Source organism: Bubalus kerabau, chromosome 4, assembly GCF_029407905.1.
Source record: "Bubalus kerabau isolate K-KA32 ecotype Philippines breed swamp buffalo chromosome 4, PCC_UOA_SB_1v2, whole genome shotgun sequence".
Lineage (NCBI taxonomy): Eukaryota > Metazoa > Chordata > Mammalia > Artiodactyla > Bovidae > Bubalus > Bubalus kerabau.
This window is the reverse complement of record NC_073627.1, coordinates 97848413-98136770: the sequence shown is the minus strand read 5'-3', so window position 1 is coordinate 98136770 and position 288358 is coordinate 97848413. Positions and strand designations below refer to the sequence as shown.

The following is a 288358-nucleotide window of genomic DNA, read 5'->3' as shown; positions in this document are numbered from 1 at the left end:
TGTGTTCAATGTATTCAGGGTTTATTTCCTTTAGGATTGACTGGTTTGATCTCCTTGCTATCCAAGGGACTCTCAATAGTTTTCTCCAGCACCACAGTTTGAAAGCATCAGTTCTTTGGTGATCAGCCATCTTTATGTTCCAACTCTCATATCCATACATGACTACTGGAAAAACCATAGCCTTGACTAGACACACCTTTGTTGGCAAAGTAATGTCTCTGCTTTTTAATATGCTTTCTAGGTTTGTCATAGCTTTTCTACCAAGGAGCAAGTGTCTTTTAATTCATGGCTAAAGTCACTGTCTTCTGATTTTAGAGTCCAAGAAAAAAAAAAAAAAAGAAATCTGCCACTGTTTCCATTTTTTCCCCATCTATGTGCCATGAAGTTAGGGGACGTGATGCCATGATCTTGGTTTTTCAAATGTTGAGCTTTAAGCCAGTCTTTTCACTCTCCTCTTTCACCTTCATCAAAAGGCTCTTTAGTTCATCTTTGCTTTCTGCCAATAGGGTGGTATCACCTGCATATCTGAAGTTGTTGATATTTCTACCAGAAATCTTCATTCCAGCTTGTGCTTCATCCAGATCAACATTTCACATAATGTACTCTGCAGAGAAGTGAAATAAACGAGTTGACAATATACACCCTTAACATACTCCTTTCCCAATTTTGAAACAGTCCATTGTTCCATGTCCAGTTCTAACTGTTGCTTCCTGACCTTCATGTACGTTTCTCAGGAGGCAGGTAAGGTGGTCTGTTATCCGCATCTCTTGAAGAATTTTCCACAGTTCGTTGTGATCTACACAGTCAAAGGCTTTAGTGCAAAGAAGAAGTAGATGTTTTTTCTGGAATTCCCTTACTTTTTCTGTGATCCTGCATATGTTTTCAATTTGATCTCTGGTTCCTCTGCCTTTTCTAAATCTAGGTTGTACATCTGGAAATTCTTGTACTGTTGAAGCCTAGCTTGAAGGATTTTGAGTATTACCTTGCTGGCATGAGTGCAATTGTACAGTAGTTTGAACATTCGTTGGCATTGTCTTGCTTTGGGATTGGAATAAAAACTGACCTTTTCCAATCCTGTTTCCACTGCTGAGTTTTCCAAACTTGCTTCCCTATACAGGAAGGAAAAAATCTGCCTTTTTCTATATTTTCATGTGTTTGTGGGAGATATTTATTGTTTTTATCTCTAACCTTCTTTTGTTCCTATCAACTACAAATTGGCATTTGCCTGTCAATAACAAATTGGCACTTGCCAAGAGCATTTGCATTTGCCAGGAACTGAAAAACAACAAGGGCATTTGCCATCTGCCTGTACTGCTGTAGCTGCTTACCTTTGACACTCTCTAAAGGGAATTCAGGATGGAGAATGAGGTACTCTGTGTTCCAGTAAAGCTGGTGGAACAGGTCTTTAGATACATATTTTTAGGAACTGACTTCATGATTCCAATCCTTGCCTCTCCTCATATTTAGAAAAGTAGTAAGTCCCTTCATGGTGATATCAACTCCTTGTGACTAGCAGAAAACCTTTTGTAAAATGAGTGCTTGATTGCACAGAACTCCCCCTTCATAAAATCTTATATATTGACCTTCCCCACTGCTTATTTGGAGCAGGGTCAGAGCTATCTGAGGTGCTGAATCCTGGGCTGCAATACTCATTTTGCCACAAGTAAAACTTAATTCACAACTTCCACAACATACATCTTTTTAATTGACACTCCTGAACAAATATAATTTGTGGGGTTATAGATAATATACAATATAATAATTTATCTTCTCAAATCATTCCATTCTTCACAAGCTAACATGCATATTGTGTACATCCACATGACATTATCTGAAGTACCCACACTTTAGGTATTCTTTCCCCCACACACAGACACACACACATAAACAGACAGACATTTATGATCACACTGTCCCTCAATATCTGTTACACCTGCAAATTCCCAATGGTTACATGAGAACAAATATCATTATGATTCAGCAAATATTATAATTATCTTAAGAGAGAGTGACATGACTCTTAATCTGTTGCCAAATGCAAAAAAAAAAAAAAATTAAATTAATTGCTTAGTAGTGTCTCTTTGTGACTCTATGGACTGTCCCCCATCAGGCTCCACTGTCCATGGAATTTCTCAGATAAGAATAGTGGAGTGGGTTGCCATTTACTCCTCCAGGGGATCTTCCTGATCCAGGGATCAAATTTTCATCTCCTGCATTGGCAGGGGAAATCTTTACTGCAGAGCCACCGGGGAAGCCCAAATGCAAAATTCATGTATGAAAGGCAAAATCTGGGGTGGGGTGAGGTCTGCAGGATGTGTGTCTTTCTTCTGATTGGTTGGCCGTGAGATAAGAAGGTGCTATTCTTGGAATGTTGTACTTAGTCTGAAGTTACCATCCTCGTTGTGGTCACATGTATCACAGCCTTGTGTAACTCAATGAAGCTATGACCCATGCCATGTAGGGCCACCCAAGATGGACGGGTCATGGTGGAGAGTTCTGACAAAACATGGTCCACTGGAAAAGGGAATGGGAAACCACTTCAGCATTCTTGCCTTGAGAGCTGCATGAACAGAATGAAAAGGCAAAAAGATATGACACTCAAAGCTGAAACCCCCAGGTATGCAAGTGTCCAATATGCTATAGGAGAAGACCAGAAAAACAGCTCCAGAAGGCATGAAGAGACTGAGCCAAAGTGGAAATCAAACCCAGTTGTGGATGACTCTGGTGGTGAAGGTAAAGTCTGATGCTGTAAAAAAAGAAAAAAAAAAAATATATATATATATATTGCATAGGATCCTGTAATATTAGGTCCATGAATCAAGGTAAATCAAATGTTTTAAACAGAAGATGGCAAGAGAGAACATTGACATTTTAGAAATCAATGGACTAAAATGAATGTGCATAGACGATTTTATTCAGGTGACCATTGTATCTACTACTCTGGCCAAGAATCTGTTAGAAGGAATGGAGTAACCCTCATCATCAACAAGAGTCCAAAATGCAGTACTTCGGTGTACTCTCAGAAATGACAGAATGATCTTGGTTTGTTTCCAAGGCAAATCATTCAGCATAATAGTAGTCCAAGTCAATACCACAAATACTAATGCTGAAGAACAGGAAGTAGAAAGATTCTATAAAGACCTATAAGATCTTCTAGAACTAACACCAAAAATGATGTCCTTTTCATCATAGGGGAGTGGAATGCAAAAGTAGGATGGCAAGAGATACCTGAAGTAACAGGAAGTTTGGCCTTGGAGCATGAAATGAAACAGGACAAAAGTTAACAGAGTTCTGCCAAGATAACCCACTGGTCATAGCAAACACCCTTTTCAAACTACATAGGAGATGCCTTTAAACATGGACATTGCCAGATGGTTAATACCAAAATCAGATTGATTATATTCTTTGAAGCCAACAATGGAGAAGCTCTATACAGTCAGCAAAAACAAGACCAAGAACAAGACCTATGACTCAGATCATGAGCTACTTATTGCCAAATGCAGACTTAAATTGAAGAAACTAAGGGAAACCACCAGACCATTCAGGTATGACCTAAATAAATCAAATCCCTTATGATTATACAGTGGAACTATCAAATAGATTCAAGGGATTAGAGCTGATAGACAGAGTGCCTGAGAACTATGGACAGAGGTTTGTAACATTATAGAGGAGGCAGTGACCAAAACCATTCCCAAGAAAAAGAAATGCAACAAGGCAATGGGGTTGTCTGAGGAGGCCTTACAAATAGTCTAGAAAAAAAGAGAAGCGTAAGACAAAGGAGAAAAGGAAAGATACACCCATCTGAATGCAGAGTTCCAAAGAAGAGCAAGGAGAGTTAAAACCTTCTTCAGTGAACAATGCAAAGAAACAGAGGAAAACAACAGAATGGGAAAGATTAAAGATCTCTTCAAGAAATTTAGAGATACCAAGGGAACATCTCATGCAAAGATGGGCACAATAAAGGAAAGAAACAGTATGGACATAACAGAACCAGAAGAGATTAAGAACAGAAGGCAAGAATACACAAAACTGTACAAAAAATGGTCAGAATGACCCAGATAACCATATGGTGTGATCACTCACCTAGAGCTAGATATCCTGAAGTGTGAAGATGGGTGGTCCTTAGGAAGCATCACTACAAACAAAGCTAGTGGAAGTGATGGAATTCCAGCTGAGCTATTTCAAATCCTAAAAGATGATGCTGTTAAAGTGCTATACTCAATATGTCAGCAAATTTGGAAAACTCAGCAGTGGCCACGGGACTAGAAAAGGTCAACTTTCATTCCAATCCCAAACAAGGGCAATGCCAAAAAATGTTCAAACTACCACATAATTGTACTCGTTCCAGATGCTAGCAAGATAGTGCTCAAAATCCTTCAAGCCAGGCTTCAACAGTATGTAAACTAAGACATTCCAGATATACAAGCTAGATTTAGAAATGGCAGTGGAACCAGAGAGCAAATTATCAACATTTTTTGGATCATAAAAAAAGAAAAGGAATTACAGAAAAACATCTGCTGCTTCTTCATTGACTATGCTAAAGCCTTTGACAATGTGGGTCACAACAAAGTATGGAAAATTCTTCAAGAGATGGGAATACCAGACCACCATACCTGCCTCCTAAGAAACTTGTATGCAGGTCCAGAAGGAGCAGTTAGATCCATACATGAAACAATGGACTGGTCCAAAATTGAGAAAGGAGTTCATCAGGGCAGTATTGTCATCCTGCTTATCTAACTTCTCTGCAGAGTACATCATACAAAATGCTGGTCTAGATGAAGCACAAGCTGGAATCAAGATCTCTGGGGAAAATATCAATAATCTTAGATATGCAGATGACACCATCTAATGATGGAAAGCTAAGAGGAACTAAAGAGCCTCTAAATGAAGGTGAAAGAGGAGAGTGAAAAGGCTGGCTTAAGACTCAACATTCAAAAATCTAAGATATGGCATCATGTCCCATAACTTCATGGCAAATAGATGGGGAAAAAAGTGGAAACAGTGACAGACTTTATTTTCTTGGGCTCCAAAATCAATATGTATAGTGACTGCAGCCACAAAATTAAATGGTGCTTGCTTCTTGGAAGGAAAGTTATGACAAAATTAGACAGCATGTTAAAAAGCAGAGACGTAATTTTGCCTACAAAGGTCCTTAGAGTCAAAGCTATGATTTTTCTGGTAGTCATGTATGGATGTGAGAGTTGAACCATAAAGATGGCTGAGCACAGAAGAACTGATGCTTTCCAGCTATGGTGCGGGTAAAGACTCTTGAGAGTCCCTTGACCTGCAAGGAGATCAAACCAGTCAATCCTAAAGGAGATCAACCCTGAATATTCACTGGAAGGACTGATGCTGAGGCTTCAATACTTTGGCCACCTGATTCAAAGAGCTGACTCACTGGAAAAGACCCTAGTGCTGGGAAAGACTGAGGGCAAGAGGAGAAGGTGACAGAGAATGAGATGGTTGGATGACATCATGACTCAATGGACATGAGTTTGATCAAACTCTGAGAGACAGTGAAGGACAGGGAAGCTTGGCGTGTTCTATAGTCCGTGGTGTTGCTAAGTGTGGGACCTTACTGAGTGATTGAATAATAACCATCCTCCACTTGGGTAGTGACCTTAATCTCCTGCAGAAAAGTGCAAAGATATATTGTTAGGTATATCCCTTTGGGTGAATCCAGCTTTATTGGCGCACTATTCTTTCTTGACTACTTCTCCTTGTTTCTGCATTTCCTCTCTTCCCTAATCAATAACTTTGAATGTGCTCTTAGGAACTCAGGGAAGATCTAGGAGGCTGCAGCCTTTTTCCTACAAATAAGTAACTCAGGACACAGATAAAGTTGGTGTCTCCAGAAGAGCCCTACAAGGTCCTGTTCTGTTTCAAATCCAGAGAATACTTTATGGTAACATTTTCATTTATGCATCTAAACACATGAAAAATCATACAAGAAGACATGCTGTTTTCATTACTTTAGGATAATTAGATTAAACATTCATAATAAATAGGTTTATGCTAATGATTACATTTAAGTCATTAGGCATTAAATATTATGAGAAATACATGAATCTTTTGATTTGTGAAGAAATTATCAGAGGCAGGATTAACATCCAGGCTTTTAATATGTTTTACTTAAGCTTTATGTCATATAAATATACTAATTGGCTAAAAGATAAAGAAATAAACCACAATAAATAACTCTTCAAAAGATTATAAGAACCTGATTATTTTTCAGTTGAAGAGTCTCTGGTATATTGGAAAAATTATGCCTCTCACATTTCAATAGGTTGAGTCACTTTTTTCACATTATTGAACAAATTCAGTAAGAATTATATTAAACAATGGCAGAATAAACATTTATCTTTGGTTTTGAATTTAGATCCAAGAAATAGCAACCAAGAAAGTGTCAGACATTTCCGTTCTGTTACATAGAGGTTAAATTTTTGCATCTTACAAAGGCAACGACTAGATTAGAATTCTACTTTACACTGGGTTAAAATTCTACATTAAGACATCATATGAAATAAAAATACCAATGGGAAAGGTGATAAATTCTTTCTAATACTAAAGATGCTTAGGACCTCCTTTGCTCACCATTGTTTTTCTAAAGCATGCCACAGGCTAAGCCAAGTATCAATCATTTTATAAAAATTATCTGAATAAAAACATAAATAAGTATCTTTTGGTGAGGAATGAGATTCCAGAGGCAGAAAGATTGAGTTAATTGATGGTTTTTTTGTTTGTTTGTTTTTACTTGGATGACTATGGAACATTAATTTCCTGAAACTTACAATTCAAGTTTTAAAAATCGACCCCATAATGTAGTGACTACAGCCATGAAATTAAAAGATGCTTACTCCTTGGAAGAAAAGTTATGACCAACCTAGAGAGCATATTCAAAAGCAGAGACATTACTTTGCCAACAAAGGTCCGTCTAGTCAAGGCTATGGTTTTTCCAGTGGTCATGTATGGATGTGAGAGTTGGACCGTGAAGACAGCTGAGTGCCAAAGAATCGATACTTTTGAACTGTGGTGTTGGAGAAGACTCTTGAGAGTCCCTGGGACTGCAAGGAGATCCAATCAGTCCATTCCAAAGGGATCAGTCCTGGGTGTTCTTTGGAAGGAATGATGATAAAGCTGAAACTCCAGTACTTTGGTGAACTACAAACAACTCATGCGAAGAGTTGACTCATTGGAAAAGACTCTGATGCTGGGAGGGATTGGGGGCAGGAGGAGAAGGGAGCGACAGAGGATAAGATGGCTGAATGGCATCACCAACTCGATGGATATGAGTCTGAGGGAACTTCAGGAGTTGGTGATGGACAGGGAGGCCTGGCGTGCTGTGATTCATGGGGTCGCAGAGTCATACATGACTGAGCGACTGAACTGAACTGAACTGAATGTAAATCTATCAAGGTTCTTCCAAAGATAGGGGGAAAGAGTGATGTAGGACGATGCAGTGGGCTATCAGTTAATGTCAATAATCATTAACGTGATTCATTTTTCACTATTAACAAAAACATTAACAGCATGCTGGGTGACTGAGAGGTAACAGAGAGGAAACCTGTGAGGTAAAGCTACAGTAAGGGACACAATCAAAACAAACTGTCTCTATTTTTATGGATTCCTAAGTTACAAAACAGAGAAGGCAATGGCAACCTGCTCCAGTATTCTTGCCTGGAGAATCCCAGGGACAGGGGAGCCTGGTGGGCTGCCATCTGTGGGGTCGCACAGAGTCGGACATGACTGAAGCGACTTAGAAGCAGCAGCAGCAAGTTACAAAAAAGCCAAGGTAATATTTAGGACTCTTTTATGCACTCAAATTCAAAATTTTAATGTAGCTTTTGCCCTTATATCACAAGAACTAGACAGGTTTGCTCAGGGAAAAGGACAAAGTTTTCCTGCTAGAGAAAGTTAAGTATTAAATGATTAAGAAATCGGGAAGTGTGGTGAAGAATCCGCCTGCCAATGCAGGAGATATCGGTTCTAAACCTGGCCCAGGAGGATCCCACATGCCATGGAGTGGCTAAGCCTGTGCACCCTGGAGCTGGTGCTTCACACGCCACCACAGTGAAAAGTCAGCGCACTGCAAGTAGAGAGTAGTCCCTGCTCCCAGCAACTAGAGAAAAGCCCATGCAGCAATGAAGACTCAGCACAACCAAAAATAATGAATATTTTAGAAAAAGAAAAACGAAATCCTGAAGACTTAGGTTCTAGAATCTCACAGTGCTCTAGCTGAGCAGGAAGATTTTAGACTAGAACAAGTACTCTCAGGTTTTTGGCTGTTGTACAGCACCCATCTGTCTCTAGAGTCTTCCTGTCCCCATGTCTCAGTTACTTTTTCTTGGCTACCATTATAATTTCGTGATTTGGAAGTAATAATTACATCAGTCATATCAAGACTCGTTAGTGTCTAAAATATTTTTCCATTGCAGTCCATGCGTAAAGCTTTGTTTGAAGTTTATTTCTGTCATGAAAACACGGCATTTCAAAGAAAAATATTTACATTTCAAGTAGATGTTTGCAATGCTTGTACTTTCTTCAGTTATTTATAATTCAATCAGTTGGATTTGAAGTGCTGACATTGAAATGCAGAAGCAGGGAGTTCCCATTCTCTCAACTTCAAATGTATCTAAATTAAATCTGGCACTGGTCAGTAATGGACACGCCAACACTCTGAATGCTGTCTGGATTTAAAGGGAGGCTGATTTAAAAGGTCTTGAAATTCAGAACATGTTTACACTAAACACAAAAGCAAATTCTCTCACTTCTAAAATTTCATGTGGTAGGAATATAATCCATTAATTATTAAACATGTCATTGAAGAATATGGAGCAAGCTTGTATAAATAATTGGGCTATCATAGTGTGTGCTTTCACAGGTGTATGTGGGAGGATAAGCAGTTAGTCCCTATTTTGTGAACTGGCATTAAGTATTAAATAATTAACAAGTCAGTGCATTATATATAATGTGTATATATATTTAATATTTATTTACATTTATTTCAGATTATATTATTTATACATATTATAGTTCAGTTCAGTTCAGTCGCTCAGTCATGTCTGACTCTGCGACCCCATGAATCGCAGCACGCCAGGCCTCCCTGTCCATCACCAACTCCCAGAGTTCACCCAGACTCACCTCCATCGAGTCAGTGATGCCATCCAGCCATTTTATCCTCTGTCGTCCCCTTCTCCTCCTGCCCCCAATCCCTCCCAGCATCAGAGTCTTTCCCAATGAGTCAACTCTTCGCATGAGGTGGCCAAAGTACTGGAGTTTCAGCTTTAGCATCATTCCTTCCAAAGAAATGCCAGGGCTGATCTCCTTCAGAAGGGACTGGTTGGATCTCCTTGCAGTCCAAGGGACTCTCAAGAGTCTTCTCCAACACCACAGTTCAAAAGCATCAATTCTTCGGTGTTCAGCTTTCTTCACAGTCAAACTCTCACATCCATACATGACCACTGGAAAAACCATAGCCTTGACTAGACGGACCTTTGATGGCAAAGTAATGTCTCTGCTTTTCAATATGCTATCTAAGTTGGTCATAACTTTTCCTCCAAGGAGTAAGCGTCTTTTAATTTCATGGCTGCAGTCACCATCTGCAGTGATTTTGGAGCCCAGAAAAATAAAGTCTGACACTGTTTCCACTGTTTCCCCATCTATTTCCCATGAAGTGATGGGACCAGATGCCATGATCGTTGTTTTCTGAATGTTGAGTTTTAAGCCAACTTTTCCACTCTCTTCTTTCACCTTCATCAAGGGGCTTTTTAGTTCCTCTTCACTTCTGCCATAAGGGTGGTGTCATCTGCATATCTGAGGTTATTGATATTTCTCCCGGCAATCTTGATTCCAGCTTGTGCTTCTTCCAGCCCAGCGTTTCTCATGATGTACTATATTACATGTATATATTAAATATATAACATATATAGTTAATTATTTTATATTTATATTAATTATATTATATCTGTTTATATAAACTTATGAATATATTATATTTCATAATATATTTATATTATAAATTATATTTATTTTATAAATATAAGTATTTTATTTATATTGCATTTAATATATTAATATAATATATTTAATAGTATATGGTAACTGTGGGATATTATATGGTAGATGTGGGATATTATATGGTAGATGTGGGACGTTATATTGTTTAAAATAAAAAACAAACACATCAGCCTTGAAAATTCTCTGAGCAGACAAAGCCAGTTTAGTCATACAAATAAAGCTTAATTTAGATATTTTGCAAGACTAACTTGACCTGGGTCATTTCTAGCTTATGCCTCTTGAAATCAAGCAAAATTTGAACTGTTTCCCAAGGTTAGCATGAGGTAACCACTGAAAATTCTAGTAGTATAATCAATCACTGGGAAGAATAAATAGTAACTGTTTTCTCACTATATAAGCTGCTTTATAACAGTGTACCCCTGAGCCTCATTACATATTTTGCTTTGAGTGCTGCTGGTTTACAAACTAAGTTTTTAGTGTGTGCAAAATAAACTTACTAAGTACGACTTAAGTGATTTATTGTTTATACTTCACACTTTCTGAACTTTTAGATATAAACACGTGTGTGTGTGTGCACGCACACATGTATACTCAGTTGTGTCCCACTCTTTGTGACACCATTGACTGTTGAGGTCCTTTAATGCACCGGAACCTGGTGGTGCGGAATTGACCGATAAGAAAGTAAAGGAGAGAGAAAGAGGCTGATATTCCTTGGTTTACGCAGAAAGCCAATAAAGCCCCTGCACTGGGCATGCTCTGTTTACGAAGGCCTCAGGCACCCTCTCGATGGGGTGAAGGTGCAAAGCGCCTTCTCAAGAGGGTCTTAGAAGCTCGGGCAGGAAAGTAAACACAGAGGACCTCTGCACTCCAGGGGATCAGCCTGAAAAAGAGAGAGAGAGAGAGAAAGCAAGACACGGTGACCAAAGCTCTGATGGAGCAAAGATGTTTTAATCAACATGGTGTGGGCATATATACTGTAGTTACTCTCAGGAAAGACAAAGATTGAAATTCCAGAATTGCAAAACATAGGAGATCCATATTAAAGAGAGAGAGAGTTGTAAATAATCACTTGTACCATGCAGTTCATAAAAAGGAAGAGGGTACTTATCACTGTATAGAAAAACTAACGAAGGAAAAGCCTGGATTCCTCAGCCCCAGGAGAGGCTTGCCTCTCCTCTTAATTCCTGAATATTCAGGAATTAATAAGGAACAGAGAATTCCTGACAGATCCAAAACAGCACATAGGAAGCCTCCTGTTAAAATGCTTCCTGACAATTGACAACACCTCACCAGGCTCCTCCATCCATGGAATTTTCCAGGCAATAATACTGGAGTGATTTCCCATTTTCTGCTCCAGGGGATCTTCCCTACCAAGTAATTGAACCTGAACTCCTGCATCTCCTGCATTGGCAAGTGGATTCTTTACTAGGAAGCCACCTGGGAAGCCTATGTGTGTGTGTGTATATATATATATATATATATATATATATATATATATATATATATACATACTACTATATTGAAGCTGTCTCTTCTTGGAACTCCAGAAGTGATTTTTTATCCATTCTCTTCAACTCTCATAATCCATTTGCTAATACAGAGTATGTATTCAATAAACGTTTGTTGAATGACTGCTTGGTGCCCTTTTAAGTAATACTAAGTAATTCCAGAATGGTAGGGCAATTATCCTTGATGACAGGTGGCTTGTTGTTCCTATCCACTGACATAAATTGGAGCAAATGGCCACATAAATATAAATAGAATGGTTCGTATAGGAAAAAAATAATTTGACTGCATAAAAATATAAGCAAAAATGACAAAATAATACTCTGGAGATGAACAACTGCACTAGGACTCATTTCCTCCTGGTAACTATCAGTAAAATCAGTGCTGTAGTTGGAAGAAATAAGAGTACAGGTTGTGTAAGAAATGTCATCAGTTCTGCAGTATAAAGTGTGCCAATAAAACTAATCTACAAGGGGCTTTTAGATTTTGATTAGATTGTAGATTTAACACATTTTGTGAAGTTTTTGTAAAAATAGCAATTGATTTCCCCTCTCACCAAGCAATTTAATCTATGGTTTAAGTAGCAAAGCCAGCTATAGAATGGCGGGTTTCCCTGCAGGATCAGTGAGCTAGAAGCAATACACCTGCCACCAGGCTTCTAAAATAATCATTTGGCAAAGATAATTTTAATAGGCAGGAATAAAGGTTAACAACCTTTGTTAAGGCTCTTTAGAGCCAGAATGATTCAAGTGCCACGTTCATCTCTCCATTCCCTCCTCTTTCAGTCTAGTTCCATTCATTGCTAAACAGAAATTGAGACCAGCGGGGTTTAAGTTTCACAGTTTATCATGCTGGTTCAAATATGCATGTATTCATGCAGAATATGTTAAATATATGGCATTCTGTGAGCACTGTGCCAGAAAATGGGAGGTAAATACAAGAGAAGAAGTTCTTATACAAGCAAGGTTAAAAAAAAAAAGCTGAATCTGCATTGAGAGGCCAGACTGAGTGAAATACCTCCTTATAGATCTTTCTTTTTCCCTTTGAAAGTGGGCATAATGGGTGCTCAGGTATTGTGCTGGGCTAGAATCTGGAGATGAAACTTTTAATGAGCAACTCCTTTCCCAGCCATTTCCAAGAATATGTCCCCAGCCAGGGGCTGGAGTCTTTTTATCAGGAAAACATTAGTAATAGGTCCCACTACAAAATACTTAATAATGTACTGTGCAGAGGAGGAGAAAATAGATTGGAAAAGAATTACTGGAGTAAAGATTAAGGAGGAAGAGTGGCAGTGGCAGGGGAAGATATGCTGTATGAGCAGTGAGTCAAACATAGCAATCCTTGGTACCTGTGATAGTGGATTGCTTCCACTATTGCCTCTTGGCACAATATGTAAACCTACTCCTGTGGGTTTTTGCTGATAACCAGCATCACATTGTGCCAGAAACTGCAGGATGCTAGTAACAAGCCTATATATCTATATCTATGTCTATATCTATATCTATATCTATATCTATAAGCTGGCTCAGTGGTAAAGAATCTGCCTGCCAATGCAGGAGACACAGGAGACGTGGGTTCGATCCCTAGGTCGGAAAGATCTCTTGCAGGAGGAAATAGCAGCCCACTCTAGTATTCTTGCCTGGAAAATTCCATGGACAGAGGAGCCTGGTGAGCTACAGCCCACGGGATTGCAAAGAGCTGGACATGATATGACATGATGGAGCATGCATGCACGCTGCTATTATCATATTACTGGATTCAATTTATCTCTTCTTTGCACTCTAGAAGTGAATTTTTATCGATTCTCTTCAACTCCCATAAGCCATTTGCTAACACAGAGTACATATTCAATAAACATTTATTGAATGAATGCTTGTTGCCCTTTTAAATAATTTTAAAGTCATTTTAAGTAATTCCAGAATGTAATGAAATGCCGTTGAGTCTCATCTCTTCCTGATATAAACTTGAGTGTCACTTTGAGTTATACAGAGCTATGTGATAATTAAATAATAATAACAGAATGACTATATAAATTATTATTTGCAATATTTAAAATATAACTATAATATTAAAATTATGATTTAAAATGATTAGTAAAATAAATAATTAAAAGTCATCATGATCATTATTATGTTAACCTATTACTTGTTGAAAACTTAAACTGTTTCAGATACTGTTTCAAGAACTTTACTGGTAATATCTTAATATATCATGACAAGAAAACTTATTGGTAGAAGTTATTAATATCCCTACCAATTAACATATATAAAACATTATTACTTACCTAGTGTTATGAAGGTATTAATTGTTAAAGATATAATTCAAAACCAGGTGGGTGACTCTCAAATATAAAATATTTTAACATATGTTAAAGGCAAGTAAAATATAATATTTCAATTACCATGAAAAGCATATAAAATGATCTAAATTTTCATATGGTTTTCATCTCTTTTATGTAGTAAAATGTTTACCTATGAAGGATCAAGAATAGAATAATACCACAAACTCTGTTTAAGACAATTACTGGTCTATATGTTTTCAGAGGCATAAATTCTCATCACCTTCCTATTAATGACTCAATAATTCCCAAGTAGATTGGTATCCAGAGAAGTGGTCTTCTCTTGAGTTCCTGGTTTATTTTCTCAGGAATATAGTAGGTCTTTTCTTTTCTCCCTTGTTTTGACTATAGGGGAGCAAAGCAAAGATGGCTGATGTTTTCCTCTAGAAATTGTACCCAATATTATTGAATGTTTCCTTTAGGTAGTAATTTTATCTTTGGATTTAAATTAAATGTGCATTATATTTTGCATTTGTCTACATGCATTTATTAATTTATCTACTTACTAAATTAAGTACATCATTTATGTTTGTGGTTGTTTTTCATTGTTCAATTTACAGTACTGATTTTTCTCTATGTTCCAAAGATGGAGTAGCTCATAATTAAATAAATATTGCTCATCAGTTCTTTCTCTAGTGCTGGCTTGCCAATGTTAAGTGGAAAATGTTCTTCTTCAAAGTAATGTTTGTTTTGTTTTGTTTTGTTTTTTTTTGGCTACCACATCTCCTAAAGGACAGAAATGAGAAAATGTATCAGAGATTTATTCTTATCAACAGAAGTGTTTTTAGTTGTATATTTTCTAAATGAAGGATCTCAGCATTAGCTCATTCATGCTTTTTTTATGAAATAGCTTCCTACTAGAATCAAAGGCTTGAAAATTATACAGGACTTTCCTGTGATTCTTCAAATGATAAGGCCAAATACTGGCATTATTCATAAGAATTTTCAGAACACTTATCAGATTCGGCGCCTTTTAGCACATTGGTCTCTAAAATCTTTTGTATAGTCCGTCTACAGCTTACATACCACTATACCAAACCTTATACAAAAATCAAGAAGAGTTTAAGCATGATGTAGACACAGGTAAACTACAAACATAATCAATTACGATTTAGTCCAGAGGTGGGAGAATAAATGTTAGAGGGCATGAAGGGACTGAAAATATATTGAATTATATTGCTAAGAGTTAAGCTATTACGAAAATATTTTTCTCTTTCTGTCTGTCAAATACATTATTTTCAACATTAATAAAGTAAAATAAATATGCATTGTCAAAACAGACAAATGTAGATTATGAAAAGAAGGAAAAATGGCCCATTTATACCATCCAAAGACAATCCTTAATATTTATATATACAAATATGTCCTATTATCCAAATCTCTTGTATCTTGAGTTCAAATAATGCAAATTTAGATAGTAATGTTTAATTATAATAAAATCTTTTATCAGTATAACAAAATCTGTTATATTTCACACTGTTCTTTATGAGAAATACATTCTGCCTAACATGTGAATTAGTTTACTGTTTTAATTACTGGTTGGGTGGGTTTCCATACTCTTCCACATACAGTTTTTAACCATATGTTTACCTCAAGGTTTATAAATGAAAATCTGTTTTTAATTCCATGTTCATTATTAAAAGGATCAGTAAGTCCAAAGTTGTTTTGGTATGGTATATAATAAAATACAAAGACAGGATTAATAAGCAGAATTATCTACTAATAAAGCTCAGATTATTTGCCATTGAATAGTGCAGATGATTATTTTTCTTACAGTTAGTTATCTTGTTCCCACATCTTTTCACAATTTTTTTGGACTCTGTGTGTTAATCACTTAGATAATAGGTTAATGTGAGATCATGAACACTCAAATACATTTAGTTTATTCATTTTAAAAAATTTATTTGATAAATTGTGGAGTGTGTCAAGGTAGAAGGATTTAATCCATTGTGTAAAAAGAACATGGCATAAAGAAATTGCAATTTTTATTCCTATGTGTTTACTAAAGACACTGATCTTCCTACTATTTCTTGTAAGTTTTTAATGTTTTCTTAAGTATTTCACAAAGATTAGCTTATCTGTGCTAAGTGTAGTAAGAGATATATTAGAGTTTCCCTATATAAATTATTTACAAAATATACCACATGAATTTTGAATATCATAAATTATGTAATACTTTTTATAATTGCAAATGTATGACTAAAAGTAACTTTAGAAATTTCATTTATTATTGACATAATATGAATTCACTTGAGATTTCCTTGTATCGCTTAAAAACATTCTTTCTACAAAGATTTCTAAATATATACTTTTGGAATATATAATTTTTTTAACTCTGATACCCCAAAAGTTCGATGATTAGCAAATTCTGACCTGTTCCATGACACTATTGCAAGTGTGCCTCCTCTTCTCTAATAGTTTGTCAGATTTTATTTACTATGACCTTAGTATGTCGTTTAATTATAATTATATCTCAAATTAGCACAATGTATGTTCCAAACCATCTATCTTTCATGCTGATTGGTGAAAAATATTGGACTTATAAGCTATTAAAAAGTCATTCTATGGTGTGCCCTGCAATTAATTAGAAGCCAAGTAATAATGAAATGCAATTAACTCAATGACTACAAGTTTTTAAAAAATCATCTCATGAAAAAGAAAGAAAGCATAAAGTCAGAAGGAGAAGTAATTTTCACTCCAGGAAGGAATATAAGAAAAAGCAATTCCCTGCCTCCTTCAGTACATCAATTCTTATCTTTGCCAGCCATTTTAATTAACATGTTAATAAGTTCCCTGTAGTTTTAAAAGCAAGTGACAATTGCAAAGTGCAAACTGAAATAAAATCTAACATAGTAAATTTGTTCCTTGTAAAAAATATCATTATTGCCTAGTCAACCATAACTTGCTTTCTCTCTCTCTCTAAGGGAAAGGTTGCTCTTGGAAGATTTAAGCTTTAACCCCCACATATTAAGCAAAATTAATGATCTATTTGCTTAGAAGCTATATATTAGCTCCAGTTTATCCATCCACTGGGTAAATGGTAGACATTACTTGGTCACCATGATAGATTTGAATTCAGGCAAAAGCATCAATCAGTGTCGATGGCTGATTAGTTGTTGGTGTCTTTGACAGGCTCTTCCATCTCACTGAATGAAATCCAGCTGATTGCTCTCACTTTTCTCCACATTCATTGCCCTCCAAACTACTATATTATGTAGCCAATGCTGAGGGTGGAAAATTCTCTGTGTCAGTTAACAGTGAATTTATCCCCTTTGCTTGTTATTACATCCACGTTGATCTCCTACTTCAAACTATAGATTGAGGGTGGTCAACAGTGTGTGGAAATGTGAACCTTTATGAAATAGTGAGTCACAATGGGTGAAAACGGTTGTTTTTTAATAATAACATCTGTTCTCCTTAAGACAGAAAAGTGACATAAAGTGAACTTCCTTTGATGACACCATAAACATTAAATATGTCAAGATTCAGAAGGTTGATAGTTGAGGAATAAAATATATAATAAGAAGAAAACATTATTCTTTAGATGAATTCAGGTTCTGCAAGTACCGTAGTAATTAACACTAAAATGATCATTAACTTTATTTTAATTTCCTCTTAAAGTTCACTCAGACCAACATTTTATTACTAGAATATGCAATCAAACTCTTTTATGAACACTGTAGCTTATCTGTGAGCCTGAAGAACAAATGGAGTTAATTTATTTGCGGGAGTATTTGAGCAAGTGGAAAGGATATGAATTTTGACTTTTTTGACACCCAGAATTATCTAGCATATGTGCAACTCTTTGCACTAAACACAAAGTCAGAAGGAACAAATGATCTTTAGTTAGAATTTTGTAAAGAATTACTTAATCATTTTAGCTTTTGTTTATAGGGTCAGAGTGATGGTATCAAGTGCTAAGAAACCATTTTAAATGATTCAAATAGCATACATAGATTTAATGGTAATGCGCGGGCAGCTGTGACCAGCGCACTTAGCGCAGGCGGCTACCCCACGTCTGAGGTCAGGGGCAGAAGCCAGGAGGACCCCATGCCCAAGAGGAGGAGGCCAAGAGTGCCAGGCTGCAACCACACAGAAACGGCCGAGGCCAGGGGCGGCGGTCTGGAGGAGCTACCCAACGCCGGAGGCCAGCAGTGGCTGCGGGGGCGTAGGAGTGCCTAGATGAGCTATTCCATGTTAAAGGTCAGAAGGGGCGGTGGTGAGGAGATACCCCTCGTCCAAGGTAGGAGCAACGGCTGCGCTTTGCGGGGGCAGCCGTGAAGAGATACCCCACGTCCAAGGGAAGAGAAACCCAAGTAAGACGGTAGGTGTTGCAAGAGGGCATCAGAGGGCAGACACACTGAAACCATACTCACAGAAAACTAGTCAATCTAATCACACTAGGACCACAGCGTTGTCTAACTCAATGAAATTAAGCCATGCCCGTGGGGCCATGCAAGATGGGTGGGTCATGGTGGAGAGATCTGACAGAATGTGGTCCACTGGAGAAGGGAATGGCAAACCACTTCAGTATTCTTGCCTTGAGAACCCCATGTTCTCATGAACGAACATGAGAACCCCAAGGAAAAGGCAAAATGATAGGATACTGAAAAACGAACTCCCCAGGTCAGTAGGTGCCCAATATGCTACTGGAGATCAGTGGAGAAATAACTCCAAAGAATGAAGGGATGGAGCCAAAGCAAAAACAATACCCAGCTGTGGATGTGACTGGTGATAGAAGCAAGGTCCGATGCTGTAAAGAGCAATATTGCATAGGAACCTGGAAGGTCAGGTCCATGAATCAGGCACATTGGAAGTGGTCAAATAAGAGATGGCAAGAGTGAACATCGACATTCTAGGAATCAGCGAACTAAAATGGACTGGAATGGGTGAATATAACTCAGATGACCATTATATCTACTACTGTGGGCAGGAATCCCTCAGAAGAAATAGAGTCGCCATCATGGTCAACAAAAGAGTCCGAAATGCAGTACTTGGATGTAATCTGAAAAATGACAGAATGATCTCTATTCATTTCCAAGGCAAACCATTCAATATCACAGTAATCCAAGTCTATGCCCCAACCAGTAACGCTGAAGAAGCTGAAGTTGAACGCTTCTATGAAGATTTACAAGACCTTTTAGAACTAACATCCAAAAAAGATGTTCTTTTCATTATAGGGCCCGGAATGAAAAAGTAGGAAGCCAAAAAACACCTGGAGTAACAGGCAAATTTGGCTTTGGAATATGGAATGAGCAAGGCAAAGACTAATAGAGTTTTGCCAAGAAAATGCACTGGTCATAACAAACACCCTCTTCCAAAAACACAAGAGAAGACTCTACACATGGACATCACCAGATGGTCAACACCAAAATCAGATTGATTATGTTCTTTGCAGCCAAAGATGGAGAAGCTATATACAGTCAACAAAAACAAGACCAGGAGCTGACTGTGGCTCAGATCATGAACTCCTTATTGTCAAATTCAGACTGAAATTGAAGAAAGTAGGGAAAACCACTAGACCATTCAGGTATGACCTAAATCAAATCCCTTATGATTATACAGTGGAAGTGAGAAATAGATTTAAGGGCCTAGATCTGATAGATAGAGTGCCTGATGAACTATGGACAGAGGTTCATGATATTGTACAGGAGACAGGGATCAAGACCATCCACATGGAAAATAAATGCAAAAAAGCAAAATGGCTGTCTGGGAGGCTTTACAAATAGCTGTGAAAAGAAGAAAAGTGAAAAGCAAAGGAGAAAAGGAATGATATAAGCATCTGAATGCAGAGTTCCAAAGAATAGCAAGAAGAGATAAGAAAACCTTCTTCAGCGATCAATGCAAAGAAATAGAGGAAAACAACAGAATGGTAAAGATTAAAGATCTCTTCAAGAAAATTAGAGATACCAAGGGAACATTTCATGCAAAGATGGGCTCAATAAAGAACAGAAACGGTATGGACCTAACAGAAGCAGAAGATATTAAGAAGAGGTGGCAAGAATACACAGAAGAACTGTACAAAAAAGATCTTCATGACCCAGATAATTACCATGGTGTGATCACTGACCTAAAGCCAGACATCCTGGAATGTGAAGTCAAGTGGGCCTTAGAAAGCTTCACTACGAACAAAGCTAGTGGAGGTGATGGAATTCCAGTGGAGCTATTTCAAATCCTGAAAGATGATGCTGTGAAAGTGTTGCACTCAATATGCCAGCAAATTTGGAAAACTCAGCAGTGGCCACAGGACTGTAAAAGGACAGTTTTCATTCCAATCCCTAAGAAAGGCAATGCCAAAGAATGCTCAAACTACTGCACAATTGCACTCATCTCACACGCTAGTAAAGTAATGCTCATAATTCTCCAAGCCAGGCTTCAGCAATACATAAACCTTGAACTTCCAGATGTTCAAGCTGGTTTTAGAAAAGGCAGAGGAACCAGAGATCAAACTGCCAACATCCACTGGATCATCAAAAAAGCAAGAGAGTTCCAGAAAAACATCTGTTTCTGCTTTATTGACTATGCCAAAGCCTTTGACTGTGTGGATCACAATAAACTGTGGCAAATTCTGAAAGAGATGGGAATACCAGACCACCTGACCTGCCTCTTGAGAAATCTGTATACAGGTCAGGAAACAACAGTTAGAACTGGACATGGAACAATAGCCTGTTCCAAATAGGAAAAGTAGTATGTCAAGGCTGTATATTGTCACCCTGCTTATTTAACTTATATGCAGAGTACATCATGAGAAATACTGGGCTGGAAGAAGCACAAGCTGGAATCAAGATTGACTGGAGAATTATCAGTAACCTCAGATATACAGATGACACTACCCTTATGGCAGAAGTGAAGAGGAACTAAAAAGCCTCTTGATGAAGGTGAAAGAGGAGAGTGGAAAAGTTGGCTTAAAACTCAACATTCAGAAGACAAAGCTCATGGCATCTGGTCCCATCACTTCATGGGAAATAGATGGGGAAACAGTGGAAAGAGTGTCTGACTTTATTTTTTTGGGCTTCAAAATTACTGCAGAATGTGACTCCAGCCATGAAATTAAAAGACGCTTACTCCTTAGAGGAAAAGTTATGACCAACCTAGATAGCATATTCAAAAGCAGAGATATTACTTTGCCAACAAAGGTTCATCTAGTCAAGGCTATGGTTTTTCCAGTGGTCATGTATGGATGTGAGAGTTGGACTGTGAAGAAAGCTGAACACCGAAGAATTGATGCTTTTGAACTGTGGTGTTGGAGAAGACTCTTGAGAGTCCCTTGAACTGCAAGGAGATCCAATCAGTCCATTCTGAAGGAGATCAGCCCTGGGATTTCTTTGGAAGGAATGATGCTAAAGCTGAAACTCCAGTACTTTGGCCACCTCATGGGAAGAGTTTACTCATTGGAAAAGACTCTGATGCTGGGAGGGATTGGGGGCAGGAGGAAAAGGGGACAACAGAGGATGAGATGGCTGGATGGCATCACTGACTCAACGGACGTGTGTCTGAGTGAACTCCAGGAGTTGGTGATGGATAGGGAGGCCTGGCGTGCTGCGATTCATGGGGTCGCAAAGAGTCAGATATTTCTGAGCGACGGAACTGAACTGAACTGAACTGAATGGTAATGCAATTCCATATTCTTCCTATTTCCTTTTTTTCTATATTTACCATGTGTTTATGTTCAATGTTTGAGGTTATTCCACAAATAAATATGGGTATCAATAATTTTCAATATGCAATCACATATGCCAGTGTCTCCTCAATAGTCCGTAGCTAAAATAACACAAGATAAGTTGCTCAAAGTCACTTATTATTAGAGAAATGCAAATCAAAACTACCAATTATCACCTTACACTGGTAAGAATGGCCATCATCAAAAAATCTACAAACAATAAATGCTGGTGAGAGTGTGGAGAAAAGGGAACACTCTTGCACTGTTGGTGGGAATGTAATTTGATTCAACTGCTATGGAGGACAGAATCAAAGTTCCTTGAAAATCTAAAAAAAAAAACAAAAACAAAAATCTTATCATATAACCTAGTAATTCCACTAAAGGATATATACCCTGAGAAAACCATAATTAAAAAACATCCATGTACCCCAATGTTCATTGCACCACCATTTATAATAGCCAGAACATGGAAACAACCTTATCCATTGACAGATGAATGGATAAAGAAGATGTGATGTAAGTATGTATGTGTATGTGTGTGTGTGTGTGTGTGTGTGTGTGTATAATTGAATATTATATATATATATAATTGAATATTCATAAAAAGAAATGAAACTAATTTGTAGTGATGTAGATGGATCTAGTGTCTGTCAGAGTGAAGTAAGTCAGAAAGAGAAAAATTAATATTGTATATTAATGTATACGTATGGAATCTAGAAACATTTTACAGATGAGCCTGTTTGCAGGGCAGGAATTGAGACACAGACATAGAGATTGGACATGTGGATGCAGGGGCAGGTGGGAGAGAAAGTGAGACAAATTGGGAGAATAGGATTGACATATATACACTACTCTTTGTAAAATAGATAGCTAGTGGAAACCTACCATATAGCACAGGGAACTCAGCTAATTTTTTTGTAGATGACCTTGATGGGTAGAATGAGGGGTGGGAAGGAGGTTCACATGGGAGAGGATACATATAGCTGATCCACTTCATTGTTCAGCAGAAACTAATACATTATAAAGCAATTGCACTCCAAATAAAAAAGTCAGACTAATTGCTTAAAATTTAAACAATAACATGTCAAAGAACTCGAAAATTTTTACAAAGATTTGTTATCATAGGAATTTATATACTTTTAAAAAAGGTAGAATTAACTACATTCTTTTGTTGTAACAATCATCATGACTGTGTAGTGAAATAAAATGTGAGAGATATAGAATGCTGAAATAAGTAATTTGTGCAATCCAAGGGCTATAAATGTCAGATCAGTAAATATTGAATCCTTAATATTTTCTAAGTAAAGTACTATGTGGCTTTGGACTAGAATGATAATGTAATATTTAAATTTATTTCAACATGAAATACAAGCTACACAAAGACTTAGATGTGTGTTAGTGCAGAAATACATTGGAAAACTTATTGTTTTCCAATATATATTCAACAATCTCCCTGAAGCAAAAACTGTATTTAAAGGGTGATTGGAAACCTAAAAGGCTGAGCTACATTTCAAAGTGTTTGTTTGTGTTTTTCTTATAAAAGAAAGAAAACTTATAATTTATATACAACTAAACTCAGAGTTCCTAAGAACAGCACAGAGAGACAAGAAGGCCTTCTTCGATGAACAGTGCATAAAACTGAAGAAAACAACAGAAGGGGAAAGATTAGAGCTCTCTTCAAGAAAATTGGAGATATCAAGGGAATGTTTTGTCCAAAGTTGGGCACAATAAAGGACAGAATGCTAGAGACCTAGTAGATGCTGGAGAGATCAAGATGATAGGAAAGAATACATGGAAGAACTATACAAAAAATATCTTCATGAACCAGGTTAAAACATGGGTGTGGCCAGTCACCCAGAGCCAGACTTTCTGGAGAGTGAAGTCAAGTGGGCCTTAGGAAGCACTGCTGTTAATAAAGCTAATGGATGCAATGGAATTCCAGTGAAAGTGAAGTCACTCAGTCATGTCTGACTCTTTCTGACTCCATGGACTGTAGCCTACCAGGTTCCTCCGTCCATGGGATTTTCCAGGCAAGAATACTGGAGTGGGTTGCCATTTCCTTCTCCAGGAGATATTCCTGACCCAGGGATTGAACCTGGGTCTCTCACATTGTAGGTAGAAGCTTTACCATCTAAGCCACCAGGGAAGTCCAATGGAATTCCAGGAGAACTATTCAAAACCCTAAAGGATGATGCCATCAAGGTGTTACATTCAATATGTCAGCAAATCAGGAAGACCCAGCAGTGGCCACAGGACTGGAAAGGGTCAATATTCATCCCAATTCCCAATAAAGGTAGTACTAAAGAATATTCAAACCATCAGACAGTTGCACTCATCTCCCATGCTAATAAGGTCATGCTTAAAATCTTGCATGCTAGGTTTCAGCATTATGCAAACCAAGAACTTCCAGACGTCCAAGCTGGATTTAGAAAAGGAAGTGGAACCAGAGATCAAATTGCCAAAATTCACTGGATCATTGAGAAAGCTAGGGAATTCCAAGAAAACATCTTCCTCTGTTTCATCAACTATGCCAAAGCCTTTGACTGTGTGAATCATAACAAACTGTGAAAAGCTCTTAAAGAGATGGGCATACCAGACCATGTTACCTGTCTCCAGAGAAACCTATATACAGGTCAAGATGTAACAGTTAGAACCCTTTATGGAACAACTTATTGGTTCAAGATTGAGAAAGGAGTAAGACAGGCCTATCTGCTCTCAACTTGTTTGTTTAATCTATATGCTAAGCACATCATGAGAAATGCCAGGCTGGGATTAGTTGCAAGCTAGGAATCAAGATGCCAAAGACTTTGATTGTGTGGGTCACAATAAACTGTGGAAAATTCTGAAAGAGATGAGAATACCAGAACACCTGATCTGCCTCTTGAGAAATTTGTATGCAGGTCAGGAAGCAACAGTTAGAACTGGACATGGAACAACAGACTGGTTCCAAATAGGAAAAGGAGTACATCAAGGCTGTATCTTGTCACCCTGGTTATTTAACTTATATGCAGAGTACATCATGAGAAACGCTGGGCTGGAAGAAGCACAAGCTAGAATCAAGATTTCTGGGAGAAATATCAATAACCTCAGATATGCAGATGACACCACCCTTATGGCAGAAAGTGAAGAGGAACTAAAAAGCCTCTTGATGAAATTGAAAGAGGAGAGTGAAAAAGTTGGCTCAACATTCAGAAAACAAAGATCATGGCATCCGGTCCCATCACTTCATGGGAAATAGATGGAGAAACAGTGGAAACAGTATCAGACCATCACTGCAGATGGTGATTGCAGCCATGAAATTAGAAGACGCTTACTCCTTGGAAGAAAAGTTATGACCAACCTAGATAGCATATTCAAAAGCAGAGACATTACTTTGCCAACAAAGGTTCATCTAGTCAAGGCTATGGTTTTTCCAGTGGTCAGGTATGGATGTGAGAGTTGGACTGTGAAGAAAGCTGAGCACCAAAGAATTGATGCTTTTGAACTGTGGTGTTGGAGAAGACTCTTGAGAGTCCCTTGGACTGCAAGGAGATCCAACCAGTCCATTCTGAAGGAGATCAGCCCTGGGATTTCTTTGGAAGGAATGATCCTAAAGCTGAAACTCCTGTACTTTGGCCACCTCATGCGAAGAGTTGACTCCTTGGAAAAGACTCTGATGCTGGGAGGGATTGGGGGCAAGAGGAGAAGGGGACGACAGAGGATGAGATGGCTGGATGGCATCACTGACTGGATGGACGTGAGTCTGAGTGAACTCCGGGAGTTGGTGATGGACAGGGAGGCCTGGCATGCTGATTCATGGGGTCGCAAAGAGTCGGACACGACTGAGAGACTGAACTGAACTCAACTGAGGAATCAAGATAGGTGTGGAAAACTTCAAAACTTCAGTTATGCTGATGATACCAGTAATGGCAGAAAGCAAAGAGGAAATAAAGAGCCTCTGGAGTGTTAAGAGAAGAAAGAATCAGTTTAAAACTAAATATTAAAAAAAGTTAAGATCATGGCATCTGGCACCATTACTTCATGACAATAGAAGGGGAAAAAGTGGACGTAGTGACAGATTTTCTCTTCTTGGGCTCTAAAATCACTGCATATGGTGACTCATCCTTAATATCAAAAGATGATTGCTTCTTGGCAGGAAAGCTATAAGAAACTTAGGCAGAGACATTATTCTGCCAACAAATGTCTGTATAGTCAAGGCTATGGTCTTCCCAGAGGTCAGGTATGGTTGTGAAAGCTGGACCGTGAAGAAGGCAGAACACCAAAAAATTGATGCCTTTGAACTGTGGTCCTGGAAAAGACTCCTGAAAATCCCTTGGACAGCAAGAAAATCAAACCAGTCAATCTTAAGGGAAATCAATTCTGAATGCTTGTTGGAAGGACTGATGCTGAAGCTGAAGCTCCAGTATTTTGGTCATCTGATATGAATAGCTGACTCATTGGAAAAGTCCCTGATGCTTGGAAAGATTGAAGGCAGAATAAGAAGAGGGCACCAGAGGATGAGACAGCTGGATGGCATCATCAATGCAGTGGAATAAACTTCGGCAAACTTTGGGAGATGGTGAGGGACATGGATGTCTGGCGTGCTATAATCCATGGGGTTGCAAAGAGTTGGACACGACTGAGTGACTAACACTTTCACCTTCATATATATACGTGTGTGTGTGTACACATATAAATGACTATATAAACAAACAAATATATATATATATATTGCAATTAGTATAAGGCTATATATATATATGATCTCATCATATAAAATGTTGCATTGGAGAAATCAACATAAAGTAGAAAATTTGGGAATATTCTTAGGATGGTTCTGACATGATAAATTAGATAACAGCACATTTATCAGATGAGGAGCCAACAGATGCTATTTATAAAGCTGAAAATCAAATACTTCTTTACTTTATCAGACTTTGTAGTGAGGAGAGTACTTCTGTTATACCAAAAAATTCCTCTCTGTGGTTAAAAGCTGTGTCCTTTATTCATCTTATGCCCATAAGGAATTTCCATTGGTCATTTCTATCTTCTTGCTTAGAAATTTAGAGAACCAAATAGTCCTGCATATTTAAAATAGAAGGAAGTTTGAGAAAATTAGTCTCTCATTTATCTATTTAAAGCTAATTAAAAAAAAAAAAATCTTGTAGTACTCAAAGGTGTTCCTCTCATCTGCAACTTGATAAGGAAGTGGTTGCATCCAGTATTTCACATAAACATCAGGACACATTTAGACATAGCAAATCAACATCAGTATCTACCTTAGTTCTTTACTCAAAACTGCTTTTACTTTACGTGACTCAAGTTTCTACCTTGAAAATAAACATACAATCTACTTTGGAACATGATGGTTGGAACATTTGATATTGATCCCAACTTCTAATGGTTCAGAATTCTAAATATTAATGTTTAACAGAAGCAAGATTTTTAAACTGTTAAAATTACTCTCTCATTTAACATTCCATGAGGAGCTCAGTTGTAGAAACTATCAAAATAGAAGCATGAAAAAAACCTATTGATGCTAATAGGCAATATGATCTTTAAACATGCATGTCTTAGTTGAATGGTGGAGGTAAGAACAGCTTGTAGGAAAATTGTATTTTTAAGAGCAGAAACCCAGATTCAGTCAATATTTGTATTTATAAAAATCAGTCATTAGTTATACATATATATTTTACCTAGCAAAAGCAATGCATTTGAGCTCTATCATCTATATCCATGTGTTTCTGAAATCTCAGAGCATGCATTCATGTGAGGACTTTCAGACAGTATTCTCTAGTATATCCAAAGAACAAACTAATGCTAAATGGTCTCTTTGGGAATTACTTATTGCCTTAGCGTCAGTGTCATCATTCTGTAAACATTTGAATTTACTAGTTAAAATTTGAAAATAAAATACTTAAAAAGCACAATTAAAACCAGAACATGTGACAGGTAACAAATTTTACAATTGCCATAAAATTTTCTTAGCATTCCAGTCCATCCTGTAAATTTGGTGCCTATTGTTTTATTCTACGGTTTCCAGAACATTCTCCTGCACAAACACTCCAAATATACATGTGATTATAATGGAAGCAACCCAGCTTACAGATATGACCCAACATATTTAGACTTAGGGATTTGATTTAGTACAAGCCTCCAAACTTGAGAAGGGCCAATCAGGGCTGATTCTCCAGAAATCTGAAATTGATCCTCTCTGGACTCATTATGCTACATAAACTAGCAATATATAGAAAGCCAATATGTGAAAAATAAAACCAAGCTGAAAATAAGACAGGCAACTTCTGGGACTATACTCAGCTCATACTTAAGATCTGACAGAATTAATTGCTGTTCTGTTCTGTGAGACATATTTTTATTTATAATAAAGTTTCTCTTTAGTTTTAAGATAGAAACCATAGTATCTGTTATTTGTAACAAAGTTTTAACTAACAATGGTACTTCATATACTAGATAAGTAAACAAGTATAAAATTTTGTTATCAAAATTATAATTGGAGTCAAACTGACAAATGAAATTCAACGGTGATAAAAAATAAGGACAAAATGTTATGCATTTTTATGCAGATAAAGAGTTGAATCAAATCAGGACTGTATGTTTCATTCATTTATCATTTGTACATAATTATTTAAATAAAATGAATTATTTAGAACTTTCTTACTTAAAAAAAAAAAATACTGTTGTTTTTCTCTTATAGCCATGGCAGGGCTTCTGTTACTGGAATTGCTCTCCTCTGTCAAAAGCTAGATAACTAGTAAATATATATGAAACAATGGATTTTAGACTATGAACAACAGACAGCGAAGAACTTTGACCTGGAGAGATCTGAGTGAGTTCTATAATTTCCTTGGTTTTCTCTCCAGAGGTACTTTCTAGATTATGATGCTGAGAGGTGAACCCAAGCAGAGAGGATGGATTTTTGAGTTAGAGACACTTAAGTAGAAGTTAAAGGAAGTTGAGGCATCTGAAATTCACAGGGCAGTATAGAACAGAGGAAGCTACACAGGAAAATACCTCCTGAAGTCTCTACAAGTTACCTTGTGTCTTTTGCTGAATATCAAGCTGTACATACTCAGTGCAGTTTCATAAGTCTGTCAAGGTACAGTAGCTAAGAATAAATCTAGTTTTTCTCATTCTCAGTGTTTACACAGAATGAGAGAGTTCAATTTCCAACCAGCCAAAGTTGAGAGACCGTATTGAACACCTCAGATATTCAGTGGGGATGACAAAAGAGTCATTTATTAGTATTTAGGGCTTGGGGAAATGATACTCTGCTGCTGCTGCTGCTGCTGCTAAGTCGCTTCAGTCGTGTTCAACTCTGCGACCCCAGAGACGGCAGCCCACCAGGCTCCCCCGTCCCTGGGATTCTCCAGGCAAGAACACTGGAGTGGGTTGCCATTTCCTTCTCCAATGCATGAAAGTGAAAAGTGAACGTGAAGTCGCTCAGTCGTGTCTGACTCTTAGCGACCCCCTGGACTGCAGCCTTCCAGGCTCCTCTGTCCATGGGATTTTCCAGGCAAGAGTACTGGAGTGGAGTGCCATTGCCTTCTCCGAATGATACTCTAGCCCTGCCTTAACATAGCATAAAAAAGAAGTCTTGGAAGAATGAAGATGATCTGTAAGTAATTTAAATGCCTGCTGTAGAAAATGCCATTACTCTTTAAAGGAAAGTAACAAAATCCAGATACTAAAAAAAATACAGTGTCTAATGATCATCATCCAGTCAAATATTACTAGATATGTAAATAGTAATTATGTCTCATAGCCAGGAGAGAAATTAGTCAACAGAAGCAGAGACAGAATGACAGAAATAATAACATGGTACATACGAATTTAAAACAGCTATTAACAATATGCTCAAGAATTTAAAGAAAGCATGGACATAACTAAAAGAGAAATTAAAGGAGAAATAAAACCTATGGGATAACATTAAAAGGAACAACAACAACAAGATCCTGTTTAAAAAAAAACAAACTTGAAGCAACCTCCCAAGAAGTTTCAGTATGGCTAAAATTCAAAGGAATGACATTATCAAATGTTGGTGAGGATGCGAAACAACCAGAATTCTCAAACACTCTTGGCAAGACTCTAAACTGGTTCAGCAACTTTGGAGAGAGTTTAGGCCATCATGTTGTGTTAGAAGCAAGGATGTATTTAAAAGATGATTGGAATATGTCGAAATTACACAGACACAGTCTTTAAAAGGAGATCCTTACAGCACAAAACATAATTTCAGGATCAGAAGAAATACTGTATGATATTATTACCCAGTAAATAAAGTAGAAAATAGTTAGTCCATATTTACACTGGTGTTTTTCAATTGGTAAGTTGTGTCTGAGTCTTTCATCATCCCATAGACTATAGCCGCCAGTCTCCTCTGTCCATGGAATTTCCCAGGCAAGAATACTGGAGTGGGTTGCCATTTTCTTCTCCAGGGGATCTTCTCAACCCAGGGACTGAACCTGTGTCTCCTGCATTGACAGGCGGGTATTTTACCACTGAGCCACCAGGGAAATCCTCATATTTATAAAACTCAATCAATCAATAAATTGAAAGATTGGTGAGGCATGGAATATACACATAATTTTCAGATGCTATTGTTTACTCACTAAGTTGTTTCTGACTCTTTTACAATCCCATAGACTGTGGCCCCCCAGGCTCCTCTGTCATGGGATTTCCTAGGCAAGAATACTAGAGTGGGTTGTGATTTCCTTCTTCAGGTGGTCTTCCTGACCCAGGGATTTAATCCACATCTTCTGCTTTGGCAGGTGGGTTCTTTACCACTGAGCCACCAGGGAGCTGATTTTTCAAATAGTTCTCTCCCAAAATACATATTGCTTACAAAGAGTAAAAGAGTAGCTATGCAATGGAGAATCATAGCAGACACTATCTTAATCAAGTGATCAATGTGAATGCTTTCTATATTAGGACAAACTGAAATCATGTGCCACTTGATAGGATGCAATTAGAAGAACACACGGTTACTTTTCTATGCCTCATTAAAAGATTCATGAAAAACCTGAATCTAATTGGGAAGAGAGATTTAAAAATTGGCTTTCTATAAATCACTGGCATTTAAGCTTCAAAAAATATTAAAAGTCATAAACGTCAAGTAAAAAACAGGAATGTGTCCAGATGGAAGTAGATTGGGGGTAAAAGACAATTGAATGCTGTGATGATTCTCCTCTGAATTATTTTACTCTAAAGAACTTTGTGGAATACCTGAAAAAACTCAAAGGGGGTCTTAGGATTGTTGGGGGAGCGTGTAATTTCCTTGGTTCTGTCTGGCTGCAACAAAAATTTGAAACAGTGGACCAGTGTTACAGCACAGTTACTGCTGCTGCTGCTAAGTCGCTTCAGTCGTGTCCGACTCTGTGCGACGCCAAGGACGCGGCAGCCCACCAGGCTCCCCTGTCCCTGGGATTCTCCAAGCAAGAACACTGGAGTGGGTTGCCATTTCCTTCTCCAATGCATGAAAGTGAAAAGTTAAAGTGAGGTCGTTCAGTTGTGTCCAACTCTTAGCGACACCATAGACTGCAGCCTACCAGGCTCCTCCATCCATGGGATTTTCCAGGCAAGAGTACTGGCGTGGGGTGCCATTGCCTTCATTGCACAGTTACAGCTCAGTTTTATTTGGCAAGCAAAGGAAAATAAATCCTCGAGGCGTGACGGCAGGCCGACCCAAAAGAGGTGAGCAGCTCAATTTTGGCTCCTCTTTTTATGTTTTTTCTCCTCCCCCTGAGCCTGCCCTATGTAAATTGGGCTAGCCAGGAGGGCTATTTGTTTCACCTGAGGTTCTCACTCTGGTCCTCAGATTTTCTTTTTTTTTTTTTTCCATTTTCATGGGCTTTTCCTTTCTTTGTCTTTTAGCCACAACCATTTTGGAATCCTTTTTCCTATTCTAACTACCTAACAAGATTATATATGTGTGTGTATATGTATATATGTGTGTGTATATATATATATGTATGTGTATATATATATATATAAGCAGTAGTGGTATATGATTATTCTATCCGTATTTTGATGATCCTATTTTGGTTATTTAGGCGTATGCTCTTATTTTAGGAAATACACACTAACAGGTTCAGTTGTGGTGGTACATTAAGTCAGCAAATTGCTCTAAATAAAATAAAATATTTAAAAATTCTGCTTGCAATATTGCTATAAGTTTTAGACTGCTTAAACAATTAAAATTTATTTGTTATCTTTTAAAAAATAATCAAATGGAAAGCCATTGAGTATGAAATTATATTTACTATATATATATGTATATATATATATGGGAAGATTTATATTCAGAATACCTAAAGAAGTCATACAAATCCCAAATAACTGGGCAAACAATCCAGTCTTAAAATTGTAAAAAGATTATAGTAGGCACTTCACAATGAAAATATTTTAAAAACCAAATAACCACATGAAAAGGTGCTGAGTATCATTAGTCATCAAGGAAATGCAAATATAGTGAACTACCACTAGACACTGTCCATACCCACAAATGGCTAACATTTCTTAAATGTCTGACAATTCTAGGTGTTTGAGTGGGTGTGAAGCAACTGTTACTCTCATGTTCTGCTGGTTTCCACTTTGGAAATAACTTTACAGTGTCTTATAAAGTTAAACTTACTTTTGCTATATGACCCATTGATTTTATTCTTAAGTATTAACATTTACAAAGATAATGAAAACGTACATTCACTCTACAATGCATATTCATATTCATAATACAATGCATATTCATATTCATAACAGCTTTATCCATGTTAATCCAAATTGAAAAGAGTACAAAAGTTCATATCAGGTAAGTGAATAAACACATCTTGGTGTATTAATATGATAAAATATGAGGTAGGAATAAAAAAGCACATTATTCATTTCATAGAATTATTTTAGATGAATCCCCAAAATACTGTGCTTGGTATAAGAATCCAGGAATGAAAGAACTTTTATTATATGCTTCTCTTTACATAAAGGTCTAAAAAAAAGGAAAGCAAATAAATAATGGCACAACACAGATTCATGTTTTTCTGGTGGGGTTGAAACTTTTGGAGTATATGGACATACCTAAAATGATTGAGGGGGTGGCTATGTGAGCGTTGATATTTGTCCAAACTCATCAAAATACTGAGGGAAATGTGTATTTTGTTTTATATAACTTATATGTCAATAAATAGACAGGAAAAGAAAAAGATTAGTGCTACATATCATGATATAGACTATAATTCAAAATATATAGGTCATATGGAATCAGTTCTGCAGTCCATGGGGTTACAAAGAGTCGGACACGACTGAGAAACTGAACTGAACTGATGGAATCAGTAATGAAAGTTCACCTATTAAAACCCTGTAGCTTTTGTTTTGTTTTTCTGTGGGACCAAAAAGCTGCTTGAAGCTTAATTTTGCAGTTGTGAATTCCCTGCTGGATGCACAATACTCATCATCATTCATAGACCTCATTCTATGGCTTAATCTTACTCACTGAATGTGATCATTGTTCCATCACTTGATGTTAGTAAAAAGCTACAAAGGAAACCTTTGTGGAAGATGGATAGATTTTCCTGTTAATGCTCATGGATAATTTGATAAAAAAGCAGATTCCTGTTTTTGTTTTTTTAATTAGGACTTTGCTGCTTTCTTACAATCTAGTCAGAGCTGCCATTAGTAATGGAAAAGCTTTGGCAACAAAATTTACAGTAGGAATATTTATATTTGCACATAACTAGCCTAAGAGCATTTAGATGAAATTATTTCCATCAGTGTGCATGCTGGAGCATTTATCCCTCTTAAATGAAAGTGAAAATATGTCAAGGTCTATTGGAAATTTGCCTTTTAGGTTTAGAAAAGCCAAGTTAGGAAAGGTAATAAATGATATTAGAAATGAAAATGCATAGCAAAAGATTTGCTAGAACTCATGTGGAGAGAGACAGAACAAGAGAGAGAAACCATTGTATTTATTAGAGCTTTTATTATTTTATACATTATTCCATTTAAGTTCTATATACTTACCATGTAGACATTAATATGGTATTTTGTAAATATTTCACTTATTTTACTGTTGTATTTTCTTTTAAGAAATACAAAGTGAATTTCAAAAAGCATCATGATGAGCTAAAATCTCCTTAAAAGTAACTTTTATTGTAGATTTCTTTATATATATACATATATATATAGCAGCTGATTCTTGTGTTATTTCTCCTTTCCAAGCCCTCAAAGCAATTTTTCTTATTTCCTATTTTTTTTTAAAGGACGATTCCCACTTGGTGACTCCAAGTGATAGAGCTAGTGGTTGCTTTAACAGCCAGCGGATGCTTCGGTCTGCTTGGGTGAGCAGCAGAGATTGGAATTGCAAACAGCTATCTTCTTTTTCCCTTTTTGTAGTTTGCCCATAACTGCTGTTTTACCAAAACAGAATCATTGCTTTCCCAGTCCTCAAACACATCTCCCCTGATTTTAGATACTGCAACCATATGTCTGACAGTATAACAAAGAGACCAATACTAAGACTTAGTTTCAAATGTTAACCAAATATTGAGATCAAAAGGATGCAAAACAAAAATTTAAAGAAAGAAGCCAACAGATACTCCTGTCAATCAGGAAAATTAAATTCTTATTTCCTGTCTTGCAGATTTTATTCCTAGACAGATATTTGGCACTCATTACTTGGGCCTTGTCTGTCCCTGTGTGGGAAATGTGATGGGTGAAAGAGGGAAAGAAGTTAGGTTGAATAACATGGCACAATTACTGAAGTGGGAAAACATGACCAAAAATAACTGATTTAATTCATTTGGATGTTTTTTTTAAAGAATATGGTATTTTGTAAATCATACATATAGCATCACAGTCAGTTTATTGGAGAGAAAAAAAATCCTAATTTCTGTGTTGCACATCAGAAGAGAGCCCAATTTGGAAAAATTTATATAATTTGCAAGAATGCAACACGAATACAAAGTGACCATAGAGAAAACACTGCTGGGAGCATATCTGGATGCCAAAATGGCAAATTTTGACTGTGTGTTTTCTTTCAAGTGAGAAAATACATTTTCAAGTTTAGACCTCAATGAAATAGAAAAAGACGTCTTAAGACTCTGCATGCCAAGAATGCAAAGTTAGCAAAACAATGATCATAAAGAGCATGAAATGCTTAATTTATAGACATTAGTTGTGGTATCCAGCAAACAGAGAATGAAACAAACAAGAAAATGTCCCCAGGCAATGATTTAGTGTAAAATACTCTAATGCATAACAAAAAGGGTCAATTTAGAAAGAGTACTTAAATCCCTCTGTTTAAATACAAAGGTTAAGTCTTTTGTAGTAAGTAAGCATCATTGCAGAAAAGACCTCATGGAGATATAGTAGAACCTAAGTAGTTCTGTAATCAGAGAAATTCAAATAAACAAGAATTATGTCTGCTCTCTTACTCTAGACAATTCCATTTGTGAATATGAGCCGAAAGCTCATTCCAGGAAAGCATTATTAAATACATTCCTTTCATCCTTCCAACAGTGCTTTCTTTTTTTCTTTAGCCAGATACTGTCCTATATCTACTTATTGAAATCTTGTACAAGACAGATAAACTATTTCCTTCAAGGAACTTACTTTTATCTTGGAGTTTACTTATCATACCAAACAGAAGGCCAAGACAGCCTCTCAGGTTGACTAAATTTTGGCAGCCGGCTTCCTGCCTTAAAGCCCAGATCTCCCTTCTTTAGAGCATTTATTGTGGAAAACTCACAACTTTAAATCCCTCCTCTACCTTTTGAGATGTAAAACTATTTTAAAATTCTCCTGCTAGTTTTACAATCCAGAAGGGATTTTCTCAAGGACCTAGGAACCATCCCTTTGAAATGTGAGCACTAGGGAAATTAGCGCCCATATCTCCAAGTCTCTAGAAGTGTAGGAGGCGAACTTTTTTTGGCCACCTCTTCTCCAAGTTGTCAACCTAACCTGGGTCATGAATATACAAGAATGTTCAGTTTCCCTTTGTGTAAAGCCAGTTAGCAAACACAGATGCCCTAAGAACTCCTCATTAAGCTCAGAATACCTACCAGAACCTTGGGAGAGACACAGAACCAAGAATTACTTACAGTGCCCAGAAATAACTCATCCTGCTTACACCTTGATTTCAGATTTCTAGCTTCTAGAACTGTGAAGCAAAAAAAAAAAGTCTGTTGTTTATGCACCCAGGTTGTGGTAGTTTGTTTCAGCAGTCACAACATATTAATACAAAATAATGCACGCACATCTAACAGGATTTTTGTGAGGCTTGAATGAGGGTACATTAATATTGTAGCATAATTTTACTACCTTTGTCTCTGAAGTTTCTACCAGGGTGCTTGGCCTGGTTTATTCATGTAAGAATTAATTGAAGCCCATTTAACAAATTAGTGAATACAAACTAAGCAGTATGTTTGGAATAGAATTATCAATGTATAAAAGCATAACAAAGACTTATGACATGTTAACTCTTTATTACTCAATTTTGAGTTTTCCATGATTTTCTATTTATAGCATAATTTATTTCTCTAATTTTGATCATTTGAAAGCTATGTGTTAAAAATAGTAACCTCAACTTTGTGCTTAAAGGTTTAAAAACATTTGCATTACTATTAACAGGTCAACTAATTAAAATACCTCCAATCACAAAACATTTGCAATTTCTAAGAAAAAACATGTTAACTTAGAAAATAAATTTCTTAGGATGAAATTTAAAGAATCGTAACCAGTCAAAGCCAAAGGTATTCATCACAGTCTTTTCTTATGAAATTCCAAGTATGTTATTACATTCAGGATGTTTCTACTTCCAGGTGTATAATAAGACATAAAAACCAATTGTGGAGGTAAATGAATTCTTAGTTGTCGAAAACAAAGGTGTTATGGATAACCTTTGCATTATATTAAAGAAAGATGTCACAAAATTAGATAAGAAACCTCAAATATGAAAAGAAACATGGACATTTGCAAGAGAATGTAGCAACAACAAAAAAATGAAGAATGAATGGACAGATTTTACTTATTTTGTGAAAGAAAATAAGAGACAGCCTCTGCTAGACTAGGTTTTGAAGTGCTTTGACCTCGCTGGAAAATGAATTTTAGTCACAATTTCATCAGTCAATGGTCCTTAGGTACTTTTAAGTCTTACTATATAGCTCTTAGCTGATGCCAATGATTGCAAATTAATTAAAATAATTCTGACCTTTGGGCTACAGAAAAGGAGGAAACAAAGTACACAGAAGCTTTGATATAATTATGCTAGTTTCAATTAAACTTTCACTGAATAACCTATTGGAATATGTATTGAGAGGGCTTCCTTTGTGGCTCAGCTGGTAAAGAATCCCGCTTGGAATGCGGAGACCTGGGTTCAATCCCTGGCTTGGGAAGATTCCCTGGAGAAGGGAAAAGCTACCCACTCCAGTACTCTGGCCTGCAGAATTCCATACAGTCTATGGGGTCGCAGAATCAGACACAACTGAGTGACTTTCACACACAAACAGTAGCTTTCAACACACATATGATGAAGTTAAATAAAATAATAATTTAATTTTCTTTTGAAAGTGGAGAGAAATCTACACATTTTTTAAAAAGGGATACATCCCAATCAAATTTTCTGTATTGCATTTTGTTGTTTGCCTAATCAAAACTCGAGAGTTCAGGAAAGTATATTAAAATTAAATAGAGTGAACAAATGGATTACTTAGAATTTAAATGCAAGCAGTATAAGGATTTATTCTCCATCGCTAGTAAAAAGAATGCACATTACAATGTATAAAAATCACAGACATCATAGATAGGAGTAATACATTGATGATACTTCAGAAAACTAGAGACTTGGTGTACTCCTGAAAGTAGATTCAGATCAATATTAAGATATATAGTCACATCATAAAATAAACAGAAACTTCTATATTCCCCTGGAAAACAATTTAGAACCTGACTATCCCACAGTAATGCTTATGGCATGTTTTAAGGTGATTTACATTACTTAAAAATTTGAAAGGTAATATATTTTATTTATGCTTAAAAGTAAAGATAGAATATAAAAATTTAAGTGCTGTCTGTTTTCTGCTGATCGAATTATAACACAGTTTCACATACTAATTGGTGTGCTGTATAATGTAATATCTTACAAATTTATCAATTATTTGTAATAATACTCAGTTGGTGTGGAATGCCAACATGAGAATACTTTGTTACGTATTATGTATTAATTAATCGTTTTTTTTAAGATATGAAAGCAAGAAAAAATAAGAGTTCAGCTCCATACAAAGAAAGAAAGTGGTAAACCATATCCCATTCAAAAACAACAGAAAACTTTGTGTGTTTTAAATATTATGAGTTTGATTTCTCTATGTAATATATATTGTTTATTTCACTGTTATTAATGAATCATCTCTACCAAAATACAGAATCTTTATAATACAAGTAAATTCATTTAGCTGAACCAAAAGTATTGAAAATAATGACAATGTTACTGGAAAATAATTCATAACAATTAATGTAGTTTAAATAGATCATCACTCTAGCTTATGACCTTGTCTAATTTTTAGTTTTAATTAATTGGCCATAAATTCTGGTGCTAGGTATTTGTGTGTGGTTATATATGCAAATATGCAAATGTATGTGTATATCTATATGTGTTTGTTTCCTGCATATTTAAAAATGTGAAAATATGAAGTTATATTGTTTTCTTCCTATAGTATTCAGATATTAGAACAATAGTTTGCATTTGATTTCATAAATCTGTTTGTAGATATACTAAAAAGGACTTTTTTGGCTTTTAAAAATACAAAAATACTTTCATTGGCTATTAAAGTTAAAATACAAGAGTTAAGTGATTTAATTTTATTTAAATTTTCTAAATTAGTTATAAACATCAGGTATTCTTACACAAAGTTTGACAGTGCAAATAATATATCCTGGTCCAACTTAAAAAGTAAAATGTTTAGATCTTAAAGTATTGGAAAGCATAGACGTGTAGAATTTCAAATTACTCTTTTTCATGTCTTTAATTCACCATTTAATATACCCTACAGAAAAATATTTTTAAAAAGAACCTTAAAATAGGATTCATGTCCATTTTACTTTATCTCTGTCAAACTGAGGAAAGATAGTTATTGTACACAAAATTTGGTTTTTGATTCTTTGAATGTTGAGGTAAAGTTGTTGACTACCATAATTGCCTTGGGATATTAGGAATGCATTGCTCACTTCAGATGCTAAGTATTAGGTGGTGAACTTCTCATCACTCTGTGTTAAACCATGTCAACTTCTCCCAAGAAAATACACTAGAGCCCATCAGGTTAATGTACTTTTTATTTCTTCACTCAGGGAAGAAAAGTTCCCAGTGAGAATACCCAAGGCTTGAATCATTCAAATAAATTGCTTCAATTATCTCTCAGTTCATAGTCACTATGAACTGACTCGGGCTTTCTTGATTCAGACCTGTTAATACTGAGATACTATGTTAGCCATGTATTTTGAGAACCCTATGGCTCCAGGGGACAGTATTTACACAGACTATGATGGGAATGGCATCACTGGAGTTATTTAATGCCACAGTCTCACATTTTCTATGTGTGACTTGTCAAGAAAGACATGATGGAGGGACGCCATACTAATTAGAATGTAAAAATCACAACAGAATGTTTCTACCAACCTTATAACAAAACATATGAGGAAAAAAAAAATCAGTTTTATGACAATCGGAGGTGAAGGTGCAAAAAAAAAAAAAAAAAAACCTGAGTGAACTGAATTCCAGAAAGTGGCACACCCTTCCTAAGAGAAAAGAGATACCCATGACTGATTCTAGTAGAGTGTCAAAATGATAAAAATAATAATAATAATAATAACTATATCTAGTTGCCATACCCGAGTGACTGACAAGATTCTAATCAAGTGAAAGGCAACATCTTTGGTGGGCAATCATGGGGGGAGGCATGGGAACTGGACAAGATATCACTCCAAGTTCATGACTCCCCCTTAAACTGAAGGCAGAGAGCTCTTTTGAGTGCAAGGCAGCTGCCCATTGAATGCTGGAGAAGGATAAGTGAGGTATCCTTATCTCAGGAATATCTCCCCAATAGTTAAAGAAATGATCCTCCAATTAAAATGCAGTGACCTGACCAAAGATGGGGACAGAACAGGAGTCCTGAAAGAAATGCAGTCCTCCAAATCTCTGCAGGACTGCAATGAGTGTGTTGTATCATTTCTCTGAAGGACAGGTGTGTGTGGCAGGAAAGCAGTATCATGTCTTAAAGTTTTGGGCTTCCTAGGTGGTACTTGGAGAAGGCAATGGCATCCCACTCCAGTACTCTTGCCTGGAAAATCCCATGGACAGAGGAGCCTGGTAGGCTGCAGTCCATGGGGTCGCTAAGAGTCAGGCATGACTGAGCAACTTCCCTTTCACTTTTCACTTTAATGCATTGGAGAAGGAAATGGCAACCCACTCCAGTGTTCTTGCCTGGAGAATCCCAGGGACAGAGGAGCCTAGTGGACTGCTGTCTATGGGGTCGCACAGAGTCAGACATGACTGAAGCGACTTAGCAGCAGCAGCAGCAGGTGGTACTAGTTATAGAGAACCCACCTGCCAATGCAGGAGACATAAGAAACTCAGGTTTGATCCCTGGATCAGGAAGATCCCCTGGAGGAGGGCATGGCAATTCTCTCCAGTATTCTTGCCTGGGGAATCCCATGGGCAGAGGAGCTTGGCAGGCTACAGTCCATAGGATCACAAAGAGCCTGACATAACTGAAGTGACTATGAACACATGTACCAAATTCACATATTAACGTCATCACCCCTAGAATCTCAAAATGTACACTTACTACGAAGTAGTGTCATTGCAGATATATAGCAGTTATATAGTATCTACCATAAGATTCTTGCTTTTGTCTAAAGTAATATATTATCATTCGAATATACTGTGAAAAGTAACTATTACATGGTATAATCTCTAGAGCAATTACTATAAATAACACTAAGAATAAATGGTAAAAAGTCATTCATAAAGTAGAATCTGAAATTTTAAAAAGTTATAATCAACGTCAAAATATATTTAACCAAATTTAACATCTACTTAAAGTATCTTAGCAATTGCAGAATAGAATGGCATTTTATCAATTTTATAAAGGGCATCTATTTTTAAAAGTTCTCAGGTAACTTCATATGTAGTAGGGGAATACTGAACAATTTCTCTTAAGATTGCAAATAACACAAAGATAACCACTATAATCCTTTCTATACAACACTGTACTGAAGTCGTAGCCAGTGTATGAGAGCAAAGATATGAAATAACAAACATAATATTTGAGAAAGAAGTGAAAGTATCACCACTAGATTATATGTCTTATAGGTGTCTCAAAGAAGACACAATAGATACCATATCCAAAATTTTTTTTAGATTTGAAACTTATCCCATGTATGTGGCATAGATTAATATATCAATTAAAATAGTTATTAATTATATAATGAATCTTTCTGGAAAACAGAACACAAGCACACAAATCAATGGAACAGAAGAAAGGCTAAAAATAGACAATCTATTGATATTTTTAAAAGAGATAGTTCAGTTCAATAGAGAAAAAAAGTTTTATTTTGTTTTTTTAATTTATGGTGCTTAAAAATGGATACCAAATGGGAAAAAAAAATTACTCATCACTCACTCCACACACAAGAATGAAATGAATATGTATTGTAGGCCTAATCATAACAGGCAAAGTCATAAAGTTTGTAAAAGGAAATATGAAGTGTCTTAAGACTTTTGAAGTAGAAAAAAGATTTATTATTTAGAACATGGAAGAAATTGACCATAAAAAATTACTAAACTTAACATTAAGTATTGGCAATTTCTTATCAAAAGACCCCAAAAAGAAAATGATGCTGCATGTAACAACTTGTGGCAAGATATTCACAATACAAGTATTTCTTATAGGATATATTAGTATATAAGAATTATGAATCAGAAGCAAAAATAAAATATGTGCAAAAATATTTGAATTGATGCTTCACAAAAGAAGACATAAATTGAGTAATAGATCCATGAAAATTGTGCAACACAATTAGTCTACAAGAATGGCAAACTAAAACAGTAAATAACTGAGTAGAAAACTAGAAGTCATTAATAGGGCAATGGATAAAGATATTGTGGAACATTAATATAATAGACTTCCACTCATTAAAAAGGACCAAAATATTTATACAGGCAATAACATAGATGAATCGCAGAAATCATGATTTGTAAAACAAACCAGATATAGAAAAATACAAAATGTATTTTTCATTTCTGAAGTCCTATAATTGGCAAAAGTAATCTTCAATGATGGAGCTATCTCTCAAAAAATTTACTGAAAAGAAACACAAGAGGATCCTCTATAATAATATGTTTAGTTTTTGTATAATGGACAAAGAGTATACAGTTGTCAAAACTTACTGAATTAAATATTTACAATCAGATGATTTACCTCTATGAAAATTATACCTCAAATAATTACAAAACCCTCTATCTATCTACTTATCTATTTAGCTATCTATCTAAATACATACATGAACACACACACACACAATCAAATCTTGTCTGCAGTAGTTGTATTCTATTAAGTTGCCTTGTACACTGAATTAGCAAATACTAAACTATTGATCATCTGAGAAGGTGATGACACCCTACTCCAGTTATCTTGCCTGGAAAATCCCATGGACGGAGGAGCCTGGTAGGCTGCAGCCCATGGGGTTGTGAAGAGTCGGACACGACTGAGCGACTTCAATTTCACTTTTCACTTTCGTGCATTGGAGAAGAAAATGGCAACCCACTCCAGTGTTCTTGCCTGGAGAATCCCAGGGACAGAGGAGCCTAGTGGGCTGCCGTCTATGCGGTCTTACAGAGTTGGACACGACTGAAGCAACTTAGCAGCAGCAGCAGCAGCAAACTATTGATCTTAAGAGAATGAAGGACTAGGTTCCTGTGAACTCTGGTCACAACCTTTTTATCAACTGATCAATGCACAACCTGATTTTATATGTGTTTCTGTTAAAGATAATTTAATATACATTGTTGATTCATTCTGACTTGCAGCTAGGACACTAACCAGCACCTCAGCATGGTGGGGAGGGCATATTTTCAAGAGCAAAATCACCAACCAAAAGCCCCAAAATGTGGGAAACATAGCACTAAATAGACTATGAAAAGGACACTTGCTTAGATCATGAAAACTGAAACAAGAAGGCTTTTGTTTGTCCTCCACTGAAACACAAACCAGGGACCTCGAATTTTTTGCCACTCTGTGCATATCCATGAATGATTGCAAAACCACCTGTAAGTATTAATTTGAACCTTACAAAAACATTTTAGCAAGTAGGTGAATTTGCAAATTAGAGATCCATGAATGATGAGGATTGAGAAAAACATACAAATCAAAGATGTGGTTACCGACTCTTTCCATCAGGCGGTAAGGGAATTCTCAGTATTTGGCTCTGTTTTGATTATCTCTTAACTGAAAATGCAGACTACAGGAAGATTTGTTACTTATGTTGAAATGTTGGTATCAAAGTGGTTGAAAGTGGAAGTATAGTTCCTCTCCCATATAAGATGAAATAGAAACTTATTATTAAGGTTCTCTGGGGACAACTTTCTTCCCCATATCTTGCTCAGTATGTCTCACTTTCATTAAAATTTAGCACAATTTTTTTTTTTTTTTAGAGATCATCTCATTCTCTTTTTTTAATCTATGAACTACCTACTGAAGTGAAATCTGAGCCCAGAATGTAGAACAAGGCTTTCTTAGGCAATTAACCCCTGATATACCAGTATTACACTCTCTTTCTCCCTCCATCAAATAATTTCCTACCATGAGATTTGTAATTTGTTTGCTTATTTTTGTTCTTTGGTTTTCTTGTGTGTGTGTGTTTCCCTGCATGGTCAATTTAGCTTCGTTGGCCTGATCCTCCTTAAAACAAGAAATTTGATTATATAATCTTTACATAGAATCAGTTCAGTTCAGTTCAGTTCAGTCACTCACTCGTGTACGACTCTTTGCGACCCCATGAATCGCAGCACACCGGGCCTCCCTGTCCATCACCAACTCCTAGAGTTCACTCAGACTCACGTCCATCGAGTCAGTAATACCATCCAGCCATCTCATCCTCTGTCGTCCCCTTCTCCTCCTGCCCCCAATCCCTCCCAGCATCAGAGTCTTTTCCAATGAGTCAACTCTTTGCATGAGGTGGCCAAAGTACTGGAGTTTCAGCTTTAGCATCATTCCTTCCAAAGAAATCCCAGGGCTGATCTCCTTCAGAATGGACTGGTTGGATCTCCTTGCAGCCCAAGGGTCTTCTCCAACACCACAGTTCAAAAGCATCAATTCTTCGGTGCTCAGCCTTCTTCACAGTCCAACTCTCACATCCATACATAACCACTGGAAAAGCCATAGCCTTGACTAGATGTACCTTTGTTGGCAAAATAATGTCTCTGCTTTTGAATATGTTATCTAGGTTGGTCATAAATTTCCTTCCAAGGAGTAAGCGTCTTTTAATTTCATGACTGCAGTCTCCATATGCAGTGATTTTGGAGCCCAAAAAAATAAAGTCTGACACAGTTTTGCTGTTTCCCCATCTATTTCCCATGAAGTGATGGGACCGGATGCCATGATCTTTGTTTAATGAATGTTGAGCTTTAAGCCAACTTTTTCACTCTCCACTTTCACTTTCATCAAGAGGCTTTTTAGAGTTCCTCTTCACATTCTGCCATAAGGGTGGTGTCATCTGCATATCTGAGGTTATTGATATTTCTCCCGGCAATCTTGATTCCAGCTTGTGCTTCTTCCAGCCCAGCGTTTCTCATGATGTACTCTGCATATAAGTTAATTAAGCAGGGTGACAATATACAGCCTTGACGTACACCTTTTCCTATTTGGAACCAGTCTGTTGTTCCATGTCCAGTTCTAACTGTTGCATCCTGACCTGCATACAAATTTCTCAAGAGGCAGATCAGGTGGTCTGGTATTCCCATCTCTTTCAGAATTTTCCACAGTTTATTGTGATCCACACAGTCAAAGGCTTTGGCATAGTCAATAAAGCAGAAACAGATGTTTTTCTGGAACTCTCTTGCTCTTTCCATGATCCAGCGGATGTTGGCAATTTGATCTCTGGTTCCTCTGCCTTTTCTAAAACCAGGTTGAACATCAGGAAGTTCACAGTTCACATATTGCTGAAGCCTGGCTTGGAGAATTTTGAGCATTACTTTACTAGCATGTGAGATAAGTGCAATTGTGCAGTAGTTTGAGCATTCTTTGGCATTGCCTTTCTTTGGGATTGGAATGAAAACTGACCTTTTCCAGTCCTGTGGCCACTGCTGAGTTTTCCAAATTTGCTGGCATATTGAGTGCAACACTTTCAGAGCATCATCTTTTAAGATTTGAAATAGCTCAACTGGAATTCCATCACCTCCACTAGCTTTGTTTGTAGTGATTCTTTCTAAGGCCCACCTGACTTCACATTCCAGAATGTCTAGCTCTAGGTCAGTAATCACACCATCGTGATTAGCTGGGTCGTGAAGATCTTTTTTGTACAGTTCTTCTGTGTATTCTTGCCACCTCTTCTTAATATCTTCTGCCTCTGTTAGGTCCATAGCATTTCTGTCCTTTATCGAGCCCATCTTTGCATGAAATGTTCCCTTGGTATCTCTAATTTTCTTGAGGAGATCTCTAGTCTTTCCCATTCTGTTGTTTTCATCTATTTCTTTGCCCTGATCACTGAGGAAGGTTTTCTTATCTCTTCTTGCTATTCTTTGGAACTCTGCATTCAGATGCTTATATCTTTCCTTTTCTCCTTTGCTTTTCGCTTCTCTTCTTTTCACAGCTATTTGTAAGGCCTCCCCAGACAGCCATCACTGCAGATGGTGACTGCAGCCATGAAATTAAAATACGCTTACTCCTTGGAAGGAAAGTTATGACCAACCTAGATAGCATATTAAAAAGCAGAGACGTTACTTTGCCAACAAAGGTCTGTCTAGTCAAGGCTATGGTTTTTCCTGTGGTCATGTATGGATGTGAGTGTTGGACTGTGAAGGAGGTTGAGCGCCGAAGAATTGATGCTTTTGAACTGTGGTGTTGGAGAAGACTCTTGAGAGTCCCTTGGACTGCAAGGAGATCCAACCAGTCCATTCTGAAGGAGATCAGCCCTGGGATTTCTTTGGAAGGAATGATGCTAAAGCTGAAACTCCAGTACCTTGGCTACCTCATGCAAAGAGTTGACTCATTGGAAAAGACTCTGATGCTGGGAGGGATTGGGGCAGGAGGAGAAGTAGACGACAGAGGATGAGATGGCTGGATGGCATCACTGACTCGATGGACATGAGCCTGAGTAAACTCCAGGAGCTGGTGATGGACAGGGAGGCCCGGTGTGCTGCGATTCATGGGGTCGCAAAGAGTCAGACACGACTGAGCGACTGAACTGAACTGAACTGCATTTCGACCTCTTTTGTTGACCATAATGGCTCCATTTCTTCTGAGGGATTCCTGCCTGCAGTAGTAGATATAATGGTCATCTGAGTTAAATTCACCCATTCCAGTCCATGTGAGTTCGCTGATTCCAGAATGTCAACATTCACTCTTTTTTTTTTTTTTAAAATTTTATTTTATTTTTAAACTTTACATAATTGTATTAGTTTTGCCAAACATCAAAATGAATCCGCCACAGGTATACATGTGTTCCCTATCCTGAACCCTCCTCCCTCTTCCCTCCCCATACCATCCCTCTGGGTCGTCCCAGTGCACCAGCCCCAAGCATCCAGTATCGTGCATTGAACCTGGACTGGCAACTCGTTTCATGCATGATATTTTACATGTTTCAATGCCATTCTCCCAAATCTTCCCACCCTCTCCCTCTCCCACAGAGTCCATAAGACTGTTCTATACATCAGTGTCTCTTTTGCTGTCTCGTACACAGGGTTATTGTTAGCATCTTTCTAAATTCCATATATATGCATTAGTATACTGTATTGGTGTTTTTCTTTCTGGCTTACTTCACTCTGTATAATAAGCTCCAGTTTCATCCACCTCATTAGAACTGATTCAAATGTATTCTTTTTAATGGCTGACATTCACTCTTGCCATCTTTTGTTTGACCACTTCCAATTTGCCTTGCTTCATGGACCTGACATTCCAGGTTCCTATGCAATAGTGCTCTTTAGAGCATCAGACCTTGCTTCTATCACCAGTCACATCCACAGCTGGGTATTCTTCCTTTTGCTTTGGTTCCATCCCTTCATTCTTTCTGGAGTTATTTCTCCACTGATCTCCAGTAGCATATTGGGCACCTACTGACCTGGGAAGTTCCTCTTTCATTATCCTATCATTTTGCCTTTTCCTACTGTTCATGGGGTTCTCAAGTCAAGAATACTGAAGTGGTTTGCCATTCCCTTCTCCCTTGGACCACATTCTGTCAGATATCTCCACCATGACCTGCCCGTCTTGGGTTGCCCCACGGGCATGGCTTAGTTTCATTGAGTTAGACAAGGCTGTGGTCCTAGTGTGATTAGATCGACTAGTTTTCTGTAAGTATAGTTTCAGTGTGTCTGCTCTCTGATGCCCTCTTGCAATACCTATCGTCTTTCTTGGGTTTCTCTTACCTTGGGCGTGGGGTATCTTCATGGCTGCTCCAGCAAAGTGTAGCCACTGCTCCTTACCTTGATAGAGGGGTGTCTCCTCACCGCCGCCCTTCCTGACCTTCAACGTGGGATAGCTCCTCTAGGCCATCCTATGCCCATGCAGCCACTGCTCCTTGGATGTGGGTTTGGTCCTCCTGGCCGCCGCCCCTGGCCTCGGGCATGGGGGTGTGGGGTAGCTCCTCCGGGCCACCGCTCTGGCCTTGGACGTGGGGTATCTTCTCCCGGCAACCGCCCCTGACGTCGGACTTGGGTAGCTCTTCTTGGCCGTTCCTGTGCCCTAGCAGCCTGGCACTCTCGGCTGCTGCCTCTGACCTCAGACGTGAAGTAACTCCTCTTGGCCGCTGCCCTTCTGGCCAGGAGTCCTCCCAGCTTCTGCCCCTGACCTCGGACTTGGGGTAGCTTAGTTCGCCGGTTGCAGCCTCCCGTGCTTACATAGAATAGCCTGAGTTAATCTCAACATCAATAGCTTTCCTAAGAAATATTATGACCTGTCATTCCAAGAGGATCATTCTAAGATAAACTGAATATTCAAAACAGATTCCCTACCTCCTATTAAAATTATTTATTTATTTACTTATTATTTGGGTGTATTGGGTCCTAGTTGTGGCATGCAGTATTTTCTGGTGTGGCACCATTTCTGTCTAGCTGTGGAATAAAGGCTCTAGAGAGCACAGGCTCAGTAGTAGCTCTGTAGCATGTGGGATCTTAGTTCCCCCATCAGGGATCAAACCTGTATCCCCTGCATTGGGAAGGCAGATTCTTAACCACTCAACCACCAGGGAAGTACCTCCCATTTCTGTTTTTAAGAGAAAATATAGTTTGATCTTCTAACAAAAATTTGTTTAAAAAATAAAATCTAATCTTTAACAGGGCATTCTTTCTTTAAGACATTCAATTAAAATGATAAAGTATTTAAACTACATAAAAATGAACTTTTGTATTGATTGTTGCTATTATTTGAAAAGTTTCTCTTAAGTAGATACAAATTAATCCTCATTTAAACCTTAGTCATAACACAATAAATTGATTAGTAATTGGGATTAGAGGGCAGTAGCAACTGAATTATATAATGCAATAACTTAGTCTGGTTCAGGAAAGCATTTACTCCCTATATTTCTTCATTAATTCCCTCATGGCTTGAATTAAGGCTTCAGTGCTATAATAGAAATGATATACTTAAGGGATTATATGCACTTTCTGCAAATGAAGACTACAATGAGGTATTACCTCACACGGTCAGAATGGCCATCATAAAAAAAAAACTACAAACAATAAATGCTGAAGAAGGTATGGAGAAAAGTGAACCCTCTTACACTGTTAGTGGGCACGTAAATTGATACAGCCACTGTGGGGAACAGTATGGAGATTTCTTTAAAAACTAGGAATACAACTACCATATGACCCAGCAATCCCACTGCTGGGCGTATACCGAAAACCATAATTGAAAAAGACACCTTACCCAATGTTCATTGCAACACTATTTACAGTAGCCAGGACGTGGAAGCAACCTAGATGCCCATCGACAGATGAATGGATAAAGAAGTTGTGATACATGTACACAACGGAATATTACTCAGCCATAAAGATGAATGAATTTAAGTCAGTTGCAGTAAGGTGGATAAGCCTAGAGTGAAGAAAGTCAGAAAGAGAGAAACATCATATATTAATGCATGTATATGGAATCTGGAAAAATGGTATTGATGAACTTGTTTGCAGGGCAGCAAGAGACTCAGAGAACAGACTTATGGACATAGCAAGGGAAGGAGAAAAAATAAAACTGCTCAGTCGTGCCTGACTCTTTGTGGCCCCATGGACTATAGCCCATCAGGCTTCTCTGTCCATGGAATTTCCCAGGCAAGAATATTGGAGCTGGTTGCCATTTCCTACCCCAGGAGACCTTCCTGACCCGAGGATCAAACTCGTGTCTCTTACGTCTCCTGCATTGGCAGGCAAGTTCTTAACCACTAGTGCCACCTGCTTCTCTCACAAAGGTCTCAGGGGACAGAGAGGGTGGGATGAATTGAGAGAGTAGCACTGAAATATGTACATTACCATGTGTAAAATAGATAGCTAATGGAAACTTGCTGTATATCCCGGGGAGCTCAGCCTTGTGCTTTGTGACAACCTAGAGGGGTTGGATGGGATGGGAGGTGGGAGGGAAGTTCAACAGGGAGGGGACTTGTGTATACCCTGTGTGTATACCCTATGGTTGATTCATGTTGATGTATGGCAGAAACCAACACAACATTGTGAAGCGACTATCCTCCGAATAAAAATAAAAAGATTTTTAAAAATGTAAAAAGAAAACTTATGCATTTCTCATAGTGTTAACATAAATATATCATACAAAAACAATATCATACTTATTATTTATTGGTCCTGATACATAATCAGATAAATTTAAATGTGGTACTTTTGGCCCTGTAAACTTCTAAGATAAAAAATTTGAAATTACTCCCATTAAGAAAATCAAAATGTTTGGGGAAATCATTATTTTCTTTCTTCTTAGCTAAGCTTTAATATTAGTTTTCTTACTGGCCAGTGACAGAAATAGACTGTAGTGTAGCAAACTCCATTTTGGCCAGTGGGTGAAATTGATTAGGAAAAGAGTATTGCAAATTCCACACTGGAAACCCACTTAAGGGGTGTCATGGTGATAAGTGCTAAAGTTTAAAATCTTCAGGATTTCTCTTGGGTCTCAACAACCTACTCAAAATTCTGAGAATTTATATGAGTAAAGCAAAATATTTTTAATCTATGATAAATTTTATATTCTCTCAGAAATGGTCCCTTGTTACTGTTGTTGTGTTTTTTTTTTTTTTTTTAACTTGTCAGTGGTTCTGTACATTCCAGCTTTTCATTAATGTGATGTTAGTCTTTTCCTCAGTCATAATGTATGATCTGTTTCTCTTAGATTGTCTCAGTTTACTTACTTCCATAAGGCATAATAATGAAACAGCAAATAAAACAGCAAAGCAAAATCCCCATTGTTCTTTCTATTTAACACATTGCATCAAAATAACATTTATTATCTGATTATTATTTCACTAAAGAGTATTATTATTGATATTAAAATATATGATCTTTTGTAAAGTATTTTGAAATTTTGTTTAGCTCTGTGCTATAAGAATTGCAAGATTTTTTTTTTTTTATTTTAGCTGCAGAAACTAGCTTTACTAGAATTACCTACAAAGCAACCAGGTACTAAGAATTTGAATACTGGCAAATTGATAAATAACTTACTTTAAGTTAGTGTCTGTAAGTAATATGGCTAAAGATCAAAATTTTCAGGCCTTAGGACATGATAATGTATGAATTTATAACTTTCATGTGTTTGGAATTTCTGACTAAGAAGAAAACAAGAATAGCACATCTTTCTCACATTTCTTATCTGAGAAACAATACTGAGTATCAACTCATAATATCATCCATGTAATTAATGACCAAGAAATTAGTATGGTTTTTACATGCTTGGATTTGCCTATAACATTATGCTAAACAAATTTAGTAGTGATATGATATCTAGTGTTTTATAGGATTTTTGTCTCAGGAAAATAACAAAAATAACCTAGATACCTCAAAGTCTTTCATTATTCTTCAAGTAAGTAGCTTAAATATATTGGATACTTTAGATTTGGATACTTAAAATAGATGACTAATGAACTGCCAGAGATGTCCGTGGCTTGATTCAAGGCAGCTATGAGTATAATGCTTTATATGGCAAAGGAAATTTACAAACATAATAAATGTTAAGGACCTTACAATAAGGAGAGTGGTCTGGATTATTCAGGTAGGCCCAGTCTAATTTGATGAGCCCTTGAAAGCATCTGGGAAAGAAGAAAATCAGTGAAATGAAGCAGAAGTCTGGTGAGATGCAGTAGGCAGGAAGGTCAAGGAGATGGGTTCCAAATGTTGTTGCTTGTTCTGAGATGGACAGGGCTGCAGACATGGACTGGGGACTCCTCTGGACATAGTCAGTCCCTAGCTGACAGCCAGAAAGAAAATGAGGATCTGTCTTTGACTTCAAGGAACTGAGTGTTGTCAACAATGTGAACTAATTGGAAGTATATTCTTCTCTAGATCTTAAAGAAAGGAATGTAGCCAATGAACTCTTGATTTTGGTCTTGTGAGAAACAGAGCAAAGGAAACAGCTGAGTCCCACTGTGCTAGGACTTTTAGCCCAGAAAAACTGAGATAATAGATGGGTATTTTTTAAGCCTCTAAGTTTGTGACAACTTTTTATGGCAGCAATAGAAAACTATGCAGGCATAGAAATATTTTAAGTATTTTATGTGAGGTGTTATAATGGGCTAAAGGCTTTCCTGGTGGCTAAGATGGTAAAGTGTCTGCCTACAATGTGGGAGACCTGGGTTTGATGCCTGGGTTGGGAAGATCCTCTGCAGAAGGAAATGGCAACCCACTCCAGTACTCTTGCCTGGAAAATCCCATGGATGGAGAAGCCTGATAGGCTATAGTCTATGGGGTTGCAAAGAGTTGGACACGACTGAGCGACTTCACTTTCACCATAAGCATTAACTATAAAGAGCTTCCCTGGTGGCTCAGTAGTAAAGAATCCACCTGTCAAAGCAGGAGATGTGGGTTCAATCCCTGGGTTGGGAAGATCTCCTGGGTAAAGAAATGTCAACCTGCTCCAGTATTCTTGCCTGGGAAATCCCATGGTCAGAGGAGTCTGGTGGGCTACAGTCCACGGGGTCACAGAAGAATTGGACATGATTAACACATGGGTTAAAGGCAGGATAAATCACAAAGTGGCTAAAAGTAATATAGTGACCTGACTGAGGGGTCTGGAGAATGGAAAGGGCAGATCACACCTGCAGTGCCTAGTCCAGGTTTTCCCACTATCTGAAAGCAGAGCACTCCTAGGAAGCCTTTCATAAGCCAAAGCAGCATAAAGCAAAGAAGCAGGTACCTGAGGACACATTCTGCTAGTCGATACATAAAATTAATATGCACAAGTGAAGCACAGGTGCTCCTAGACAGGGACTATAAAATGACTGATACCGTAAATAAATCAAATGAAACATAGTGTGTTCTTTTTTATTCAGATATAGTTGATTTATAATATGTTAGATTCTGGTGTACAGCAAAGTGATTCAGTTATTATAAGCATTAAAGGATATTGAATATAGTTCCCTATGCTACACAGTAGGACCTCATTTGTATATTTTATATATAAGTAGTTTGTATCTGCTAATCCCAACCTCCAAATTTATCCCCCCCTTTCCCCTTTGGTAACTATAAACATGGTTTCTAGGTCTGTGAGTCTGCTTCTGTCTTGTAAAAAAGTTCATTTGTATGATATTTCAGAGATCACATATAAGTGGAATATGGTATTTGTCTCTCTTTCTAACTTCACTTAGAATGACAAAACCTAGGTCCATCCATGTTGCTGCAATTGGCACTGCTTCATTCTTTTTACAGGCTTCCCTAGTGGCTCAGACGTTAAAGAGTCTGCCTGTAATGCAGGAGACCTGGGTTCAATTCCTGAGTTGAGAGGATCTCCTGGAGGAGGACATGGCAACCCACTCCAGTATTCTTGCCTGGAGAATCTCATAGACAGAGGAGCCTTGAGGGCTACAGTCCATGGGGTCACAAAGAGTCAGACACTGCTGAGAAACTAAGCATGCACACATTCTTTTTATGATTGAGTAGTATTCCAGTGTGTGTGTGTGTGTGTGTGTGTGTGTGCGCGCGCGCGCGCGTGTGTGTGTCCATTGTTTATCCTAGCCATGTCTCAATAGTTTGATTCCTCCTTCCCAGGGCTGCTGTTATCACTCAAGAAGAATTTATCCATTCATCTGTCAATGGACATTTAGATTGATTCTATGCCTTGGCTATTTTAATAGTGCAAGCCAAATGTGTTCTTAATGTGCATTGGAAAAGTTAGTTGAAAATAACTCATAAAAGTAAAACACTAACAGAAAACGCAACAAATTTATTTTAATGTAGTGTTTAGCTCTATTCCCTTAGATATGTATTATTTAATGAATACATCTCAAATATTTTTTGTTTACATTACTATTTGAGCAATGTGGTCACAAATGTGCAAAGGCTGAAAAGTGAGAAAATCCACGAGTACATGTAAAAACTGAAATATATGTCCTATATTATAATGAGGCAGAGCTTTGAAATTCTATACATTTTTCCAATTTCTGACATGTTCCATTTTTTAAAAATTCCCTTTGTGTGTTTAATTCTCACATAAATCATTTTTTCTTGGAACTCATTCTATGTATGTTCCAAAACATGGCACTTGATATGGATGGCGTTCAGAAAATAATGCACTGTTTATCCTGCTGCTGCTGCTACTAAGTCGCTTCAGTCGTGTCCGACTCTGTGTGACCCCATAGACGGCAGCCCACCAGGCTCCCCCGTCCCTGGGATTCTCCAGGCAAGAACACTGGAGTGGGTTGTCATTTCCTTCTCCAATGCATGAAAGTGAAAAGTGAAGTCGCTCAGTTGTGTCCGACTCCTAGCAACCCCATGGACTGCAGCCCACCAGGTCCCTCTGTCCATGGGATTTTCCAGGCAAGAGTACTGGAGTGGGTTGCCAGTTTATCCTAGCCATGGCTCAATAGTTTGAGTCCTCCTTCCCAAGGCTGCTGTTATCACTCAAGAATGCTATTTCTTTCTTCAGAAGCAAAAGAAACAAAGTTCAAGTTGCATAGTACAGGTATGAAAATCCCTTCCACGAAAAACCTATACAGGAAGTCTCTTTTAAAAAGAGCTGGGCAAAATTATGAAATCAAGCATTGGTGTAAGTTCCTAGTTCAGTCATTTTCCTTCAGTGTACTGAAAGTGAAAGTTGCTCAGTCGTGTCCAACTCTTTGCGATCCCATGGACTATACAGTCCCTGGAACTCTTTAGGCCAGAATACTGGGGTGGGTAGCCTTTCCCTTCTCCAGGGTACCTTCCCACCCAGGGATCTCACCCAGGTCTCTCACATTGCAGGCAGATTCTTAACCAGCTGAGGCACAAGGGAAGCCCCCAAAAGTTCTTATACTAAGATCACAAATGTCTATACCATCATCCTGTCCAACTGAGAGGTTACTTTCTCAATGATGTGATTCACTGGTTGTAAATATTTTAAAATATGTTTATATAGTGTCCTAAAGTCAGAAATATTCTTCTAAATACAGGACAGTTATTCAAATTGTGAATTTATGTTGAATAACATAGCACATAAGTGCTTAATTTTGCTTCTTTTCTAATATAAGCATTTTGGGGAACATATTTTCTTAATATATTGTTTTACATTTGTCCCAAAAATATTTATATGAAGTGTTTAACTTATTTATTTTTTTATATAAATTTATTTGTTTTAACTGAAGGCTAATTACTTTACAATATTGTAGTGCTTTTGCCATACATTGACATGGATCTGCCACGGGTGTACATGTGTTCCCCATCCTGAATCCCCCTCCCACCTCCCACCCAATCCCATCCCTCTGGGTCATCCCAGTGCACCAGCCCTGAGCACCCTGTCTCATGCACTGAATCTGTACTGGTCATCCATTTCACATATGATAATATACATGTTTCGATACCATTCTCATATTTTAAAGTTCAGATTATTCTCTAATATCTGTTACAACTTTTTCTTTGGCCCATATGTTCTTTTTCTTTAATTCATTTTCTAACTGGAGGAAAATTGCTCTACTATGTTGTATTGATTCTTTGGCCCATATGTTCCTAGTTTCCAGATTTCTGGCTGTGTCATTAAATAATTTTTCCAAAATGTTGCTGTTTACCTGATAGAGTATCCTATATGTTATCTACTGTTGGAAATGTGTTCTTGTTTGCTTTACTGCCTGTAATGTGGTAAATTTTTGTAAATGTTGTGTGTACTTGAGAAAAGCAAGTATGCCTTTTCTACCTAATTGTTGAAGGAGAAGACTGTACATGCTAATTTGGTTATAATCATTAATTATATTATTTACACTTTATATACTATTAGCAATATTTTATGTTTGAAGGATATTATTTTAAAGAGAAATGAGTGCTAAATTATTCAATTATATTATTGCTTTGTCAATAGCGTTTGTAAATATGTCACTTTTTGCTTCATATAATTTGAATTGATAATATAAGCTTTATACAGGTTAGAATTTCACTGGATATTTGATTCTCTCTAATTTGAATAAAAATTTTTGCCATAAAGTTAATCTTATTAACTTAAATATTAATTATTAACTTAATTATTAATGGCAGTAATATTAGCTGATAACAAAATTATTAATTATTATTAAAGATTAATAGCTTCTTTTGATTTTATGTATTTTCCATATATATATTCTCTCAAATTCTTTTGTTTGAGTCCTTATGTCTACATATGTGTCCTGAAAAATTGGCTCAACAGGATGTTTATGTATGTGTGTGTGTATGTATGTATGTATGTATCTGTCTACCTATCTATCAATTCTAAGAAACTGACTCACACAATTATGAAGGCTAAGCAATCCCATATTAAGGAGGGTAATTTTCTTTAATCAGTTTACCAGTTTAGATGCTAAATCTCTCATCCAAAACAGATCCCTAACAGATACATTCAGGATAATATTAACCAAATATCTGAGTACCCTGTGGTCCAGCCATGTTGACAAAAGTAACCATCACAGTGTGTCTCATAAGTGGCATATAAATGACTTTTTTATCCAAGTTAATCAAATTAGTCAACTTATATATATTTTTAAATATTTCAATATTTAAATTTATATTGATATATTTAGAATGCTTATGTCATTCTCTTTTGTGTTGCCTCTGCCATAATTTTGTTATTTGTGCATGGCTGCTAAGTCACTTTAGTCATCTGACTCTTCGCAACCCCATGGACTATATAGCCTGTCAGGCTCCTGTGTCTGTGGGATTCTCCAGGCAAGAATACTGGGAGTTGGTGGCCATGCCCTCCTCCAAGGGAATCTTCCTGACACATGGATCGAACCCACGTTTCTTACATCTCCTAAATCAGCAGACAGCTTCTTTTCTACTAGATGTATCTGGGAAGCCCTTTGCTATATGTACTTCTCTTTAATTTTATCTCATCTTTTGTATTGATTATTTTTTTTAATTTTCTTTCTATATCTTGATACTGATCTGAAAGTTAAATATTCTGTCTTTAAAAAATTAACCTAAGAATGCTGTGCTGTGCTGTGCTAAGTTGCTTCAATCATGTCCGACTCTTTGCGACCCTATGGACTGTAAACTGTCAGGCTCCTCTGTCCATGGGATTCTCCAGGCAAGAACACTGGAATGTGTTGCCATGCCCTCCTCAAGGGATCTTCTTGACCCAGGGATCCGAAACCGCGGCTCCTGCAGCTCCTGCATTTCAGGCAGATTCTTTATCGCTGAGCCACCAGGGAAGCCCAACCTAAGAGTACTTTAATTGAAATTAATTAATATACCTTTTTTTTTTCATTATAAAGTACACAGAATAATAGAAATAGCTGTTTTCATCCATATTTTCCAGATAAAGACACTGATGTTGAAAGAGTTTCCCTGGCCTGCCTACAATTTATAAATGATAAAGTTAGGGTTTGAGGTCATGGTCCCAGTTTTAAAGCACTTAAGTTTTTTTCCTCTGCATATGTGTATGTGTGTTTATTTTGTTTGTTTTACTTCTCTGACATTACACTTGAACTACTGTACTTTTAAGATTGATGATGAAAACAATTTCTACATCATCTACTTCACAGTTCGGTATAGCAATTAGATAATGTGTAACAACAAAATATGTGCAAATATTAATATATATATATATATAATATCCTGTATTGTTACTCAGATTATCATTGTTGCATTTCTCATGATTACTATTGCAAACTTTCTAAATTCAGTTGTGCTGTATTTGAATTTAGTAAGGAAGATGGCTTATGTATACTCCTTTGAGGATGTCCAAGGATGCCCCAGTGGTAGTTCTAACTGAAATAAAGCACTCATCCAGCTGTAACAGCAGAGTGTTTTCTAATATTGCACACACACCAGTGGTGTACTCACTGAATTGTAGCCATCAAAAACACATGTTCAAAAAAATGACTTTCTTTGCCTTTATTCTTTGTTAGACAGAACCACCCCTCATAAGGGACTGGGCTTATTTGTACATAATTCATTTGCTTGACCCAAATGATAAAGTCTAAATGTAATTGCAGTATTAGCCTAAATTACCCCATACTGTTGTGGTGACTCACATGTGCTGTATGATACACAGTTAATAAGAATAAAGCAATACTGAATTCAAATGTTTTCAAAGAAGTGAACACATGGGGCAGAATTTGGATCTGGATTCACAGAGAACACTCATTAAAACCATTAAACATTTTGCACGAGTAAGGAATTTGGTACCAGGCCTGTGGTGTCCATGTTACTATGGCAATAACTATTATCACAAGAGCATTTCTAACCTATAGTGTTTAATAACACTCATTTACCTCAAAGAGATGTAATAAAATTTATTAATTTTTGTAAAACACTATAAGTTTTAAGGTGCAATGTAATATCTAAGTATTCATATATATTTTCTCAGTGTAACTTAAAAAATTACTTTGTGACAACATTTTATATACCCCACAGAATCATTTAAAACTTAATATCTTTGATACTTCTGCTTTTTTGGCCTTCCTTTTAAGTAAGCATCTTCAAAAGTAGAGCTCTGCAGTTTCTGGTCCTTTACTTATTTCAACTTTGCTTTCAATACTTTTTTATCCCCAGTTTTTCTTATCAGGGAAAAAATGAGAATATTCTTTTGAAAAGTATGGGGGCTTAGTCCACTTTTAAAGAGCAATATTTATAAGATGTAGCACTTGTCATAAAACATTACAGTTTTGATTTAATATATAAGTGCAGTTCTTTATCCTAGAAAAAGCAAATTCTCTTTATAAATTACTGATGACACTGGTAAGTCACATATTAAAGAACAATGTGTTTGAAACTTAAATGAAATCTCACTTTGCTGCCTGACAGGAATTAATGTAAAGTATATTAAACTGTTACAGAGTATAGCATTTAGTTAAGCTCTGTAAGATTTAATATACTTAAATTTATATTTGATACCTGGGTACAGTCAACTTTTGAACTTATGTTTATAGATTAGCTAAATTAGCAATGATCTCAGAAATTTTCCTCTTTGTCTGTTGCTAAGCATCAAAGATATCAGCACTGGCTTCCAAATTTCTGGCCAGGAATTCAGAATAAATGTCAGGAGTAGTTTGTGGTAGACCAAGATATTGTTATTGCTCAGTTGCTCAGTTGCTCAGTCAAGTCCTACTCTTTGTGACCCCATGGACTGCAGCACACTGGGCTTCCCTCTCCTTCACCAACTCCCAGAGTTTGCTCAAACTCATGTCCATTGAGTCGGTGATGCCATCCAACCATCTCGTCTTCTGTCGTCCCCTTCTCCTCCTGCCTTCAATCTTTCCCAGAATCTGCGTCTTTTCTAATGAGTCGGCTTATTCCAAGATATTAGGGAATCCAAGATATCAGACCAAGGTATTAGGGAATCCTAAAAGACCTACAGAAGTGAATAAAAATATCTTGGTTATTAACATTAGCTTTGTGTCTAGTCAACATAATGCTTTTAGAGAAGTCACTGTTTCCACAACTGTATAATAAAGTTTAGCTTAGAAAGTTACTCATTTTAGCTTTAAATTCAAGGGATTCTGCTCATGGTATGAAGGAGAATATGGGGATATCCAGAGATTTAAAGCTAGAGGATAGGAAAGGAAATTTATGTTCAAAGTAACATTCACACTTGACCATGTGACCTAGCCACTATATTGTTATTGCTCAGTTGCTCAGTCATGTCCTACTCTTTGTGACCCCATGGACTGCAGCACGCCGAGCTTATTGTTATTGTTTTAGCACACTGTTATTATTATTGTTATCCAAGTGCTGCTGGCAAAGTCTTAGCATTTGTGCATGAGACTAGGAATGTTACTGCCATAGATGTTCTAGATCTCCTGGGATACAAGACTAAGGAGCTAAGACTTATTTTAGTGGAATAATAACAAGTTGGAAGGTTGGAAGTGGTTGGCAGCCTTGAAGTGTGAACTGGATGATCTGACTACTCTGCAACTTATTTTGCAAGCTCTAAATTTATGTTTGGAAATGAATCATTAACAATTGCTGACTTTATTAGCAAGTTCATATTTGGTCTGCTTACTTTAAATCTAAGACTGTAACTATATGATATCTTTATGGAATAAAGTACTTTATTCTTTATTGTAGATATATGTATATAAGTATATGGGTATCTCTCTTTGTCTTTATATACATCTATCTATCTTTCTCTCTCTCTCTCTCTCTCTCTCTCTATATATATATATATATATATATATATGAAACAGGCCACAATATGATTATGTATCAAACAAAATCTCACTGATATGCCACATATTAATAGTAAATCATGTACTTGTAGATGAGTTTATAGTTGGCTCAGTTTACTAATCAGCTAATCTATGTTTGGTCTATTCTCACTTTTGTGCAGGTGGGCTGGAGGTCACCAGACCTAGCTGGACTCAACTAAGGGGGCTTCTGCTCCACATGTCTCTCATCCCTAGTCTTTAAACCAACCATTGGGCTAGTCTGTGCATGTTCTTCTCATTGAATTGGCAGAGAATGTGGTATTTATTGGGCTTCCCCGGTAGCTCAGATGATAAAGAATCTGCCTGCAATGTGGGAAACCTGGGTTGGATCCCTAAGTTGGGAAGATACTCTGGAGGAGGGCATGACAACCAACTCCAGTATTGTTGCATGGAGAATCCCCATGGACAGAGGAACCAGGAGGGCTACAGATCATGGGGTCACAAAGAGTTGAACACGACTGAGCAACTAACCACAGACATAGGTCATCAAAGTTGTTCATTTTTTCAAGGTTGGCTTGACTATTCTTCACCTTGTGTTTCTCAGTATAAACTTAGAAATCAGCTTGTTCATGTCCAAAAGTCTCATGCATGGATTTATTTAAACTTTGTTGACTCTATATATGGATATTGAGATAGTCAATAGTATATTTTTCCCCTATGTCTTTATTAATTTCTGTAAGTAATAGTAGTTTTAGGATATTGAATACTTATTCAATATTTCTAATATTTTAATAGTGTATAAAACTGATTTCTCTATTTTGGAACTAATTTTTAGAGTGTACATTCATTTTTATTTTTTTTGCAAACAAATATATCTTCTAGTAGTTACCTTTTAATTTATTTTTCTCCATTTATTTTATCTTTTATTTTTTCCTCTCACTTTTATTTTCCTGTTTTACATTGGCTAGAGTTTCTATTGTAATTATTAGTAAAGTTGCTTAGTCGTGTCCAACTCTTTGTGACCCCATGAACTGTAGACTACCAGGTTCCTCCATCCATGGGATTTTCCAGGCAAGAATCCTGGAGTGGGTTGCCATTTCCTTCTCCAGGAGATCTTCCCAACCCAGGCATTGAACCTGGGTCTCCCACATAGTAGGCAGACACTTTACCATCTGAGCCACCAGGGAAGTCCATTGTAATTATTAGTAGAAGTACAAATGGCAGGTTCCATTCTCTTGTTTCAAGTCTCTTGGTGAAAAGATTCAATTAGTGAAAATTAAATATAATGTTTCTGGTAGATTTTTTTTTTTAATTTTTATTATAACTCTATGTAACTATAAGATACGTATGGTAGAGTGTACAAATATTAGTGAAAATTTTATAAAGTGAACATTTGTACAGCAACCTAATGATTCAAGATATAGAATATTTCTAAAACCCCCAAAACTTCCTTCATGCTACTTTTCAATCTTGATATCTCCTTAAATGGAAAAATTTATTTTTTTAGTTTTATCACAAAGTATTTATTTTTAGCTTTATTAACATTTATATATGTAAAATCATCCACCAAATATTCATTTATTTTGGCTGGTTTCCTTAATAGTCCTTAATATTATACCTGTCTGAGTGACCCATGTTAATGCATAACTCATATTTTATTCTCTTCCACCTTAGTATTGATTTGAAACTATACTAAGATGAAAGATTTATATAATATGAATAGATCATATTTTATCCATTCCACTGCTGATTGTGATTGTCATTTAGATTGTTTTCTGCTTGATGCTACAAGAATAAAATAAAATGCTGCCATAGGATTTCCAATTCTGAGATGAAGAGGGCATACTTTTCCCTATGCTTCCTACTAAGTACAACTGAAATCCCTGGACATTCTATATAAAACAAATAGAAGATGACTCTGAACTCTGAAAGGTGAAGAGAGGAAGACAGGTTAATGATCTCAGGATCCAAGGAAAAATAAGTGGTTCCCTGGTATTTCCAGTGATTTCCCTAGTGATTTCCCTAGTGATTTCCCTAGTATTTCTTTCTGTCTCATATACCCCAGAGTTGAAGATAAAGAAAATGGCAACTCTGAAACATTTATTGCAGACAAAAAAATCCCCAACAAATGTGTGCTCTGTAGCTAAAGATGAAAAAAGGGGTAACTTAATAGAACAGAACATTTAAAGATAAAGATTGCCCTATTTCAGCATAATATTAAACTTTTAAAACAGCAATAACCCAATTACTTAACACTTAATGAACTCATTAGTGACTGTGTTTGTAGTTCTTGTATATTACAAACTCCTGTACATTATCAAATACAAATTGTATTTTCTCTTTGCACATCATCATGCATTGTAAGTAAAATGAAAAAAAAAAGTAATAATGATCCTAAAGGTAGTGTCTTCACTGGGTACAGATTGATGTTATTCTCAGAAGTACACTCTGAAATCTATCAAAGACTAAACATCAGGGAAAAGATGGAGAAGAAGATAATAACACAAAAGGTATTTAAATGGCATGAACAACAAATAGATGCCTACTGGGAGAAAAGCTGATATGTAACTACAGTGCACTATACATGCTCTTTTTGTGGACTTACACAAAATGTTTACTTCCTGGCATGCATGCAGGTTGATTACAGCTGAGTTTTCATTCAGACATCGAATTTTTGAAGAAAAAAAAAAAGAAAGAAATTATTTTGATATTGAGAATTTCAATAGCAAGATGTGTATGTATTTTGGGAAAGTGACTTTATGATTATAATTTATTTCACCATCATTTCCCAGAAGTATTAGTCATTCTTACATGCTAATAATGAACAGGTGAAAAATGGTTACTTAAATAGATGATGTAGTCAAATATATTTGCATTTCTGAATCTCCTAATCCCTGGATTGGATTTCTTGAATTAATGTTTGACCACATAACTCAAACCAATCACTTATAAGTGGATGCTTTAATGAATGTAATATGCTTATGGTGTATAACTGAAAGAATTTTGAATCTAGAGTCAGAGCAATGAAATTAATTTTGTGACACAAGATCTCCAAATTTGCAAAAGTCTTTTAACTTCTTGGAGTTTCTGTTTCTCTAATATTGATGGAGTCATTCCTGGAACTTACATAATTTCCATGGCAATAAAATGAAATGAAGTAGAAGTATATTGTCTATTAGAAAATATTACATAAGTGTAGCATGTTAACTAGTATAATGATGATACACTTTCAGTCACACCTGAGATGAGAACTTGTGTTTCTGTGTAACTGATACAACCTCTTTTTGTCTTGAGCATAGTGCACACCAGAGATGGAGACTGAATTCTAGTCAATTAGAAAATAAACCATGCATTACCTAACAAGGGTCTTGTTGGATGACATAAGAAATATTGCATGTATCTCTCATATTTCTAGGAATTCAAACCCTTCAAAAGTCAAATATTAGAAAGTTAACATCTTAGCACTGTGTTAGGCAGAGTTGCATATTTGAAAGTATAACTTGAAAAAAAATCAGATCTTCTATTTTTATATTAATCTCAATAATTCTCAATCATGAGATGTTCTCTGACTAAATGAATACTGACAGTATTTAAAATCTAATCACCTAACCACATACATATGAAAGTTTTTTAAAGAGATGAAAAGGCATTCCTATAATATTTTATTTTAGTCACACTTTAGTTGTTGAGGTTATCTTTAATGTTTTTCTTAAAAGGACAATAAAATTTATCTTGTATTGTCTCATATACAAACTCAAAAAATGAAAAGTATGGAAATTTCACTCAGTCAACTGTAACAGATATGACTTGTCATAGCCCTAAAATCTCTCATAAAATTTATCCTGAGCTAGCAAGATGGAGATCATGTTTTAGGATTTGCATCTGATTTTAGAAGCCCATTCTCCTCTGGCTTTCAATCTGATGGCAGATATATAGAGTCACATTTTTCAGGTATGGCTTTAAGAATGCAAGCAGAAGACTCTTACATCCACCTCGCTAACAGGTTCACTCTTAATTGAAAATGGCTCCACATTGAGATTCAGAAGTTTCATTAATATTCCAGGGTCAACAGTAGCACTAATACATTGAACTCAAATTTCCTCTACTTCTTTTATATGAAACAATTTCATTGTGCATTATGGGCCAGCACCACACCTCTGTAATTTAAAACTAATTTACAGTTTTCTATATGAGAAACTAGCACACAAATGTTTTAATAACTGTTGTCTATTGTAATAGTTGTTTTTTAGATTGTTAAAGATCAGCTCCCTTATATTTGGATGTAGTTACAAGATTTGTTCTGGCCTATGGTTTGTGAGTATAGAGTGATACATGTAACTTTCAGCCTGGATACTGTAATTATCAGTGTGAGGCAGTCCAGAACTTTTTTTTTATTTTTTGTACTGTACTTTCTCTATTAAGGAAATGTGTATCATAGTACCCAGAAGACACAAAAAAGCATGTAGTATAACCAAGAAAGAAAACTCTGCTTTAAACCAGTAAGATGATGGTGTTGTTTATTATCTCAACAAAACCTACCCTATCTCAGCTGATTAATTATTAGAATTGTTGCACTGCCATAAAAAACACAGTCTACAATCTATAGAATTGGCTTGGAGATTGACAATGAGCAATAAAGGATATTTTTGTTGCAAAACAGATAGTTATCTGTGTTATGCAGTTATAAAAACTTTTGAGTCAGAATATTGATTTACACATGATAATATGGAAGCCATTTAATATAGCCAATGAACTTCTACCTTCAAGGGCAGATACTAGAAGACAAAAAGCTAACTATATGCATTGATTCCTATAGGCTACACCTGAAAAAAAAAATTGCATGCTTTAGAGGAATTCTCCAGAGTTCAGTGAAGATGTTTCAATTTAAGAAATGTAGAGAAAATAGAAAAAATCTAGACATTATGGGACATTTTAAATGGGGAAGACACAATAGCTTGCAATTTGTAAAACCTTTGACAAACATCAAATCAAGGAGGTAGCAGTCACTTAGACTGTTGAAATCTCAGCATGTATAAAAGAGAACTATGTATGAACAAATATGACTAAGATGGCCTTAACATTCTCTTCAGATTGGTTAAACTATAGACAGGTTTCTTCCTTACTCTAGATTCCATATCTTTTTTCTTTCTTTCTTCCTTTTTTCTTTTTTTTTTTTTTTTTGGTAAGAGTCCTTACTTTAGAAAACTTGCAGTCAAAAATTAATTCTCTACTTTTTCGAGATTTGCATCTTTTCTCAGCACCTTGCTAGTTTTAGAACCCAGGAATGTCTTTCTCAAATAACTTGGAGCCATCCTTTTGAAATGTCTTCATCCTGTTAAGTCATATACAATTTTTATTTATTATTTGATTATACCTCAAGGCTGGGAAAAAAATAAGAAAGAAATATATTGCTCCCATCTTTTAGTATTTGTCAGACAATAGAAGCCTCACTTTGGTAACCACCAATTAGGCAAAGGCAGGTGGCCTAATCACATTGACAAAGTTCCCTGCTAAAATCCTCCAGAACATTTTTTACTAGCTCAACTCAATGCTTAAAAACTCTCCTGCTTGAGTTTAATCTCTCTCCCTTCTTGTAATAATATTGAATGAATACTTCATTGCCTGTTAATGTGCCTGGCACATTTTCTCTTTGACAGCTATACAAAATAACTGAAGAGAAGAATCTGAGAAATATGAGATGGAAGATTAAATTTGAATAATGAAAAAGATGTCAGAGAACACGTCAGAACTTACATAGAAGAATTAATGGGCACTGAATCTATTTGACTTGACTTGTAGCATCAATCTTCAGAGAAAAGTTACAGAAACTAGATATTACAGAAACTACAGTAGCCAATCAACTATTTGGATGTTTCTGGCTTAACCAAAATTATGACTTGTGCATGGTCAATTATACCAATAATTATCAAATGCATTTGCACTATGATAAAAAGCTTTCTTTTAGAAATAGACATATCTCATAGTCCTGTGAAATTTACAAATGTAAGAAACAGGAAAGTAAACAAACTCCATCTTGCAATTTATTCATTTATTCGAAAATAGGATTTTTCAAGAAGAGTTCTGCCTAATGCTAGGATTCTAGATGTCCTTAGGTGACATGGGTGATCCTGATGTGAAAAAAACCCAACATTTGAACTTCAAGTGCTTATATGATGCTAGTATATAGTAACTATGCAGCCCTACTTACAATTTTATGTTTCATCCTCATATGGCTGTGCACAGTCAGACCATGTTCTTGTATTTGAATCTATTTTTATTTTTGACATGAAAAAGGAGAGACCACAAATAATGGGTAAGTGCTGAATTACACAGAGGGAAAAATAGTAAGCTTATTACATAGCTGCTGCCTCCTAAATTGCCTCCTTCACCAGCCTCTTATATCCAACTAAGAGACACACTGCAGTAAGCAGTCTCTACTACTGTATTAGAAAACTGGAGGAAACTTTTATTATAAAGAAGGAATGTTTATCTATTGCAACTCAGCTCCTCCCCTGTAACAATGCTGTTTTGCAGATATGGCAAAGCATAGAATGGGTAGGTTAGAAGATATAGTATAATGTTGTTATTTTTTTGGTAATTTTTCATTAACTTTTCATTTGTATAATATTTTATATGATATTGAAGTTTATATTTTGTAAAATATCTAACCATTCAAATATTTTCTGAAGTAAATTGATGAGATGGAAGAGGAGAATTCTAATCCTAAGACATGGACAATTCTAGTGAGGTGAATGATAGGTACATAATGAAGAATTAAAACATACTTACTAGTGTGTAAAATTAGGAAGAGTGAAATACTAGGAACAGTGCAGAATGATAAATTGAAAGGTTTCCTTTTTCAAACAATAAAATGAATCAGTGTGTGAATAATATGTCACATATGCTGTAAATGTTTTGTATATTAAACTGAAAAACAACAGGTCCTTTATCTTGGCTGATTATCAACAAATTTCACCAATATATTTTATCCTGTAACATTAATAAAATCTGTAAATGACTGTGAAATTAAAGAAAATGTTTTCTGTTATAAAGAATTGACAAATAAGCAAAGGGCAAGATATATTTAAAGTTTTCTCTTTATATCAGAAAAGAAATGTTCTAAGAGAAACTATGTTGACATTTATACTGAGGTTGCCCATCAATGGTTTTCTATGAGAGTTGTCGCCTCTATTATAACATTAAAAAAAAAATTCTGAAATTCTGATAAATTCCAAATGGTTTTCTTCACAGAAAAGCATTGCTGCATAAATTCTTAGAGATAGAATGAAAACACTCTAGAAGGTGCTACAGAAATGATCTTTATTAAACCAAGATCTGTTTATTTGAAACTGTTTAAAATTTTGTGCAAATCCAGGATTTTAAAAAAATGAATTTCATAGTACATTGAAAAATCCCATGGCTTTATAGGAAAAATTCTCAAAGAGTATATTTTAGGGAAAAATGATTATGGGAGTACTTTTAAGGAAATGATAGGCAAAAATGTAAAGGTACCACAAGTAAGAAATGAATCCCTTCTAGTCTAAGCTAGTGAAACTGGAAGGTTATTCATTACAACAGTGTAATTTAGTTCATATGTATCTAAACACGATATAAGAAATATAAGAATTACAAATATGATCAGATTATTTTTCCAGCATACTAACCCAACAGAATATTCTTTCAAACATAGGATAGCATGTTATTTTAAGCAGAGGAATGACAAAAATGTTTAAATAAAACCAGGGCCTTTATAAGTAGTGACACCTAGAGTTGTCAAGTTAATTTTTAGGAAATATAACAACAGAAACAAAAGAAAAATGCAACGAATTATAGCATATATGTCACAGTTCAAGCTACAGCAGCAACTTCAAATAAACATATATTTAGAAACAGAAAGAAGTAGACTGCTATCACCTAGCACAACTGCTGTTTTAGAAATTGTTCCTCCAAGTTGAAAGCTACACTTCTCTTTATTGAAATTCATAGTTATGCATAAACGGAATATTGAGCCATAGATCAAAACAGAAAAAAGTCAAACTACAGAGAAGGTGTGGTTACATTCAAACTGGTCTGCTTGATTAAATATGTAACTTTCTTTTTTTATTTTTTTTATTTTTTTTTTTTTAATTTTATTTTATTTTTAAACTTTACATAACTGTATTAGATTTGCCAAATATCAAAATGAATCCGCCACAGGTATACATAAAATGAAGTATTACCTTGTCCTGATTAGTTTCACAAAGCCATTATGCTTAGTAAAGCTTCCTAAACTCTCAAATGCAACATACCGCCTTTTTTAAAATGTGGTATTTTTTTTTCTCATTTATCTGCACCTACCCAATACATTCTTGGAGGCTAAAATTTTAATTTAAAAAATTAAATAGCAAGTGTACCTAAGAAACCCTGGGATATTAAAGGCTAGCTAAACTAACGTAGCATCGGCGGCTCAGCAGAAGGGCTGCGCGGCCCCTGAGCGGGCTAAAGCTAGCCTGGTCAGAGCCGGTGCGTCCCGGGGTGGGCCCCTCATCCTTCTCACCACCCTGCATTCCACGGCACCAGGATGGGTGCGCGCGCTTCCAGCGGACCTGGGGTGAAATTGGGTTCCTGCTGCAGTTGCTCGGGCTGGTGGTTCTGAGCGCTCAGGAGGCGCGGCCCGGCAGTGTCAAGAACAGCTACCGCCACAAGGTTAACGGCGTCTGGCAGAACACCAGCAACCTGTTCCAAGTGCCACGTGCGCGCAGCTCTGAAATTCTTGACAAGGCTGACTGATAGGTTCCTGTTGGGAGTGGTTATGGTTGTGGAAACCCTGTGAAAAGTTTGGGCAGAGCTCTTGGAAGTTCTCGGGCTTGACGGTAGATGTGAGGAACATCGATCTGAAGGCACTCTTCATTCCAGTGCGTCTCAAATTATGAGAGGGGTACCCAGGAAGGGTAGCACTTTCCTGGTGGCTCAGCGGTAAAGAATCTGCCTGCCAATGCAGAATACAGGTTTGATCCCTGGGTGGGAAGATCATCTGGAGAAGGAAATGGCAATTCATTTCAGTATTCTTGCCTGGGGAATCTTATGGACAGAGGAGCATGAGGGCTACAGTGCATGGGGTCGCAAGAGTCAGATGCTACTTAGCGGCTAAATAACAATAATCCAGGGCGGGTAGGGCTTCAGTTCTTGTGGTTGCAAAAAAAGACTTGGACACGACTTAGCGACTTAACAACAAGACTAACAAAAGCCTTCATAGGTAGTGATACATGTAAAGAGATTTAGAGGTATTGCCAGTAGCCTTGATTATCTGAATACAGACATGACTGAGAAGATATGTCTCCAATTCAGTAGATCGACAGATTGGTAATGTAAGTGATTACAATTGTTAATTTTATAAATTAACTCTCATTAATGATTTTCAATATTAATTATTCTCAATAATTATTAATTTGTCATTGCTGCCTGTGTCCAATTTTTTTTTTTGTTTCTATTTTTTAGGAATGCTCCATTTCATTAAAAATCATATACCTTGGAAAACTGAAGAAAAGGAGACAAGGTATGGGTCTTTTCTCTACAAAGTCTGTGGGTATTGGAGCATGGGAATATTATATAGACTTTCTTAAGTAGATTCCCTACTAGGATTCTCTTAAGCAAGTGAGGCAAAATGATTATAAAAAAGTGTGATATTAGATTCTCATTGACGGTATTGTCATCAGATAATAATGGTCAGGTCTTATCCAAACTGTTTCTGCTGTACATCCGCCCTTGGTTCCTCCTCAGTAGTAGGGCCCAATCCAGTTAACTAATCACTCCTTTTGCTGACAGCTAAGAAATTCAAACAGAACAGTATATATTTAAGAAAAACTAATGCTAGAGCTGTGTAAAACAAAACATAATTCAGAAGAACATAAAAGAAAAGGTCTGAATTTCACACAAGCACAATTCCTTGAGCTCACCAAATTGGTCTACAAAAATCTCTGATAACTAGTTTATAAAAGTGTATAGTTTACTATATCACAGCTATAATTATACACTAAGTAACATCCAGTTGTTTTAACACCCAGAGACTGATTATTTAACTCTAATACAAAGACTGAAAAATCTTTAACTCCTTTCAGAATGCTAGGACATAATTCAGTTGGACTCTAGCTTGATTATCTTATTTTTAGTTATTCGTTATATCAAGTAGTAAATTTAAATTACATGTTAAGATAATGCTAGCTGTTGTAAGAAACAACATTTAATATTGTTCAAACATGATAGAAGTTAAGGTTTCACATACATAAATTCTAAGATGTTATGTTCCTGAAACCCTCCAAAAAATAATTGAGGGGCCCAGACTCTTCTTGGAGCTCAGTCTTTTTTGACACTAAGCTAGGAGAAGAAGAAAAGAGTTATAAATTCCTGCATGTGAAAGGCTTTTATACTCACACCTGGAAATAGCACAGACTCATAGTTCACTGGCCAGATTTCAGTCATATGATCATATCTAACTACACACAAGCTGGGAAGTATAGTTCATTTGTGTTACCAGAAAAAAGGGGAAATTGGTTTGATGAATAGCCTACCAGTATATATCACATGGTAATTCTATTCAATCAGTTATTCACCCTACAGTCAGAATGAGCATCATAAAAATGCAAATCTGCACAGGCAACTCTCTGAATTTAAAATCTTTGATGTCATTCCATTGTCTTCCACATAAAGTCTAAACTCAGTAACAGTATTGAGAAAGCCCACTAAGGTCAAGAATCTTATAAGTTCTTTAACCTCATTCCCTCTGCATATCAAACTCTAGTTTTGCTAAACTAATAAATACATACATGAATTTACAGTCTATATCCTCAAATCTAGCCTCTTGCAGATACTATAAGTTCTATCTGCAGTGCCCTTTACCCTCTATCTCACCTTACTAACTCCTATTTGTTCTTCATCTGTTAGTTCAGAATCATAATATAGCAAACATGTATAGATTACATTCCTTTCCTATATGCTTCCATAAGGTTTGTGTTTACATTTTATCATGCAACTTCCTGTGTAATGAAACATAAATATTAATAGTTACTTTTGAGTGTACCCCAGATGTCTTTTCTTCTTTGACACTAAAGAAGATTCCTACCCACTAAAATGTAAACATTGGCATTTTAGAAATCAGTGAACTAAAATGGACTGGAATGGATGAATTTAATTCACATGACCAATATATCTACTACTGTGGGCAAGAATCCCTTAGATGAAATGGAGTAGTCCTCATAGTCAACAAAAGAGTCCAAAATGTCTTGGGCACAGTCTCAAAAATGACAGAATGATCTCTGTTTGTTTCCAAGGCAAACCATTCAGTATCACAGTAATCCAAGTCTATGCCCAAACCACTAATGCTGAAGAAGCTGCTGTGAAGCCCTACAAGGCCTTTTAGAACTAACACCAAAAAAAAAAAAAGATGTACTTTTCATCATAGGAGACTGGAATGCAAAAGTAGGAAGTCAAGAGTCACCTGTAGTAACAGGCAAGTTTAGCATTGGAGTACAAAATGAAGCAGGGAAAGGGCTAACAGAGTTTTGCCAAGAGAATGCACTAGTCATAGCAAACACCCTCTTCCAACAACATAAGAGAGAACTCTACACATGGACATCACCAGATGGTCAATACTGAAATCAGATTTATTACATTCTTTGCAGTTGAAGATGGAGAAGCTCTATACAGTCAACAAAAACAAGACAGGAGCTGACTGTGGCTCAGGTCATGAACTCCTTATTGCAAAATTCATAGTTAAATTGAAGAAAGAAAGGAAAACCACTAGGCCATTCAGGTATGACCTATATCAAATCCCTTATGATTATACAGTGGAAGTGACAAATAGATTCAAGGGATTAAAAATGATAGGCAGAGTGCCTGAGAACTATGGACAGAGGTTGGTAACATTGTACAAGAGGCAGTGATCAAAACCATCCTCAGAATATGAAATGCAAAAAGGCAAAATGGTTGTCTGAGGAAGCCTTACAAATAGCTGAGAAAAGAAGAGACACAAAAGTCAAAGGAGAAAAAAGAAAGATATATCCATCTGAATGGAGAGTTCCAAAGAATAGCAAGGAGAGATAAGAAAGTCTTCCTAAGTGACCAATGCAAAGAAATAGAGGTAAACAATAGAATGGGAAAGACTAGAGTTCTCTTCAAGAAAATTAGAGATACCAAGGGGACATTTCATGCAAAGATGGGCCCAATAAAGGGCAGAATTGGTATGGACCTAACAGAAGCAGAAGATACTAAGAAGAGGTGACAAGAATAGACAGAAGAACTATACAGGAAAGAACTTAATGAAATAACCACAATGGCATGATCACTCACCTAGAGCAAGACATCTTAGAGAAAGAATTCAAGTGGGCATAGAAAGCATCACTATGAACAAAGCTAGTGGAGGTGATGGAATTCCAGCTGAGCTATTTCAAATTCTAAAAGATGATGCTGTGAAAGTGCTGCATTCAATATTCCAGCAAATTTGGAAAACTCAGCAGTGGCCACAGGACTGGAAAAGGTCAGTTTTTATTTAAATCCCAAGAAGAGCAAGGCCAAAGAATGTTAAAACTAGTGCACAATTGCACTCATTTCACATGCTAGCAAAGTAATGCTTAAAATTCTCCAAGTTAGGCTCCAAAGGTATACTAACTGAGAACTTCCAGATGCCCAGGCTCAATTTTAAACATCAGAGGAACCAGAGATCAAATTGCCAACATCCATTGGATCATAGAAAAGGCAAGAAAATTCCAGAATACATCTATTTCTGCTTTATTGACTACGCTAAAGCCTTTGACTGTGTGGATCACAACAAACCATGGAAAATTCTTAAAGAGATGGAAATACCAGACCACTTTACCTGCTTCCTGAGAAACCTGTATGCAGGTCAAGAAACAAACGTTAGAACTGGACATGGAACAGCAGACTGGTTCCAAATTGGGAAAGGAGTATGCCAAGACTGTATACTGTCTCCCTGCTTATTTAATGCAGAGTATATCATGCAAAATGCCAGGCTGGATAAAGCACAAGCTGGAAATCAAGCTGGGAGAAACATCAGTAACCTCAGATGTGCAGATGACACCACTTTTATGGCAGAAAGCAAAGAACTAAAGAGCCTCTTGATGAAGGTGAAAGAGAAGAGTGAAAAAGTTGGCTTAAAACTCAACATTCAAAAAAACAAAGATTATAGTATCTGTTCCCATCACTTCATAGCAAACAGATGGGGAAACAATGGAAACAGTGACAGACTTTATTTTCTTAGGTTCCAAAATCACTGTAGATGGTGACTACAGCCATGAAATTAAAAGACGCTTGTTCCTTGGAAGAAAAACTTTTGGACTGTGGTATTGGACAAGACTTTTGAGAGTACCTTGGATTGCAAGGAGATCAAACCAGTCATTTCCAAAGCAAATCAATCCTGAATATTCATTGGGAGGACTGATACTGAAGCTCCAATATTTTGGCCACCTGATGAGAAGAACTGGCTCATTAGAAAAGACCCTGATGCTGGGAAAGATTGAAGGCAGGAGGAGAAGGGGATGACAGAGGTTGGATGGCATCACTGACTCAGTGAACATGAGTTTGAGCATGCTCCAGGAGATGGTGAAGAATAAGGAAGCCTGGCATTCTGTAGTCCATGGGATCACAGAGTCAGACATGACTGAGTGACTGAACAACAACAAAAGAAGATTCTGGGTTTATGTCTTCCTTACTTTCCCTTTCTCTTCTTTGAGATAGAATTTCACCAATCAAGAAGGTATCTAAAGATTTTTGAGAGTAAAATCAAAAATTGGAAAAAATGACAATTAGGCATATTCTCTCAAGAATAATTGAGAGAAAAAAAGATATTTTCATTACCCAATTACAAGAGGTACCATGTAATGATAGCATATTTGGAAAAGAAGGGAAGATGTGGTGGAGAGATGGCAATTGTAAACCAAAGGCATGTGGCATGAGAAACCTTAAAGTGATTTGGTGCTAGAAGAGATTGTTGCTGCCTTTGTTCTTGCAAGTTCCTTCAGGGGTGGGAAGGGAAGTAAATATCAGAATTAATATTAATATGCTCCTTGAACAGGAAACCACTCTGCAACTGATCTACATAGGTCATGACTTCATTTGTAAATGAATAAATTTTTAATATTTTATTTATTCATTTAGTTTGTTATTTTTTGGCTGTGCTAGGTTTTTGTTTCTATACATAGGCCTTCTCTAGTTTCGGCGAGCAGGGGCTACTCTCCAATTACGGTGCATGAGCTTCTTATTGCAGTGGCTTCTCTTGTTGTGGATCACGGGTTCTAAGGCACATGGACTTCAGTAGTTGAGGCTCCCGGGCTTTAGAGTGCAGGTTCAGTAGTTGTGGTGCACAACCTTAGTTACTCTGCAGCACGTGGAATCTTCCTGAAGTGTGTGTGTATGTGTGTGTGTGCTACATTGCTTCTGTCACATCTGACTCTTGGACCATGGACAAAACCAATGTCCCCTGCACTGCAAGGCAGACTCTTATCCATGGATTACCAGGGAATAGACTTGTTAAACTTTTTTCCTTTAGACCCCAGTGTAGTTGAATTCTAGTGCATCGCCCACTTGAAACTCATAAAAATTCACTGAGATTCAAAACAAAAGACTTTTAAGGAGAGCTAATATCATACATTAAAAAATGCAAATATAAGTGCTGCTGCTAAGTCGCTTCAGTCGTGTCCAACTCTGTGTGACCCCATAGACGGCAGCCCACCAGGCCCTGCCATCCCTGGGATTCTCCAGGCAAGAATACTGGAGTGGGTTGCCATTTCCTCCTCCAGTGCATAAAAGTGAAAAGTGAAAGTCAAGTCACTCAGTCGTGTCCGACTCTTAGCGACCCCATGGACTGCAGCCTACCAGGCTCCTCCGTCCATGGGATTTTCCAGGCAAGAGTACTGGAGGGGGGTGCCATTGCCTTCTCCAAATATAAGTGCAGTAGCCTTAAAGCTACATGTGCAAAGAAAAACATATGCATGGATTTTGTGGGAAGCATTTATTCCCTCTCATTTTTATAGAAAAGATGGGTATTGTGCCCTCTCTCAAGAATGGATTATTGGAAGAATAGTATAGTATTATACTGGAATACTATTGGAAGAATAGAATAGCATTGGAAGGATACCTCAAATCTAGCCTTCTCTAGATTCGAGGCTTGCTCTTTGTCACAGAAGGATTGATTCATAATTGTTGAATCTGAGATAAGGTCCAGCTTGCTTACCTCAACTACGTTTCAATACTGACAGAGAAATCTCTCTGCAAGTGATAGTTTTCTTTCTTCCCTTATTTTCCATGCAATAAGTACTGGCAAAGTTTCAGAAAGAAATTCTAAAATACTCTTCTGCTTATCCTGGGAGCATTAAGAAGAAATAATAGAAAACTTATTTTTTCTTTGGATTCAAGCAATATTCTCTGACCTAGATTTAAAGGTAATAGAGCTAATTTGAGTATATTTTTTTTCTTTTGATTAGAAATAGGTGCAATTTATGACCAATTATTATCATCAAACTCCCCCCACCACAATATTGTATGTACAAAGCCAAAGTTTTAAATTATTAAATTGTAATTGGAAAGGGACTTTCTACTTTGATCTGATTCTAAAGTTTTCCACATTTCTGAGTGCTAAAGAGTCAATTTTATAATACATCTCTAGTTGCTTAACACCTTTCATTTAAGAAACTCAAAATTTGTATGAAAAAAATGTCTGCTTAATGGTGGGCTAAAACAGTGGACATGGCCTACTAGACTGAGGGAACAATGTGACTGAATGGTAATTCTCCTTCTTTTGGGTAAAGCTCCTGTTGCTCCTATCAGTAGAATCTCTAGTAACAACTCTTATTTGCAGTGTTTTTTGTAATAGACTATACTGTGTTAATTCTAATCCCTAGCAATTATGTACATATGATAATGAAAAATAAGTTTTTAAAGAACAATTAGTATGAAATCACTCATCAGAGAAATGCAAATCAAAACCACTATGAGGTACCATTTCACACCAGTCAGAATGGCTACAATCCAAAAGTCTACAAGCAGTTAATGCTGGAGAGGGTGTGGAGAAAAGGGAACCCTCTTACACTGTTGGTGGGAATGCAAACTAGTACAGCCACTATGGAGAGCAGTGTGGAGAGTCCTTAAAAAACTGGAAATAGAACTGCCTTATGACCCAGCAATCCCACTGCTGGGCATGCACACTGAGGAAACCAGAATTGAAAGAGACACGTGTTCCCCAATATTCATCGCAGCACTGTTTACAATAGCTAGGACATGGAAGCAACCTAGATGTCCATCAGCAGATGAATGGATAAGAAAGCGGTGGTACATATACACAATGGAGTATTACTCAGCCATTAAAAAGAATACATTTGAATCAGTTCTAATGAGATGGATGAAACTGGAGCCTATTATACAGAGTGAAGTAAGCCAGAAAGAAAAACACCAATACAATATACTAACACATATATATGGAATTTAGAAAGAATGATAACCCTGTATGCGAGAGAGCAAAAGAGACACTGATGTATAGAACAGTCTTTTGGACTCTGTGGGAGAGAGAGAGGGTGGGGTGATTTTGGAGAATGGCATTGAAACATGTATAATATCATATAAGAAATGAATCACCAGTCCAGGTTCAATGCAGGATACAGGATGCCTGGGGCTGGTGCACTGGGATGACCCAGAGGGATGGTACGGGGAGGGAGGTGGGAGGGGGGTTCAGGAAGGGGAACATGTGCACACCTGTGGTGGATTCATGTTGATATATGGCAAAACCAATACAATATTATAAAGTAAATAATAATAATAATAAAGAAATGATAAATGGTTTAAAAATAAATAAAAGCAACAATAACAACTTTATTGTTATTGTTGTTTCAGGAGAAAAAAAAAGGAAAGAAAGCAAAAGAGATAGAGGTTTCCTTCTTCAACTTGGAGATAACCACACTTCTAAATCTAAAGACGTTAATGCACTAAAAATAGGTCTTTCATCTCATGTATCACATAGAATGAGAAATTTTTCCAGCAATTCTTCACTTCTTTCCAATTTCTGATTTTTCTATCTAAGAATTGGAACAGTATCTAGAGTGTGAATTGAAATAAAATTGAAAAAGGTACAAGTGCCTTTTCTTCCTATATTGAGGTTCACTTTTTTATACATAATATAATCTATGTGATTTGCCCTAAACCCAAAGACAGTATTAAAAAACTCAAGGTTTATTCAGTCAACGTTCTAAATAGTGATTAGCTAACAAAGAAATGAGAGATATAACAAAAATTATTAATATTAACTTGTCTGAAAAGTATTATAAGAAAATTACTTCTTTGGCATTAATGACTTTATCAGAGCCTAATCTGAGACTCTAAGGATGAAATTATTTGATACTATTAGCTAATAAAAACAGAATTTCATATATTCTGATTTTTCTCAATAACCTCTCCAACATGAGATATTTTTAAATATTCCAAAACTGTATATATCCCTACTACCCTCTGATATATTTGGATATGTTATATACTTGCATAATATAATCTACTAAAATATTAATTTTCTATCTACATATATGTTTGGTAAAAGTTCCTCAATCTAGTTGTTTCTGATCATAATAAAATTTATGAAAGCATATATTGGAGTAACTAATTTTTTTAATTGGCTATAGTCCAAGGTATTGAATATGTTAAATAAATTATTTGTATATATATTATTATGGTATTCCACATTACCAAAATTTTACCTAAAAGGGTCATGATATATTGATATTTAAAAGTATTTGAAGTATATGTTGTAGAGAATTTAATAATATATGCCATCGTACCCAAATGCAATTCACTTTTAAAAGGAACAACTACAAATTTTTATATCAATATCAGAGGGAAAATAACACAGCACCTGTGGTATTAGAATAGTGAAATATTCAATAAAATCCAAAAGGTAATTTTAAAAGAAAGATAAAATGAAAGTACCCTCTATTATTTAACTGTGATAACACAGATAATGTAGAATGAGGCTGTTAAATATCAATACAAAGTTGAACACACCACAACTAGTCTCTTGACATGTACAAAATTTTGCAAGTAAAAACAATGCTTCAGAAAAGGATTTCACACATCCTAGACATCAAACACTTGCACAGAGTCAAAGGTAGATTATAGTACACTGTGACACATCAGTTAGCACTCTGTTAAAAATGAGCAATTAAAAGGCAATTGTGATTTAAAAAAATAATTTACTCATCAAGTCTTACAGTGATTGAGAGGTAGCAGAAAAAATACTGGTCTTAGATGTGGGATGAATATGTGAGGATGTGTATGTGTGTATACACATATGTGTACACACATTGTATATAGATATGTTGTGTGCTGTGCTACATCACTTCAGTTGTGTCTGACTCTGCAACCCTATAGCCCGCCAGGTTCTTCTGTCCACAGGATTCTCCAAGCAAGAATATTGGAATGGGTTGCCATGTTCCCCTCCAGGAATGGAACCCATGTCTCTTATGTCTCCTGCATTGACAGGTAGGTTCTTTACCTTTAGAGCCACCTGGGAAGCCCAGTATATAGCTATAGGACACTTTTACTCCATTCCTGTTGTTTGGTATCTGCATATTTTTTATGGATGGAAAGTCAGTAGATAATAACATACTAAGCCTCAGAGAATTTAAGGAGTTTAACTAAGACCGCCCAATACACATTTAGTAAATTGCAGACCCAGTAGTTGAACTAATTTTAATCTGAGTCAAATGTCTTTGACTTTTTCTGCTATGCCACTCAAAACACTAATGACAATTCTGTCATTGGTTGACTCACAAACACTTGCTAACATGTAGATTCCACATTTTGGGATGGTCCCAAATGGCCATAAAGTAAGCAACTTGAAATTAGGAGGAGATATGGGCAAAAGACCAAATTAGAAAGAGGTTGAGTAACTATTAGTTAACTCTTTTCTTCTACTGCCAAATATTCCTATCACCAAGGAATTGTGCCATAGAAGGCAGCCAAAATTTTCCCCATCTTATCTTCTTCATACATCTCTGAGATATTTGTTACATCATACTTAGCCTTTTCAAGATGCTCTCTCAAATTCATGTTAAGCAGATATCATATTGAAATTTTTTTAGGGGGGCACTGGCAAAAGACATTTTAATTCATTCAATAGATAAGAATCTAGTATGTGCAAAGCACTGCAATGTAAGAGAGAACCATAGTCCAGAATTTAAAGTATGTGGGATGTTAGATATTAAACAAGAACTGAAAAATAAGCTGCAATGCTATCTTATTATGGGCTTCCCTCATAGCTCAGTTGGTAAAGAATCTGCCTGCAATGCAGTAGACCCTGGTTCCATTTCTGGGTAGGAAGCCCAAGAATAGCTAAAAAAAATCCGTCTACAATGTGGGAGACCTGGGTTTAATCCCTGGGTTGGAAAGATCACCTGGAGAAGGGAAAGGCTACCCACTCCAGTATTCTGACCTGGAGAATTCCATGGACTGTATAGTCCATATGATTGCAAAGAGTTGGACACAACTGGGTGACCTTCACTTTCATCATATTATGGACAAGTCAATTACTTCATTTCTTGGCCATCAACCCACACATCTAGGGCTATCAACCCACATATTCTGGTCAAAAACATTTTCAGAAATCTTTTCTTCTTTTTTTTTTTCTGAAATTGGCTCACACCTGGTACCAATTGCCACAGATTGTGCTTCACTGAGCACAGAGCCATCTCTGGAAGATAAAAAAAGTACTAGGAGAAGAGAAAAGTTGCCATGGGATATAGTCTCAGCAGAAAATCTAAGCTAATTTCTCTGATGCTGGATAGACTTCCACAGTTATCCCCATATAGGGTGAGAGTGCTAGGCCCTCATACATGTGATTTCATGTGAGCTACACTGAGTGGAGGGAAAGGTCCTGCGAGTGCTGACTTGTTTCAGATGAACCAGTTCTTAAAAAGATCTGACAGCTGAGGGTTGTTTGCTGCTAGGCATCCTGGGAACTAGGCAAATACGTCTCTCCTTCCTAACGTGGTACTTGGCAGAGCCTCAGCATCTCCTTCTTGACAAGGTGTGTCGCAGAGCATCAGAGTGTCCTTTCTAACTGCTAAGCCAAGATGGACAGGATGTTTGGCTGTTTGGGTTTGGAATGTCAGCAGGAGGATCTGTGCTGGAGGTCAGTGTAAATGAATTATCTGTGTACATATGATCAGTAAAGCCATGACCTGGTTATCTCTCTTCCCAAAGGAAGAAGGGAGAGATACTCTGAGAAAGAAAGGGTCTCAGACTAGGACTCGGAATCGCAACAAATCAAGGAGGGCATTCTGCAAAGGAGAGCAAGAGGAAGATTCCAAGAGAGAAGTTTGAAATTATTCTACTTGAATTCAGATTTTTCTTTTGACTATTAGCTCTCCATTTCCTTGTTACTATTTTTGTTCTTGAATCATGTGGATGGGCACTTAATAATTTGGAGTTCAGAGAACTTCAGGAACAGAAAAATTAAATAAGAAATGCTATATTTACCTCAGGTGGAAATGAGGTTTCATTTCAAAGAACATGAATAAGTTTAAAAGGTGAAATGATCATATAAATAGAGGATAAGTGTCGTGCCTTTCAGTGGCTGAGTCTAGGAGATTTTAATCTGAATAGGTAAGAAAGATAACAAAAAAAGAATTAATATTAGTATCAAATGGATTGTATTGTTGCTTGAAATATACATTCGCAAAATTATGTATGACTACAATCCTGACAAACTCATTTTGAGTCTTTTCCCCGTATATTTAGAAAAAATGGATTCAGGTGTTAGGGAGTTCAGAAAGAACTAGAATCACTCTTGGTGCTCCCTCAAATTATATTTTAAAACTAATGAATGGATTCTTATTTCACAACCTAATGTAGCTACTTTTAGAATTAAGGGAGGGATATGTTTACCAGAGGGACAGGATAGGTTTGATGGGCAGTCTAGAGGGTTTTTGGCATTATCTGCACTCTATGTGTCACATCATATATATATATATATATATATATATATATATATATATTATAAATCAGATTTTTAACTTTTCATTTTGAGATAATTATAGTTTAACTTGCAGTTGTATAAAATAGAGAGATCAGCTATACTTGCTATCCAGTTTGTCTCAATTGTAAGATATTACATAGCTGTAGTAAATATCACAATTAGGATTGACAGCAATACAACCCACTCACCTGATTCAGATTTCACCAGTACCACTTGTGTGTGTGAGAGAATGCTTGTGTATGCATTTAATTCTGTGCAATTTTATAATGTTTTTAACATGCCATTATGTTTTTACAAGTATATGTAAATGGAACTTGTATTCTGACCTTTGAAATTCAGTTGAAATGCTTTTTTTTTTTTGAAGAAAGAAAGAAATTCCATGTAAATTTGATGTAATTCACTGATAGCTCAGTTGGTAAACAATCCACCTGCAATGCAGGAGACCCTGCTTCCATTCCTGGGTCTGGAAGAACCACTGGAGAAGGGATAGGCTACCCACTCCAGTATTCTTTTGGGCTTCCCTTGAGCTCAGCTGGTGAAGAATCTGCCTGCAATGCGGGAGACGTGGGTTCAATCCCAGGGTTGCTAAAATCCCCTGGAGAAGTGAAATGCTACCTGCTCCAATATTCTGGCTTGGAGAATTTCATGGACTGTATAGGGGTTCCAAGAGTTGGACACTGAAAAGTGACTTTTACTTTCACTTATGATTATAAAAAGTAATTTATAGAGGACATACCTAGGATAAAGGGAACTTTTTAGTTTATGATATGTAGACATATTATTCCAGGGTGATTGTCTTCAGCTTTTTATCATGCATCTATGCAAAATATGTATTATTTTAAAGAAAGAAGGTAGTTACACCTAATGCCTATATTTTAGTATCATTCTAGCTTTTATCTTAGTAATTGCTGGTAAGTAAAGATGCCCTGATATTTTAGTTTTCCAAATCTTATATCACTGTTCAGATGAGGAATATGTGTAAATCCATTCTAGATGGTTCAAAGAGGAATCTTGTTTAGTTTTCTGAGGACACAGTTCTTACTACAAATTTTGAAGAACAGAAGTAAACATACCCACTTATGTGTGTGTATGTGTATGTATATACACCACATATGTGTATTCGTATGCACAAGCACATAGACACACAAACTTCAGTAAGCTGTTTCTTCTATTTCATGTGATAGTCAGTGTATATGTGTCAGTATAATGCATACTTTTCTACTGAGTGCACAAAATATATGTGAGGACATAGAGCTCAAGAGCTAATATTCTAATGTGACAATAATAGGACACATGCTGAAGCTCATTATTTAGATTCTAATTAACTGCCTTAAAGGTACCAAAGTATTCCATATGTTTCACATAGTGTATTTTCCTTTCTTTTTTCATATGTGACTAGTACATTTTCCTGTACCTAATTCCTTGGAAAAATAAGTTTCTTAGACAAAAATGAGGCTTGTATATTTTAAGTCAGCATAAAGAAATTTGATTATCAAATTTGATAGTACTTAGAGACAGAATGGGAAAGACTAGAGATCTCTTCAAGAAAATTAGAGATACTAAGAAAATATTTCATGCAAAGATGGGCTCGATAAAGGACAGAAATGGTATGGATCTAACAGAAGCAGAAGATATTAAGAAGAGATGGCAAGAATACACAGAAGAACTGTACAAAAAAGATCTTCACGACCCAGATAATCATGATGGTGTGATCACTCACCTAGAGCCAGACATCCTGGAATGTGAAATCAAGTGGGCTTTAGGAAGCATCACTATGAACGAAGCTAGTGGAGGTGATGGAATTCCAGCTGAGCTATTTCAAATCCTGAAAGATGATGCTGTGAAAGTGCTGCACTCAATATGCCAGCAAATTTGGAAAACTCAGCAGTGGCCACAGGACTGGAAAAGGTCAGTTTTCATTCCAATCCCAAAGAAAGGCAATGCCAAAGAATGCTCAAACACCGCACAATTGCACTCATCTCACATGCTAGTAAAGTAATGCTCAAAATTCTCCAAGACAGGCTTCAGCAATACATGAACTGTAAACTTCCTGATGTGCAAGCTGGTTTTAGAAAAGGCAGAGGAATCAGAGATCAAATTGCCAACATCCACTGGATCATGGAAAGAGCAAGAGAGTTCCAGAAAAACATCTATTTCTGCTTTATTGACTATGCCAAAGCCTTTGACTGTGTGGATCACAATAAACTGTGGAAAATTCTGAAAGAGATGGGAATACCAGACCACTTGATCTGCCTCCTGAGAAATTTGTATGCAGGTCAGGAAGCAACAGTTAGAACGGGACATGGAACAACAGACTGGTTCCAAATAGGAAAAGGAGTACGTCAAGGCTGTATATTGTCACCCTGCTTATTTAACTTATATGCAGAGTACACCATGAGAAACCCTGGGCTGGAAGAAACACAAGATAGAATCAAGATTGCTGGGAGAAATATCAATAACCTCAGATATGCAGATGACACCACCCTTATGGCAGAAAGTGAAGAGGAACTCAAAAGCTTCTTGATGAAAGTGAAAGTGGAAAGTGAAAAAGTTGGCTTAAAGCTCAACTTTCAGAAAACAAAGATCGTGGCATCTGGTCCCATCACTTCATGGGAAATAGACGGGGAAACAGTGGAAACAGTTTCAGACTTTATTTTGGGGGGCTCCAAAATCACTACAGATGGTGACTGCAGCCATGAAATTAGAAGACACTTACTCCTTGGAAGGAAAGTTATGACCAACCTAGATAGCATATTCAAAAGCAGAGACATTACTTTGCCAACAAAGGTTCATCTAGTCAAGGCTATGGTTTTTCCTGTGGTCATGTATGAATGTGAGAGTTGGACTGTGAAGAAGGCTGAGTGCTGAATAATTGATGCTTTTGAACTGTGGTGTGGGAGAAGACTCCTGAGAGTCCCTTGGACTGCAAGGAGATCCAACCAGTCCATTCTGAAGGAGATCAGCCCTGGGCTTTCTTTGGAAGGAATGATGCTAAAGCTGAAACTCCAGTACTTTGGCCACCTCATGCGAAGAGTTGACTCATTGGAAAAGACTGTGATGCTGGGAGGGATTGGGGGCAGGAGGAGCAGGGGATGGCAGAGGATGAGATGGCTGGATGGCATCACTGACTCAATGGACGTGAGTCTGGGTGAACTCTGGGAATTGGTGATGGACAGGGAGGCCTGGCATGCTGCGATTCATGGGGTCGCAGAGAGTCAGACACAACTGAGCAAATGAACTCTACTGACTTACATCAATACATTTCATCATCTTACTGTTTCCCAAACCATATGTAAAAATCAAATACAGTTTTGTGCATATCATCCTTGCCTTCTAAAATCATAAAGTAAGAAGTAGAAAATAATAATACTGTTTCTAGTGAATGTTTTCAGAAGTTAAAAATTAGATGAACTTTAGAATTGCCATTAGATCAAATCAGATCAGTCCCTCAGTCGTGTCCGACTCTTTGCGACCCCATGAATCACAGTATGCCAGGCCTCCCTGTCCATCACCAACTCTTGGAGATCAAACTCATGTCCCTCGAGTCGGTGATGCCATCCAGTCAACTCATCCTCTGTCGTCCCCTTCTCCTCCTGCCCCTAACCCCTCCCAGCATCAGAGTCTTTTCCAATGAGTTAACTCTTTGCATGAGGTGGCCAAAGTACTGGAGTTTCAGCTTTAGCATCATTCCTTCCAAAGAAATCCCAGGGCTGATCTCCTTCAGAAGGGACTGGTTGGATCTCCTTGCAGTCCAAGGGACTCTCAAGAGTCTTCTCCAACACCACAGTTCAAAAGCATCAATTCTTCGGCGCTCAGCCTTCTTCACAGTTCAACTCTCACATCCATACATGACCACAGGAAAAACCATAGCCTTGACTAGATGAACCTTTGTTTGCAAAGTAATGTCTCTGCTTTTAAATATGCTATCTAGGTTGGTCATAACTTTCCTTCCAAGGAGTAAGCGTCTTCTAATTTCATGGCTGCAGTCACCATCTGCAGTGATTTTGGAGCCCAGAAAAATAAAGTCTGACAGTGTTTCCACTGTTTCCATAACATTAATGTAAGTTCTTAATTCATGAGTAGGTTAAATTTTTAAAAATAAAATCTTTAACTGCAACTGATTTAAAATTCTCTTTAGTTGATACATTTAAAAATATTTATAGTATTTTGTGTCCATAATTTCAAATATAATTTTGACATGGTAGCAGTTTCTTGTATCTTTGAGATGAGAAGGAAACCAAAAACATTCAAGATGTTTTTATTTTAACTTTCTTTTCAAACTGGTATAGATCAACGTCATCATGAGAAATCAAAAAGCACTGCATGTGTTGAGAATTTTCATATGGTATCTGGATATCACCATAAAGAGATTGTGCAGAACTTTTGTTCCCCATTTTTATAACTTTGCATATTGCTGAAAATATCTAATAGGCTATTTAATTTAGTTTGTAAAATTCTTTAATAAATGGATGATTAGATTGATACACATTTGAAAAGAATTTTGGCTACCATTCATGTCTTCACAATCTCCATATATTTAGGCTCTGTTATATGTCAGTGAATTAAGTCTTATGCAGAACTACAGCCTCATAAAAACTAAATATATTGACTATGTTTTTCTGCATTATTGACATTATACTTGTTTATATGTTGTTAGCAATTATGTGTTGCTTATAGAGGAGATTATATAAGACATAAATATAGATTTAATTTAAAACTCATGGGGAAAGCCATATGATGCAAAAGGAAAAGCAATGTTGACATTCAGTTCAGTTCAGTCGCTCAGTTGTGTCTGACTCTTTGCAACCCCATGAATCGCAGGACGCCAGGCCTCTCTGTCCATCACCAACTCCCGGAGTTCACCCAGACTCACGTCCATTGAGTCAGTGATGCCATCCAGCCATCTCATCCTCTGTTGTCCCCTTCTCCTCCTGCCCCCAATCCCTCCCAGCATCAGAGTCTTTTCCAATGAAGCAACTCTTCGCATGAGGTGGCCAAAGTACTGGAGTTTCAGCTTTAGCATCATTCCTTCCAAAGAAATCCCAGGGCTGATCTCCTTCAGAATGGACTGGTTGGATCTCCTTGCAGTCCAAGGGATTCTCAAGACTCTTCTCCCACACCACAGTTCAAAAGCATCAATTCTTCAGCGCTCAGCCTTCTTCACAGTCCAACTCTACATGCATACATGACCACAGAAAAAACCATGGCCTTGACTAGACGGAACTTTGTTGGCAAAGTAATGTCTCTGCTTTTGAATATGCTATCTACTGAGTTGTAAAAAGACTGTAAATACGATTCTTAAAAACATGGATGCAGGGTACATCATGAGAAACGCTGGGCTGGAAGAAGCACAATCTGGAATCAAGATTGCTGGGAGAATATCAATAACTTCAGATATGCAGATGACATCACCCTTATGGCAGAAAGTGAAGAGGAACTAAAAAGCCTCTTGATGAAAGTGAAAGAAGAGAGTGAAAAACTTGGCTTAAAGCTCAACATTCAGAAAATTAAAATCATGGCATCTGGTCCCATCACTTCATGGGAAATAGATGGGGAAACAGTGGAAACAGTGTCAGACTTTATTTCTTTGGGCTCCAAAATCACTGCAGATGGTGATTGAAGCCATGAAGTTAAAAGATACTTACTTCTTGGAAGGAAAGTTATGACCAACCTAGATAGCATATCAAAAAGCAGAGAGATTACTTTGCCAACAAAGGTTCGTCTAGTCAAGGCTATGGTTTTTCCTGTGGTCATGTATGGATGTGAGAGTAGGACTGTGAAGAAAGCTGAGTGCTAAAGAGTTGATGTTTTTGAATTGTGGTGTTGGAGAAGACTCTTGAGAGTCCCTTGGACTGCAAGGAGATCCAACCAGTCCATCCTAATGGAGATCAGTCCTGGGTGTTCATTGGAAGGACTGATGCTGAAGCTGAAACTCCAATACTTTAGCCACCTCATGTGAAGAGCTGACTCATTGGGAAAGACTCTGATGCTGGGAGGGATTGGGGGCATGAGGAGAAGGGGACTACAGAGGATGAGTTGACTGGATAGCATCACCGACTCGATGGACATGAGTTTGATCTCCAGGAGTTGGTGATGGACAGGGAGGCCTGGCATGCTGTGATTCATGGGGTCACAAAGAGTTGGATACGACTGAGTGACTGAACTGAAAAACATGGAAATATAATACAGACCTGAAGAATGACCTTGAGTGAGTGAAGTCACTCAGTTGTGTCCGACTCTTTGGGACCCCATGGACTGTAGCAGCCTACCACACTCCTCTGTCTATGGGATTTTCCAGGCAAGAGTACTGGAGTGGGTTGCCATTTCCTTCTCCAGAGGATCTTCCCGACCCAGGGATTGAACCCAGGTCTTCCGCATTGTAGGCAGACGCTCTACTCTCTGAGCCACCAGGGAAGTTCAAAGAATGACCTGATTACTATTAAATTATTTGCATAATGCTGATAAAACATTTGCTAAGTATTAACTCACATATGGAGTTAAAATGCTCTCTTAAAAAATAATAGATCTGAATCTCTTGTCCTACTGATTTTTGCAAAAGAGTGAATGCGTTTGCTACTGGGCAGAAGCTAAAAGTGGATCTGAAAATGCTATGAAATTCACTGTTCATTTGGATAAAGTTTGAGTTTTAATTTCAATAACCTCAACTGAGAAATAGGAATACTATTAAATCATGATATTATTAGGTTTTTGTTTAATTTATGTATTCACCTACTCTTGCTGATTAACTGAGTAGTTAAAAGCTGTCAGGAAAAAAAAAAAAGTAAAGCTGAGCACAAATTAAATATGTTTACTTGAATTCTGAATTCATATTAGTGTGTTTTATTTTTACAGATATAGAAATGCTTCAATAAATAGTAGAGCATTGATTATAACTTAATTCTTATGAGACCTGTATGAATATATAATACTAGAAGCTATGTTTTCCTTTTCACTATTAATAGTACCAGCCAATTCTTTTTCATCATTTTTTGTTTGTTTGAGAGAGGTTGAAGAGGGAAGGTTACTAGTACTCAAATAACTTACTGAAAATTAAATTTAATAGAATCTAAAATGGAAATATATTTCCCAGAGGAAGCAAGGAAGTTTGCTTTCTTTCAAGCCTGAGACCTTGCGCTTCTTAAGGGCTGAAAACTTACATACCTTATGTAGTTACATGGTAATTTATATCAATCATGGTACATAACATAAAGTTGTTGTTTAATTAATATTTATATAATTGAATTTTAAGTGTTCAGAAAACATAATTGTGAAATTAACATTTGTTTATACCATAATTTGGCCCAAACAAAAACGTTGCCATCAAAAGACAATTTATAATCTTGGTAGTGTATTTTCTACCTAACTCAAATTCTTTAGAGCTATGACTGATACAGCCATGTCCTTTGTAACCTATGCAGATAGATAAGATTATCATAATCCTTCTACTTATGACTTTATTTTTTTCATGGTAAGACTAGAACTTTAAAAAAATTTTAGAATATAGTTGATATATTAATACAATGTTGTGTTAGTTTCAGGTGTATGAAGTGAAAGTCTCTCAGTCGTGTCCAATGCTTTGTGATCCCATGTGCTATATAGTAGATCCTTGCTAAGTCACTTCAGTCGTGTCTGACTCTGTGCGACCCCATAGACGGCAGCCCACCAGGCTTCCTCGTCCCTAGGATTCTCCAGGCAAGAACACTGGAGTGGGTTGCCATTTCCTTCTCCAATGCATGAAAGTGAAAATTGAAAGTGAAGCCACTCAGTCGTGTCCAACTCCTAGCGACCCCATGGACTGCAGCCTACCAGGCTCCTCCATGCATTGGATTTTCCAGGCAAGAGTACTGGAGTGGGGTGCCATTGCCTTCTCCGATAGTAGATCCTTATGAATTATTTATTTTATATGTAGTAATGTGTGTATGTCAATCCCAATCTCCCAATTTATCCCTCTCCCTCACCTTCTGGTGACCATAGTTTGTTTTCTACATCCATGACTCTGTGTCTGTTTTGTAGATAAGTTCATTTATACTTTATTTTTTTTTTTTTTAGATTCCACATATCAGCTCAGTTCAGTTCAGTCGCTCAGTCATGTCCGACTCTTTGTAACCCCATGAATCGTGGCACACCAGGGCTCCCTGTCTATCACCAACTCCTGGAGTTCACTCAAACTCATGTCCATTGAGTCGGTAATGCCATCCAGCCATCTCATCCTCTGTCATCCCCTGCTCCTCCTGCCCCCAATCCCTCCCAGCATCAGAGTCTTTTCCAATGAGTCAACTCTTCACATGAGGTAGCCAAAGTACTGGAGTTTAAGTTTCAGCATCAGTCCTTCCAATGAACACCCAGGGCAGATCTCCTAGGATGGACTGTTTGGACCTCCTTGCAGTCCAAGGGACTCTCAATAGTCTTCTCAAACACCACAGTTCAAAAGCATCAATTCTTTGGTGCTCAGCTTTCTTCACAGTCCAGTTTCCAGTAAGGGAGTTGGGAGACAGCAAGGAGGGACTTAGATTGCTGGCAGAAGTAAACACAAATACCTGTGGGGTGATAAGTGGTGAAATCTGCAAGGAGTCTAGGATGCCAGTGTTGACTCTCGCCTGTCTTCAGTGACAGAAACTCTGGACAGCTGTGATTCATGGGGTCACAAAAAGTTGGACATGACTGAGCGACTGAACTGAACTGTCTTCTAAAATGTCTGTGCTATTTTTATCTTTCCACCAGCAATGTATGAGTGATTCAGTTTCTTCATGTACTTGCCAGCATTTAGTATTGTCACTAGTTTTTATTTTAACCGTTCTGATAGGTGTAAACTGCTGCCTCATTGTGCTTAAAAAGCCAGATAGCCATCCATATCTAATGGCTACTGGTGTTGAGCCTTTTGTTCACATGTTAGCCATGTGTACTCATTTATGGGAAATATTGGTTAATCAATTTTGCTAATTTTGTCAATTATTTTATTATTTATTATTTAAATAATTTATTTATTAATAAAATTATTTATTTTATTATTTTATGTTTCAGATTCTTTATTGTGAATTATAAAACATTTTTACGATTCATGATTATTAATTTGTGGTATGTTTTAATTATAATATTGCTTAATGTATTTTTCTTAGTATGAAAATACACACACACACACACACACACACACAGTCTACTCCTATAGCTTTACCACTTCCAATGAAGGGTAAAAACTTTATTTCCATTTCGGTTCCTTTATATTTGCCACTTTTAAAATATAATTGCTTTGATATTAGTTGTTATTTTAATTTTTATTTGTATGAGTATTATTTAGAAACCTGATGGAAATAGTCTACTATATGTCTATTGCTGCTGCTGCTAAGTCGCGTCAGTCGTGTCTGACTCTTCGCGACCGCATGGACTGTAGCCCACCAGGCTCCTCCGTCCGTGGGATTTTCCAGGCAAGAGTACTGGAGTGGGGTGCCATTGACATGTCTATTACATGTACGTATATTTGTGCTCTTTCCATTGTTTTTTTCTTTCTGATCCTTTGAGAGTTCATCTTCTATCATTTTGTTTCTGTTTGAAGAACTTCCTTAGCCATTCTTCAACAGTAGGTTTTTTAATTTCCTTCATCTAAGGATGACTTTGTTTTTCCTTTGAGAGATTGAATATCTAGACAATTGGCATGCAGTATTTTAAGATAGAACTCTACCCACAATATGAAGTAGTAAGTCTAGGAATTCAAACCACAACCTGTGTAGCAGACAGCCCCAGTCAAGACTTGATCAATAACTGACAGATTTTTTTTTTGTCCCTCTTTTCAATGTAGGACTAAGTGGTAAAAACCAAGTGTGTTCTTCTAACTAATCGTTTAAGATCCCCTGCTACTAGTTCACCTGCCTCTAGTTTTCCCATGTCAACAGTTTTCAATTAGGGCCTACCTGAAGGCTTCCTTTTTTGCCATTATGAAGTTTTTAGTTTCTTGGAGTCTCTGCCAAATGTAACTGATGTTGTCAGACTCACTTGCTATAGAACAAACTCTGAACAAATAGTTTTGATCATTCTCATTTGGATAGTCTTTATTTAAACATCTTCATTCCTGAAGAATATTCTTGAAAGATGAAACTGACAGTTCTCATTTCTTACTTTTCAGTGATTAAAAAATGTTGTGTCACTTACTCTCTGATTTCAAATGAGAAATTTGCTGTAATCGGAACTGTTTATTTAATTTATATGCAGAGTACATCATGAGAAACGCTGGACTGGAAGAAACACAAGCTGGAATCAAGATTGTGGGGAGAAATATCAATTACCTCAGATATGCAGATGACACCACCCTTAGGCAGAAAGTGAAGAGGAACTCAAAAGCCTCTTGATGAAAGTGAAAGTGGAGAGTGAACAAGTTGGCTTAAAGCTCAACATTCAGAAAACAAAGATCGTGGCATCCGGTCCCATCACTTCATGGGAAATAGATGGGGAAACAGTGGAAACAGTGTCAGACTTTATTTTTCTGGGCTCCAAAATCACTACAGATGGTGACTGCAGCCATGAAATTAAAAGATGCTTACTCCTTGGAAGGAAATTTATGACCAACCTAGATAGCATATTCAAAAGCAGAGACATTACTTTGCCAACAAAGGTTCATCTAGTCAAGGCTATGGTTTTTCCTGTGGTCATGTATGGATGTGAGAGTTGGACTTGTGAAGAAGGCTGAGCGCCGAAGAATTGATGCTTTGAACTGTGGTGTTGGAGAAGACTCTTGAGAATCCCTTGGACTGCAAGGAGATCCAACCAGTCCATTCTGAAGGAGCTCAGCCCTGGGATTTCTTTGGAAGGAATGATGTTAAAGCTGAAACTCCAGTACTTTGGCCACCCAGTTGCCTCATTGGAAAAGACTGTGATGCTGGGAGGGATTGGGGGCAGGAGGAGAAGGGGACAACAGAGGATGAGATGGCTGGATGGCATCACTGACTCGATGGATGTGAGTCTCAGTGAACCCTGGGAGTTGGTGATGGACAGGGAGGCCTGGCGTGCTGCGATTCATGGGGTCGCAAAGAGTTGGACACGACTGAGCGACTGATCTGATCTGATCTGAACTAGGATTCTCCTATAGGTAATATCTTATTTCTCTGCCTGTTTTCAAGATTATTTTTATTTAGTTTTCAGAAGTTTAATTTTGCTGTATCTCAGTATAGATTTATCCTATTTGTGGTATTTCTTGGTTCCTGTAATCTGTAGGTTTATAAATTTCACTAAATTTGAGCTCAGTCATTATTTTAGCATCTTTGTATTTCCTTACCTTCTGAGATTCTAATGGTGTGAATGTTGTTTTTACTGTCCTATAAATTGTAGAGGATGTATTTTTAAAATTCTACCGTTTCTCTAAAGTTCCAGTTGGGTATATTTTATTGATCTGTCCACAGGTCCACTAATTATGTCACCTCTATACTTAGACCCAGTGACTTTTTTTTAAGTGTAAGTGTTTTTCAGTTTTATAATTTCCTTTTCATCCTTGAAATTCCTGTTTTTGATATTTATTTTTATTTGTTACAGAAGATTAGCAGTTTCTTGTTTAAATTTTGTTATCATTGCTGCTTTAAAATCCTTGTATAATTCCACCATCTGATTACTCTTGGCATTGATATCAGCTGTCTTTTCTCATTCCAGTTGTGATTTTTATGTTTCTTGGAATGACAGATATTTTACAATTGTTTTCCTGGGTATTTTGTCAAGTATGTTAGAAGTCTCTGGTTCTAATAGACGTCTTCTATTTCAGCAGTCATTCTGTTTAGGTTTAGCATACAGATCTTGACATGTTTTTATGAGGTATATTTCAGTTTTGTATTTGTTTTCTTTAAACTGAAGTAAAGTTGATTTACAATTTTTTTTAGTTTTAAATATACACTATAGTGACTCAATGTTTCATATTATACTCCATTTAAAGTTATTATAAAATATTGATTATATTCCTTGTGTGGTACATTATATCCTTGAATCTTACTTACCTAGATTCCCTTTCTCTATATTGTTCTTCCCTCTCCTCCTCTTCCTCTCTTAACTATTGGTTTGTTCTCTGTATCTGTCTGTGAGTCTGATTCTGTTTTGTTATAGTCATTTGGTTTTCTTTTTATTTTTTGGAGTTCACACATAAGCAAAAACATACAGTATTTGTGTTTCTCTGTTTGACTTACTTCATTAAGCACAGTACCTTCCCAGTTCATCCTTGCTGTTGGAAATTGCATTTTTTTTTCTTAGATGAGTAGTATTCCATTGTATACATTCATGCATGTATGTGTACATTATCTCCAGCTTTGCTCCCACCTCCCCGCCCCCCACGCCCTGAGAATTTTTGTGGCAATCTTTTATTTTTCCACATAAATTTTAGAATTATTAGTTCTACTTCTGTGAAGAATACTGTTGGTATTTTGATAAGGATTATACTGAATCTGTATTGTCTTTAAACAATATAAATTATTCTAATCTTTGAACACAGTATCTTTCCATCTGTGTCTTTTTCAGTTTATTGCATCAGTGGCTTACAGTTTTGAAGTAGAGGTATTTTACCCTCTTAGATTTATTCGTAAGTATTTTATTCTTTTTGATGTAATTCTAAATGGAATTGTTTTCTTAAATTCTCTTTTTGAAGGTTTGCTGTTAATGTATAGAATATAAGACATTTCTGTGTATTAAATTTGTATCCTTGTCTGTAGACTTTTTGATGATGGCCATTCTAAATAGTGTGAGGTGAGATCTCATTGTGGTTTTAATTTGCATTTCTCTAATAATGAGCAATGTTGAACATCTTTTAATGTGTTTGTTAGCCATCTGTATGCCTTCTTTGGAGAAATGTCTGTTTAGGTCTCTTTCCCACTTTTTGATTGGGTTGTTTTTCTGGTATTGAGTTGTATGAGCTGCTTGTATATTTTGGAAATTAATCCTTTGTCAGTTGTTTCATTTGCTGCTATTTTCTCCCATTCTGAGAGCTGTCTTTTCACCATACTTATAGTTTCCTTTGCTGTACAAAAGCTTTTAAGTTTAATCAGGTCCCACTTGTTTACTTTTGTTTTTATTTCCATTACACTAGGAGGTGGGTCATAGAGGATCTTGTTTTGATTTATGTCATCGAGTGTTTTGCCTATGTTTTCCTCTAAGAGTTTTATAGTTTCTGGTCTCACATTTACATCTTTAACCCATTTTGAGTTTATCTTTGTGTATGGTGTTAGGAACTGTTCTAATTTCATTCTTTTACATGTAGAATTCCAGTTTCCCAGCACCACTTATTGAAGAGGCTGTCTTTACACCACTGTATATTCTTGCCTCCTTTGTCAAAAATAAGGTACCCATAGGTGCATAGGTTTATTTATGGGCTTTCTATTTTATTCTATTGGTCTATATTTCTGTTTTTGTGCCAGTACCATGTGGTCGTGATGACTGTAGCTTTGTAATCTGAAGCCAGGAAGGTTGATTCCTCCAGCTCCATTCTTCCTCAAGACTGTTTTGGCTATTTGGGGTCTTTTGTGTTTCCATATGAATTGTGAATTTTTTTTTTTTTCTAATTCTATGAAAGCCATTGGTAATTCGATAGAGATTGCATGAATCTATAGATTGCACTTGGTTGTATAGTCATTTTCACAATAAATATTGATTCTTCCTGCCCAGGAACATCAAATCTCTCTCCATCTGTTTACGTTGTCTTTGACCTCTTTATTAGTGTCTTACAAATTTTTGTGTACAGTTCTCCTTAGGTAAGTTTATTCCTAGATATTTAATTCTTTTTGTTGCAGTAGTGAATGTGACTGATTGCTTAACTTCTCTGATTTTTCATTGTTAGTATATAGACTTGCAAGTGATTTCTGTGTATTGATTTTTGTATCCTGCTACTTTGCTAAATTCACTGATTAGCTCTAGTAGTTTTCTGATACTATCTTTTGGGTTTTCTATGTACAGTATCATGTCATCTGCAAACAGTGAGAGCCTTAATTCTCTTTTGATCTGGATTCCTTTTATTACTTTTTCTTCTCTTATTGCTGTAGCTAGGACTTCCAGAACTGTGTTGAATAACAGTGCTGAAATTGGACACCCTTGTCTTGTTCCTGATCTTAGGGGGAATGCTTTCAGTTTTTCACCATTGAGAATAATGTTTGCTGCAGGCTTATCGTATATGGCCTTTACTATTTTGAGGTAGGTTCCTTCTATGCCCATTTTCGAAGAGTTTTAATCATACATGGGTGATGAATTTTGTCAAAGGCTTTTTCTGCATCTATTGAGATTATCATATGGTTTTTATCTTTCAATTTGTTAATATGGTATATCACATTGATTGATTTGCATATATTGAAGAATCCTTGCATCCCTGGAATAAACCCAACTTGATCATGGTGTATGAACTTTTTGATGTGTTGTTGAATTCTGTTTGCTAAAAATTTGTTGAGGATTTTGCATCTATGTTCATAAGTGATACTGGCCTGTAGTTTTCCTTTTTTCTATTGTCTTTGTTTTGATTTGGTATCAGGGTCATGGTGGCCTTGTAGAATGAGTTTGAAAGAGTTCATTCCTTTGCAATTTTTTTAAAAGACTTTTAGAAGGATAGGCATTAGCTCTTTTCTAAAATTTGATAGAATTCTCCTGTAAAGCCATCTGGTCCCGGACCTTTGTTTTTTTGGGAGATTTTTTATTACAGCTTCAATTTCAGTGCTTGTAATTGGGTTGTTCATAACTTCTATTTCTTCCTGGTTCAGTCTTGGAAGACTGAACTTTTCTAAGAATATGTCCATTTCTTCCAGCTTATCTATTTTATTGCCATATAGGTGTTCATAATAGTCTCTTACAATCCTTTGTATTTATGCATTATCTGTTATTACAGCTCCTATTTCATTTCTAATTTTGTTCATTTGATTCTTTTCTTTTTTTTCTTGATGAGTCTGGCTAAAGTTTTGTCAATTTTGCTTATCTTATCCAAGAACCAGCTTTTAGTTTTATTAATCTTTACTATTGTTTCTTTCATTTCTTTTCCATTTATTTCTGTTTGGATCTTTATGATTTATTTTATTCTACTCACTTGGGGCTTTTTTGTTCCCTTTCCAGTTGTTTTAGGTGTAAAGTTAGGTTGTCTATTTGATGTTTTTCTTGTTTCCTGAGGTAGGATTGTATTGCTATAAACTTCCCCCTTTGAACTGCTTTTGCTGCATCCCATATGTTTTGAGTTGTTATATTTTCATTGTCATTTGTTTTTGGAAAATTTTTTTATTTCCCTTTTGATTTTTTTCACTAACCTGTTTGTTATTTAGGAACGTGTTGTTTTATCTCTATGTGTTTGTGTTTCTTGCCATTTTTTCTTGCAATTGATATCTAATCTCGCAGCATTGTGGTCAGAGAAGATGCTTGATATGATTTCAATTTTCTTAAATTTACTGAGGTTTGATTTTTGACCCAAGATGACCATCATCTTGGGTCAAAAATATCCAGGTCAAATATCCTGGTGAATGTTCCATGTCCACTTGAAAAGAAGGTGTATTATTCTGCATTTGAATGGAGTGTCCTGAAGATATCAATGAAATCCATCTCATTTAATGTATCGTTTAATACTTGTGTTTCCTTATTAATTTTGTTTTGATGATCTGTCCTTTGGTGTGAGTGGGGTGTTAAAGTCTCCTACTATTATTGTCTTATTGTCAATTTCTCTTTTATGTCTGTTAGTATTTGTCTTATGTATTGAGGTGCTCCTATGTTGGGTGCATAGGTATTCACAACTGTTGTGTCTTCCTCTTGGATTGATCTCTTGATCATTATGTAATGTCCTTCCTTATCTCTTGTAATATTCTTTATGTTAAGGTCCTTTTTGTCTGATATGAGGATTGCTACTCCAGCTTTCTTTTGCTTCCTGTTTGCATGGAACATATTTTTCCATTCTCTTAGTTTCAATCTTTATGTGACTTTAGGTCTGAAGTGGGTTTCTTGTAGACAGCCCACATATGGGTCTTGTTTGTTTTATCCATTCGATCAGTCTGTGTTTGCTGGTTGGAGCATTTATTCCATTTACATTTAAAGTAATTATTGATATATATGTTCCTATTGCCATTTTCTTAATTGTTTGGGGTTGATTTTGTAGATCTTCTTCTGTTGTTAAATAGACTTATATAGTCAAGAAATACATTTGTTTTAAAGCTGGTTTGATGATACTGAATTCACTTAACTTTTGCTTCTCTGAAAAACTTTTTGTTTCTCCATCAGTTTTGAATGAGATCTTTGCTGGGTACAGTAATCTTAATTGTAGATTTTTCCTTTTCAGTACTTTAAATATATCCTGCCATTCCCTTCTGGTATACAGATTTTCTGCTGAAAGATTAGCTATTAAGCATATGGGATTTCCCTTTATGATACTTGTTGCTTCTCCCTTGCTGATTTTAATGTTTTGTTTTGTGTTTAATCTTTGCTAATTTGATTAGTTTGTGTCTTGGCATGTTTCTCCTTGGGTTCATCCTGTATGGAACTCTTTATACCTCTTGGACTTGATTGACTATTTCCTTTTCCATGTTGGTGAGATTTTCAACTATAATTTCTTCAAAAATTTTCTCATACCCTTTCTTTATGCTTCTTTTGGGACCCATATATTCTAATATTGGTGCATTTGATATTGACCCAGAGTTCTTTGAGACTGTTCTCAGTTATTTTCATTCTTTTTACTTTATTCTGCTCTTCATCAGTTATGTCCACCATTTTCTTCCAGTTCACTGATTTGTTCTTCTGCTTCAGGTATTCTGCTATTGATTCCTTCTAGAGTATTTTTAATTTCAGTAATTGTGTTGTTTGTCTCTTTATGTTTATTGTTTATTTCTTCTAGGTCTTTGTTAATTGATTCTTGCCTTTTCTCCATTTTCTTTTCAAGGCTTTTGATCATCTTTACTATCATTATTCTGAAATCCTTTTCAGGTAGTTTGCCTATTTCCTCTTCATTTATTTGGACTTCTCTGTTTCTAGTTTTTTCCTTCATTTGTGTAGTATTTATCTGCCTTTTCATTATTTAAAAAAAAAAAAAAAACTTGCTGTGTTTGACATCTCCTTTTCACATGCTTCCAGGAAAGTTGAATTCTTTCCTTGAAGAATGTTGAATTCTTCCTTTTGGTTTCTGCCCTCTGAAGGTTACTCCAGTGGTTTCTGCAAGCTTCGTATAGGGTGAAATTTATGCTGAGCTTCTTTTGTTTGTTTGTCTTTCTTCTGATGGGCAAGGCTGAGTGAGGTGATAATTCTGTCTGCTGATTTTGTTTGTATTTTTGTTGAGTTTGTTGTTTAGATGAGGTGTCCTGTATAGGGTGTTACTGGTGGTTGGTTGATGCTGTGTCTTGTATTCAAGTGGTTTCTTTTGTGTGAGTTCTCACTATTTGATACTCCGTAGAGTTAGTTCTCTGGTAGTCTGGGGTCTTTGAGTCAGTGTTCTGACTCCAGAGGCTTAGGGCTTGATCTCTGGTCAGGAAAGAAGATTTCACAAGTGCTTTGTTATGGCATTAAGTGAGATTAAAACAAATATACAAAATGAGGAACCAAAGTTGAACCCCAGACAAATGACAGTTAAAAAATCAGGCAAATAATAAAAATAATGGAATACACACATATACATATACACTCATTAACAATGTCAAAACAGTCCAACAAAAATAAAGTATATTGACATGGCAAACAAATATACAATTATATTTATCAGTTAAGAACAAAACTAACTAAAGCACAAACTGGAACACAAAATTAAAGCAAGGTACCAAATGAAGAATAAAGCAATGAAACAAAACTAACAAACATGTTGAGAGGGAAGGAAAGAAAGAAACAAGAGAAAGAATAGATATGCTAAGTTAAATAGAGGTAGATGAAGAAGATTTACATACATTAAAGATATACATATACATTAAAGATTTATATACATTTATATACATTAAGGATTAACAGCAAGGGGAAAGAACAGTAGGAAAGGGAAACAAAGGAATAAATGTAGAAAAAATATAATAAGTTTAAAGAATTAAAAATTAAAATTATAAAAAAAGTGAAAAGAAAAAAACAGAAGAAAGAAAAAAGGTTAAAAAAAAAAGAAATCTCTATAGAAATGCAAAAGCCTAAAATAGAGGCAGATATTTATAACAACAATAAAAAGTGTTACTGAATATACACATATACATATACACCCATAAGCAAAATCAAAACAGTCCTACAAATGTAAAGTACAATAGATTGACCAGTGAATAAAAGGAACCAAAAATTATATCTACCAGAACAAAGCTGACTAAAGCACAAACTGGAAAACAAAACTAAAGCAAGGTGCCAACTGGGGATAAAGCAATGGAAATAAAACTAACAAATATGTTGAGAGGAAAGAAGAGAAAGGAAGAAAAAAAGAAAGAATAGATATGCAATGTTAAATAGAGGTAGATAAAGAAGATTTATATATAGTAAAGATTAACTGCAAGGAGAAAAGAACAGTAGGAAAAGCAAGCAAAGGAATACATGTAGAAAAAATAATAATAGGTTTGAAAAATTAAAAGAAAAGAAAAAAAGGAAAACTCCACAGAACTTCAGAAGCCCGACACTGAGGCAGGGGTTTATAGCAACAGTAAAAATATGACAGAAAAAAAAAAAAAAAGCTCAAAAGCTTAATTGGATTTCATAGTGCCAATAAAATCAACAACTACATAGAGGGGGGGAAAAGGAAAAGAAAGAAAAAGATCCAAAAGAATATACAGAAAAAGTCAAAACATAAGAATAATAAATACTTTTCTTGAGTCAGTGCTGTCAGAGTCCTTTCCCTCGCTGGGAGCCACAGTCCACCTTACCTCCCTAGGATGCCCTCCAACACTGTGTCAATCTCTGGACCTGCTATGGGGGCAGCTCAGAGTCTAATCTGGCCCTACTCCTATATGTTCTTGCATCCAATGTCCACAGCTATCAGAACTAATATGTTTTCTTTTGTGGGAGCTTTCAATTACCTTTTATGTATTCTGTAGACAACAGAGTCTGCCTAGTTGATTTTATGGATTTAATCTGCAGTTTGTACAGCTGGTGGGGAGGTTTTGGGTCTTTTTCTTAGCCACACTGCCTCGGTTTCAACTGTGGTTTTATTTCCAGCTCTACATGTAGGTCATCCACTGGGGTTTGATCCTGAGGCTGCCCTGGAGACCTTGGGTTTGCCCCACTGAGGTCCAGGTGTGGAGGTGGTGTAGCTGCTTGGGTCGCAGGGGTTCTGACAGCACCAGGCACATAAGGCAGTTGGTGGCTAGGGTAGCAAAAAATATAGTGCTCTAGAAAGGTATGGCAATTATTTGCCAATATGCTCCAGTATTCTTGTCTGGAGAGCCCCCATCCCTGACAGAGAAGCCTGGCAGTCCACAGTCTACAGGGTCACAAAGAGTTGGACATGACCAAAGCAACCCTGTGTGCATAGATGCAAGTTTTTTTGCTTGTGACAGCTCTGCCCCAGTGAGAGTTGAGCGTAAAGGTGGCACAGCTGCTTGGTTTGCAGGGACTCTGGTGGCACCAGGTGTGCAGGGACATGGACTGCCCCAGCCACAGGAGTTATGGCCCTATCAGCGTCTTTTTTCCTAGCCTCTTGTAGCTGGCAATCAGAAGGCCTCTTTGGCCAGCGTAGTTGATTGTGTGGATTTAATCTGAAGCTTGTACAGCTGGTGGGAAGGTTTGGGGTCATCCATAGCTCTGTCCATTCAGGCACTTAGAGGGATCCCTTGCCTGGGGCCCTTCTCTGTTGTTCAGCATGTTAGGCACATAGAGGGGCCCCCCTGGCTGGGGTCCTATTCTGTAGACTGGTGCATCAGGGATTTAAGGGGCACCCTGGATGGGGTCCTACTCTGTAGTGCATTAGGTGTTTGATGGCCAGCCTCTCTATTGTTCAACTGCAGATGCTGGCAAATAGGGAGGGAGAGGCTATGGTGATGGCTCCACCCCCTAGACATGACTCAGCAATATCGACTTGCTTTCATGGCTGGCCGGCTTTCCTCCACAGGCATTTCCCACCATGATCTCCTCTCTCACATCCCCTCAATCTGTCTCTCTGCAGTCAACAGCAGCCCTCGCCCTGGGATTGCTCCACAATCCCTAAACTCCAGCTCCCAGCTGCTGTGCCTTCCAGGGTACCAGCCTTCCTGTCCGGGACATATATGGCTGCAGCAAGGACTTTCTGATTCTCATTCCATTTAGGCTGCCACAGATCAGCTGTTTCACTCTCAGCCTTAAATGTTTCTCCTCTGACTCAGGCAATTGCCCAGTGTGGGGTTTGGACCCCTGCTTCAGTTCCCACACCCACTGAGGGCAGGTTCAGTCCTACTAAGACTCCTGTTTTTCCCCAGTTCTTCATCCCACCGAGTTTTTCATGGATCTATATATTCTTTTCCACTGGTCAGGTACTCCTGTATGCTCTCAGCTGGTGTTTTGCATGCACTTCTGTCTGAAGGTGCATTCCTGATGTATCTGTGGAGAGAGATTTACTCTACATTCACCTACTCTTCTGCCATCTTGTTCCATCACCTGTTTTCATTTTTATTTGTCTCTAGGTTTTTTATTTTTCTTCTTTGATTTCTTCAAGTTAAGTAGCATATTAGTCTCCAAATGTTTGTGGTTTTTGCAGGTACTTTTTAAAACTATAGTTGATTTCTAGTCTCATATTTCTGTGATCAGAATAGATGTTTGATGATTTCAATTGTTTTAAACATGCTGAGCTTTGTTTTGTGGCCCTGTATGTGATCTATCCTGGAAAATATTGATGTGCACTAGAAAAAAAGAGTCTACTGGAAGGACTGATGCTAAAGCTGAAACTCCGATACTTTGGCCACCTCATGCAGAGAGTTGACTCATTGGAAAAGACCCTGATGATGGGAGGGATTGGGGGCAGTATTAGAAGGGGATGACAACGGATGAGATGGCTGGATGGCATCACCGACTCGATGGACATGAGTTTTAGTGAACTCCGGGATTTGGGATGGACAGGGAGGCCTGGCGTGCTGTGATTCATGGGGTTGCAAAGAGTTGGACATGACTGAGCGACTGAACTGACTGACTGTCATATATATATATATATATATATGACATATATATATATATATTAGACAAAACAGACATTATATATACATATATATGTGTATATATAATATCTGTTTTGTCTAATTTATCATGTAAGGCCAGTGTTTCCTTATTGATTTTTTTTTTCTGGATAATCTGTCCACTGATGTAAGGGGGTTGGGGTGCTAAATTCTCCTACTATTGAGTTACTGCCAAATTTTTTCCCTTTATGTCTGTATGTAGTTGCTGCTATATTGGTTGCATATATATTTATAATGGTTATATATTCTTGGATTGATTCCTTTATCATTATGTAAAATATTTTTTTATCTCGTTACACTCTTGGTTTTAAAGTCTGTTTTGTTTGATGTAACTATTGCTGCCCTGACTTTATTTTCAATTCCATGTGCATGAAATACACTTTTTTCATCCTCTCACTTTCAGTGTCTTTAGATCTGAAGTGACTCTATTGTATAGTGTGTATATATATATATATATATATATATATATATATGTTTTATTTTTATATCATTCAGCCACTCTGTTTTTTGATTGGAGCACTTTGTCCATTTACTTCTAAAGTAATTATTAAAAAAAAAATTAAAAAAAAATAAAGTAATTATTGATGGGTATGTACTTATTGCCATTTTAATTGTTTTGGGATTGCTTTTATAGTTCCTTTTGTTCCTTTTTTTTTCCTTTGCTCTTGTCCCTTATTTCACTATATTTAATGTTATGCTCCAATTCCTTTCTCTTTTTTGTGTGCATGTATTATTTTTGATTACTGTGATGTTTATATATAGCAATATCTCTCTCTATATATTAATATACATATACATATATAATTATTTTTGGAATATTGACCTCTTAAGTTCAGATACATTTTATCAACCCTGCATTATTACTCCTCCCCCTGAAGTTACTGTATTTACTTCATATTTTACATTTTTTTGTGTATCCCTTAACAACTTATTTTGCATATAGATAGTTTTTGTCTTTAAACCTTCCTCCTTATTTTATCAGTTTTCTTTACTTAACCACAGTTCAGCTGGAAACCTTTCAAACTTGTGAATTGTATATAAAAGCCACCCAGTACTTACTCCCACCTCACTGGGCAACATATATCTCCTAATAGCATTGTTTCTGTCTCAGATCACACTTTTATATATGTTACCAAATCAATCCTACTTTGAATATGAAATCTTCAATAGTGATTTCTGAACATTTTTCAGCTAAATTTTATTATCCGATAAGATCTTTAAAGCTTAACACTAAAACCTGTATGATTGTAGCTGGAAATTGCATTGGAGGAAAAAAAAATCAAAAATATTGCTCTGGGAAATTAGTCCTTTACCTTGATGCCTAAGCCCTTGCTTTCTATGGAATACCCCTATTTAAGCAACACTATTTTTCCATGGCATATTCATTTTTAAAGTGTGTATTTTTTGAGAGCTTTCAGTATTTGAGCTGTTGTCACACTTCATTTAAAATCATGTTTTCAGTAGCCTTAGGGAAACACCATTTCCCACCATTCTAATTGACATGTTTTTTGAGAGTATATGCACTAAACCAAACATCCCAATACACAGTTTAAATGTGTCATTAAAAGATGTATGTCCTTAATAAATGAAGTATAATATCCATGGAGAGGGTGGTAAAGAAGAAAGAAAATATTTTAAAATTTGTGATTTGATATTTCCTAGACTTGCTGCTTATGTGTTTTCTCAATATTTTTAGTGGAAATATTGCTAGAATATAGTAATAATATAGTTGTTGAGGGGGGCTAAAAGGAGATGGGAGAAAGGAAGAGACATTTACCTAGGACCAATGTAATGATAACAAAAACATAAATCATGTTTTCATTCAATAGCCTGAGAATTTGCTCTGCCTGTCAAGTTATTGTCAATATGTTTGTGATATGATTCTCTAAAATGCAAAAGATAAGCAGTCTATTTACTTTTGAAAACTTGAAGTTTAAGAATATAATGTCATTTAGAGTTTTGGGAATTATTTATACCATTTGTTCACAATTAGTCTTCAATAGGAAGTGTCATTCTGATGGGGTAAAGGAAAATAAAAAGTTGTCCATTTTATTACCATTTACTATAGGAATGAATTGCTGACATTAAAAATATCTCTCCCATGTCACATAATAATAACCTAAGTTGGTATTGCCAAAAGATGCTAATGGTAAAATTTTAAATGTGTTAGTAAGAAGTAGCTTGTTTTTACTTCCTTTTAAATATTATTTCATTATATCTGTGTTAAATATATTTCATTACATATAAGTACAAAAATTTTGAAACAGCAAGGTTCATTTCTTAAAGAGAACCATCAGGAATCCAAAAAATTTGGAGCAGTGTTGTATAAAATAAATTAAGACATTTCTGGCCTCATGATTCATCAGAATCATTTACTTCTTGAAACTACTTAATGTTTTATCCTAACCTGTTGAATTAAAAAGTCTTTGGATGCTTCACAAGTTTTCATGTTACTGTTGCTAAGTTTATAGTTCTTCAAAATTGGGCAATATAATGGAATAGTTTTAAAATTAGGAAAGCAAAATAATGTTTTATGTATAAAAGTATTTTCTTTTATATTTTAAAAGAAATATTTAAATATTTCTCAAGCATATATTTTAAAATTAATTGGGATGTGTGTGGAAACATAATTTAATATCTGCACATCAAATATCTTTAGTTGAAGAACATATCTCCTATATGTCTAGGCAAATTTTAAGGAATTAAAGAAGTTAAAAAAATTATTTTTAATTAATAAATGCATCCAATATGAGATCACCTCAATATACAAAGCACATACTAACAAATCTAAAAGACTAAATGATAGCAGTACAACAATAGTAGAAAACTACCCTATGTTCAATTATAAATAGAACATTCAAGCAAACGTGAATAGCACTATATAAACCTAACAAATACAAGCAGAACTTTGCACCCAACAACAGAATAATACCTATTCTCTTCAGTCACACATGGAATGGTCTCAAGGCTAGATCACTTGTTAAGTCACAAAAAAGTCTTAACAAATTTATTAGAATATAAGCTTTGACATTTATCCACCTAACATCAAGCCTAAAATTTACTTGTTTCAGTTACCAACTTATTTGAGGAAGCAATGATTCAAAAATTTCAAAATTTATGAGAAATTAACCATAATTTGAAGAAACTAAACAATATGTAATTTAGTGATTTTTAAATTTTTCATTTAAAATTGAATATTGAATAATACAATATTGAATACAATTACAAAAAGTATGATATTTAATACAAATACATGTAAATCATATAATGATTTTTTGTCAGTGTTAGGCATCCTGTGAAAATTTCTGTGTATTTCTACAAAATTGTTGTTATTTTACTCATTATTCAGTACTATATTTCACAGTAGGAGATACGTTATGCTCAATTTATATCCAAATGATTATTGAAATACAAAAGCTTTGAATGCACTCTATATTTGCACATCTACATTTGGGGAGTCCTGTTCTTTCCTATCTGTATAACTAAGAGCTGCCACTGTTATACTGTAGATAGCACTCTACAAATATTAGAGAAGGTTGTATGAGAATACATAACAACTGTAGCCAGGACTGAATCTGTCTTGTGGGATATTTTTTCGTAATCCACAGAGAGACTAGTGACATGATTCAGAATGTCATCAACAAAACTGAGATGGAAAAGGGATGTGCATAGTTCAAGGTACTGTCTACCAGTTCAACTGGCCAATTTCTGTCTTAAAATTAGGTACATTGCTCCTAAAGGAAGGCAAATGCTTGCTATATGAGAGCCATCATAGGTAATATTTCATCTATCTGTTTGGTAATAATTCTAACTTTGAGTTTGGGAAAGTTTGGAGTAGTTTTCAAAGTAGAAAGCATTTAGATTATGTGGTATATTTTTTACAAAGTGATTTCTGTTTTAATATCTTAATCCCAGATTTAAAATTTAATTGGGATGCTCATAGAAACAAATATTTTATGCAACTGTGCTTTTTAGTGCTTGTATCTCTGTTAGGTAGGTTTCTTGAAGAAACTTAATGTGATATAATGAGCCAGAACTAATTCCATAAGCAAGACAAATTCTCTTGTTTAACTTGTATGATATATAATGACCAAAATTAGCATCATGAGCTCATGCACTTCCCAACTGTAATGTTTTTCTTAAAAATAGATTTACAGTATTTTGAGCAGATAGTGAAACATATGCAATATATCTGGTAAAGTATGTATTTTAATGTGAACAATCAATGAGTAATAAATATGATAATCTTATAAATACTTTAACTTCATTGCCTTCCATCTATATGTAATAGAACATGAATTCATAGTAGCATCTGAAAATATATGCATTTAGTCAAATCTCTACACTGTAAAAGTTAGTGAGCTGAAACCCAGAGAAGCTATGATCTGTAACACCCCTAGGCAGTGGAATTCTAATACTGGAATACAGGTTTCTTGGCCAAATCATTTTATACAGTGCTCACAAATTGCATGGAAGGTAATTTTCATTGACTAAATCTCCTATGATATGCATTTTAAAGTTACATTTATTTATATTTAGTAAGATTTTCTTTAGTAAGCTTTATTAATTCATGGTGATAGAGGGAAAAAATTATTTGTCCTAATAGAGAAATGGTGCATATGAATACCAAAATAAGGTTTGGAAAATATCTTGATAGGCTTTTATAAAGTAGGCGTAATAATTGATGTTTTCTTGGGGAGAAAATTTAACAATTCAAATACTACTTTACCTGATTCACAACTCCTTAAACACTTTACTCCATTATTTCTGATGTGTTTTGTTTTTCAGGTGTTTAAAATCTAGGTAGCCAACTTCATGGCCGTAAAGCTTTCATATCTTGTGATGTTTGAAATATCTTACATATCTCCTTTTTCTTTACTAATTTTGATGGGTGTTTTTAGCAGTTTCATTTATTGATATTGACCAAATATTCTGTTTTTTAAAATCTTCCCCATATGACTTTGTTGTGAATGTTTCATTCCTGAAAAATAAATTATTTCATCATATAAAAGTGTTTGCATGTTTTAAAATTTTGGAAATTAAAATGTGATTCTGCTTTTTTTTTTCTAATTTCTATTTTCAGTTTTGTGCACTTAATCATTTTATTACATCCCCAGTACAATTTTAAGACTTAAAGAATTTCCTCTGGAACTTCTCTGGTCTTTTTGGCTTCCATATTTTTGTTGAAAACTCAGCCATCAATTCTATTATTGTTAATATGAAAAGAATATATCTTTGTTATTCAGTTTCCAAGTTGTGTCCAACACTTCGTGATCCTATGGACTGCAGGATACGAGGTTTCCCTGTCCCTCATCATCTACCATAGTTAGCCCGAGTTCATGTCCATTGCATCAGTGGCGCCATGCAACCGTCTCATCCTCTGTCATCCTCTTCTCCTCCTGCCTCAATCTTTCCCAGCATCTGGGTCTTTTCCATTGTGTTGGCTCTTCACCTCAGGTGGCCATATTGTTGGAGCTTCAGCTTTGGCATCAATCCTTCCAATGAATATTCAGGGTTGATTTCCTTTAAGATTGACTGGTTTTATCTCCTTGCTGTCCAGGGGACTCACAAGAGTCTTCTCCAGCCCCACAGTTTGAAAGCATCAATTCTTCAGCACTCTGCCTTCTTTATGGTTCAGCTCTCACAACTGTACATGAGTACTGGAGAGACCATAGTTTTGACTATATCACTTTATTGGCAAAGTGATGTCTTTGCTTTTTAATATACTGTCTAAGTTTGTCATTGATTTCCTGCTGAGAAGCAATTGTCTTCTAAATCTGTCACTACTTCTACCTTTTCCCCTTCTATTTTCTGTGAAATGATGAGACTGGATGCCATGAACTTAGTTATTTATTTTTTTAATATTTAGATTTAATCCAGCTTTTTCACTCCCGTCCTTCATCCTCATCAGGAGCTTCTTAAGTTTCCTTTTGCTTTCTGCCATTACAGTAGTGTCATATACATATCTGGGTTTGTTGATAATTTCTCACAGGAATATCAACATCCAAACTCCTGGCAGTGTCTTTACCACCTACATTCTCTGATGACTTAAAATATTTTTAATACACTTTTAGTATATAAATATATAATTATAGTAAATGCCATCATATTAGTATTATAGACATTGGACCACATTCTATTTATGCCAAGCATCAATGTATTTCTTTATATGCATATGAATATTGCAACTTCTATAACCTATTACTTCAGATATATAATACTAAACATTATATTGTTCTGACACTACATATTAATTAATTTCTCCAACACACCATTTTCTGCAATTTAATCATGTGGAGTGTGTGTGTATGTGAGATTGGTTTGCTCAAAGTTTATTGAATTTATGAAATTTGTGGGTTTCTCTCTTCTATACATTTTATCAAATTTTCTTGTACTCTTTTCAAGCAACTGTTTTGCTTCATTTTGTGTATTCTTTCTTTACACATATTACAAATTCTGACAGTATGCCATCTGTCTTTCAATCTTTGCTGGGTTTTTTTTTATTCTTAACTCTTTGTGCTTAAATTTCAATTGTATTAATCTATTAAATTCTATTTTGCAATATCTGAGATTTAATTAAAACCACTCAATAAAATGGTGGTCTTAAGTACTGTTTTATAACTCAGGAATGTCAAGCTTATATTCTATTCAAATTCTTAACCAAAATTCTTCATTTTAACAATTCATTCTTCCTATATTTTATTCAGTTCAGTTCAGTCACTCAGTCATGTCCAACTCTTTGCGAACCCATGAACTGCAGCACTCCAGGCTTCCCTGTCCATCAGAAACTCCTGGAGTTTACCCAAACTCATGTCCATTTGAGTCAGTGATGGCTATCTAGCTAACTCATCCTCTGTCGTCCCCTTCTCCTCCTGCCTTCTAATGTTTCCTAAATCATGGTCTTTTCAAATGAGTTAGCTCTTTGCATCAGGTGGCCAAAATACTGGAGTTTCAGTTTCAACATCAGTCCTTCCAATGAACACCCATGTCTGATTTCCTTTACAATGGACTAGTTGGATCTCCTTGCAGTCCAAGGGACTCTCAATAGTCTTCTCCAACACCACAGTTCAAAAGCATCAATTCTTCAGTGCTCAGATTTCTTTATAGTCAACTCTCACATCCATACAGGATTAATGGAAAAAACATAGCCTTGACTAGACGGACCTTTGTTGACAAAGCAATGTCTCTGCTTTTTAATAGGCTGTTTAGGGTGGTCAAAACTTTCCTTCCAAGGAGTAAGCATCTTTTTATTTCATGGCTGCAATCACCATCTGCAATGATTTTGGAGCCCAGAAAAATAAAGTCAGCCACTGTTTCCCCATGTATTTTCCATGAAGTGATGGGACCAGATGCCATGATCTTAGTTTTCTGAATGTTGAGCTTTAGGTCAACATTTTCACTCTCCTCTTTCACTTTGATCAATAGGCTCTTTAGTTCTCTTCACTTCTCCCATAAGGGTGGTGTCATCTGCGTATCTGAGGTTATTGATATTTCTCCCGGCAATCATGATTCCAGCTTGTGCTTCCTCAACCCAGCATTTCTCATGATGTACTCTACATATAAGTTAAATAAGCACAGTGACAATATACAGCCTTGTCGTACACCTTTTCCTATTTGGAACCAGTCTGTTGTTCCATGTCCAGTTCTAACTGTTGCTTCCTGACCTGCATACAGGTTTCTCAAGAGGCAGGTCAGGTGCTCTGGTATTCCCATCTCTTTCAGAATTTTCCACAGTTTATTGTGATCCACACAGTCAAAGTCTTTGGCATAGTCAATAAAGCATAAATAGATGTTTTTCTGGAACTCTCTTGCTTATTCCATGATCCAGTGGATGTTGGCAATTTGATTTCTGGTTCCTCTGCCTTTTCTAAAACCAGCTTGAACATCTGGAAGTTCACGGTTCACGTATTGCTGAAGCTTGGAGTATTGACTTGAAGTATTTTGAACTTGGAGTACTGGCTTGGAGTATTTTGAGCATTACTTTACTAGTATATGAGATGAGTACAATTGTGCTATAGTTTGTTGAAGACTCTTGAGAGTCCCTTGGACTGCAAGGAGATCCAACCAGTCCATTCTAAAGGAGATCAGCCCTGGCTGTTCTTTGGAAGGAATGATGCTAAAGCTGAAACTCCAGTACTTTGGCCACCTCATGCAAAGAGTTGACTCATTGGAAAAGACTCTGATGCTGGGAGGGATTGGGGGCAGGAGGAAAAGGGGACAATGGAGGATGAGATGGCTGGATGGTATCACCGACTTGATGGATGTGAGTTTGAGTGAACTCTGGGAGATGGTGATGGACAGGGAGGCCTGGTGTGCTGCGATTCATGGGGTTACAAAAAGTCAGACATGACTGGGCGACTGAACTGAACTGAACTTGAGCATTCTTGGCATTGCCTTTCTTTTTGTTTTCTTTTTAATAAATTTTAACTTTACAATATTGTATTGGTTTTGCCATATATCAAAATGAATCTGCCACAGGTATACATGTGTTCCCCATCCTGAACCCTCCTCCCTCCTCCCTCCCCATACCATCCCTCTGAGTCGTCCCAGTGCACCAGTCCCTTTCTTTGGGATTGGAATGAAAACTGACCTTTTCCAGTCCTGTGGCCACTGCTGAGTTTTCCAATTTTGCTGGCATATTCAGTGCAGCACTTCACAACATCATCTTTCAGGATTTGAAATAGCTCACTGGAATTCCATCACGTCCACTAGCTTTGTTCGTAGTAATGCTTCCGAAGGCCCACTTGACTTCACATTCCAGGATGTCTGGCTCTAGGTGAGTCATCACACCATTGTGAATATCTAGGTCGTGAAGATCTATTTTGTATAATCCTTCTGTGTATTCTTGCCACCCCTTCTTAATATCTTCTGCTTCTGTCAGGTCCATACCATTTCTATCCTTTATTTTGCCCATCTTTGCATGAAAAGATCCCTTGGTATCTCTAATTTTCTTGAAGAGATTTCTAGTCTTTCCATTCTGTTGTTTTCCTCTATTTCTTTGCATTGATTGCTGAGGAAGGCTTTCTTTTTTTTACTTTTATTTTTAAACTTTACAGTATTGTATTAGTTTTGCCAAATATCGAAATGAATCCACCACAGGTATACCTGTGTTCCCCATCCTGAACCCTCCTCCCTCCTCCCTCCCCATACCATCCCTCTGGGTCGTCCCAGTACACCAGCCGCAAGCATCCAGTATCGTGCATTGAACCTGGACTGGCAACTCGTTTCATACATGATATTATACATGTTTCAATGCCATTCTCCCAAATCTCCCCACCCTCTCCCTCTCCCACAGAGTCCTTAAGACTGATCTATACATCAGTGTCTCTTTTGCTGTCTAGTACACAGGGTTATTGTTACCATCTTTCTAAATTCCATATATATGCGTTAGTATACTGTATTGGGGTTTTTCTTTCTGGCTTACTTCACTCTGTATAATAGGTTCCAGTTTCATCCACCTCATTAGAACTAATTCAAATATATTCTTTTTAATGGCTGAGTAATACTCCATTGTGTATATGTACCATAGCTTTCTTATCCATTCATCTGCTGATGGACATCTAGGTTGCTTCCATGTCCTGGCTATTATAAACAGTGCTGTGATGAACATTGGGGTACATGTGTCTCTTTCCCTTCTGGTTTCCTCAGTGTGTATGCCCAGCAGTGGGATTGCTGGATCATAAGGCGGTTCTATTTCCAGTTTTTTAAGGAATCTCCACACTCTTCTCCATAGTGGCTGTACTAGTTTGCATTCCCACCAACAGTGTAAGAGGGTTCCCTTTTCTCCACACTGAGGAAGGCTTTCTTATCTCTCCTTGCTATTCTTTAGAACTCTGCATTCAGATGCTTATATCTTTCCTTTTCTCCTTTGCTTTTTTGCTTCTCTTTTCACAGCTATTTGTAAGGCCTTCTCAGATAGCCATTTTGCTTTTTTGTATTTCATTTTCTTGGGGGTGGTCTTGATCCCTGTCTCCTGTACAATGTCATGAACCTCCATCCAGAGTTCATCAGGCACTCTATCAGGTCTGCTGCTGCTGCTGCTGCTAAGTCACTTCAGTTGTGTCTGACTCTGTGCAACCCCATAGATGGCAGCCCACCAGGCTCCGCCATCCCTGGGATTCTCCAGGCAAGAACATTGGAGTGGTTTGCCATTTCCTTCTCCAGTGCATGAAAGTAAAAAGTGAAAGTGAAGTCGTGTCTGACTCTTCCTGACCCCATGGACTGCAGCCCACCAGGCTCCTCCATCCATGGGATTTTCCAGGCAAGAGTACTGGAGTGGAGTACCATTGCCTTCTCCCTATCAGGTCTAGTCCCTTAAATTTATTTCTCACTTCCACTGTATAATCATAAGGGATTTGATTTAGGTCATACCTGAATGGTTTAGTGGGTTTCCCCACTTTCTTCAATTTAAGTCTGACTTTGGCGAGAGTTCATGATCTGAGTCACAGTCAGCTCCTGATCTTGTTTTTGATGACTGTATAGAGCGTCTCCAATTTTGGCTGCAAAGAATAAAATCAATCTGATTTTGGTGTTGGCCATCTGGTGATGTCCATGTGTAGAGTCTTCTCTTGTGTTGTTGGAAGAGGGTATTTCCTATGACCAGTGCATTCACTCTTCTCTTTACCCTGCTTTATTCTTTACTCCAAGACCAAATTTGCCTGTTACTCCAGGTGTTTCTTGACTTCCTACTTTTGCACTTCAGTCCCCTATAAAAAGGACATCTTTTTTGGGTGCTATTTCTAAAATGTCTTGTAGGTCTTCATAAAACTGTTCAACTGCAGCTTCTTCAGTGTTACTGATTGGGGCATAGACTTGGATTACCATGATATTGAATGGTTTGCCTTGGGAATATGAAAACCTTAATTTTAAATTATATATTGTAGTATCTGGGACTTGGATTCTAAACTCTGTCTGCCTTACATTTTAGCCGTCCACCTCCTTTTATAAAGGAGTTTCCTTGCTGTTTCTCTCTCAACATATGAGGAGTTTGGACATTTTTAGATGTAGAAAATGACTTCTATGCACAATTTGAGGCTCCCACCATGGGATTCCTCCTTCAAAGCCTCAGCCTCCACATCAAATTTCTCCTCTTATTCCTCGTTCCAAGAGGTCCGTGTATTCTTTTTAGAGCTTTATTCTCTGATGTTCCTATGAACTGACTGAATTATACCTCCACACAAAAGTACCTATTGTTTCAAGAATCATATATCCTTCAGTTGCTGCTCACTACTGCCTTTTCAAATTTTTAGCTTTTATTTTGTTTTATAGTAGAAAGCTTAATTCAAAAGATAAGCTATCTCATAACTAGAACTGGAATTCCCCAACAAACCTCCCCCTTTATTTTATCAGTGTCCCACCCAAATAAGCAAAGACAACCAACTCTCTAAGTAAGAAGGAATGTAAAGTATATTAGAAACAGTTGGGAAATTTGTTAGGAACTAGGTGTGTTTGCACAACCAGAAACATTTCATGACAAGGCAAAAACTGAACTTTGAATTAAAGGTAAAAAATACTGTAATTAAATGACAAGCATCATTCTCTGGAAGACAAAAATCAGAAATTCCTCAGATAATGTCCATTCTTTTTTATTCAGTAACAAAGGATATTTTGGAAGAGTTCATTGAAAAGAATCTGACCATGTAAGTTGATTTGTTCTACATTTGTAGTTATCCAACTATAAGCATTTCAACCACTAATTGATGCTATCATAGAAAACAATCAAGCATTAGACAGTTGGTTATATGGTGTTCTTTAAGTAGACACTCATAGATTTGCTGATTTTGCACTAAAAGAGGGGAATATAATAAATTATACTTGTGTTTCTAGTACCTGGAAATTTTGAACATCACTTTGGATTAGAGATAATGGAAAGAATAGGGTAGACAAACTTCTAATCCAAACTTAGTAAAGGAATTATCAGAAGTATAAATAGTAGGTATTCTAAGAATAGATCAGTTCATAACTAATCTCAGAATTCTATTTGTCTTTTCTTGTAAAGTTATATAAAAGGAAAGGGGAAATTAAGAGTGCTTTTATTTGGGGACAAGTAAATTTTTTATTTAGATTATTAGGAAAGATGAAGTGTCTTGTCCTCAAAACATCAAATATTAAATTTTGTTTATTTTTTAAGATCTCACAAAATGTGTATGGAAACATTTTGATAAATGATAGAGTGAATTTATTTTCACCTTATTTCACAGAATTTCTACATGCAGTAGTGGTCTCATATGTTAAATATCCCTGCTATTGGGAAAGGCTTAACTGATACATGCAGCTGTGTGTGAGGATTTTCTTGCCCCCAGATCTTTCCTCCTCATACTTCAACAGTAGCATTCCTGCTATAAGATCATTGTACAATCACAAAAGAAAAAAAAAAAAGCCTAATTTAAATCTCCTGGTTCATAGTAAATGGTTAATTAATTCTAATAAGATACCTGAAAACATTATCAAAAAAATCCATACCAACATCTGAAGAATTCATAGTGTAATCCATAAATGGTGGTGTGGCAATGTTGTTTCTTTGATTTAAAGTTAAAATTTATTGAGTAATACTAAACTGGTCTCACTTGTTCTGTATTTCCAAACTAAGAATAATATGTAAAACACTGCTATTCCATCAGTAAAATAGAGAACTAAAAGGTATGTAAATATCTCAACAAAATATTGAATGTCCTGTCCTAAGATTTTGATGTAGGTTTAAGTCTATCTGGATCTAATATCTGGTTTCTTCTTGGACTATCAATATTTAATAACCTGAAACTAAAGGGAAAATGGTAATTGTAGAAAATATTATATTGGTGTATTCAGTATATTATGCTCTCTTTAGTTAGATCACAGTGTGTATCTCTTTATATGTGGGGAGAAAGTACACTGAAGAGCATTAGCCATCTCTGTCAACAGAAATAAAATGTCCTTAAGTTGCAAGGACTATCTTCATTGATATCCACAATTGCTTGGAAGCATTACCCCAGAGCTCAGTATATTTTTAGTTTTCCCTTTCTTCTTTTTCTTTATTTAAGCCAGGCATCATTAATTTTATGGCTAAAGGCAGAATATTATCTCAGTGAATTGCAGTATTTTTAAAATTCCATGTAATTGAAGATTGTACTACTTGCTAAAAAGTATACGAAACTTATTTAAAAGTACTTTTGATGCTTTTTACTATGTTATAATATTTCATAAAAAAGGAAATTTAGCATATTTAGTAAAAAAGAAAATTTTATACTTAAAATACAGTTGTTAGCTTTATGAATGCATGGATTATCTTTCAACTAACATACAAACCTGTCTTATGTTCTTATATATTTTGTCTATCATTGCACACTGATTAATTTAAATATAACCTTGAATTTCAGTCATTAGAAATTTAGCAAATCTGGATGAGTTTGGGTGTGTCTGTATATGTACTTATAAACCTACTTGTGTCAACACATATAAATGTACATACTATAAGATTTTATACAAATTTTCAAATGTATGATAGAAGACAGAAAGTGTGAGGGGCAAAGCATAGATTTTTGGAATTAGATTGCTTAAAGTCATCATTTCATAATTTACTACTAATAACTAGCAAGTTATTTAGTACACCTCCGCTGGATCATTGAAAAAGCAAGAGAGTTCCAGAAAAACATCTATTTATGCTTTATTGACTAGGCCAAAGCCTTTGACTGTGTGGATCACAATAAACTGTGGAAAATTCTGAAAGAGATGGGAATATCAGAGCACCTGACCTGCCTCTTGAGAAACCTATATGCAGGTCAGGAAGCAACAGTTAGAACTGGACATGGAACAACAGACTGGTTCCAAATAGAAAAAGGAGTATGTCAAAGCTGTATATTGTCTCCCTGCTTATTTAACTTATCTGCAGAGTACATCATGAGAAACGCTGGGCTGGAAGAAGCACAAGTTGGAATCAAGATTGCTGGGAGAAATATCAATAACCTCAGATATGCAGATGATACCACCCTTATGGCAGAAAATCATGGGAAATTGATGGGGAAACAGTGTCAGACTTTATTTTTTGGGGCTCCAAAATCACTGCAGATGGTGACTGTAGCCATGAAATTAAAAGACGCTTACTCCTTGGAAGAAAAGTTATGACCAACCTAGATAGCATATTGAAAAGTAGAGACATTACTTTGCCATCAAAGGTCCGTCTAGTCAAGGCTATGGTTTTTCCAGTGGTCATGTATGGATGCGAGAGTTGGACTGTGAAGAAAGCTGAGTGCCGAAGAATTGATGCTTTTGAACTGTGGTGTTGGAGAAGACTCTTGAGAGTCCCTTGGACTGCAAGGAGATCCAATCAGTCCATTCTGAAGATCAGCCCTGGGATTTCTTTGGAAGGACTGACGCTAAAACTGAAACTCCAGTACTTTGGCCACCTCATGCGAAGAGTTGACTCATTGGAAAAGACTCTGATGCTGGGAGGGGTTGGGGGCAGGAGGAGAAGGGAACGCCATAGGATGAGACGGGTGGATGGCATCACCGACTTTATGGATGCGAGTTTGAGTGAACTCCGGGAGATGGTGATGGACAGGGAGGCCTGGCGTGCTGCGATTCATGGGGTCGCAAAGAGTAGCACACGACTGAGCCACTGAACTAAACTAACTAAGCCATATCTTTAGGGCATTGCTATGAAGAGCAAATGAAATATTACATGCAAATTGCATTATGTATAAAATAAAATACTTTGATATCAAAGTTACTGATCTTGAAAAATATTTATAACATATATACACTTTACTTTCATTATGCTCTCTAACCCATTTCCTGACTTTGCAATTTTTCTGGGTAGAAAGCTAGCACAGTTATTTTTTCTATATATAGTTAAGTTATTCTCTAGCCAGCAGGCAAAAAGAGTTAGTGGCACATTGTGTCCAGAGAGTTTGTTATCCCAGTCTTTTAAATGAGAAAAATTTTAGCTAGAAAGAATTGATGTACAATAAGAGTGAACATTTTCTTACATCCTGGCTGGCATGGTGACTGTAAAATTTTATTTTGAGCGTATATATCTTATAAATTATTGACATGTAAAGAAACAGCAAGTTAATGGTTTGACTGGAACCATCAGTTGAGGTAGGTAAATAGATGATAGGTTTGTAGATAGATACACAGAAAGAATGTTTTGTCAATATTTTCACTCTCATTATCATAGATTTTCCTTGCAAGCCATCTTGTAAGCAAGTTACATGCTAGAACAATTCTCATTTTCCAGGTGGGAAAGTCACTTAGAAATGTAAATGGCACTCCCAGAACTTCATCACCACTTGATACTGAAGTGGTGACAAATATTTAATCAGATAAAATAGTATTTCCATTCTAAATAAAGTAAATTTTTTTTTAATAATACAAAATGTGTCATCCCATGGCTTCCCAAAAGGCTATCTAAAAGACAAATATTTTACATAAATGTATCACACTTATAAATACAAAAGATCTAGCTTCTCTCTCCCATTCTTTGCCCCTCATAGAATGTACCAAGGAGCCTCTGGGTACAGTAGGGGGTCTCTTTTACAGACAAGTCAAATCAGACTCCAGTTTACAGTTGTATTGAAAGAGCAGGCTTCTGGATTAAAACCAAACACTGAATAGAGAAAATTGAATCAGAAAATGCCTTCTTACCATAGTGCTAAAAATACTACTTTATCTGAGTTTTCTGATAACTGCTTTTTAGAAATGTTGGCTAAGCTTAATTAAGTCATGTTATAACTAAAGCAGCTGATGTAACTATTGATGTCAGAATAAATAAAATATCAAATTATTTTTTTATTGGGAAAACAAAGTTATACTTCTATAATCACCCCCACTTTACTACCCATTCATATGTGTTCATTTTATGATTAGGGCAACCATTTAAAAGTTAACGGGTGCAGTGTTAGCTACCTGCTGCTTCCACATATTTCTAAGCTAACATACACAACTTACACTCCTAAATATTGGAGTAACATCTTACAGAAATACCCAAATTAACATTTTGGCCCACATGATAACATAAGATTTAGGGCCCTGAGCAGGATAAATGTAAAAGTATTAATATATTTTTTAAAGTGTTTTAAGTCACACTATGATTAGTTAACAAAGGCATTTACTGTGTTAATGAAGGGGAAATTACTTGTACTGAATTAGTTGATATTTTTTCTAATTATGGCACTGCAGGTGTTTATATCTACAGATTGTTCTGGTAAAGTAATTAGGTCTAGCAAGTGTATGAATTACATTTGGTTAAATTAGTTTATTACTAGATAGGAATTTAATGAAGTGGAAATGTATCTTTCCAGGTTGTGCACTAGTCATCAGAGGTTACAATGACCATTTACTATGATGTTAGGAAGTAAGTTCAAATTAGGTAGCAAAATTGACTTAGGACAAAATTCCATTCTTGAAGAGACTTTTATTTTTCTTTTGGGAAAAATAAATCAAACAATAAGTGGTACAAATTTCTAGTTTTTCTCTACTACCCAGTCACTTAATCCGATGATCTTTCTTAACACCAGTAGAGTGTAATCAGACACATGTTGACTCTCTGTGTTCATGTCAAGTACTAAACCATTATCTTGATGCAGTTACTAATTTAGCTACAGGGGAAATTTAGTCAGTTTCCCTGGAAGCCAAAACAAGACACAAAAAGACTTCAGCCAGTGATGAACTGCCTAATACACAGATACACAAAACTAAGTCTGGTCTACAATTCTGATTTATCTAACGGTCCACATTAATTATATGAGGTAAAAGCAGGTTATATTTTTTTTCTTTTTCTCATGTAAAAGTAGCACACATATTCATCATGATTCCATTTTCCCCTGCCTATCAGGAAAACCAGATCTAAATTTCATACTTACTTAAAGTTCCCCTTAAAATCATTTCTCCCACAAATATAGGCCATACATCAAGATCGAGGAATTAAGAAAAGCTAAAATTAACACAAAAATGAACATGTGCACACTGCATTCAAAGTCTAAGTTCGTGAGTAGACATAGTGTTCTGCTTCCTACCATCCTCTAATCCCTGTTTTTATGATTTAGATTTTCCTTTTCCCCCTATTTTGCTTTATACAATTAGTCTTTATTACATGCTTTAAAATAATCATATTTAGATGGTGATTGCAGCCATGAAACTAAAAGACGCTTACTCCTTGGAAGGAAAGTTATGACCAACCTAGACATCATATTAAAAAGCAGAGACATTACTTTGCCAACAAAGGTCCATCTAGTCAAGGGTATGGTTTTTCCAGTAGTCATGTATGGATGTGAGAGTTGGACTATAAAGAAAGCTAGAGCACCGAAGGATTGATGCTTTTGAATCGTGGTGTTGGAGAAGACTCTTGAGAGTCCCTTGGACTGCAAGGAGATCCAACCAGTCCATCCTAAGGCAGATTAGTCCTGGGTGTTCATTGGAAGGACTGATGTTGAAGCTGAAACTCCAATACTTTGGCCACCTGATGTGAAGAGTTGACTCATTTGAAAAGACCCTGATTCTGGGAAAGATTGTGGGCAGGAGAAGGGGACGGCAGAGGATGAGATGATTCAATGGCATCACCGACTCAGTGGATATGGATTTGGGTAGTCTCTGGCAGTTGGTGATGGACAGGGAGGCCTGGTGTGCTGCGGTTCATGGGGTCACAAAGAGTTGGACATGACTGAGCAACTGAAGTGAACACTACCTAATCAATACAGTATTAAATCACGTACTAACTTTTGTTAACTGTTTACAATGTTGCATTGGTTTCTGCCACACAATGTGAATCAGCTTTAAGTATACATATATCCCTTCCTTCCAACCCCACACCCTATCCACCCACTCTGAATTGTCACATAGCACCTGTTTGACCTTCCTGTGTTTTACCTTAACTGCCTACTAGCTGTCTGTTTTCCACATGGTAATATATATGTTTCAATGCTGCTCTCTCAATTCAACCCATCCTCTCCTTCCCCCGCTGTGTCCACAGGTCTGTTCTCTGTGTCAGTGTTTCTATTCCTACCCTACCAACAGGTTCATCAACACTGCTTTTCTAGATTCCATATATATGTGTTAATATATGTTTTTCTCTTTCTGACTTACTTCATCTGTATAACAGGCTCTAGGTTCATCCACATCAATTCAGCTGACTCATATTTGTTCCTTTCTATGGCTGAGTAATATTATATTGTATATATGTTCCACAACTTCTTTATCCATTAATTTGTCAAGGGACATCTAGATTGCTTCCATATCCTGGCTTTTGTAAATAGTGCTGCAGTGAAGATTAGGGTACCTGTGTCTTTTTGAATTCTGATTTTCTCAGGGTTTATGCCAAGTAGTGGGATCTCTGGGCCATATGGTAGATTTATTCCTAGTTTTTAAAGAAATCTCCATAGTGTTTTCCATAGTGGCTGTATCAATTTGCATTCCCATGCACAGTGCAAGAGGGTTCCCTTTTTACCACATTCTTTCCAACACTTGTTATTTGTAGGTTTTTGATGATGGTCATTCTGACTGGTATGAGGTGATACCTCATTGAAGTTTTGATTTGTGTTTCTCTAATAATGAGTGGTGTGAACACTTTTTCATGTATTTATTGGCCATCTGTATGTCTTACTTGGAAAAATGTCTGTTTAGTTCTTCTGCCCAGTTTTTGCCTTTTTTTTTTTTTAATACTGAGCTGCAAGAGCCTCTTGTATATTTTGGAGATTACTCCTTCATGCCTTTTGCTCTTTATTCGATGGTTTTAAGATATACATCCATGCATTTTATTATTCACCCCCTATATTCTAAGTATGTGGACTACAACCGAATTTTTACCTCTAGTGCATGTGTTTTTTTTTTTTTTTAAACATTCAAATCCTAATCCATAAGGGAAATATAGGCCATCAGTGAATCATGTGTTCTTTGACAAAAGAACCTTTTACAAACTTTTCTTCTAAATTAAAATGGCTGTATTAACTTGAATGTCCTCATAAAAAGATTGATTATATAGGAAAGCTACCAATTAAATGACACTAAACAAAGCAGCTGGTTACACATTATCAGAAATCTTGTTAACCTTAAAGGAGTGTTAAGTCTTCAGTAAAATCAGAAGGAAAACATAGAAGAAATATGCTCATTAGGACTGCATAATGTTCTAGCCTGAAAAGTCTACATGAGGGGACTTTCCTTATATTTATAAGATGCTTAAAGGGATCATTAAGAAAGGATTTCTCCTAAACAGTAAAATCAATTAAAGTAGCTTGGTACAAGGCTGAAACTCATTAGTGCATAAGCTATTTCTTTTTTGCTGGTGTTTTCTGGAGGAATTTTTACTACCTCATCAACACTATGAACTTGAATGAGACCAATTATGGACTTAAAGCTACCATAAAAGTAACTTATTAACAATATGCATGGGATCGCCCATCAGTATATGTTATTTACTTTAAAAATGCTTTCAAAGTTATTCTCATTCGATCTACTCAGCAACTCTTTGAGGTAACTGGGTTTGTATCGGGAACAAAGACAATTACAACAAAATGATTGAATGACATATCTAAGGTAAGGAGATATTGGAGGTTGAACTGCAATAAAATCTCATGTGTTTTCAGTTCTAAATCCATGACTTTCTTAGCAAAGTGTACATACATTCCATCTAGACAAAATAAATTCTGTTTTCATAAATTTTTACATTTTTTAAAATGTGTGTTTCTCTCTGTGCAAGTACTTAAAATCAAACAGAAACACAAGACAAAAACCTGGAGTTCAGAGTCTGAGAAAAATTCTAATTTTACTTCTGAAACTGTTACTGTTATCACCTGAAATTTGTTTTGCAGTTTGTTTTACTTCTCTCACTTTTATGAAGTAAACATGACAAGAAAAACATGTAACAATATCCTCTTATAGTAGTACAGTGCTTTAAACATGGGAAAAATGATCATTCCCCTGTGCACATAATTCTTTGTAGACTAGCTTAAAAAAAAGTTCTCATTTATGGCTTCTTACAATTACTGCTGCTGCTGCTAAGTCACTTCAGTCATGTCCGACTCTGTGCGACCCCAGAGACGGCAGCCCACCAGGTCCCACTGTCTCTGGCATTCTCCAGGCAAGAACACTGGAGTGGGTTGCCATTTCCTTCTCCAACGCATGAAAGTGAAAAGTGAAAGCAAAATCATTCAGTCGTGTCCGACTCTTTGCGACCCCATGGACTGCAGCCAACCAGGCTCCTCCATCCATGGGATTTTCCAGGCAAGAGTACTGGAGTGGGGTGCCATTGCCTTCTCCGTCTTACAATTATAATCCCTTCTTATTGGTAAGGTGAATAGCAGTCACCTGACACCTACATATATACTAAATAAACAAATATGAATTAAGCCGTCTCCATAATATCCCTTGCTCCACATCATATTTAATCTTATCCATTTGTTGTTTAGTCACAAACTTGTGTCAGACTCTTTGTGACTTGATGGACTGTAGCCCCCCAGACTCCTGTGTCCATGGGATTTCCCAGGCAAAAATACTAAAGTGGGTTGCCATTTCCTTCTCCAGGAGATCTTCCTGACCCAAGTATCGAACCCACATCTCCTGCACTGGCAGGTGGATTCTTTACCACTGTGCCAGTCTTTTCCATAGATACCTCCCAATATTGAAGACAGGGACTGATTAACCCATTAGAAAGAGAAGCCAGACACAATGCTCTGAAAAATATTATGAGAGAATAAAATTAGGATATCAGATTGAGTATATATGAGAAATAATGCTGGATTATTTTCATAATTCATCTTCATCACAGTGGTGCTGCAACTAATTAATAGTTAATGAAATACATGCAAATTATTAATGAAACACTTTGTGATTTAAAAGCAATTCTGAGACAATTAAGACATTTGCAAACACTGTTAAATGAGACATGCAGTTCTAAATGTAATAGATGGCCAATAAATCCTGGCATTTGTATTCTTCAGGGACTAATATCATGAGAGGGAAGAGTCAAGTAAAACTGTTTTTTTCAAGTTCTTAATATAGAATTCTGCATGTTGTTGCTGTTTTCAATTCAGTTCAGTCGCTCAGTCATGTCCGACTCTTTGCAACCCCATGAATCGCAGCATGCCAGGCCTCCCTGTCCATCACCAACTCCCGGAGTTCACTCAAACTCATATCTGTCGAGTTGGTGATGCCATCCAGCCATCTCATCCTCTGTCATCCCCTTCTCCTCCTGCCCACAATCCCTCCCAGCATCAGAGTCTTTTCCAATGAGTCAACTCTTTGCATCAGATAGCCAAAGTATTAGAGTTTCAGCTTCAGCATCAGTCCTTCCAATGAACACCAAGGACTATCTCCTTTAGGATGGACTGTATCTCCTTGCAGTCCAAGGGACTCTCCACAGTGTTCTCCAACACCACAGTTCAGAAGCATCAATTCTTCAGCGCTCAGCTTTCTTCACAGTCCAACTCTCACATCCATACATGACCACTGGAAAAACCATAGCCTTGACTAGATCACTGTTGGCAAACTAATGTATCTGCTTTAGAATATGTTATCTAGGTTGGTCATAACTTTCCTTCCAAGGAGTAAGCGTCTTTTAATTTTATGGCTGCAATCAGCATCTGCAATGATTTTGGAGCTCCAAAAAATAAAGTCAGCCACTGTTTCCACTGTTTCCCCATCTATTTCCCATGAAGTGATGGGACCTGATGCCATGATCCTAGTTTTCTGAATAATAGGCTTTAAGCCAACTTTTTGACTCTTCTCTTTCACTTTCATCAAGAGGCTTTTTAGTTCCTCTTCACTTTCTGCCAGAAGGGTGGTGTCATCTGCATATCTGAGGTTATGGATATTTCTCCCGGCAATCTTGATTCCAGCTTGTGTTTCTTCCAGCCCAGCATTTCTTGTGATGTACTCTGCATGTACGTTAATAAGCAGGGTGACAATATACAGCCTTGATGTACTCCTTTTCCTATTTGGAACCAATCTGTTGTTCCATGTTCAGTTCTAACTGTTGCTTCCTGACCTGCATACAGGTTTCTCAAGAGGCAGGTCAGGTGGTCTGGTATTCCCATCTCTTGAAGAATTTTCCACAGTTTATTGTGATCCACACAGTGAAAGGCTTTGGCATAGTCAATAAAACAGAAATAGATATTTCTGAAACTCTCTTGCTTTTTCTATGATCCAGCAGATGTTGGCAATTTGATCTCTTGTTCCTCTGCCTTTTCTAAAACCAGCTTGAACATCTGGAAGTTCACAGTTCATGTACTGCTGAAGCCTGGCTTGGAGAATTTTGAGCATTACTTTACTAGCGTGTGAGATAGTGCAATTGTGCGGTAGTTTGGCATTCTTTGGTATTGCCTTTCTTTGGGATTGTAATGAAAACTGACCTTTTCCAGTCCTGGGGCCACTACTGAGTTTTCCAAATTTACTGGCATATTGAGTGCAACACTTTCACAACATCATCTTTCAGGATTTGAAATAGCTCAACTGGAATTCCATCACCTCCACTAGCTTTGTTCATAGTGATGCTTTCTAAGGCCCACTTGACTTCACATTCTAGGATGTCTGGCTCTAGGTGAGTGATCACACACCATCGTGGTTATCTGGGTCGTGAAGATCTTTTTTGTACAGTTCTTCTGTGTATTCTTGCCACCTCTTCTTAATATCTTCTGCTTCTGTTAGGTCCATATCATTTCTGTCCTTTATCGAGCCCATCTTTGCATGATATGTTCCCTTAGTATCTCTAATTTTCTTGAAGAGATCTCTAGTCTTTCCCATTCTATTGTTTTCCTCTATTTCTTTGCATTGATCGCTGAGGAAGGCTTTCTTATCTCTCCTTGCTATTCTTTGGAACTCTGCATTCAGATGCTTATATCTTTCCTTTTCTCCTTTGCTTTCCACTTTTCTTTTCACAGCTATTTGTAAGTCCTCTTCAGACAGCCATTTTGCTTTTTTGCATTTCTTTTTATTGGGGATGGTCTTGATCCTTGTCTCCTGTACAATGTCACAAACCTCCATCCATTGTTCATCAGGCACTCTCTCTATCAGATGTAATCCCTTGAATCTATTTGTCACTTCCCCTGTATAATCATAAGGGATTTGATTTAGGTCATACCTGAATGGTCTAGTGGGTTTCCCTACTTTCTTCAATTATATCTGAATTTTGCAATAAGGAGTTCATGATCTGAGTTGCTGCTTTAGTACCTTTAATTGCCTATTAAGTACAAAATTGCCTATTCATATATGCAAACAGTGACTCATCATAAACTTTTAAAAAATGAAGTATTTTTAGAATATTTTTAGCTTCACAGCAAATTTGACTGGCAGGTGCATTCCCCATTTACCCTCTGCCTCCATAGGTTAGCCTTCACCATTATCAATATCCCTTGTCAGAGTAGTATAGTTTTTTTATATTGAACCTACATGGCACATCCTTATCACCTAGAGTCTTAGTTGACATTAGGCTTCATTCTTGGTATTGTATATTCCATGGGTTTGTACAAATGTATAATGACATATATCCAGCACTATATTATCTTACAGAGTGTTTAAGTTCCTTAAAAATTATCTGTTTATTCATCCTACCCTATCCCCAAACCTTGGAAACCACTGATCTTTTCATTGTCTCCATAGTTTTGTCTTTTCCAGTTAGGCAAATAACTGGACTCAAGATTATCTAGGCATTTCAAATTGGTTTCCTTCACGTACTAATACACATTTAAGGTGGTTATTTGTCTTTCAATGGCTTAATAGAATATTATTAAGTGGTAAAAAGAAGCTATTACCTACCTAAAAATATCCTGGTGACTTCCACATTTTGGCAATTGTGTATAAAGCAGAAATAAACTTTCATGTACAGGTTTCGGTATGGACATATGCTTTCAACCCCTTTGCATAAATGCCAAGGGGTTCAATTGTAGAATCTCAAGAGAATTTTTTATTTTTTAAAAAGTTGCCCAACTCTCTTCCAAAGTGACTGTACCATTCTGCTTGCCCATGAGCAGTGAGTGAGAGTTCTCAATGCTCCGTATCCCTGTCAACATTTGGTGGCATTAGTATTCTAGTTTTGGCCATTGTCATAGATGCATAGTAGTATCTCACTGTTTTAGTTTGCCTTTCCCTGATAACATATTCTGTGGAGATATTTTCATATGCTTGTTTGTCATCTGTATATCTTTAGTGAAGAGTCTGTTTAGCCATTTGGCCCATGCTTTAATTGGATTGTTTGTTTTCTTATCATTGAGCTTTATAAGTTATTTTGGTATTCTTTGGATAATAAGTATTTATCAGATATGTATTTCACAGATATTTTCCATAAGTCTGTGGCTTATCCTTAGATTCTTTTGACAGTGTGTTTTGTACAGCAGACATTTTTATTTTAGCGAAATCAAACTTTGAATTCTTTCATGGATTGGTCTCAGTTCAGTTCAGTTGCTAAGTCATGTCCGACTCTTTGTGACCCCATGGACTGCAGGACACCAGGCTTCCCTGTCCAACACCAACTCCCAGAGCTTGCTCAAACTCATGTCCATCGAGTCTGTGATGGCATCCAACTGTCTCATCCTCCATTGTCCCCTTTTCCTATTGCCTTCAATCTTTCCTAGCATCAGGGTCTTTTCCAATCAGTCAGTTCTTTGCATCAGGTGGCCAAAGTATTGGAGATTCAGCTTCAGCATCAGTCCTTCCAATGAATATTCAGGACTGATTTCCTTTAGGATGGACTGGTTGGATCTCCTTGCATTCCAAGGGACTCTCAAGAGTCTTCTCCAACACCACAGTTCAAAAGCATCAATTCTTCATCACTCAGGTTATAGTCCAGCTCTCACATCCATACATGACTACTGGAAAAACCATAGCCTTGACTAGACGGACCTTTGTTGGCAAAGCAATGTCTCTGCTTTATGCTTTCTGGGTTGGTCATAGCTTTTCTTCCAAGGAGCAAGTGTCTTTTAATTTCATGGCTTCAGTCACCATCTGCAGTATTTTGGAGCCCAAGAAAATAAAGTCTGTCACTGTTTCCAGTGTTTCTCCATTTGCCATAGAGTAATAGGACCAGATGCCATGATCTTAGTTTTTTGAATGTTGAGTTTTAAGCCAGCTTTTTCACTCTCCTCTTTCACTTTCACCAACAGGCTCTTTAGTTCCTCTTCACTTTCTGCTATAAGTGTGGTGTCATCTGACTATCTGAGGTTATCAATATTTCTCCCAGCAATTTTGATTCCAGCTTGAGCTTCATCCAGGCTGGCATTTCGCATGATGTACTTTGCATATCATTTAAATAAGCAGGATGACAATATACAGCCTCGAGGTAGTCCTTTCCCAGTTTGGAACCCGTCTATTGTCCCATGTCCAATTCTAACTGTTGTTTCTTGACCTGCATACAGACTTCTCAGGAGGCAGGTCAGGTGGTCTGGTATTCCCATCTCTTTCAGAATTTTCCGCAGTTTGTTGTGATCTACACAGTCAAAGGCTTTGGCGTAATCAATACAGCAGAAATAGATGTTTTTCTGGAACTCTCATTGTTTTATGTGGATTGGTCTACAATTCAGTATTGTTAACCCTTGTGAATGGTATAAAGAGTTATAGCCTATGTCTGGAATCATTCCTTTCTTTGTGGTTGCTCAGTTTTTCTAGCACCGTTTGTTGAAAAAACTGCATTTGCTCCATTTTATTTCTTTTGTTTCTTTGTCACAGATTAGTTGACTACCATTATGCTAGACATCTTAAACTTACACAGTGATATGTCAATTATATCTCAATAAAACTGGAAGAAAATCTTAAATGAATTCACAATACTTGAGGTGAATCTATTTCTGCTCTTTATTCTGTTCCAATAATTTCTTTATTCTTTCATCAATAGCAAACTTCCTTGATCACAGCAGTTTTATAGTAACTTTTGAAATTGAGTAGTATCAGTCCTCCAATTTTATTATCCTCTTTCAGAATTTGTTGCTTATTAACACTTTTTACCTCTCCATATGTATGTTAGGATCAGTTTTCTGTTATCCGTGAAATAACTTTCTGGGAATTTGGTTGGAAGTGAATCCATAGATAAAGAGGAGAGGAACTGACATATTGATAATGTCTTCCTATTCATGAACATATAATATGTCTCTATTTATTTATTTAACTCTTCATTTCAACAGACTTTGTAGTTCTTCTCATATAGGTCTTTTGCATATTTGTTTGATTTACCCATACGCATTCTATTTAATGCCAATTGGAGTGCCAATTTAAGTGGCACTGCATTTTTAATTTGAAATTCCCCTTGATCACTGATAGTATGAAGTGAATGAATTATCTGTATTAAACTTATATCCTGCAGTCTTGCTAGCATTGCTTACTAGTTTTGTAGTTTCTCTGTTGATTCTTGTATTCTATGTAAATAAACATGTTTTCTAAATTAAAATCATTTTCTTTCTTCCATCGCAATGTCTATATCTTTCATTTCTTATTACTGGATTAGCTAGACTCCAGCATGACGTTGGAAAGCCATGAGAGAGAATTTCCTTGCTTAGTTCTCAAAGTTAATAGGAAATTTTGAGCTTATCACCATTAACTATGATGTAAACTGAAGGATTTTTTAATAGATATTGTAGATATTCAAGTTTAGAAATGTCTCCTCTGTTCCTAGTTTGAGAAGTTGTATTTTGCATGAGCATTGGGTTTTTTCAAATGCTTCTATATCTGTACATATCATCATGTGCTTTTCCTTCTTTAGCATATTTATGTAATGGATTATAGTGATTTCTTTTTCTTTTGAATGTTGAACTAGCCTTGGAAACTTGGTATAAGTCCTGCTTGGTTGTGGTGTATAATTTTAATTGTTTTAGATTTGATTTACTAACATTTTTTTGAGTTTTTTTGCATCTGTATTTATAAGAGGTATTGTCCTGTACTTACTGATCTTGTTTTTATCTTTGTTTTTGGTTTTTTTTTTTTTTTTAAGTATAAGATTAGTGCTGGCTTCATCAGATGAGATATGAAGTATTCCCTCTGCTTCTATCCTCAGAAAAACTTTATAGAAAACTGATAATTCATTTTTAAATGGTTGGTAAAATTCACCAGTGAGCCAATCTGGGCTTGGTGCTTTCTGTTTGGGAAGGTTATTAGTTACTGACCCAATTTATTCAAAAGAGTCCTATTGAGCCTGCCTATTTCTTTTTCTGTGAGTTTTATAAGATTGTATTTTTCAAGGAATTGATCCATTTAAACTAGGTTGTCAAATATGTGAGTATAGAATTGTTCATAGTATTCCTTTTTACCCTGTAATTCAAATTTAATCCTGTTGGACCTGTTATGTCTATCTCTTTTTTTGTTTCTGATATCACCTAATACTGTTATTAATTTTATTAAACATTCTTAAGAACTCACCCTTGCTTCATTGATATTTCTCTATTCACCTTCTGTTTTTAATTTCATTGATTTCTGCTCTAATTCTTATAAATTATTTCTTATTTTGGATTTAATTTGATCTTTTTCTAGTTCTAAGATGAAACTTAGGTGATTGATTTTTAGATCTTATCTCATATATACATTCAGTGTCATAAACGTCCATGTAAACTCTGCTTCCATTATATTCTTTAAATTTTTATAAGTTGTACTTTCATTTTTACTTAGCTAAATTTTTTAAATTTCTCTAAATATTTCTTCTTTGACCCATATGTTACTTAGAAATATACTGTGTAATCTTCAAGTATTTGAGATTTTTCAGTACATCTTTTTGTTATTGATCTAGTTTTAATTTCATGGTTGTCTAAGAGCAGACATTTTATGATTTCTTTTAAAGGTGCTAAGATGTGTTTTGTGGTTCATAACATGCTGTCTTGGTTAATGATCCACGTGAACTTAAGAGTGTCTATTATACTGTTGGATGAAGTAGCCCATACACATCCATTATGACGGTGTTATTCAGTTAAACTATGTCCTTACTGATACTCTGCCTGAAGAATCTGTCCATTTTTAATAGGTGGTGTTAAGTTTCCACTGTAATAATAGATTCATCTCTTTGTCTTTGAGGTTCTTTTTTTTTAATTTTATTTTTAAACTTTACATAATTGTATTAGTTTTGCCAAATATCAAAATGAATCTGCCACAGGTATACATGTGTTCCCCATCCTGAACCCTCCTCCCTCCTCCCTCCCCATACCATCCCTCTGGGTCACCCCAGTGCACCAGCCCCAAGCATCCAGTATCGTGCATCAAAAAATATCAAGTTTTTGCCTCACATATTTTGATGCACTTGTTTGCTGCATATAAAAAATAAATGTGTGCACCATTATTTTCTGATAAATTTTCTTTCCTAGAAGTTGGCTATATCTCAAATTAATATAGCTACTCTCACTTTCTTTTGATTAGTGTTAAGACCATTTCTACTCTGCTTTCCATTTACTTTTTTTGGGTGGGTGGGGAGGGAGCACACCAAAACATGTGAGATCTTAGTTCCCTGACCAGGGATAGAACCCATGCCTCTTGCAGTGAAAGAGCAGAGTCCTAACCACTGGACCACCAAGGTATCCCCTCAAATATTTCTGTCTTTTTTTCTTTCTCTCTTTTCATAAGATTCCTTTTATTTGAATGTTACACCGTTTGTAATGTCCCATTCTTCTCCAATACGCTAGTCTTTTTCAATCTCTTTTGTCTTTTTCACTTTTGAAGGTTTCTGTTGAGATATGCTCAAGGTCAGAATACTTACCTCTGCTGTGTCCAGTCTGATAAAAAGACCCACAAAGGCATTTGCCATTTTTGTTGCAGATATTTGTCATTTTTGAATATCTAGCATTTCATTTTGGTTCTTTCTTATGATTATCATCTCTTAGAGCCCTTAGTTATTATAGTTGTCCTAAATTCCTGGTCTGATAATAGCAATGTCCACACCATGTCAGATTCTAATGCTTGGTCTCCTCAAATTGCAGTGTTGCCTTTTGGTATGGTTCGTAATTATTTCTTGAAAGCTGTACATGATGTACCATGTAAAAGTAACTTCTGTAATGTGGTTTAGTAATGTAATATTGAGCTGTAAGAATGGAAAATACTCTATTTTCTTGTGATTAGGTTTCAGGCTTTTAGTGAATTTCTGCTATGGACTATACACTTCACATATGCTTAAGAGTTCGTTCTTTTCTTCAGTAGGATAAGATGCTAGAGGAGGCTGACATTGAATATTTCTGTTTTCTATGTGGAAGGTTGCCTGCCTGTAGTTGGATATCTCCCTTCTTCTGAAATAGTTAGGATCTGATAATACCTCAGTGGGTTAGGCACAGGTTTGTTAGTTTCTCCTGAAGGCTGATTTATTAAGAACAGAATGCCTTGGAGTATTTAAAATGATTTTCTTTCTCCTCTGTATACTGGACACATGAGAGGATTTTTTGCATATCCACTGTGGGAACCTGGTTAGAGCTACATGAGGTAAAAGTCAGTGTGGAGAATGCCCAGTAATTTGGTACTGCTGAATATTTTAACTTTTAGAGCAGTCCACTCTGATCATCGAGCTATTTGTCAGTTGTTGTTCTGGTGTCCTGCTGATGAGCTGTTTCTTTTATGGTAAGTTGTGATTGTATTTGCCTGTCTCTCCAATTTTGTGGGCAGTTGTTTGCCCTGTCACCTCACATCTCTTAAGAATCTAAGGACAGTTGTTGGTTTTTGGTTTATTCAGCTTATTTGTTGTTAGAATAGCTTGGCAACTTCTAGGCTTGCTTCATAAACTTTTTAAACTGTTAAATTTTATTAAAATACATATATAAATGACCATGGGATCCAGAGGACCAAAGCTCAGAACTCTGATTTATCGCCTTATTCAGCATTTTGATTATATTTGAGAGATGAATATAATCTGAGAGATAGGAAATAATATGAAAGTATTAGAGGACCATGATCATACTTTGTACTTCCCTTCCTATTTCACCTGTAACATATTAGTATTTAAAACAGAGAATTTAAGGATTTCTGGGAAATAAGTATATATTGAAATGAGCCTCTTACACGCATACATATAAGAAAAGGCAAATTTTATAGAAATTTATTTGGCAAAACTAATACAATTATGTAAAGTTTAAAAATAAAATAAAATTAAAAAAAAACACTCAAAATCTTAGTAAAAAGCCTTTTCTTTGGATGTTTAAGTTTCCCATCTTACCTTATTAAAAGTGATTGTGCTTAAAAAAACAGTGGAGATTGCTAGAATAGCACCAGAAGACTTGAAATGTGAACTCTGAATAAATGCTTTCCTCTTCTAAAATCAACAAATTTTTATACAGATAGGCTATTTGGACAGAAATACTAAAAGAATGTTTTTCAGAGTTGGAAGGACCACTGATTTCCACCCCATGTTCAAAGCTTAAACAGCAAGAAATTTCCACTGATTGTCTTCTTAACATATCCTCCCCAAAGGAGAAGAGTGTGTAACTTGATTGATTTTTAGTAAAATGTGGTCGCCTTTTACTAATTTGTTTTAAAGAAGGATCCAGGACATCATTTTTTTCTACCTCCTTCACTCAAATATACTATTTTCTATATCTTGTTCTCAGCTCCTGGACTAGAAATAATTTTCCTGTCTTTATTAATCACAATATTCCAGAGTCCATGGGTGGCAAATTTGGTAATTCAAAGGCAAGATTTATGGTCAGGATTTAGAAAAAGTAAAAGGCTTTATCTGTCTTATTCAACTGTGCTTTAAGCAATGCCTCTTCATTTGAGATTTGTTTTTAAATGAATTAATAAAGATAATTTCCCAATTAATTATATGTACTTTATAGCAAAAATTGAGTGGTCCAGAGGTGACTTTTCAGAATACCTGACATGTATAGTTGGATGAACTCTATGAAAGACTAGGAAAATGATTCATAAAATTTGCTTTAATCTTAAGACAATATTCAAATATATATTTATTATAGTTGTAATTAAATTTTATCTAACATTTTATGTAATTTATCTAATTAGATTTAATCTGGGACTTCCCTGGTGGCGCAGATGGTAAAGCATCTGTCTACAATATGGGAGACCTGGGTTCGATCCCTGGGTTGGGAAAATTCCCTGGAGAAGGAAATGGCAACCCACTCCAGTACTCTTGCCTAGAAAATCCCATGGACGGAGGAGCCTGCTGTCCATGGGGTCGCAAAGAGTTGGACACGACTGAGTGACTTCACTTTCACTTTCAGATTTAATCTAAATATATATTCATTGCAGTTATTTGTAATTAGATAATATGAAGGGTATGGCACATGTTGCATGTGATTTTCAATGCAAAGTTGATACTGATGGCTTAAATAGACAATTTTAATAATTTAATTGAAAAACTACACTTAAGTTTGAATTTTATCTTTCTTCCTCCTCCATACTTATGTTTCTTGACATTTCTAGTGGAATTTTATACACATCTGATACTCACTATTTGTCTTAATACACACACTGTCTCCACTTTATTCTGACTGCCTTTAAATAGGATGCATATGAGAAATGTCAAATATGCCTTCAGATATATCTCCAGATATTTTGTGTTATTTTAAATTCCTGAAGTGATATTTCCCTTTTATGTCACAGTTCAAATGGTCTCAAATAATACAATTCAAGATAGAAATGCTTTCAGTCTTTGTCACTGGTTTGTGTGTGTATGTGTGTGTGTTTAGTTACTCAGTCATGTCAGACTCTTTGCGACCCCATGGACTGTAGCCCACCAGGCTCCTCTGTCCATGGAGATTCTCCAGGCTAAAATACTGGAGTGGGTTGCCATGCGTTCCTCCACGCAATCTTCCCAACCCTGGTATCAAACCCAGGTCTCCAGCATTGCAGGCAGATTCTTTACCATCTGAGCCATCAGGGAAGCCCAAGAATCCTGGAGTGGATAGCCTATCCCTTCTCCAAGGGAGCTTCCCAACCCAAGAATTGAACCAGGATCTCCTGCATTGCAGATGGGTACTTTATCAGCTGAGCTACCTGGGAAGCCCACCATTACAGTCCCAGAAAAAAAAAAAAATCATGTAAACTGTTTCTCATTCAAAATATTCGTGATTGTGTGTCATTGACATGAAAGTTATTATTCATAGGTTTCTCTAGACCTGACAAATTTTGTTGTTAAAAATGTTGGACACAACAGACTTCATCAGACTAAAATATTAATAACTTAAGATGAGAAAATTGAAAAAGTAGCCCATACATAGTCATGTGATCCCACGATATTGTTTAGTTTTTAAATTAAAGGAAAGATTAAATATGAGAGGAGGGAGGAAATGAATATATCACTTCTATTGGAGTTAATTAAGAACAGGTGCTACATCAAGCTGTGGTATAATTATTTGTGTTTTCTTTCCCCCCAAAATTAGTAAGTATATTTTTCACTGAACCAGAGAGGACTGAGCTAACAATAATATCCTGAATTTTGTTGGAAATTACTTAAAATGTCATTAAGAAGTATTCACACAAATGGAGAGGGTGCATAGGCATGATAAAAATCACAAAGAATAAAACTACCGAAATAAAGCCAGGCATGAGAATTTTATTAAAAAATATTGTATCTTTAAATTGAAAAATAGTGAGATTTGTGTGTAAATGATGAAAACTGAATCCAGAGTGATAGCTAACTGAGAAAAATAAGTGACAATAACTTATTGATGATTCTATAAGGCTCAGTAAGGAAACTCCCATGTTTTTACATTTTATTTATTTATGTTTATTTTGGCTGTATCGGGTCTTGGTCGCTGTGTGTGCTTTTCTGTAGTTGTAGAGAGTGGGGGCTACTGTTTGTTCCAGTGGGGAGGGTTTCTTGTAGCAGTAGCTTCTTCTGTTGCAGACACTGGGCTCCAGAGTGCAGTGGGCTCAGTAGTTGAGGTTCTGGGCTTTATAGCACAGTCTCAGTTGTTGTGGTTCATGGGCTTAGCTGCTCTGTGGCATGTGGGATCCTCCTGGACCAGGGATTGAACCCATGTTTCCAGCACTGGCAGGTGAATTCTTCACCAGTGAGCCATTAGGGAAGCCCTAAACTCCCATATAAAAAAAAACAAGTTTGAAATTTTTGCTTTCTGAGTGTTAGCTGAAAAAAGAGATGCAGCATTATCTTATAAGAAGGGGAACTTCTAAATCATCCTAAATTGATCATAATCACTGAAACAAAAGGGAAAGTTGTCAGAAAGAAAACTGGGAGAAACAGAACATCAGACTGGTTCTGCAGGATCTATAGGTACATTGCACATATTTTCCTTCCTGGAAGAGTAGACCTCACATATGGGACAGATTATCTATATTACATAATGATTGTCTGCTATCTTGACTGACTTCTATTAAAAATACAGTTAACCCTTGAACAACATGGGAGTTAGGGGCCCTGAACCACCATGAAGTTAAAAATTTGTGTATAATTTATTGTTGGCCCTTTCAATATACAGTTCCTCTTTAATTGAAGTTCTGCATCCTAAATTCAAGCAACCAAAGATTGTGCAGTAATATAGTATTCAATAGTGGGGGGAAAATCTGCTTATAAGTGGATCCATATGACTTAAATGTGTTGTTCAAAGGTCAACTGTGTAATTCATCAAATTTCTTTATTTTGGCTAACAAAATCAAGTCTCCCATGATCTGATCAGCATCAGTGTACATATAAGAAAAAATGCTGGCATTTTTTCCCAGTCTACTGATCTTTATTTTTCTTTTTCAGCTTTCAGTTCAGTCCAGTCACTCAGTCATGTCCGACTCTTTGTGACCCCATGAATTGCAGCAGGCCAGGCCTCCCTATCCATCACCATCTGCTGGAGTTCACTCAAACTCATGTCCATTGAGTCGGTGATGCCATCCAGCCATCTCATCCTCTGTTGTCCCCTTCTCCTCCTGCCCCCAATCCCTCCCAGCATCAGATTATTTTCCAATGAGTCAACTCTTCGCATGAGGTGGCCAAAGTACTGGAGTTTCAGCTTTAGCATCATTCCTTCCAAAGAAATCCCAGGGCTGATCTCCTTCAGAATGGACTGGTTGGATCTCCTTGCAGTCCAAGGGACTCTCAAGAGTCTTCTCCAACACCACGGTTCAAAAGCATCAATTCTTCGGTGCTAAGCCTTCTTCACAGTCCAACTCTCACATCCATACATGACCACTGGGAAAAACCATAGCCTTGACTAGACGGACCTTTGTTGGCAAAGTAATATCTCTGCTTTTGAATATGCTATCTAGGTTGGTCATAACTTTTCTTCCAAGGAGTAAGCGTCTTTTAATTTCATGGCCACAGTCACCATCTGCAGTGATTTTGGAGCCCAAAAAATAAAGTCAGCCACTGTTTCCCCATCTATTTCCCATGAAATGATGGGACCGGATGCCATGATCTTCGTTTTCTGAATGTTGAGCTTCAAGCTTTACTGAGGTATAATTGACATAAAATTTGTGTAAGCTAATGTATACAGCTTGATAATAAGATAGACCTACATGTTGCAAAATTTGTTTACTAAAAAATATTTAAGATCTACTTTCTTAGCAAATTTCAAATATAAAACACAGCATTGTTAACTATCTTGGCCATAAGAAAAGGAAAAAATACAAACTTGTGACAAAATGAAACTATTTAGAATACTCATGAAGGGAAGTTGAGGTAATAGAAGATGAGCTCTTCACACGTTATGGCTTTGTTTATCAACATTTATTATAATCATAATGTTTGACTCACAAATCAACAAAGATGTAACATACATCTTATAATTGATATAGATGTGTTTCCTCATGTTACTTCAAGTTAACTTTTATTGTGCCAAAAGTATAGAGACATTAACTTTTACCATTGCTTTTGCTTCCCTTCTATATACACCTATATCACAAAGGTTAACTCTTAAACCCTTCTTTTGGTAAATATCTTTTTATCACTAGATAACACATGTATACTTTTAATACTTAATATTTTAGATTTAGTAATTTTTCTAGGCACTTTCCCCAGCTAAAGATGAAACTGTAACACTCTTCATTGACTAAAATTCAACATATATATACAACTGCAATCCTGTTAAAATAATTATGAGTGAAACCAAAACATGCACAGAAGAGCCTTGGCACAGACAAAGGAATATCTATGTCTGTGAAAGTTTATTTGGTATAAATATCATTGCATTTATGAAATAAAATGCTAAAGTCAAATTTGAAACAAAAATAATTGTGTTTTAAATAATTTAAAATGTCCTTTGGAAAAATTATATACATTAATATATTAGGTATTTAGGTATATGGTAGGTGTGCTGTGCTTAGTCACTCACTAGTGTCTGACTCTTTGCAACACCACAGACTGTAGCCTGCCAGGCAGGCTTCTCTGTCCATGGGGATTCTCCATTAAGAATACTAGAGGGGGTTGCAATTCCGTTCTCCAGGGGAGCCTCCCCACCCAGGGATCAAACCAGAGTCTCCTGTATTGCAGGTAGTTACTTTACAGACTGGGCCACCAGGGAAGCCCAAGAATACTGGAGTGGGTAGCCTAACACTTCTCCAGGGGATCTTCCTGACCAGTACTTGAACTGGGGTCTCCTGCATTGCAGGCAGATTCTTTATTAGCTGACCTACCAGGGAGGCCCATATGGTGCATAAACTTTATCAAATATGAAAAAAATCTCATAATGTCTAGCTTTCATTAATCAGACTTGATAATAATTTTATTGTGTCAACTACTCATCTTTATCTAGTAAACACACACATATATATATATAAATATATAAAATTTACATATTTTTGATGCAATGTATTTATGACCAAAGCTTGATAAAATGAATAATCAGACTTGGCTAGCATCACAATTTTAAACACTATACTAAATTTACATCTGTCACTCTCTGTGACATATGAAATTATCTGAAAAGAATTTTTATTGATTTTGGAATAGCAAAACTGACAAATTTTTATTCTTTGTAAATAAAAACTTATGAATATATTTGTAGACTTTCTCCTTCTCATGAAAATTATCTGTTCTTAGTCTCTGATAGAGTAGTTCTCTTTAGCATTTCCTTTTTCAGAGTTTCTCCAAAGAAACTCCTTTTAAAATCTAACTGTATGTATTTTTCCCTTGTTTCTTTATTGAATGTAATAGTTTTTCCCCGCTTTAAAAAATGTATTTGGTATTACTTTTTCAGCATCTTGCCTCTGCAGCATAAAGTCAACATTTAGTATTTAATGCAAGCATAATCTCATTAATGTTGATAGTAAGGTTACTTGGATAATTATTTTTCAGTCCTTAACAAGCCAAGAGTTATAGGTACAATTTGTAATTTAGTCAAATAACTTGGTTACATTCTTTTTCATCTACAGTGAATTTGACCATTTTAAGATAAATTTGTTAGTTTTATAATAAGATTATAAAAATTAAAATTTCTTCTCTAGCTTTCCAATCGTAACTGTAGAAACTAAAGAAAGTCCTTTATATATTGCTATATATAAAATAACATTCCTGTTTTTTTAATGGTTACTTATACTCTTGATAAAAGTAAAAGAGGAGAGTGAAAAACTTGGCTTAAAGCTCAACATTCAGAAAACTAAGATCATGGCATCTGATCCCATGGGAAATAGATGGGGAAACAGTGGAAACAGTGTCAGACTTTATTTGGGGGGGCTCCAAAATCACTGCAGATGGTGACTGAAGCCATCAAATTAAAAGACACTTGCTCCTTGGAAGGAAAGTTATGACCAACCTAGACAGCATATTAAAAAGCAGAGACATTATGTTGCCAACAAAGGTTCATCTAGTCAAGGCTATGGTTTTTCTGGTGGTCATGTATGGATGTGAGAGTTGGACTGTGAAGATAGCTGAGTGCCAAAGCATTGATGCTCTTGAACTGTGGTGTTGGAGAAGAGTCTTGAGAGTCCCTTGGACTGCAAGGAGATCCAACCAGTTCATCCTAAAGGAGATTAGTCCTGGGTGTTCATTGGAAGGACTGATGCTAAAGCTGAAACTCCAATACTTTGGCCACCTCATGTGAAGAGTTGACTCATTGGAAAAGACTCTGATGCTGGGAGGGATTGTGAGCAGGAGGAGAAGGGGATGACAGAGGATGAAATGGCGGGATGGCATCACCGACTCGATGGACATGAGTTTGAGTGAACTCCGGGAGTTGGTGATCGACAGGGAGGCCTGGCATGCTGCGATTCATGGGGTCGTAAAGAGTCAGACACGACCGAGCAACTGAACGGAACTGAACTAAGGACAGTAGAAAATTGAAATTTAGAAGAAAAATACACTTAAGTTAGACTTCTTTAGATTCGATTTGGAAAATGCAACGTGATTTATATTTTTTGTATTTCAGCACAGTTTAGTAAAGGACATGTATTTTTTTAACTATACTTGTTGTATTATGATTGCAACTTGTGTTACCATGGAAATTAATTTAACTACTTGGGACTTATTTTCTTTATCTGCTGTAAAAAATAAAAATACAAGGAAACTAATCTCAAGAGGTGGAAAGATATAAAAAGGTATCTAACTCCTAGAATCACCTTGTGATTGTGACAGTTAAATGGATTAATCCACACACAACACTTCAGTTTAATCGCTCAGTCGTGTCTGAGTCTTTGACCCCATGAACCTTAGCATGCCAGGCCTCCTTATCCATCACCAACTGTCGGAGTTCACCAAACCCATGTCCATCGAGTCTGTGATGCCATCCAACTATCTCATCCTCTTTTGCCCTCTTCTCCTCCTTCCCTCAATCCTTCCCATCATCAGGGCCTTTTCAAATGAGTCAGCTCTTCGCATCAAGTTACCAAAGTATTGGAGCTTCAGCTTCAACATCAGTCCTTCCAATGAACATCCAGGACTGATCTCCCTTAGAATGGACTGGTTGGATCTCCTTGCAGTCCAAGGGACTCTCAAGAGTCTTCTCCAACACCACAGTTCAAAAGCATCAATTCTTTGGTGCTCAGCCTTCTTCACAATCCAACTCTCACATCCATACATGATCTCTGGAAAAACCATAGCCTTGACTAGACGGACCTTTGTTGGCAAAGTAATGTCTCTGCTTTTCAATATGCTATCTAGGTTGGTCATAGCTTTCCTTCCAAGGAGTAAGCGTCTTTTGATTTCATGGCTGCAGTCATCATCTGTAGTGATTTTGGAGCCCCCCCCAAATAAAGTCTCTCACTGTTTCCATTTTTTCCCCATCTATTTGCCATGAAGTGATGGGACCAGATGCCATGATCTTAGTTTTCCGAAAGTTGAGCTTTAAGTCAGTTTTTTCACTCTCCTCTTCCACTTTCACCAAGAGGCTCTTTAGTTCTTCTTCACTTTCTGCCATAAGGGTGGTGTCATCTGCATATCTGTGGTTATTGATACTTCTCCCAGCAATCTTGATTCCAGCTTGTGCTTCCTCCAGCCCAGCGTTTCTCATGATGTAGTCTGCATATAAGTTAAATAAGCACAGTGACAATATACAGCCTTGTCATACTCCTTTTCCTATTTGGAACCAGTCTGTTGTTCCATGTCCAGTGCTAATTGTTGCTTCCTGACCTGCATACAGGTTTCTCAAGAGGCAGGTCAGGTGGTCTGGTATTCCCATCTCCTTCAGAATTTTCCACAGTTAGAAGTTGGCATATTGAAGTACTTAGTGTTAGATGACATTATTGTCATTGTGTTGTCATTTTTAAATTATTGAATTCAAGAAAATTGTGTTTTATTCTCTCAATTTATCCTGAATTAGTAAATAAATTAATATTAGACCAGACAGTTTATAAATACATTACCTTGCACACCAAAATGTTCCATCAACTTGTACATTTAACATAAGCTTTTATTTAAAAAAAAAAAAAAAGCATCTATTTGAGTGTAGGATTTTGGCCATATTATGTCACAGTACCTACAATTCTACAACTAAAACATTTATTTTAAGTTTTGACAAGTTTTGCTTTCAGCATTATATTTAAAACTGTCACTAGTAAAAATCACGGAGAAGGCAATGGCACGCCACTCCAGTACTCTTGCCTGGAAAATCCCATGGATGGAAGAGCCTGGTAGGCTGCAGTCCATGGGGTCGCTAAGAGTTGGACATGACTGAGCGACTTCACTTTCACTTTTCACTTTCATGCATTGGAGAAGGAAATGGCACCCCACTCCAGTACTCTTGCCTGGAGAATCCCAGGAATGGGAGAGCCTGGTGGGGTCGCACAGAGTCAGACACGACTGAAGCGACTTAGCAGCAGTAGCAGCAGCAGTAAAATCAATACCCTAATTTATACGTGTGCTAAGTCACTTCAATCATGTCCAACTCTTTGGAACATAGCCCACCAGGATCCTCTGTCCATATGATTCTCCAGGCAAGAATACTGGAGTAGGTTACCATACCTTCCTCCAGGGGATCCTCCCCACCCAGGGATTGAACCCACATCTCTTCCATCTCCTATAGTGGCCGCTGGTGCCACCTGACATTAAAAACTTTATATGACAATAGCTTTAATCATTTTCTAGTACAATTTTTATGTAAAAGATCTCCTTCCATTTCATGTATATATAGAGAAAACTATGAAAAGGGCAAATAACCTACAGTTCACTAAGGCATTATCTTATTGTTTTGTTTGCTACATCTGCAACAGATATTATAGTAAATGATTCAATTATATTTTTTTCAGAAACAGGCATTATCATTCAAACAAAATCTTTAGTAAACTAAAATAACATTGCTAGCGGCAATGTTACATTTAAAATTTTAGTTCTTCAATGACAAAATGAAAAGAGGTATGAGGTTTTTTAATTTCTAATTTACTATATATTGTAGGGCATGTATTGATATTTAAATTTAGAATATTTAAAAAGTAAAACTGAAAATTTATCTTATCCTAATGTTTAGGTATAATCTTTCAGTTTTCTTAATAAGTGATATTTACATGTCTCTTAAAATTCATAGCAAAATAGAGATGCTTAGAATGAAATTAAAAAGTCTCCTTCCTCCAACATCCTTTCCTCAAATGTGAGCCTATTAAATTTCTTGTATTCCCTTTTTAAAAATATATTAATGTTCATGTAAATACTTTATTTCCTATGTCAATATTGTCATTTAATGATAGTATTTTACATATAAAATTAATTCTATTTCTCATGCTGTAAATACCCACTTTATTATATCATATGAATGTATCATAAACCTTTAAACCAGTTCACTATAAAATCAAGTAATTTCCATTACATGTTTGTATTTAAATTTTTGATACAGATTTTCAACAAAAGGAAATCTTCATGATAAGAATGATACTGAAGTTTTCTTATCCTTATAGTTTTATGACTATTTTATAATAAAATGAATATAAACAAATTATATTTTAGAGAAGCAGCTAGCAAATCATAATTTCTGTCATATAAAACTGTGAAACAATAGGAATCTGATGAATTATGACCACAAGTGTGGGAACATTTTTCACTCCATGGTTTACTATCACAATATGAATCCAAAACAAAATAGGCATCACTTTTGACAGATTCTCCACTTTCACATCTAAGGTCTTAGTCTTCTGTCACTCAGAAGAGCCAAGGTCAAAGAGATCCATGGTAGTTTACCTTGGATACAGACTTGACCATCAAAATGCAAGCTGTAATACAAAGCTGAACATTTGTCAAAGGTTGGTGAACATTTGTCCCACATTCACATTTAAATCTGCATGCAGAGCACATAAGAATTGGTGAAATTTAAGAAAGTGATCTGCCAAAGAGAAAAATTATGGTAATTAGTTTAAGAGTGAGAGTTACTCATTTAGAAAATTTGAAACATCAGTGATCCAGATGATAGAAATGGGACATTAGCACACATTTCCCAAATTATAGTTTTAATAAAATAAATTTAAAAATGCTTCACCTTATTCTCAAGAAACTTTTTAAGATTGTTCTTTTTGTCTACAACTGAGGATAAAATATCCAAATAAAAAAAAAATTAAAGCTTCATCAGGAAAAGGTTTAGTTCAGTAATGCATAGTTCCTTGTGATGGAGAAAATGTCAGTGTAGTCAGGGTGAGTGTTGAAGTACGTAAAACACAGAAAGGAGTGCTAAAACTTGTATCAGCATAATTGATATTGACTTTAACATATGAATAAGTAAACTCAGAAATCAGAGCATAAGCACAGACCCATTCTGGGATACTTTTATTTTCTAAGTATCTGTATGACTATAAATAACATTTATTCATTTTCTTAACTGGAAAAAAAGTAATTTTATTTTTTGCAAAACTCTTTGCAAGTAAAATTAATAGTCTTTCACCTAAATATTAATGAAGTAACAAAACAATTTTAACAGTGGAAAAAAAGCAATGAATATACACTATAAATAATTAAAGTGAACTATACAGCCTGGAGAATCCCAGGGACAGGGGAGCCTGGTGGGCTGCCATCTATGGGGTTGCACAGAGGTAGACACGACTGAAGCGACTTAGCAGCAGCATACAGTCCATGAAATTCTCCAGGCCAGAATACTGGAATGGGTAGCTTTTCCCTTCTCCAGGGCATCGTCCCAATCTAGGGATCAAACCCAGGTCTCCAGCATTGCAGGCAGATTCTTTACCAGTTGAGCCACAAGGGAAGCCCAAGAATGGTGGAGTGGGTAGCCTGTCCCTTCTCCAGTGAATCTTCCTGACTCAGGAATGGAACCAGGGTCTCCTGATTGCAGGTGGATTCTTTACCAACTGAGCTATGAGGGAAGCCCCTTAGAGTTGATAACTAGGGACAAATACATAGTAAAGTTTGAATTTAATTTCATATAAAACAAGTATTTTCACAGTGCTACTGTATTTTGGAATGTATTATTTTGGTTCTCAAATTTTACTAACCATTTTATATAACTGTTTGCTCTTTTGATATATATTTCAGGAATATATATTTCAGGAACAGCAAAGTTCTTATTAATATTTAACTGGATCAGCTAATAGTAAGCATTGGAAAGGTAACAGCCACTCTTATTTTTACCAAGAACTTGTTAATTGAAATAAAGTTTAAAAAGTGTATATTTTTTTTAGGAAAATGGGAAACTTTCCTAAAAATATGGAAAAGGAAGAATAAAAATTCCTTGTTTTTTTAAAAATCACATCAAATCACTGACAGCATGTTTAGCATCCCTCTTGTAAAAGAAATTCTCATTTAAAAATTACTTGGTGTCTAAGGAGAGTTATGTTGTACAATATATTAAAATTTTACAGACCAATCATATTTTGCCAAAAGATGAACATCCCTAATTCTAAATATTCCTAATGCTAAGTATTAAATTTTAAGAAACATAAGCAACTGGCTATATTCATTTTATTATAGCAGATTTTCTCTTATTCATGTTTTAATTATGTCCTGTACATGTAGGCTTAAGACATATTGCAAACCAGCTATATAATACAAGAAATGGTAACAAAGCTTTCATCAACTGATTGAGAAAAAAACTTAGAGCTTTACATGCCCAGCTGTGTCTAAGTAAGCCAATTATAGCCAAATTGAAAGCATTTTAAATATAATGCATGATATAACTTGAAAGACTGTGCAGAAATAACGTTTATATTAAAATCTGAGATTTGTTCAGTGTTTAAACTTAGTGAACTGTAGAAATGCAAGGTGTAGGAAATCTGTGCTTTCAGCAATTTTTCTTATGTCAAATTGATCTTTTTGTCTAATACTTTGCTTTTGTCAATATAACTAGAGCACTTACTGTAAATATGAACTCATTCTAAATTTCTGCAGCTGAAGAAGAGAATGTTAAAAATATTATTTTTTCCTGTTCATTGGTGCTTTACTCTAGATTATTTACAAGTTTGCTTCTCTCACTGCAAATGGGTCATCTTTTCCACCCAATTTCAACTACATTGACAAGTAATGAGCCTTCTAAATCTATTAATAGTTTTTCTCTTACCAAAGCTTCAGTACACAGGATTAAGTATTACAAATCTCAGTTTGCAATGGGTCATTCTCAGAAAAAGAGAATAGCTTTTAATAAATGAAACAAAGATGAATATTTTTAATGATAAAAGTTACAATTGACAAAGAAGATAGACATCATGAAACATCACATGCTTAGCAACAAGAAAACAAAAATACATAAAGCAAAAATCAGAAGCAATATAAGGGAAAATAAAAAATATATAATCATAGTGAGACATATTAACATTTATTTGAAGATATCAAGTGAAAAAAAATAGAAGCATCTTGAATTGATGTCATAATAATTTAAATATAATAGATTTCTGTTAATTATATATCCTACAAAAATGTATTTAAAATTTTGTATCTCAAATGTTATTAGATGTCCATAGGACACTAAGAAAAACTGGCAAAAAGATAAACATTACTAAATTTCTTTTTGTGATTCAGTTATACGTAAACACATATTGTTTTTGAAATTATTTTCCATTCTGGGTTTTTACAAAATATTGACTATCCCTGTGCTAAACAGTAAGCCTTTGTTGCTTGTTGGGTATCTATTTTTTTTAATTAGAAATCTAGCATTCTACTTATATGAAGTCAAACAAATAGAATCAGAATGTCATAAGTTTTTTAGGCAAAAATTCATAAGTTTTCTAAAATATATGTATTACACATATTTATATATGTACAAGAGATTTTCTACTATGCTTGATAAAGGCTTGAGAAAGAACATCAAAAAAATAAACTGGATGAAATGGGAGCACTGAATATGAAACTGAAAGAGTGAAACAGACTAGATAAAAGTAAAAGATGCTCATATAGTCCAGTTGTTTTTAAACATGGCTACTCATTAGAATCATATCTTGAGTTCTGGTGAAACAAAAGCAATACCTGGGCATTTTTATTTTTCAAAAAAAATTTCAAGATAATTCTGATATGCATCTAGGGATTTTAAAAAGTGATAACAAGTTTTTCTATTAAGTGGTAGTTTTAGAGATGTAGAATTCTTTTTCTGTTGACCAATCATGATACAATGGTATTAAGTGAGTAATAGTTACATAATCACAATAATGAAAGGTTTATCAGTTTTCACAATCAATAGCCAGAGGAAGCCATAATGGAAACATGATTGGAATAAGATAAAATATATGGGAACAATATAAAATAATTGCATTTAGTTTGGGTGAGTCAAGCAGAGTGATGTGGTAAATGGAAGTGTATATATGCACATTTAATCTGCTCAGCCAGTCTATGTCTTTTCCTTGGTGTATTTAATCCATTTACATTTAAGCTAATCATTGATATGTATGATACTATTACTATTCTCTCAGTTGTTTTGGGTTTATTTTCTGTAGTTAGGTCTTTCTCTTTTTTCCTGCCTAGAGAATTTCATTTAGCATTTGTAGTAAAGCTGGTTTGATGGTGCTGAATTCTCTTAACATTTGTTTGTCTGGAAAGATTTTGATTGCTCCATCAAATCTGAAGGAGTGTCATCTGGGGAGAGTATTCTTGGTCCTAGGTTCCTCCCTTTTGTCAATTTAAATATATCATGCCATTCCCTTCTGGCTTGTAGAGTTTCTGTTGAGAAATCTGCTGATAGCCTGATGGGAGTTCCCTTGTATGTTATTTGTCATTTTCCCCTTGTTGCTTTTAATATTTTATCTCTGTCTTTATTTTTGTCAGTTTGATTATTATGTGTCTTGGTGTGTTCCTCCTTGGGATTAGAAAGTAATTTTAATATGAGTAAATGTATCGTATTTGAAGGTAGCTAAGAGTTAATACTAGACCTTTCAGGTATGACCTAAATCAAATCCCTAACGATTATACAATGGAGGTGAGAAATAGATTTAAGGGACTAGATCTGATAGACAGAGTACCTGATAAACTATGGATGGACATTCGTGACATTGTACAGGAGACAGGAATCAAGACCATCCCCAAGAAAAAGAAGTGCAAAAAAGCAAAATGGCTATCTGGGGAGGCCTTACAAATAGCTGTCAAAAGAAGAGAAGCTAAAAGCAAAGGAAAAAAGTAAAGTATAAGCATCTGAATGCAGAGTTCCAAAGAATAGCAAGGAGAGATAAGAAAGCCTTCCTCAGTGATCATTGCAAAGAAATAGAGGAAAACAATAGAATGGGAAAGACTAGAGATCTCTTCAAGAAAATTAGAGATACCAAGGGAATATTTCATGCAAAGATGGGCTCAAGAAAGGACAGAAATTATATGGACCCAACAGAAGCAGAATATATTAAAAAAGAGGTGACAAAAATACACAAAGAACTGTGGAAAAAAGATCTTCATGACCCAGATAATCAGGATGGTGTGATCACTCACCTAGAACCAGACATCCTGGAATGTGAAGTCATTAGGAAGCATCGCTATGAACAAAGCTAGTGGAGGTGATGGAATTCCAGGTGAGCTATTTCAAATCCTAAAAGATGATTCTGTGAAAGTGCTGCACTCATATGCCAACAAATTTGGAAAACTCAGCAGTGGCCATGGAACTGGAAAAGGTCAGTTTTCATTCCAATCCCTAAGAAAGGCAATGGCAAAGATTGTTCAAACTACCACACAATTGAACTCATTTAACATGCTAGCAAAGTAATGCTCGAATATTTCCAAGCCAGGCTTCAGCAATACAGGAACCATGAACATCCAGGTGTTCAAACTGGTTTTAGAAAAGGCAGAGGAACCAGAGATCAAGTGCCAACATCCGCTGAATCATCAAAAAAGCAAGAGTTCCAGAAAAACATCTATTTATGTTTATTGACTATGCCAAAGCCTTTGACTGTGTGAATCACAACAAACTGTGGAAAATTCTTCAAAGGATGGGAATACCAGACCATGTGACCTGCCTCTTGAGAAATCCGTATGCAGGTCAAGAAGCAACAGTTAGAACTGGACATGGAACAACAGACTGGTTCCAAATAGGAAAAGGAGTATGTCAAGGTTGTATATTGTCACCCTGCTTATTTACCTTATATGCAGAGTACATCATGAGAAATTCTGGGCTGGATGAAGCACAAGCTGGAATCAAGATTGCTGGGAGAAATATCAATAACCACAGATATGCAGATGATACCACCCTTATGGCAGAAAGTGAAGAAGAACTAATGAGCCTCTTGATGACTGTGAAAGAGGAGAGTGAAAAAGTTGGCTTAAAGCTCAACATTCAGAAAACAAAAATCTTGGCATCCGGTCCCATCACTTCATGGCAAATAGATGGCAAAGCAGTGGAAACAGTGGCAAACTTTATTTTCTTGGGCTCCAAAATCACTGCAGATGGCGATTGCAGCCATGAAATAAAAAGATGCTTGCTCCTTTGAAGAAAAGTTATGACAAAACTAGACAGCCTATTAAAGAGCAGAGACATTACTTTGCCTTCTGTCTTTTCAAGGTTATGGTTTTTCAAGTAGTCATGTATGGATGTGAGAGTTGGACTATAAATAAAGCTGAGTCCTGAGGAATTGCTGCTTTTGAACTGTGGTGTTGGAGAAAAATCTTGAAAGTCCCTTGGACTGCAAGGATCCAACCAACCATGCTAAAGGAGATCAGTCCTGGATGTTCATTGGAAGGACTGATGTTGAAGCTGAAACTCAATACTTTGGTCACCTGATGCAAAGAGTTGACTCATTTGAAAAGATCCTGATGTTGAGAAGGATTGAGGGCAGGAGGAGAAGGGGATGACAGAGGATAAGATGGTTGTATGGCATCACCAACTTAATGGACATGAGTTTGAGTAAACTCCAGGAGTTGGTGATGGACAGGGAGGCCTGGCATGCTACAGTCCATGGGGTTGCAAAGAATCAGACCCTGCTAAGCAACTAAACTGAACTGAAGAGTTAATAATTCTTCCAAAGTTCAGCATTTTTTTTTTCATTGTTAACTTTGGTGAAATAATTTACCCTTCAAAACATCTAGTATCATATCAAAATTCCTCAGTGTTAGTTCCATAATCAACATTTAAGTCTTTCCACATAATATTTCTCATTATATCCAAAATTATTTTGTATAGACTATGTTCTTTAGTGACTTGTCAATTACCCAGTGTTGTTATCTTTACAAGTAAGTTCTCTCTCCCTCACTACTGTGAAGCTTTTGACATATCCTTGTCACTTCTTTCTTCCTTTTTAAGCTTCACTCAGGTTTCTCCCTTTAGTTTCTTTTTCATATCTCAAGTTTTTCCTGACACCCATAATTATTATTTCCAAATTTTAAAAACTTTATTTTTAATTGGAGAATCATTGCTTTACAATATTGTGTTGGTTTCTGCCATGCATCAGCATGAATTAGCCATAGGTATACTGGTCAGCCATAGGTATATTTCCTTCCACCTACCAGCCCATCCCACCCCTCTAGGTTGTCACTGAGCACCAGGTTTGAGCTCCCTGTGTCATACAGCAAATTCCTACTTGCTATCTGTTTAAGTGTATATGTTTCAATGCTACTGTCTCAATTTGTCCCTCCCTCTCCTTTCCCCATCGTGTCCACATGTCCGTTCTCTATGTCTGCATCTCCATTGCTGCCCTGCAAATAGATTCATCAGTACCCATTTTCTAGATTCCACATATATGTGTTAATATATATTATTTGTTTTTCCTCTGAGTTACTTCACTCTGCATAATAGGCTCTAAGTTCATCTACCTCATTAGAACCAACACAAATGTGTTTCTTTTTGTAGCTGAGTAATATTTCATTGTATATGTGTACCAGTGTCTGTTTCCATTCATCTCTCTAAGGACATCTATGTTGCTTGCCTGTCCTAGCTATTGTAAATAGTGCTGCAGTGAACAGTGGAGTACATGTGTCTTTTTCAATTATGGTTTCTTCAGGGTATATGCCCAGTAGTGCTATTATTCATCTGCATGTGGAATTCCTATAGATCGTCTTTTTCTGAACTAAACTTAATTTCTACATAATATTTTATGATATACTAATACTTTCCAAACATCAAAATTCTGGGAATATTTGTCTTATTATTTTTTCGTGTTTTAAAACCTCAGAAGTACTCTATAAAAGTATTCATGGAATGGAGATGTGAATTGATTTATTTGATATTCTTCCTTAATTTATTTGAGAGTGGGAGAGCATCTTTGTAATACTTATTTTTAGAAATAAACAATGGTAAATTTCATATTTTAGGAGTTCTCAAATATGAGGTTCAGCTGGTTCAAAGAGTCAGAACTTACTCTTATATCTTAGTTAACATTCATTTGAATCCATGTGAAGATAGCAGAGGAATAGGACGGAAAGACCACTTTCTCCCCAACAAATTCATCAAAAGAACATTTAAACGCTGAGCAAATTCCACAAAACAACTTCTGAATGCCAGCAGAGGACATCAGGCACCCAGAAAATCAGCCCATTGTCTTCTAAATGAGATGGAGAAGTCTTGAGGCTACTGTAAAAATAAGACTGAAAACCAGAAGCAGGAGGCTTAAGTCCAAATCCTGAGAACACCAGAGAACTCCTAACTCCAGGAAACATTAATCAACCGGAGCTCATCAAATGCCTCAATACCTACACTGAAACCAAGTATCACCCAAGGGCCAACAAGTTCCAGAGCAAGACATACCATGCAAATTCTCCAGCAACACAGGAACACAGCCCTGAGCTTCAATATACAGGCTGCCCAAAGTCACTCCAAACCCAGTGACATATCATAACTCATTACTGGACACTTCATTGCACTCCAGAGAGAAGAAATCCAGCTCCACCCACCAGAACACGGACACAAGCTTCCCTAACCAGGAAACCTTGACAAGCCACTTGTACAATCCCACCCACAGTGAGGAAACTCCACAACAAAAAGAACTCCACAAACTGCCAGAATACAGAAAGGCCACCCCAAACACAGCAATATAAACAGGATGAAGAGACAGAGGAATTCCCAGTAGCTAAAGGAACAGGATAAAAGCCCACCAAACCAAACAAAAGAGGAAGAGCTAGGGAATCTACCTGATAAAGAATTCCAAATAATGATAGTGAAAATGATCCAAAAGCTTGAAACCAAAATGGAATCACAGATAAATAGCCTGGAGACAAGGACTGAGAAGATGCAAGAAAGGTGTAACAAGGACCTAGAAGAAATAAAAAAGAGTTAGTATATAATGAATAATGTAATAAATGAGATCAAAAACACTCTGGAGGGAACAAATAGTAGAATAATGGAGGCAGAAGATAGGATTAGTCAAGAAGAAGATAGAATAGTATAAATAAATGAATCAGAGAGGAAAAAAGAAAAACGAATTAAAAGAAATGAGGACAATCTCAGAGACCTCCAGGACAGTGTTAAACGCCCCAACATTCGAATCATAGGAGTTCCAGAAGAAAAAGACAATAAGAAAGACCATGAGAAAATATTTGAGGCGATAATAGTTGAAAACTTCCCTAAAATGGGGAAGGAAATAATCACCCAAGTCCAAGAAACCCAGAGAGTCCCAAACAGGATAAACCCAAGGCAAAACACCCCAAGACACATATTAATCAAATTAACAAAGATCAAACACAAAAAACAAATATTAAAAGCAGCAAGGGAAAAACAACAAATAATACACAAGGGGATTCCCATAAATATAACAGCTGATCTTTCAATAGAAACTCTTCAGGCCAAGATGGAATGGCAGGACATACTTAAAGTGATAAAAGAAAATAACCTACAGCCCAGATTATTGTACCCAGCAAGGATCTCATTCAAATATGAAAGAGAAATCAAAAGCTTTTCAGACAAGCAAAAGCTGAGAGAATTCAGCACCACCAAACCAGCTTTCCAACAAATGTTAAAGGATCTTCTCTAGACAGGAAACACACAAAGAGTGTATAAACTTGAACCTAAAACAATAAAGTAAATGGCAACAGGGTCATACTTATCAATAATTACGTTAAACGTAAATGGGTTGAATGCCCCAACCAAAAGGCAAAGACTGGCTGAATGGATACAAAAACAAGACCCCTATATATGTTGTCTACAAGAGACCCACCTCAAAAAAGGGGACACATACAGACTGAAAGTGAAGGGCTGGAAAAAGATATTCCACGCAAATAGAGACCAAAAGAAAGCAGGAGTAGCAATACTCATATCCAATGAAATAGACTTTAAAACAAAGGCTGTGGAAAGAGACAAAGAAGGAAACTACATAATGATCAAAGGATCAATCCAAGAAGAAGATATAACAATTATAAATATATATGCGCCCAACATAGGAGCACCACAATATGTAAGGCAAATGCTAACAAGTATGAAAGGGGAAATTAACAGTAACACAATAATAGTGGGAGACTTTAATACCCCACTCACACCTATGGATAGATCAACTAAACAGAAAATTAACAAGGAAACACAAACTTTAAAGGATACAATGGACCAGTTAGACCTAACTGATATCGATAGGAAATTTCACCCCAAAACAATGAATTTCACCTTTTTCTCAATCACTCACGGAACCTTCTGCAGGATAGATCACATCCTGGGCCATAAATCTAGCCTTAGTAAATTCAAAAAAATTGAAATCATTCCAAGCATCTTTTCTGACCACAATGCAGTAAGATTAGATCTCAATTACAGGAGAAAAACTATTCAAAATTCCAACATATGAAGGCTGAGCAAAATGCTGCTGAATAACCAACAGATCCCAGAAGAAATAAAAAAAGACATCAAAATATGCATAGAAACAAATGAAAACACAACAACCCAAAACCTGTGGGACACTGTAAAAGCAGTGCTAAGGGGAAGGTTCATAGCTATACAGGCATTCCTCAAGGAACAAGAAAAAAGTCAAATAAATAACCTAACTCTACACCTAAAGCAACTAGAAAAGGAAGAAATGAAGAACCCCAGGGTTAGTAGAAGGGAAGAAATCTTAAAAATTAGGGCAGAAATAAATGCAAAAGAAACAAAAGAGACCATAGCAAAAATCAACAAAGCCAAAAGCTGGTTCTTTGAGAGGATAAATAAAATTGACAAACCATTAGCCAGACTCATCAAGAAGCAAAGGGAGAAAAATCAAATCAATAAAATTAGAAATGAAAATGCAAAGATCACAACAGACAACACAGAAATACAAAGGATCCTAAGAGACTACTATCAGCAATTATATGCCAATAAAATGGACAACTTGGAAGAAATGGACAAAATCTTAGAAAAGTACAACTTTCCAAAACTGAACCAGGAAGAAATAAAAATCTTAGCAGACCCATCACAAGCACTGTAATTGAAAGTGTAATCAAAAATCTTCCAGCAAACAAAAGCCCAGGTCCAGACGGCTTCACAGCTGAATTCTACCAAAAATTTAGAGAAGAGCTAACATCTATCCTACTCAAACTCTTCCAGAAAATTTCAGATGAAGGTAAACTTCCAAACTCATTCTTTGAGGCCACCATTACCCTACTACCAAAACCTGACAAAGATCCCACCAAAAAAGAAAACTACAGGCCAATATCACTGATGAACATAGATGCAAAAATCTTTAACAAAATTCTACCAATCAGAATTCAACAACACATTAAAAAGATCATACACCATGACCAAGTGGGCTTTATCCCAGGGATGCAAGGATTCTTCAATATCTGCAAGTCAATCAATGCAATACACCACATCAACAAATTGAAAAATAAAAGCCATATGATTATCTCAATAGATGCAGAGAAAGCCTGTGACAAAATTCAACATCCATTTATGGTAAAAACTCTCCAGAAAGCAGGAATAGAAGGAACATACCTCAACATAATAAAAGCTACATATATCAAAGCCACAGCAAACATTATCCTCAATGGTGAAAAATTGAAAGCATTTCCTCTAAAGTCAGGAACAAGACAAGGGTGCCCACTGTTACCACTACTATTCAACATAGTTTTGGAAGTTTTCACCACAGAAATCAGAGCAGAAAAAGAAAAGGAATACAAATTGGAAAAGAAGTAAAACTCTCACTGTTTGCAGATGACATGATCCTCTACATAGAAAACCCTAAATATTCCACCAGAAAATTACTAGAACTAATCAATGAATAAAGTTGCAGGATATAAAATCAACACACAGAAATCCCTTGCATTCCTATACACTAATAATTAGAAAATAAAGAGAAATTAAGGAAACAATTCCATTCACCATTGCAACAAAAAGAATAAAATACTTAGGAGTATATCTACCTAAAGAAACTAAAGACCTATATATAGAAAACTATAAAACACTGGTGAAAGAAATCAAAGAGGACACTAATAGATGGAGAAATATACCATGTTCATGGATCAGAAGAATCAATATAGTGAAAATGACTATACTACCCAAAGCAATCTATAGAGTCAATGCAATCCCTATCAAGCTACCAACAGTATTTTTTACTGAGCTAGAACAAATAATTTCACAATTTGTATGGAAATACAAAAAACCTTGAATACTAACGCATATATATGGAATTTAGAAAGATGGTAACAATAACCCTGTGTACGAGACAGCAAAAGAGACACTGATGTATAGAACAGTCTTATGGACTCTGTGGGAGAGGGAGAGGGTGGAAAGATTTGGGAGAATGGCATTGAAACATGTAAAATATCATGTATGAAACCAGTTGCCAGTCCAGGTTCGATGCACGATACTGGATGCTTGGGGCTAGTGCACTGGGACGACCCAGAGGGATGGTATGGGGAGGGAGGAGGGAGGAGGGTTCAGGATGGGGAACACATGTATACCTGTGGTGGATTCATTTTGATATTTGGCAAAACTAATACAATTATGTAAAGTTTAAAAATAAAATAAAATTAAAAAAAAAAAGAAAAAGAAAAAAGAAACTTTAACACAAAATAAAAAACAAACAAACAAACAACAACAACAACAAAACAAACCTTGAATAACCAAAGCAATCTTGAGAAAGAAGAATGGGACTGGAGGAATCAACCTGCCTGACTTCAGGCTCCACTACAAAGCTACAGTCATGACAGTATGGTACTGGCACAAGGACAGAAATATAGATCAGTGGAAAAAAATGGAAAGCCCAGAGATAAATCCACATACCTATAGACACCTTATCTTTGACAAAGGAGGCAAGAATATACAATGGAGAAAAGACAATCTCTTTAACAAGCGGTGCTGGGAAAACTGGTCAACCACTTGTAAAAGAATGAAACTTGAACACTTTCTAACACCATACACAAAAATAAACTCAAAATGGATTAGAGATCTAAACGTAAGACCAGAAACTATAAAACTCCTAGAGGAAAACATAGGCAAAACACTCTCCGACCTAAAAAACAGCAGGATCCTCTATGACCCACCTCCCAGAATATTGGAAATAAAAGCAAAAATAAACAAATGGGACCTAATTAAAATTAAAAACTTCTGCACAACAAAGGAAACTATAAGCAAGGTGAAAAGAGAGCCTTCAGAATGGGAGAAAATAATAGCAAATGAAGCAACTGACAAACAACTAATCTCAAAAATATACAAGCAACCCCTGCAGCTCAATTCCAGGAAAATAAATGACCCAATCAAAAAATGAGCCAAAGAACTAAACAGACATTTCTCCAAAGAAGACATACAGATGGCTAACAAACACATGAAAAGATGATCAACATCACTCATTATCAGAGAAATGCAAATCAAAACCACAATGAGGTACCATTTCACACCAGTCAGAATGGCTGCTATCCAAAAGTCTATAATCAATAAACGCTGGAGAGGGTGTGGAGAAAAGGGAACCCTCTTACACTGTTGGTGGGAATGCAAACTAGTACTGCCACTATGGAGAACAGTGTGGAGATTCCTTAAAAAACAGGAAATAGAACTGCCTTATGACCCAGAAATCCCACTGCTGGGCATACACACTGAGGAAACCAGAATTGAAAGAGACACGTGTACCCCAGTGTTCATCACAGCACTGTTCATAATAGCCAGAACATGGAAGCAACCTAGATGTCCATCAGCAGATGAATGGATAAGAAAGCTGTGGTACATATACACAATGGAGTATTAGCCATTAAAAAGAATACATTTGAATCAATTCTAATGAGGTGGATGAAACTGGAGCCTATTATACAGAGTGAAGTAAGCCAGAAAGAAAAACACCAATGTAGTGTACTAATGCATATATATAGAATTTAGAAAGATGGTTATGATAACCCTGTATGCAAGACAACAAAAGAGACACAGATGTATAAAACAGTCTTTTGGACTCTGTGGGAGAGGGTGAGGGTGGGATGATTTGGGAGATTGGCATTGAAACATGTATAATATTGTATGTGAAATGGATCGCCAGTCCAGGTTCAGTGCATGATACAGGATGCTTGGGACTGGTGCACTGGGATGACTCAGAGGGATGGTATGGGGAGGGAGGTGGGAGGGGAGTTCAGGATGGGGAACACGTGTATACCCGTGCTGGATTCATGTTGATGTATGGCAAAACCAGTACAATATTGTAAAGTAATCAACCTCCAATTAGAATAAATAAATTTATAATAAAATAATAAAAAAATATTTTGAAGAAGAAGAAAAAAAACATTCATTTAACAATTGTTTATTTTGCCAACAGTTTTAGGTTTAATGTATATAAAGCAAAAGAAAATATTCCCTGTAAAGAAGATTATAGAAAATATAATAATTTAGAAAGTAAAGAGACAAATCCAAGAACATGATCATTTTATAATTAAGCACAATGTACTTCCTTGGCATATAAAAATTAAAACTAACCAAAATGGGTTTTATTTTAGACAGAGGGGGGAAAATACACTTCCAGGCTGTAGAAGGACAGAAAAGACACAAATGAGATTTTCCTTTGGTAACTATATATATTCAGTGCTAAGAGACCCAGAATAGTTATGTATCTATCTTTCCAAATATATACATATGTGTATAATAAGTGATATAATAAAATTTCTAATCAAAATATATGTAATGCAGTATTATTTATCTTAAAAGGGTATCAAGTGTCTGAGATACAATAGTTTTTAGAGATAATGCTAGGATAAATGCTACTATGTATAGAGAATTATAGCCATTAATTTGTAGTAACGTTTAATGAAGTTTAATCTATTAAAAACTGAATCACTATGCTCAATGAGGGTATTAAGTATATGTATTTCTGAATTGCTTTTAATTAGTTACATTTACATTTGAATATATTAAGTATTCTTGATTGACTCTTTTTCTCATTATAAAATGACCCTCTTTGTGTCTGTTAGTACTTCTTATTTTAAATTCCAGATTATCTATAATTTATAAATCTAAACCAACTATCTGTACTTTTTCTTCCAATCTTTTACTTTCAATGTGTCAGCATCTTTATACTTAAAATTAATTTCCTCTAAAGAACTTACAGCTTCTTCTTGCTTTTTTAATCCTGTTAGGTTGTCTCTGCTTTTAATTAGAGATTTTATTTTACTTATATATAACATACTTCTTGGTAAATTTGGTTTTGTATTTGCCACTGTATTATTTGCTTTTCATTTTTCTTTCTCTTCTTTCTTCCTTTTTCTTTCTTTTCTGTCTTCTTTAAAATCAAAGAAATTGTATTCTTATTCCATTCTATCTCCTCTGTGGACATATTTCAGTTATATTGCATTTTGTTACTTTTAGGGATATCTTTAGGGAACAATACTGTTAATGGGGTTCTCAGTTCAAGAATACTGAAGTGGTTTGCCATTCCCTTCTCCAAAAGGAAATGAATCGACTCATTGGAAAAGACCTGGATGGTGGGAAAGATTGAAGTCAGGAGGAGAAGGGGAAGACAGAGGATGAGATAGTTGGATGGCATCACTGACTCTATGGACATGAGTTTGAGTAAGCTCCGGGAGTTGGTGATGGACAGGGAAGCCTGGAGTGCTGCATTCCATGGGGTCGCAAAGAGCTGGACATGACTGAGCAACTGAACTGAACTTAGGGAACAAAATAGGCAGTCTTAATTTATCACTCTTTAACTTGAATTATTATTTACTGCTTTACTTATAATAATCCTACAATAATCATTTCAAATAGATTACTTTCTTGATATCAAATATTTTACAAACATACTTGTTATCAATCCTCACAAATTCCCTTAAAGTTTCATTTGTAGTGCAAGTCTGGCATAGATTGTTCAGTAGCACTTCACAGATTGTATGTGTTTGTGTGTTGTTTGTTTTTTTGCAGTCTGAATCTCGCAAGTCTATCGGTACCATTTTCCCAGCAGCAATTGCTTAATTCATGTCTCTGTCATATTTTGAAAATTCTCACAATATTTCAAACTATTTTATTGCCATATTTTTATAGTGATCTGTGATCTTTGATCTTTAATGTTACTACTGAGACTTGCTGAAGGCTCAGGTTGCCATTAACAATTTTTAGCTATAAAGTATTTCTAAATGAAGGTATATAGATTATTTTTAAACATAATGCTAATACACACATAATAGACTACAGTGTAGTGTAAATATAACTTTTATATTCACTTAGAACCCAAAGGCTTTGTGTGACTCTCTGTATTGAAATATTCACTTTATTTTAATATGGTCTGGAACGAGACCTTCAATATCTCCAAGATATTCATGTACCAGAGATGAATTTATCTCTTGTTTACATCTGAAAATGTATACTTCAACTTTACTGTTGAGTAACTTTTACTAAAAAAAAATTAACTTTATAGAAATAATGTGGAGATAATAGAAGCAGTTTCCATGAAACTTCACCCAGTTTCCATTTCATTTAAAAGAGTAACATTTGTATGATACACTTTTAATCATTAAATAAAAACAATATTAATTATTAAGTAAAGTCAGTGTCTTATTCAGATTTTCTTAACATGCACTTAATGTCCTTTCTTGGCTCCAGGATCTCATCCAAAATGGCATATTAAATTTAATCATCGTGTATCCTTATGAAACTCCAGACTGGACAATTCCAGTTGTCCAGACATTTCTTGTTTTCAGTGAACTTGGAAGTCTCAGACTATTGCTCAAGTATTTTGTAGAAAATCTCTCAACTACAACTGAAGATATTTCTTTTTTTTTAGACTGGGGTTATACAAGAAACACTGCTGACGTAAAGTGCCATTTTAAGCATGTCATATCAAGAGTACACACTAGCAAGGTAAGTGATGACTGCTGATGTTGACCTTAATCACCTGCCCGAGTTAGTGTTTGGAGTTAGTGTTTGTCAGGTTTCTCTGCTTTAAAGTTGTTCTTTATCAGCATTTTTCATACTGTACTATCTGAAAGGAGTTCTTTATCTGCAGCCCATACCTAAAGAGTGGGAAGTTAGACTTTACCACCATGGTAGTGAATTATCTGCATAAAGTATTTGGAATCTTCATGCATGGAACATAGGTCTCTTACTCCTGCCCCATTTATTACTTTAGTCATCTAATTGTATCAATATGGACTCATGGTTACTTATTTTATACTTTGGTTAGTGCCGATACTATTTTATTATTTTGTGGTTCAAAATGTTCCAGCTTTTTGCCATTGGGAGCTCTTTCAGCTGGTTTCCTGTAATCCTTTTTATTTAGACCCCCCACCCCCATCATCTGGAGAAGGCAATGGCAACCCACTCCAGTACTCTTGCCTGGAAAATCCCATGGGCGGAGGAGCCTGGTAGGTTGCAGTCCATGGGGTCACTAAGAGTCGGACATGACTGAGCGACTTCACTTTCACTTTTCACTTTCATGCATCGGAGAAGGAAATGACAACCCACTCCAGTGTTCTTGCCTGGAGAATCCCAGGGACACGGGAGCCTGGTGGGCTGCCGTCTATGGGGTCACACAGAGTCGGACACAACTGAAGTGACATAGCAGCACCCCCATCATTGTGTCTGTTTTGGAAGTTGTTTTGTTTTGATCTTTTAGCACTCTTACTTTCTGGAGCTACATGATGATTCAGGAACATCTGGTAGAGTTCCTGCTCAGTGCTAGAATCAGCCATTTCTCGAGGAGCTCAGTTTCATTTCATTGGAGGATGATATTTGAAATGAAGATCTGGATGCTAATTATGCTTGTCATTTCTGGAGTATAGTTTCTAAGGCATCTCAGCTGATTGGGCAAAGAAATATATGTGTATATGGTAACCCATAAATATACATATATCTATAAATATTTCTCTATCAAATCATCTCTGTCCATATTAAGCTAGAGATAATTCATACTGATATGTCCAACTCTAACTCTCTACTATATGGATCATCCTACAGAGTCTACAAATAAATGCTGGAGAGGGTGTGTAGAAAAGGGAACCTTCCTACACTGTTGGTGGGAATGTAAATTGATTCAGTAATTATGGAAAGCAACATGGATATTCCTTAAAAAACTAAAAATAGTTTCTGTTTGATCTAGAAATCCCAATCCTTGTCAAATAGCCAGAGAAAACTCTTAATTTGAAAGGATACATGCACCCCAGTTTTCATAGCAACACTATTTAAAATAGGCAAGATATGGAAGCGATATAAATGGTCATCAACAGATGAATATATAAAGACCTGGCACATATATGCAATGGAATACTTCAGAGTCATATAAAAGAAATAATGCCATTTGTAGCAACATGGATAAACGCAGAGATTGTGATACCAGGTGAAGTAAATAAATAAAACAAATACCATATGGTATCATTTATGTTTGCAATGGAAAATTTGATACAAATTAACTTCTTTACCAGACCACCTGACCTGCGTCTTGAGAAACCTGTATGCAGGTCAGGAAGCAACAGTTAGAAATGGACATGGAAAAACAGACTGGTTCCAAATAGGAAAAGGAGTACATCAAGGCTGTATATTGTCACCCTGTTTATTTAACTTCTATGCAGAGTACATCATGAGAAATTCTGGGCTGGATGAAGCACAAGCTGGAATCAAGATTGCCGGGAGAAATATCAATAACCTCAGATATGCAGATGACACCATCCTTACGGCAGAAAGTGAAGAGGAACTCAAAAGCCTCTTGATGAAAGTGAAAGTGGAGAGTGAAAAAGTTGGCTTAAAGCTCAACATTCAGAAAATGAAGATTATGGCATCCGGTCCCACCACTTCATGGGAAATAGATGGGGAAACAGTGGAAACAGTGTCAGACTTTATTTTTGGGGGCTCCAAAATCACTGCAGATGGTGACTGCAGCCATGAAATTAAAAGATGCTTATTCCTTGGATGGAAAGTTATGACTAACCTGGATAGCATATTCAAAATCAGAGACATTACTTTGCCAACAAAGGTCCGTCTAGCCAAGGCTATGGTTTTTCCTGTGGTCATGTATGGATGTGAGAGTTGGACTGTTAAGAAGGCTGAGCACAGAAGAATTGATGCTTTTGAACTGTGGTGCTGGAGAAGACTCTTGAGAGTCCCTTGGACTGCAAGGAGATCCAACCAGTCCATTCTGAAGGAGATCAACCCTGGGATTTTTTTGGAGGGAATGATGCTGAAGCTGAAACTCCAGTACTTTGGCCACCTCATGTGAAGAGTTGACTCATTGGAAAAGGCTCTGATGCTGGGAGGGATTGGGGGCAGGAGGAGAAGGGGACGACAGAGGATAAAATGGCTGGATGGCATCGCTGACTCGATGGATGTGAGTCTGGGTGAACTCCAGGAGTTGGTGATGGACAGAGAGGCCTGGCGTGCTGCAATTCATGGGGTCACAAAGAGTCAGACACGACTGAGCAACTGAACTGAACTGAACTGAACTTCTTTACAAAACAGAAATAGACACAGAGACATAGAAAAACTTTTGATTACTAATGGGGAAAAGGGAAGTGAGGGGATAAATTAGGAGTTTGGGATTAGAAGATATAAACTACTGTATATAAAATAAAAAGGCACTACTATATAGCACAGAGGATTATTTTCAATATCTTATAATAACCTATACTGGAAAATAATATGAAAAAATATATATATATATGTGTGTGTGTGTGTGTGTTGCCATTGTTTAATCACTAAGTCATGTCTGACTTTTTAAGACCCCATGGACTATAGCCCTCCAGGCTCTTCTGTCCATGGAATTTCCCAGGCAAGAATACTGGAGTGGGTTTCCATCTCCTTCCCCAGGGAATCTTCCCAACCCAGGGATTGAACCTGTGTCTCTTGCATTGGCAGGTGAATTTTTGACCACTGATCCATGAGGGAAGACCTGATATGTATATATAACTATGATTTTTTTTTTGTCAAAAGTCACTTGACAAAATTCATTCATTTATGATAAAAACTCAATACAAAGTAAACATAGAGGCAACATAACCTCAACCTAAAAAAAGCCAAATATAACAGGCTCACAGCTAACATCATTCTTCATGTTGAAAAACAACCTTTTCATCTAAGATCAGTAACAAAACAAAGATGCTCACTCCTGTCACTTTTAATCAACTTAGTATTGAAAATTTTAGTCTGAGCAATTAGGCAAGAAAAATAAATAAAAGGCATCTAACTTGCCAAGGAAAAAGTATAACTATTTGCAAATGATATATATATATATACACAAAACCCTAAAGACTACACAAAATATTACTATAAATAATAAACTCAATAAAGGAACAGGATACAAATGCATGAGATGCAGTTTCAATTGGGTCAGAAAGATCTCCTGGAGGAGGGCACCAGCAACCCCTCCAATATCCTTTTCTGGAGAATCCCACGGACAGAGGAACCTGGAACCTACAGTCTATAGGGTTGCAAAGAGTTTGACACAACTGAAGCGACTTAGCATGCATAGGCTGCAGAATCAGTATATAAAAACCATATAGTAGGAATGAACTCTTAGAGAAATTAAGAACAACAACAACTGGAAATACATTTAACCAGTGATGTTATTTAAGAACTGAGCACTGAAAACTATCAGATTTTATCTTCCTCACTGATTTTAACTAATTGCATTATAGTGTGCCTTTTAGTTTATTTTTTTTGTGTGTGTTCATGATTAATTTAGCTTTTCAGTCTGTAGATTTTTACTTTTCATAAAATTTGGGGGGAAAAGTTGGTCATTTATTTGAACACTTTTCTGCATCTGCCCAACTTTCAGTTCTCTCCTTTTTTCCATCTTTTTCTGTGTTCCATTTTGGGTAACCTATTCCACTGCCTTCAAGTCACTGATACTTTCTTATTTAATATTCAATTGTCATTAATCCCAATTAGAGTATTTTTTTAAAACTCAAGCATTATAATTGAAATCTCTAAATGTTTGAATCGTTATCCATAATTGTCCTTCCCTTTTGGCTCAACTGGTAAAGAATCTGCCTGCAATGTGAGAGACCTGGGTTCGATCCCTGGTTGGGAAGATTCCCTGGAGAAGGGAAAGGTTACCTACTCCAGTATTCTGGCCTGGAGAATTCCATGGACTGAATAGTCCATGGAGTCACAGAGAGTTGGACATGACTGATCAACTTTCACTATCACTTTGAAATCTTTATCCTTAATTAACGTTGCTATTTAGCATGTCTAGTCTTTCCTCTAACATTTCAACATCCAAAATAGTTTTAACAATGGCTTTAGTGTCAGTGGCTGGAGAAGGAAATGGCAACCCACTCCAGTATTCTTGCCTGGAGAATCCCATGGACAGAGGAGCCTAGTGGGCTACAGTCCAAGGGGTCGCAAAGAGTCGGACACCACTGAGCGACTTTACTTTCACTTTCACCTTAGTGTCAGTGGCTACTAATTCTCATGTGTTCAGTTCTGGGTCATTTTCAAATGATGGAGTTTGTTTTATGAGTTGTCCTACTTGTATGATGCCTGATAATTTTGTTTTAGCTGTCAAATATTGTGAATTTTACTTTGTTGTACTCTATTATTTCATTTGTTTAAATATTTTGAAACTTTGTTCTGGGACTAAGTTGAATAAATTGAAAAAGTGCTGATTCTTCAGAGTCGCTTAAAAGCATTTTTAGGCTGGATCAATGCAGTGTTTGGTCTAGGGCTATTTTTTCTCTACTGTTTAACTAAACTCTTCTGAATACTTTACCCAATGTTAACAAATTGTGAGGAGGGTTTCTACTCTGGCTAGTGGTAAGTCACTGCGTTTGGTAAATTCCAGTTTTAGTTTTCCCTCTAATTATCAGTTTGTTTTCCCCCTATCCTTGAGTAGTTGCCTTGTATATATGAGCTGATCAAGTATTCAACTGAATACTAAAAAGGGAATCTTCAAGGCTATCCAGAACTCTCTCTGGGGCCAATACTACACTTCTAGCTGCTTTAACCTTCATAAAAGCCCATTTCACAACTCATGCAGACTGTTGAACTTGCCTATGTTTGTCCTTTCTGTGCAACAATCAGAAAACTTTCTATAGGAAAGATGTGAAAAGTGTTGGATTCATGTCCTTTTTTTTTTTTTTTTTTTTAACCTATCCAATGATTATAGCCCTTTGTTGTCTGATATACAACTGGAGACCATTAATGCATATATCATGTCCATTAAAAAAAGTTTTTTTCAGGCTGAAGGGCATTCTTACTGTTTAGGTTTTAAGCTCCATTACTCCATCTTGGTTTGATATTCCCCCTTACTTCATTATTCCTTTTCCTACCATCCTAGATTAACCTGATCTCTATTTAGAAAGTGTAATTGTAGGACAAATTATCTAATTCTCTCATATTGACCAAATATGATCTTTGTAATTTGTAAGCTAAGGCAACCCTGCTGTGTCACCCATCCAAAGATGGATCAGTGTCTGAATATCTCATATGGCTTTCATCTTCACTGTTGTTAAAAGATGCTGAAGATTTGTTTTGTCATGCTAAAAACTGTTGTTTGTGGGCAGATTATTTAAAAATACTGTACATAAATATGTGTGTGTGTGCACATGTGTGTGTACATGTATTCCTGTCAAAATATTTGGACATCTATATTAGCTGTACATTGTGCTTTGGGAAGACTTTCTTATAATTGGATCAAATATAAATTATTTCAAGAGGTCCAGTAGGAGTCAGCAAACATCTTAGTTCTAAGTTATATGTGGTAAACATTTTAGGCTTTGAGGATTGTATGATCCCTGCAACTATTCAACTCGCCTATTATAGTGAGAAAACAACCACAAATAATACAAGGAATGATTATGGCCATGGTCCAGTAAACTTTATAAAAACAACAGCTGGATCACATTTGGCCTCTGGGTCATAGTTTGATGTTACCTAACCAAAAGAATGTCTTGAATATTTATGGTAGACAGAATACCTTTTGTGCCCCCTTCAGATAGTAAATATTTTGGAAGTTTAAATTCATATAGGGACATTATTTCTTAAAATGTACTTCAAAATAATTTCAGGTTCTTTAATGAAAGCAGGAAAAAAGGGTCATATTCAGAGCATATTAATTCCATATCTGAGGCTTTTGGACAATTGCAAGGAAATCATTTCCTTTAAAGAACAAAGGCCACTTGACAATTTTAAATTAGTTTTTTTGTGCAATTTCTTGTTCACTCAGACAGATCCTGAGTGATGCGACTATTAAAAACTGTCCCATCTGCTTCCTTCTTTATTTGTTCCCTTTCAACTGTGTTTCCCTGGCATGTAGAGATCAAGTTTAGGAGATTTCTGACAAGTAATTCCTAACGAGTTGAGTAAACACACTTAACAAAATGTATCGAAACATTTTAGAATATCTTGAATATTTTTAATAACTTTTAAGTCTTGTTGGAGACAGAATTAAAACCTGACATGTATCAATTAGATAGGATATCAGAATAAGCTTTTTAAAAGAACTTATTGAAAATTATGTAGTATTTATATATGTGAATATTCTTATTGATCAATTTCCTTAGTTCCCCAAGTAGCAGCTATTCATTTGACACCATTTTTCTGTTTTGGATATGACCAGTGTGGTACTGTTTGTGGGTGGGAGAATCAGTGATAATAAGACAAATATTGTAAGGCATTGTTACAGCCTTCTTTAGAGAAATGGACTGACGTTTTTTCCTGAATCCATTTCCAAAGCCTGTGATGCCATTACAGGTGTATATCCTTGTTGCAACCTGCTGGACATCATTACCATGGGAAAAAAGAATGAAAAATGGTTCAAAAATAGCAAAGAAAAGCTGTGAATAGTGATAAATTATTATTGATTTATATGGCAAAAATAATACAAGGAAGTCTAATAGATAATTCTTTTGTAAATTAATTCATTTTTTATTGAAGGATACTTGCTTTACAAAATTTTGTTTTTTGTCCAACATCAACATGAATCAGTCATAGGTACACCCACCTCCCCTCCCTCCTGAACCTCGCCTCTTTCCCTCCCCATCCCATCCTTCTAAATTGTTATAGAGACCCTAGTTGAGTTCCCTGAATCATACAGAAAATTCCCATTGGCCATCTATTTTACATAATGTATTGTAAGTTTCCTTGTTATTCTCTCTGTACATCTCACCCTCTCTCTCTTTCTCTCCTCCCATGTCCATAGGTCTGTTCTCTATGTATGTATCTCCAGTGCTGCCCTGCAAATAAACTCATCAGGACCATCTTTCTAGATTCCATATATATGTATTAGTATATTATCTTTATATTTCTCTTTCTGACTTACTTCACTCTGTATAAAAGGCTCTAGGTTCACCCACCTCATTAGAACTGACTCAAATGCACTCTTTTTAAGGTGGAGTAATATTCCATTGTATATATGTACCATTGCTTCTTTATCCACTCATCTGTACATGGACATATAAGTTGCTTCCATGTTCTAGCTATTGTAAATAGCCCTGCAATGAACTTTGGGGTACATGTGTCTTTTTCAATTTTGGTTTCCTCAGGGTACATGCCTAGTAGTGGCATTGCTGGGTCATATCATGGTTTTATTCCTAGTTTTTTTAAGGAATCTCCATACCCGTCTCCCATAGTGGCTGTATCAATTTGCATTCCCACTACCAATGCAAGAGGATTCCCTTTTCTCCATGCCCTCTTCAGGATTTATTATTGTTAGACTTTTTCATGATGGCCGTTCTGACTGGTGTAAGGTGATGCCTCATTGTAGTTTTGATTTGCATTTCTCTAATAATGAGTTGGAGAAGACTCTTGAGAGTCCCTTGGACTGCAAGGAGATCCAACCAGTCCATTCTGAAGGAGATCAGCCCTGGGATTTCTTTGGAAGGAATGATGCTAAAGCTGAAACTCCAGTACTTTGGCCACCTCATGCGAAGAGTTGACTCATTGGAAAAGACTCTGATGCTGGGAGGGATTGGGGGCAAGAGGAGAAGGGGACGGCAGAGGATGAGATGGCTGGATGGCGTCACTGACTCGATGGATTGTGGGTTTGGGTGAACTCCGGGAGTTGGTGATGGACAGGGAGGCCTGGCGTGCTGCGATTCATGGGGTCGCAAAGAGTCGGACACGACTGAGCGACTGATCTGATCTGATCTGACCAAAAAGCGAACCGCATTCCCTGATGGCTCGGACGGTAAAGCATCTGCCTGCAGTGCGGGAGACCCAGGTTCGATCCCTGCGTTGGGAAGATCCCCTGGAGAAGGAAATGGCGAGTGAAGTTGAGCATCTTTTCATGTGTTTGTTAGCCATATGTATGTCTTCTTTGAAGAAATGTCTGTTTAGGTCTTTTGCCCACTATGTGATTGGGTTGTTTGTGGTATTGAGTTATATGAGCTGCTTGTATATTTTGGAAATTGATTCTTTGTCAGTTGTTTTCTTTGCTTTTATTTTTTCCGATTCTGAGGGCTGTCTTTTCACTTTGTTTGTAGTTTCCTTTGCTGTGCAAAACTTTTAAGTTAAACTATGTCCCACTTGTTTATTTTTGTCTTTATTTCCACTGCTTTAGGAGGTGGGTCATAGAGGATCTAGCTTTAATATATGTCAAGTGTTTTGCCTATGTTTTCCTCTGAGAGTTTTATAGTTTCTGGTCTTATAATCAGGTCTGTAATCTATTTTGAGTTTATATTTGTGTAGGGTGTTAGGAAGTGTTCTAATTTCATTCTTTTACATATAGCTGTCCAGTTTTCCCAGCACCACTTATTGAAGAGGCTATCTTTTCCCCATTGTATATTCTTGCCACTTTTGTAAAAAATAAGGTACCCATAGGTGTGTGGGTTTATATCTGGGTTCTCTATCTTGTTTCATTGGTCTATATTTCTGTTTTGTGCCAGTACCATACTGTCTTGATGACTGTAGCTTTGTAGTATAGTCTGGAGTCTGGGAGCTTGATTCCCCCAATTCCATTCTTCATTCTCAAGACAGCTTTGGCTATCTGGGGTCTTCTGTGTTTCCATATGACTTGTGAAATTGTTTTGTTCTAGTTTTTTGAAAAATGCCATTGGTAATTTGAATGGGATCACAGTGAATCTGTAGATTGCATTTGGTTGTATAGTCATTTTCACAAGATTGATCTTCCTACCCAGGAACATGGAATATCTCTCCATCTGTTTATGTCATCTTTTATTTCTTTCATCAGTGTCTTATAATTTTCTGTGTACAGTTCTTTTGTCTCCTTGTGAAAGTTTATTCCTAGATATGTTATTCTTCTTGTTGTAATGGTGAATGGGATTGATTCCCTCATTTCTCTTTCTAATTTTTCATTGTTACTAAACAAGTATGCAAGTGATTTCTGTGTAATGACATTGTGTCCTGTGACTTTGCTAAATTCACTGATTAGCTCTAGTAGTTTCCTGATACTTTCTTTTGGGTTTTACATGTATAGTATCATGTCATCTGCAAACAGTGAGTGTTTTACTTCTTTTCTGATCTGGATTCCTTTCATTTCTTTTTCTTTTCTAATTTCCATAGCTAGGACTTCCAAAACTATGTTGGATAATAGTGGTGAGAATGGAATGCTTTCAGTTTTTCACCATTGAGAATAATGTTTGCTGTGGGCTTATCAGATATGGCCTTTACTATGTTAGGGTAGGTTCCTTCTGTGCCCATTTTTAGAAGTGTTTTATCATAAATGTGTGCTGAATGTTGTCAAAGGCTTTTTTTACATCTGTTGAGATGGTCATATGGTTTTTATTGTTCAATTTTTTAATTTAGTGTATCACATTGATTTTGCATTTATTGAAGAATCCTTGCATCCCTGGAATAAACTCAACTTGATCATGGTGTATGAGCTTGTTAATGTGTTGTTGAATTCTGTTTGCTAAAAATTTGTTGAGAATTTTTCATCTATGTTCATAAGTGATACAGGCCTGTAATTTCCTTTTTTTGTGTTGTCTTTGCCTGGTTTTATATCAGGGTGATTGTGGCCTCATATAATGAGTTTGGAAGTGTTTCTTCCTCTGAAATTTTTGAAAGGGTTTCAGAAACATAGGCTTTAGCTCTTCTCTAAATGTTTGATGAATTCCCATGTGAATCCATCTGGCCCTGGGCTTTTGTTTTATGGGAAATTTTTTATCACAGTTTTGATTTCAATGTTTGTAACTGGCTTGTTCATAATTTCTGTTTCTTCCTTGTTCAATCATGGGAGGTTGGAATTTTTCTAAGAATCTGTCCATTTTATCTAGGTTGTCCATTTTACTAGCATATACTTGCTCATAAAATTGTCTTATGATCCCTTGTACTTCTGTGTTTTTTGTTGTAACCTCTCATTTTTCATTTCTAATTTTGCTGATTTGTTTTATCTCCCTTTTTTTTTCCTGATGGGTCTGGCTAGAGGTTTGTCAGTTTTGTTTATCTTCTCAAAGAACCAGCTTTAATTTTATTAATCTTTGCTATTGTTTCTTTCATTTGTTTTTCATTTATATCTGCTCTGATCTTTATGATTTCTTTCCTTCTGCTGACTTTGGGTTTTTTTGTTTGTTTGTTTGTTTTTCTTTTTCCAGCTGGTTTAGATGTAGAGTTAGGTTGTCTATGCGAGGCTTTTCTTATTTCTTGAGGTAGAATTGTATTTCTATAAACTTCTCTCTTAGAAATGCTTTTCCTGAATCCCATAAATTTTAGGTTGTTGTGTTTTCATTGTCATTTGTTTCTAGGAATCTTTTGATTTTCCTTATTTCTTCAGTAAAGTCTGCATTATTTAGTAATGTATTGTTTAATCTCCATGTGTTTGTGTTTTTTGCAGTTTTGTTCCTGTAGTTGATATCTAGTCTCAGCATTGTGATCAGAGAAGATACTTGATATGATTTCAATTTTATTAAATTTACTGAGGCTTGATTTGTGGCCCAAGATGTGATCTATCCTGGAGAATGTTCCATGTGCACTTGAGAAAAAAGTGTATTCTTCTGCATTTGGATGGAAATTCCTGAAGATATCAATTAGGTCCATTTGGTCTAATGTTTTATTTAAGGTTTGTGTTTCCTTATTGATTCTCTGTTTTCGTGATCTGTTCATTGGTATAAGTGGAGTGTTAAAGTCCCCTACTATTATTGTGTTACTGTCAATTTCTCCTTTTATGCTTGTTAGTATTTGCCTTATGTATTATTTATACTATCATTATTCTGAATTCTCTTTCAAGTAGATTGATTATTTCCTCTTCATTTATTTGGTCTTGTGAGTATCTACCTTGTTCTTTCATTTGTGCTGTATTTCTGTCTTTTTTTTTTTTTTTTTTTTAACATGCTCTGTTTGAGGTCTCCTATTCCCAGGACTTAGGGTTGTATTCCTTCTTCATTTTGGTTTTTGCCTTTGCAGGGAAAGATTTGTTGAGTGGTTTGTGTTGACTTCTTGTTGGGGGTGGCTTGTGCCTGTATTCTAGTGGGAGGAGATCAAGCAGATCAAGCAGGTAATTACAGAAATAATGGGACATATACACACACTTCCACACACACAGTTATAACCAAAGTATTCTAAAGAAAAGAGTACAGGAGATTGACTTGGTGAACAAGGGAAACCAAACGTGATAATCAACCAATTAAATCAGAGTTCAGTTCAGTTCAGTTGCTCAGTCCTGTCCAACTCTTTGCGACCCCATGAATCACAGCACACCATGCCTCTCTGTCCGTCTCCAACTCCTGGAGTTCACTCAAACTCATGTCCATCGAGTCAGTGATGCCATCCAGCCATCTCATAATCAGAGCTAGCTAATGCTCAGTCTTGAAAATTGAGCCTGAGTAGAGTGCCAACTGGGGAATATAGCAAAGAGAGTTCAACAATTTAACTTACATGGTGAAAAAATAAAGAGTGGAAGAAAAAATAGAAAAAAAAAGAGAAGGGAGAGAAAAGGAAGGGGTGGAAAAGAGAGTAAAAAAAGAGAAAATAGAATAGCAAAGATAAATAGACATATGTTAAAAAGATTTATATATACTCAGAAATAGCTACAGCTGGTAAAGAACCATAAGAAAATCTGTCAAATATATCAAAAACAAAATCAGAAGAACTACACACACACACACACAAAAAAGGGTGAAAAAGAAAAAATATCTTAAAAAGAATTTTTCTTTTTAACAAGAAAAAGAGGAAAACTCCCCAGCACCACAAAAGGCTAATGTGAAGGCAGAAATATGTAAGGGGAATAAACAGTGTGATTTTTAAGGAAAAAAAGTTCTCAAGGTTATAGTTCTTAGTTGTGGAGACAGCCCCATGGATGGGTTGGATTAGTGTCCTGTGATGTTTTCCTGTTTGGGGGAGCTTATGCCTATGTTCTGGTTGATAAAGCTAGGTTTCCTCTCTCTGAAAGGCAATGCTGTGTCCAGTAGTACATTTTGGGGTGTCTATGGGTTCAGTATGTCTTTGGGCAGTCCGTCTGGCTTTGGCATTTTTAGACATGTCTATTTCTGCAGCCATGTCAAAGTGGCCCTCTCAGCATATCTTCATGGTCACCAGCCCCCTACTTGTCCCTGGAATCTTTGCCAGTGCTTCTGTTTCTGGATCCCACCCTGCACTGCATCACAATCTTGCATGGGCTTCCCTCAGCCCCACGAGCTTGTGCTGTGTGTTGCAGGGCTTTTGCATTTGTTTGCCTTTGTTTTGGCTCACGGGCCCATACTCTATGTCTCAGGGCTTGTGTGCACTTGTTTCAGCTCTCCCTTCCATCCCTCTGCATCACGGGGCTTGTGTGTACTTGCCTCAGCTCCTGGGGCCCGCCCTCTGCATTGAGGGGCTTGTGTGCACTTGTCTCGCCTCAGCAGGCCCACCCTCTATGCCATGGGGTTTGTGTGTTCTTCTTTCGGCTCCCTGGGTCTGCCCTATGCAACACACGTTTTGTGTACTCCTAAAAGATGATGCTGTGAAAGTGCTGCACTCAATACGCCAGCAAATTTGGAAAACTCAGCAGTGGCCACAGGACTAGAAAAGATCAATTTTCATTTCAATCCCAAATAAAGGCAATGGCAAAGAATGTTCAAACTACCACACATTTGCCTTCACCTCACATGCTAGCAAAATAATGTGCAAAATTCACCAAGCTAGGCATCAACAGTAGATGAACGGTGAACTACCAGATGTTCAAGCTGGATTTTAAAAAGGCAGAGGAACCAGAGATAAAACTGCCAACATCCACTGGATCATAGACAAAGCAAGAGGGTTCCAGGAAATCATCTACTTCTTTATTGACTATGCCAAAGCCTTTGACTGTGAGGATCACAACAAACTATTGAAAATTCTTTAAGAGATGGGAATATCAGACCACCTGACCTGCCTCCTGAGAAATCATATGCAGGTCAAGAAGCAACAGTTAGAACTGGACATGGAACAGCAGACTGGTTCCAAATTGGCAAAGGAGTACATCAAGGCTGCATATTGTCACCCTGTTTATTTAACTTGTATGCAGAGTACATCCTGTGAAATGTCAGGCTGGATGAATCACAAGCTGGCATCAAGATTGCTGGGAGAAATATCAATAAACTAAGATACGTAGATGACACCACCTTTAAGGCAGAAAGCAATGAGGAACTAAAGAGCCTCTTGATGAAAGTGAAAGAGGAGAGTGGAAAAGTTGGCTTAAAACTCAACATGCAAAAAAACTAAGATAATGGCATCCGGTCCCATCATCTCATGGCAAATAGCTGGGGAAACAATAGAAAAAGTGAGAGACTATTGTTTTGGGTTCCCAAATCCCTGCAGATGATGACTACAGCCATGAAATTAAAAGACACTTGCTCCTTGGAAGAAAAGATATGACCAACCTAGAGAGCATATTAAAAAGCAGAGACGTTACTTTGCCAACAAAAGTCTGTCTAGTCAAAGCTATGTTTTTTTTTTTTTCCCCCAGTAGTCATATATGGATGTGAGAGTTGGACTATAAAGAAAGTTGAGCACTGAAGAATTAATGCTTTTGATCTTTAGTGTTGGTTCAAGTGCATTCTTTTTAACAGCTGAGTAATATTCCATGTGTATATGTGCCACAACTTTCTTAGCCATTTGGCTGCTGATGGACATCTAGGTTGCATCCATATGCTGGCTTTTGTAAACAGTGCTGTGATGAACATTGGGGTACACGTGTCTCTTTCAATTCTGGTTTCCTCACTGTGTATGCCCAGCAGTGGGAATGCTGGGTCATATGACAGTTTTATTTCCAGTTTAAGGAATCTCCACACTGTTCTCCATAGTGGCTGTACTAGTTTGCATTGCCACCAACAGTGTAAGAGGGTTTCATTTTCTCCTCACCCTCTCCAGCATTTATTGTTTGTAGACTTTTTGATAGCAGCCATTCTGACCTGCATGAGATGGCACCTCATTATGGTTTTGATTTGCATTTCTCTGATAATGAGTGATGTTGAGCATCTTTTCATGTGTTAGCCATCTCTATGTCTTCTTTGGAGAAATGGCTGTTTAGTTTTTTGGACCATTTTTTGATGGGGTCATTTAGTTTTCTGGAATTGAACTACAGGAGCTGCTTGTATATTTTTGAGATTCTTTGTCAGTTGCTTCATTTTCTATTATTTTCTCCCATTCTGAAGGCTGTCTTTTCACCTTGTTTATAGTTTCCCTCATTGTGCAAAAGCTTTTAAGTTTAATTAGGTCCCATTTGTTTATTTTTGCTTTCATTTCCATTACTCTAGGAGGTGGGTCATAGAGGATCCTACTGTGATTTATGTCAGAGAGTGTTTTGCCTATGTTTTCCTCTAGCAGTTTTATAGTTTCTGGTTTTACATTTAGATATTTAATCAATTTTGTGTTTATATTTGTGTATGGTGTTAAAAAGTGTTCTAGTCTCATTTTTTTACCAGTGGTTGACCAGTTTTCCCAGCACCACTTGTTAAAGCAATTGCATTTTCTTTATTGTATATTCTTGCCTCCTTTGTCAAAGATAAGGTGTCCATAGGTGTGTGGATTTATCTCTGGGCTTTCTATTTTGTTCCATTGATCTATATTTCTGTCTTTGTGCCAGTACCATACTGTCTTGATGACTGTAGCTTTCTAGTAGAGCCTGAAGTCAGGCTGGTTGATTCCTCCAGTTCCATTCTTTCTCAAGATTGCTTTGGCTATTCGAAGTTTTTTTGTATTTCCTTACAAATTGTGAAATTAACTGTTCTAGTTCTCTGAAAAATACCGTTGGTAGCTTGATAGGGATTGCATTGAAAATATAGATTGCTTTGGGTAGTATACTCATTTTCACTATATTGATTATTCTGATCCATGAACATGGTATATTGCTCCATCTATTTGTGTCATCTTTATTTCTTTTATCAGTGTTTTATAGTTTTCTATATATAGGTCTTTTGTTTCTTTAGGTAGATTTATTCCTAAGTATTTTGTTCTTTTAGTTGCAGTGGTGAATGGAATTGTTTCCTTAATTTCTCTTTCTGTTTTCTTATTGTTAATGGTGGATGAAACTGGAGCCTATTAAACAGAGTGAAGTAAGTCAGAAAGAAAAACACAAATAAAATATATTAATGTATATATATGGAATTTAGAAAGATGGCAATGATGACCCTATTATGTGAGACAGCAAAAGAGACATGGATGTAAACAACAGTCTTTTGGACTCTGTGGGAGAAGGTGAGGGTGGGATGATTTGAGAGGATAGCTTCGAAATATGTGTTTTATCATATGTGAAATAGATTGCCAGTCTAGGTTCTATGATGAGACAGGGTGTTCAGGGCTGGTGAACTGGGATGACCCTGAGGGATGGGATGAGGAGAAAGGTGGGAGTGGGGCTCAGGACGGGGAACACATGTACACCCATGGCTGATTCATGTCAATGTATGGCAAAAACCACTACTATATTGTAAAGTAATTAGCCTTCAATTAAAATAAATTAATTAATTTTAAAACATAAAAATATTTTTTTAATGTGAAAAAAATGTGATCTGTAGTGTTGGAGAAGACTCTTGACAGTCCCTTGGACTGGAAGGAGATCAAACCTATCAACTGAAATCAGTCCTGAATATTCATTGGAAGGACTGATGCTGAAGCTGAAGCTCAAATACTTTGGCTACCTGATGTGAAGAACTAACTCATTGGAAAAGACCCTGATGCTGGGAAAGACTGAAGTAAGGAGATGAATGCAATGACAGAGGATGAAATGGTTGGATGGCATATCCGACTCGATGGACATGAGTCTGAGTAAGCTCTGGGAATTGGTGATGAACAGGGAATCATGGCATGCTGCAGTCCAGGGGGTCACAAAGAGTCGGACATGACTGAGAAACTGAACAGAATTGAACTGATCATAATGAGTTTTGTGAATACTGAAAAATCCTTGAATCTCTGGGATAAATCCCACTTGATCATGCTGCATGGTCTTTGTAATGTAACATTGGATTGGTTTACTAATATTTTGTTAATTTCGGCATTTGTGTTTATCAGTGATTCTAGCCTGTAATGTGTGTATATGTGTGTTTGTGTGATATATTTGATTGGTTTAGTACTGGGGTGATGTGGCCTTGTAGAATAAGTTAGGAAGTGTTTCTTCAGATGAGATCAGTCGCTCAGTCATGTCCGACTCTTTGTGACGCCATGAATTGCAGCACGCCAGGCCTCCCTGTCCTTCACCAACTCACGAAGTTCACCCAGACTCACGTCCATCGAGTCAGTGATGCCATTCAGCCACCTCATCCTCTGTCGTCCCCTTCTCCTCTTGCCCCCAATCCCTCCCAGAATCAGAGTCTTTTTTTTTTTTAATTGTAATACACTTTATTTAACACATTATATACAAAATTTACCATTTTAACATGCAAGTAATATAAAAATTATTAACAAGATATTTTATACTTTTTTGTACTAAGTTTTAAAAACTTGGTGCATTATTTATACCTGTAGCACATCTCAATTTGCACTAGTCATATTTCAGGTGCTCAGGAACTACCTGTGACTAGAGGCTCTCATATCAAACAGCTCAGTTTACAAGTCCTACCTTGACCCACCGTTTCCTCTTGCTACAACTCACTTCTCTGCTCCTTTCTCTTTTCCTCTGTTCATTTAAACTCATCTTATTAAATCCAGTGGAATTGGTATTTGACAGAATTGACTACTTTGGGGGTAAGCCCTTCTTACTCTGCCTCCATAACCCCAAATTCTCCTGATTTTTTCCCTCTTCTCTCACTGGCTAATTTGTCTCCTTTACTCGCGCCTCGATCCCTTCTCTGATTTCTATAAGTGTTCGAGCTTCTCAGAGCACACTTGTTGCCCTTTTATCTAAGTACAGTTTCTCTGTAAGTGATGTCCTCTAGTCCTGTGACCTGAAATAGCATCTACCTGCTGATGATGCCCATTTTTATCTTCAGCCAGCCTCAAGCTTTGCATTGCTGTCTGCCATTTGACACCTTGACCTCTGTCATAGATATATGGAATATGCCCAAAATGTAATTCTTAATTCCCTACCTCCCCCACCAAACAAAACTCATTTGATACAAGACTGAACATCCCCAGTTTTCCCCCTTCTCTCTTAGGAGAACATCATCCTGAGCCCTCCTTTTACTCATTTCCAAAAGGACTCAAAATCAAGTACAAGTGCTTCTGCCTCTAAGTATATCTTGTAATTATTTACCTCTTTCCATCTTTCCTCCTAGTGTTTATGTTCAGGTATTCCAATTGCTCATTCATTTTCCTTTAGCTCCACATCTGCCTTTCATCATACTGCTATATGATCCTGGAACTGTACTCTTGCAAGCTACAGTTTTTTCTCTGCCAGATGTTGGGTTTGACCAACTGGGGGTGAAGGGTGTGCTGATGGGATTCTCCAAACTGGAGAATGAAGGACTCATCTTGATTGTTTTTCTCCACATGACAGTGAATGAATCAGGCCACAGCTGGCCTTGTCAGTATTCCTTGTGGTGGTGAATTGCTCCCATGGCTCCTGCTAGTGAGTGTCCTCTAGGTCTTTTCCAATGACACAACTCTTCGCATGAGGTGGCCAAAGTACTGGAGTTTCAGCTTTAGCATCATTCCTTCCAAAGAAATCCCAGGGCTGATCTCCTTCAGAATGGACTGGATGGATCTCCTTGCAGTCCAGGGGACTCTCAAGAGTCTTCTCCAACACCACAGTTCAAAAGCATCAATTCTTCGGCACTCAGCCTTCTTCACAGTCCAACTCTCACATCCATACATGACCACAGGAAAAACCATAGCCTTGACTAGATGAACCTTTGTTGGCAAAGTAATGTCTTTGCTTTTGAATATGCTATCTAGGTCGGTCATAACTTTCCTTCCAAGGAGTAAGCGTCTTTTAATTTCATGGCTGCAGTCACCATCTGTAGTGATTTTGGAGCCCAGAAAAATAAAGTCTGACACTGTTTCCACTGTTTCCCCATCTATTTTCCATGAAGTGATGGGACCAGATGCCATGATCTTCATTTTCTGAATGTTGAGTTTTAAGCAAACTTTTTCACTCTCCACTTTCACTTTCATCAAGAGGCTTTTTAGCTCCTCTTCAATTTCTGCCATAAGGGTGGTGTCATCTGCATATCTGAGGTTATTGATATTTCTCCCGGCAATCTTGATTCCACTTGTGTTTCTTCCAGTCCAGCATTTCTCATAATGTACTCTGTATATAAGTTAAATAAACAGGGTGACAATATACAGCCTTGATGTACTCCTTTTCCTATTTGGAACCAGTCTGTTGTTCTATGTCCAGTTCTAACTGTTGCTTCCTGACCTGCATACAGATTTTTCAAGAGGCAGATCAGGTGGTCTGGTATTCCCACCTCTTTCAGAATTTTCCACAGTTTATTGTGATCCACACAGTCAAAGGCTTTGGCATAGTCGATAAAGCAGAAACAGATGTTTTTCTGGAACTTGGAGAAAACAAGAGGCTTTTTCCATGATCCAGTGGATGTTGGCAATTTGATCTCTGGTTCCTCTGCCTTTTCTAAAACCAGCTTGAACATCAGGAAGTTATCGGTTCACATATTGCTGAAGCCTGGCTTGGAGAATTTTCAGCATTACTTTACCAGCGTGTGAGATGAGTGCAATTGTGTGGTAGTTTGAGCATTCTCTGGCATTGCCTTTCTTTGGGATTGGAATGAAAACTGACTTTTTCCAGTCCTGTGGCCACTGCTGAGCTTTCCAAATTTGCTGCCATATTGAGTGCAGCACTTTCACAGCATCATCTTTCAGGATTTGGAATTGCTCAACTGGAATTCCATTGCCTCCACTAGCTTTGTTCGTAGTGATGCTTTCTAAGGCCCACTTGACTTCCCATTCCAGGATGTCTGGCTCTAGGTCAGTGATCACACCATCGTGATTATCTGGGTCATGAAGATCTTTTTTGTACAGTTCTTGTGTGTATTCTTGCCATCTCTTCTTAATATATCTGCTTCTGTTAGGTCCACACCATTTCTGTCCTTTATCGAGCCTATCTTTGCATGAAATGTTCCTTTGGTATCTCTGATTTTCTTGAAGAGATCTCTAGTCTTTCCCATTCTGTTGTTTTCCTCTATTTCTTTGCATTGATAGCTGAAGAAGGCTTTCTTATCTCTTCTTGCTATTCTTTGGAACTCTGCATTCAGTTGCTTATGTCTTTCCTTTTCTCGTTTGCTTTTCACTTTTCTTCTTTTCACAGCTATTTGTAAGGCCTCCTCAGACAGCTATTTTGCTTTTTTGCATTTCTTTTCCATGGGAATGTTCTTGATCCCTGTCTCCTGTACAATGTCACGAACCTCATTCCATAGTTCATCAGGCACTCTATCTATCAGATCTAGGCCCTTAAATCTCTTTCTCACTTCCACTGTATAATCATAAGGGATTTGATTTATGTCATACCTGAATGGTCTAGTGGTTTTCCCTACTTTCTTCAATTTAAGTCTGAATTTGGCAATAAGGAGTTCATGGTCTGAGCCACAGTCAGCTCCTGGTCTTGTTTTTGCTGAGTGTATAGAGCTTCTCCATCTTTGGCTGCAAAGAATATAATCAATCTGATTTCAGTGTTGACCATCTGGTGATGTCCATGTGTAGAGTCTTCTCTTGTGTTGTTGGTGGAGGGTGTTTGTTATGACTAGTGCATTTTCTTGGCAAAACTCTATTAGTCTTTGCCCTGCCTCATTCCATATTCCAAGGCCAAATTTGCCTGTTACTCCAGGTGTTTCTTGACTTCCTACTTTTGCATTCCAGTCCCCTATAATGAAAAGGACATCTTTTTTGGGTGTTAGTTCTAAAAAGTCTTGTAGGTCTTCATAGAACTGTTCAACTTCAGCTTCTTCAGCATTACTGGTTGGGGCATAGACTTGGATTACTGTGATATTGAATGGTTTGCCTTGGAAACGAACAGAGATCATTCTGTCGTTTTTGAGATTGCATCCAAGTACTGCATTTCGGACTCTGTTGACCATGATGGCCACTCCATTTCTTCTAAGGGATTCCTGACTGCAGTAGTAGATATAATGGTCATCTGATTTAAATTCACGCATTCCAGTCCATTTCAGTTTGCTGATTCCTAGAATGTCGACATTCACTCTTGCCATCTCTTGTTTGACCACTTCCAATTTGCCTTGATTCATGGACTTGACGTTCCAGGTTCCTATGCAATATTGCTCTTTACAGCATCGGACCTTGCTTCTATCACCAGTCACATCCACAGCTAGGTATTCTTTTTGCTTTGGCTCCATCCCTTCATTCTTTCTGGAATTATTTCTCCACTGATCTCCAGTAGCATATTGGGCCCCTACTGACCTGGGGAGTTCCTCTTTCAGTATCCTATCATTTTGCCTTTTCATACTGTTCTTGGGGTTCTCAAGGGAAGAATACTGAAGTGGTTTGCCATTCCCTTCTCCAGTTGACCACATTCTGTCAGATCTCTCCACCATGACCTGCCCATCTTGAGTTGCCCCACGGTCATGGCTTAGTTTCATTGAAACAGACAAGGCTGTGGTCCTAGTGTGATTAGACTGACTAGTTTTCTGTGAGTTTTAGTGTGTTTGCCCTCTGGTGCCCTCTTGCAAAACCTACCGTCTTACTTGGGTTTCTCTTACCTTTGGTGTGGGGTATGTCTTCACGACTGCTCCAGCAAAACGTAGCCATTGCTCCTTACTCTGCAATTTTTTGGAATATTTTGGGAAGGAAAGATGTTAAATGTTCTCTAAATATTTGGTGGAATTCACATATGAAGTCAACTGGTCCTTGACATTGGTTTGCTGGAAGTTTTCAATTTCATTACTGCTAACTGCTCTCTCTATATTTTCTTCTTTTCCTGGTTCACTCTAGGAGACTGTACATTTCTAAGAATTTTCCCATTCTAGGTTGTCCATTTTATTGCCATATAGTTCTTCACAAAATTTACTTTTTAAAGAAATATTTGTTTTTGATGGGTAATGATATATGTACTTTTTGATTATTAACTCAATTTTAAATATGTTGAGTCTGATACACATATGATACAATAATTACTAAGCACTATAAAATATGTGTAGATTTGTTGGACTGTATAAATTTTATAGCCCTCAGGCTATAGTTTCTACACAAATATATAAAAGGGAGTAAGGACATGTGGAAAATAGATTATTTATAGCTTGTCTGGAGAAACTACATGGGAACAACAGCACAAAAGGAAGGGAAATGGAGAAATCAAAACATAATTTCTTGGAAGCAATATAAATAAAAAGAGTAATGAATGAATGACAGTATAATAGTTTCACCCCTGCTCAGTTTTTGGTAATAGATAGGCTGCATTTTCCACTGGCTTAAAACTCAACATTCAGAAAGCTAGACTGTGGGCATTTGGTGCCATCACTTCTGGCAAATGGATGGGGAAACAATGGAAACAGTGAGAAACTTTATTTTATTGGGCTCCAAAATCATTGCAGATGGTGACTTCAGCCATGAAATCAAAAGATGCTTGCTCCTTGGAAGAAAGCTATAACCAACTTAGACAGCATATTAAAAAGCAGAGACATTACTTTGCTGACAAAGATCTGTCTAATCAAACTATGGTTTTTTCCAGTAGTCATGTATGGATGTGAAAGTTGGATTATAAGGAAAGCTGAGTGCTGAAGAATTGATATTTTTGAACTGTGGTATTGGAGAAGACTCTTAAGAGTCCCTTGGACACCAAGGAGATCCAACAAGCCAATCCTAAAGGAAATCAGTCCTGAATGTTCATTGGAAGGACTAATGATGAAGCTGAAACTCCAATACTTTGGCCACCTGATGTGAAGAACTAACTCATTGGAAAAGACGTTGATGCTGGGAAAGATTGAAGGCGGGAGGAGAAGGGGATGACAGGGGACGAGATGGTTGGATGGCATCACCGACTCAATGGACCTGAGTTTGAGCAAGCTCTGGGAATTGGTGATGGACAGAGAAGCCTGGTGTGCTGCAGTCCATGGGGTCACAAACAATTGGACACACCTGAGCGACTGAACTGAAGTGATTTTCCATTGGCCTTAGCAAGCAAATCATCTGTATCATTCATTGGGTGGTGAAAGCAGAAACCAATTTGCAGAGATTTGAGATAGGAAGGAGGCTATAGTAGTTACATAAACTGGGTCAGCAAAGACTGATACTGATGTGAGAAAATTGAGAGAGGCTTCTCAGTAGAAATGGATTGGCAAGTTTCTTAGAGGAACAGTGACAAAATAAGATAATAGACTTAGGGAAGAATACTCAAAATTCACAAGTCCAAGTTCAGAGATATAATATTTCAAACCTCATGCAAACTAAAAAAGTTTGAACACTCCCTCACACCATACACAAATGTCAATTCAAACTGGCTTAATGACTTCAATATAACACATAACAATGTAAAACCCCTACAAGACAACATAAGAAAAGACTCTTTGACATAAATCACTGCAAAGTTTTCTTAGGTTAGTCTCCCAAGGTAAATGACATAAAAGCAAAAATAAACAAATAGGACCTCAGCAAACTAAAGTTTTTCACAGCAGGGGAAACCATAAAACAAGATGAAAAAACAATCTACAGACTGGAAGAAAATACTTTCAAATGTTGTGACGGACAAGGGCTTAACTTCCAAAACATACAAATGGTTCATACAATTAAATAAGACGGAAAGAGAAAGCAAATAAAAAAAAAAATAGAAGAACAAAATATACATTTGTCCAATGAAGATAGACAGATGGCCAGCATGCACAGGAAAAGATGATCAACATCACTATTCATTAGAAATTGCAAATCATAAGTACAATGAAGTATCACCTCACACTGGTCAGAATGGCCATGATCCAAAGGTCTAGAAGCAATACATGCTGGATAGGGTGTGGAGAAAAAAGAACCCTCATACACTGCTGGTGGGAATGTAAATTGATGCAGCCTCTATGGAGAACAATGTGGAGGATCCTTAAGAAGCTAAACATAGAGTTACCGTGTTATCCAGCAATCCCACTCCTGGGCATATATCCAAAAAAGACAAAATCTTTAATTAAAGAAAGTACATGCATCCCAGTGTTCACAGCAACACTATTTGCAATAGCCAAGGCACAGAAGCAACTTAAATGTCCATCAACAGATAAATGGGTAAAGAAGATGTTGTACATATATAGACAGAATATTACTGAGCCATAAATAAGGAATTAAATAATACCATTAAGTGAAGTAAGTCAGAGAAAGACAGGTTACATGATATCACTTAAAATGTAGAATTTTAAAAATAATACAAATGAACTTATGTACAAAAGAGAAGCAGACTTGCAGATTGGAAACAAACTCATGGTTACTAAAGGTGAGGATATAAATTAGGTATATGATATAACAGATACACACTATACTATGTATAAAATTTATAAACAAGATGTACTGTATAGCACAGGGAACTATATTCACTATTTTATAATAACCAATAATGCAAGAGTACACACACACATATATATTTTTCCAAATCACTTTGCTGTACACCTGAAACATAAATATTGTAAATCAACTATACTTTAATAAAAAATTCATCAAGTGTGTTAAGGATATGTGATTTAGTTTTCTTAAACAGAGGGCTATATTATGCATGATTCCCCAACAAAATATTGCAAGTGATGGGTTATGTAGGGTAGGTATGTGTAATGAATTGTTCCTTTGAATGTCCCTTAAGTGGTACATATGAGTCTCATGAATCAAGCATGGTAGAATTTACTTACGTCTGAATTACTTTGAATTTTATACAGTTTTATTACTTTCAAAATTTGAAAAGAATTTCTTAAAGAGAAGGAATGCTTCTATTTCTGTGTCTAGCTTGTTTATGAGCATTTATTGAGGAGAGTTATTTTTAAAAAATGAAAAATTAATTGATATGTAACTATGAAAAAACATATTAAAATATCTATAGGGCTCACGAAGAGTCAGACACGACTGAGCGACTTCACTTTCACTTTTCACTTTCATGCATTGGAGGAGGAAATGGCAACCCATTCCAGTGTTCTTGCCTGGAGGATCCCAGGGACGGGGGAGCCCAGTGGGCTGCCGTCTATGGGGTTGCACAGAATCAGACATGACTGAAGCAACTTAGCAGCAGCAGCAACAGCAGGGCTAGAAAGTACCAACATTTTCTTTCATTCTTCTTTGTTTCTCTGTGTTTAAATGTAGCTAGCAATGTGTTTTATGCACTTGGGTATAGCTAACTGAATTTCATAATTATACACATGTCCCCAGTGTAGCTTTTTCCTAAGCAAGAAGGAAAAACTATTGGTTTTCCTTTCCATGTTTTTATATCATAGGCAGTAGGGGAAGACCAATAAATCACTGGAAACTTTACGTATATCATATATATATATATATATAAATTTTCAGCCAGCTGTCAGAGTCTGTGTAGCTGAGAACCACAAATGAGCTGACCTACTTTGAAAAAGCAAGAGAGTTTCAGAAAAACATCTATTTCTGCTTTATTGACTATGCCAAAGCTTTCACTGTGTGAATCACAATAAACTGTGGAAAATTTTGAAGGAGATGGGAATACCAGACCACCTGACCTGCCTCTTGAGAAACCTGTATGCAGGTCAGGAAGCAACAGTTAGAACTGGACATGGAACAACAGACTGGTTCCAAATAGGAAAAGGAGTATGTCAAGGCTGTATATTTTCACCCTGCTTATTTAACTTATATGCAGAGTACATCATGAGAAATGCTGGGCTAGAGGAAACACAAGCCAGAGTCAAGATTTCCAGGAGAAATATCAATAACCTCAGATATGCAGATGACACCACCCTTATGGCAGAAAGTAAAGAACCAAAGAGCCTCTTGATGAAAGTGAAAGAGGAGAGTGAAAAGTTGGCTTAAAGCTCAACATTCAGAAAACTAAGATCACGGCATCCGGTCCCATCACTTCATGGGAAATAGATGGGGAAACAGTGGAAACAGTGGCTGACTTTATTTTTCCGGGCTCCAAAATCACTGCAGATGGTGATTGCAGATATGAAATTAAAAGACGCTTACTCCTTGGAAGGAAAGTTATGACCAACCTGGATAGCATATTGAAAAGCAGAGACATTACTTTGCCAACAAAGGTTCATCTTGTCAAGGCTATGGTTTTTCCTGTGGTCATGTATGGATGTGAGATTTGGACTGTGAAGAAGACTGAACACTGAAGAATTGATGCTTTTGAACTGTGGTGTTGGAGAAGACTCTTGAGAGTCCCTTGGACTGCAAGGAGATCCAACTAGTCCATCCAAAAGGAGGTATGTCCTGGGCGTTCATTGGAAGGACTGATGTTAAAGCTAAAACTCCAATACTTTGGCCACCTCATACGAAGAGCTGACTCATTTGAAAAGACCCTAATTCTGGGAAAGATTGAGGGCAGGAGGAGAAGGAGATGACAGAGGATGAAATGGTTGGATGGCATCACTGACTCAATAGACATAGGTTTGGGTAGATTCCAACAGTTGGTGATGGACAGGGAGGCCTGGTGTGCTGCAGTTCATGTGGTCTCAAAGAGTCAGACACAACTGAGCAACTGAACTGACTTATGGTTTGGTGCAGTGTTCCCTTTTCCATCTCAGTTAATTATACCTTTAGAGACGACTCAGGTTTGTTAATTAAAAAATGAGAAAATAAATCCTGTTTCTTCCTGTAATTTTGATGACCTTGTATTTCTTGTGATTCTCCTTGCTTTTTGATGTAAAAACTGTTTTCTTGTTTTGAAGAAATTTTAGTGTGTGTGTGTTTTTTTTTCTTTTCCATTCATAACTATTGCATTTTCTGTGTCAGAAAATAAAAGTCTTTCCAACTGGGGAATTGGCAGTCAAGACTCTGCCAAGTTGATCACTGTTATTTTGCTCCCAGGAGATATGGTTATCTCTCATTTCACAAATGTCAAATACGTACCAGAGAATAAGATTATATGAGTTAAAATATAGGAAGTATGTGACGGTCAGAACAAGGGACATAGACTGTCTTCCATTATTATCATTGGGCTAGTGTTTTAGTCCTTATGTGCTTCTGTATAACTATCTATAAAATGGGTATTGTGCCAGTCTCACATTTCTACCAAAGGGATGATTCAGCTATTTCTTTTGGAATTAGTTGAGCTTCCCACAGTAAATATCTTATCTAATAATGTATATGGGATATATATGAAATAATGAATAAATATGTAACTATATAAGTATATATGGGATATATTATTTCAGAGCATAATTTTTTTTGTACTTACAAAATATATAATTTCACATAGATCGCAGTTTCTATCATGGATTATATGTGCTTGGCACAGTGCTGTGAACAATGTAGAAAATAAAGAAAAATGTAGGAAGCATGTACATTGACAACTTTTAGATATATTTACAATTATTAACTTTCCTGTGATCAGAAATACTTTAAAAAATCAGATATCTCTATAGTAGTCAGGATAGAGTGAGATATATGGTGTTAGTCCAATGAATCCCCCAAATTTTTATGAATTAATAATATAAACATTTATTATTCCTTCATTTAATGTCACATACTCTCTTCTGTTGAATTGGCCTAATTTTGAACACCTGGGTGTGTAATCTGTCAAGAACAGTGGAAAGAAATATTAAAATCACTTTCATTTACTAAAGGCAGGAAGAAATACATTTTGTCTACTTTCTCATCTTGATAATTAAAGACAGGAACCTACTGAGATGCAAGGTGGTTCAAGAAGGCCGCTTTGCTGTATACCTAGGAAAATAAACTCATTTGGTAAACTCATGGCATTGTGTTAAATTCCTCTTAGAAGTATAGTTCTCAAAAATAAAGTTTCACTAAGAGAGGTTATCTTGGAGAAGGCAATGGCAACCCACTCCAGTACTCTTGCCTGGAAAATCCCATGGACAGAGGAGTCTGGTAGGCTGCAGTCCATGGGGTTGCTAAGAGTCGGACACGACTGAGCGACTTCACTTTCACTTTTCACTTTCATGCATTGGAGAAGGAAATGGCAACCCACTCCAGTGTTCTTGCCTGGAGAATCCCAGGGACAGGGGAGCCTGGTGGGCTGCCATCTATGGGGTGGCACAGAGTCGGACACGACTGAAGTGACTTAGCAGCAGCAAGAGAGGTTATCTAAAAAGAACTGGTAAACACATACACACAACCACACACACAGATATATCGATTGGTATTTTAATAATTTGAGGTCCATTAAACACTTAACACCTAAAATATTTAATTGAAAATATAACTGCAAAAAAATCTTTAATATTTTAGCTTACTGACTCATGACTTAATACCTACATTACTGATTTTAGTTTAATTCAACTACCAAAGAATATATTTTATTTGTGTTATCAGTATTTATCTCTAGATACTTTTTTTTTTCTTTTTCCACAAAGATTGGAAGCTTAGAAACTACATTTCCTAGACACGTGTCCATCAGAGTTCTCTAAGTGATTTATGTTCTGTCCCCGAGAAGCATTAGTTTGAGATTTAGACCATGAATTGGAATCTTTCTAGCTCCTTCATCAGCAGTGATGGCAGATAATGTGAGTTTCTCGGGGTTACGCTTCACAGTGTTCTTGTCCCTTTGCCATTCACTTTAGAATGAGACCCAATAAGAAAGTATGGAGAAGTTTCCTGAATATTCCTGATATAGAAGCATCAAACAGTTTTTTGAAGAACTGTAATTGGGATTGTCAGGATAATGACTATCCCTTTACACACACACACAGACACACAAGTTCATACTGTAATTCCCAGAACCTGCTAGTATGTTATTTTACATGATAAAAGGGACTGTGCAGTTGTGATAAAAATTAAGGAAATTAAGATGAGAGATAATACTGGAATATCCAGTGGGGGATCCGTCTAACCACACATGTCCTTAAAAACTGTGAACCTTTCTGGTCTGTAGTCCAAGTGAGATGTAAGTATGTGGAGGAGGCGGAATCAGAGATATCGTGCTGATGGCTTTGAAGACAGAAAAAGGGGGCCAGGAGCCAAGATATGTAGACAGCTTCTGAAAGCTAGAAAAGACAGATTCTCTCCTAGATCTCAAGAGAGGAGTGCATTCTTGCTGACATTATAGGCTGATGCCATCTGTGTTGTGATCCTGAGTTTCAGGACCATAAAGCAACAAATTTGTATTTTTAAGCTACAGAATTTGTAGTAATCGCCACAACAGGAAACTAATAAGGTAATTTCCTACATCCTAGATAAAAATAGATATTATCAATTTTTTATAAATGAAAGAATTGCATACTACTGTTTGAATGTTCACTTTGTATATAAATTTGAGTCTGTATTCATATTTTAGTGGATATTCTACTGTTTAATACTTTTTCACATTTTATAATCTTGTCAATGTGTGAAAGTATGTGAATGGGAGCAGGGGAAGGTCTTCATAAAAGAAGAATCTGGGCAAATATTAAGTGTCTTTCTTTTCTTTGGCCTGTTTTATTTGAGTCAAGAAGGTTCCATCATTCCTGGTGAACTTACTATCATCTTTTATGTGTGTGCATCCTCATTTCTCCAAATATTCAAAGCTAGATCCTTCATACACTACTTACTTTAGCTGAATGCAAGGAAACTTCTGCCATTTTAGCAACAGAATTAACATTAATAAATTGTATCATCAAATAAATCACCTTTCCCATTAACAATTAATTAAACTGCCAGCAAGCCTATTAGCATTTACTCATGGCTGACTTGTTCTTGGATAGCCTTTTATTCCAAGTCACTTGTAAAGAGATGTTTTTGTTAGTTAATGCCCAGTGTAATTAGCTTCCATTGAAATATTGATTTTACATTAAGGAAGATAAATGTTAAAGTATTGGCAACTGAATGTTTTTATAAAGACTGACATTTTATAGATAGAAAAGATATTGTGCTGTCACTTTTGTGCAATTTCAATATGTACATTATTTTCTGTACACAGCATATACTTAGAGTGGTGTTCCCAAATATCTTGCTTGAAGAGGTCAGGTCAAAATCTCTACATCTGGATTAAACACACATGTAACCCTACCTATTTATACATCAGGAATATCACATACAATCTCCCCCCTAAGGAAATCTATACCTGGGAAACCTACAGAACTTTTTTTGGCATAGCACCAACTTCCCAAACTTCAACTTTTGAACTTTATCTGGTAACTACAAGTATATTTTAGTCTTGATTTTAATAATGGTTTTGATGATGGTGAAAAAAGGCAAGAGGATATTGAAGTAATGACTTTGATAACATTCATTCTGTCCTTCGGGGCTTCCCTGGTGGCTCAGGCAGTAAAGAATCTGCCTGCAATGCTGGAGACTTGGGTTCAATCACTGGATTGGGAAGATCCCCTGGAGGAGGGCATGGCAACTCACTCCAGGATTCTAGCCTGGATAATCCCCATGGACAGAGGAGCCTGGAAGGCTACAGTCCATGGGGTCACAAAGAGTAGGACAGGACTGAGCAACTAAGCACACCACAGCACATTCTGCCTTTTCCTTGTATGGTGTGTGTATGTATGTCTGTGTAAATATGTGCATATATTTTCCTCTGTAGAGAAATTGTTACGAATGAAAATTGTGTTTTATTGATATTAGATTATTATTTTATAGAGATATTTAGTGAATAACACAACATATTGTTACCAGAAAAGACAATTAATAATCAATATAAGTATTGTGAGCTTGTAGTCATTGTTTCTTAGAAAATGTGATGTGGAAAATGGAAATGTGCATGCCCAGAATCATATATTATGCAACTTGAAAGTAATATTATATAATAGTGCTGTAATAAGCATTTTTCTCAGTCAAATTTTCCTGGGTATTTGGACATGATGCAAGATGCTTGCTTAAATAACATCCCCAGAGTCACCTTTGATCTTTTGCTCCATAAATCGACCTGCTTGTGAGACATCTCTTCTTGACTGAATAATAGGCAGTTAAGGCAGTTACAGTCACCTTATTGTTTCCACATTCCAAAAACCTCATTTGCTTTTGTTTCCTATCACATTGAAAAGCACCATAAAAAGATGGCATCAATTCTAACACACTCTCTACCTCATCTTTGTGCATCCCTACTGTGATCCTTGGAAGCTCTGCCAATTTTGTGCCAGGCATGGACAGGGTAAACTTCACTCAATTCTATCCAAAAGGTCAGATTCTGCCTTTCCAAATGCAATGAAAAGTGGTTCTCTAAGAGGTCTGACTAACCTCCTCAGGATTATTCCTTGAAGCAAGGTGAGGATTCCATTCGAAACCAAGACTTACAGAATGCTGACCAATTCCAAATTTTGGAATTCTCTGCAAGTTGCTTGTCTGATTCTCAAAAGCAATCCCTTTTCAGAACACTCAACACATCTCTTTCATTCAGTTCAAGCTTTTGGGAAAAATCTGTTCTTTCAGATTATTTTTGCTTCTCATGGTTGCTTATTAAGAATCATTCTATTACCACTACAGACCTTAAGGTAGATAATCAAAAAGTGTTACAATAAGATAAAAAGAACTGAGAGGAAAATATGAAATTTAATATTTCAAAATATGTTTGGCTGCAAGTGTGTGATTTTGTTGCATGTGGTTTTTACATTTTTATTTTCTATATACTAGTGTGTACATGTTAACCCCAACCTCCTAATATAGCCTTCCCCCTTCTTTCCCCTTTGGTAATCATAAATTTGTTTTCTATGGCTGTATGTTTATTTTTGTTTTGTAAAGAAGTTCATTTGTAATTTTTCCCCCCCACAGGTAAGTGATATGATATTGTTTCCTCTGTCTTGCTACTTCATTTAATATGATAATCTCTAGATCCATCTATATTATTGAAAATACTATTTTTAAATTATTTTATGGCTAATAGTTCACATATATAATATATGGCACATTACTTTTATCCATTGATCTCTTGAATGGATATTTAAGTTGCTTCCATGTCTTGGCTATTGTAAATAAGAGCTCTTATGAACACTGAGGGTATATACACCTTCATTTTAATTTTATTGGGGTGTAATTGATTTACAATGTTGTGTTAGTTTCAGGTATAGTGATTCAGCAAAGTGATTCAGCTATGCATACACATATAGTGATCCTTTTTTAGATTCTACTCTCATATAGGTTGTCACAAATATTCGGTAAAGATCCCTGTCCTAAACCATAGGTCCTTGATATCTATCTTATACATAGCAGTGTGTGTATGTTTATCCCAAGCTCCTGATGTATGCTTCCCTACCATGTTTCCCCTTTGGTAATCATAAGCTTGTTTTCCATAACTATAAGTCTGTTTCTGATTTGCAAAATGGTTAATTTGTATTATTTTAAAAATTAGATTTACATATGAGTGATATCATATATTTGTCTTTCTCTGATTTATTTCTCATAGTATGATATTCTTTAGGTCCATCTGTGTTGCTGCAAATGGCATTATTTCATTTTCTTTTTATGGCTTAGTATTACTCATTGCATTTATGTGGCATATCACTTTATTCATTCAACTGTTGATGGAAATTTAGGATGCTTCCATGTCTTATTGTAAATATACTGTAGTGAATGCTGGGGTTCATATATTCTTTTGTATTAGATTTCCTCTGGACATATGCCCAGGAGTGGGTTTGCTGAATCATATGATAATTTTGGTTTTAGTTTATTAAGGAACAACCATACTGTTCTAAATACTGGTTGTACCAATTTTCATTCCCACTAATAGTGTAGAGGGGTTCCCTTAACTCCACATCCTCTCCAGCATTTTTTGTTTGTAGACTTTGTGATGATGGCCATTCTGACTTGTGTGATTTGACTTCCATTTCTCTGATAATTTGTATGTTGAGCATCTTTTCATGTGCTTTTTAGCCATATGCATGTCCTCTATGGAGAAATGTGTATTTAGACCTTCTGCCTATTCTTTTTTTTATTCAATTTGGGTTTTTTGACATAGACATGCAAGAACTGTTTGTATGTTTATGAGATTAAACCTTTTTGGTAGCTTGATTTACAAGTATTTTCTCCCATTCTCTGGATTGCCTACTCATTTTGTACATAGAAGAACTATACAAACAAGGTCTTAGTGAACCATGATGGTGTGGTCATTCACCTAGAGCCAGACATCCTGGAGTGTGCAGTCAAGTGCAACATTACTACAAACAAAGCTAGTGGAGGTGATAGAATTCCAGCTGAGCTATTTCAAATCCTACAAGATGATTCTGTGAAAGTGCTGCACTCAATATGCTAGCAAATTTGGAAAACTCAGCAGTGGCTATTGGATTGGAAAAGGTCAATTTTCATTCCAGTCCCAAAGAAGGGCAATGTCAAAGAATGATCAGACTATCATACAGTTGCACTTATTTCAAATGCTAGTACAGTGGTACTCAAAATAATTCAAGCTAAACTTAAATAGTACATGAACCAAGTACTTCCAGATGTACAAGCTGAATTTAGAAAAGGCAGAGGAACCAGAGATCAAATTGCCAACATCCGTTGGATCATAGAAAAAGCAAGGGAATTCCAGAAAAACATTTTCTTCATTGATTATGCCAAAGACTTTGACTGAATGTATCACAACAAACTGTGGAAAATTCTTAAAGAGATGGGTATACCAGACCACCTTACCTGCCTCCTGAAAAACCTGTATGCAGGTCAAGAAGCAACAGTTAGAACTGGACATTGAAAAATGGACTGGTTCAAAATTGGAAAAGGAGTATATCAAGCCTGTGTATTGTCACCCTGCTTATTTAACCTCTATGCAGAGTACATCATGCAAAATACTGGGCTGGATGAGTTACAAACTGGAATCAAGACTGCTGGGAGAAATATCAATAACCTCAGATATGAAGATGATACCACACTAATGGCACAAAGTGAAGAGGAACTAAACAGCCTCTTGACAAGAGTGAAATAAGAGGGGGAAAAGTTGGCCTAAAACTCAACATAAAAAAAAAGTTAAGATCATAGCATCCAGACCCATTACTTCATGGAAAATAGATGGAGAAAAAAGTAGAAACAGTGACAGAATCTTTTCTTGTGGACAGTGACTGCAGTCATGAAATTTTAAAGACGCTTGCTCTTTGGAAGTAAAGCTGTGACACAACTAGACAGTATATTAAAAAACAGAGGCATCGCTTTGCTGAAAAAGGTCTGTCTAGTCAAAGCTATGGTTTTCCAGTAGTCATGTATGGATGCGAGAGTTGGACCATAAAGAAGGCTGATGGGTGAGGAATGGATGCTTTTGCCTGTGGTGCTGGAGAAGACTCTTGAGCATCCCTTGTACAGTAAGGTTATCAAACCAGTTGATCCTAAAGGAAATCAACCCTGAATATTCATTGGAAGGACTGATACTGAAATTCCAATACTGTGGCCACCTGATATGAACAGCTGACTCAATGGAAAATACCCTGACACTGGGAAAGATTGAGAGCAGGAGGAAAAGTGGGTGACAGAGGATGAGATGGTCAGATGGCATAACTGAGTTAATGGACATGAGTTTGAGCAAACTCCAGGAGACAGTGAAGGACAAGGAAGCCTGGCATGCTGCAGTTCATGGGGTCCCAAAGAGTCAGACAGGACTTAGTGATTGAACAACAACATGGTTTCCTCTTCTGTGCAGAAACTTAGGTTTGATTAGGATCCATTGTGATTGAGGACAGGAGGAGACGGGGCAACAGAGGATAAGATGGTTGGATGGTATCACCAACTCAAAGGACATGAATTTTAGCAAACTATGGGTGATAGTGAAGGACCGGCAAGCCTGACATGCTACAATTTATTGGGTTGCAAAGAGTTGGATATAACTTAGCGACTGAACTACAACAAAGTCCCTTTTTTTTTTCCATTTTCATAACTCTTAAGTGTTGGATCAATGCAATTGCACTGAATCTGTAGATTGCCTCCAGCAGTATAACCATTTTGACAATATTGGTTCTTCCAATTCAAGAGCATGGTATTTTTACCATATGTTTCTGTCATCCTCACTTTCTTTCATCAGTGTCTTACTGTTTTTGGAGTACATGTCTTTTGTCTATTTGTCTGCTCAGTCACTTCAGCAGTGTCCAATTCTTAGCTATCCTATGGACTCTAGCCCACCAAATTCCTCAGTCGCTGGGATTTTCAGTCAAGAATACTGGAGTGGGTTGTCATGCCCTCCACAGGGTATCATCCAGACCAGGGTTTGAACCTGAATCTCCTGCACTGCAGGCAGGTTCTTTACTGCTAAGCCATCAGGAAAGCTCTTTATTTCCTTAAGTAGGTTTATTACTTAATATTTTATCCTTTTGCCATGATGGTAAATGGGGTTGCCTTCCTAATTTCTCTTTATGATATTTCTTTTTAGTGTATAGGAAGCATGATATTTCTGTGTATTAATTTTGTATCCTGCAACTTTGTTGAACTCATTTATGAATTCTAGTAGTTATCTAGTAGTATCTTTAGGATTTTATATGTATGCTATATAGTCTATTGGTTTTCAAATGATAATGACATTTTCTTGTATTCATAATAACATTGTTTAGCCATAAATTTTATGTATATATATATGTAAAAATACACATGTATATATTAAAATACATAAAACTATACATATATATTTGATATTATATGTAACATATATATGAATTATTGTTTTCAGTTACTATTTTATTTGGGTCATCCTACTAGTTTGGTTTAATTGACTTTCTGATGGCTTAATGGGTAAAGAATCTGCTTGTAATGCAGGAGACAGGAGATGAGGCTTCCATCCTTGGGTCAGGAAGATCAGCTGGAGAAGGAAATGGTAACCAACTCTTAATATTCTTGCCTGAAAAATCTCATGGACAGAGGAGTGTGGTGAGCTATAGTCCAAAGGGTCACAAAGAGTTGGACACAACTGAGCAAGTAAGCAAGTATGGACACAGTAGTTTGACTTGGGGCTTTCCCTGGTGGCTCAGTGGTAAAGACTCTGCCTGTCAAGTGGGAGACCTGGGTTCATTCCCTGGGTGTGGAAGATCCTCTGGAGAAGGAAATGGGAACCTACTCCAGTATTCTTGCCTGGGAAATCCCATGGATAGAGGAGCCTGGCAGGCTATAGTCCCTGGGGTCACAAAGAATCAGACATGACTTAGCAACTGAGCACACATGCACTAGTTTGACTTAGTGCTCAGCTTTACTTGATCTGTATTTTTTTGGAAAGTGTTAGTTGCTCAGTTGTGTCTGATTCTTTGCAACCCTATGGACTGTAGCCCACCAAGTTCCTCTGTCCATGGAATTCTCCAGGCAAGAATACTGGAGTGAGTTGCCATTCCCTTCTCTGGGGAATCTTCCCAACCCAGGAATTGAATGCAGGGTCTACTGCATTGCAAGCAGTTTCTTTACCATCTGAGTCAAATAGCCTTGGCTAAGTTTTTTTAGGTGTGGGGACAATCTTTGCTCCTGTGTCAAGTACCTCATGACAATTTAGCACATTATTTTGACACTGCTGATGACCCAAGGTGAAAACATTCCTTAGAAACATTATTGTTGTCTTTGGAGAAGACAGGTTTTGGGGGGGACATAAACTGAATCCCAAATTAATACATATTAATTAGCATGGCTTTATATTAACAAAATGTTTGTATGTGTCATTCTCTTCATAAGCATATTCTTTTTTAATTTCTTCTTTTCTCTTCTGCCTTTCTCTATCAATTCATCTATTTCTTAAATTTTTAGTATTAAGGAGAGTATCTTAGAGAATAAAATCTGAAACTATTGTACATTTTTTCAAATTAATGACATCATTGCTGATCCCAAGTAATCATCCATATGGAAACACAGTCAATATCAATGAGCAGAAGTAGGCTGACGAAAAGATAGTGAGATCAGTCTAAGGAATCTGTGTTTTAATATGTGCAAATCTAGTCAAGATGGTGAAATTAAATTTCCTATTTACAGGAATACCATGGTATCCATAGATAAGCATCTTAGTCAAAAGTTTCATTTCCTTTCTACCATTTATTACCTCTGACCTTTTTCATGCCCAAAGCAGAGCTTTACAAATCTTTTAAAAGTGTACTCTCTCAGAACAGCCAGAAGTTTCAGTCTACTAGAATCATTTGTTGTGCAGTTGGTCTACAATGGCGAATAACTATTATACTTTGTTTTTCAATGTGAATTCTCTGTTTCTTTCCTCATTAAGCAGAGTACCTCTATTGCTCCCTGCATCTAGATTGATCATGGTGAATTTCTTTGACCACTGCAACATGGTTAGAAAGAATATTGTGTCACTTCCAAGTTAAGGCCTCAGGAGGCTTTTCAGATTCTTGACCTTCTTGGAACCTAGCTGCAACGAGGTGCCCCAGCCAATAGCAGCATGCAACATCCATACTTGTTAAGGAGATGGCATGTGATCAGCCATCACCAGTGAAACTGCCAACGGTAGGCGTGAGACTTACTGACTCCATGGAAAGCAGTGAAGAGACATCTTAGTTGAGAATTGACAACTCTTAAAACTATAGATCTGAGAGGAAATGAACAGATTAATTTGGGGGTGATTTTTAAGTATATATATTAAACCTATATATTTGGGGTAATTTTTAAAATACATATATATAGAGAGAAGAGGTCTGATACAATGCCTTTTACACATTCAGAGTGAGATAGAATGGAGGTTTTTTTTTAATTTGTTATATAAATATATAGTACTTTAATATATATGATAATTATTTCCTTACTATGTAAGAAAAGCAGCTTGAAATTATATAATCTGTATTTAATAGCTGTTGAATTTGCATTGGTAATAACATTGTTAAATACAGAGTTCAGAATTATTGTTATGTAAATAAAATGTGACTTGTCAACAATTGTGGGTATTATGTTGCCTATAGTACATGTTAACTTTTTTTTTCATGAGGAATACTGAGTGGATTCACATATGATAATTCTTGAAGACTCAATTTTTTTTCTTATATGGATTAGCATTTAATTTTATTTGACATGTTAACATATAGAATTTTATAATTTCACTAGTTATTTCATCAATTTTTGATTGAATATTCCAATTTTTAAAGTAAGTTTATTTATAGAGCAGTTTTAGTTCCCAGCAAAATTGAGCAGAAGGCTCACATATACCCCCTGTCCCTAAACTGCACCCACTATGTTTATCTGTCACCAGAGTGGTGCATTTGTTTCAGTTGATGAACCTACATTGACACATCATTGTCACCCCAAACCTGTAGTTCATATTAGGTTTCATTCTTGGTGGTGTATTTTCTGTGGATTTGGACAAATGTGTTAACCCGTATCCACCATTATAGTTTTAGACAGAGTCAGTTCACTGTCATAAAGAGCCTTTATGTTCTATTAATTTTTCCCTTGACTTTGTCCACAGTCTTGTTATTTGCTCCAATAGTTTAGCTTTGCTAAAATGCTATCTAGTTAAGATCATATAGTATGTAGCCTTTTCCGATTGCTATTTTCACTTAGTAATAATCATTTAAGATTCCTCCCCATCTTTTTATAGCTTGATAGCTCATTTCTTTTCAGCACAGAATAATATTCCATTATATTTATCTACCTCAATTTACCAACCCTACTAGTATCATTTTGTTTGCTTCCAAGCTTTGCAATTATGAATACAACTTTAATAAACATGTGTACAGTTTTTTTCTGGAAGTAAGTTTTCATCTCCTTTGGAAAAATGCTGAGTGTGATTGCTGGATCATATAGTAAGAACATGATTACCTGGTAAGAAACTTCCAAACTGCCCTCCAAAGTGGCCATGCCATTTTGCATTCCCACCAGCAATGAATCAGAGTTCTGTTACTGCACATTCATGATACATTTGGTAGTGTCAGTGTTCTGGATTTTGGCCTTTCTAATAGATGTGTAGTAGTATCTCATTGTTTTATTTTGCATTCCCCTAGCTACAGTGATGTGCAAAATCTTTTCATAAGCCCATTTGCCATATGTTTATCTTCTTTGGTAAAGTCTCTATAAAGGTATTTGGTCCATTCTTTAATTGGATTGTTTTCTTAGTTTTAACTCTGAAACATTCTGTGTATTGTTTAGATAAAAGTCCTTCATATGTCTTTTAAAAATAGATTTTCCCAGTTTGTGACTTTTCTTCTCATTCTCTTGACATTGTTGGTTGCAAATCAGAAGTTTCTAGTTGAATAAAGTATACAGTTTAGCAGTTATTTCTTAATGTATCACGCTTTTGGCATTGTATCTAGAAGATCATTACCAAACCCCAAGTTATCTAGATTTTCTCCTATGTTATCTCCAAGGAGTTTATAGTTTTTATGTTTTTCATTGAGATCTGAGACGTAGTTTGAATTGTTTTGATAAATTCTAGATTTTTCCTTTTTTTTTTTTTTTTGGTAAGTGAATGTCCAGTTGTTGCCAGTGCTATTTGTTGAAAATACTACCTTCTCTCCATTAAATTGTCATTATCTTTTTTCAAAGATCAGTTATCTATATTATGAGGGTCTATTTCTGGTTCCTCTCTTCTCTTCTATTGATCTACTTGTCTATTTTTTTCCCCAACATCACACTGTATTGAATACTATACCTTTCTAGTGAGTCTTGAAGCCAGTTAGTATCAGTTCTTTGACTATTCTTCTGCTTCAAATTTGTGTTGCCTTTCTCGTCTTTTGCCTCTCTCTGTAAACTTTAAAATTAATTTGTTGATATCCACAAATTTAACTTGAGAGATTTTGATTGAGATTGCATTAAATCTGTAAATCAATAGATATCCTGTCAGTATTGTTATCCTGTCCAAAGACATGGAATATTTCTTCATATGTTTCCCATTTAAGTTCTTTAATCAGAGTGCTGTAGTACTTCTCATACATATCTTGTACACACTTTCTTAGAACTTCATTTAATTTTTAGACATTGTGTTTTTTTTTATTTCAATTCTGTCTGTCCACTGATAGTCCCAACATGCAAGAGCAGGAAAGGACCTCAAGAGGTTCATATGTTCATGCTGTACAGACTAGGAAATTGAGGTCCAGTAAAGGTAAGGTGCCACATCAAAGCTTGACTTGAGATCAGGAGCAGAAAAACAGGCCCTACATCTGTCTCTCTCTCTCTCTCTTAAGTGTGTGTATGGTATTAACACTACCAATGAAATGATACAATGTTCAGTTCAGTAACTCAGTCGTGTCGGACTCCTTGAGACACCATGAATTGCAGCACGCCAGGCCTCTCTGTCCATCTCCAAATCCCGGAGTTCACTCAAACTCATGTCCATCAAGTCGGTGATGCCATCCAGCCATCTCATCCTCTGTCATCCCCTTCTCCTCCTGCCCCCAATCCCTCCCAGCATCAGAGTCTTTCCAATGAGTCAACTCTTCGCATGAGGTGGCCAAAGTACTGGAGTTTCAGCTTCAGCATCATTCCTTCCAAAGAAACCCCAGGGCTGATCTCCTTCAGAATGGACTGGTTGGATCTCCTTGCAGTCCAAGGGACTCTCAAGAGTCTTCTCCAACACCACAGCTCAAAAGCATCAATTCTTCAGCGCTCAGCCTTCTTCACAGTCCAATTCTCACATCCATACATGATGACTGGAAAAACCATAGCCTTGACTAGACGAACCTTTGTTGGCAAAGTAATGTCTCTGCTTTTGAATATGCTATCTAGGTTGGTCATAACTTTCCTTCCAAGGAGTAAGCGTCTTTTAATTTCATGGCTGCAGTCACCATCTGTAGTGATTTTGGAGCCCCCAAAAACAAAGTCTGACACTGTTTCCACTGTTTCCCCATCTATTTCCCATGAAGTGATGGGACCAGATGCCATGATCTTAGTTTTCTGAATGTTGAGCTTTAAGCCAACTTTTTCACTCTCTTCTTTCACTTTCATCAAGAGGCTTTTTAGTTCCTTTTCACTTTCTGCCATAAGGGTGGTGTCATCTGCATATCTGAGGTTATTGATATTTCTCCCGGCATACAGTGTTACATCTACATAATTTTTATGAGAAGTTTTCTGAGAAAATTTACATTATTTTATATATCAAATAACACTTTCATAATATATATTTTATCAGAAAAATATTTTTATATATTTATGTATATACTAATTCATCAGTAGTATAAATATTTTATAGTAACAAAATAATCCTAAATCCTCCCTCCCTCCTGTCCCATGTATTATTGCTATCATTTATTTCATTATACATAACTATATATATTTTTTCAGGCTTTTACATTTTGTTAGGATGGAATGGAGACTTCCAAACTCCTTACATGCCAGACTGGAAACCGTAAGTTTTTTCACTGTAACTCTACTGAGTTAGTTGATCTAACAGTTTTGTTTTGTTTTGTTTTGTGGGGGGAGGGCTTAAGGTTTTCTGTATAGAATAGTATGTCACCTACAAAGAGTGACAGTTTTACTTCTTCCTTGCAATTTGGATGGCTTTTGTTTCTTTTTCTTGCCTACTTTCTCTGGCTAGAACTTTTAGGACTATACTGAATAAAAGTGGCAAGAGTGGGTATGCTTGTCTTGCATCTGATATTTTAGGAAGTTTTCACCTTGCAGTACTATTTAAGCTGTGACTTTATCATATGTAGTCTCTATTATGGTAAGTTAAATTCCCTTTATACGATTTTGTTGAGTTTTTTTTTTTTTTTTAACAGAAATGTGTGCTGAAATTTGTCAGGTGCTTTTTCTACATGTATTGAGATAATCATATAATTATTGCCCCTCATTTTATAAATCTGGTATATCACATTGATCAAGTGGTGAGTGTAAACCTATCTACCAATCCCTGGTGTAAATCCCACCTAATCAAATTTAAAGAAATTGAAATCATGTCAGGCATCTTTTCTGACCACAAAGCTATGAGATTATATTTCAAACCATGTGACAGCGTGTGATGTTGTTGGAAACAACATGATTTCATTTTCTCTTTTGTAATATTAAGAGTGGATTTATAATCCACAGAGACTGAGTCCAATATAAAAAACTGCAAAGAGCCCTTGATATTAGATTTCTAAATAATAAATTTTTAGGCATCAGAATAGGGTTGACAGAAAGAGTAGTAACTCTCATTATTCACTTTAAAGGTGACACCAGGATTATAACATTGTATTTTGAATAGAGAATTTTATATTTATGCACTTAAGCTTCATAATTTTTATGCAGTAATAGTACTGACACAGCCATTGGCATCTTCCCTAAAGAACCTCAGATAGTTCTGTTGACTCTTCATGGTATATGATTCTTTCAATGTATCATTGAAGTTGGTTTGTTAATACCTTATTGAGAACTTTTGGCTATATGTTCATCTGGCATATTGACCTGTAATTATCTTTTCTTGTGGCACTATTGTCTGGTATTGGTATCAGAGTAACATTATATTCTATTTTTTAGAAGAATTTAACAAAGATTGGTGTTAATTCTTTAAGTGTTTGGTGGAATTCAACAGTGAAGCCATTTAGTCCTGGATTTTTATTTTGGGGGATATTTTTGGTTGTTGATCTAATGTCTTCACTAGTAATCTGTTCAGAATTTCTGTTTCTTTATGATTTAGTCTTGGAAAGTTGGATGTTTCTGGACATTTATTCAATTCTTGACTTTCCAATTTTTAGCTGTAAAATTGTTCATAATAGTGTCATGATCTTTTGTATTTCTGTGGTATCAGTTTTAACCTCCCTCTTACATTTTGTTTTTTTAAATTTAGTATTTTATTTTATATAAGTTTAAAAAATTATACTGTTTATAATTATTACAAAATATTAGCTGTACTCCCTGTGTTATATAATATATCCTTGTAGCGTATTTTACATCGTAGTTTCTACTTCCCACTTCCCTACTATTGTATTGCTCACCCTCACCCAAGTTACCACTAGTTTGTCCCCTATATCTGTGAGTCTTCTTTTTTTTACATACACTGACTGACTGACTGAGTCACTAAGTCGGGTCCAACTCTATTGGACTCCATTGGATAAAGCTTACAAGGCTCTTCTGTCCTTGAGATTCCCCAGGCAAGAATACCAAAGTGGCTTGCCATTTCCTTCTTTAGGGGACCTTCCTGACCCAGGGATCAAACTTGGGTCTCCTTCATTGCAGGCATATTCTTTGCAAACTGAGTTATGAGGGAAGCCCAATTTATTGTATTTTTTATATTCTACATATAAATGATACACAATGTTTTTCTCTCTTTGACTTAATTCCACTTAGCAAAATGCTCACCAGTGCCCTGCTTCATGCATTGAACTTAGACTGGCCATCTATTTCACATAAGGTAATACACATGTTTCAATGCTATTCTCTCAAATCATCCCACCCTCGCCTTCTCCCAAGTCCAAAAGTCTGTTCTTTATATTTGAGTCTCTTTAGCTGTCTCACATATAGGGTCATCGCTGCCATCTTTCTAAATTCCACATATATGCATTAATATACCATATTGGTGTTTTCCTTTCTGACTTAATTCACTCTATACAATAGGCTCCAGTTTCATCCACCTCATTAGAACTGATTCAATGTGTTGTTCTTTAATAGCTGAGTAGTGTTCCACATTCGGAGAAGGCAATGGCACTCCACTCTAGTACTCTTGCCTGGAAAATCCCATGGAAGGAGGAGCCTGGTAGGCTGCAATCCATGGGGTCGCTAAGAGTTGGACACAACTGAGCGACTTCACTTTCACTTTTCACTTTCATGCATTGGAGAAGGAAATGGCAACCCACTCCAGTGTTCTTGCCTGGAGAATCCCAGGGATGGGGAAGCCTGGTGGGCTGCCATCTATGGGGTCACACAGAGTCGGATACGACTGAAGTGACTTAGCAGCAGCAGCAGCAGCAGTGTTCCACACTATGTATATGTACCACAGCCTTCGTATCCATTTGTCTGTCGATGGGCATCTAAGTTGTTTCCATGTGCTAGCTATTGTAAACAGTGCTGCAATAAACATTGGGGTACATGTGTCTCTTTCAATTCTGGTTTCCTCACTGTGTATGCCCAGCAGTGGGATTGCTGGGTTGTATGGCAGTTCTATTTCCAGGATTTTAAGGAATCTCCCCATTGTTCTCCATAGTGGCTGTACTTGTTTGCATTCCCAAAAACAGTGTAAGAGGGCTCCCTTTTCTCCACACCCTCTCCAGCATTTATTGTTTGTAGACTTTTTGATAGCAGCCATTCTGACCGGCCTAAGATGGTACCTCATTGTGCTTTTGATTTGCATTTCTCTGATAATGAGTGATGCTGAGCATCTTTTCATGTGTTTGTTAGCCATCTGTATGTCTTCTTTGGAGAAATGCCTGTTTAGTTATTTGGACCAATTTTTTTTTTTTCCTGGAATTGAGCTACAGGAGCTGCTCCTATATTTTTTAGATTAATTCTTTGACAGTTGCTTCGTTTGCTATTATTTTCTCCCATTCTGAAGGCTGTCTTTTCACCTTGCTTATAGGTTCCTTCATTGTGCAAAACCTTTAAGTTTAGTCAGGTCCCATTTGTTTATTTTTGCTTTTATTTCCATTACCCTGGGAGGTGGGTCATAGAGGATCCTCCTGTGATTTATGTCAGAGAGTGTTTTGCCTATGTTCTCCTCTAGGAGTTTTATAGTTTCTGGTCTTACGTTTAGGTCTTTAATCCATTTTGAGTTTATTTTTGTGTATGGTATTAGAAAGTGTTCTAGTTTCATTCTTTTACAAGTGGTTGACCAGTTTTCCCAGCACCACTTGTTAAAGAGATTGTCTTTTCTCCATTGTATATTCTTGCCTCCTTTGTCAAAGATAAGGTGTCCATAGGTGCGTGGATTTATCTCTGGGCTTTCTATTTTGTTCTATTTGTTCTATATTTCTGTTCTTGTCTGTAGCTTTGTAGTATAGCCTGAAGTCAGGAAGGTTGATTCCTCCAGTTCCATTCTTCTTTCTCAAGATTGCTTTGGTTATGCAAGGTGTTTTGTATTTCTATACAAATTGTGAAATTACTTGTTCTAGTTCTGTGAAAGATACTGTTGGTAGCTTTATATGGATTTCATTGAATCTATAGATTGCTTTGGGTAGTATGCTCATTTTCACTATATTGATTTTTCTGATCCATGAACATGGTATATTTCTCCATCTCTTTGTGTCATCTTTGATTTCTTTCATCAGTTTGCTATAGTTTTCTATATACAGGCCTTTGATTATTTAGGTAGATTTATTCCTAAGTATTTTATTCATTTCATGGCAATGGTGAATGGAATAGTTTCCTTGATTTCTCTTTCTGTTTTCTCATTGTTAGTGTATAGAGATGCAATAGATTTCTGTGTAAGAATTTTGTAACCTGCAACGTTACCAAATTCACTGATAAGCTCTAGTAGTTTTCTAGTAGCATGTTTAGGATTTTCTATGTATAGTATTGTGTCATAAGCAAACAGTGACAGTTTAACTTCTTTTCCAATTTGGATTCCTTGTATTTCTTTTTATTCTGATTGTTAAACCTAGAAATTACAGAAATATGTTGGAAAAAATGTGGCAAGTATGGGCATCCTTGTCTAGTCACTGATCTTAGAGGAAATGATTTCAGCTTTTCACCATTTAGTAGGATGTTAGCTATAGGTTTATTGCATATGGACTTTATTATGTTGAGGAATGTCTTTTCTCTGCTGACTTTGTGGAGAGTTTATATCATAAATGGGTGCTGAGTTTTGTGGAAAGCTTTTTCTGCATCTATTGGGATGATCATATGGTTTTTACTCTTCAATTTGTTAATGTGGTAGATCACACTGATTGATTTGCATATACAGAAAAATCCTTGCTTGCTTGGAATAAATCCCACTTGACCATGGTGTATGATCCAGTAATGTATATACTGGGTTCAGACTGCTAGTATTTCATTAAGGATGTTTCTGTCTATGTTCATAAGCAATACGGACCTGTAATTTTCTCTTTCTTTTCTTTTTTGTGGTATCTTTGTCTGGTTTAGGTATCAAGGTGGTGGTGGCCTCATAGAGTGAGTTTGGGAGTTTTCCTTTCTCTTCAGTTTTTGAAACAATTTCAGGACAAATGTTAACTTCCTTTAAATGTCTGATAGAAGATGCCTGAGAAGGCATCAGATCCTGAACTTTTGTTAGGAGTTTTTTTACTTATAGTTTCAGTTTCAATGCTTTTTATTTGTCTGTTCATATCTTCTATTTCTTCCTGGTTGAGTCTTGGGAGATTGTACCTTTCTTAGAATTTGTCCATTTCTTACAGGTTGTCCATTTTATTGATTGGCATATGATTGCTTGTAGTAGTCTTTTATGATCCCTTGTATTTCTGTAGTGTCAGTTGTAACTTCTCCTTTTTCACTTGTACTTTTATTGAGTCCACTCTCTTTTTTTCTTGATGAGTCTGAATAAAAGTTTATCAATGTTATTTATCTTTTCAAAGAACTAGTTTTTGGTTTCATTGACCTTTGCTATTGTTTTGCCTTTATTTTAGTTACTTCTCTAATCTTTATGATTTCTTTCCTTCTACTGACTTTGGATTTTGCTTATTCTCCTTTCTCTATTTGCTTTAGGTGTAAGGTTAGGCAATTTATTTGAGATTTTTTTTTCCCTGAGGTAATTTTGTATTATTATAAACTTGCCTCTTAGAACTGCTTTTACTGCATAGGTTTTGGATACTTGTGCTTTCATTGTCATTTGTTTCTGGCTTTTTTTTTTTTTTTTTTCTTTCTTTTGATTTCTTCAGTGATCCACTGTTTAGGCTCCATGTGTCTTGAGTTTTTAGGTTTTTTTTTTCCTTAGGGTTTATCTCTAACCTCATAGCATTGTGGTCAGAAAACATGCTTAATAAGATTTCAGTTTTCTTAAATTATCCAAGTCTCATTTTGTGACCCAGCATGTGGTCAATCCTGGAGAATGTTATATGTGAACTTGAGAATATGTTCTGCTGCTTTTAGATGGAGTGCTCTATAACTATCAATTAGACTATCTGGTCTAAGGTTTCATTTAATGCCTGTGTTTCCTTATTGATTTTCTGTCTGGATGATCTACTGATGAAAGTGGGGTGTTAAAGTCCCCCACTATTACTGTGTTACTATTGATTCTCCCTTTATTGTTGTTCAGATCAGATCAGTCGCTCAGTCATGTCCGACTCTTTGCAACCCCATGAATCGTAGCACGCCAGGCCTCCCTGTCCATCACCAACTCCCGGAGTTCACTCAGACTCACGTCCATTGAGTCAGTGATGTCATCCAGCCATCTCATCCTCTGTCATCCCCTTCTCCTCCTGCCCCCAATCCCTCCCAGCATCAGAGTCTTTTCCAATGAGTCAACTCTTCGCATGAGGTGGCCGAAGTACTGGAGTTTCAGCTTTAGCATCATTCCCTCCAAAGAAATCCCAGGGCTGATCTCCTTCAGAATGGACTGGTTGGATCTCCTTGCAGTCCAAGGGACTCTCAAGAGTCTTCTCCAACACCACAGTTCAAAAGCATCAATTCTTCAGTGCTCAGCCTTCTTCATAGTCCAACTCACATCCATACATGACCACAGGAAAAACCATAGCCTTGACTAGATGGACCTTTGTTGGCAAAGTAATGTCTCTGCTTTTGAATATGCTATCTAGGTTGGTTAGTATTTGCTTTAAATATTGAGATGCTCCTATGTTTAGGGCATACATATTTGCAATTGTTATATCTTCTTCTTAAATTATCCCTTGATTATTAATTATGTAGTGTCTTCATAGCCTCTTATAACAGTCTTTATTTTAAAGCCTATTTTATCTGATATGAGTATTGGTCCTCCAAGTTTCTTTTGATTTCCATTTTCATAGAATATGTTTTTCCATTCTCTGTCATTCTTTTTTTATGTGTCATGAATTTACTTTAGATCTTTGATTTGTGGTTACAATGAGACTTAGATAAAGTAGTCCATTTTTAATAGCACTTAAGTTCTTTTGTATATAAAAGCTCCATACTTTTACTCATCCCATTATGTAATTTTATATAATTACCTTTTTACACTGCATTTTCATTAACAGATAATGTTTGCTATAGATTTAATGCTCTTGTCCTTTATCATGTATAGTTAACTGGATAACACACCAGCCTAATATAGTTACATTTTTCTAATATTTTTTTCATCTTTATTAGAATGTTGTGTACCTTCATATGTTTTCATGTTTCAGATTAGTATCTTTTCATTTCAACTTTCAACAGAGAAACTCTCTGTTTCTCTGAGTGAAGTCTAGTAGCAGGGAACTCCCTCTGGTTTTGTTTTGGAAAGTTCTCTTTCTTCTTAGTATCTGAAGGATGACTTTGTGAGATATAGTTTCTTGGCTGGCAAGTTTTGTCTTTTAATACTTTTAATATGTTATTTTAGGCCCCTCAGCAAGTTCTCCCTCTGCTGTGCATCTAAAGACCTCTCTACCCCACTCTGATTTTATGTCAGATTCTTCCCTCAGGCAGCCTGGACCCCTACAATACTCTCTCAACATGGGTATCTATGTAGTTTCGCTCTTTCTAGTTTCCCTTTTCCCTGATTGTGGCAAGTGAGGGTAGGGAAGTTTCAGTAAGTTCCTTATATCCACAATCTCTGTGGTATGATTTGCAGAAGCACTTTTATTCAGTTAATATGTTCAATAGATGTTAATTAAAAAAACAAAAAACAGAGAAAAGAGGAAGGACACGCTGAATGCTAATGTAACCCACCAATAAAACAGTAACATCTTAATTTTAATAACATACAGAAACTGTAAATTTCTCCTCTTTCTACGTTGTGTTTTTGTAGTGTTTGCTTCTTTTTATATCATTTATCCATTAATGAAACTCTATCTTTCTTAAGAGGATCAAAAGTGTTTTATGCACTACCATTAATGTGTTTCATTATTCTCTGTCTATATATTTACCATTACTGGAATAATTTATACTTTCAGATGGTTTGCATTGCTGTTTACTATGTTTTCTTGTCAATTTAAGAAATCAGTTTAACTTTGACTTCCCAGTCTATCCTGCTGACATCATTCTACTTTACTTCTGTTTAGTTGTCCTACCTATATTACTTATAGTGTAGTATTAAAGTCTCCAAATACTTTTATAGAATTGTTTCTCTCTTCAATTCTGGAAGGTTTTGTTCTACATGTTTTTCGGTGGATTTCCTGAATGGATTGTCATTCTATGCAGTTCTCGATGGTTCCTGTTGTTTGTCTCTATTCAGCAAGGCAAAAATTGATACTCTTAAAAAAGCAACCCGTTTTCCTTTTGAAATTTACATTATTGGTTCAGTTATTGCCCTTTCCAAGTATTAAGGTATCATTGTCTATATATAGATAATTTCTACCTTGGCCTTGACAGTATAGTATGATGGTTAAGAGTATCAGTTCAAATTGGTTCTGGCACTTGCTTGCCCTATGGCATTTAGTAATACAGTTCCTCATGTTAGCAGTTTACTTTTGTTATAATAGGATCTCAATGTCTAGCATACGAAGTTATTTATAGGATCAAACAATATTTAGTACAGGAAATGTGTACTGTAGTGACTAAGCTTTAGTAACACAAAATTATTTGAAAACTATCTGTATTACTGTAATAAACATAAACATGATATCCAATATATGATTTTGTAATGTATAATTAACATAGTATTAAAATGCATACTCAACAGTATCATTACATACTTAAGGAAGTAGTAATGTAAACATGTCTTTAAACCTTAAGGTCATAAAAATTAATTTGATTTACTAACATTATTGTACTTTTTATGTCATCAAATCCTATCATAAACATTAAATATATTATTAGAAAGTCAGAAAGTACATACATCCTTTTCTTTGGAAATTTGTATCTCCTATTTTTGCCATGATAGGCTGCAGATCTTTGAAAGAGTAATAGGTACAGGAAAGAAAATTTGAGAACCACTCTTTAGAAACATTCCCTAAGGTGGGATATTGTTGAGTGTCAATCCTGCTTCAGCTGTCACCAGTTCTGTGGGTTTGAAAACCAGTTCAACCTCTTTAAATCTATCTTGTATCATTTCTAAATAAGAAAAAGTTACTGTTAAACCTCAAAGGATTGTGTAATCAACTTAATTAAGAAAATACATTGTGTGCTTTGATACAAATGCTATTATTTTTAAAAAATCAACTTGAGGTACTTGGATTCAAAATACAGTATGGTAGAAAAGGAAATGGCAACCCACTCTAGTATTCTTGCCTGAGAAATCCCATGGATAGAGGAACCCAGTGGGCTACAGTCCATGGGTTAGCAAAAGAGTCAGACACTACTTAGCAACTAAACAACAAATACTAAAACAAAGGCCTGACTCTCAATAAAGAGGAATCATTGTTACAGTGTTTGTTGGTAATTTTGATGTTGCTCTTATTGTTCTTGTTCAGTGGCTCAGTCACATCTTACTCTTTGCAACCCCATGGACTGCAGCATGCCAGGCCTTCCTGTCCCTCTCCATCTCCCAAAGTTTGCCCAAGTTCATGTCCATTGCATCAGTGATGCCATCCAGCTGTCTCATCCTCTGACACCCTCTACTCCTTTTGCCCGCTATCTTTACCAGCATCAGAGTCTTTTCCAATGATTTGGCTGTTCACATCAGGTGACCAAAATACTGGAGCTTCAGCATCAGCCCTTCCAATGAGTTATTCAGGGTTGATTTTCTTTAAGATTGACTGGTTTTATCTCTTTGCAATCCAAGGGAATCTCAGGAGTCCTCCAACACCACAGTGCAGAAGCATCAATTCTTAAGCACTCTGGCCTTCTTTATGATCCAGCTCTCACAACTGTCCATGACCACTGGGAAGACCATAGCCTTGACTACATGGACCTTTATTTGCCACCAGTTAACACTTTTTACTGTGAGTTAGTTTATGTCCTTAATATTTGATAACTGGCTAGGCATGTCACTTTAGTCCTACATTCCTAGGCAATGTCCATTGTCTTGTACTTCTCACTGTATGCCACTAATGTAAAATTCAAAGCTGTACATTGTTCTCATATATTTAAGGACAAAATAATTTGGAGTTATCAGCTTAAGGACACTCAATTCTCATAGCTTCATTTTAGTTATATTGACTGATGGTGACAATAACCTTTGTAGAATTTATAGAATGTGGCTCAGGTTCACTATTTTTTCTCTTTCAACATGCAGCTCTTGAAAGCTAATCTAAAATGTTCATTTTTATCTCCACTAGTGCTGCTTTCTCTTGGACATTCTTTATTTGGAATCCTGGATAGAGATAATAATAGATTTCTGCTTGAAGTTAAAATGATTCTCTTTTCAGCCTTTTGTGTGAGGTTTTTGCTTCTCAACACAAACTACAAGAATGTACTTGTGAAATGTATGTCATAATTTGGAAAGCACAACTTGGTAAACGTATTGCAGGTATATCTAGAGACTGTCTTCTTGTCCTAAGTGGCAGTGCTAAATTTTAGGATGAGCAATTATTGCGCTCTCATGAAAAGTGAAAGTGCTCAAGTGTCCTCAAGATCTCAGGAGGAGTGATTTCACTTATAATAAAAGGAAATTGCATCCACTATCATTATCACATGCTTTGCTACAAGTCCATTAAAAAACAATGTGGATTTGATTCTAAAGAAAAATTTTAAATACCTGAAAAACAAAAACAGCACCCCCGTTATTTTTTCATGAATCAAAATGAAATGATGCCTTTTTAAAAGTCACCCTCTGAGCTTTTTTAGGCATGGGTCATATTAAATGTACTAGACTACATCAGATACACCTTGGTCCATTCTGCTCTGTCAGTGATATCTGATGATCATTGTGCAATCACTGGCCTTTCACAATAGTAAGATTGTAGATTAAAAAAATACTTCGTATCCTAGTACAAGAATAATAATTGCTCTATCTCTAGCGTGTCAATCCCCAATGCCTCTGTGGTCAGTGCCTTCTGAAGAGTAACTGCTTTGTGCTCATAGATGTATTGCTAAGTTTTAAATTTAGTAGACAGACTCCTGACATTGCTGCACTATAAATAGGTCATAGACTATTGGCTCAGAGAAAAGAAAAGTTTAAGTAATGAAGATCTATAATAAACTGTACTCAGGGTAATACAATACTCTACTAATGCTCATGTTAGGTAGTCATGTGAAATGTAAGCCAGAGTAACTCTGTTAAAAGATTTCAGCTCTCAGTAACTTAACTTCATCCTGATTACAAAAAAAAAGGGTGCTTCTATTGAAATGATTCGCCATTTCTGAGGTTTGTGGCATTTACGGTGCTCATAAAACTGCACAACCAGTTTTAAGTTAATAAATATAATATACTTTTGGCCATTTTAAAGAGACTGGTCTGTTTTATTTATTTATTTTTTAATATGGAGATGTACATTTTTATTTCACACAAGTGCCATTACATTTGATGGAACCTAAAATTTCAACAAATCACAGTTTATTAAAATTAAATCCATTTAAAAATAAAACTGATAATGTACTATAATGTATTTCTTGTCATGGAGAACTCAGAAAAAAAAAAAAAAAAAAAAACAAAAAACTGCACAACCATAAAATCAAAGAAGTTTTATAAAATCAGCCTCAAGGAACAATTTAAAATCAGCTGGTTAAATGAAACTGCCCTGGCTATTTTTTTAGGACACATGAAAGGAGGTTAAATAGAGGTTCACTTTCTCTCCTAACTCCCCAAGTATCACGATTTTATAAATCATTCCTACCTATTGGTCCTCAGCTTTTATTCTCCTCTATATTAGTCTTCTAAGGGAAGTAATTTATTTGAAAAATACATTGTAAAAGCTACCTTTTTGCCTAAATCCTTTACAGTTGCTACTTTGCCAGTAGTCAGGTTTACTTTATTCCATTAAACCAGACTTTTTTATTTTTATTTTTTATTTTTGTTGAGATTGTGTTATAGGGTTTTGTGTAAAGTGAAATATTCCCTATATCTATTAGCATCACTGGAAAAAAATTTTACCTGAAAAGATAAATTCTATAATGCAAATGTACATCCATGTCACAAAGGATAAGATATTCCAACCTAAGACATATATTATGAAAGGGGAAAAGAAAAATGTGAGGGTTCAGGATGGGGAACACATGTATACCTGTGGCGGATTCATTTTGATATTTGGCAAAACTAATACAATTTTGTAAAGTTTAAAAATAAAATAAAAAAAAAGAAAAATGTGAAATGTTTTATAATAAATAAAACTGAATATATTCAAGTGAATATAGGCAGTCATTGTAAACTGTATATAAAAACACAATTTTGGGAAAATACAGAATTGAATGCTAGATTAAATGATTTATTTAGTATGATGTCAAATTAGTTTAAATGTGTTTTAAAGTGTGTAAATTTGGTATTGATGATTTCATGTTTGTAGGAATTTAAAAATTACTTACTTGCATTTCTAACAATTTCCCAGTATCATAGGTAAGGGAAACATTATTTTTAAAAAACTAAGCAGGAAATCCTATTTTAATAAAAAACTAGAAAAAAACTATTAACTATAAAATGTTACATTATCTTTGACACTGTCAAAATGTTACCTATGCTCACTAACCACAGCACAGGATTAAGAAATTAAGAATTATGGATGTTGCTTTTATAATTTATTTGAAATTGTCTCTTTTTCGGTGATTATATCATGCTGTGGTGATTCTGTACAAATATTAACAATTACATTTAGTTGCAAAAATATTTCTATTGGTCATTCAAATTAGTTAATAGATGATTCTATATTATTAATACAACTTTTCTGGTTATACTCATACACACACACACACACACACACACACACACACTATCTATCTACCTAATGGAAAAACCTGATAAGTTTTACATAAATACTGTACATAGCCAGTGTTGAGGAAATGTTGCCTGAGGTTATATAACTATGAATTTACTGTACAAATATTACATAGTTTTATAGAAATGTGTTGTTTTACTTGTTGGCAGTGGCAATTTTTCCAGTAGATTAGATTTTGAATTTGTCATGAAAATTTTACTCTAAAGGAAAATTCAAATACCTAGAAAATAACCTATTGCACATGAGGTACTTATGATTTGGAACCTACTGTTGTATGATTCAGGATTAGACAGTGATTTTAAAAAATTCATTTTTTTCCGATGAATAGCTATTCACAGAAGAAAGACTTTGCCATTAGATTTTTCAGTTATGAAAAATACCATAAATGGAATTAAATAAAATGAAATGCTAGAGTGAAACCATCCATTTTTTCGCAAAAATATACCTATAAAGTGGCTTAATACTATTTCAAAATTTATTCTAATCAAGATTCATTTTCTTCTTAATGAACTGTGATGACACTACAGCTGATATGAATAGAACAGAGTTTATGTAGATAAATTTTACTTAGATGGAGTAACTTCAAACTTGTCACTTGCAATTTCAGGAAAGAAATTTTAAGTTAAAAGCATAGTTAATGGTATTTAAAATGTTTGAATGCTTTATTATTTTACCTGGTATATATTTATTTAATTTCAAAAACACCTTGAACAGTGTTTGAGGGCATACATTACTAATATTATTCAGTTCAGTTTAGTCCAGTCGCTCAGTCGTGTCCGACTCTTTGCGACCCCATGAATCGCAGCATGCCAGGCCTCCCTGTCCATCACCAACTCCCGGAGTTCACTCAGACTCACGTCCATTGAGTCAGTGATGCCATCCAGCCTTCTCATCCTCTGTCATCCCCTTCTCCTCTTGCCCCCCATCCCTCCCAGCATCAGAGTCTTTTCCAATGAGTCAACTCTTCGCATGAGGCAGCCAAAGTATTGGAGTTTCAGCTTCAGCATCATTCCCTCCAAAGAAATCCCAGGGCTGATCTCCTTCAGAATGGACTGGTTGGATCTCCTTGCAGTCCAAGGGACTCTCAAGAGTCCTCTCCAACACCACAGTTCAAAAGCATCAATACTTCAGCACTCAGCGTTCTTCACAGTCCAACTCTCACATCCATACAGGACCACAGGAAAAACCATAGCCTTGACTAGACATAATATGTATTACTATTTTCATTAATGTTTCATTATTTTCACAACTGCACTAATGAGGAAGCCAATGAGGCATAGACAAGTAACATGTTGCTATCACAAACCATATTCTAAACTTGGCCCTGGGTATTTTGGCTTCAAAAAATGTGGCTTTCCTTTCTATATGCTTTGAATTCTTGATTATTCATAGTGTAATAAGGGGTCCATCAGTGTCTCTTTTAGTTAAAAATAAAATGCATCTGATATTTCATGTATCTGAGAGGTAGGCCAATTCCTTCTCTCACCTCTCGGAAAGGCACCACATGATACTCCTTAAGATATTCCCTAGTACAGTAACTAAAACAGAGAGTGGAATTAATCCTTGTTAAATGAATTATGACATCCCATTAGTTGGATTAGCAAATAGAATTGTTTCATCGTAGTTCTTTTTCCCTATGTTGTTACTCATTCAGCTAGATAGCATGAATTAGACATTGAGCACAAACACAAATTTATAATGGAACACTGACTCAGCTATTCTGCATGACAGCTATGACTAACATAAATATAAAGAGGTTCCTCAATAATCACCAGCTTACAGGATATGTGCTACAGTTAGGGGATAGCTCTCCTCAAGAAAATTGTTATCCCTCTTCTGAACCCCTATTGTGATAGCCATTAAATTTAGTTGTTTGCGTCCTTTGAAACTGCTTGTTTGCTATTCTCTTACTAGCTTATTTTTAAAGGAAGAAGGGGGAAATATGCATCAAGAAACTAACAGGGTGTTGGATTTTTGAGAATTCTGCATACAAAGATATACTTCAAATGTACGGGATACAATTTTCCCACTGAAACAGCATTTGTAAACCTGAGTTTAGTAGAAATTGTTTTCTGCAATGTTAATAAAATGGCAAGTTCTCTGGTCAGAGAAGTTTACAGAATTATGTCTGTAAGTATTATTATAAAATAATGCACAATAACCTTTTAAAAGATTCTGGGAAGTTAAGACACAGAAAATTAAGTTGAATACTGTTTTGTTTAGTCCAATTCCAGTTCTTTTGCCTCTATATTAATTTCTTTGTTTTATTTTCTAGTTTTGAATTATATTGCATGCAGTATTTTCCACTGTTTTATATTTGCTTGTATTCTGACTGTTTTATGTTTATGAAAGTGAAAGTGAAGTTGCTCAGTCGTGTCCCACTCTTTGCGAACCCATAACTGCAGCCTAAGAGGCTCCTCTGTCCATGGGATTTTCCAGGCGAGAATACTGGAGTGGGTTGCCATTTCCTTCTGCAGGAGATCTTCCCAACCCAGGGATTGAACCCGGATCTCCCCACATTGTAGGCAGATGCTTTACCATCTGAGCCACTAGGGAAGTCTGTTTATGTTTGTACAATGTATTAATTGATTAGGGAAAATTGCTTTATATATATATAAGAGTATTTCTTTCCTAGGTTACTTCTTGCATTACTCTTCACATAGTAGCTATCTAATAGAGGATTACGGGATTAATGTCTGCTCAAAGTACTACTCCACTTTGATTAGCTTTGTATTTAGTTTTGCTTGGAAATGTCTCATGAAATAGAGGTTAAACCAATCAAATGTATGAAAAAACAATTCCTCCTTAAAAAAAAAAAAAAAAAGGTGGCCTTTAGTTCATCACTGGGTTGCTAAATTATTTTTGATTTAGCTGTGGTAAAGCATGCATTTTTTAACTAGTTGGGTTCACTGCCTGAAATTTGATAGGACCTTTTAGTCTTCTCAGGGCTTTAATAGTATTCATGGAAAAGCATACTCAGTATTTTGATTGTGATATTTCCCTGCCAGGTAAGTATCAGACTGCATATTTTAAAGCTAATAAGGTGTCAGCTTCATTAGTGACTCACTTTCTCTTTTGTCCTTTGCTATTTTATGTTCTCTGCCTCGAAGCCAATGTAGAAAAACCAAATCATAAGAAGCTATTAAGAAAACAGTTGGTAACCTCATGAAAACAGTTAAAATTAATGTTGTCTTTGTTCTGAGTTTTTAATAGCTACTTAATATTTTTCTCAGTGTCTAATTTCTATCTCAACATTTACATCACAGAAAAATTGCATATTGATAATAGCATTCATCAGATCTCCTTTAACATTTTACCATTTAGGCTCTTCTAACACTGGGATGAAATGAACTTTAGAGAATAGACATTGTGAATAGGGTGATGGACAGCCTCTGCTCACTAACACTAATTTGAAGTTTTCTAAAAGTCTGTTTGGAAGAAATAGATCTCTTGGACAAGTGTTGTCTGAAATTTTTATATTCCCATAATTTTAAGTTCTTCAATAAAATGAAAATATATTGTCTTGAAGGTACAGTATGGATCAATTTTACAGAAGCATATAGTGACCAACAACACATGAACAGGACCCTGTGGAATGAATGTTGATGCTCTACACCAGTGGTCCCCAGCCTTTTTGGCATCAGGGATGGTTTGGGGGAATATAGTTTTTCCGTGGACTGGCAGGGGGGTAGAGTAGGGGAGGAGGGGGTGGTTTTTCAGTGGTGCAAGCACATCACATTTATTGTGTGCTTTACGATTATTACATCAGTTCCACCTCAGATCATCAGGCATTAGATGGCAGAACTTGGGGACCACTGCATACAGAATTTCTTTCCCAGGCAAGGTCCATGTGGGACACAATTTAGAAAGCACTGATGAGGGATGGTGATGGAATTAGAGTACTACATGTCATAGTCAGGCTGTCTCTCTCCTCTCTCACATGCTCAGGTGTAAATATTTTGATGACCACTAGATCTTGGGCACTGAGGATTTTCCAGTCATCTTGTGGGCTCTCTTTGCAATTTCAAAGGCTTGTGATATGCAGATGTGTAATTTTTCTCAGGCACAAGTTTAAACAGCAAATTTTACACCTGATAGGGATAAGTACTAGGTAAAAGTGTCATTAGCCAGATTGGGTTGATTTTTTCCTTAATTTCTAAAAGACATTAAAACTTCTAAAGATATTTTTCAAATGTCTTTATGTTTTTCCTACACACACAGATAAACAATATCTTTTGAGTTATATTCAAGGAAGAATTAGTTTCTTCATCAATTACTAAGAAACTAGTAAATGTCAATATTTTATTATACATAGAGGTGAACAAACAGGAAAATACACATCATTATAACAGAGGAAGAATCCAGCATTCTGTTTACAGATTAAATAAACTTGTGTAATCTGGTACACCATGCCGCATAGAACCACATCACATCACAACCCCCACAAAGGTAAGTAGATAGGTAGGTAGACTCATAGTTCTCCCACATCACCCTGAAGGAAGGTAGGTAGATAAGTAGACTCAGTTCTCAACATCCCTCCCAAAAGTAGGTCAGTAGGTAGAGAGTTAAGTAGACACAGTTCTCTCACATTGTATGTGGGGTGGAGTGGGGGCATGTGAGAAAAATGTGAGTCTACCTACCTACCTAACAACCTTCAACTGGGATGTAAGAGAACTGTGTCTACCTACCTGCCTTCATGGAGGATGTGAGAGAACTGTGATTCTACCTACATACCTACCAAACTTCAAGAAGGATTGAGAGAACTCTGAGTCTACATACCCACCCTCCTACCTTCAAGGAGTACATGAAAGAAATGTGAGTATACCTAGAACGCACTTACATAACTACATTCAGGGGGGAATGAGAGAGTGTACCTTGCTATCTGTCTTCAGGGGGATATGAGAGAACTGTGAGTCTACCTATCTTCCTACCAGCCTTCAAGGGGGATGTGAGAGAGCCATGCCTCTACCTACCTATCTTTGGGGGGATACAAAAGAACTGTGAGTCTATCTACCAAACTACCTACCAACCTTCAAGAGGGATGTGAGAGAGCTGTGAGTCACATACCTACCTCTCTACCTTTCATGGGGATGTAAGAAAACTGTGAGTCTACCTACCTACCTACCAACCTTCTAGGGGGATGTGAGAGAACTGTGTCTTCTTACCTGCCTACCTACCTACCTTCACAGTTCACTCACATCCCCCTCGAAAGTAGGTAGACTCACAGGTCTCTCACATGCTCTTTTGGGGGGTGTGAGAGACCTGAGTGTCTTCCTACCTACCTACCTTTGAGTGGGAAGTGAAAGAACTGGGATTCTATCTACCTACCTACATATCTTCCTTCAGGGTATGTGAGAGAACTGAATCTACCTACCCATATACCTATCTTTCTTCAAGGGGAATGTGAGAGAACTCTGAGTCTACCTACCTATCTACCCACCTTCACAGTTAACTCACATACCCCTTGAAGCTTGGAGGGTAGGTCGATAGACTCAGTTCTCTCACATCCCCCTCAAAGGTTGGTAGGTAAGTAGACTCAGCGGTGTCTCACATCCTATTTAGGGTAATGTGAGAGAACTGTGAGTCTACTTGCCTACCTACCAACCTTATAGAGGAATATGAGAGAACTATGAGTTTACCTACCTACCTCTGAGGTGATGTGAAAGAATGGTGAGTCTACCTACTTACCTACCAACTTCCTTCTGGCCAATGTGAGAATACTGCGAGTCTGCATTCCTACCTATCAACCTTTCTGAGGGATGTCTGCATATCTACCTTCAGGGAGGATTAGTGGACTGTGAGTCTACCTACCTACCTTCCCTCACCTTCAAGTGGTATGTGAGAGACCTGTGAGTTTACCTGCTTACCTCCCTACTTTCAGGCAGGATGTGAGAATTGTTCGTCAACCTACCCACCTACTTACTGAAAGGTTGCTGCTGAACCATGAAAGACACTGGGATTCTTGGCCTCCAGAGGGGAAGAATTCAATCCTGGGTCAGAGGTGAGGCTTGATTGCTCAGAGCTTTTACGTAATAAAGTTTTATTAAAGTATAAAAGGGATAGAGAAAGCTTCTGACATAGAGATTAGAAGAGGGCAGAAAGAGTACCCCCTCACTAGTGTTAGCAATGGAGTTATATACTTTTAATTAGTTATTACAGTGAATCAAAAGAATGTCTGGAGGTTGTAAAGACCTTACTAAGTGAAGTCGCTCAGTCATGTCCTACTCTTTGTGACCCCATGGACTGTAGCACACCAGGCTCCTCCCTCCATGGAATTCTCCAGGCAAGAGTACTGGAGTGGGTTGCCATTTCCTTCTCCAGGGGATATTCCCAACCCAGGGATCAAACCCGGGTCTCCCACATTCCAGGCAGACACTTTTAACCTCTGAGTCACCAGGGAATCCCTCAAAGACCTTACTAAACCCACTCACATAATTTACATTTTAAGAAAACAGGATTAGCCAGAAATTTTTTATCCAGAGACTGTCCTCAAACAGGATATATTATTGTTATATAATCCTAAGGAATGTAGAGGAAAAATAAGTTTGTCCTTTCTTCCTCCTTGAGAATCCCAGACCCCTCTCTCCTTAGGGGCCTCTGGACCTAGTTAGCATCAACCTGCCTAGGAATTGGCTCTCTCACCACCTACCCTATCTACCTCACTGGTGGGAGATGTGAGAGAATAGTGATTCCACCTACCTCCTTACCTAGTTTCATTTTTCTCTCACATTTCCCTTTAAATTTGGTAGGGAGGTAGGCTCACAGTTCTCTCACATCTCCCCAACGACCGGTAGGCAGGTAGATAGCTAGACTCACCATTCTCTCGGATCATAGTGTGTCTACATTCCTACCTACCAACCTTCAAGGGTGATGCGAGCAAACTGTGAATATCACCCTTTCCTGAATATAGGTGGAAAAAATTTCCAACAAATATGAGAAAAGTAATTTGTGAACACATTAAAAAGGTTAAGTGCAAGGAATAAGTATGATTTATACCTCAGATATAAGAGTGGTTCAAAATATTCCAATGAATACATAAATCACATTACTACAGTGAAGATGAAAATCACATGATCCTCTCAATAAATGCAGAAAAGCCATTTGACAAAATACAACACTTTCATTATGAAAACCCTTAACAGACTAGGTATAAGAAGGAACGTCCCTCCACATAATAAAGGCAATATACTGAAGAAAAAAAAAAAAAAAAAACAGCTAACATTATACTCAGTGGGGACAGAATTGAACGTTTTTTCTCTTAGGTCAGGAACAAGACAAAGATGCCTACTCCCACTACTCATATTCAGTGTACTAATGGAAGTCCTAGCTAGAGCAATTAAGCAGGACAAAGAACTAAAAGACATTCAAATAGAAAAAGTTTAATTGTACCTATTTGCAAATGACATGATATATAAACCCCAAAGATTGAACCAAAAAACTGTTGGATCTAGGCAATGATGTTAGTAAATTTTTAAGGTACAAAATGAACATACAGCAATCAGATGGATTTCTATACACAAAGTATTTGGAGAAAAAACTATCCTATTCAGAATAGCATTAAAAATTAACTTAGATATGCATCTATCCAAAAAGATTAAAGACTGGTGCACTGAACACTGTAAGACACAGACTAAAGAAACTAAAGAAAGACATCCCATGTTCTTGATTCTGAAAAATTAATATTGGTAAATTGTCCAAAATATTCCTTCTAAAGATAATGTAATAATCTCCATCAAAGTACCCAAGGAATCCTTCACAGATATAGAAGAAACAACTTTAAAATTTGTAAGAAATCACAAAAGACCTCAGATAGAGCAATCAGGAGAGTAAAAACAATCTGGAAATCACTCATCCTGATTTCAAAGTACACTACAAAAAACTACTACTAAAAAACACTATGGTATAGACATAAAAATAGCCACATAGACATATGCAATTGAATAGACTGCTCAGATGCTACTAGTTTTTCACAAAAGAAAATGATAACACTCCAGTATTCTTGCCTAGAGAATTCCATGGACAGAGGAGCCTGGTGGGCTATTGTCCATGGGGTCACAGAGTCACACATGACTGAGCAACTAATATTTTCACTTTCAAAAACAGCCACTAGGCAAATAATCATTTTAACAAGTGATATGGAAAAGCTCCATAAATCCAGGAAGAAAAATGAAATTTGATGACTATCTCACATGACTAAGGAAATGTGTAGAAGATGGTGCTTAACATTTTTTGGCAATGATTTTCTGGATATAACTCTAAAAGCACACACAACAGCAAAAATCACCAAGGGAAACTACCTCAAAATTAGAGCTTACCCTAAGCAATAAAACGAAACAAAATAAAATGGCAAAGTACAGAATGGAAAAAAAAAATCTTGCGAACTATACTGAATAATGGTTAATTTATAAAATACTTCAACTCATACTTAGTAGAACCCTAAAATGTGAACGTCAACTTACTCATGGATTTTTTTTTTCATTAGTACATACTATACTATAGAAGGGAAAAGGGAAAAGCAGTGAAAGATTTCCTCTTCTTGGGCTCTCAAATCACTGTGGATGGTGACTGCAGCAATGAAATGAGACGACTGCTCCTGGAAGAAAACCTATGACAAATCTAGACAGGTTTTAAAAAGTAGAGACATCACTTTACTGACAAAGGTCTGTGTAGGCAAAGCTCTGGTTTTTCCAGTAGCTATGTATGGAAGTCAAATAAGGCTGAGCAGCAAAGAATTGATGCTTTCAAACTGTGGAACTAGAGAAGACTCTTGAGAGTCCCTTGGACTACAAGGAGATCCAACCAGTCCATCCTAAAGGAGATTGGTCCTGGATGTTCACTGGAAGGACTGATGTTGAAGCTGAAACTCCAATACTTTGGCCATGTGAAGAACTGACTCATTGGAAAAGCCCCTGATGCTGGGAAAGATTGGAGGTGGGAGGAAAAGGCAGCAGCAGAAGATGAGATGGTTGGATGGCATCACTGACTGAATGGATGTGACTTTGAGCACACTCAAGGAGATAGTGAAGAACAAGGAAGACTTGCATGCTGCAGTTCATGGGATTGCAAACAGTGAAACACAATTTAGCAGCTGAACAACATCAATACCATTTCTAGGTATAAGCAAAGGAACTAAAAACAGGACTTCAAAGACATATATGCTCTCTCATGTTTCTGCAGCATTAGTCCCAATAACCAAGATATAGAGTCAACCTAAATGCCCAACACCAGCTAAAGAATGAAGATGGGGTGTGTGTGTGTGCGTGTGTGTTTACACCTGCCATTTGCAACAACTTGGATGGATCCTTAGCACACTGTGTTAAGAGAGATAATTCAGAGACACAGAGACAACTGCTATGTGATATCGATAATATGTGTAATCTAAAAAAGTCAAACTTCCAAAAACAGATGCTATTGGCGGGGTGTGTAAAACAGATGATGTTTCAGGGTACAAACTTGCAATGAGTAGTAAGTAAGCTATAGAGATCTAAGGCACAGTATAATGAATAAAGACAACAAATCTGCAGAGAGACTAAAATTTAATTGGTATGACTATTCAAAAAAGAATAATAATGTAATATGAGAAAGGTGCTAAATTGCCAAGAATGGCCATATTACATTGTATAAATATATGAACTTAATATATTGTACACCCTAAATTAATACACTTATATGTCATATATGGGCTTCCCTAGTGGCTTAGCTCATAAAGAATCCTCCTGCAATGTGGGAGACCTGGATTCAATCCCTGGGTTTGGAGGATCCCCTAGAGGAGGGAACGGCTACCCACTCCAGTATTCTGGCCTGGAGAATTCCATGGACTGTGTAGTCCATTGGGTCACACAGAGTCAGACACAACTGAGTGACTTAGATTTAAATATTTATGTCAAATATATTCAATAAAAATAGCTATAGTTACAATTGGATTCCAAGGAGATCTAACCAGTCAATCCTAAAGGAAATCAGTCCTGAATATTAATTGGCAGGACTGATGCTGAAGCTGAAACTCCAATACTTTGGCCACCTTATGTGAAGAACTGACTCACTGGAAAAAATCCGGATGCTGGGAAAGATTGAAGGGAGGAGGAGAAGGGGATGACAGAGGATGAGATGGTTGGATGGCATTACCACTCAATGGACATGAATTTGAGCAAGCTCCAGGAGTTGGTGATGGACAAAGAAGTCTGGCATGCTGCAATCCATGGGGTCACAAAGAGATACGACTGAATGACTGAACTGAACTGACAATTTATTAATGGACATGGAGTATAAAAAGATGTAAACTATGACCTAAAAAACTTAAAAAGGAGGGATTAAACAGTTTTAATTGCAACCGAAATTGTTATCAGAATAAACAGATTGCTGCTATGCAACATTTTTCTAATGCTCATAGAAACCATAAAGGAAACCCTATAGTGGATTCACAAAACATAAATAAAAGGTAGTTGAAGCATACCACAATAGAAAATCATAAATAAAGGGAATGAGAGGAAGAAGAATATACATATAGCCCGAAAACAGTTAATATGGTGATATTGGTAAGGACTTAGCTATTAATAATTACTCCAAATGTAAATTGATTGAATTCTCCCATCACAATACATGGAATAGCTAGAGAGATTAAAAACAGAATAGACCCTATTCATTCAGCTTTAAGTCTGAACACTTATAGGTTCCAAATAAATCCATAACAAAGACAGTAAGTGCAAGTAAAAAACAAGAGTAGGAATAGCTATACTTTCAACAGACATGACTGACTTTAAAAATAGCAGGAGACAAATAAGATTACTGAATACTTATAAAGAGATCAGTTCAACCAGACAAGATATCATATTACATATCACTCAACATTGCAGCACATAAATATATTGAACAACAACAACAAAAATACTTCTGAAGGGAGAAAGAGCACCCACAATAATAGTATGGGACTTTAATCTACTCAGGCTTCCCTGATAGCTCAGTTGGTAAAGAATCTGCCTGCAATGCAGGAGACGCCGGTTCAATTTCTTGGCCAGGAAGTTCCAATGGAGAAGGGATAGGCTACCCACTCCAGTATTCTTGGGCTTCCCTTGTGACTCAGCTGGTAAAGAATCAACCTGCAATGTGGGAGACCTAGATTTGATCCCTGGGTTGGGAAGATCCCCTGGAGAAGGGTAAGGCTAGCCACTCCAGTATTCTGGCCTGGAGAATTTCATGGACTATATAGTATATGCAGAGTACATCATGAGAAATGCTGGACTGGAAGAAATACAAGCTGGAATCAAGATTGCTGGGAGAAATATCAATAACCTCAGATATGCAGATGACACCACCCTTATGGCAGAAAGTGAAGAGGAACTCAAAAGCCTCTTGATGAAAGTGAAAGTAGAGAGTGAAAAAGTTGGCTTAAAGCTCAACATTCAGAAAACGAAGATCATGGCATCCAGTCCCATCACTTCATGGGAAATAGATGGGGAACAAGTGGAAACAGTGTCAGACTTTATTTTTTGGGCTCCAAAATCACTGCAGATGGTGACTGCAGCCATGAAATTAAAAGACACATACTCCTTGGAAGAAAAGTTAATGACCACCTAGAGAGCATGTTAAAAAGCAGAGACATTACTTTGCCAACAAAGGTTCATCTAGTCAAGGCTATGGTTTTTCCTGTGGTCATGTATGGATGTGAGAGTTGGACTGTGAAGAAGGCTGAGCGCCAAATAATTGATGCTTTTGAACTGTGGTGTTGGAGAAGACTCTTGAGAGTCCCTTGGACTGCAAGGAGATCCAACGAGTCCATTCTGAAGGAGATCAGCCCTGGGATTTCTTTGGAAGGAATGATGCTAAAGCTGAAACTCCAGTACTTTGGCCACCTCATGCAAAGTGTTGACTCATTGGAAAAGACTCTGATGCTGGGAGGGATTGGGGGCAAGAGGAGAAGGGGACGACAGAGGATGAGATGGCTGGATGGCATCACTGACTCAATGGACATGAGTCTGGGTGAACTCCGGGAGTTGGTGATAGCCAGGGAGGCCTGGCGTGCTGAGATTCATGGGGTCGCAAAGAGTCGGACACGACTGAACGACATTCACTTAATCAACCCACCTACCATAAGAGTAGGAAACTTTAAACTACTAAATCTACTAAAGTTTAATAGTAGGAAACTTCAAAATAGGTAAATCATTCAGACAGAAAATCAACAAGTAAACGTTTAACCTAAGATAGACGTTATCAAGTGGATCTAACAGACAAGAGATCATTTCCTTCAATAGCAGGAAAAGGCACATTCCTCTCAGAGCACATGGAACGTTCTCCAGAATATATCATATGAAAGGTCACAAACAAGTCTTAGCAAACATACAATGATTAAAATTATACCAAATACCTTTTCCTACCACAATGATATGAAGTTATAAGTCAATAATGAGAAAAGCAGGAAAATTCAGAAATATGTGGATTAAATACAATTCTGAATAATGAATATGTCCAAAAAAATAAATAAAAGGGGAAATTAAAAATACTTTTACACTAACAAAAGCAGAAACACAGCATATCAAAACACATGGGATGCTGCAAAATGAAATCTAAGAGAAATTTAAAGCAATACTGATTGAAAAGGAGTGTCTCAACTAAACAATCTGACTTTGTACCTCAAGGAGCTATAACAACAAGAACAAAGTAAGATAGACCTCATCAGGAGGAAGAAAATAGAGCTTAGAGCAGAAATAGAGATCAAAACAAACAAAAAAAAAAATCAAAATTAAAGCCAGAATTTTGAAAAGATAAGCAAATTTAATTAGCTTCAGGTAGCCTGAGGGGGAAAAAACCCTCAAACTTATAGAAACGATAAAAGAGAGACATTGAAACTGATTACATAGAATACAAAGGTTAATAAGATACTATTATGAATAATTATGTACCAACAGTCTGATTACCCTAGAAATGGATGAATTCCTTAACACATACAATGTTACAAGAGTAAATCTTGAAGAAATAGCAAGCACGAATAGACCTGTCATGACTAAGGAGATTGAATGAGTATTCAAAGGCCTCCCAAAACAGAAAAGCCAAGGACTGCATGGTTTTCCTGGTGATTCTACTAAACATTTAAAGAAGAAGTAATGCTGATTCTTCTTAAACTCTACCAAAAAAATGAGAACACTCCTAAATTCCTTTCACTGGAACAGCATTGCCCTGATTCCATAATCACATAATGACACTAGTATAAAATTATACTATAAACAAATAACCTGATCAATACATATGTAAAAATTCTCAGTGAAATATTAGCAGACCAAATTCAACAGCATATTAAAAGTATCATATGAACTGGACAGCTATATGTAAAAGAATGAAATTAGAACCCTTCCTAACACCATTCAATATCACAGTAATCCAAGTCTATGCCCCAACCAGTAACGCTGAAGAAGCTGAAGTTGAACGGTTCTATGAAGACCTACAAGACCTTTTAGAACTAACACCCAAAAGAGATGTCCTTTTCATTATAGGGGACTGGAATGCAAAAGTAGGAAGTCAAGAAACACCTGGAGTAACAGGCAAATTTAGCCTTGGAATACAGAATGAAGCAGGGCAAAGACTAATAGAGTTTTGCCAAGAAAATGCACTGGTCATACCAAACACCCTCTTCCAACAACATAAGAGAAGACTCTATACCTGGACATCACCAGATGGTCAACACCGAAATCAGATTGATTATATTCTTTGCAGCCAAAGATGGAGAAGCTCTATACAGTCAGCAAAAACAAGACCAGGAGCTGACTGTGGCTCAGACCATGAACTCCTTATTGCCAAATTCAGACTGAAATTGAAGAAAGTAGGGAAAACCACTAGACCATTCAGGTATGACATAAATCAAATCCCTTATGATTATACAGTGGAAGTGAGAAATAGATTTAAGGGCCTAGATCTGATAGATAGAGTGCCTGATGAACTATGGAATGAGGTTCGTGACATTGTACAGGAGACAGGGATCAAGAACATTCCCATAGAAAAGAAATGCAAAAAAGCAAAATGGCTGTCTGGGGAGGCCTTACAAATAGCTGTGAAAAGAAGAGAAGCGAAAAGCCAAGGAGAAAAGGAAAGATATAAGCATCTGAATGCAGAGTTCCAAAGAATAGCAAGAAAAGATAAGAAAGCCTTCTTCAGCGATCAATGCAAAGAAATAGAGGAAAACAACAGAATGGGAAAGACTAGGGATCTCTTCAAGAAAATCAGAGATACCAAAGGAACATTTCATGCAAAGATGAGCTTGATAAAGGACAGAAATGGTATGGACCTAACAGAAGCAGAAGATATTAAGAAGAGATGGCAAGAATACACAGAAGAACTGGACAAAAAAGATCTTCACGACCCAGATAATCACGATGGTGTGATCACTGACCGAGAGCCAGACATCCTGGAATGTGAAGTCAAGTGGGCCTTAAAAGCATCACTACGAACAAAGCTAGTGGAGGTGATGGAATTCCAGTCGAGGTACTCCAAATCCTGAAAGATGATGCTGTGAAAGTGCTGCACTCAATATGCCAGCAAATTTGGAAAACTCAGCAGTGGCCACAGGACTGGAAAAGGTCAGTTTTCATTCCAATCCCAAAGAAAGGCAATGCCAAAGAATGCTCAAACTACTGCACAATTGCACTCATCTCACATGCTAATAAAGTAATGCTCAAAATTCTCCAAGCCAGGCTTCAGCAATATGTGAACTGTGAACTTCCTGATGCTCAAGCTGGTTTTAGAAAAAGCAGAGGAACCAGAGATCAAATTGCTAACATCCGCTGGATTATAGAAAAAGCAAGAGCGTTCCAGAAAAACATCTATTTCTGTTTTATTGACTATGCCCAAGCCTTTGACTGTGTGGATCACAATAAACTGTGGAAAATTCTAAAAGAGATGGGAATACCAGACCACCTGATCTGCCTCTTGAGAAATCTGTATGCAGGTCAGGAAGCAACAGTTAGAACTGGACATGGAACAACAGACTGGTTCCAAATAGGAAAAGGAGTTCGTCAAGGCTGTATATTGTCACCCTGTTTATTCAACTTATATGCAGAGTACATCATGAGAAACGCTGGACTGGAAGAAATAAAAGCTAGAATCAAGATTGCCGGGAGAATTATCAATAACCTCAGATATGCAGATGACACCACCCTTATGGCAGACAGTGAAGAGGAACTCAAAACCCTCTTGATGAAAGTGAAAGTGGAGAGTGAAAAAGTTGGCTTAAAGCTCAACATTCAGAAAATGAAGATCATGGCATCCGGTCCCACTACTTCATGGGAAATAGATGGGGAAACAGTGTCAGACTTTATTTTTCTGGGCTCCAAAATCACTGCAGATGGTGACTGCAGCCATGAAATTAAAAGATGCTTACTCCTTGGAAGGAAAGTTATGACCAACCTAGATAGCATATTCAAAAGCAGAGACATTACTTTGCCAACAAAGGTTCATCTAGTCAAGGCTATGGTTTTTCCTGTGGTCATGTATGGATGTGAGAGTTGGACTGTGAAGAAGGCTGAGCCCCAAAGAATTGATGCTTTTGAACTGTGGTGTTGGAGAAGACTCTTGAGAGTCCCTTGGACTGCAAAGAGATCCAACCAGTCCATTCTGAAGGAGATCAGCCCTGGGATTTCTTTGGAAGAAATGATGCTAAAGCTGAAACTCCAGTACTTTGGCCACCTCATGCAAAGAGTTGACTCACTGGAAAAGACTCTGATGCTGGGAGGGATTGGGGGCAGAAGGAGAAGTGGACGACAGAGGATGAGATGGCTGGATGGCATCACTGACTCGATGGACGTGAGTCTGAGTGAACTCTGGGAGTTGGTGATGGACAGGGAGGCCTGGCGTGCTGCGATTCATGGGATCGCAAAGAGTCAGACACGACTGAGCGCCTAATCTGATCTGATCTAACACCATACACAAAGTAAAACTGAAAATGTATTAAAGACCTAAATGTAAGACCGGAAACTATAAAACTATTCGAAGAAAACATAGGCAGAACACTCAATGATATAAATAAAAGCAGGCTCCTCTAGGACCCACCTCCTAGAGTAACGGAAAATGGAATTGAAGTCAGTCAGTCATGTCTGACTCTTTGTGACCCCATGGGGTGTAGCGTACCAGGCTCCTCCACCCATAGGAATTTCCAGACAAGAATACTGGAGTGGGTTGTCATTTCCTTCTCCAGGATATCTTCCCAACTCAGGGATTGAACCTGGGTCCCCCACATTGTAGGCAGACGCTTTATTGTCTAAGCCACCAGGGAAGTCACAGAAATAAAAACAAAAGTAAACAAGTGGGACCTGATTAAACTTAAAGGTTTTTGCACAGCAAAGGAAACTATAAGCAAGGTGAAAAGAAAAGCCACAGAGGTGGAGAAAATAATAGAAAATGAAACAACTGACAAAGGATTAATTTCCAAAATATATAAGCAGCTCATACAACTGAATACCAGAAAAACAAACAACCCAATAAAAAAGTGGGGAAAAGACCTAAACAGACATATCTCCAGAGAAGACATACAGATGGCTAACAAACACATGAAAAGATGCTCAACATCACTGAGGAAACCAGAAGGGAAAGAGACATGTGTACCCCAATGTTCATCGCAGCACTGTTTATAATAGCCAGGACATGGAAGCAACCTAGATGCCCATCAGCAGACGAATGGATAAGGAAGCTGTGGTACATATACACAATGGAGTATTACTCAGCCATTAAAAAGAATACATTTGAATCAGTTCTAATGAGGTGGATGAACTGGAACCTATTATACAGAGTGAAGTAAGCCAGAAAGAAAAACACCAATACAGTATACTAACGCATATATATGGACTTTAGAAAGATGGTAACAATAACCCTGTGTACGAGACAGCAAAAGAGACACTGATGTATAGATCAGTCTTATGGACTCTGTGGGAGAGGTAGAGGGTGGGGAGATTTGGGAGAATGGCATTGAAACATGTATAATATCATGTATGAAACGAGTCGCCAGTCCAGGTTTGATGCACGATACTGGATGCTTGGGGCTGGTGCACTGGGACGACCCAAAGGGAGGGTATGGGGAGGGAGGAGGGAGGAGGGTTCAGGATGGGGAGCACGGGTATACCTGTGACGGATTCATTTCGATGTTTGGCAAAACTAATACAATATTGTAAAGTTTAAAAATAAAATAAAAGTAAAAAATAAAAAAGAAAAGATGCTCAACATCAGTCACTATTAGAGAAATGCAAATAAAAACTACAGTGAGATATCACCTCACAGTGGTCAGAATGGCCCCCATCAAAAAGTCTATAAACAATAAATTCTGGAAAGGGTGTGGAGAAAAGGGAACACTCTAGTACTGCTGGTGAGAATGTAAATTGATACAGCTACTATGGAGGACAGTATGGAGATTCCTTTAAAAATTGGGAATAAAACCACCATATGAGCCAGCAATCCCACTCCTAGGCATATACCCCAAGGAAACAAAAATTGAAAGAGATACGTGCTTCTCATTGTTCTCTTCAGCACTATTTACAATAGCTAGAACACTGAAGCAACCTAGATGTCCATTGACAGATGAAAGGATAAAGAAGTAGTGGTAGATATACACAATGGAATATTACTCAGCCTTAAAAAGGAATGGATTTCAGTTCTAATAAGGTGCTTGAAACTAGAACCTATTATACAGAGTGAAATGAGTTAGAAAGAGAAGAATAAACACTGTATTCTAACACATATACATGGAATCTAGAAAAAGAGTACTGAAGAACTTACTTACAGGGCAGCAATGGAGAAACAGACATAGAAAATAGACACATGGACATGGGGAGAGGGGAGTAGAGGGTGAGATGTATGGAAAAAGTAACATGAAATTTTAAATTACCATATATAAAATAGATATCCAATGGGAATTTGCTGTATGGCTCAGGAAACTCAAACAGGGGCTCTGTATCAACCTAGAGGGGTGGGATAGGAAGGGAGATAGGAGAGAGGTTCAAAAAGGAAGGGATATATGTATACCTATGGCTGGCTGAGGAGGCCTTACAAATAGCTGTGAAGGAACAGAAGTGAAAAGCAAAGGAAAAAAAGAAAAGATATAAGCATCTGAATGCAGAGTTCCAAAGAATAGCAAGGAGAGATAAGAAAGGCTTCCTCAGTGATCAATGCAAAGAAATAGAGGAAAACAATAGAATGGGAAAAACTAGAGACTCTTCAAGAAAATTAGATATACCAAGGGAACATTTCATGCAAAGGTGGGCACAATAAATGACAGAAATGATATGGATCTGACAGAAGCAGAAGATACTAAGAAGAGATGGCAAGAATACACAGAAGCACTGTACAAAAAATATCTTCACAGCACAGATAATCACGATGGTGTGATCACTCACCTAGAGCCAGACATCCTGGAATGTGAAGTCAAGTGGGCCTTAGGAAGCATCACTATGAACAAAGCTAGTGGAGGTGATGGAATTCCAGTTGAGCTATTTCAAATCCTAAAAGATAATGCTGTAAAAGTGCTGCATTCAATATGTCAGCAAATTTGGAAAACTCGGCAGTAGCCACAGGACTGGTAAAGGTCAGTTTTCATCCCAATCCCAAAGAAAGGAAATGCCAAAGGATGCTCCAGCTACCACACAATTGCACTCATCTCACACTCTAGTTAAATAATGCTCAAAATTCTCCAAACCAGGCTTCAGTAATACGTGAATCATCAACTTCCAGAATGTTCAAGCTGGTTTTAGAAAAGGCAGAGGAACAAGAGGTCAAATTGCCAACAACCACTGGAATATGGAAAAGGCAAGAGAGTTCCAGAAAAACATCTATTTTTGCTTTATTGACTATGCCAAAACCTTTAACTACGTGGATCACAATAAACTGTGGAACATTCTGAAAGAGATGAGAATACCAGACCACCTGACCTGCCTCTTGAGAAACCTGTATGCAGGTCAGGAAGCAACAATTAGAACTGGACATGGAACAATAGACTTGTTCCAAATAGGAAAAGGAGTATGTCAAGACGGTATATTGTCACCCTGCTTATTTAACTTATATGCAGAGTACATCATGAGAAATGCTGGGCTGGATGTAGCACAAGCTGGAATCAAGATTTCTGGGAGAAATATCAATAACTTCAGATATGCAGATGATACCACCTTTATGGCAGGAAGTAAAGAAGAACTAAAGACCCCCTTGATGAAAGTGAGGGAGGAGAGTGAAAAATCTCAACATTCAGAAAACTAAGATCATGGCATCCGGTGCCATCACTTCATGGAAAATAGATGCAGAAACAGTGGTTGACTTTATTTTGGGGGGCTCCAAAAACACTGCAGATGGTGATTGCAACCATGAAATTAAAAGATGCTTACTCCTTAGAAGGAAAGTTATGACTAACCTAGGCAGCGTATTAAAAAGTGGAGACATTACTTTGCCAACAAAGGTCCGTCTAGTCAAGGCTATGGTTTTTCCAGTAGTCATGTATGGATGTGAGAGCTAGATTATAAAGAAAGTTGAGCACCAATGAATTGATGCTTTTAAACTGTGGTGTTGGAGAAGACTCCTGAGAGTCCCTGGAACTGCAAGGAGTTCCAACCAATCCATCCTAAAGGAGATCAGTCCTGGGTGTTCATTGGAAGGAATGATGTTGAAGCTAAAACTCCAGTATTTTGGCCACCTGATATGACTATCTGACTCATTTGAAAAGATCCTGTTGCTGGGAAAGATTTAGGGCAGGAGGAGAAGGGGACGATAGAGGATGAGACGGTTGGATGGCATCACTGACTCAATGAACATAAGTTTGTCCGGGAGTTGGTGATGGACAGCGAGGCCTGGAGTGCTGCAGTTCAAGGTGAGGTGTCACAGAGTCGGATATGACTGAATGACTGAACTGAACTGAACGAACTAATGGCAGATTCATGTTAAGGTTTGACAGATAACAGCAAAGTTCTGTAAAGCAATTATCCTTCAATAAAAAATTAAAACTTATTGTTAAATACAAAAAAAAACTATTATATGATCAAGTAGATTTATCTCTGGGATGTGAAGTTGGTTCACATCACTAAAAAGAATTAATAATCGTATGACTATCTCATTATGCAGCTTCCCTGGTAACTCAGATGGTAAAGCGTCTCCCTACATGTGGGAGACCCGGGTTCGATCCCTGGGTCAGGAAGATCCCCTGGAGAAGGAAATGGCAACCCACTCCAGTATTCTTGCCTGGAAAATCCCATGGACTGAGGAGCCTGGTAGGCTACAGTCCATAGGGTCGCAAAGAGTCAGACACGACTGAGCGACTTCACTATATTATTATAAACAAAATAAGCATCCAACAAATACATCTTTTATGATATATATTAAAAATGGCATAAAATCAATGTATCTGAGTAATATAAGGCACATATATGACTTTCCCCCAGCTAACATCATACCCCACAATGAAAAATTGAAAGCTTTTCCTTTAAGATCAAGAGTAAGACATATGTCCCAGTCTTACCATATCTATAAATATAGTACTAGAAATTCTATCCAAAGCCATCAAGCAAGGAATAGAAATGAAGTCTATCCAAGTCAGAAAGAAAGAAAATGATATCTGTGGATGATATAATCTTATATGTGGACAATCCTGAGGAGTTTACCAAAAAACTGTTAGAAATAATCAATGAATTTTGTAAAGTTATAGGATGCAAAATTACACAAAATGATCTGCATTTCTAAACAAGGAAACATCAGAAAAAAAGAATAATCTCATTCTATTGTGTTTTAATAACATTAAAAACAATAGAAAACACTTAGGAATACACTTAATCAAAGAGATGAACGGTCTATACACTGAAAACTACAAAACTTTGATGAAAACATTGAAAACACAAATGAATGGAAGGATAGTGCTTGTTCAGGAATTGTAAAAATTAATATTGTTTAAAAAATCACACTATCCAAAGCCATCTATAGATTGAGTATAGTACCATCAAAATCCCAATGGTATTTTTCATAAAAATAGAAAAAAATACAAAATTCATATATAACCACAAAAGATATCTAATAGCCAAAACACTCCTGAAAAAGGGGGGGAAAAAAAGTAGCAGCCCTCACACTTCATTTCAAATTATACTACAAATCTTCAATAATAATAATAATAATAATAAAAGTAAAATGATGCATGCTGCTGCTGCTGCTAAGTCGCTTTAGTCGTGTCCGACTCTGTGCAACCCCATAGACGGAAGCCCACCAGGCTCCCCCATCCCTGGGATTCTCCAGGCAAGAACACTGGAGTGGGTTGCCATTTCCTTTTCCAACGCACGAAAGTGAAAAGTGAAAGGGAAGTTGCTCAGTCGTGTCTGACTCTTGGCGACCCCATGGACTACAGCCCACCGGGCTCCTGCATCCATGGGACTTTCCAGGCAAGAGTACTGGAGTGGGGTGCCATTGACTTCTCCAAAATAATACATAAAGATAGACATACACCAATGGAACAGAATCAAAAACCCAAAATAAACCCATGCATATACAATTGACATACATTTCATAAAGGGGTCAGGAATACTAAATGTAGAAACTATAGTCTTTTCAATGAATATTTTTTAGGAAAACTGGAGAAACATAAAATTGGATGTCTATCTTACATGATTCACAAAACCGTACTCATAATGGATTAAAGACATAAACATAAAACCATAAAATTCTTAGAATAAAATTAGCAAAACTGATCTGAGACATTGTACTTGGCAATGATATGATACCAAAACAAAAGTCAATAAGTAGGACTACTGCAAATGGAAAAGTTTCTGCAGAGCAAAAGAAACAATCAACAAAATTAAAAGTCAATTTATTTAATAGGTGAAAATATTTATGAATCATATATCTGATGAGTTTAATCCTCAAAATATGTAAATAATTCACACAACTCAATAGCAGAAAAACAATACAAATTAAAAAGGGATCGAGAAAATGAATACATATCTTTCCTAAGAAGATATACAAATACCCAACAGGTACATGAAAATATGCTCAACATCTTTAATAAGAGATAAGCAAATCAAAACCACAATAATGTATTACCTCACACCTATTAGAATGACTATCATCAAAAAGACAAATGATAAGTATTGGCAAGATTGTAAAGAAAAAGGGACACATCCATTTTTGGTGGGAATGTATATGACCCCATGGACTATGGCCCAACAGGCTCCTCTCTCTCTGGGGATTCTCCAGGCAAGAATATTGAAATGTGTTGCTGTGCCCTCCTCCAGGGTATCTTCCTGACCCAGGGATTGAATCAAAATCTCTTATATCTCCTGCAGTGGCATGCAGGTTCTTTACTACTACCACTACCAGTGATGATGTATATTGGTACAACCCCTATTAAAATAGTATGGAGATTCCTCAAAAAATTAAAACTAGGACTACCATAAGATCTAGAAATCTCTTCTGTGTATAAATCCAAAGGAAATAAAAAGATGATCTCAAAGAGTTATCTGCACTGCCATTATTATTGCATTCTTCACAATGGCCAAGATATAGAAATGACCTAAGTATCAATAAATAAATGGATAAAATAGAATAAAATACTATTCAGCGACAAGAACAAAGGAAATCCTTCTGTCTGTGTTAATTATTTTATAATATATATGTGTTACATTCGGAGAAGGCAATGGCACCCCGCTCCAGTACTTTTGCCTAGAAAATCCCATGGACGGAGGAGCCTGGTAGGCTGCAGTCCATGGGGTCGCTAGAGTCGGACACGACCGAGCAACTTCACTTTCACTTTTCACTTTCATGCATTGGAGAAGGCAATGGCAACCCACTCCAGTGTTCTTGCCTGGAGAATCCCAGGGACGGGGAAGCCTGGTGGGCTGCCGTCTATGGGGTCGCACAGAGTCGGACACGACTGAAGCAACCTAGCAGCAGCAGCAGCAGCATGTGTTACATTGAGGAGCAGAAGAAAATGGCAGAGGAGTAAGACAGGGATATCACCAGCCTCCTCACAAATACATCAAAAACTCATCAAGATAATGGACCAATCCCCTCAAAGCAACCTCTAGACAACAGAAGACCCCAGGCCTCCAGAGGGGCAGGCTAAGCTCCCTGGAATGAAGTAGGACAGAGGATGGAGACATAAAAATGGAAGAGACAGAGAACTTCAGGATGGGAGCTTGTGCACTGAGAGGGAGGGAGTCATGAAGGAGAAAGATTTTCTGTCACTAGGAACCTCCATCACAGGCAGGACCAAGGGGGAGCTGTGGAATCTTAGTCAGGAAAAGCAGGGACCTAGAGGGCAGAATACAGAAGAAGCTGCACTTCTCAGCTCATAAGCAGCTCACAGTCCTTAGCCCCAACCAGACAGTGGGTTCAGAAAGCCGAGAGAAGCTTACAAAAGCTCCACAGCACATAAGGTGGCCCTGAGGTACTTACTGAAAGAGGCAAGGGTACAGGCCACTGGGTACAGATGGTGGGCCTGGGGAACTGTAAGAAGTGCATACAAGCCCTCGGTGCAGAGGGCGGGCCCAGGGTGCCAAGAGAAGAGCACAAAAGCCCCATGGTGAAGAGGGTTGGAACGGGAGGCCCAAAGAAGTGCATGAAAGTTTCTGCGATGCAGATGCAGAGGGCAGGGTCGGGGAGCTGAGAAAAGCACCACAAAAGCCCCACCTAGCAGATTTCAGTCTGCAGCGCAAGGTGGGACTTGGGGACAGAAATTCCAGCAAACATTTCAGGGACAAGAAAGGGGCTGGCGACTCTGAGGATATGCTGAGAGGGCCACTTTGACACGGCTGTAGAAATAGATGTGTCTAACACTGTCAAAGCCAATTAATACAATTGGTGATGACATAGAAAAAATAAAGAATAAGCAGAGATGAATAACATAATTACTGAAATTAAAAATACTCTAGAAGGAACCAATAGTAGAATAACTGAGGCAGAAGAACAGGTAAGTGAGCTGGAAGACAGAATGGTAGAAATAATTGCTGAAGAGCAGAATAAAGGAAAAAGAATGAAAGAATTGAGGATAGCCTCAGAACATTTGGGACAATATGGAACACACAAACATTCAAGTTATAAGGGTCCCAGAGATATGATAGGAAATAGTCAATCAAGTCCAAGAAGCACAGAGAGTCCCTTACAGGATAAACCCAATAAATCCAAGGAGAGACATGTTGAGATACATACTAATTAAGCTAACAGAGATTAAAAACAAAGAAAGAATATTAAAAGCACCAAGGGAAAACCCATAAGATTAACAGCAGATCTCTCAGCAGAAACTCTGCACACCAGAAGGAAATGGCAGGATATATTTAAAGTAGTGAATGGAAAAAAAAAAAAAAAAATCTACAACCAAGATTACTCTGCCCAGAAAGATCTCATTCAACATTGATGGAGAAATCAAAAACTTTACAGGTAAGCAAAAGTTAAGAGAATTTAGCACCACCAAAACACCTTTACAACAAATAATAAAGGGATTTATGTAGGCAGTAAACACAAGAGAAAGGAAACACCTACAAAAAAAATTAAGAAAATGGCAATAGGAGGATATATATTAATAATTACTTTGCATGTAAAGGGATTAAACAGACCAACCAAAAGACAAAGACTGGATGAATGGATACAAAACAAGATGCATATATATGCTGCTATAAGAGACCCACAAACCTAGAGACACATACAGACTGAAAATAAAAGGATGGAATAAGATATTCCATGCAAATGGAAATCAAAAGGAAACTGGATTGGAAATTCTTATTTCAGACAAATTAGACTTGAAATTAAAGACAATTATAAGAGATAAAGAAGGACACTACATAATGATCAAGGGATCAATCCAAGAAGAAGACATCACAATTGTAAATATTATGCATCCAAAAAGGAGCACTTCAATACATAAGGCAAACACTAACAGACATAACAGGGGACATTGACAGTAACACAGTAATAGGGAACTTTAACACCCCATTTAAACCAATGGACAGATCATCAAAACAGAAAATCAGTAGGAAACAAACCTTAAATGAAACATTAGACCAAGTGGACCTAATTGATATTTTTAGGACTTCCATCCAAATGCAGAAGAATATACTTTCTTACAAGTGCATATAGAACATTCTCTAGGATAGACCAAATCTTGGGCCACAATCAAGCCTCAGTAAGTTTAAGAAAAGTGAAATCATATCAAGCATCTTCTTTGACCACAACACTATGAAACTAGATATCAATTACAGGGAAGAAAAAAAAAATCTGCAAAAAGCACAAACACATGGAGATTAAACAATACATTCCTAAATAATGAAGAGGTTCCTGAAGAAATAAGAAAATAAAAGATTCCTAGAAACAAATGACAATGAAAACACAACAACCCCAAACCTAAGAGATGCAGCAAAAACAGTTCTAAGAGGGAAGTTTATAGCAATAGAATCCTATCTCAAAAAACAAGAAGAGCCTTGAATAGACACCTAACTTTCCATCTAAAGCAGCTGGAATAAAAACAAAAAACAACCTCAAAGTCGTCAGAAGGAAAGAAATCATAAAGATCAGAGCAGAAATAATGAAAAAGAAATGAAAGAAACAAAACAAAGATTAATAAAACTAAAAGGTGGTTCTTTGATATAAACAAAATTGACAAACCATTAGCCAGATTCATCAAGAAAAAAGGAAAGAAAAATCAAATCAACAAAGTCAGAAATGAAAAAGGAGAGGCTACAGCAGAAAACACTGAAATACAAAGGGTCATAAGATAATATTATGAGCAACTATATTGCCTATAAAATGGACAACCTAGAGGAAATGGATAGATTCTTAGAAAAGTTCAACCTCCCATGACTGAACAAGCAAGAGATAGAAATTATGAACAAGCCAGTTACAAACACTGAAATCAAAAATGATCAAAAATCTCCCAAACATAAACAAAAGTCTATGGTCAGATGGCTTCACAGGAGAATTCTATCAAACATTTACAGAAGAACTAATGCCTACCCTTCTGAAACTCTTTTTAAAAATTTCAGAGAAAAGAAAACTTCCAAACTCATTCCATGAAGCCACATTCACCTGGATGCCAAAATGAGACAAAGAATATCATGAAAGCAGAAAAGTACAGGCCAATATCACTGATGAACATAGATGCAAAAATTCTCAACAGAATTCTGGCAAACAGAATTCAACAACACACTAAAAAGATCACACCACGATCAAGTTGGGTTTATTCCAGGGATGCAAGGATTCTTCAGTATATACAAATCAATATTTGTGATACACCATATTAATAAACTAAAAGATAAAAACCTATGATAATCTCAACAGATGCATAAAAAGCTTTCAACAAAATTCAGGACCCATTTATGATAAAAACTTTTCCAAAAAATGGGCATAGAAGGAACCTACCTTAACATAATAAAGGCCATATACAACAAACCCACAGCAAACATTATTCTCAATGGTGAGAAACTGAAAGTATTCCCTCTAAGATCAGGAACAAGACAAGGATGTCCACTCTCACCATCATTAGTCAGCATAGTTTTGGACATCCTACCTATGGCAATCAAAGAAGAGAAATAAATAAAAGGAATCTAGGTTGGAAAGGAAGTAAAACTCTCACTATTTGCAGATGACATGATACTATATATAGAAAACCCTAAAGATACTATCAGAAAATTACTAGAACTGACCAGTGAATATAGTAAAGTCACAGGATACAAAATCTATACACAGAAATAGCTTGCATTCCTATATACTGACAATGAAAAATTAGAAATAGATATTAATGAATCAAACCCATTTACCATTGCAACTTAAGGAATAAAATACCTAGGAATAAACCTACCTAAGGAGACAAAAGAGCTCTATACAAAAAACTATAAGACACTAATGAAAGAAGTCAAAGACAACATAAACAGATGGAAGGATATTCCATGCTCCTGGTTAGAAGAAATAATATTGTGACAATAATTCTACTACCAAAAGCAATCAATAGATTCAATGCAATCCCTATCAAATTACAATAGCATTTTTCACAGAACTAGAAAAAAAAAATTCCACAATTTTATGGAAACACAAGGGACCCTGAATAGCCAAAACAATCTTAGGAAAGAAGAATGGAGCTGGAGGAATCAACTTACTTGATTTCAGACTATAGTACAAAGCTATAGTCATCAAGACAGTATGGTGCTGGCACAAGAAAAGAAGTATAGACCAATGGAACAGGATAGAAAGCCCAGAGATAAACCCACACACATATGGGCACCTTATCTTTGGCAAAGGAGGCAAGAATATACAATGGGAAAAAGATAGTCTCTCCAATAAGTGGAGCTGGAAGAACTGACAACTATGTGCAAAGGAATGAAATTAGAATACTACCCAACACCACACAGAAAGATAAGCTCAAAATGGATTAAATCTAAATGTAAGAACAAAAATGAAAACATTCTTATAAAAAAACATAAGCAGAACACTATATGACATAAATCATAGCAAGATCCTTTATGACCCACCTTCTAGAATAATGGAAATAAAAACAAAAATAAATAAATGGGACCTAATTAAACTTAAAAGCTTTTGCACAGCAAAGGAAACTATAAAAAAAAAAAGGTGACGATAACTCTCAGAATGGGAGAAAATAATATCAAATGAAATTGGCAAAGAATTAATTTCCAAAATACATAAGCAGCTCATACAACTCAATACTAGAAAAACAAACAACCCAATCAAAAAGTGGGCAAAAGACCTAAACACACATTTCTCCAAAGAATACATACACATGGCTAACAAAAACATGAAAAAATGCTCAAAATTGCTTATTATTCAGTTCAGTTCAGTCACTCAGTCGTGTCTGACTCTTTGAGACCCCATGAATTGCAGCACGCCAGGCCTCCCTGTCCATCACCAACTCTCGGAGTTCACCCAAACTCTTGTCCATCGAGTTGGTGATGCCATCCAGCCATCTCATCCTCTGTTGTCCCCTTCTCCAGCCCCCAATCCCTCCCAGCATCAGAGTTCTTTCCAATGAGTCAACTCTTCACATGAGGTGGCCAAAGTAATGACAGAATGATCTCTGTTCGTTTCCAAGGCAAACCATTCAATATCACAATAATCCAAGTCTATTCCCCAACTAGTAACACTGAAGAAGCTGAGCTTGAACATTCTGTGAAGACCTACAAGACCTTTTAGAACTAACACCCAAAAAAGATGTCCTTTTCATTATGGGGGACTGGAATGCAAAAGTAGGAAGTCAAGAAACACCTGGGGTAACAGGCAAATTTGGCCTTGGAATATGGAATGAAGCAGGGCAAAGGCTAATAGAGTTTTGCCAAGAGAACACACTGGTCATAGCAAACACCCTCTTCCATCAACACAAGAGAAGACTCTACACATGCACATCACCAGATGGTCAACACTGAAAACAGATTGATTATATTCTTTGCAGCCAAAGATGGAGAAGCTCTATACAGTCAGCAAAAACAAGACCAGGAGCTGACTGTGGCTCAGACCATGAACTCCTTATTGCCAAATTCAGACTAGCTCATTATTAGAGAAATGCAAATCAAAACTACAGTGAGGTATCACCTTACACTGGTCAGAATGCCCATCATCAAAAAGTCTATAAACAAGACATGAAATTGAAAGTGAAAGATGCTCAGTCTTGTCCAACTCTTTGCAATCCCATGTACTCTATCCCACCAGGCTCCTCTCTCCATGGAATTCTCCAGGCCAGAATACTGAAGTGGCTTCAGTTCAGTTCAGTCGCTCAGTTGTGTCCAACTCTTTGAGACTCCATGAACCACAGCACGCCAGGCCTCCCTGTCCATCACCAACTCCCCTGAAGTGGGTAGTCATTCCTTTCTCCAGGGTATCTTCTCAACCCAGGCATTGAACCCAGGTCTCTCACACTGAAGGCAGATTCTTTACCATCTGAGCCACCAGATGAATTTACTGATGGCTAGTAAATATATGAAGAGGAGCTCAACATCACTCATTATTAGACAAATGCAAATCAAAACTACAATGAGATATTACCTTACCCCAGTAAGAATGGCCATAATAAAAAAATCCACAAACAAGTGCTTGAGAGAGTGTGGAGAAAAGGTAACCCTGCTACACTGCTGGTGAGAAAGTAAACTGATACAGCCACTATGGAAGACAGTATGGAGATTCCTTAAAAACTAGGAATAAAACCTTTAACTTTACAACCCAGCAATACCACTTCTAGGCATATACCCCAAAGAAGACATATACCCTGAAGAAACCAAAACTGAAAAAGACACATGTACCTCAAAGTCCATTAAAGCACTATTTACAATAGCCAAGACATGGAAACAACCTAGATGTCCATCGACAGATGAATGGATAAAGGAGTCATGATACATACATATAATAAATACTACTCAGCCATATATAGGAACACAATTGAGTCAGTTAAACTGAGGTGGATGAACCTAGAGCCTATTACACAGAGTGAAGTGAGTCAGAAAGAGAAAACCAAATATCGTATATTAAACCATTTGTATGAAATCTAGAAGGATCATACTGATGAATATGTTCACAGAGGGTAGTAATGGAGACATAGACATAGAGAACAGACTTATGAACAAGGGTAGGGGAGAAGAGGGAGAGGGTGAAATAAATGGAGAGAGTAGCATGGATGCATATACACTAATATCTGTAATAGCTAGCCAATTGGAATTTGTTATATGACTCAAGGAACTGAAACTGGGGTTCTGTAATAACAGAGAGTTGGGAATGGGTGGAAGTTGGGAGCAAGATTCTAGATTTTAGAGGGAAGGGACATATGTACACCTATGGTTAATTCATGGTGATGTATGACAGAAATCAAACCAATGTTGTAAACCAATCATAAATCAATTAAAAATAAATAAATATTAAAAAATATGTATTATATTAATTCATTGTTTATTTTAGTCTGACACAATGTTATATGTCAATTATATCTCAGTAAAGCTAGGAAAATTTTAATAAAGTAAATCACAAACCATTTGTTATCCTCATGTGATATCTCATCTATTCTCTTCCAAACTATTTGAGTGCTTCTTTCTTTTAACCCAAAGATACACCATACAAACCTTTATGATTTCACTTATAATACTTAACTGAAGCTAAACCCCCCTCATCCACTGTATAAGTTTTCCTGTTTAAATTTCTTTCTTTACTTAACTGTTAGCTCAATAACTGGAACATATCAAATGTTCAATAAACAATATCGGTAATGTATGAGGGAGACAAAAGTATTCCAATGGACACACGTAAAGGACAAAAGAAAGGTAGTGAAACAGGGTCAAAATACACTGATTAAAGAATGAAGCTGGAAGGGAAATGGAACTGAGATTTAGAAACTAATTTTATAATTTCAATTTAGGTTAGGTTGTATGCATGTGTTGGAAACTTTCAGCTGCATGATACTGTAAAAAGAGCACTCTTGCTGTTATTATCCAATTCCAAAAATCTGTTGTAAATATACTAATTAATATGAGGAAAGTGTGGGATATTAAAACAGTGTAAAGATTATACTCAATGATTTTCTCATTGACTTAAGAAATTATCAGTCAGTTTAGAACAAAAGAGACTAACATCTCTTTGTAAGTATTGATCAATCTATAGAAAAACATCATGACTAAGAGATTTGCTTGGTTAAGGCATATTTCTTATTCTTACTAGATCATGTTGTACAGGATTCATATTTTTTCCTATCCTCACCCTTACACAATGAGTAATTGGCCACCTAAGCTGACTTACTCCTTGAGTTTAGAGTGCTCACAGAAAGTAGCTTTTCATCAGATACTATTGAATCTAAAGATCAATCTTTAAAGTGCATCTTTTCTGAGTTGGACTTGAGGGAAACTCTAAATGACTCTGACATCTAAGCAGCTGTTGTATGAAGAGATATGAAATACTTAGTACTGTTAGAAGTGCCATTTTGAGTGTAGAAGCGTAATTGAGTTTGCAGGAAAACTAATACAGCAGACAAATAGCTTTATGAAGGACTTGTAGTCAGAGACAGAATAGCTATGACTGAAATGTGGCTGTGATCTGATCATGATGGAAACTGAAAAACCTTGAAGAAGTATATATTGTTACTGTGTCTAAAGGTCAGATAATAAAGTTCCCATGAGTACCATATTAATAGGGTGTGATTTTTTTGTGTGTTAATAATGTGACTCATTTTAAGATTTTTGTCTGGATCAGGATAAGCCTACTTGAGCACAGTAACATTGAAAATAATATATTTTAATATACTAAATTTTAGGTAGTATGTATAAATAAAATTTCCTTTAAGTAGAAACTCTATATTCCAAAATGGCTGAAGTTTAGAACTTGAGAGCTAAAGTTTGTAACAGCATTATAGTATTAGAGGTCAATGGTTCTAATTCACACACATTTCACATTGTGTGACTTTGGACGGATATCTTTGGGCAGGAAATTCTTTAAGCCTCTGCCCATTTGTGGAACCTGGGTAAAACTTCAAATAGCTTCCAGATGAAATGGTGTCTATTACAGAGACTGACAATTGAATATTTGTCCTGAATACAAACAGTTACAACAGCTATCTAATTTCACTGATGAGAAAACATTTCCCAACTTTTCCCTTATTGGCTTTTAGAAGACAGCCAGGAAATATAAATGCTCTTATTTGCAGCATTATTACAGCTGAGAGTAGGTATTTGATACTATTCTGGACAATAATATATAAAACAGTTTGGGGTTAGGAATGAAAGCAAGAGGTTCTGAAAAGTCTCCAAAGAGAGAGATCAGAAATGATTGACATCACTTCCCCCTGAGGCCCCCAACACATCACCATTCTCAACTCCTATGCTGAATAATGCCTTCATTTTCAGAATTGTGTCAGAATTGTACTGATATAAACAGAACTTCCCTAATGGCTCAGCGGTGAAGAATCTGCCTGCAATGCAAGAGACAAAGGTTGGGAAAATCCCTGGGTTGGGAAAATCCCTTGAAGAAGGAAATGGCAATCTGCTCCAGTATTCTTGCCTAGGAAATCTCATGGACAGAGAAGCCTAGTGGGCTAGTCCATGGAGTTGCAAAATAGTCAGACATGACTTAGTAACTAAACAACAACAATCACAGAGATAACAGTCTATTCAGCCCCATCCACTGGTTTCCAGATTGTAGGGCTGAATCTTCATTGGAAGAGGAGCTGTTGCTTGCCCTCAGCTTCACTCCTTGGGTCCCAAGTCATGCTTCAACTGCCATTATCTGGGCCATGCTGCTGCATCCCTAATCCCACACACCACTTTCCAGCTTGCACTGCTGAGTAGCCATTGTCAAGGGTGCTGTTACTGCCCTGAACACAAAGCCCTATCCCAGATTAAGACATTACACTGTCATTGCTGAGAAAGGCTCTTGCTGCCCTAAGCCCTACCCGCTGTGGTTCCTAGTTACATCTGTGACCCATTCTAGCCAGGGGCGCTGCCACTAACCAGAGCCCTAGCCCAATGGCAGGTTGAGATGTTGACCCATTATTGATACCACTATTCTAGACCTCACCTCCAGGTCCTACATTGTGGCTCTGAACTGTCATTACTAGAGCCATGTTGCCACAGGTCCACGTCCAGCTCCCCAGGTCCGGACACATGGCTTTAACAGACTACCACCCAAATTGTGCTGCTGCTATCATATGGCTGGTCCCTAGGACCAGAGTTGAGACTTTGACTTACCATTATCTCTCAGCTGTGTTTTCACTACACCCTGCATCCTGGGCCCAAGTCACCACCACAACTTCTCACCCCAGGGCATGTGACACAGCTACATTCCCCTCACCTTAGCCAGCTGGAGTCTTATTGGTAATCCCCTGAAACCCAGATATCATTTGTATGGCATATCTGCACACACTCACACCCTAGACATGAGGGCCACATCCATAGCAAATGCACTTGTCCATCAGGACCCAGGGATTGCAGAGGTTCCACATATGCCTAATTCTAGGATCCTGGTCCAATACATCTCTGTGGATTCTGAGCTTCTGCATGCCAACCCAGGATCTGAGAAGGATCCCATTATATACAGCTTGCTCCCACGGGGCAAACACAAAAGGGAGAGAGAAGAGGAAGACCTCAGGCACTTCAGCCTGAAGATCTGAATAGCCCACCTGCCTTTGACACTTGCAAGTCTTCTACAGCCTTGGCCAGGAAGATGCCCCACCATCTGGCCAACATCAGTTTCAACCAGCGGAGTGGCATGCAGATTATTCCACTGTGCCTTCTCAGGAACAAAAGATTTTGCATCCCACCAGCTAGCAACCTTTTAGCCACCTCCCAGTGAATATTTTTCCTCACTGAAGTCAATGCAGAAACACTGAAAGAGATGGCTGTGACCTCAAATGCACAATATCAAAAATACCCAACAACTGATCCAATGATAAAATCTACATATTATCTGAGGAAGAATTCCAAACAATAATTTTAATGCAGTACTTGGATGCAATCTCAAAAATGACAGAATGATCTCTGTTCATTTCCAAAGCAAACCATTCAATATCACAGTAATCCAAGACTATGCCTTGACCAATAATGCTGAAGTTGAATGGTTCTCTGAAGACCTACAACACCGTCTAGAAAAACACCCAAAAAAGATGTCCTTTTCATTATAGGGGACTAGAATGCAAAAGTAGGAAGTCAAGAAATACCTAAGATAACAGGCAAATTTGGCCTTGGAGTACAGAATGAAACAGGACGAAGACTAATAGAGTTTTGCCAAAAGAATGCAATGGTCATAGCAAACATCCTCTTCCAACAACACAAGAGAAGACTGTACACATGGAATCAGCAGATGGTCAATACCGAACACCAACATTAGACTGATTATATTCTTTGCAGCCAAAGATGGAGACGCTCTATACAGTCAACAAAAACAAGACTTGGAGCTGACTATGGCTTAGATCTTGAACTGCTTATTGCCAAATTCAGACTTAAATTGAAGAAAGTAGGGAAAACCACTAAACCATTTAGGTATGACCTAAATCAAATCCCTTAGGATTATACAGTGGAAGTGACAAATAGATTCAAGGGATTAGATTTGATAGAGTGGCTGAAGAACTATGGACGGAGGTTTTTGACACTGTACAGGAGGCAGGGATCAAGACCATCCCCAAGAAAAAGAAATGCAAAAAGGCAAAATGGTTGTCTGAGGAGGCCTTACAAATAGCTATGAATAGAAGAGAAGCTAAAGGCAAAGGAAAAAAAAAGGAAAGATATACCCATTTAATGCAGAGTTCCAGAGAATAACAAGGAGAGATAAGAAAGCCTTCCTTAGAGGTCAGTGCAAAGACATAGAGTAAAACAATAGAATAGGAAAGACTAGAGATCTCTTCAAGAAAATGAGAGATACCAAGGGAACATTTCATGCAAATATGGGCACAATAAAGGACAGAAATAGTATGGACCTAACAATAGCTGAAGATATTAAGAAGAGGTGGCAAGAATACACAGAATTATACGAAAAAGATCTTCACGACCCAGATAATCACAGTGTTGTGATCACCAATAAAGAGCCAGACATTCTGGAATATGAAGTCAAGTGGGCCTTAGCAAGCATCACTATGAACAAAGATAGTGGAGGTGATGGAATTCCAGTTGAGTTATTTCAAATCCTAAAAGATGATGCTATGAAAGTGCTGCACTCAAAATGCCAGTAAATTTGGAAAACTAAGCAGTGGCCACAGGACTGGAAAAGGTCAGTTTTCATTCCAATCCCAAAGAAAAGCAATGTCAAAGAATGCTCAAACTACCACACAATTGCATTCATCTCACATAATAATAGAGTAATGCTCAAAATTCTCCAAGCCAGGCTTCATCAGTGCATGAACCATGAGCTTCCAGATGTTCAAGATGGATTTAGAAAAGGCAGAGGATCTAGAGGTCAAAATGCCAACATCTGTTGGATTATCAAAAAGAGAGTTCCAAAAAAAAAAAAAAAAGAGTTCCAGAAAAATATCTACTCTGGTTTATTGACTATGCCAAAGCCTTTGACTGTGTGGATCACAATAAACTGTGGCAAATTCTGAAAGAGATGGGAATACCAGACCACCTGTCCCGCCTCTTGAGAAACCTGTGCAGGTCAGGAAGCAACAGTTAGAACTGGACATGGAACAACAGACTGGTTTCAAATTGGGAAAGGAGTATGTCAAGGCTGTATATTGTCACTGTGCTTATTTAACTTTCATGCAGAGTACATCATGAGAAATGCTAGGCTGGATGAAGCTCAAGCTGGGATCAAGATTGATGGGAGAAATATCCATAGCCTCAGATATGCAAATGACACCACCCTTATGGCAGAAAGTGAAGAAGAACTAAAGAGCCTCTTGATGAAAGTGAAAGAGAAGAGTGAAAAAATTGGCTTAACACTCAATATTCAGCAAACTAAGATCATGGCATCTGGTCCTATCACTTCATGGCAAATAGATGGGCAAACAGTGGAAATGGTGACAGGCTTTATTTTCTTGGGCTCCAAAATCACTGCAGATGGTGACTGCAGCCATCAAATTAAACATGCTTGCTCCTTGGAAGAAAGGTTATTATCAACCTAGACGGCCTATTAAAAAGCAGAGACAGTACTTTGCTAACAAAGGTCTGTCTAGTCAAAGCTATTGTTTTTCCGGTAGTCATGTATGGATGTGAGAGTTGGACTATAAAGAAAGCTGTGTTATGAAAAATTGATGCTTTTGAACTGTGTTGGAGAAGACTCTTGTAAGCTCCTTGGACTGCAAGGAGATCCAACCAGTCCCTCCTAAAGGAGATCAGTCCTGAATATTCATTGGAAGGACGGATGTTGAAGCTGAAACTCCAATTCTTTGGCCACTTGATACAAAGAACTGCCTCATTTGAAAAGAACCTGATGCTGGGAAAGATTGAAGCCAGGAGGAGAAGGGGATGACAGAAGATGAGATGGTTGGATGGCATTACCAACTCGATGGACATGAATTTGAATAAACTCCGGGAGTTGGCAATGGACAGGGAGGCCTAGCATGCCTCAGTCCTTTGGGTCACAAAGAGTAGGACATGACTGAGTGACTGAACTAAATAGCAAAATATTTCAAAATACTCTCAAACTGCCATGGTAGTTTGTAAGTCTCTTTGAAATCTACCACGCTGATTAACAGCCAAAAGTATTGAAAACAGGTATATCCCAATATTATATTACCAGAAATGCAATATAAAAAATTGAAAATTGGGACCTCACATAAATTGTTTGAGCATAGATTAGGAGTTTGATATCGATATTTATACATTGCTCTATTTAAAATAGATAACCAATAAGAACCTACTGTATAGCACCCAGAGCTCTGCTCAATATTCTTTAATAACTTAATTGTGAAAGAATCTGAAAAAGAATAGATACAGGTATATCTATGGTGAATCACTTTGTTGTACACCTGAAACTGACACAACAATAACTGTACTCCAATATAAAGTCATTTATTAAAAAATATGCTGTGGCAAGTAAAAGGGTAACTCTTTCTTATGCAATTGTTATCAGCTTAAAACTGATGGTTATAAACTTACAAGCTATATTATGGTAACAACCAAGAAAAAACGTAAACTAGATATACAGATGATAAAGAGAATCAAAGCAAAACACCTCAAAACATCACTACCAACAAAAACTCAGGAAGAAAGAAATTAAAGAATCACAAAGCAATCAGAAATCAATGAACAAAATAATGATGGGAAATATCAATACTTCTTTTAAATATTACTAGTTTAAATTACCAATTAAAAGACATAGATGTACTGAATGTATAAAAAACAAGATCCATTTATATGCTGCCTACAAGAAACACACTTCACTTTAAAATATACTCACAGGCCAAAAGTAAAGGGATTGTAAAAGATATTTCAAGCAAATGGAAACTCAAAGACCTCACAGAAGCTATACTTATCAGACAAAAGAGCCTTTAAGTTAAACTACAATAATAGACAATGGTTTTTATGTAATTATAAACATGTAAATTCATCAGAATTGATAAACATGTCAGTTCATTACAATCAGAACAATTGTAAGCACATACACACCAGTAATGGAGCATTTAAATATATTAAATAAATACTGACAGAAACGAAGGGAGAAATAGCAATGCAATAATAGTAGAGGACTTCAATACCATGATTTAAACAATGGCTAGATCAGGTACATGAGATCAAAAAGGAAATAATAGATTTGAATGACACCTTCAGATGAAATGCCCTAATGTACCTATAAAGAACATTTTGACAACAGGAGAATATACATTACTTTCAAATGCACACAAAACATTTGGGAAAGATCACATGAGAGGTCACACAGCATATCCTAACAAACTGAGATTATACTGAGTGTCTTTTCTGACCATACAGTATGAAACTAGAAATCAATCAGAGGAGGAAACCTGGAAAATTAACAATTATGTGGAAATTTAAAAATATAAATTTTGACCTGAAAAACAAGGGATCAATTAATAAATTAAAAGGCAAATCAAGAAATGTCTTGAAACAAAAATGAGAGCATAACATAGCTAAACCTATGGGATGATGCAAAAGTTTTTCTGAGATGAAATTTTATATCAATAAACACATTGAGAAATAAGAAAAAAAAATCTCACTTTACACTTCTATAGCTTAGAAAGTAAGTTGCTATTCGACACAGTACTAGAAGTTGTAGCCAGAATAAATAGTCAGGAAAATGAAAGGCATCTATATTTGGTTGGAAGAAGTAAAATTTTCTGTTTGAACATGACTGCACCATATAAGATGAACATACAGAAATCAATTGCATTTCTGTACACTAACAAACATAATCTGCAAGAGAAAGAAACCCATTTATAATAGCATAAAAGTACTTAGAAATAAATTTAACCAAGGATGTGAAAAAAACCTGAACACTAAAAAAAAGTATAAACCATTGATAAAAAGAGATTGAAGACCCAAATAAGTGTAAAGATCCAAGTTCCTGTACTGGAAGAATTAACATTTAAAACTGAGGATGAGCTCACATTTGTGGTCACCAGAGGCATGGGTTAGGAAGAGAGGAAGTAGGAGAAAGATAGTCATAAGTTACAAACTTCCAGTTTCAAGACAAGTAAGTACTAGGGATGTGATATACAACATGATGACTGTAGTTAAGATAGCTGTTAATATATAACTGCTAAGAGAGTAAATCCTAAGAGTTCTTGCCACAATATATTTTTTCTTTTTTTGCCTACTTTTTATTGTATCTACATGAGATGATGGATGCTAACTGTAAACTTATACCAGTAATAATTTAACACGATATATAAAATAAACCATTATGACATACACCTTAAACTTATACAGTGATATAAGTAAATTGTATCTCAATAAAACTGGAGGGAAAGTCTTAAAAAACAAACTGAAAAGACGTGGAGAAAAGAGAACACTTGAGCGCTGTTAATGGGAATGTAAATTGTGCAGCTGCTATTGAACACCATGAAGGTATCTTAAAATTGTAAGTACTGTATGATCCTGCAGTACAAGAAACTGAAATCAGCATCTCAGAGGGATCTTCACACCCATGCTCAGTGCAGCATTAATGACATTAGCCAAGATATAGACACAACCTAAGTGTCCAATACCAGATAAATACAGGAGTTGTGGAGTATATACAATAAATTATTATTATTCAGCCATGAGAAAAAAGGAAATTCTGCCATTTGCTACAACATAGATGGACCCTGAAAGCATGCTAAGTGAGATAAGTCAGACAAAGAAAGAAAATATTGTATGGTAACATTTATATATAGAATATAAAAAACAACTGAACTGTGAAAAAAGAGAAAAGAAAAGTGGTTGCCAGGGGCTGGGGAAATGGGGAGATGTTTAATAAGAGTACTAACTTACAACTAGTAGATAAATAAGTTCAGATAATAAGCTAATATGCAATATACTGATTATAGTCAACAATACTATATCATAAACATTAAAGTTATTAAGACAATAACTTAACTTTCCTCAACCCAACAAAGAAATGATAAAAATGTGCCAAGATAAAAGTGTTAGCTAATGTTATTTTGGAATTACACTGGAATATATACATGTATCACCAACATGTTATACAACTTAAACTTATACTATGTTATAGTTAATTATATATCATTAAAAATAAAGAGTTCAGGAAATGTAAGTGCTCTTTGCCAGACTTACTGCAGCTGGGGACTGGCATAATTTTCCAGGCAATAATGAATAGAAAAGTTCTGGGGTAGAGAAAGGGTTCTAAAAAGTCTCTGAGCAGAGGGATCACAAATGGTTGATCCCACTCCTCCCCTACCCCTCCAACACACACTTACCTCCATTCTTCCTATGATGAATGATGTCTTAATTGTTCAGAGCTGTGGCAGAATTCTACTGATAAAAATAATGGGATAATAGAATTAGAGACACCAAACAATTCATCATTAAGTCTACTGGAACTGATTATTCACAAACTTCTAGCTATGTGTAAAAAAATGATTAATTTCTATTTTAAACCACTGTAAGTAAGGTTTTCTGTAATATGGACCTAAATCCAAGTCAAATTGATAAAATGACTAATTTTAATATCACTTTCCTAGGGTAAAACCTATCTGCAGTGATAACATCGTCACATTCTCAATTAAAAACATGGATTCTGTGCTAAAACTTAGAACACTCTGAGAGATATGACACATTCACTAAAAATGAAAATACTGTTATAGGATTATATATATTATTAAATATCAGGAAGAGTATAAAGATGTTATTCATACCATATACTTTTTGATTGTCTTCTCCATTACCTAGAAACAAAAACAAATAGAATAATTTCAAATTTTGTATAGTATTCAAGATATTAATGAAAACTGACTTTTGATTAACAATGAACAACTATAACCATATAATACCATCTTATACGTGACCATATTAAATATCTAGAACAAAGTGCACAAGTTTGGACTCCACCACGTTAAATCAAGGATCTCTTTACAATTTCCTGATAACACATGAGAGATGTAGAGTCTCAGACTGAATTTTAAATACTTTGGAAAAGTAACACACACCATTTCACTTGCCATATTGTCAAGAACTAGTCAGAGGCCCATGTAAACCCATAAGTGTTCAAGTCAGTGTATTCCTGTATGTGCCTCAAAGCCGAAGAGGCTCAAATATTGATGAATTAGCAGTATCTATCCAAGGGCTTAGATATTAACTATCTTGGTCTCTCTCTGCTAAGTCGCTTCAGTCGTGTCCGACTCTGTACGACCCCAGAGATGGCAGCCCACCAGACTCCCCCATCCCTGGGATTCTCCAGGCAAGAACACTGGAGTGGGTTGCCAGTTCCTTCTCCAATGCATGAAAGTGAAAAGGGAAAGTGAAGTCGCTCAGTCATGTCCGACCCTCAGCGACTCCATGGACTGCAGTCTACCAGGCTCTTCCATCCATGGGATTTTCCAGCCAAGAGTACTGGAGTGGGGTGCCATCACCTTCTCCATCTTGGTCTAACTCAACTATATAAATGAACCACTCTTCTAATAATAATTTAACTTTTAATAACTGCCATCTTTTAAATTGGTTTGTTTAGTTGCTAAGTCATATTCTAACTCTCTTATGACCTCATGGACTGTAGCCTACCAGGCTCCTCTGTTCATGGAATTTCCCAAGCAAGAATACTGGGGTGAGTTGCCATTTGCTTCCCCAAGGGATCTTCCTGACCTGGGGATTGAACCCATATCTCCTAAATCTGCATTACAGGCAGATTCTTTACTGCTGAGCCACTGTTAGTATACACACACACACACACACACACACGCACATGCACACACACACACATGCACACACACACACACATATACACATTACATCTATGTATACTTTACTGTGTAAATTTTAATTGCTTTAAAATTAAAGCTTACTTAATTTTACAAATTTAAAAATAAATCACTTTAATTGTAACTGAACTAAATGCTCAAAGCAAAAGACATACAATGGTTATTATGAACACATCTATAAATAATTACTGGTAAGGGCATGGAGAAAGGGAACCTTTATACACTGTTGGTGTAAACATATGATAAGTTGGTGCAGCCTCTGTGGAAGACAGTATGACAATTCCTAGAAAACTACAAATAGAACTACCATATGTATGATCTAGCAATTTTCCTCATGGTTGTATCTCCAAAGAAAACAAAAACAGTAATCTGAGAAGATACATGCATCCCAGTGTTCATAGCTGCATTACTTACAATACCCAACATATGGAAGCAAAACAAGCATCCATCAAAAATGATTAGTTTAAAATGTAGTTATCTACATGTTATATAATATTAATCACCCATAAAAAGAAATGAAATTCTGCCACTGGACAACATTGTGGATGGATCTAGAAGGGATTACACTTAGTGAAATAAGTCATACAGAGAAAGACAAATACTGTATGATATAACTTATATTTGAAATCTAAAAAATAAACAAAATAAAATAATGAAATAAAAACAGACTCATATATAGAGAGAAGAAACTAGCAATACCAGAGGAGAGAGGGAAGCAGGAAGGGATAAACAGGAGTAAGGAATTAACTGGTACAAACTACTATGTATAAAATAAACAAATGTATACCTGTGGCGGATTCATTTTGATATTTGGCAAAACTAATACAATTATGTAAAGTTTAAAAATAAAATTAAAAAAAAAATAAACAAGGATATATTGTATAGCACAGGGAAATATAACCATTATTTTGTAATAGCTTTACGTGCTTGAGGTAGAGTATAAACTTTAAAAATACTGAATCACAATGCTGTACCCCTACAACTAATATAATATTGTATATCAGCTCTATTTCATTTAAAAATAAAATAAAAATGATTTAATATTTTGTGCTATATCATTTTTAAATTTTACATACTAAAACCATTTAAGTGAAAATTCTGCTTTTTCCCAAGATATGGTAACAAGGACAGGATTTACCCTAGGACTGAAATAAGTAAAAAAGAAAAAAAAGAAAAAAAAAAAAACAGGTTTAGAAATACTGAACCTCAGGTAGTGATGAATGTTTGAGAAATGCATGAGAACCCATGAGAAATGCAAAAGAATCCCAGGAACTTTATGACTGCCCCAGCCTACTGCCTTGAGAGAATTTCTAGGCTGCAATATAGGTAGAAGAAACTCAACTGTAACCTGGTGGATACTATTGGATGAGGAAAGGAAGAAGAGATCCAGAGAGAACAAGACGATTAGAGTTCACAGGCAGATGGCTGAAGAGAGAGGTGAACAGAAAAACTCTGGAGATATGCACAATGTGTTTCTGTCTTAGATGGAAATTGTCAAAGTTTTTAGCTTCCATGGCCAGCTATGCCACTTTCACATTCCTATCTTGCTATGTATGCTTAGTCACTCAGTCGTGTCCAACTCTTTGTGACCCCATGGACTGCAGCCCACCAGGCTCCTCTGTCCCTGGGGATTCTCCAGGCAAGAATACTGGAGTGGGTTGCCATTTATTCCTCCAGGAGATCTTCCCAACCCAGGGATTGAACCTGCATTTCCTGTGTCTCCTGCATTGCAAGAGGATTCTTTACCTGCTGAGCCACTGGGAAAGCATATTTGTATAAAAATTATTCAGCCCTTTTCCAAAGTGCAGATTTTAAAAATGTTTCTGTATGAAGTGTGTGAAAGTCTGAAAATGTACACCATATCCAGTTGGTACAAGTTTTTGTGTGTTTTTTTTTTTTTAATCTTTTTTTCTTTTTTTTTTAAATTTTATTTTATTTTTAAACTTTACATAATTGTATTAGTTTTGCCAAATATCAAAATGAATCTGCCACAGGTATACATGATCATTTCAGTGCTTTAACATTCAGTCATTGTTTAAGATCTCAAGCATATCAGTGGAAATCACATTGTTATAGGAAGACTGGAATGGTGGTAAACTATCGAGTTAAAACTTTAGGATCTGGATTCTGTCTCAGTACTATCAATACCATGCTGCTGCTCTCAAACAGGTTTAGGGATATAAATATGTGTCATTAGACTCCTACTTTTAGGAGTGGGAGACTTATTTCACTAAGTGTATTCTTGCCTGGAGAATCCCCATGGACAAAGGAGCCTGATGGGCTTCAGTCCACGGGGTTGCAAAGAGTCACACACAGATGAGTGACTAAGCACAGCACATGCATGCACTCACATCACATACCTATTTTCGTTCTATGTTCAAGTTAGGGTGGCTTAAATTTTTATTTAATTTGTGAATCCTCTGAAGGGTCTTTGTTGACACTGTAGAAACAAAAATTGTCACATGCAGTCTAATACGTTAATTGCTTAGGATAAATCTATTACCTAGTCCTATTTTATTACTTTTCTTATTGAAAATTAAAGAAGAAAATGATTGACCAAAAAGATAAAAGAGTGCATAGGTACAATAATTCTGATAAGAATTAAAAATAGTAAGAAAATTTATGGCATTTGCAGTTAGAAATGATACATGGATTGATGGAGCTTAGACAGAAGAGTTCTGAATCAAAAACTGAATCATATATTTCAAATTGTTGAAATTATGTATTTCAAATATTCAAATATGAGACATTTGTGGATAATTTTATAAGTATATATACATATTTAATTTTTAAAATAACAAAACAAATAGCAAATTTCAGAGAAAAGAGTTGATTCTCTGTATTTCCTATGAATTTTCACATCAAAACATATGGACTATAATATGCATTTTAAAAATTAAATATACTGAATATTATTTACTTCTTTTAGACTGTTGCTCAAATATCACTGTCTCTGTGAAGTATTTTTTGACTGCCCTACTTAAAATTACATATATGCATGCCCTACCTCACTTTTCTGGCTCTTTCTGCTTTTTTTGTCCACATTACTTGTTATCTGTTATTTTATGCAATATAAATAACTCCACTTTCCCACATTTAATATATAAGGTCCATAAAAGCAGACATTTATTCAGCCCTTGAAATAATCTCAAAAATTTTTTGATTAAATAATCAGTTATCTTTCAGGAACTATATAAAGTGTATTCAAAACTCACTTAATTTTCACAACAACACTTAGGACATTATTCTCATCTGATTTTTGATAGAAGAAGGTGAATTTTAGAGAGTTAAGGTAGCTGCCCAAGATGATACACATATTAATTCTTGATTTCAGAGATATGATTAAAGAAACATAAATCTGATTCTAAGTGTATGATCTTGTCCAGTAATCTCGATAATTCTGCAGTAACACTGGTAGAATGATTAAACTAGAATGGATTAAAATTGAGCTAACACTAATCATGTTATTCTCAAATGAAATAGTATGCAGTCTCTTTTAGTCATATTAATCAATAAATATAATTATTGGGATATACAAAGGCAAGGTCCTAAAAATATTACCACACAGGAGTATAATGATCAGAAAAATTGTTCTTTCTGATTTTGCTATACTATTGACACTACTTTTGTAAAAAAAATAAAGTACTTCTTACTTACACGTTTTTCTCTTTGTGTATTTAATGCCAGAGTGGAATCTTTAGAACCCACTGTAATTTATTAAGCTGATATCACAAACATCCAATTTAGTTATTTCCAATAAAGAATAATTGTAAATACTTCTTTTATATGCAGCAGTCATCCCTTTAAAATAGGGGGAAAATCTGTAGTTACCGGTGGAATAGGGCAACACATCAATTGTTGAGAATAAAGGAAATAAATATTCTTAATGGATTTAAAAATTGTGTTTGATTTTTCTTTTCTCATATACAAACACTATGCAGTTATTTTTATTAAAATCCCAATTCCTTTAAAAATGAGATATCTTTGAATATCTCTTAATTAAGGGATATATGTTGATAGAGACAACTTGGGTAATTATGAAACTATAAAAACTAGACAAAAAAAAGAAAAAAAGAAAAAGTTGTTGCTAAGCTCCTTGGCACTACTCTTGGTGATGAATGATTTTCTGGTTTTGATACCAAAAGTAAATACACAAAGTAAACACAACACCACTAAAAACTCAGTGGAACTACATTAAACTAGAAAGCCTCTGCACAGCAACAGAATACATTTTTCCAAAGAAGACATACAGATAGCTAATAAGCACATGAAAAGATGCTAACATCACTATTAGAGAAATGTAAATCAAAGCAACAATGAGATATCACCTCACACCTGTAAGAATGGCCATCATCAAGAGGTCTACAAATAAGAATTACTGGCAAGGATGTAGAAAAAGGGAATCATTGTACTTTATTGGTGGCAGTGTAAATTGGTGCACTCACTATAGAAAACAAAGTTCCTTAAAAAACTAAAAAGTAGAACTCCCCTATGATCTGCAATTCCACTCCTGGGTAAATCCAGGAAAAAATGAATACACTACTTTGAAAAGATTTATGGACCCCAGTATTCATAATAGCATTATTTATGAGCCAAGATATGGCAGCAACCCAAATGTCCATCAACAAATGAACAAAGAAGATGTGGTATGTATGCATGTGTGTGTGTGTGTGTGTGTGTGTGTGTGTGTGTAAACACACATACACACAATGGGATATTACTTTACTCAGTCATAATAAAGAATGAAATGCTGCCATTTACAACCACGTAGATGTAGTTAGAGAATATTATGCTTAATGAAATTAGTCTGATAGACAAAGACAAATACTTTATCATACCATTCATATGTTAAATCTAAAAACTATTACAAAGGAATATATATAGCAAAACAGAAACAGACTCACAGGTACAGAAAACAAACGTGTGGTTATCAGAGGGAAGAGGGAAAGGGAGGTGATTAAGAGATACAAATTATTATTTATAAAATAGGTGAGCAACACAGGCATATCGTATAGCACAGGGAATTATAGCCATTATCTTATACTAAATGTTGACAAAATATGATCTATAAAATTATGAATCATTATGTTGTGCTCCCCAAACCAGTAGAGTATAAATCAACTATACCTCAATAAATAAATAAACAAAAAGAAAAAAAAATGTGGTCATATATGCACAATATTATCCAGCCAGAAAAAATCTTGCCATTTGCAACACTGTGGATATACAGACGTTAAAGACATTATGCCAAGGGAAGTAAATCAGAGAAAGAGAAATGCCATATGATCTTACTTACATGTGGAATCTTAAGTGAAAGTGTCCCAGTTGTGTCCAGCTCTTTGCAACCCCATGGACTATACAGTCCCTGGAATTCTCCAGGCCAGAGTACTGGAGTGGGTAGCCATTCCCTTCTCCAGGGGATCTTCCCAACCCAGGGATCTAACCCAGGTCTCCTGCATTGCAGGCAGATTCTTTACCAGCTGAGCTACCAGGGAAGCCCTTGCAATCAAAACAAAACAAACAAAAATGAATGTGTAGATATAGAGAACATACTGGTGGTTGTCAGAGGTGAGAGGTAAAGAAGGTCAAAAAGCACGAATTTTCTACTTATAAAATAAATAAGTCATGGGGATATAAAAGGCAGCTTAGTGACTATAGTTAATAATACTCTACTGCATATTTGAAAGTTGCCAAGAATAGATTTTTAAAAGATCTCATTACAATAAAAGAAATTTATAACCATGTATTGTGTCAAATATTGTGATCATTTTGCAATATATACAAAATTGAATTATTACTTGGTATATCTAAATCTAATATGTTTCATGGCAACTATATCACAATTTTTAAAGTTTATATTAAAATATTAGGTATGTATTAAAATAAAAGGCATGGTATCATAGAATAAAATCCAAGTAATCTAAAAAAAGTCAATAAACTATTGCCCCCCTTTCAAATTACATATCTGTGTGAAGCCAAATTATTTCTAATACCTTAACCAGAATAGCATATTGCAAGAGACTGCATGTGGAAGCAGATAAGCCAGACACCAAATAGATATGAAAAAATATAATCCAACACTCAGTAAATTTTTGTTATGGAAAATAGTTACTATTTATAAAATATATTATTTATCTTAACATTTAATATAATCTTTTTGTCCATATAAGATCAATTTGTAGAAAATTTTAACAATTAGTGGCTTTGATTTTGTAGTACATTAAATATGGACATAATCAACATAAAACTCTTAGAAGTGCTCTATTTTTAAGGGAGCAAAGGACTCCTGAGACCAAAATATGGAAGAACTTCTGATACAGATCATTTATTAGGTTCAGAGTGATATCATCAACCATGAATGATGAAATTTACTTAGAAGAAATTGAACAGAGTGATTTAAATGAAGACTTTTTGTTTTTTTAAATAGAAAATAAATCTCTTTCCCCAGAAGAGAGGCAAAATGAATATTAAAATAGAGGCTATAGACATACTTTAATTCTGATCTGAGATGCCTTTAATATTGAAGGGACAGAATTGGATTGAATTTGATGGAATCTGGTTAATCAATTTCTTCTTGGCATTATATAGAGACTGGTTTGTCAAAAGTTCATTTAGCTAAGTTAAACACAAGGAGATCGTTAACAGAGCCCAGCTTGAAAATATCAAAATGGTAAGAACTTGGCAGAAATCTTCAGCTATTCATCAGGAATACAAAGATCACCTATAGATATAAGAAAAATAGCAACAGAATTTAGCTTTAAGCATCTGAAAACAGAGTGTGGAACCCTATACTGTTACCTACAGTGATTGTGAGTATATCACAGTCAGGGCCCTGGATCCAGGCCACAGTGGATCCAGTGAAATAGAATACCCCAAAATAACTTGTTAGCTTAACAAGTGATGCTGTATCCTAATGGTGAGTTTTAGGGAGAAAGATTACCTCAAAATCTTTTGATGAATCTTGAGTTTGTTCTTTTTTTAATCTTTAACATTCAGGATATTTTTAGATCTCTAATCTGACTTCTCTAGGGCTTGGACAAATTGGCCTAGACAGTCCGAGTAGATGAAAACTTGAAAATAATCAACATAGCCAGACCTTATGAGTTAGAGAATGACAACTTCAGCCTTCCTTAAGCAAGTTAATTCTAAAGATTGCACTGTAAAATAAGGACTATGCTCAGCTGATTTTTCTGTTCCCTGAGAAATAATGTTCCTTTTATTTACGTATGCCATGCTAAGTCGCTTCAGTTGTGTCCGACTCTGTGCAACCCTATGGATGTAGCATGCCAGGCTCCTCTGTCCATGGAATTCTCCAGGCAAGAATACTGGAATGGATTGCCATTCCCTTCTCCAGGGGATCTTCCGGACCCAAGGATCAAGCCCTTGTCTCTTATGTCTAACCTACATTGGCAGGTGGGACTTTTTTACCACTAGCACCACCTGAGAAGCCCAAAACATATGTATATGTAGAAATTAAAAACAATCGATATGTGAAGGCAGTATTAATAAAGTTTAGCCCTCCAATGTTAACAAAAGGAACTGATAGGACAAAAAGTTAATTTTAAAACTAGTGTTATTTTCAAAACAAATCGAGTTACAAACAGTAAAGGTTTTCTATTTAAAAAGTATTTCTTTCTCCATAGACTTGATATATATGTTTTTTCTGTGCTTTTTTTTTTGTTTTAGCTTTAATAAAAACTTTAATTCTATAACATTTATCTGACATTTAATGTCAAAGTCATATTTAAATGGATTTTTACTCTAACCAGAGCTTCCCCTTGTGGCTCAGCCTATACAGAATCTGCCTGCAATGCGGAAGACCTGGGTTCAATCCCTGGGTTGGCAAGATCTGTGGAGAAGGGAAAGGCTACCCACTCCAGTATTCTGGCCTGGAGAATTCCATGGACTACAATCCATGGGGTCGCAAAGAGTCAGACACAACTGAGTGACTTTCACTTTCACATTTCACTTTACTCTGTCAAGTACTTATGTATTAAGCCTTTGGAAGAAGAACAAGCTGAATCTTTTTTCCTTCTTTCTATGACTGTAGAGTATTGGAAAACTACCTTCACCCCATAAACTATCAAATTATTTTGTACTCATAGGCTTTTTCTTTTTTTTATGATGCTTCAAATACAAATTTTAAAGGATTTGATTTTACAAATAAAACAAAACCAATTTTACTTTTACTGAGAAATATCTGACAGAACACCCTTCTGATTTTGAACTATTAAGCTCATAATAACAGTTTCAATATTCTTCTGTGTGCCATAAAATGTGATGTAATTCCAGATTATATCCATAGAAGTTAAAAAAAAATGGGGGGAAACTGAATACCTTAGAAGTTGGGCTCAATATAGAGTTGAGTTAGTATTAAAATATTGAATTAATATTTATAATATTGATATTATATTAATAATATATTAATCAGCAATGATACAATTATTATAATATATTTATAATATTAAAATATTAAATCATTAAAATACACTTTATAAAGAATTTTAAACATTTTATACTTTATAAAGATTTTTATTCTTTATATTTTATAAAGAATTTTAAGCATTTCATTAGGTCTTCTAAATATGTCTAATAGAGTAAACATAGAAAATATAGCTAATATTTTTATCAGAAAACCTTTTACACATTGTATTCCCACTAGCAGTATGGACAACACATAGGTGGTTTTTCCCATGTGGTTCATTTAAGTTGTACAAAGACTCAGACAGAAAAAGATGTAGCAAGAATCCTGAAATAGTGAGATTCTGCCAACAAAGATTTAGTTGCAATAGCCCGCTTTCTTTATACACTCATTCCTCCAAGTTTTATGACACATTGGTCTTTTACAGTTGTAATTATGTCTGACTTTTAGTTTGCTCATCCATTTAGCTTAGTACTTCCTTTGACACTTTGTGGTCATGGCTTTTAATTACATTTACTGAGCCCACCCTTTTGCCTGTTTTGGATCTGAGTTTTTCTTACTAATTCTCCAGAGCTAACTTCGGTTTTTCCTTAACCAGTGTTTAAGATATTTTGATTTATTGCTGTAAACAAGAGCAGCAGGACAAATGAAAGAAATTCTCATATTTTGTGCATCAGCTAGCAGCACAATTCATGAATTTGTGTTATACAGTTACAGAAAACATTGCAGCAAATTTATAGGCAAGCCCACTACTTGTATATCCCAGATGCAATATATTACTGATTTTTTCATATTCTGGTCTTACTGAATATTATCATAATTTTTAAAACATTAGCATCAGTAAATAAAATGATGTTTCCTTAGTATTTCATAAAGTTGTTCACAAGGAGGCTAGCAAAAATTAGATTTTCTTGAACATTTGATAAACTACGAAATATATTTTTATACTGAATTTGGCAATGACACTTTTCTTACAGTCTACCTAAGTACTGGTAAATTTATTGATCTATTCAAGGAACCAACATTAGACTTAATTGTCTTCATTATTGGTATATAAATATACTGATTTTTTTTCTTTTATACTTACTATTTCCTTCCTTCTCCATATTTTGGGTTACTTTTCTTTTCCTAACTTCCTTAAGAAAAATATTAGATTGACTTTGGAGCTTTCTTTCTTTTATACAAATATTTAAACCTCTCAACTTCCCTTTAGGTACTGTTTTAGCTGAATCTCACAAATGATATATTACATTAGCAAATTATTTTATTTTTCAAATGAACTTGACCCATTGATATTTTTACATATATGTGGCCTAATTTTAAAATATTTTTAATAAACATCTTATTGTTTTAATCTCTAGTTTCTTTTCACTGGATTCAAAGAATATACATGATAGGACTTTAGTCATTTAAAATGTATTAGATATATTTATGTAGTGACATTTATCTATCCGAATTTGGCTTAATGTTTTTAGAATTGGCACAAATTAAAATATTCACATTTAACATTTCAGAGACAAATTAGAATTAGTTCTGTATTACTTCATATAATACATAAGAAATTTGCAGTACTCTAAGTTTTTTCACCTTTGACTTTATGTACTAGTTCAGGCATTGACAAATTACATACCACAGGCCAAATCTGGCCTGTGATGTCTTTGTACAGCCTCAAGCTAAAAATGGCTTTTACTTTTTACATGAGCATGAATTTTGAAGACAGAAGAAGAAAAGAGAAGAGGAGAGGGGGAGAATGAAAATTCAACAGAGATTACGAGTGGTCTATAAATTTAGGATTTATAGACCATTTATAATCCTAAATTTATAGACCACTGGACCCTTTACAGAAAAAAATGTACTTACTTCTGACACACACACATTGATGGTGTCAATATGGGAATTAAAAGTCATAAGTATTCATATATACTTTAAACTATTAAGATGAACATTGCCTGTAATTTTACCTACCAATTCTATAAAGAAAGAAGAAACCCTTAGATTTATAAGGTTGCCATTCTGCTGCTTTAAAAATATCCCCCACCTAGGGAGAATGAATACATGTATATGAATGGCTGAGTCCCTTCACTCTTCACCTGAAACTATTACAACCTTGCTATTTGGCTATACTCCAATACAAAATGTTTTTGGTGTTTAAAAAATAAATAAAAATAAAATAAAATCCCCCATCCAAACACCAGACTTTTTTTTAGCTATTTTCTTTGATGCAATACTACTATTGCCTTGAATAGTTCTTTTTTTTTTTTTTTTGCCTTGATTAGTTCTTAATTATTTTTATTTTACAGTAAGCATGATATAGGTAAATTTGTACAGTGTTATTGTTTTAGGTTGTATGTAATAAAAAAGATTTTTGGCCTTCATCTTAGTCCTTGAGAAGTAGACCCTAAACATTTGGAATTTTCAAAATGATAAAAGTGTCTGTGTTATTCATGGTGGGCCCAGATAGTTTATTGCCAACTAAAAGACTTAGGATGAGGAAATGCCATTCCGGGAGAGACAACAGTCTGATTAAAGGATTGGGACTTTGAGCCACATGGTAATCGCTTGACCTCCAGAGAGTGGAGATAAGCTGGATTAAGGACATAGTTGAACTTAATAGCACTCAATTAATTCACTGGTTGTCATTGACATCTATTTATTACTTGATCAAACTACAGCAGAATGCACATTCTTCTCAAGTTCACATGGAGCATTTACCAAGGCAGACTACATTTGGGGCTATAAAATACACCTTAACCATTTTTAAAGGATATAAATCATACAATATAGAACACAATGAAATTAAAACAGACATCAATAAAAGAAAGTGTTAGACCCTCAGTCATGTCCAATTCTTTGTGACTCCATGAACTGTAGCCCACTAGGCTCCTCTGTCCATGGAATTTTCCAGGCAAGAATACTGAAGAGGGCAGCCATTCTCTTCTCTAGGGGATCTTCCTGATCCAGGGGTCAAACCTGGATCTCCTGCACTGCAGGCAGATTCTTTACCATCTGAGCCACCAGGGAAGCCCAATAAAAGAAAAATAACTGAAAAATCCCAAAATATGTGGAGATAAAATATCACATTTCTAAGTAACACATGGATCAAAGAAGAAATCTCAAAAAGTTAAAATTATTTTAAGAAAATGAAAATAAAACATCAAAATGTATGGGATAAGCAAAACAAGTGATTACAAGGTAACTTATAGCACTGGATCCATGTATTAGAAAAGATAAATCAAAAAATTCTAAGCTTCCACCTTGTGCTGTGCTCAGTTGCTTCAGTTGTGTCCAACTCTGTAACCTGTGGACTGTAACCCACCAGGCTCCTCTGTCCATGGGGTTCTCCAGGCAAGAATACTGGTGTGAGTTTCTGTGCCCGCCTCCAGATCTTCCTGACCCAGGAGTTGAGTCCATATCTACAGCATCTCTTGCATTGCAGGCAGGTTCTTTACCCACTGAGCCACCTTGGAAGCCCTTAGAAAAATCAGAAAAAGAAGAGCAAATTAAAACCCAAGTTAGAGCAAAAAAAGAAATAATAAAAATTAGAGTAGCAATCAATAAATTTGAAAATAGAAATAAAGAAAGAAAATCCAGAAAACCTAAAGCAACTTCCTTGAAAAGATCAATAATTTTGCTAAGCTTCTAGCCAGGCTAAGGGAAAAAAAAAAAAAAAAAAAAGGCACAAAATAACAATACCAGCAATGAAAGAGATGATATCACTGCAGATTCTACTGGACTTTAAAAGGACAATAAAGAACAAAGTTGGAGGAATAAAGCTGTGCAACATTAAGATGTACTCTAAAGCTACTATAGTAATCAAGACATGTGATATTGGTGAAAGAAAAGACATATAGGTCAATGAAACAGAATAGAGAGCCAATAAATAGACCCACATAAGTGTAGTTGACTCATCTTTGACCAAGAAACAAAGGCAATACAGAGGAGCAAGGATAATGGAATATTTTTCCGTGCTAAAACGAAATCAAGCCATGAAAAGACACAGAGGAATCTCAAAGGCTTATTACTAAGGGAAAGAAGCAAATCTGTGAAAGCTATAGATTGTATGATTCGAACTCTATGACCTTCTGGAAAAAGAGAAACTATTAAGACAGTAAAGATCACTATTTGCCAGAGGTTACTGGAGAGGGAGGGATGAATATGCAGAGTACAGAAAAAATTTAGAACAGTGAAAATATTCTGCATGATTTTATAATGGTGAATACATATGATTAAATATTTGTATAAGCTTTTTGCATGTACAGCACCTCGAGGGAACCCTGAGGTAAACTACAGACATTGGGTGATGATGATGTGTCAAATTAAGTTCATCTTTGGTATTAAAAAAAAAAGTATCATTCTGTGAGTGATGCTGATTATGAGGGAGGCTCTGCATATGTGGGGGTAGTAGCCAAATGGGAAGTCTCTGTACTTTCCTGTCATTTTTATAGTACATATCTAACTGCTCTAAAAAAGAAAGTATTAAAAAAAAAAAAAAAAAAGAGCAGCAGCTGCCAGAGATGAACAGAGACAGATGCCAGAAACAGGGAGAGATGAAAAGGCTGAGAATAGAGAATTTTCAGGGTACTGAAATTACTCTGTATAATATTACAATGTTCTCATACACTTTTCAGAAGCCATGGAATGTACAATTCCAAGTGAAAGTAAAAAGTGTTAGTTGCTCAGCCATGCCCCCCTTTTTGGGACCCCGTGGACTGTATGTAGCTCAGCAGTCTCCTCTGTCCATGGATTCTCCAGGCAACAATACTGGAGTGGATTGCCATTTCCTTCTCAGGGGATCTTCCCAACCAGGGTTTGAACCTGGGTCTCCTGAATTGCAGGTGGACTCTTTACCATCTGAACCATCAAGGAATGAATCCCTAATATAAAATATGAGCTTTGAGTGATAATACCGTGTCATGAAGTTTCATAATTCTAGCAAAGGTATCACTCTGGTTGGGGAAGTTGATAGTGGTAAGGCTTTGCATATGTGGAGTAGGGAATATATGAGATCTCTATGCTTTCCATTTAATTTTGTTGTCAACTTAATAAAAGGGCTTTAAAAATTGACTATTGTAAAAGTAAGTGTAACACTTTCCTGTGTTCTATGAGTTTTCCTGAGTGAGTGAAGTCGCTCAGTCATGTCCGACTCTTTGCAACCCTATGGACTGTAGCCCACCAGGCTCCTCCCTCCATGGGATTCTCCAAGTAAGAGTGCTGGAGTGGATTGCTATTTCCTTCTCCAGGAAGGAAATGAGTTTTCCTACTGAATTAGAAAACTGGTATAGATAGTAGGGGGCTTCCCTGGTGGCTCAGTGGTAAAGAATATGCCTGCCAATGCAGGAGATGTGGGTTTGATCCCTGGATTGGGAAGATCTCCTGGAGAAGGAAATTGCTAACAACTGCAGTATTCTTCCCCGGGAAATCCTATGGACAGAGGAGCCTGGCGGGCTACAGTCCAAGGGGTCACAAAAGAGTTAGACATGACTCAGCGACTTCATTTTGACTTTTCACTTTCATGCATTGGAGAAGGAAATGGCAACCCACTCCAGTGTTCTTGCCTGGAGAATCCCAGGGACGGGGGAGCCTGGTGGGCTGCCGTCTCTGGGGTCGCACAGAGTTGGATGCAACTGAAGCGACTTAGCAGCAGCAGTAGCAGTGACTAAACAACAACCACACAGATAGTGGGAGATCTTAGTATCAAATGTGAGTGGCTTTAGGACCCCTCACTCTTTTACCTGGTATCTAAAGTGAAGTCTGCCTTGTGGAATATTGTATCCTTAACTTGAAACGCAGATGGTGACTGCAGTCATGAAATTAAAAGATGCTTACTCCTTGGAAGGAAAGTTATGACCAACCTAGATAGCATATTCAAAAGCAGAGACATTACTTTGCCAACAAAGGTCCATCTAGTCAAGGCTATGGTTTTTCCTGTGGTCACGTATGGATGTGAGAGTTGGACTGTGAAGAAGGCTGAGCACTGAAGAATTGATGCTTTTGAACTGTGGTGTTGGAGAAGACTCTTGAGAGTCCCTTGAACTGCAAGGAGATCCAACCAGTCCATTCTGAAGGAGATCAGCCCTGGGATTTCTTTGGAGGTAATGATGCTGAAGCTGAAACTCCAGTACTTTGGCCACCTCATGAGAAGTGTTGACTCATTGGAAAAGACTCTGATGCTGGGAGGTATTGGGGGCCAGAGGAGAAGGGGACAACAGAGGATGAGATGGCTGGATGGCATCACTGACTCGATGGACGTGGGTCTGGGTGAACTCCGGGAGTTGGTGATGGACAGAGAGGCCTGGCATGCTGCAATTCATGGGGTCGAAGAGTCGGACACGACTGAGCGACTGAAGTGAACTGAATTGAACTTGAAAAGGATGGCCTAACACCAAGTATTTGGTTTCAAAAGTAATTGCAGATTGAAACAAGATAAAATAGAAGGCAATGAAACTGAGCATGAATGTCAAATCACTTCCTGATGATTGTCTTTATTTCAGTTTCTTCTAAAACTATCATTGACTTCCTGTTTTCATTTCACAGTGAAATGATGAGGACTGTATCCCCCAAACTTTAATACTCCCAAGGAAGAATTACCTTCATTTTCACTAAAAACATGCTAAGGCAATAGGAAATTGTGTATGATAAATTATTTTTCAAAAATTACATGAACATACTATGTTATAGGTCCCTGGGAGGATTAAATTAATTCCCTATGCTCTTACTGTTTTTACAAAAGTCCTGAGAACCCAGCTTGTCTTCCAGTTCCTTAATAGTTGATACCATTCACTTTATCTTTAATAGTATCTTATGTCTATCTGACAAATATTTAAGTTTGGAGAATTTCTTTCTTATTGAGGTATAGTTCATTTACAATATTGTATTAGATGTATTGTTTCAGATATACAGCATAGTGATTCAATATTTGTTTAAAGATTATACTCCATTTAAAGTTATTACAAAAGAATGACTATAAAATCTCTGTGCTGTACAACACATCCTTGTTGCTTGTCTATTTTATACATGGCAGTTCGTATCTATTCAATAAATTTTTTAGAGAACTTCAGTAGTATACTCAATGCAAATAAAAACATTCAAATTTATTATATTTGTATAATCATATTGCCACCTAGATATGTAAGATTTAAACTAAAACAACTTTATAATTACAAATCATTGAAAGTAGTAAAATTAAAACATACATATATTTCATGTCAACTATAAATGAAGAAAATTTAAGTTTACAAAGTTAACTTGGTGGCACTCAATTCTTTTGTTCCTTTGACAAGGTTTGTTTCAAACTGTTATCTTTCTAGGGATGCAACAGTGAGCATAGGCAGCCATGTTCTAGGATTTTTAGAGCTTACATTTTACTGAAAGGAACAGTCAGTATCAATAATTGCAATAACTGCCTAATTATAAATTTTGATAAGAACTATGAAGGGAATATACATTGTATCAAAACATCTCATTATAGGGACTTGGCTTTGAAAAATGGAAGTCTGCAAGTGAGGTAATAGGTTTGCTGCAAGAGCTCAAAGATGAATCAAGTAAATCATCCATACAGAATTTAGGAAGACTATCATGACAGGAAAGTGTGTGTCATGTTCAAGGACCAGAAAGAAAGTTGCTGTTCTTGGGAAAAATAGAGATTTGTGACTTGATGGGAATAGGCTGGAGGAGAAGTTCAAGACCTAGCTCAGAAGGTCATAAGAAACCATCTTCAGTCTTCTGGTATTTTTCTCTAGAGCACTGGGAAGCTATTAAAGGTTATTTTCTATGGGATGATGTAAAGATTTTCCTGTTTTTTTGGTATGTTTGTTTTTTAAATCACTATTACTGAGGTGTGAAGACCATTAACTGAAGGTAAAAGAGTGAATGAATGTAGATAATGCTAGAGGTCAATAAAAGTGACCTGCAAAAGGAGAGAGCCACACCACCAGCATGATGTGGACACTGATACAAAAGATAGAAAGGAAGAGATAAGAATTACTTCAGAAGTAAAATCGATAGTCCTGGGTGACTGTTCATCCAAAACACTGAGAAAAATGGAGCTGGTTGCTATGAAATAGAATAGCTTGACTTCTTCTTTCCCATAATTAATGTAGTGTATGATTGCCTAATTCTGTCACATTTTTCTTTATTCAATTTAATGAAAAAATAATTAAATGTTATGTCAAAAAATTGCCTTTATTATAAATGTATCTTTCACCTATCACTATTACTCCAATACTTTCTTTAGTAATTTGAATGTATTATATTACCACAGTTAGGGTTTGCTACAGACCAAAAGCACAAATGCATACTCCAGTATAATATATAATGATAATATATAATCATGTCAACATATTAAAATTATAACAAAAATATAAACAAAATCCCACATATATACCTGAATGGCTGTTTGAGAAATGCTGTCTGGTAGTCCTGTCTTTCTTGTTATCCATGTGTAATTGCTAAATGAAAGATTTCTGTCATTATTACTAAAAATTCATTTTGAAATTTTTCTAACATTCTTTTCTATTAAATACTCAAGAAAGAGCAAAATTAGCAAACATGAATAAGTTAAAAAGCTTAAGAAATACTGTGGATATTATCTCTCTTTTCTAGTCTCAGGGTATTTGGAGCACAAAAAATTAAGACCATATTAAGTTTCTGCTCTAATTTTTTACTAAGACTCAGGCTTCCATAATGTCTCCAAATCCTTCAAGGGACCTTATTTCCCCAAAGTATCTCCCAACTAAACTGAAGATGTTCCTGAAAATCACAGGTGAAATAAATAATTTTTTAAATTAATTATATATTAGAATAAAACATAAAGGGCATTTTAATAAATTATATATTTGTATATAATTTATATCCTAGAATAACCTATACAGGTATATCTTACATATTTTCCTGACTCTGGGTTATAAAATAAAATGGATTAAAAGAGTGTTTTCAGTTTTTTAAATACTGCCTTTAAGCTACATTTCTTACATTTCTTGTTTGAAAGAATAAAAAAAATTATTTTTATTAACTATATGTAAGGATAAAATATCTAAGAAATAAAATTTCATCTATATATTTTTAATAGAATGATCTATACATACATACCTTTTATTTAAAAAAAAAAAAACCTCTGGATCATAAAATATAATATAAAAAAGTGATTTCATTTTTTAAAAACTCTACTTCTAAGCCACACAGATTTTTCCATCTCTTACTCTAAGGAATAAAATATGCAGCTCCCAACTTCTATGAAACGCTATATATTTGGGGAAGCTCTTTTACCTACAACATTAACACTATTTATAAATTAAAAAAGCAAGGCTTCATCAAATTTACATACTCTGAAAAGTTGATTCATGGACTCAAAGTCATAAGATATCTATTCGAAGGTAAGTTTTCATGTTTGAAACTGGCTGAACTTATTATCTCTTTGAAGCATATCTATCACTTTTGAGGATGAAAATCTTGAAAGATCTCAGATACATTAGAGAAGAAAAGACATATCATTTATTAAAAATCAATATTACATACTTTGCAAAATATATGTAGGCTGAGTCCATTTAGAGGCCTGCAAATATCCCCCAAATCAAATTACAGTATTTTTTTTAGAAGAGAAGAAATGACTTTGATTATTGAATAACCATTACACCAGAATGTGATGCTCATCACAGGTAGTTCACTAAAAATCAGGACAGAGAGAAATCTCACCCTTTTATGCAGGCAGCTAGAACAACCCAGTACCTGATCTCAAAGCAAATGATACTTAGTCTACAAATAAGGTAGGACATGACAGCATTATTTGTCACACATAGTTCTTCCTAAACTCACCTGGTAATTAGATGGCCATTTGGATTTGCTGATTATCTTATTTATTTATTTAATTTATTTTTTTCACTTTTTTTTAAACTTTACAATATTGTATTGGTTTTGCCAAATATTAAAATGAATCCGCCACAGTTTATTTTAATTGGAGGCTAATTGCTTTACAATATTGTAGTGGTTTTGCCATACATTGACATGAATCAGCCCTGGGTGTACATGTGTCCCCCATCCTGAACCCCGCTCCCATTTTATTCCCCATCTCATGGGTTGTCCCATGTGCACCAGCTTTGAGTGCCCTGTTTCGTGCATCAAACTTGGACTGGCCATCTATTTCACATATGGTAATATACATGTTTCAATGCTATTCTCTCAAATCATCCCACCCTTGCCTTCTCCTACAGAGTCCAAAAGTCTGTTCTTTATATCTGTGTCTTTTTTGCTGTCTTGCATATAGGGTCATTGCTACCATCTTTCTAAATTCCACATATATACATTAATATACTGTATTGGTGTTTTTCTTTCTGACTTACTTCACTCTGTATAATGGGCTCATAATTACTCACAGGCACCTCATTAGAACAGATTCAAATGTGTTCTCTTAAATAGCTGTGTAATATTCCATTGTGAATATATACCACAGCTTTCTTATCCATTTTTCTGCCAATGGACATCTAGATTGCTTCCATGTCCTATCTATTGTAAACAGGGCTGCAATGAACATTGGAATATATCTGTCTCTTTCAATTCTGCTTTCCTCGGTGTATATGCCCAGCAGTGGGATTGCTGGGTCGTATGGCAGTTCTATTTCCAAATTTTAAGGAATCTTCACATTGTTCCCCATAGTGGCTGTACTAGTTTGCATTCCCACCAACAGTGTAAGAGGTTCTGTTTTCTCTGTACCCTCTCCAGCATTTATTGTTTGTAGACTTTTTGACAGCAGCCATTGTAACTGGCGTAAGACGGTACCTCATTGTGGTTTTGATTTGCATTTCTCTGACAATGAGTGATACTGAGCATCTTTTCATGTGTTTGCTAGACATCTGTATGTCTTCTTTGGAGAAATGTCTGTTTAGTTCTTTGGCCCATTTTTTGATTGGGTTGCTTATTGTTCTGGTATTGAGCTGCATAAGCTGCTTGTATATTTTTGAGATTAATTCTTTGACAGTTGCTTCATTTGCTATTATTTTCTCCCATTCTGAAGGCTGTCTTTTCACTTTGCTAATCGTTTCCTTCATTGTGCAAAAGCTTTTAAGTTTAATTAAGTCCTATTTGTTTATTTTTGCTTTTATTTCCATTACTCGGGGAGGTGGGTCATAGAGGATCCTGCTGCGATTTATATCTGAGAATGTTTTGCCTATGTTTTTCCTGTAGGAGTTTTATAATTTCTGGTCTTACATTTAGATCTTAAATCCATTTTGACTTTATTTTTGTGTATGGTGTTGGAAAGTATTCTAGTTTCATTCTTTTACAGGCAGTTGACCAGTTTTCCCAGCACCACTTGTTATAGAGATCGTCTTTTCCCCATTGTATATTCTTGCTTCTTTTGTCAAGGATAAGGTGTCCATAGGTGTGTGGATTTATCTCTGGGCTTTCTATTTTGTTCCATTGTTCTATATTTCTGTCTTTGTGCTGGTACCATACTGTCTTGATGACTGTAGCTTTGTAGTATAGCCTGAAGTCAGGCAGGTTGATTCCTCCAGTTTCATTCTTCCTTCTCAAGATTGCTTTGGTAATTCGAGTTTTTTTTATTTCCATACAAACTGTGAAATTATTTGTTCTAGTTCTATGAAAGATATTGTTGGTACCTTAATATGGATTTCATTGAATCTATAGATTGCTTTGGGTAGTATGCTCATTTTCACTATATTGATTTTTTCTGATCCATGAACATGATATATTTCTCCATCTATTTGTGTCATCTTTGATTTCTTTTATCAGTTTTTTATAGTTTTCTATATACAGGCATTTGATTCTTTGGGTAAATTTATTCCTAAGTATTTTATTCTTTTCATTGCAATGGTGAATGGAATTGTTTCCTTGATTTCTCTTTTTGTTTCCTCATTGTTAGTGTATAGGAATGCAAGGGATTTCTGTACTAATTTTATATCCTGCAACTTTACTATATTTATTTATAAGCTCTAGTAATTTTCTAGTGGTATCTTTAGGGTTTTCAATGTAGAGGATCATGTCATCTGCAAACAGTGAGAGTTTTACTTTTTCTTTTCCAGTCTGGATTCCTTTTATTTCTTTTTTCTTTTTTGATTGCTTTGGCTAAAACTTCCAAAGCTATGTTGAACAGTAATGGTGAGAGTAGGCACCCTTTTCTTGTTCCTGACTTTAGGAGAAATGCTTTCAATTTATCTCCATTGAGGATAATGTTTGCCGTAGATTTATCATATATGGCTTTTATTATGTTGAGGTATGTTCCTTCTATGCCAGCTTTCTGGAGGGTTTTTATCATAAATGGATGTTGAATTCTGTCAAAGGCTCTCTTTGTATCTATTGAGATAATCATATGGTTTATTATCTTTCAATTTGTTAATGTGGTGTATCACATTGATTGATTTGCAAATATTAAAGAAACCTTGCATCCCTGGGATAAAGCCCATTTGGTTGTGATGTATGATCTTTTTAATATGTTTTTGGATTCTGTTTGCTAGAATTTTGTTGAGGATTTTTGCATCTATGTTCATCAGTGATATTAGCCTGTAGTTTTATTTTGTGTGTGTGTGTGGTATCTTTGTCTGCTTTTGGTATTTGCATGATGGTGGCCTCATATAATGAGTTTGGAGTTTTACATTCCTCCAAAATTTTCTGGAAGAGTTTGAGTAGGATAAGTGTTAGCTCTCCTCTAAATTTCTGGTAGAATTCACCCATGAAGCCATCAGATTCTGGGTTTTTGTTTGTTGGAAGATTTTTGATTACAGTTTTGATTTCCATTTTCATGATGGGTCTATTAAGATTTTCCATTTATTCCTGGCCCAGTTTTGGAAAGTTATACTTTTCTAAGAATTCGTCCATTTCTTTCAAGTTGTTCATTTTATTGTCATATAGTTGCTGATCTTAGGATCCTGTGTATTTCTGTGTTGACTGTTGTGGTTTCTCCATTTTCATTTCTAATGTTGTTGATTTGATTCTTCTCCATTTTTCTTGATGACTCTGGCCAATGATTGGTCTATTTTATTTATGTTCTCAAAGAACCAACTTTTAGCTTTGTTGAGTTTTGCTATAGTCTCCTTTGTTTCTTTTACAATTATTTCTGCCTTAACTTTTATGATCTTTCCTTCTATTAACCCTGGGGTTCTTCATTTCTTATTTTTCTAGTTGATTTAGATGTAAAGTTAGGTTATTTATTTGATTTTTCTCTTGAGGTAAGCTTGCATTGCTATGAACCTTCCCCTTATACTTCTTTTACTGAATCCCATAGGTTTGGGGTTGTCATATTTTCATTTTCATTTATTTCTATGTATATTTTGATTTATTTTTTGATTTCTTCTGTGATTTGTTGGTTATTCAGAGGCATGTTGTATAACCTCAATATCTTTGTATTTTAATGGTTCTTTTTTTCCTGTAATTGACATCTAATCTAATCACATTGTGATTAGAAAGGATGCTTGAAATGATTTCTTTCTTTCTTTTTTTTTTTTTTTTAATTTACCAAGGCTAGATTTATGGCCCAGGATGTAATCTATCCTGGAGAATGTACTGTGTGTACTTGAGAAAAAGGTGAAATTCATTGGGGGTGAAATGTCCTATAGATATCAATTGTCCATTTTATCAAAGTATGTGTTTCCTTGCTAATTTTCTGTTTGGTTGATCTATCCATAGGTGTTTAAGTCTCTCACTATTATTGTATTACTGTTAATTTCCCCTTTCATACTTACTGTTAATTTCCCCTTTCATACTTGTTAGCATTTGCCTCACATATTGCGGTGCTCCTATGTTGGATGCATGACAGTGAAAGTGAAGTCGCTCAGTAGCGTCCAACTCTTTGTGACCCCATGGACTTTAGCCCACCAGGCTCCTTCATCCATGGGATTCTCCAGGCAAGAGTATTGGAGTGGGTTGCCATTTCCTTCTCCAGGGCATCTTCCCGACCCAGGGATCGAATCCAGGTCTCCCACATTGTAGGCAGACGCTTTACCATCTGAGCCACAAGGGAAGTCCATATATTTAAAATTGTTATATCTTCTTCTTGGATCGATCCTTTGACATTATGTCATATCCTTCTTTGTCTCTTTTCAAGGCCTTTATTTCAAAGTCTATTTTATCTGATATGAGTATTGCAACTCCTGATTTTTTTGGTCTCCATTTCCATGAAGTATCTTTTACTAGCTCTTCACTTTCAGTCTGTATGTGTCCCTTGGTTTGAGGTGGGTCTCTTGTAGAGAGCATATATAGGGGTTTTGTTTCTGTATCCATTCACCCAGTCTTTGTCTTTTGGTTGGGGCATTCAACCCATTTACATTTAAGGTAATTATTGAAAAGTATGATCCCATTGCCATTTACTTTGTTGTTTTGTGCTTGAGTTTATAAATATTTTCTCTGTTTCCTAGTTAAAGAAGATCCTTCAGCATTTGTTGAAGAACTGGTTTGGTGGTGCTAAATTCTCTCAGCGTTTGCTTGTCTGTAAAGCTTTTGATTTCTGCTTCATATTTGAATGAGGTCCTTGCTGGGTATAGTAGTCTGGGTTGTAGGTTTTCATTTCATCACTTTAAGTATGTCCTGCCATTCCCTTCTAGCCTAAAGAGTTACTATTGAAAGATCAGCTGTTATCCTTATGGGGATCCCCTTGTGTGTTATTTGTTGCTTTTCCCTTGCTGCTTTTAATATTTGCTCTTTGTGTTTGACCTTCATTAACCTTATTAATATGTGTCTTGGGGTGTTTCACCTTGGGTGTATCCTGTTTGGGACTCTCTGGGTTTCTTGGACTTGGGTGGCTGTTTCCTTCCCCATTTTAGCGAAGTTTTTAACTATTATCTCCTCAAGTATTTTTTCATGCCCTTTTTGTCTTCTTCTTCTGGGACTTCTATGATTTGAATGTTAGGGTGTTTAACATTGTCCCAGAGGTCTCTGAGGTTGTCCTCACTTCTTTCAATTCTTTTTTTCTTTTTTCCTCTCTGCTTCATTTATTTTCACCATATTATCTTCCACCTCACTTATCCTATCTTCTGCCTCAGTTATTCTACTGTTGGTCCTCTCCAGAGTGCTTTTGATCTCAGTTATTTCATTATTCATTATTGATTGACTCTTTTATTTTTCTAGGTCCTTGGTTAAACATTTCTTGCATCTTCTCAATCCTGTCTCTAGTCTATTTGCCTGTAACTCCATTTTGTTTTCAAGATTTTGGATCATCTTCATTATAATTATTCTGAATTCTTTTTCAGATAGACTCCTATCTCCTCCTCTTTTGTTTGGTTTGGTGGGCATTTATCATGTTCCTTTACCTGCTGAATACTTCTCTGCCTTTTCATTTTGCTTAAATTACTGTGTTTGGGGTGGCCTTACTGTAGGCTGGAAGTTTATGGTTCCTCTTAATTGTGGAGCTTGCTCCCTATGGGTGGGGTTAGACTAGTGGCTTGTCCAAGTTTTCTGGTTAGGGGAGCTTGTGTCTGTGTTCTGGTGGGTGGCACTGGATCTCTTCTCTCTGGAGTGCAATGAAATGTCCAGTAGTGGGTTTTGGGGTGTCTATGGGTTTGGCATGGCTTTGTATTTTAATGCTCTGGGCTGTGTTCCTCCATTGCTGGAGAATTAGTATGGTATGTCTTGCTCTGGAACTTGTTGGCTCTTGGGTGGACCTTGGTTTCAATGTATGGAGGCTTTTGGATGAGCTCTTGTCGATTAAAGTTGCCTGGAATCAGGAGTTCTCTGGTGTTCTGGTGTTCTTAGGTTTTGGATTTAATCCTTCTTCCTCTGGCTTTCAGTCTTATAGTAGCCTCAAGACTTCTCCATCCATACAGCACAGATGATAAAACATCTAAGTTAAAGGTGAAACAATTCTCCACAGTGAGGGACACCAAGAGAGTTTCACAAAGTTACATGGAGAAGAGAAGAGGGAGGAGGGAGATAGGGGTGACCAGGAGGAGAAGAGGGGGTGTCAAAAGGGGAGAGAGCAATCTAGCCAGTAATCAATTCCCTATGTGCTCTCCACAGCCTGGAATACCCAGAGAGATTCAGGGCTTTAAGTTAGAAAAGAATGGGAGGGAGGAGATAGAGGTGACCTAGGGGCAAAAAGGGAGAGTCAAAAGGGGAGAGAGCGATCAAGCCAGTAATCACGTGAAAATGGATATGATGATTAGATTCTTAAAGGTACAAAATTGATAACTTGCCAAAAAGAAAAGGTTAAAAATTTAAAATAGAGGTTAGACACTCAAAAATATAATATTAAAACCATAAAATAAAATCAATCACAAAAATTATAATATATATATATATATATATGAAATTTGCTTTAAAAATAGGGTCTTTTTTTCAAGGTTATAAAATGAAATTTTGTAGGTTTTAAAAATGAAAATTAAAGGAGTAATAAAGAACCTAACAATTAAAAAAAGAATTAAAAAATGATAATAGTAAAAATATATCTAGGAATTTATCTGTAGCTGTTGTGGGCAGTGTGGGGTCAGTTCAGTTTCAGATAGTTCCTTGTTCCAGCTCGTACTTCTTTTCAACGTCTATAGGCCCCTTCTAATGTTTAGTCAGTGTTACAGGGTTTTAATCTATTGCACCTATCATTTCCAGAGAGGTTCCCTCTTCCTTGTTTATTTTGGCTTCCTCTGTTTGCAAGTCTCTTCAGTGTCTAATTTCTGCCCTGACACAAGGGGGTAAAGGTTGTCACTTATTTAGGTTTATTTGTTCAGTTGTGTTGTGGGGAGGGAAGGACACTGTAATCAAATATCGCTGGCATGGGAGTGTTTGCACTGTATGGACCACACTGGATCTGCCCAAGCTTATGGCAGCATGTGCTTTCTGGGTCTACACTGCTCAGGCTGCAAGTTGCTCTGCAGGGGCACTGTCCAAAACAGGCCCTGCGTTTTGTGCACTTCCCAGGTCTAAGCTGCTCAAGTTCAGGTTCTCAGGTACTCCGCAAGGGCACAAACTCGGATGGGCGTGTGTTTTGTGCCCTTTCCGTGTCCAAGCAGCTCAAACGCACTGGTGCTTGACGAGTGCACCGTCCCAGGTGGACCATGCATCTTAATCACCTCCCCGGTTCTGGCCACTTGGTTTCCCGGGAGCTCTGTGACAGTACTGTCTCAGGTATGTGCTGTGTCTCTTCTGGGGAATTGATCTCAGGCCGTGACCCTCCTGGCAGATGTCAACCATCTAGGATCCCAAGAAGATGTGGTTAGCAACTGGTAGCCTGCTCACAGTTTGGTAGAGGATGCCAGTCTCTGCGGTTCAGATTGCCCCTTGACATCTGGCTCTGGCTGTCACACACCTACCTCTCTGCCTCTGGTGTGTGTGTTAGGGGCGGGGGGGGGGGCACGGTGGGGAGCTGGTATGCAGCCAGCTAGCTCTCCTTTGGTGTTTGCTCAATCCTTCATTCTGTGAGTGAGCCAGGCTCTGCGTTACATTAGAGCCTATCACGGGAAATTCTCTCTTTTTTTCCTCTGTGACTATCCCACAGTTTGGGTTGCTATCTCACGTTAACTCTCTCAGATTGTCCTCAGCGAATTCAGGCCTGGTCCTTACCCTAAGCATGCAGCCTGCACCTACCTGTCCAGCCCCCGCTCACTGATGGTGGACGCAAGCATCTGGGCTACTTCTCCACTGGGAGTTGCAGTTAGGTATGTATTATTTTTGGTTTTTTCTCCTGTTGCCCTCTGAGATTCCAAAGCTCCCCACAGATCCACCAGTGAGAGGGTTTCCTGCTGTTTGGAAACTTCTCCTCCTTCATGACTCCCTCCCCAGGACGGGTCTCCATCGCTAACTCTTTTGTCTTTCTTTTTGTCTTTTATATTTTATCCTATGTCCTTTAGAAGAAAATGTGCTGCCTTTTTGGGTGTCTGGTGTCCTCCGCCAGCATTCAGAAGTTGTTTCGTGGAAGTTGCTGAGCATTCAAATGATCTTTTGATGAATTTGTGGTCTTCCTGTCCTGTCCTATTGCTCTGCCATCTTGGGACTCCCCACCATACTACAGTATTTTAAATCTCTTTGGAGGGTGGGGCAGAGACTGGGAGATGAATCATTACTTGCTAAATTCCCATTCAATTCTTACACAATATACTGACTGTGTGACTGGCAGTGGACCTAACCATAGCATATCCAACAATAAATATCAGGGGTTCCTGACCTTGAAGTAACTGAATAGTTTCAAAAAGTTAATGTGATTTACTCATGGTATGACTTAGAAGGGAGATTGGTCCAAAATGCATTAAGTATTGACTGCAAAAGCTCCTACACTGTGGGAAATGTGCCAGAGTGGAAAAGGGAATTAATTCTGGCATCCTCAGCATCCTCAAACCTGTAGTTTGTAAATTTTAATTTTTTTAAGCTTGGAAACTATTTCAGAAAATGCATTGGAAAAAAGAAACTATTGAAGAGGCTGATTTAACAGTGAGATTTCTTTTATAGTGTGCTTGGTGCTAAAGATGGAAACAGCATCTTTGTAGTAATCAAGAACTTAGGGCAGAATCCTACAGATTTATGTATATTCCAATACTTTAATAAATAAAGGATCAGCTTTTATTTGTACTGCTCAAGAATATCCACAGTAAAAATACATCAGAGTTCAGATCTTTGCAGTACAATGACAAAGAACACTTGTGTGTCAAGACAAGTGCCTACCAGGGATTGTCCTCTTGTATTTTAATATTTATGTTTAGGATAAATAAATATTTCTCTTATTAAGCAGGAATCATCCTGTCTGTATGCTGGAGCCTAGCATAACTAGGCTCTTAATGCTATAAAATCTTTGAGAAATAAAATGTCTATGAGATGTTATTTTTTCCTTTTCTCCAGTACTGCTTGGTAACAGTAAAAACAACTTCCTTTTAATGAATCCATTCATAATCCAATTATAGCTTCAAATTTATGTAATGTGGGCTAATGAAAATTCATAGAGAAGACATTCTTTTCAACAAGTAACTGTCAATATAGAAAGGAAATATTTGAAAACTGAATTTTATTTTCCACAGAATTATTAACATGCTGATACATTAAAAAGGTAGGAAATATGGAATTGCTGTTTAGTGATGACCATTTTATATGTATTGCTTGATAAATTATTCTGAATATCGAACAGTATCTTGAAGAGGTCAATACGTCTTGTCCATACAAGTGATAAACCAAAAATCTTGATTAAATTAGAATGAAAAACAGATCATAGTTTAACTAAACCACTATGTGACTGTATTCTGTTTAATCATTCAGATGCCCCCCATTCCCAAGATTTTATTGCTATGAAATACAATGATTAATTAAGGGGAGTTATTTCTGGAAAAGTCACACCCTGGCAGTTCCTCCTCCTGATCCTGATGCTTTTGGAAAACTCAGCCCTGTAACTAATTAGAATGTCAGAATGTGCTGATGACCTTTGCATTGAAGAGAACTATAGAGAAGTTAACAGAAATGGGCTACTTAGACTGTAATCATCTCATTAACACAAACAGGTGCGATGGCCAGCAATACTGTATAGCTAGTTTGTTTGTTTTTTTTTTAATTATCACAAATAGTGGGAGAAGAGTCACATGATCAAGTGGTAAAAGCACAAATAGTTGCCAATTCCCTTTTAAAATACAAAGGAATTACAGAAAACAAAGCAAAGCAATAGAAATATACTATTACCATGAGTTAAAAGTCCAAAAGGGGGAGTGTCCAACTTTAAGTCACACACTCCTACAACAGTTGTAAATTATTCTGTCTTCTTTTCTCTTTCTTCACCTTTTTCCCACTTTTGTTATTTGATTGGACACCATCAACTCCATATTTACAAACGAGATAACTGCAAATCCTATTGTTAACAAATTACTTTTGTTAATTAAATGGTTGATACAAATATTGATAGATTTTAATTTCATAATGGATTATCTAATTTAATTCCATAAAAACAGCTGATTGTTTTTAAAGTATATATAAAAAAAGACTCTAGGAAAAGAAGGGCTAGGCAGTTTTAGAAAGCAAAGAACTGAGAAGCAACAGAATTGGTGAAAAAGAGAAATGAGGAGATATCTTGAGAAAAAGGAACTGAAGGGACTTAGGGGGCTTCACTGGTGGCTCAACTGGTAAAGAATCTGCCTGAAATGAAGGAGACCCAGGTTTGATCCTTGGGTTGGGAAGATCCCCAGGAGAAGGGAATGGGTAGTCACCCTGGTAGTCTTGCCTGGAGAATGCCATGGACAGAGGAGCCTACCAGGCTACAGTCCATAGGGTCACAAGGAATTGGACATGACTGAGAGGCTTGGAGAAGGAAATGGCAACCCACTCCAGTGTTCTTGCCTAGAGAATCCCAGGGACGGGGGAGCCTGGTGGGCTGCTGTCTATGGTGTCGCACAGAGTCGGACACGACTGAAGCGACTAAGCAGCAGCAGCAGAGAGACTAAGCAGGCACACACTTGCAGGCAAAAGTCCCTTCTTTGGTAGAGGAGAGAGGTGCAAAATGTTGACATGTGGGCAGGAGACACACACTTATAGGAATGCCAGGCAAAAAAAGGTAAGTATATGGAGAAAACTAACTCCATGTAAAGCATATATATCTTTGGCAAGTCTCCAGTTACCCCACGTCTCAAAACATGATACTTCACTGCCTTCATACCTAAGACCATCTATTCAAACACAATGTGGATTTGCTCCCAGAGTCTGGGTCTTTTCCTTGGATCAGATTAACCATCCAAATTTATCCAAACAAATTTATCCAGATTACATATAGAATACTGAGGTTTCTATTAATAGCATTTTCTTTTACTTTCATCAATGGTTAGAACTGGACAATAAACTGGCTGGAGTCAATGTCTATCATTTGCACTGGAGAGAGACTTAAATGTAGGCAAGATAGTGTAAAAGTTTTCCAGTGGATAAAAGGGAAGACTCTACTTATGTTCTGAAATTGTTAGCATGGATGAGCTGGAGAGCAGTCATCCCATGTGACTGGGTAAGGGACCATATGGTTTTCTTTGATTCTAAATAGGAACAAGGGCAGATAATTAGGGAAGCTAGTAGTTACCTTCCTGAATTTTCTAAGTCTACAGTTGCTAAAATTGATAGTTGTGGATTGTGGGTCAGAGTTCTATTGTGTACAGATGGTTTGATTTTTATCAAGTTTGTGTATTTGGTCTCTGGACAGCTGCTCAGAAGGGCTTCCCTGGTGGCTCAGACGGTACAGCGTCTGCCTGCAATGCAGGAGACCTGGGTCAGGAAGATCCCTTGGAGAAGGAAATGGCAACCCACGCCAGTACTCTTGCCTGGAAAATTCCATGGATGGAGGAGCCTGGTGGGCTACAGTCCACGGGTTCACAAAGAGTTGGACACGACTAAGCGACTTCACTTTCACTTTTCACTTTAGCTGCTCAGATGAGTGCATCTTTTCTCAAACACAAGCAGCCACCTATGCTTTGTCTTTCAGGTTGGATGCTGAGATAGAACTGAATTGCAAATGAGTAACTATTGCTGTAACTTCCTGTGTCTCAGTTGACTCAAATAAGATATTTTCTTGGGGTCAATGATGACTGGGGACAATGATGACTATGCTCATAGTGATTTGCAGTTACATTTCAAAGATAAGTTGTAAATAAAACTTTCTTTTCCTTTAGAATGCTAATGCTAAAGAATGCAGGTTATTTTCTTGAACCTCAATTTTCATATCCACAAGAAAAACACAGGGTGCTGAGCTCCTGCCAAGCTCTCTCATGCTGATTTTGTAAAGTGCCTTGATTTGTGCAAAACTACAAAATTTAAGACATTTACTCCAGAAGTTTAAGGATGGCAGTTAATTCAGAATTCCAGCTTGTGGTCATTTCCTTAGCATCCAGTTTTCTACTTGCCTTTGGAATAACAGACTCCATCTAAATGAAGCCTGCCTCATTCAACAATATCCAAGGACTATAATTTTTTTAAAATCACTTAATTGTTTCGAAGTAATCTATTCCATCTCCCTTTCCACATACACAAAAGTACCAATAATAATTTATTTTTTTCTCAAATTGGCCCTAAATTTAACTATGACATGAGGAAAGATAATTAATTATAAAAAGAAACTTTTAAAAGCTATTTAGGGAAAAGAAGAAAGCTTACTTCAGTTTGCAGCTAATCAGTTCTCCTTATTAAATATTCAGAGGTTCTTGTCCCTGTGGGTGGTAAAGAAACCTCTATTTAAACACACTGAATCCTGGGACCACTGTAAAAGTCCTTTAGGGAAATCCCCAAACCCCTTCTACAGAGAGAAACCACAACTGGTGAATTATTAACAATTAGCAAAAGTATTCAATGTGAAAAATAAATAGCACCATGTCTGCTCATCTCTTAAAAACAGTATATTTAAAGAAGGAGTATGAAAACAGGCATTGCCAAAGGAGCAAAATAACCTCACAGAAAAACACTAAGGTAGAATAGAAATACTTTGATGAGGAAAGAGGATTAAACATATGATTTTTTGGTATTTTCCACTGTTTAAAAGTTTGTCCTTATTTTTAAAATGTACATTTTATTCATTTACTGTGAAAACTCCTGTTTTAAGAGTAAGGTGGCTATATATAATATATGAAAGAGTTTCTGATTTTCTGAGACAAAATTTGGAAGACTTACTTTTAAATATATTGAATTCACTTATAAAATTTACAAACATAAAAATTTTAGATCTTCACATGTGATTTTTAAAAACAAATTTCTAAAATGTAGAAAATTACTTTAAATATTATTAATTACAATCTTAACATATACAGATAGTTAGCACTTATATTTTTGAATGTTTCCTTCAGATCTGTTTCCAGTCTGTGTTCATGTGTGTATTCACAGTATGTGATGTGTATTTTTTTTAATCTTATATAAACAGATTATCTTATTTTATAAAATATTATTTTACTCTGATTTTTTTTACTTGAAGTTATATATTTTAGTATTTAACCCTGTCAATCTTTTTCAGCAGCATTGTTTTAAATAATGGCATAATAATTTATTTCAAAATTTGAACTTCCAATTTATGCTATTATAAAGAAGTCAGTATGGTTCCTTGAATGGACAGCTCATGAAATCAATATATTATTTCTATGTTTTTCATTTTACACAATTATTAGTCAGATAGAGTCTTTGGATTTTAAGGAGGCTGACTCATTACAATATTAATATTCACAAAATTTGGAACCAATTTAATTTCCAACCAGCTTTATTAAGAAAATTCTCACCAAACAATGGCAAACATACCATATGATCAGTTATATAGATCAGAAATATTTGATAGTTTCATAGATGACAATTAATATTCTATTTATAAAACAGATAACTGTTAAAATACATTTTAATAGTCAAAATAGGTTCTGGTAAGTCTTAAAGATTTCATTTCTAATATGTTTTAGTGAGCTGAATATTATTACTTTGAGTATTGAGGTAAACAAAATCAATTATATTGTGATGTTGCAAATTTGCAATAGCTTTAATTGTTCTCATTCCATCAATAATTAATAAAATCTCAAACCAGAAAAGCAATAATATGTGATAGTACTGTTCAAAAAACATTTGAGTTTTATCAATAGGGTCATAATGGTTTTACCTTTAAAAAGTTTAGATTTTAGCTTTCAAATTCTGTCTTCATTTTCAGATGTTGCCTCAGATTTTATTCACAGAGTTAATTTGTTAGCTTTTTAATTTATTCTGTTTTCACACTCTGCTTCCATAGTTTGACTATGTAGAATAATTACTAGAATTCTCTCATAAAGTTTCTTCATAGCAAATTGACAGAATTCTGGAGCACTTTACATGATTAGTGTCCTTGTGATGCTAGATGACTTACATTTCCACTTACATTTCCATTTTATATACTTATATCTAGTATATAAAATTAATAATACCTCATGATTTAGTGTTAAAAGGCAACAGAGAATGAACTGGATTTGAAAACAGTATCTGAATTATAATTTCAATGTTGCCATTTACTTAATGACATCTTAGTAACACAAAACTTCTATAAGCTTAAATATCTATCCTCAAAGTGAATAAAACACCCATCTTAATTAGCATGAAAAATAATAACATACTTTGGAATCAACTAGAATGACAAAAGGCTTGTAAAATGAAAACTACAAAACAATACTGTAAGAAATTAAAGAAGGCATGAAGAAATGGAAGGCCACCCCATGTTCATTGACTGTTAGGTCAATATTGTTAAGATGTCAATACTACTCAAGTACTCTACAGACTCAATATAATCCCTATCAAAATCTCAAGGACATTTTTATAGAAATAGAAAAATTCATTCTAAAATTAAGAGAATGGACTTTTCAACAAATGGTACAGGAGAAAACTGCATATCAACATGCAAAAGTATGAAGCTGGATCCTTACTTACACCATATATAAAAATGTGTTCAAACAGACCAAAGACCTACACTCAAGAGCTACAACTATGAAACTCTTAAAAGAAAATGTAAGAAAATAGCCTCATGACATTGGCCTTGACAATGATTCCTTGTACAGGACAACAGAAGAAGAAATAGACACACTGAACTTCATCAAAATTCAAAACTTCTGTGCAAAGAATAGTATCAACAGAGTAAAGAGGCAACCCATAGAATGGAAGTAAATATTTTTAAACTGTATATCAGATTGTCAGCCAAATATATAGAGAACTCCTAAACTTCCACAATAACAACAAAACACAACCTTATTAAAAAAAGAAATCACAAATAAACATTTCTTCAAAGACATAGAAACAGTCAAAAGTCTATGAAAAGGTGCTTAACATTACCAATTATTAGGGTAATGCAAATCAAAACTACAAAGAGATACACCTTCATACTCATTAGAATGCCTACTATTTAAAAAAATATAATGTCAGTAAGGATGCAAAAAAATTGGAACCCTGTACACTAATAGTGAGAATATTTTAAAATGTTGCAACTACTATGGAAAACAGCAAGTTAGTTCCTCCAAAAACTGAAAATAAAATCACCATATGAGTCAACAATCTCACTTTGAGTATACACACAAAAGAATTAAAACCAGGGATTTGAACAGATATCTTAATAGCCATGTTTTTGAAACATTATTCACAATTGACAAAAAGTGTAAGCAAAACAAATGTGCATTGATAACTGGATGTATAAACAAAGTTTGCATAGAGTGGAAGATTATTCAACTTAAAAAGGGAGTGCAATTCTGAAACATGCTACCACATGAATGAACCTTAGACATTATGCTAAGCTAAATAAGTCAGTTAAAAATGACAAATACTGTACAATACCACATATACCAGATACTTAAAATAGTCAAATTTACAGATAAAAAAGGTAGAATGGTGGTTACCAAAGGCTGGATGGAATAGAGAATGTTCATATATTGTTTAAAACATGCAGTGTTTCAGTTTTGCAAGATGGTGGAACATCAATGTGAATGCACTTCATGCCAGTGAACTGTACACTTACAAATGATTAAAATGGTAAATGTTATGTTAAATTTACTGAAACTAAAAAAATAAAATCAATAAAAAATTCTGCAAAGAGAAGCATTTTACAGTGGTACAGAGTTCAAGCTAGGTAATATAGATGGGTCAATGTTTTAAAACCTCTTAGCTACTTAGGTAATTAAAATAAAATTAAGGAAGAAGTACGTTCCTTTCAAATAGTCTCTCTATTGGCTTTTTAGGAAACCAAGTAATTGCTAAATGCTGGGTCATCAGAAGTATTACTAATATTTACAACTTTGAAGCTTGCCTTAAGTTTCACTTGAAGTACTCATCTGCCAAGGGCCAACCAACAATGTGAACAATTTTTACTTTTCAATAAAAATTTCATGTTCTTTGTATTTTCAAAATATATCAACAAATTGGAAAAACTCACAGACTAGTAAATATGGACTATTCAAATTGGCACCCTGGCATTTTGTTATTTCCTTAGTAATATAACTAGAGGATTTGACTGTAAAAGCAATGTTAACAAATGTATTCTGGAAAAGTACAAGAATCACAAAATATTACTTAACATACATTTGGCTTAAACAACAACAAAAAATTACAATGCATGTGTTTGGATTTACCTTCCTTAAGGTAGTGATATATGGATTTTTTCTTTCCTTCTCAAAGAGTAAAGCTTTTATCATATTATTGATGTAGAAACAATTGCTAAGCAGAATAGCCTTGGTATTTTAGGTGCAAGTACTATAAACATACTCTAGCTAACAGAAGAAGCAGGTAAGGAATTATTAAAAGAGGTAAGTGACAAGTTTTCAGAAAGAAAAAAAAAAGAATGAACTTTGGAGGTCACATATCTAAGAGAAATGCTAAAAATAATCCAAATAATCCCTGAATTCATTTCTGAAGACTGGTACTACCTCCTGGACAGTGGCTCCACCAACTAGTATTTTTGCTACTATACCCACTTGAAGTTAGCTATGGCTCCTGCTGCCGTGCTTTCTGAGATAATCCACTGCTTGTTCACCCCAGCTGTGGTTGTGGTTTAGATCATGGAATGGACATGTATGTCTCATACAGCCATCAGAATATGCTAAGACTTACAAATATGAAAGGCTGAGAGAGCAACGAACTAGAATTATAAGATTTGGGCTTCCCAGGTGGCACTAGTGGTAAAGAACCTGCCTGCCAATACAAGAGACACGGTTTGATCCCTAGGTCAGGAAGATCCCCTGGAGGAAGGCATGACAACCCACTCCAGTATTCTTGCCTGGAGAATCCCATGGACAGAGGAGCTTGACAGGCTACAGTCCATGGGGTCGCAAGAATTGGATATAACTAAAGAGACTTAACATGCATGCACTATCAGATTTGTTGATAGGAGATGCAGAAATGAACATCAAATGTTGGGCAGTGGAAGAGAATGACAAATGTTAGCAAGACAGGGGAGCACTGAAAAATAAAATCAGGGCTATGTCAAAAATAACATTCATTATTAGCTATTTCTGTGAAACTTGACAAATGACCAACTGTGGCTTAGTGTTTTCCTCAGCTTGACTAAACTTCAGGCAGGCTTTTCTTGACTCTGGGGACTTCCCTGAAGGCTCAGTGGATAAAGAATCTACCTGCAATGCAGGAGACACAGATGTGGGTTCGATCCTTGGGTTGGGGAGATCCCCTCGAGGAGGAAATGGCAACTCACTTCATTATTCTCACCTGAAAAACGCTATGGACAGAGGAGCCTGGTAGGCCACAGTCCATGAGTTGCAGAGTCAGACATGATTGAGCAGCTAAGCACATCTTCCTGACTCTAGGTCCTCACCTTCCCATCTCCTAGAGCGTTTACTCTAGAAAACATCACTGCATAAAATTTTCCATGCTCCTTTGAGATGTAAAATTTCTTCCAGCCTCTCATGAGTTTCATACCTGAGGAATACTCTCAAAGAGTATTCCCACTGAAATTTAACCATCAATAAAATGAGAGCCTCGATATTCTAGTCTCTGTGGGTAGGTAGGGGGCCTCACTTCAATGAGCACAGATTTGCAAACAAAGATGGGCGTAATCACCCATCAATCACCCTAAGACCAAATTTGCCTCTAATGTCCACCTTGCAGTACTCTCATTGTCTTGCTCCAGCACTTTAAAGCACTCTAACCTCTTGTTTTGGGTGAACTCCGGGAGTTGGTGATGGACAGGGAGGCCTGGTGTGCTGTGATTCATGGGGTCACAAAGAGTCGGACACAACTGAGCGACTGAACTGAACTGAACTGAACCTCTTGTTTCAATGGAGTTGAGTTAAATCCTTTGCCCAATAGATTTGATCCCTACTGCAATAATCTTAAATAAAGTCTTCCTGGTCTGTTTAGTTCCATCCAATGCAATGTTTCTTTGACATAAATGATTAAAA

The 288358-nt window shown here is 36.5% G+C and overlaps 2 long non-coding RNA genes across 2 annotated transcripts; one reads left to right on the top strand and one right to left on the bottom strand.

Annotated features, from left to right (window-relative positions):
* Nucleotides 1–79175: 79175 nt before the first annotated feature.
* Nucleotides 79176–209930, top strand: LOC129650011 (uncharacterized). The gene is made up of 4 exons (XR_008713527.1): nucleotides 79176–79656; nucleotides 158277–158353; nucleotides 198920–198983; nucleotides 208332–209930. It is a non-coding gene; the product is annotated as an uncharacterized LOC129650011 (long non-coding RNA).
* On the bottom strand, nucleotides 134024–269044 carry LOC129650012 (uncharacterized). Its single transcript, XR_008713528.1, has 5 exons — nucleotides 268981–269044; nucleotides 263852–264068; nucleotides 251117–251146; nucleotides 250679–250733; nucleotides 134024–134456 (listed from the first exon to the last, which is right to left on the bottom strand). It is a non-coding gene; the product is annotated as an uncharacterized LOC129650012 (long non-coding RNA).
* Nucleotides 269045–288358: the final 19314 nt, after the last annotated feature.